The sequence below is a fragment of the Epinephelus lanceolatus genome, chromosome 9, assembly GCF_041903045.1.
Source record: "Epinephelus lanceolatus isolate andai-2023 chromosome 9, ASM4190304v1, whole genome shotgun sequence".
NCBI classification, from domain to species: domain Eukaryota; kingdom Metazoa; phylum Chordata; class Actinopteri; order Perciformes; family Serranidae; genus Epinephelus; species Epinephelus lanceolatus.
Window position 1 is genome coordinate 43069731 of NC_135742.1, and position 281755 is coordinate 43351485.

Consider the following 281755-nt stretch of genomic DNA (forward strand, 5'->3'; position numbering starts at 1 on the left):
CTCAACACACAATCACTTCAGTTTCACGTCCACCGTACTGTCTACATTTCTTCAATTTATTCAGAACAAACCAAAAACCAGAAAGATGACACTTGGAGTTTTGAACGGCGAGTTGTCCTCATTGGTCAAAAGAATGTTTACCTGACCTACTAGAACCAAACTGACAATAACTGCATCCAAGTCTGAACAGGAGCCGAATAAACCCGAGGCGACATTAAGTGCTAAACACTCATACCCATTTCCACCAATTAATCTCTGGTTCTTGAACTGGTTCCATTCAGGGTTCCTGGAACCTTGGTGCTTTGTAGTGAACCAGCCTGTGTTTTCACCTGTTTTGATCAGAACTATTGTAATCAAGGGTGCATCATCAAGATAGGGCATTGCACAATGCACAACAGTAGTAAACAGTAGTAGAGAGTAGTGGATTGGTAGTAGCGAGATGGCAGATTGCATTGATTACCTGCAACCTCTTGTTCTCTTGTGATAGATACTTGTTTTTAATCAAAAAACAAGCATGGGGTGTTGGTAATGAACACAGTAATGCACATTTTTTCCCAATGATTTCTCACTTGTCTCTGTTGTTGCCCTCTCCATCCTCTTTGTCCAACCTGTAGAATATGACACGCTCACTGATGTCGTCACGGTTCGCACTATAGCTTAAGAAAAACCTGCTATTTATTGGTTCCAGCTGGGAATCAATTTTTCAGGTTCTGAACCAATTTATTTTTGATCGAAATGCTCCTACTTGTTCAGAATTAGGTGCAGGAACTGAAACGGAATCTGTTCCATGTTGGTGGAAAAGATGTATCAGTGTTTGCTGATACATTTTTTGCACCAACATGGTACAGATATATCAGTGTTTGCTGCCTCCAGTTCATTTAAAGCTGGTGTAGAGTGCTAGTTTCTGTTAAGGCTCATTTATACTCCCTTTACGTACGAAAATAGATTAGTCCGATTTGAACGTTGTAGACGCCACTGCTTTCATACTTCCATCCATCTTTTATGATGGCATAGACACAGTCAATGGATGGTACTAGAGGGCAGAGTCAAAAGCTTCACACAACAAACAACGATGCGACGATGGAGGAGGTCTCTGGTGGTACTGCACTGTTTAATCCATATCTGCAAGCTTTCAGGAAGTGTGCTCAGATACAGACAAAATAAACACAAAGTACAGACAGAACGCTCCATCTGTCTCTGTATCTAATGTTGAGCGTAATAGAGCCCTTAGCTAATCCACCTTCCAACTGGTTGGGAAAACCCCAGATTAAAAGCTGATTGGTCTATTCAAAAGTGTCATTGGCTAGCTCATACCGGTTTTAGAGGAACTGTTTTCAGGTCTTAATAGGTTCAATCAAAATTTTGCACAGACCAAAGACCAGTTGTAGTTTAAGTCAGACCTGACCCAGATCCAAGGGGAACTGGAAAGCGTGGACCTGAAACTTAGTTCAAATCTGGTCCTCTGGATTTTTTACTGGGTAAGGCTTGCCAGAAGACTAACCAACAAAATCTCTTTTATGATCTGGCTTATACCAAGTTTGCAGATTATCACTTTAAGGGATAGATTCAGTGTGATTGATACGGTCATGTCTCGGTGTATCCAGGCTAGATTTAGAGAATTTAGGTGACTTATGTCAGGCTTGTGTACCCTCTGTGACAGATATGCACATTGTTTAAAAAAAAGCCATAAAAAATGGTCTTTATTTTTTAAGTACGAGATGATAATTTCCGACCTCTTGAAGTGTCCTCAAGTTGTGTTTTGCCGTTTCCTGATATACGAACAATTTGAAATGCAGACAAAATGCAGTTCTCGCAACAACTCTCTTTTTTTGCACACAATGGTGAGGTTAGGAGACCTTGAGCCTTGACCTCGGCCACTGCCCACCTAGTGTGTTCCTCTTTCTCAGGTCCCTGCTGACCTGAATCTTAACAGGGTAAAGTGAGTGTTATGTATTGCATTCAAGAGTTCCTCAGTGACCATGCTGATGTACTTGTAGTATTAGTAGACGTAGGTTGCAGGACATTGTAGGTCCTCTGTAGGAAGGTGTTTTTCTTTTTCCACTTTATTTCCCTCAAGGTCCCCACCTCCATCACCCTTCATTCAGTGAAAGTGGATGTAGTTTGAAGGTGAGACATGCAGGGGGGATTTTCTCTTGGCATTGGTGATGGACAGAGCGAGAGGCAATGGCACGTTCAGAATAATGTGGCTTCTCTCTCCTGTTTCCATCCACTTCTCTGTGTGCAGCCTTAACAACAACACCAGTCCAATGCAGTTTTCTTCTTTCTAATGTTTCAGTTAGCCTATTTTCATCTTTTGATTTTTATACATTTTCATGTACCTTTGTAGTTATGATGTGAATGTTTGGGGGTTTTGTTGTTTTTCACATATTCATTGTCTTTATGTTGGGGAGGGGTGGGGGGATGAAGACGACCCTTGTCATTTTCTAAATATAGGATGATTTTTTTTTTTCCTTTGGACATAATTTTTATTAACTCATTCCCTTGTACACTGTAGTTTATGAAAAAAGAAGTATTATTCAGGCAATGTCAGCCACGTTTTTTTATGGACAATACTGACATCTCAGAGCCTTTTATGTATTATTTGAATCATTTTACAATGCAAATGTGATGTTTTGGAGCCATCTATGATTCTAAACCTGAATGAACTTACACTCATTTGCTGACACCAGGATCCCCAGAGCAGTTAAGATGGGTGTGTAGAGAATATTGTCTCTCCATTTTGTAAAATGTGCATTATTCAGCATACAGGCTTTTGAGGTTAAAGGGTCATTTCACCTAAATTACAAAGAAACATACAATATTTTCTCACTTATCTCTAGTGGGTCAGGTTCAAGTTTCATTTGTCCAGGTTTTCAAAAGTCTGTCTCTGAGATTTCTGCCACCACACCAAAACAAATAGCCTGGTGATGCGAGCTCAATATTTTTGTTTCGCTCTTTGTATCAGTCTGGACTCTGTCCTGCCACAAACTCCTTCAGCTATTTGGCATTAAAAAAACACTGGGGAACATCTTCATCACCAACAGAGCCAGTTGATAAATCATGCTTTTGTCAAATCCAGTAGGAAGAATGTCAACCATCTTTTCCTCTGAGGAAACTCAACAACTGCGTACTCTTGTTGTTATTGACTATTTCTACAATAATGTTGCTTATTGCTGGGTTGACTCTACTAATGTTAGTTAGAGCTTGTTGCTTCGGGAGCCGCCATTCTGCAAGCTGCAGTCTGTATTTTACATCATCAACTACAATGCAGTCCCTGAGTGGCTGCTTATATTATCAGCTACAGTACAAATCACTGATAGGCCTGATTGGACTTTCCTTTCTAGAAAGTGTTTCGGGCGACACCAAGTCCAGACTGAAATAGAGCGTAACATGATGTTGAGCTCTTGACGTCTGGATGATCTTGTCAGACTACAAAACAAAGGAGCTGAAGGGAATTGAAGTTTGTTTTTGGGTGGAGGCAGAAATCTCAGAGACAAATTAAAATCTAAGCAGAAAAACCAAAAAAAAACAGCCAGGTAGAACTACGAGGAAGTGGGAAGGTGTGTTTTTTTGGTCACTCGTTGAACTGACCCTTACAACCACATAATCTCAGGGATATGTATTTTTATGTAATAAAGTCTGTATGATGTGATGTATCATAAAAGGAAAATCCCCCTTAAATCCTTTACCACTGCTGAAAAATGGCAACAATTGAGTTCCATGGTATACATTTACAAAAAAAAATATTTGAATAAATCTCAGGTGTTGGTGTCAGAATTTAAAGAGCAAGGGCTTTTTCTAGAGTGTCATTTTGCACTGTTGTTTACTGATCCAACTTGCATGTACAGAAACAGTCTGAGACATGTAGGATACTTTGAACTGCAGCAGAAGAGAAGGGAAAGGTTCAGGGTGGTCAACAACAAAGTCACTTCATCTCAAAGTAACTCCAGGAATGCACTGAACATCACAGACAGCTGAGATCTGACAGTCAGAGAGGATCTGAAGGGGGATTTTTCCTTTAATGTAGCAGCAAATAATATCATCAACATAAAATCAGAACTCACCACGGCTACCTTACTGCCACCGCTCTGACTTCCTACCTGTCATATTTTGAAACAGGCGCTGAAGAAAGTGTTCTTTTTATTTTCTGTATTTGTATTGTTTTTGCAGACAACGGATATGTCATTTGCAATTTCTGTACTGAAACTACCTCTTTATTTGTCATCATGTTGCTTTCTTTCAAATAGGTGATTTTTTTGTCTTATTTATTGGTTTCATTGCACCAATGTTCTGTTATTTTGTGTCTCTTATTTCACTCAGTGACCTCTCGGCTTTCTAACAAGCTCTGATACCTGTTTTCTTCTTTTTTTTAAATGCGTAACATTTTGCCTCATAATCCTCTCTACCTCAGACTGCTGTTAGCAGCTTTTATTTTCTCTGACCTCAAGCTGTAAAGTATGTTACACACTGAACACTCTTAATCTCCCCATCCTCTGCCTCCTTTTTTTTTTTTGCTTAATTTCATGTTAAATTAGCGTCATCTTTTATTTCACCCCTGCCCTGTTATCATGAATCCAATACCAAAGATGAAAGAATGTCAATGACAGTGTCAGTGTACTGATTAAGCGTTCACGTGATGATTTCTTGCTCAGTTAACCAATGCTTTATTTTCCTGTGTTGGCTTTTTCAGAATACGTCTCGTTATCTTGTGAGTGGCTGTTTGCTGTGTACACTGTATTCACAACATCATGATACGACAGTGTTTTTCCATTGTGCTCCATGATTGTTGCTTGTTGGTTTGACAGTTAAAAGTAACGCAGAGCAGTAACAGTGGGACTGGATCACATCGGACTCTGTCAACGCAGCTTGTGACTGATTATCAATCAGAGAATGTAACTGCGGTCAATCTGACATCTCCTTGTGTTTACGTGCTTTCACTCACGCAGGTGACCCTGACGCTGTGGCATGCGACCACAGACAGATTACCCTAGTGTTATCACTAGGGCTGGACTCATAGAGGAGAAGCTTCCAGCCTTACTAATGTGGAACGTCAGCACACAGCGATGGGTAATCTTAGAAACCAATCTGCCTTCAAACTAAAATCCTGCATCTTATTGCATACTTGCAAAAATTACACCCAGGTTGCAGAATTTTAAAGGTTTTTCAGTTTTTTGTGGCTGTGTTCAGGAAGGATCCGTCATCCATCTCTCCTATAGAAGCTCAGCACACACAAACCAACATGTGTCCAACCCTAGCGCTGTAACATTGTTAGAGCAATGGAAAGATAAGATCTTGAGCACACAGTTATAGAAAGAGCTGTTAATAAGGTGCCTTATTATTGTTTTGGCAAAAACGGAGAAAAAGGTGCAGCATCGAACATTGAGAGCCTGTTTAGACCTGGTATTAACATGTGCTTCGGTGATCCACACAAGTGGACAGCCGAGAACCATCGCTGTTTATCATGCATCTCCAGCTGACCACATGTGTTCAGATCAGTTGTTACGTCTACACATTTGCTAGCTACTCTGTAGCATGCTTGCTAATCATGTTAGCAGTTGTGTCAGTACAGGTGGAGATACCACTGTCAGCAGATTCAACACGTCTCCATCCGTAAGGGAAAAGCAATGGATGGTCACATAACACTTCGTCCAACTCAACAAAACAACCACCACTGAAGACTCTTTCTATAACTGTATGCTCCAGATTTCATCTCTCCACATCTTGCCACAGTTGTCTTGTCTGCTGAGGCACCAGTTTGAGCTGGAAGTTTGTTGATGCACCACTGTCAGAGCCCTGTTATACAGGAGCACAAGATGAGATGAAGAAGAGTTTGAGGGAAGTAAAAGAGTAGAAAAATCTTGACATATCTCAGGGAAGAAACACTGTCATCAACCTGTGAACAGACAATTGAAACATTGAAATGTTTTTCTCTTTAGAAATTTCTTGTCTGCTCTTGTTACTTTAACTACCTGTGAAGAATGTGATCCATTACGTGTTAAAAGCATGTTTAGAATGTGTTAGGACTTGAAACCAAATAAATGTGAACGTTATGCAAGTGTACACAGACTGTCCTCCATCTTTCTGTCCATCCTTAATTTTTTTTTATACGCAGAGATGAGATGAGGTGAGTATAGAAACTGATTTCATGATAGTCTATTCAGTCAGGGATGCTGAGCTTATTGGTGATAACTAGGCAGAGGGTATAGTGCTGTCTGAGCTTTGTGGAACGGCGTTTGGATGTGTTTGCCCCTGACCTTTTGCTCAGCACACTCCAAAGAGGATTTCATAGTAAGATACCTTTATTAATTAACATAAACACAAAGTGTTTCAGCCTGTTGGGCGGTGATCTGTTTTAAACCTGTTAAATTAACTCATATATGGCAGGTCATGACAACAACAACAACAACAACCTGCTGTTTCAGAAAATGAACACAATACACAAATTATTATTAATATATATAATAATAATCCTCTCACTCAAAGAGGATTTCATAGTAAGATACCTTTATTAATTAACATAAACACAAAGTGTTTCAGCCTGTTGGGCGGTGATCTGTTTTAAACCTGTTAAATTAACTCATATATGGCAGGTCATGACAACAACAACAACAACAACCTGCTGTTTCAGAAAATGAACACAATACACAAATTATTATTAATATATATAATAATAATCCTCTCAAACTCTCTTGGACTTGATTTTTACTAATAATACCGGACCGTATAACAAAAACCTACAATTTGATCACTGGTATATCAGATCATAATCTCACTTTGGTGATTAGAAAATTATCTAAAATGAGATTAAGAAACAAGAACAGCAGGGAAGGGGAAAGGTACATAGCACTTATACCAAAGAAAGATAGAGAGAATTTTGAAAAAGAAATAAGGCAAACAAACTGGAATGATACAACCGTAGGTATAAATTGTGAATAGACCTGTGATACTATGCTGTCAGCGATTAAAAAAAATATATCACAGTATATACAAAAGCAATCGCACATAAACACAGGGCAAAACAGAGTTTACCATGGTTTAATGATTCAATATGGCAACTGATGAAGAAAAGGGACGCCGCCCTGAAAAAATCCCTAAAAACGGGTCTAAATACAGATCGCTTGATCTATAAAGGGCTTAGGGATAAGGTCATACAGCAACTCAGGAAAACCAAAGCAAATTTTTTTCTTGAAATGATTAAGGAGGCAAAGGGTAAAAGTAAAACACTGGAAAAACATCGATAAACTCTCTGGGCGACATGACTCAAAAAGAGAAGTCACGCAATTTAAATTAAATGGTACACTTCAAGATGACAGCAAACAGTTTTAATGACCATTTTATCAGCTCGGTACTACAGCTGGGTCAAAATTTCACACAAACTCATATTCACCAAATTACAGTCTCTGATGAAGCAACACTGAATCTTAAACACACCACTGAGGCAAAGGTAATTAAAATTCTATCCTCCCTGACCAGCACCAGAGCAAGAGATATTCATGGACTTGACACTGTCTTCCTTAAAAAACATAAAGACGACCTTCTCGCTCCAGTCACACGGATTATAAATCAGTCAGTTTTGGAGTGCACCTTTCCCAGTGCCCTCAAACATGCCATTGTAACTCCAATATTCAAATCTGGAGATAAGCATGACATAAATAATTACAGACCAATCAGTATACTACCTGTCATTTCTAAAACAGCTGAAAAAATTGTCGCTGAACATCTGGTTGCACATCTGGACTCTGAGGCACTGCTGCATCCTATGCAGTACGGCTTCAGAGCTAATCATTCAACAGAAACAGCGTGATGCTACTTCACTGATAACATTAAATTCAATCTAGACAAAGGAGGAGTTGTAGGAGCAGTGTTTTTGGACTTGCAAAAGGCTTTTGACGTGGTTAACCATTCTATACTTCTGTCAAAGCTGTCCAAATAAAAACTGTCCATGAATACTTTTAACTAGTTCAAGTCATATCTGTCAGGTCGTACTCGGTATGAATCATATGCACTGATTCATACCGATTCATCGCAATTGTTGAAAATGCGAATAAAAATAGGTGGATGGAAACCCGACTACTGACTAAGAGAGAACTCGATGCTGCAAGAGCCAGAACTCAGGTCAACATCGGCTCTGCTTTCGAGTGATGGCAAAGACTGATACAGCTTCAGCCTGACCTAAAAAGGGACGCGATGATATTATTTTAAATCGTGCAGACAAAATATTCTTTTAAAATTCTCACACTCACACAGTTACAGATAAGCAAAACAATACAAAATACGCAATACGAAAAGAAAACAAAAGGTAAGACTCAAATCAGTTACATACAAACAGACACAAATTACTGCTTTCCTCCCTCACGATTTGCAAGTATGGCACCCTGAATCAGAGCATTTAATTTTACGCGGCTTCAAAAAGAAGATTTCAAAAGCCCTCTGGTAGTTGAATGCCTCTGGGACAGGCCCATTTATGGCAACCCACTGGATCAGTGGCGGGTGCGATCCAGCTGAGACACGGGTGCCAGAGCTAATAGCGGCCATTCAAGTGAATGTAAGCTGCCCCACCAGCCGCGGCCTATAAGCGGCTCAGCGCTCCGCTTTGCTACAAATACACGCCGGGTCTATTTCTAACGGATGTACATCAATTTGCACAGACCAAATGAGTCAAACAGGAAGTCAGGCGCAGAAAAGACGAGAGTATTTGGTCAATTTTCAAAATAAAACACCCATGAAAACTCTGGATCGTATTTCACATTGCTACATCAACATGATGTGACATGTAACTACCATGAGCCAAATGAGAACGATAAAGTTTTCAGAGCTTACTTCAATGGTGCTGTGTGTTGCCATGCAGGCTCAGAGTTGTCTCAAATATAGCCCCACAATTCCAGGGCTCTCCTACCCTGGGATACAAGCCCCCCATCAGGAACCCTCTTGCTGTGAGGCAATGATGCTTACCACTGCACTACTGTGCCGGCCAGAGTTAAATAGTTAAGTCCTGTATCTCTCCTTAACTTTGAAAAGAGTCATTGAAAAATGCATGGAAGGCTAACTCCTACTTGAGCCACACAAATAATAGGTTGGAATGCTGAATGATCTGAAAACATCACTGACAAAATAGCCTTCTTAAATTCATCATATCCACACAGATATTAGAATTATGTCCATATCAGTTTGGAAGCAAGGGGGGCTACACCTGTACCACTATGACAGACCCACAGCAGGCAGCTGACTGCACTACTGCCTATACCTTTGCCATACAGTGATGAAAAATAGCCTACATCATTCTTCTCCTCTGACTCTGACAACAAAGGCACATATTTCCCAAAATGGTGGATGGTTCCTTTAATATAATGCCAATATCAGCCCGGTGCATTGCTAAAATTATACAGCACTAAACCTAAACACACAGTCACCCTTTCCACACACACTCACAAACACATATACAAACATATACATCTTGTCAGTGAATGATGGTTGTCAGCAGAATTGCTGATTGCATCATGAGTGCAAAGTGGGCCGGAGGTCCATGAGGCATCACTTCATCTCCTCAAGGCTGACAGAGGGAATTTTGACAGGCTGTCCTAACCCTTCCACCCCCCCGAACAAGCCTCTATCAGATCAGAGCCAGTCAAGGCTGCAGATTCCCCTGGGCACAACAACACCACTGACGGGCTTGGATGGGGGTGGGGGCTTGGACGATGGATTTATACACGATTATATAAAAGGGTAGGACCTGCGATGAGTATCAGTATGAAGGGTGTTTATTTTCCTGATGTGTTGGTGTTTCTGGTCTCACCTTGGCACACAGCTTCAGACACTGCCCTTCACAAATGCCAACCACTGTGATTGTGTTATCTGTACCTAAAGTCCAACATCCTCTTTCTCTCTGATAAAACACATAGATGTCTCACGCACAAGGATAAGACTTGAGCTGGACCTCAAATCTCAGAGGGACTATTGCTTTGATTGCAGTCATGCATGTACCATCAACCAATAACAGTCACTCAACAACTTAACATGGTTTCCACCTCAGATATCTTTGTTCATCAGTTTATATCACAGTTTACCCCTTAGACATGTTTTAGCAATGATGCTATGTTCTCAGATCTCAGTAGTTACATTGGTGGGTGCAATGTTATTGTAACCGATAGAAATGATAGCCATAGATGAGGCATATAACCAACTTGTAATGAACCAGATTAGTGCCATCTAGTGGTAAAGTTGCAGATTGCAACCAACTGAATATTCCCTCACTCAACCCTCCCTACGGTGAACCTCCGGTGGTCTTCGGGTAATGTAGAAAATCAAAACGCCCTCTCTAGAGCATTTGGTTTGTCCACTGCATTACCCATTTGGCATCTTTCTTGCTAGATTTAATGACTTTTCAGACCCTCTTAGCAACTTTATTTCTGAAAAGTGACTTGCCACAAATTGAGCAACTAAATCCCTATTGGCACGAGACTAGCAATACCAGGGAACCTCATGTGATATACCTCTCCTAATGATCCACTTTATCATGATCCACACCAAAAAAGATCCATCAGACCATGATAAAGTTGAACAGTTTACTTTAACACACAAAAAACATAATGGCGCCTGGCCACGTATCATGCCAATGTGAAAGGACGGCTTTTTTGTTTGTGTCTGACGCTGGAAGACCAAGTGCTGAATATCGACGACTTTGGAGTGAGACTGGGTTGCTTGTGAAGGCCCAGCCCCTTGGCAGCTGATAATCAATTCTTGGATGTTAGATCTTCTTTGAATGCTCAGCTGAGGGAAGTTTTCTAAATGACTGTAAAGTAAATGTGGCAAATTGTTCCTACATGGCTGTGATACAGTATGACCTTTAAAAAACAAAGCCAAATCATTGCTGATCTAAGAAGCAAGACATGGCCATGTGCTGCTTTTTATAACTTTTCTACTATAGTCTTTTGTATTCCTGTATTTTCTCTGCTTAGCATACACACTGAGAAGTTCTGTGTCAATGCTATTGCTTATTATTTCAACAAACGACCTTGTTTCAGTTGAGGAAATGTTCTGCGTCACTTGTGTGTAACTAATGGAACACTTCTGATATCAAACCTGTGAATGTCCAAAAACACAGAGAGCTGATTCAGCCATCAAAGTTGTTTGAAGAATATTTTGTACTGCATGATGTAAATATGCCACAGTGTGCATGTGCATGACTCATATCAAGTTAGAAAAGATGCAATGCATTTCTGTTGAACTCTGGTTAAGCTGATACGTGATGTAGAAGGACTGTACTTCTATTGATAGTATTTTACAAAAACAGAAAACAATGATAGACATGGGTTTGCCTTTTTGAGGGTATATATGGAAAATATCGCACCATTTTTGATATTTCCAAGTGACAGCCAGGCGAATCCACCCCACATCCCCCTACCCATGCCCAAATCCACGCTGGATCACAAACTTGCCTGGCAATACTGTCACTTCCTATTGGTCAGTTGCAGAGACATTTGGGGACATGCTTCAATGGCTTAGTGAAAAATATCCGCTGAGTTTGGAGATGTCAATAACAAACTGTCACTGATTTATTGACACATTTTATGAAAGCCCAGTGCAATTGTTTGGAACTGGTGGCGCCCCCTATTGCCTGATTTCGAAGTCATTTTACATACGTGGTTCAACATTATTATGAAACATATTCTGCAAGTTTGTAATGAATTGACAAACTATCTGATTTAAAGTCTGATTTGTCTTACACCACGCACATTTTTTTGTATTTGTGGCACCCACTGGTGTTCAATTTGAAAGAAACTTTCAGGGTATTTTGCTAGTATTTATATAGACAGTTCCTTCATGATTCGCCCATTGATTATGGAGGAAGTCTTTATGTGCAAAGCCGCATCCCTTCTAAAGTTTATTGGTCAAAAACTTTAAAATGCAACGAGATTTCAACAAGCTTTTTATAACTTTTGACAAACTTTGTCCAACAGAGGAGATGTCAAAAAATGTGCTTCTGTGTGTCCTGCAAGTTTGTGATGACTGGACAAACAAAAAAACAAAAAAACAAAACAAAAAAAAAAAAATATATATATATATATATATATGTAATATATATGTAGCAAAGTTTACTACATGTCAAATACTGTAAATACTGTAAATACACTATAAATCATATATATATATATATATATATATATATATATATATATATATATATATATGATTTATAGTGAAGTTCTCAGTATTTTTCCTGCAGTATTTGACATGTAGTAAACGTTGCTATATATATATATATATATATATATACATATATATATATCTTTTTTTTGTCCAGTCATCACAAACTTGCAGGACACACAGAAGCACATTTTTTGACATCTCCTCCTAAATTGTAAATCTAGCTGTGGATCATTGTATATCTGAAAGCAACGTTTACTACATATATATATATATATATGTATATGATTTATAGTGAAGTTCTCAGTATTTTTCCTGCAGTATTTGACATGTAGTAAATGTTGCTTTCAGATATACAGTTCATGTACATGACCATTTGTCTCTGGCCCCAGATTCTTCCACTTGAGAAATGTATTATCTGTGGAGGGAGAACATTTTGATTATATATTATGGCTTTGCTGAATTAAGCAATACAAAGTGTAACATTAACATTGTTTTAACCTGTTCCCTGATTCAAATGGTGTTGTAAAAAAATGTGATTACCTTCCCACTAGGGATACATGATAATATCGGCACGTCATCGGTACTGGCCAATATTGGCTTTAAAATGATCCGCCAACATGTTTTTTCTTATTTAGCACAATAAATGAGTATTACATACAGTACATTTAAAAGTATTGTATTTAATGTCTCCATCCGCTAGTGGGCTATCATGATAAGAGCATACATGCATAGTCTGATGTTAATCCCACTACAGAAGAGACTTTATGATCATTAAAATTAGGTAGTATTGAGATACTGATATATAACACTGGCATATTGGATGCAAATTGGAGGCATATTGTCAGAAAAAAAATCCAAAATCATGCATCCCCCCCAACCATCCTCCTCCCCTCTGTATTGTACACACACATCAGTTTGGTTTTGGCCTACTGTATTTACGTCAGTTAGGACACACGTCAAGGCCAGAACTGGCTGTGCAGCTCATCCTAAACTTTTCCACTTTGGCTTCTCTTGGCTCGTGTTAGCAGAGCGCGTGCTCCACCACTCTCCTGAAGCGTGCCTTCACCAGGTGTGGTCCTCCTCCCTCCCCTCTCCCTCTCATCTCCCTCCCCTTGACCCTGATCTGCCGTGACCTAAACGGCGATAATGGGAGAACAGCCCCGCCATTCCTCACCCCTCGCCAACTGACACACTTCCAGGGGGGATAACCTTGTTCCCTCACATTTCGCTGATGCCTCTGCAGCCATTTCCTCTGTGCTCCTCAGAGGGCTCTCTCCCTCTGTCCTTATGTCTCCTTCCACTCCAGCTGAATGATCAATTCATGACATCTAAATGTCCACTTTGCAATTACCACCACTTGAAATAACACTAGACCAGAAATACCAGAAATATATTCTTTTTCCAATCACGCAGGTAGAGATGCTAAACTGAGCTCAGTTCTCAGTATTCACTGTGCTGTCACTGCGTTGTTAGTGTTGTATAGTCAGACCTATCTCACATGGTGCCTGTCATTGTACTCACTGCCTACAGAGACTGGACTAGCACATGCCCCCTGACTGCACTGAAATAAGGTAGATTAATTGCTAAGCAAAGAGACACAGTTGCTTTTAATTATGTTCTCATTTTGCTAATGTGTTTAGGAAATACACACATTCACAATTGTTTTTCTCTCCTCAGTGTTTTGCTCGTTCTTCAGGATGATGTCTGTGGGTTTTTTAAAGGCCTCTTATATCACAGCTAATTACCAACCAGTCTGCTGTGGCCTTGAAAATGAATGTGATTCTGGCATAAATCTACACTTCAACATCTGGTGTCCCATCTCTCATCACCACACTAATAACGCAATAAATTTATGTTCAACATAAATTTGTGATAAGACCAGATAGGTAAGGAAAAGAGATTTGAGGAAACCAAAATTAGTCTGTTTTATTTCCCATTTTCTGTTGTTATGAAATGTATACAAAAACTTTTAAGATCTCTCTCCAAATTCTCAGAGGGGAGTGTGGCTCAAGGATTATTTGAAAGGGGTTTTGATAAAGTGTTTGGCATGGTTTACAGCATATTTGCACTGTAAAATGTTTGGACTGTAAATCTTTTTTAAAAGGTGCTGAAAAAAAGTGTGAATAAACTATTGACTTTAGCTGGCCTAATGTGCAACTCTCAATGAATCCATACCTTAGCTTGTAGATTAAATAATTAAATTACCATTAAAAAATACAAGTCTGTAGTTCTGTTTTTCCCAGTTCTTGTTTGTTCTTTTTTGTTACACGAAAAGACAAAAATCATCAATGATCCTGACCAGTATTGTGTATATGTCCATAGCCTCATATATCTCGTTCCTCTGTGCCATAGCGCTCCATTGCCTTAATTAGAAATCTGACCACCCACCCATGGGCCCTCCTGAGGTGATTTTTGATCATTATGATATGTAAAACAACTGCTGATTTTTTGTTGTTTAAGCGGTTTAGTCTTATGGCATATTATTTGAAAGCTACACCCCTTACGGTACCATTATTTCAAGATACAACCACCACAGCAGGTTCAATAAACACTTTTGTCAGGCAATAAACAAAAAGTTATAACTCACCTATAAAATGTTGTCATAATCCACACACCCATTTTATCCAGAATGAATCACAAATTACACAGCTTCCATTTCATTTCCCCATCCACGGATATCCACCAACTGCCATTGCATCATTTCAAACATTCATATTTCTACACATATTATCCATAATTTCTCGCTGTTCTGCACATAGACAAACCAACTGGCAGCGGGCAAACTCCTGACCTTTCCATTGACACCTCACTTGAGTCAGTAGCTTCCAGTCCTGTTGCTATGGCCTGGATGGCCAGCCAGAGCCTGAGCTGAAGGAGCACATTTCCTGTAGTTTAGAGGTATTTAAAGAGCAAGCAATTTGCCCACCTCATCCGAGGCTTATGGGTCTTGTAGTCAATGTCGCTCCAAAGCTCCACAGAGGTAATAAAAATGGCTCCTGTTGTCTTAAATCTAAATCTAAGCCTAAAAGGGATGCTTTCATATGAATTACATTTATTCAACCTTTATTTTGACAGAGGGTCATACTGAAACCAAGGTCTCTATCTGTTTTTGTATTGAAAGACAAAGATGTTTGAATGGCTGGTTGGTTTTACTATATAAATATAACACAAATAATGTTTACTTAAAATGACTGAAAACTAAATGATACCAGAATCAAAGACTAGTAAATAAGCGTTAAATATCCAGTGTGTAAGATTTAGGGGAATATATTGGCAGAAATTAAATCTAAAATATTAAGTTTGTTTTCTTTAGTGTACCTGAAAATAAGAACTTTTGTCCTTTTATTACCTAAGAATGAACTGTTTATGTCTACAAAGGTAGCAGGTCCTCTTCTACAGAGAGCACTGCCATGTTTCTACAGTAGCCCAGAACAGAAATAATGACTCTAGATAGGGCCATTTATGTTTCGTGAAGGTCACCAAAGTTAGTAGCCACAAGCAGTGTCAGATTTTTTTAACGTGAAACAGCTTTATCCAGTGTTTTTGTTTTACCAGTTTGAATCACCTGGTCAGTTTGTTTTAAAGAGGAAGAGACCTCTGTGGATATTTTGGCTCCTGATTAAAACCTCCTGAAAAATTAACACTGAAGGAATTCTAAACAGGAGAAGTTTCAGCTGGTTGCAATCTGCAATCCCAAAATGATCTCATCCCAATCAACCAACCAACCAACCAACCAACCAATCAATCAATCAATCAATCAATCAATCAATCAATTTTATTTATAAAGCCCAATTTGCCTCAGAGGGCTTTACAGCATACGACATCCCTCTGTCCTTTGGACCCTCACAGCGAGTCATCATCAAGTCACCAAGTCTTTTCAGTGGACTGTCATGTCTACATATTATGCACTAGATATGCTTCTGCATTTGCTGTTGACATTCTGGGATGCTGCAACCAACGCTGGTATGTCAGCAAAAGCACGTGGTTAGGTTTAGAAAAAAACATTATGGTATGGCTCTACATTCATACAGAAATCCAACACACACAATCCACACACTCCAACCTCCTCACATTTCACATCAACGTCTGATCATGGACATATTGATCATGTTGACATATGACGTGCTGAGTACCGTGGGTGTATTGATTGTTGACGTTCTGGGATGCCGTGTCAACTTCTGCCTGTAATATGCATTGTATGTTTTCAAAATGCACTTGTGTTTTCATAAGATATGTAGGGTTCGCATATAGAGTCTTTCAAAATAAACACACTACGTAAGTATAACACTACGAATTGACGTTTCCTTCAACAACAAATGCATGTGGTTGGGTTGATGAAAAAGAACAGAATTTGGCTGTTTCCATTACAGCTTTCAGTTTGTTCAATGTGCCCCCCTCTACCACAGTTCTTAGTGGGTCCAGTCCCCTGCCAAGCACTGAGTCAGCTTTTTTAACCAGCTTGTCCTATCCAGCTTGTACAAATTATATGTTAAATATGTTGGTAGGATAGGGGTTTACCTGGTCCAGCAGCTGTCAGACGTTGATGTGTTTTCCCTTTCAGGGTTTGGTGAATAAAAAGCTATGCAGTGATTTCAGTGTCTGAAGAATTTACTCTTTTTGCTTGAGTCAAGCTAAGAGTTACATTAATTTCTTCTTCAGCTCCTTCATAATCAGTATGTCTATAAGCACTGAGCACAGGCAAACTGTTTCACATGTAAATTCATGGAAACCAAGCGGTTCACTTAAGAGCTGCTGCCTGCTGTGATGGATTACTACATAGGAGATATATTTAAGAGCGAGCAAGGTTGCAATTGAGTTTAGCCTTAACTAACGACATGTTCCTATTGTTAACCCAACACAAAAGGCAAGTTCTCAGAGGAGCACTGTCAAGAATAGGCTGTTCAAAATCAGGAACCTTGTCAAGGGCGAGAAGAGGTGGTAATTTGTTATGTACACCCCCTCACCCCTATTCCCACTCCCTGCAGCACTGCTGTAGAGCTCTTGAAAGTGCCCTGCGTCACTCAGCGTACACTGCTAAAATGATGTTTTTGTGCTGTTTTTCATTTGGTATTCACTGTCTCACAGAATATTGAAAAATAGCTTTTAAAATGTTTTTGCTACCAATTTATAAAAGAATGGTTATTTTTAGGTTGTAAATGCCTTCAAGATAAAGACAGCACATTCAAAATTCAGTAAAATCACTACCACAGTAAAAATGTTGCTGCTCTTAAATTGTAGCAAATAATAAACATATGCTTAGAAATGTCATATTTAACTAGTGCATATTTATTTATGTGCCTGCATTATTATTGTTGTATTGGTGTATTTACTGCTGCTTACATCTTATTCATTCATTCATCTTCTAACCGCTTCATCCTCTTGAGGGTCGCGGGGGGGGCTGGAGCCTATCCCAGCTGACATCGGGCGAGAGGCAGGGTACACCCTGGACAGGTCGCCAGACTATTGCACATAGAGACAGCATTCAACACCATTCACGCTCACATTCACACCTACGGACAATTTAGAGTTATCAATTAACCTAGTCCCCAATCTGCATGTTTTTGGACTGTGGGAGGAAGCCGGAGTGCCCGGAGAGAACCCACGCTGACACGGGGAGAACATGCAAACTCCGCACAGAAGGGCTCCCACACCTGGGATCGAACCGGCAACCCTCTTGCTGTGAGGCGACAGTGCTAACCACCACACCACCGTGCTGCCCTTACATCTTATCTAATTACTGAAAATATTCTTTTTGAACTTAGTAAAAACTTCCTTTAAATCTATGCATTTAATGATTTATTCAATTACCTACTTACCATGCATCATTTTGAATTTTACTGCTGACCTGAGCCCATGAAATCTATTTAAAGCACTAACATACGGTGGCCGACGGGGACAAACGCGATGCAAATAGAGAAATGCACTGCATATAAGAAAACAAATGCAAAGGGAAAATGCTGCAAATACAGAAACGTGCTGCAAATAGAGAAACAAGCTGCATATGAGAAAACAAATGCAACGGGAAAATGCTGCATACGTAGAAACGTGCTGCATATGAGAAAACAAAGGCAACGGGAAAATGCTGCATATACAGAAACATGCTGCATATAAGAAAACAAATGCAACGGGAAAATGCTGCATACGTAGAAACGTGCTGCATATGAGAAAACAAATGCAACGGGAAAACGCTGCATATACAGAAACATGCTGCATATAAGAAAACAAATGCAACGGGAAAACGCTGCATATACAGAAACATGCTGCATATAAGAAAACAAATGCAAAGGGAAAATGCTGCAAATACAGAAACGTGCTGCAAATACAGAAATGCACTACAAATAGAGAAATGCGCTGCATATGAGAAATCAAATGCAATGGGAGACGCTGCATATACAGAAACGTGCTGCATATACTGAAACGCGCTGCAAATAAGAAAACAAATGCACAAACAAAACGCTGCATGTACACTCATACAACAAAAGTGCTCCAGGCCTCCAGGGGCAGTGCTGAGCTTCCACCCGAGAGCTAGACGAGTGAGCGAGGAGAAGAAAGTTATGTTTGGAGGAAAGTTGGAGCCGGGACAGGCAACACAGAAAGGTACATATTCCTTTTTATTTTTCTTTCTTTCTTGTTTTTCATATGTGGCCCTCATCTTTTACTGTATAATGAAAGTGAAGCTGATTTACACAGCTGATGTTAGCGTGATAGAGTAGTGTGTACGTAGTAGTAATGTTAGCTAACGTTACTGTAACTAACGTTACTTTCCGGGACACCCCAGGTTTCAGTTCGGACGCCTACTTTTCTGAACATTTTTTAATGTATAATACAGAGCTCATGATTATATTGTAGACTTATTCATTACAGACTTTTAACAGCTCATATCATAAATAATTTGATATTAGTTTTTGGAATATAAAATTAAATATTATCTATTAGTGTTTAGAGCTGAACCGCTGTGAAACAATCATGAAATAATGTCTTCTCTGATTTGCCTGCTGTCTATCAGCGCTGAGCGCCACCTCCTCCCATTCAGTCTGTACCGCGGACACAACGCTGCACTGCCCAAGTCTGAGAGGAGGACAGAAAAGACACTTTTGTTACTTACAATAAAAACTCCATGGGCTGCAACAATCCAAGATCAGAGGCTCACCGCAATTATAGGAAACATGCACGAGTGGGATTAAAAAAATGAAGGTGAAAGTGATTACATCCAGCAAGGACTTTCACCCAACAATGATTATGATGATAAAAATAAATAATAGCAATGATAATGATAAATAATCTAACACAATACATTCATAAAAATGAAACAAAAGAGCCTAACATAGGAAACAGATTATCATGACATTTATATTAAATTTCTAAAAACAAGGAAAATCAAATCAAATAAATTCACCATAAAAACACACTGCAGAATGAGGCCCAGTGTGTACAGGTCCACAAGAGACGGCAGATTGCAGCTGAAGGTCTTCTTAGCAGACTGGATAATGTGCTGCAGCCTGTTCTTGCTGAAAAATGTTGTCTCTTTATCTTTTTCTCCCCTTGTTTGTCAGGGTCAGCATTGGACAGCCCCACAGAAGAGGATCTGATTCAGAAGTATTTCCATCTAAAGAAAAAGAAGAAAATGGAAATCAATAAAATGTAACACATCTATATAATCTTTAATAATATAAGACTTTATACAAGTCTACATGGTCACTGGTGTGTGAGCATACCTTCACTGTTTTCTGTTCCTTCTTAGACTTAAGATGTGTCAAAAGAATGTCTTTCTCTCCCTCTCTTTTATTTCCCTAAATTTAAGAAAGGACTCTACACCAGACCTTGCTGCTACAATGAAAATAAGAAAAGACAGAAATGAGACATTAATTACTCTTTTATTTATTCATTACTCCTTTATTAACTCTTTTTAAAGGGGACTTACCATGCATTGCATTGCATGCATGCATTTTTCCTCATCACATATACATAATATACATGTATATAATGTTAAAATATCAGCTGCTCATAGTATACATGGCCAAAGTTTCAAATAATGGGGTAAACATATGAAGTAATCCCTGTGAGTAGAAAGCACAAGCCTCAGACTGCTCTGAATGCCAGCTGATGTCATCTCACGAGTCGACATATTCAATATTCAATATGCTCACAAGCGCATGGTTTCTATAGTTTGTTTCCCTTGCTCCAGAAGCAAAGGAGCAGGACAGAGTGGGCTAATCAGGATCTAAATAGCTTTTGTGGCTTAAACAGTTTCAGAAAAAGGCTGAACTGAGGGGCTGCATAAAGGTACAGTACAAGACAAAAAAGTTTTTTTAAGACTAAGATTCATGCAAAGCTCTCGTGGAGTCTGAGGATAAAACTGGAAAATGAGCAGATCACCTTTAAGCTCACTAAAGGTCTCATCACTGACCTTTGCAAGTCATTTTGAAACACAGTTAACATGCTTGTAACTGAATTAGGCAAGCAAGATAGTACCGAGATCCATTAGAGTACAAGAGCACAATTTGAACTCTTAAACAGTCTTGTAACTGCTTATTTTTTCTGCACTACAACTACAGATCTATGTACCTGCACAAGTGCTTGGCTGTGCATTAGGATGTGCACTGGTGGGCATCTCCTCTGGTGGGTTGTTTGCCACATCTTTTAGAAATTTAATGTTTTTGCCGCACACACAACAAAAGCCTGGGGAAGCTGTCACGGTAGAGCCACAGAATGGACAGTAACGTTACATCTGAGGGGGGAAAAAGAGGAGAGTTTGCAAGGTCGGCGAGGTTATGTCAGAGACAATGGATAGTTAGTTTTCCTAAATATTTAAACAATACTATTACCTGATTACCATCTCCCTGTGCTCTCACCGTTATTCACCTGCAATCGAGTTGTCATCTCTTCATGGCTTAACTTCTTTTTGCCCTCTGCACCTCTGCCTGTTACATTTCTTTTTACACACCTTCTCTGCTCTCCCTTTCACCTATCTCCACCTTCCTCTTATTCAAAAGCCTGTCACTGATCAATAAAGTAAAGTAACATTAGTTACAGTAACGTTAGCTAACATTACTGCTACTGACACACTACTCTATCATGCTAACATCAGCTGTGTAAATCAGCTTCACTTTCATTATACAGTAAAAGATGAGGGCCACATGTGAAAAACAAGAAAGAAAGAAAAATAAAAAGGAATATGTACCTTTCTGTGTTGCCTGTCCCGGCTCCAACTTTCCTCCAAACATAACTTTCTTCTTCTCGCTCACTCGTCTGTCTCTCGGGTGGAAGCTCAGCACTGCCCCTGGAGGCCTGGAGCACTTTTGTTGTATGAGTGTACATGCAGCATTTTATTTTTGCATTTGTTTTCTTATTTGCAGCGCGTTTCAGTATATGCAGCACGTTTCTGTATATGCAGCGTCTCCCATTGCATTTGTTTTCTCATATGCAGCGCATTTCTCTATTTGCAGTGTGTTTCTGTATATGCAGCATGTTTCTCTATTTGCATTGCGTTTGTCCCTGTCAGCCACCGTAAATAACAACATTGGACAACAAAATATGCTCTCAGAACAACACAAGACATTATTGTCTATCACTAGTTACTTTTATAAAAACTTCTTGTCATCTTTGGTGAAATTGTCACTATATCCTAACAGTGGTACATGAGACAGATTCCTATGGCTCCTGCTCCTAAAGGCATTCGCTAGAATCCACTGTGCCTGAACAAAAACAACCAACCATTCACAACAAAGACAAGTAAACAGAGGAAGACCATCAACAAAGACCTTGCATTAACTTTCACTCCCACAGAAGAAGACTGATGTCTTAGATGTAGATGGATATAGTAACGGTTTTAGCAAATATGACAAAAACATATTATTTTGTAAAAGTTACCTACAGTAGCTTTAAGGTTCAGTTAGGTTTAGGTACAAAATAATGATCATAGAGATAAAGTTTGGGTTAAATAAGTTGTTTAAAAAAAAAACACACACACACACAGTTGGCTGTTGGCTATATTTTGGAAAGAAACAGCAGTGTCCACTCTTAAAGAGTTATGTATTGTTTACCCACAGATTGGGGTTGGTGGTGTGCAACACGTTATCACTTCCATCTTGTCAATATTGGATTACCAGTCTTTTGATTAGTGTACGACCCGCTGTACCTTCTAAGCCACAGCCGCCCTTTCTATAAAAGAGAAGAATCCATGTTAATTTATATTCTGCACTCAAGTACAATTTTGAGGTTTTGAGGTTAATACTACTGTATACTGCTACTCTACTATTGCTAGTGCTACTGTGATAACTATAGACTAATTAGTTTCCAGATAAAGATTTTACACAAAACATATGATGATCCTCTAATATGTGGCTTTATTAGAGGTCCGAGCAGTGATGCTCACTGCTGGAGCCCCATTGTTTTGTTGTCATTCTTCTTCTTTTTTTGTTCTTATTTTTCGCCATTAAAAGTATGTGTAGGGAAAACCGTAAGACCAAATGTCTCAAAACTTGGCAGCTGGGTTGCAAATTCCAACCACAACTTGGGCACATACAATGACACTCATTGACCTCAAGGTTACACTGTAACAATCAAGTTTACGTTTTTGAATTTGTCTTGAAAATGCTTTGGCTGTGTGTGTGTGTGTGTGTGTGTGTGTGTATGTATGTGTGTCCTTGGCATATCTCTGAAGCTGCTCATTCAATCTATTTCACATTTGGCAGGTGCTTTGCTGGGGACCCAAGGATGTCCATTGTCGAACTTGGTGCATTTTGGAAGTGAGTAACGTTCAATATTACTAAACTTGAACAAACAAGTAGGAGGCTCTGTGGAGTGGAGAGGGTGGGGCTTCAGGGCTCTCCAGAGAGCATACTGTGAGCACAGCATATCTTGCTGTATGTACTTCACCACGTTTCTGACCGTAAGTAGGGGCAGTTTTTGGTTTATTTCTTTGCCATAATAACCACAGGTGAAAGGTTACCCTAACCCTCGATCCCTAACCCCTAACCCTAACTCTTTCAGTTTTCTTTACCACTAAATGATTAAGTGCCAGTGTGCTGCACCAGGAAAAGGGGACAGCAGCTGCCTGCCTAAGCAGTTTGGTAAATTTGGAAAGATGAACATGGATTTGAATTTTCAGATCAATAACTCATTAGCGAAATTTGTAAAAACATAAACAAAGCCTCTTTCCAACTGAGACTACGACCTACTTTTCATCAAAACGCAGGGTGACCAGACATCCCCATTCTCCAGGAACGATCCCCGCTTTTGGTGGCCTGTTCCCGGAGCTGTCCCTGTCTATGTTCACATTTTTAAGTGAAGAGGCTGCCAACTCTCAAACAGTAACTTTGAGACTGATGTAATGGACACTTTTCACATGTAGCATGTGACACGTCTATTTTCTCATGCAGAGAAATAAGTCAAAGTTCTGCAGAGGTAGGCCTATTATCAGCACAATGTACCTACATTTACATACAGTTTGAACAAGATGGAGCATTTAATTCTTATATAATGCTGAACAATTTAATAAACAATAATGTATCATATTTTAATAATCATACATTATGAGTAAAAAACCTTATCTGCAGCATAACCAGCAACATTTATCTGTCAGGTAAATGTTGTGGTACAGTGTTTGCCTCTGAAGCATAAGTAGAAGTACACAGTAAGATTCAGATTCAGAATACTTTATTAGTCCCAAAAGGGCAATTCATTTCTACAGTCGGCCTGTCTATAGCAACAAAAACACAATGCAACAAACAGCCAACATCCACAATCAAGCATCATCACATCAGCAACAACAACAGCAACAACCACAACCAGTGACAGCCAGTGTTGGGTAAGGGTTACTTTAAAAGTAATCAAAGTACTGCATTACTTTTTAAAAAAGTAACCAGTTACCTTACTGCGTTACTCCCTGAGTAAAGTAACTCAATTACTTTAAAAGTACTTCCAACATTACTCCCTGAGAAAAGTAACTCAAGCACTTTTAAAGTACTTTTGAGTATTCTACATTTCCTATTGGGCAATGGACCACAGGGCGCTAAGCCTACATTATTTTGTCTCCAAAATTAAAGTTATGGACCACTTGCCCTTCACTGAGATCCAATTCTCCCATCACAGCCGTCACTTTGACCAGTAGAAACACAGAACGATCTGCTGCCGTAGACAACTGTATGACAACAACACCCCAGCATTTTTAATATTTCCTCTAGGGATGTTACCACACAGAGTAAAAGGGGGAAATGATGGTGTGAAACAGCAGAGGCACTTTGTCAACCCACTGAGTTAACGTTACTGTCATTAGCATCAAGCTAGCAAACAATGGTACATCCTCACGGTCGGACATAAAGTAATAACATTAACAAATAGCGGCGGGGCTTTTACTCACCACAACTGCAGAGGCTCCCAGCTTCATTTGAAACAAAATACATTATAGACGGTCCGTTATTTATTAATCCCTCTGTGTGTTTATATATTTACCTTTATCCGCTCCGTTGTCTTTATAAAGTTAACATATCGCACCGTCATTTCAAACTCAACACTTGTTTCAAATTAAAAGCCCCTTATAACCTTAGCTGAGAGAATTCCTCCATTTTCTAAATAGGCTTTTATTCTGAAACATTTGTCAGAACTTCCTGTGGAAGATACAGTAGCTTTACAGTTTACGTATGGCGCTTCAAATGTAACTCCTGCCATCTGCTGACGCTTTTAGGTGACTACAACAACATGTCGGCTGGCACATGAACAGACACAGGGACTCTAATCTCTCAAGACAGATTCTGCAATTTACATTGTAGAATCTGTCAGCAGCCCTGTGTGAAAGACGACTAGGGCGGGGCTTTGAGTTTGAACGATGCTGCGCTTTAGCCAATCACAATGGAGGGAGCGTGGCCGAGACGTGCAGGTGTCCCCAGGAAATGTGTACCTACAGAAACAGCAAGCTCCGCATCCATAGCGACCGCTCCACCCAAAACGCCATCTCATCAACGTGAAAAAAATATTTTTTCCAGCGGATGTCTCAGTTACAACATGATTGAGCTAACTGGAGTAGTTTCATGTTGTATCTGACAACGGGAGGCTTTTAACAGATGATGTCCTGATGTTAGCTTTGCTAACTGTCCCTGTCAGCTGCAGCTACTGATGCTTTCTAGACATTGTGATTTCCCATAACTGAATAAATACCACACATATCAACACAAAACTGCTTTGCTAGCTTACTCATGTTGTAACTAAGATATCCGCTGGAAAAAATATTTTATTCACGGACCGTTTATTGAGTTATTACCTTATTGTTATACAGTCTATGGTTATTACAGACACCGCTAATGGCTAATGTTAACAGCTAACGGTTAGCCCAGCTAATCTACGATAACCATGTTATTTACGAAACGTGCACACAGAAATAGTAACGTTTGTTCAGTCTTTGTGTTTATAGACTTAACAAACATCAGATTAGTCTACATGGTGATATAGTGATGTGAAAAATGTGATTGATATATAGCTAAACTCTGCTGGTTTTCTACCCTAAGTATTTGTAAACAACACGGCGATTCCCTGGGGGCACCGCCGGAAGTGAAGGGCGTGAGCGATCGCCGAGGCTCCTGCACTTCCGTTAGTCGAAAAACTCCGGGCTGTGCCTCCAGAGGTAAAGGAAGAAAAAAAAAGTTTTTTTAATTTTTTTTTTTTACCGATGGATTTCCAGATTGCAGTGACTCAAATAATAGTAAAAGTAATAAAAATAGGACAAGAATAACCTGATGACATCACACACGCCGTGAAAGACGACCGGGGATAATTGGTGAGGGGAACTGCCCATTGGTCTGACAGCCCATTGGTCCGACATCCCATTGTTACGACCATATTAAACCCATTGTTCCGAAGTCCGTTCCGAAATCATCATGATGCCCTGTGGTTACGGTCTGGTTAGGTTTAGGCACAAAAACCACTTGGTTAGGGTCAGGAAAAGATCATGGTGTGGGTTAAAATGAAAAAGAAAGTGGCAAACACATAAGCCATGAGCCTGCTCCGCCTCAAGCCTTTCCCAGCTGACCCAGAGCCAGTCGCGGCGCACCATCAAGGTAGCAATACACCCGCCGGGAGCTGTTCAGCACCGTGGACAGTCGGACTAATGGGATGTCGGACCAATGGACTGTCGGACCAATGACATGGACCCTTGGTGAGTACCAGCGTGTAGCGTGTACCAGGCATAATGCAAGTCCTGAGTCTGAAATATGTCTGTCAGCGAGTCCTACTCCACCTATTTAGACTCCACCGTAGACAACTGTATGACAACAACACCTCAGCATTTTTAATATTTCCTCTAGGGATGTACTCCACCTATTTAGACTCCACCGTAGACAACGGCAGCATTTCTCCGACCACGTAGCGAGCCACAAGCTCGGTGGCTTCTTTCAGACTGATAGGTTTAACGTTATCTCCGTTATTAGAACCAAACAACAGCCGTTGCTGTTTCAGAGCTGAAGGACCAGCGTTCTAAAAGTAACGGAAGTAAATGATGTCTTGTTTGAAAATGTACTTGAGTATTTGATTACTCAAACAGCAAACTAACGCGTTAGGTTACTCGTTACTGCAAAAAGTAATCAAAGTACTCTAGTATACCCAACTCTGGTGACTGCACAGCAGAGCGGGATGCAAAATAATTCACAATTCACAATAATTCACGATAAAATAAATCACAGTTCATTCTGCAAATATGCATTTAGCAGCCTTATGGCAGATGGGATAAAAGAATTTGCATAGCGGTTTGTTTTCTGACCTGAGGGCATGATTACAAACTCACTGGCCAGAGCAAGATCAGGGTGGGATAATATCCTGTCTGCTTTCTGCACCACCCGTGTTTTCCAGAGAGAGCAGAGGTCTTTAAGCTGGACTCCAGTAATTTTACAGCACACTCTGATGATGTCATTCAGACACTTCTTGTCTTTCACAGATAGACCACCAAACCAGCATATAAAAGAAAATGTTAAAAGGCTCTCGATAAAAGTTTGATAAAAGGTACACAAGATATTTCTGCTGATACCGAAAGAGTTGAGTTTCCTCAGCAGATGGATCCTTTGGTTTACTCGCTTTACAATGCTGTCAGTGTTTTCACTGAATTTTAGTTGTGAGTCAAACACAGTGCCCAAGTATTTGTACGTTTGTACTATTTGTACCTCTTCACCATGGATAGTGCTTGGTTTGGGGTTGACACTGGATTTCCTGAAATCTATGATCGTTTCTTTGGTTTTTGACACATTTAGGTCGAGGAAGCTATCATCACACCAATTGACAAATTCAGGGAGGGCACAACCGTGATTTGATTGGTGGCCCTGAAGAAGAGACAGTAAGACTGTGTCATCTGAAATCTTGACAAGACAGCTGTTTTCTTGAGAGGATCTGCAGCTGTCTGTGTAAAGAATAAAAAGCAGGGGAGAAGGGACACAGCCCTGGGGAGAGCCTGTGTTTGACTGTATAAGTAAGTAGTTGACTGTTGAGTCACAATTTTAAAAGTACTTTAAGGCCCTTTTGTTAGTTATTTTGGGGTACAGTTATTAAGAAAAGCAACATAATTGTGTCTGACAGGCTGTGAGCAATTAATTGCCGAGCTCAGGCTGGTGTCTGCAATATGGAGGAGATCAAATTTCAGTAGAAGTTGGACTGGAGGCATATGTTTTGCGTACAAGAAGGTTAATGTGTTTTTGGGGATGATGAGATGACATGGCAGAGTTAGTCTCTCAAGAAAACTAAAACTGTGCCATTGTGACAGTTAGTAAGAAAAGCAACATAATTCAATATTTTTCATATCTAAACATCATAGTAAATCTATGGCTGTTGGCCCAGGTATTATGTTCAGGACCAAAAGAAGCACAGTGTCAAGTGTCAAGTTTTTTGTATGAGCAGTTCTCAAGAAAGCAGCAAGCAGCAATACCACAGGCCAAGAAACTGGCCTTTTCCGTACAGGCATGTTTTGAATGGGTACTGCATTAGCTGTAATAAACTCACACTCAACTCTATACACTAAAGATGCGCTTGTCATTCCAAGTGACACATTGTGTACGAAAGTTTCACTGTGGTCGCATTTCCTATGGATGGCACCATGTCATTGTCACAAGTGTAGAGACTGAGCTTCAGCACTTCTGCACTGGTTTTCATCATTCATGACTGGTCATGATGACCATATCTATGTGTTCGAGATACTGCTGGCCCTCTGTGGAGTTTGCATTAAATTTTTAAATTGATGAGCAATTTATTCACACAAAATATTAACTTTTGGTGTAAAAAAGTAAAATTCTTTTTCAATCCCTCATCTGCATCTTTGCTCAGTGGTCCTCTGCTTTAAAAAATGTCACATTTTATGACCTTTCTCAGTTACAAAATTTACAAAACTCCTAAGAGGCTGTTGGTCAAACCTTCTTAACATGTACCTAAACTATTAAAAGTAAAAAATAGGCAGAATTGATGGTATGTTTCATACAGTTTTTATGATATTATTAGGTAAGCTATATCATTTTGAAATTTCTAACATATAAGCAGCATCTAAATGTTGCATCTGCTCAAGGTGGAGCTGATTTGAACTACTTCATATAGTTGAGCAGAGTAACAGTCATTCGTCATACTGAATAATCTTATTGTCTTTTGTATGTAAAGTCATAAAATAAAATTTACATTCTAGAAGAAGCCTTCCTGTGTATAATATTATAATATTTCTAATTTATATACTTACGTATATTTTGCTGCTGATACTTCTGGTAATAAAAGCTGTCACCATATATGTCACCTGTCACCAGATCAGCCAATAGCAAAATTCAATTGCAATAGTGGGGTTTCAACCAGAAGGAGCAGTCACTATGCACATTTATAACCCAACATGTGGAATTAAAATACAGTGCACTCAAATGTCAAGAGTTGACCTGAATCTATCAACAACACTACTAGAGAAATATTAAAGACCCATATATATTGGTATTACCTGAAAAAAGTAGTTTAGTGTTTAGTTACTCTTTAAACAGAGTATAAAAAAAAACATAGCTTGATAATAAAGTGAACCAGCTCTTGAAACGTGTGTGTCTTTGGTGCTATAGATCAGTGTTAACTTTATTGACAAAACCTCTGACTAAAAAATTTCGTCAACAATCTTTATTCCATGACGAAAATTAGACGTTTACGAGCTAAAAATAGATCTTGATAATAAAAACTAAGACAAAATCTATGCTTGATATTCATTGTTGAGATTAGACATGATGAAAATGTTAGTGGTGGGCTATCGGACATTAAAAGCCAAGAACAGCCGTGCTTGTAATTATCTAAAAATGCCACATGAACGTCAGGCTGGCAAACTCCAGCAGCCACCAGCCACTGAACTGATCCTCGCAGGACTCCACTCAGATCGGGACTGTCTTGAGAAGTTTTATGGATTGATGCTGTTTGACAGGCAGGTAGGAGGCTCAGTTATCTGTGAGCAGAGTTGGGTATAACGCGTTACAAAGTAGTTACAAAGTAACGCGTTAGAGTACTTTGATTACTTTTTGCAGTAATGAGTAACCTAATGCGTTAGCTTGCTGTTTGAGTAATCAAATACTTGAGTACATTTTCAAACAAGCCATTAGTTACTTACGTTACTTTTAGAACGCTGGTCCTTCAGCTCCAAAGCAGCAATGGCTGTCGTTTGGTTCTAATAACGGAGATAACGTTAAACCTATTAGTCCAAAAGAAGTCATGAAGCTTGTGGCTCACTATGTGGTAGAAAAAATGCTGCCATTGTCTACGGTGGAGTCTAAAACATTCCGCAGGATTGTCAGTAAAATTCCCACAACTCAATAGATGGAGGAGGACTCCTGACAGACAGGTCAGACACAGGACTTGCATTATGCCTGGTACACACTAGTACTACACGACTTTTCTACCCGTTCTGAAAGTCACTATGTCACATTATATGTCACATTATACGATTGTGGAGTCATAAAATCATGCTGTGACTTGGCCGACAGACATGACACACTACACGATGGTACTAGCCAATTATCCCCGGACCGGTCGTCTTTCATGTCATTGGGTTATTCCTGTTCTATTTTTTTTACTTTTACTATTATTTGAGTCACTGTGTCTGTTCACGTGCCAGCCGACATGTTGTTGTAGTCACCTAAAAACGGCAGCAGATGGCAGGAGCTACGTTTGAAGTACCGTACGTAAACATTCAAGCTACTGTATCCTCCACAACCAAGCTCCTACAAATGTTTCATAATAAAAGCCTATTGAGAAAACGGAGGGATTCTCTCAGCTAAGGTTATAAGGGGCTTTTAATTTGAAACAAATTCAGGAAGTGTTGAGTTTGAAATGACAATGCGATGTGTTAACTTTCTAAAGACAACGGGAGCGGATAAAAAGTAAATATATAAACACACAGAGGGATTAATAAATAACGGACCGTCTATAATGTATTTTGTTTCAAATGAAGCTGGGAGCCTCTGCAGTTGTGGTGAGTAAAAGCCCCGCCGCTATTTGTTAATGTTATTACTTTATGTCCGACCGTGAGGATGTAACATTGTTCACTAGCTTGATGCTAATGACAGTAACGTTAACTCAGCCGATTGACAAAGTGTCTCTGCTGTTTCACACCATCATTTCCCCCTTTTACTCTGTGTGGTAACATCCCTAGAGGAAATATTAAAAATGCTGGGGTGTTGTTGTCATACAGTTGTCTACGGCAGCAGATCGTTCTGTGTTTCTACTGGTCAAAGTGACGGCTGTGATGGGAGAATTGGATCTCAGTGAAGGGCAAGTGGTCCATAACTTTAATTTTGGAGACAAAAATGTAGGCTTAGCGCCCTGTGGTCCATTGCCCAATAGGAAATGTAGAATACTCAAAAGTGCTTTAATAGTGCTTGAGTTACTTTTCTCAGGGAGTAACTTTGTAAAGTAACTGGTTACTTTTCAAAAAAGTAACACAGTAAAGTAATTTCATTACTTTTAAAGTAACCCTTTGTCTGTGAGTGTAACTGTGCTGTAAGTAAACAGCTTAAACTGAGATCAATTTTCTCTGACATTGTTTAGTTTTATCACCAACTCTGTGAGAGGACACAGGTTTAAACCTCCAGACTAACATGTTGCAGATTAAGAAATAATTCAGACTTTAATTAAGTTATTTTTCTGCTTCTGAACAATGGGATGGATAAGTCAGAGTGTTACGTCCCCACCAGAGGTCTAGGGGATGCAGGGAGTAACACCATGAAATAGAGGGATCTTTCAAAAGAAGGAAAAGGCAAGCCAAACAAATAGCTGGTTAAAAGGAAGTTTATTTACGACGAAAATGTGAAGGAAAGGACCACCAATGAAAAACGGGCTCCAAAAGGTAACCAGGTTGCCTGTAGCAGGGAAACACACAAAACAGAAAAGATTAATCACAGCCAGCTAAGTATCACAACACTATGCCGAAACTCTAAACTGTTACCCACGTCCAATGGCGGATTGGCCGGATGGGCCGGTCACCAAGTGGGCCGGTGTGGGCCGGTGGGGCCAGCCTGATGACACTAGTGAATGTCACGCTAGTTGCTAGCTGTCAGTGCTGCAATGTGCGTCCCTCCCATGTTGTTTGTTTGCTGTGAGATGTTCAGAGGGAACATAGCCTAGGTGTCAATCTTATGTTTTGATGCTTGAAGGAGGAGATAAGAGTGGCCTCTTCCAATACGTAGGAGGCCCTCGTTCTTCTTGAAATCTGATTGGCTCAGCCACAGTCATCAGTCATTACTCATGGCAGACCAGGCTAGTCAGAAAACATGGATAAAGCCAGTAAAAATAGAAAGGGTGGCGCGGAAAAAACTTGAATAAAAAAACTTAAATCTTTACAAGAAGAGGCAGCAAAGTGCTCCAAAACAACCAAGCTGGCGTTGGTCGACAGGCTGAGGCTGCAGGTGTTGCTAACGATGGTGATGGAGCTGGAGCCGACAGTGCCATAGCAGGTGCATTAACATTAGCTAACATTCGTGAGTGTGTAATGTGCAAGGTTGGCTTTGGCAAACTGCGTATTTCTTCTTGGTGTCCGGTTCAAGAGGCCAGCTACCCTACGAGGTATTGCAATAAGTCATTATAATTTAAACCTGTACTAAAAGAAAATATGTGCTTGCTTTTTTCCCGTGGATGCATGCAATTAACATTCGGTGGTGCTCCCAGTCCCAAGGACAATGAAGCTGAGGGACAGACTAACCCCAGTCGTGATGAGGAGGAGGATGAGACCAGAAATATGACAGGTGCAATGTGAAGGCATAGCCTACTATGCATTACATTTTAGCCAGAAGAAAACCTTTTTAGTAGTGCTAAGTGGGATTTTTTTGTTGTAGTAATAAGTTGACTAAAAGTTGACTGTGGGGCCTATTGCCCAATTTATATCTCCTTAGTTCATGACTGTGAGCCATGGAGATATAAATTGGGCTTATGTAATACAAGAGCAGGGCTGGGCAGGGCAGGGCAGGGCAGTGGAGACAATTATATTGCGCATAAAATTAGATGCATTAGGAGTCATATGCTCTTATTTTAAGTTAAATAATAAGTACATAGCCATTTGTTGCCAATTCATTATTGCATTTGTTTTGTAATCTGGAATTGAACAATAACTGCTGATTTTCGTATGCAGTTTACTCTGAGGACAGCGTTTGTGTAGGGTGTACAAGCATATAGAGGATTATAGGTAGAAACGTGTGGGCCGGTGTGGGCCAGTGTGTGTGGGCTTTCAGCCTGAATGTCCCGGGCTGAATTTGTGTCCCAGTCCGCCCCTGCCCACATCTGAATGGCACAACTCTGTCACAGCCTCTTGGCCCACTGGCACCGGCACTACTCCTCCTCCATTCATATCCTCAGTGATGAGGATTGATGGAGATCAGCTGTATGCTGGAAAAAAGACAGGGAAAAACTCAAAACACAGGACGGGCCAAAAGGCACAGGCAAAACACAGAGTCAACAATGAACCTGGGTACAAATCCTAGTTGTGGTGTCAAAGTTTTTGAGAGCATAAATAGAGAGATGAGTTTTTCAAATGATAATAATTAAGTGTGTGCTTGCAAATCACCCCTTAAACCTGTCAAAAACTGCTGGAGAAATGACCGTTTTTATGTAGAAATGATTTGCAGTTGTTGAAAAAATTGTCTAAATTAAATTTTTATACAACCTGTCACCATTATTCTAATTACTGATACACGAATTAGCCTAACTAGATTAGTTTAAAGATTTTTGTCAACTAACATATTCTGAATTTTGGTCATCTAAAACCACATTAAAACTATGAAGGATAAAAATGACTAAAATGTGACTAAAACTAATAAGCATTTTTGTCTCAAGACTAAGACTAAATTTAACATAGCTGCCGAAATTAACACTGTTATGTAGATGTTATACATCTCTCTTTCTGTGTGTGTGCTTATATGAAGAAATTGAGTTCCATACAAAAAATTACTTCTCATATGTCAAATGACCAATCATTCATTGATTACATAAATGATGTGAAATTCAGCTAAGGCAATATTTACTAAAGCTTTATAATGTACAATATGTGTCCAAAAGTATTTTTACACCTGTGTTTGGGCTGGGACTGATGTCCAGTTTAAGTGTTCAACAGCCAAAAGTTCAGAAACATCCTGAACTTCAATATTTTCTTAATGCTGGGATTGAGGGGAGATAAATCACTCCAAAAGCTTTCTCATACATAAGCAATCCAGTGTTTTTGGTATTTGAAGTTGCCTGTAATCTTTTTTGTAGCCTACTGTATTTCAATGGGCAGGACTCCAGGAAGACAAAAAGCTCATTCATGTGCTTCTAATGGGGATCCTTGAATAAACAATAAACACCGTAGATCCACACTGATACGCCTCTGTGGCATACTATATAGAACATTACAAAAAACATCAGAGAAAACCTGTGATCGAATGGAATGGATGGACTTGCACTTGTATAGCACTTTTCTAGTCTTTCGACAACTCAAAGCACTTTTTACACTACGAGTCACATTTCACCCATTCACACACATTCACACACTGGTGGCTAAGGCTACTATACAAGGTGTCATCTGCTACTCAGTTAAGACTTTCACACACCAACAGTACATCAACTGGGGGCAATTTGGGGTTCAGTATCTTGCATACAGCCCAGTTCAGACCAAAGATTCACAACAAGATGAGTTGAAACAGGCAACTACTTGCAATGTGCTGTTCTGCAACATTCTAAAAACCTGCCAGTTCACACTAGACTGAGATGGATGAGAGCATTTTGGGCTTATTTTGTGACTGAATATAATTTGTAGCTTCAATATGAATGGGGATAGTGATAGTGAGATACTGGCTACAATTACATTTGTAGTAGTGATGAGACGGCGATAAACAGAAACAAAGCGAGCATCAGATGGACTGTATTCATAATAAATACACCACAATAATATAAGTAACCAGCGGCAATTAATCAGTCAATGAGAATGTGTGTGTGTGTGTGTGTAGGGGGGGCATAAACACATATAGCAATTCACAGACAAACAGACACATATAGACTATAAACTAGACTATAGAGGTATAAAAACTAGGGATACATCAGTATTGGCTGCTACTGGCTTTCAAATGAACTTTCGGATTGGCCAACATGCTTTTTCTTACTTTGCACAATGAATGAATATTACGTACATTGAAAAGAGTTCTATTTCATGTCTCCATCTGCTGGTGGGCCATCATGATAAGAGTATGCATGCATAATATGATGTTAATTCCATCACAGAAGAGACATGATGATCACTAAAATTAGGTGGGGAAAAAAGTGGATATATTGATATAGGTATTGGTTATCGGTCAAATGAGTTATATATTGGCATATTGGATATCAGCCAATAATCCAATACCATGCATCCCTAATAAAAACAATAAATAAGTATAAAAACAGGTAATCAAGTAACTACAATAAAGTATTGCACAGTCATGAAACATTGCACATCTTCAGAATATATTGCACATATACAGGATATTTTCCTTATGTTACTGCACATATTATAATGTGGTTATTTACAGTTTAGTTCTTTAATGGCACTTGGGTAAAAGCTTTTCAGGAGTCCGGAATTGTGAGCTTTTAGGGTCCTGTAGCACCTCCCAGGGGGCAGCAGGGTGAATAGGTTGTGACTGTGCGAGATCCGTCATTGATGATATTTGTGGTCTGACGAAGACATCAGGTTCTGTACATGCCCTCTAGTGATGGTAACTGCATGCCAGCGATTTGTTGTGCTGACTTTACGACCCTCTGAAGAGCTGTTTTGTCTGCTGCCAAGCAGGTCTCCCTCCGAAGTTGCTGAAAACTGGCGCTTTGCTGGTGACTTAAGGTGTCAGACACTAAAGAAAAAAGCTGTCCTTTCATGTCAGCATGATACGCAACTGGTCACCATTATTATGTAATAGTACTTGATGGCGTCAGGGGGAAACGCAGCGGCAACAACAAAGGTTAATGGAGCAATAAGTCCATGTAGGGTGGGTGGAAGGGGTGGCAGATGGGTCCAACAACCACCAACTTTCACCTGGGAGGCAGGTGTACGCTTCCCATTTGAATGTAAAGCCAAACCCTGTTCTTTTTTCCCGAAACCCAACTACATGCTTTGTTGCCTAAACCAAATCATCTTGGCCACGTGCATTTGTTGTAGAAGGAAAAAAACTAAAATTTGCGGTGTTGTACTGACATCCTGTGTTTATTTTGAAAGAGACTGTTTGCAAACTGTACATTTCCTGTGAAAACGGAAGTATATTTTGAAAACACACAATGCATGGAACAGGCCGAAGTTGACACGGTGTCCCAGAATGTCAACAACCAATGCACCCAGGGTACCTTGCATGTCATACCTTGACATGGAAAGTCCATGACCATATGTCAATATGTGATGAGTTCAGAGTGAGAATGTTCTGCAGTAGAGCAGACAAACAACTTTGTGAACACCCCAGAAAACAAAATAATCTATTACACTGTTGTTACTTATGAAGATTATTTGGCAGTGACATTCCAAAGTTACAGTATGACTGAAATTCATTCATGTACAGTACAGGCCAAAAGTTTGGACACACCTTCTCATTCAATGCGTTTTCTTTATTTTCATGACTATTTACATTGTAGATTCTCACTGAAGGCATCAAAACTATGAATGAACACATGTGGAGTTATGTACTTAACAAAAAAAGGTGAAATAACTGAAAACATGTTTTATATTCTAGTTTCTTCAAAATAGCCACCCTTTGCTCTGATTACTGCTTTGCACACTCTTGGCATTCTCTCCATGAGCTTCAAGAGGTAGTCACCTGAAATGGTTTTCCAACAGTCTTGAAGGAGTTCCCAGAGGTGTTTTAGCACTTGTTGGCCCCTTTGCCTTCACTCTGCGGTCCAGCTCACCCCAAACCATCTGGATTGGGTTCAGGTCCGGTGACTGTGGAGGCCAGGTCATCTGCCGCAGCACTCCATCACTCTCCTTCTTGGTCAAATAGCCCTTACACAGCCTGGAGGTGTGTTTGGGGTCATTGTCCTGTTGAAAAATAAATGATCGTCCAACTAAACGCAAACCGGATGGGATGGCATGTCGCTGCAGGATGCTGTGGTAGCCATGCTGGTTCAGTGTGCCTTCAATTTTGAATAAATCCCCAACAGTGTCACCAGCAAAACACCCCCACACCATCACACCTCCTCCTCCATGCTTCACAGTGGGAACCAGGCATGTGGAATCCATCCGTTCACCTTTTCTGCGTCTCACAAAGACACGGCGGTTGGAACCAAAGATCTCAAATTTGGACTCATCAGACCAAAGCACAGATTTCCACTGGTCTAATGTCCATTCCTTGTGTTTCTTGGCCCAAACAAATCTCTTCTGCTTGTTGCCTCTCCTTAGCAGTGGTTTCCTAGCAGCTATTTGACCATGAAGGCCTGATTCGTGCAGTCTCCTCTTAACAGTTGTTCTAGAGATGGGTCTGCTGCTAGAACTCTGTGTGGCATTCATCTGGTCTCTGATCTGAGCTGCTGTTAACTTGCCATTTCTGAGGCTGGTGACTCGGATGAACTTATCCTCAGAAGCAGAGGTGACTCTTGGTCTTCCTTTCCTGGGTCGGTCCTCATGTGTGCCAGTTTCGTTGTAGCGCTTGATGGTTTTTGCGACTCCACTTGGGGACACATTTAAAGTTTTTGCAATTTTCCGGACTGACTGACCTTCATTTCTTAAAGTAATGATGGCCACTCGTTTTTCTTTAGTTAGCTGATTGGTTCTTGCCATAATATGAATTTTAACAGTTGTCCAATAGGGCTGTCGGCTGTGTATTAACCTGACTTCTGCACAACACAACTGATGGTCCCAACCCCATTGATAAAGCAAGAAATTCCACTAATTAACCCTGATAAGGCACACCTGTGAAGTGGAAACCATTTCAGGTGACTACCTCTTGAAGCTCATGGAGAGAATGCCAAGAGTGTGCAAAGCAGTAATCAGAGCAAAGGGTGGCTATTTTGAAGAAACTAGAATATAAAACATGTTTTCAGTTATTTCACCTTTTTTTGTTAAGTACATAACTCCACATGTGTTCATTCATAGTTTTGATGCCTTCAGTGAGAATCTACAATGTAAATAGTCATGAAAATAAAGAAAACGCATTGAATGAGAAGGTGTGTCCAAACTTTTGGCCTGTACTGTGTATATATTGTATCATTTCCTGTGAGCATAACAAACTAAGTACATTTGATTTTTGTCTACTAACTGCAAATATACTAAGATGACTTACATTATTGGTATGTCCCCAGTACATATAGTGAGTAGCATGTACTGGGGACATACTAATAATTTTCCCAGTTTTGTAAGATACAACTTGAGTAGCTGGCACAGAGCCCTGACTTCAGCCCCATTCTACACCTTTGGGATAAACTGGATCTCCGACAGTGAGCCAGACCTGACATCAACGTGGAGCAAATCCTGGCAGCCAGGTTCTGACATCCGGTGGAAAGTCTGAGAACAGAAAAGCGGAGGCTGTTGTAGCATGGTTTTGGAATGGCATGCAACTATCACATGTGGTGTGCATATAGATCTGAAGTGTAGTTTATTAAGTGTGTTTGTCACTCTAGATCAGTGGTTTCCAACTGGTCCATCCACAGGGTCCAGATTTCTCCTTAGTCATTAGTTCAAGGTCCACACAGTTTAATATATTCGGCAGTCAAGCTAGTTTGCTGTCTCTGTTAAGCAGCTGTCCATTAGTCACTCATTCTACAGCAGAAAATTGCACTTAAAAATAACAGCTCTGTGTTGGAAATTCACTGTGGTTAAAAAATAAAATGTGTTTTTTACAAACTTGACATGTTTGCGAGTCGCTTGTGGTCCATTCAGAATGGATCTGCAACCCACTTTGGACCATGAGCCACCAGATGGGAGCTACTGCTCTTGTGTCAAAAAATGTTTTTGCATTTTTTTGTACTTGTTTGAGATGAGGGTCTCTTAAGGGGAAACAACATTTAACTAATGCTTCTCTGAAAATTTCACTTGCTTACAAACTTATTGTTTATCGGGGATTTGTGTCTACTATTAATAGTAATACAGTAGATCTTACTTCTGTCTTTACATAGTGTGCATATGTTTAAACACGTACATTTCCTGGATTTGTACCTTGTGGCTCAATAATTGAAAAAAAAAACAGCACAGTGTCAGTCAGTGATTAAAACATACCAGCAGGGGGCATGAGTCAATAAGACAAGTTAGCAGCTATGATTTATTATCCTCTTCAAACAATTCACCATTCAGTGAAACTAAGCCTTGCACATAGGTGGATTAAATTGCTTTTGTTGAGTAAATTTTAAGAAGCTGTGTATTGTAGGGATCAGAGAGATAGATTTGGGTTTTTTTGTTTTGACCTTGTAGGATGACACTGAGGAAAACCCCTGCCATGTCTGCTTTCTCTCGCTGCTATTGTGGTCGTTCTATTTAATTTCCCTTTTCTAAGTGGTTTGTTGTGGTTGCGCCCCAGCTTGGTCAAGGACAGACATGAGGACACTGAATGCAGGCTGTTTAGCACAAAATCTGACTATTCTTCTTTTCTTATTATGGAAAATGATGCCCTGGAGCTCTCACCTGTTCACATAGCTCTCCTCTGTGCTATAGATTAACCAATTAGTTAAATATAAAGGTTGTGCCTGTGTATCATAATTGGAAGACAGGCCTTTCTTGGGAATCTGAAAAGCTTTTTATTGGTAAGGCCAATTCTGAGTGTTCTCAGTGATATGAGGTGATTTATATGGAAAATTATTAGTGTCAGAATTATTGGGCAAGCCAGAAATGCTAATCAATCTTTAGTCAAAATCGCACAGGGACATATTCATATACAAACCAGATTTTGAAGACAAAACCCTGATTTCATGCATGCCAAACCATAAATCAGCTTTGGAGGTCATATACTCAATATTTTACAGTCATGCCTGGCTTCAGGAACATGCAAAAAAGTATCCTGACACTACATAGCAGGTCTAACTTCACTCAGTGGTCAAAATCTGTAATCTGGAACTTGCATAGAACGGACACAAACTGGCACAACTGAGAGCAAGCTGAGAAGCTAGCGCTAAGAAGCCATACTGCTTGATTAAATCATCGTCTGGTAGGAACACAATATCTGTTACAGTCACAAACCTGTACTTGCATGATTGGAACTAATGATCCTAGACGTTCTCATCCCAACTCGTCAATACCACTGCTTTGTCAGTGGACTTAAATAAAAAGGTGATGTGGTAGGTATCCTCCTGTATCAGTGCTGGACGTTCAAGGACGGTGTGTCAATTTATGCTTGTTACATGCATTGTGCATTTCCAAATACACTTCTGTTTTCACAGGAAATATACAGTTTCTCCTGGTTAAATGCATACAGTCTCAAAACTTACTATGTAAAACACTTAATCTTTAGGTTTATTTCCTTAAATTTAGGCAACAAAAACATGTGGTCAGGTTTAGAAAAAACATAATGATTTGGCTTAAAATAGGTTGCCACTAATGCCATGCAGGCTGTTGTCACGTTTCATACATCACATGACATACATATCTCCCTCGTACACATACTAGCACACTACTCTCTAAAATAACTCCACTGACTTTTGGTTTCACACGGTGTTTGAACAGTGGGCTCCTGGGTTAAGGTCCAGAATGTGTTTGGCCCATTCACCTCCTCTCCTGCCCACCCTGTAGGGACTTTGTCGCTACTATCGGTAGTTGCTGGCTGCTGGTGCGTTTTGAAAACATCTCTACAGGTGCATTTTTGTGTTGGTATCTGCCGAGAACATCCACCAGTGGTGGAGGAAGAATTCAGTGCCGTTATGCGCTCTGTGAGAATACTCAGTTAAAAGTAAGAGTCCTGCATTGAAAATATTACTTAAGTAAAAGTAAGTATAATTAGGTAAATATATTTAAAGTATGAAAAGTAAAAGAACCCAGTACAAAAAAAAAAATCAAAACTCCAAATTATAAAAATAAATAAATAACTGAAAAATTACCTCAATGTTTATCAAAATAGTTGATAGTTAACTATTGTCAATAGTTATTTCAGCTGTAAACTATCGTAGTGTAATTTATAACAAAACATCAAATTTTATAAACTCCTCTCTGTTTCTTATGCAAAAATCTTAATTTGTAAGTAATTAGTGACTTAAGCTATCAGATATATGTTGTGAAGTAAAAAGTAAAATATTTCCCCCTGAAATGTGGTGAAGTAAAACTATAAAATGGCACAAAAATAAAATACTCAATAACAAGTACTAGTGCCTGCACATTTTGCATGGCAAGTGCTCGAGTGGAAAAAAGGGCATCCCTTACATACAGTACTTTTTTTTTTCCACCGTGAAGTGCTGGTGCAGAAAAAAAAAGAAAAAAGAAAAAAAGAAATTGTGTATACAAAGTGCACCCTGTCAGGGGGTTTCTATCTGCCAGCACCAGTGGGTTTTTAGCTCTATATCATACAGTCCATTTATGTACAGAAATGAGCAGGGGAAAATGTCTGTCTAGTTTACTTATGAGGTGTCTAAATATCTATACTATATGCACCTAGCAGCTGCTACACATACACATTCAGTTTTTACATTAATCATTTATATATAATAGGCAGCAACAAAGAAAACAATGCCACATTGTGCACACTTTTGGTGCACTATAAAATAAAAAACCATCACAAACATCAAATCTTACACAAAACTGAAAAACACTTTTCTCTGAATAATGGGGGTGGTGAATGGGTCCAACAATCACAGACTCATACCCAGGAGGCTGGGATTTTGAAAGAAATTGCATGCAAATTGTATATTTCCTGTGAAAATGGAAGTGTATTTTGAAAACACACAATGCATTTTAGAGGCTGAATTTCACACAGCGTCTCAAAATATCAACAATCAACTCACCCATGGTACCTTGCCCGTCATATGTCGACATGGAAAGTCCCTGACCAAATGTCGATATGTGAGAAGGTCGGAGTGAGAATGTGTTGGTGTGTGGTATCTGATGCCCAGATCACTGACAAAGTTCCAGTATTTGAAAAGTTGTGAAAGAGGACGGGCTGAATCATCTTGTCTCTGCTTACATTAAAATTAAGCAGACAGACTGCTGTTTAATTTTTCCTTACATTATACAATACTTGCTTAACAGTTTTGCTATTAATTAACTTCCATAGATTGGTAGCTCTAAACACAAATATTTCCTTTTTCCTATAGGTGAATGGTGAATGGAGTTTTAATGCTATTCCACTGATCAGTTGATGACAGTAATGCATCAATAAATGTGACAGTTTGCCAACAAAGGCAGTAATGAAGAAGACTGCCAGAAAGCGAACAGATTAAGAAAGCACAGTTGAAAATATTTTAAAAAATCAGATATTATGAATCATGACTCAGTACCTTCATTTCTGGAACTAAAGAATAAATATAAACTAAAAGACACTGAATTTTTCAAGTACTTGAAACTGAAAAAATGGATAACATGTCATTTTGATCTTGGGAATAGGGTTTCAACTGAGATAGGGGAGATTCTAAATAAAAGAGAAAAAAAAGACGATTAATATGTGTTGTATAACATTCTTATCAAAACTGAGAGCAAAGAAGAACTGCTACAAAATATATATAATAAATGGAATAAAGACCTTGGTATGGTAGATGCAAATAAAAAATGGAAGGAATGCCTACAACTCACATATAAAATCACCACTAATGAAAATTTACACTTAATTCAGTACAAATTAATGACAAGAATATACTATAGTAGAGGCAAAATTCCTAAGTTTGACAGTAGCTCCTCAGATAGATGTTTAAAATGTGGCACCCAGAGTGACTCCCACATCCATGCCTTCTGGTATTGCGAAGAAACTAGAAAGACTTGGGAGAATATTGAAAGATGGATGCCTATAACTTGTAGCACTAAAGTTGTATTTTCACCAACGATTTGTATCTTCCAAAATGTGGAGAAAGTAAGTTATCCAACTGGCTGACAAATTCTTTTCTCATCATTAGTTTACAAAAAGCTTATACTATGAAAGTCACATATGAAATGTTTTTTCTATGTTTCACTGGTGTCATGTAATCCCGTGTGGGATGGGCCACTTGTGGCATGACACGTAAATAAATAAAAATCAATCAATCAAATCAATCAATATACTGCAAAATTGGAAAAATAAGGAAGCACCTACACTTCAGAAATGGAAAGCATTAATGAAATATTATTTTAGCATTGAAAGGACAATGTTGGAGGACAGTAATAGAGAGAAACAATTTTACAAAATATGGAGCTCAATTTATGAAGCTCTGTAGGTTGAGGGAGGCTGCAGGATCACCACATCCAGCCTGCATGAGTCACAGGAACCCTGTGTCTTGTGTCAGTTCTGTCCTGTTAGTTGCCCTTGTGTGTCTGTGTGTCTGTATGTCTGTGGCTGTGTGGGTGAGTGTGGGTGTCACATAAATATATATATGAGTATGTATGTATATGAGTAGAGATGAAGTGTTATCTGTAATGACGATCGCAAGTGACTGTATAGTTGCTAACTTGATTTCTTAAGATAAGTGATGATAAGTTAACATTGAAACATGGAATGTATTGGATGCATACTCTCACTCATTCAATAAAGATAATTATAAAAAAAATTAGTTTTACAAATGTTTTATGAGGGAGGAAACTCTAATGTACTCTGATGCATATTTGAACTATACTGAAGGCCTTTTATTTACACTAGTCACTCCCTTTACAGCCATCTGAAAGCAGTAGTTACATCTGCACTCTCTAACTTGAGTGATGTTGCACACTGTCAAGTTACAATTCTGCATGGCACATCTGCTGGTTACATTTTATACAGCCAGCATCAGACTGTAAAATAATCACAAAGCAACCCGTGCTTATGGGCACATCAAATATATCATATTGATTAATTATTCTACACCAGGGGTGGACTGGGACACAAATTCAGCTAGGGACATTCAGGTGCACCGGCCCACACACTGGCCCACACACTGGCCCACATGTTTCTACCTATAATCCTCTATATGCTTGTACACACTACACAAACGCTGTCCTCAGAATAAACTGCATAAGAAAATCATCAGTTATTGTTTAATTCCAGACTATACAATAAATGCAATAATAAATTGGCCACAAATGGCAATGTGCTTATTTAACTTAAAATAAGAGCATATGACTCTATCCTAATGCATCTAATTTTATGCACAATATAATTGTGTCCCCTGCCCTGCCCTGCCCTGCCCTGCCCAGCCCTGCTCTTGTATTACATAAGCCCAATTTATATCTCCATGGCTCACAGCCATGAACTAAGGAGATATAAATTGGGCAATAGGCCAAACAAGTTGGTTATTTTGGAGCACTTCTTGTAAAGATTTATGTTTTTTTATTCAAGTTTTTTCCGCGCCACCCTTTCTGTTTTTACTGGCTTTATCCATGTTTTCTGACTAGCCTGGTCTGCCATGAGTAATGACTGATGACTGCGGCTGAGTTAATCAAATTTCAAGAAAAATGAGGTCCTCCTACGTATTGGAAGAGGCCGCTCTTATCTCCTCCTTCAAGCATCAAAACATAAGATTGACACCTAGGCTATGTTCCCTCTGAACATCTCACAGCAAACAAACAACATGGGAGGGATGCGCATTGCAACACTGACAGCTAGCAACTAGCGTGACATTCACTAGTCTCATCACGCTGGCCCCACCGGCCCACACCGGCCCACTTGGTGACCGGCCCATCGGGATCTGTCCCGAACGTCCCGATGGCCAATCAGCCATTGTTCTACACTCTTCTGCACAACAACAAGCATGTTAGAGACTGACATATTCAAAACAAAATGGCATTTAAGTTAGCTGCTGAAGCAATTCAAAGGCAGCCAGCTCAAACCCCAGCACCAGGGGTCACAGTGCGCTGGTTGGCCAATGGTAGCGTTTGGTCTAACAGAAAGTTTGCCCTGGCACTGGCGGTCTGATCCCAGACTGCCCTGACTGAAAAAGACACAAGTATTTGTTTTTAACTCACCACTCTCCATCTCAAATTAAAAGCCCTCTTGCCTTTTTGCTGACAGAATCCCTTCATTTATTAACATAAGGCTTTGATTGTAAAACATTGTTGGCCATTTTCAAGGACAAACTCAATGTAGAAAGATGGGGCTGACAAGCAACAGTGCTGTCTGTGTCACATCACACATGTACCAGCTGCAGCAGTTCAGCAAGGTAGTCGACCTGCACATGTAGAGGTCGGTGGTGTGGACCCCAGTGCTGCCACTGGTCACCAGCCCCCTGTGACCCTTAGCACTAGGGTTGGGGATTGCTGAATTCTAGCTGCTGTAGCCATTTACTGGCAGTCTGTGGAGCTGCCTTCTGCTCTCCTCCTGGCAAAGTGGTCTCCTAGTGGCAGAGAGTGGGGCAGAGGGACTGTGGGGTGTGCTGTGCCGGCTCTCTGTATAAACACGAATCGATCTTGTGTGCATGAATTTGCCAAGACCTCAATATTTTTTCTTCTTCTCTATGCCTACTCCCACGCTTCATACTTGTCACTTAATGAATGTAAAGTCCAATATTCACTTAGATCAGGCTGTTCTCAAAAATTTTTCATGTTTTCCAACTAAAAGTTGTGCACCCAAATTTGTACCTATCCCTACATTTTGAAAGGCTGTGATCATGTGACCAATGAACTGACGGCAATAAACAAGGAAGCAGTCATGAGCACGTGTAAGGAGGCAGGTTGGGGTGGTGGACGTGTCATAAAAAAACAAACTTTTACTGGAGACTTTTCACTGAAGTCACGTGTTTGGATCAGTGTAAACTCTGAGTCATTTTAAGGTACTTCCTCACCATGTTTCTTATCTACACCTAACCACAGTAACTTCACGTTAACCCTATGGGCCCTAGGCGTTTTTGGGGTATTTTTACGGCCTTTACTTTTAAGCTCATATCACAGTCATTCTAAAGGCTACATACACATGCTATATCTTGTTTTTTTCAGGACAATCTGGGGCTAACCAGATTTCATTCCATGTCCTTCTATGTGCCTGTATTTTATATTAATTTTTATATCAATGAAAAAAACAAATCCATGTTACTAAATTCTTACATTTTTACATGTATCTCAGCATAGTAAGTTGGAAAATGACATATTCTGCCATATATTAAGAGGGGAGACTCTTTGGAATCTGGCAGTATAAGAACCATGATACTGGGACATTCTGTCACTTCACAGTTGTCCAAAACATGTGGTTTGTGCCAGGCGGACATGATTGCCAGTATTTTTTCATTATTGCAAGAAATTCCATTGACTCATTCACAAGTCAAAAATGTGTTTTATCTGAAAGACACATGCACTATTTACATCTAATATAATAGAAAAATAGTCAACCAAGTGCAATGATGTCCTCCAAGATAATATTTGCCACTTTGTTTGCAGTAGGTTGCAGTTTGTTGTTGTTTTTCAGTTTCAGTTATACAGTACAGGCCAAAAGTTTGGACACACCTTCTCATTCAATGCGTTTTCTTTATTTTCATGACTATTTACATTGTAGATTCTCACTGAAGGCATCAAAACTATGAATGAACACATGTGGAGTTATGTACTTAACAAAAAAAGGTGAAATAACTGAAAACATGTTTTATATTCTAGTTTCTTCAAAATAGCCACCCTTTGCTCTGATTACTGCTTTGCACACTCTTGGCATTCTCTCCATGAGCTTCAAGAGGTAGTCACCTGAAATGGTTTTCCAACAGTCTTGAAGGAGTTCCCAGAGGTGTTTAGCACTTGTTGGCCCCTTTGCCTTCACTCTGCGGTCCAGCTCACCCCAAACCATCTGGATTGGGTTCAGGTCCGGTGACTGTGGAGGCCAGGTCATCTGCCGCAGCACTCCATCACTCCCCTTCTTGGTCAAATAGCCCTTACACAGCCTGGAGGTGTGTTTGGGGTCATTGTCCTGTTGAAAAATAAATGATCGTCCAACTAAACGCAAACCGGATGGGATGGCATGTCGCTGCAGGATGCTGTGGTAGCCATGCTGGTTCAGTGTGCCTTCAATTTTGAATAAATCCCCAACAGTGTCACCAGCAAAACACCCCCACACCATCACACCTCCTCCTCCATGCTTCACAGTGGGAACCAGGCATGTGGAATCCATCAGTTCACCTTTTCTGCGTCTCACAAAGACACGGCGGTTGGAACCAAAGATCTCAAATTTGGACTCATCAGACCAAAGCACAGATTTCCACTGGTCTAATGTCCATTCCTTGTGTTTCTTGGCCCAAACAAATCTCTTCTGCTTGTTGCCTCTCCTTAGCAGTGGTTTCCTAGCAGCTATTTGACCATGAAGGCCTGATTCGCGCAGTCTCCTCTTAACAGTTGTTCTAGAGATGGGTCTGCTGCTAGAACTCTGTGTGGCATTCATCTGGTCTCTGATCTGTTAACTTGCGATTTCTGAGGCTGGTGACTCAGATGAACTTATCCTCAGAAGCAGAGGTGACTCTTGGTCTTCTTTTCCTGGGTCGGTCCTCATGTGTGCCAGTTTCGTTGTAGCGCTTGATGGTTTTTGCGACTCCACTTGGGGACACATTTAAAGTTTTTGCAATTTTCCGGACTGACTGACCTTCATTTCTTAAAGTAATGATGGCCACTCGTTTTTCTTTAGTTAGCTGATTGGTTCTTGCCATAATATGAATTTTAACAGTTGTCCAATAGGGCTGTCGGCTGTGTATTAACCTGACTTCTGCACAACACAACTGATGGTCCCAACCCCATTGATAAAGCAAGAAATTCCACTAATTAACCCTGATAAGGCACACCTGTGAAGTGGAAACCATTTCAGGTGACTACCTCTTGAAGCTCATGGAGAGAATGCCAAGAGTGTGCAAAGCAGTAATCAGAGCAAAGGGTGGCTATTTTGAAGAAACTAGAATATAAAACATGTTTTCAGTTATTTCACCTTTTTTTGTTAAGTACCTAACTCCACATGTGTTCATTCATAGTTTTGATGCCTTCAGTGAGAATCTACAATGTAAATAGTCATGAAAATAAAGAAAACACATTGAATGAGAAGGTGTGTCCAAACTTTTGGCCTGTACTGTATATTGGGGGGGGGGGGACACATGAAGTGGCTGGTTTTGTCATACAAAGTTTGATGGAGTGTCAACTGGACAATATGGAAATATTTGCATCTTGAAAGCCGGACTACAAATGTGGATAGACAGGGAGAAATACACGCAAGCCTAAGACGTGGTAAGATACGATATTCCTCACTATATGAAGTGACTAATAACAAGATCTGTATAATGGGTTGTAAAGAAATTTGTCAGGTTTTTATTTTGTAGACAATTAATCTGGATTTAATGGCATGATGGGATGACAGCACAATGATATGTGTGGTATCACTGGAAAGCTCTAGTCCTGCGCTTTCATGTGATATGCGTGGCATTTCTGTGCGAGCCCGCATTCGCGAGTAATCCATCCAAGAGTAATGTGTGTGCAGAGCTGTATGAAAGCTCTGTTATACATAATTTTGTGTAAATTTATCTTTTTTTTTTCGCTGTGAAAACATTGGACTACCAGCAAGTGCTTGGTCTTGTCGGAAAGCTACAATTCCGCTGTTTCACCTGATATGTGTGGCTTCTCACTATGACACGCGGTCGTGGAGAAAAACTATAGAGAAGAACAGGTGTGAATTTGGACGCACTATGCGCCGTTCGGGCCCATAGAGTTAATCATGTAATTGTATGTTAAAGATGTGACGTCATTCGTGGGGGGGGAAATTCATAGGATATCAGTTCACAAAAAAAGGGACTTTCACCCAGGACTGTCCCCCTTGAGTTGATTTCAAAAATGTGAGGGCAAGGTCCGCGTCAGGGGGCAACAACCACAACTGCTATCACAACTAGAGGTTGATGAGGTACAACAAAAAGCCAGTATGACAGGTCAAAGTAGGGGAGTCATTATCATCCCCACACTCAAAGATTGGGTACCAAGCCCCAAGCCCTTACAACACAGATTCCCTTACAGCAAGGGTGAATGATCTGACATTGAGAATAATGAATAAGATGTAATCCCGGCACCCTTGACAAAGTACCCTCTGAAAGTCTGCCAGATGATGTGAATGCAGTACCCCACTAAGACCATAACTGAGACAGCTCCTCTGATATATACAACAGCAACATTGATCCTAGAGATGCTTGACTACAAGATGAAGACCATGAGCCACAAAGAGCATTACCCTCCATGTGGAAGGAGGCAGGAGGCCAAGATCAAGGCGACATGAAAGGTGTGAGGAAGAAAGGGATACCTAGGAAGTACAACGCACTGTCCATACCTAAGGCACTGGAGACTGCCAAGCAAAATCTCACAGCTTGGCCACCCGCCTAAAGAGATACACAAGTGAAGAAGACGCCAGAAGAATAAATAGGATGTTCTCCACTGAACCATCCAAAGTGTACTCTCACTGGCACGGTAACAACACTGCTAGACCAGGCAGACCAACCTGTGCACCGCCTGGATTGACTACAAGAAAGCCTACAGCTCAGTGCCACACACATGTATACTGGAATGCTTTGGAGTGTACAAGTTGCCATCAAGTGCTGCATATACCGAGGTGATGCACTATCCTCGCTACTGTTCTGCATAGGCCTAAAAGAGGAGGAAGAACCATCTTGGAAGGATAAGCCTTTCCCAGGCATGTACCAGATTGAAGAAGTGGCCAACATCAAGAATTCCCACCAGTGGCGGTAAAAGGCTGGACTGAAAGACAGCACAGAAGTACTAATCATGGCAGCACAGGAGCAGGCATTTAGTACAAGATCAATAGAAGCAGGGGTCTACCACATCAGACAGTACCCCAAGTGCAGGCTGTGCAAAGATGCTCCTGAAACAGTTGAGCACATAGTAGCAGGGTGTAAGATGCAGACAGGAACAGCGTACATGGAATGTCATAACCAAGTGGCTGGCATAGCGTACAAGAACATCTGCACTTAGTATGAGCTGAAAGAATCGAGAATTACCAAGCTAAGATCATGCGGGACTTCCAGATCCAGACTGACAAACTGGTGATGGCTAACCAACCAGACATAGTGTTGATCGACAAACAACAGAAGACTGCAGTGGTGATAGATGTAGCAATCCCAAGGGACAGCAACATCAGGAAGAAGGAACAGGAGAAGCTGGAAAAATACCAAGGGCTGAAAGAGGAGCTAAAAAAGATGTGGGAAGTAAAGACAGCAGTGATGCCAGTGGTAACAGAAGCCCTCAAACTCCAAGGCCCCTGGTAGAGGACCCCAGCTTGAGGAAGTCACACCACACTACCACACCACACTACCACCCCCATCGGAGGCTGGGGGGATTTTTACAATATACCTTTCGTTCTACCATTTACACACTCACCCATTGGGGATCAGTGCCTTACTCAAAGACTCTTTGGCTTGTGGACAGGACAATCTGTGGCAATTGATGAAAGCAGTGAAACAAAGTGCAGCAAAAATAAAACAATGATCTAAAAGACACTGAAAGCTCCATAGAGCAACACAGTTCTGTGTTAAAGGTGGACTCTACGATTATGTAGAAAGATTGTTGATATTTGAACTCAGCACCCAAACAAACACACCCCTCCCGTCAGTGCTCTTTCAGAAACTCTAGTAACATCTGCCATGTTATTTACATTACGTTACTATCATTGCATCGGTCCGCTCCTCATGGGTGGGGACGTGGAAGAGGGAGAGTAGTATTTAATTGTATCCAGTTACAGAGTCAGGGATGTGTATGAACACCAGATATTTTCAGTGCACACACAGACAGCGAGCGAAAGGTGAGGGTGTATTCCCTGATCTTGATAAAAAAAAGTTTATTGTGTTATACTTGCTGACTGCACCTTTAATAGTCTATGATGTCTACTCAAGAAACATTTTACACATTAGACATAGCCCTTTGTTTTAGTGCTTTGTTTGGTTATTCACAGTGTAATGTTTAGCACCTTAAGTTGCACTAAAACCTGTTATGTAATGATGGTCAGATCATGATGATTGGTAATGATGGCCAATCAGAATATTCCTGCCTTCAGAGCAGCTCAGTTCATATCAAGGGGGTGGCAATAGCTCAGTCCATAAGGACTTGGCTTGGGAACAGGAGGATCGCCATTGCTGGTTCAAGTCCCTGTGCGTACCAAGTATAGAGTGTGGACTGGCTGCTGGAGGGGTGCCAGCTTCTGTACTACCGAGGTGCCCTTGAGCATGGCACCAAACCACCAACTGCTCGGGGATCCTGTCCATGGGCAGCCCCCTTGCTCTGACATCTCTCCATTTGCTGCGTTCTGTTTTCCCCCAATAGAGGGAAAAAAATTGAATTTCCCCATGGGGATTAATAACTGCGATTCTTCTTCCTCTTCTTACTCTTTTTCTCAATCTTCTTCCTCTCCTTCTTCTTCTTCCTCTAAATTAAACTTAATTTACCTATTTCACATTGTTGTGGTAGCTGTTCTGAGTAATTCAATAGGCTGTTACTTAATAGTTATGATGATGATTATTGTTTTTTTTTTGTTTTTGTTTTTTACCAGTAAACCAGTTCCCGTAGCATTATTTCTCACAAAGGAGAAGAAGGAAGCTGATCAACATGGGATCGATACACTCGGAATCTGAAATCCTACAAATTCTGGTCAAATTCTGCACAGCAGAGAAATACATTCTCCTGTAGCTTTCACTCAGAGTGATTGCAGCACTATCTTCTTTTGTCCACAAAGATCCTGCCACTCCAGCAGAAAATGGTTGTCGTGTGGGGGTACAAAATGAACCAAATATGAATGATGAAGTCAAAACACAAGCCGGGCCTCAGCCCTTCCCCTTTATTTATTTTACAAATATATCTGGGAGACAGAGACAGAGCTTGTCTGATGCTGGGGCTCCACTGATCTGTAGCCACAGCACACTTGCAAAACAAATTCGTGCCTGAGACAAACAGCAGATAGGCCATATTTCTTGGCCCCAGTGACAGAGGGCCCAGCTCAGCAGGGGCCTCTTGCTCCAGTCAGCCCAGCTTGTTTTCTGGCCTGTGCTCCTTAATAGTTGGATGAGCAGATATAGGCTAATTGAGAACCTTGAAGTGACGCTGGCAGGTCAGGGGTTAAACAGATTGATAGCTAGAACCTGTCACCCGGTATGCACCTTCTGCTGAGCAAACAGTCTGATGGCAGAGATGTGCTGTGCAAGTTTTTCCAGAGGTGGGGCAACTTTGACAGGGGCATAGGTTCACTTAGCTTACTAATCTTGGCATTAAATTGTTATAAAGTTGCTGTATACCATAATTTACTACCAAATCATATAATTAAAGTTCTGAATGTTGAAAGTGTAGCAATGACTGGTGACTGGCAGGACATTATTGTATTTAAATGTACATTTATTTAAATAGATTAAATCAGTAGCAATGGAATTGGATTAAATACACAGTAAACCTCAATTTGCTCACTCATCTTATTTTGTTTGGAAACAGCTTGCACTGAAAAATTTGGGTTTAGTACAATACAGTAACATAAAAGTTTCAAGTACACCAGACTCAAAGAAAATGTGTCACTTGACCCTTGTCTGTCTTGTCTTTCAGTTTAGCATCACTTCTTTTGTTGTTGGAGCATTTAATTCTATGTCATGAACATAAAAACATTGAGTACACATTTTTACAACCATTTTTTAATTTCATTGAGCTATAAAAAATATATGTTAAGTGCACAATGACAGTGTTGTTAATTGGCCTTGAACTAATTAGGCTGAATTGACTGTATACATTTAGTCAAATTAACTAATAACTCAAAAATTGTTGACATAGCCTAACTTAAAAAAAGTTAAGCTCACAAGGGATAAGTTTTTGTGTCAAGTGAGCATAAAGTTTTTATGTTATTTTGACAATCCGGGACATCTGTGTCGACTTTAAGTGAGTAACCTGACTGCACTCAACTAACACTTGTGATTACTGGTAATGCCACATGATTTTGGATTTGCCTCTTATTTTTATAGTACATTTAGATTTTATATTTGCACTCTTTCCTACAACTGCTGCACAGCAATTTCCCTTGGGATACATTATATCTTATCTTATCTTATCTTATCTTATCTTATCTTATCTTATCTTATCTTATCTTATCTTAATTTATCTTATCTTTTCGGCTTTGTATTTTATTGTCTTTTTGCTTTTTCTGTTTTTAACAAGGCATGTGTCACATGAGACATGCCTTGGAAGGAAAGCCAAATGAACATAGGACTCAACCTCCTCAAGGACAGTCAGGGCTCTGGAAAATGTTATCAAGAGTGATCATCCTAAGATCCAGAGGAAGAGGAGCATGCAGATACAGAAACCTTCACTTTACTGCAGAAACTGAACCCAGCTGACAGTCCAGAGAGCAACAGTAATCAAAGACAGTGAATGAATGTGAATGTTTAATGTTGACTTGAGTCATCTATGTGTTTCCTGTCTTTAAACCTGTACAGTGGTCTAATAGCTGAGAACGCTCAGCTTTGTCCGTGTTTCCACACAGTGACCCTCAGCAGCCACCCACTACTTCCTGCCTCAGCTAACAATAGATAGTTTGACTTTCCATAGCGCTTACTAAGCAAAATGTGTCAGGGTCAATTAATATTAATGCCAATGTATTTCATTTTGCTGAAACATATGTGCTAGGACTACTCAGCATGTGTACAGTCAGCCAATGCGGATAAATATAGAAATCTGCAGAATGAACATTGTTCCAACAGCCAGTGTAAAAATAAACTGACAAGCAGTAAATATATCTATATGATTTTGTGCAAAAAATTTATCTTTAGTGTTTTGAGTTTTTTACCAAACAAACAAAATGTCAGAGGCCTAATTAGCATACTATACCGAATATATTTCTATCAGTGCTATTAGTAAGAATGATACCAACAGTAATAATTATAATTATAATGATTTACAATATTTTAATACAACCGCATTTTCTGGTAGCCTATACACTGTAGAACTTATTACCGTTTATGAACTATCTGTGTTCTGTCAGCTTACAGTCATCGCGAAATATAAGAAGTCATTTGAACGGGATTTTTTGAAAATGTAATATTCTTCAAGACCTTTTGAATCTTTTAACCCTCCTTCTGTGTCTGCATAAGTGTGACTCCTCCATCAGCACCGCTCTGCTCTCCAGTCCAGGCATTTTCACGGAGGAGGCAGCGATCATGTGACTCGGAGTCCACCAATGGCATCGCGGCAGTCTAACTTTTGTGATAAGGAAAACGCAGTAAGGAGCAAGCGGACTGAAGGAGTTTCACTCTGAGATCTTCAATGGTCTGCATCACACACTGGCCCTACTGGCTCTCAAAGCAGCACTATCACAAACAGTGACCATCAGGATTGTATTGGTCTTTCTTCATTTTGTTCTCCTCAGCAGCCCAAGCAAGGCTGCAGCAACACCTAAACCAAGGTTTCAATTATCAGACAATCATCACTGACTGGCTGCTGTCTGCTGTTCAAATGTTGGGAGACAAGGCTCACGGTAAGTCTGTCTACTATTTTACAAACTGTGCTCTGCACTCGCTGCTTCTATCTGATAGATAAGCTTATGACTTAAAGCAATTTAAACCCAACAAAGTCAGGTAAATGTTGAAACAACGGCCCAGTGGCCTGAACCCGCATATAACATATAAGTATATATAACTCCAGGGCATCCATCCCTAACCTGCTGTTTAATTTTTTAGGTTAATAATAGTCTGAAACAGACATCATAACATGTTTTATATCCAAACACCGTTTAAGCCCAATTATAAAATTGCAATTAACTGAAGCTACAGCCCAACCAAAGCAGAGTGGCACTTTTTGAGGTACCTGAAAAAATAAATAAATAAATAAAATAAAAAGTAAAATATTCCATAGATAACAATTTACAAAAAATGAAATAGAAAATAATCCAATAAAATATAGCCTACATAATAATTAGCACCCTGGTGACAACTGAAAATGCTACGACTTTGCATACTACACAATCTCTTGAAATCCTAATGATGTAGTTAAGTACCAGCAAAATAAAAGAAATAAAAGGTTCGTCGTTTAAAAATGTAAAAAACGCGTATAAATACTACTACTTCTACTACAATAGGCTAATAATAATAATAGCTAATTATAATAATATTAATAATGATAATAATAGTAATAATACTATTAAGAATGACTCAGTGTTAATATGTAATAATAATAATGATAATAATAATAATCGTTTAATACTTGGTGTCTGTCTTGTGATGCCTGTGGTGCTGATGGCGCGGGGCACCACACGAGACCCCTTGTATAGTGTGCGTGCCCCCCGGGCCGTTTCACTGGACTCATGACGCTTCTATTTCGCGGCCAATACATCTGACGCTGATTGTTCACGTCGTCCCTGTTCGTTAATGACTTTGAATCAACTCAATTTTTTTTTTAATCATGGCGCGTTGTTCGGCAGCAGTTTAATATTAGGGTATATTTCACTCGACGGAGGCTATTTGACCGCTCCGTCAACGGGACACCGAACCAAACGAGATGAGGAAGGGTTTGCTGATGCTTTTTCTTGTCACCATATTGTAGGGCTGTATAGGATGAGTGAGTGATGAATTCAACTTTATAGACTTACTGAAAAGACTTACAGAAAAAGGCTTCATCACCTGCAGGTGGGTGTCCGTAGCTACGGGGTCTAATAGGCAACATCCACTCTTCCTCACAGTGTGGGCCGGTCGCTGAGAGTCTACAAATAAAATCTCTGAACAAGTTACATGCACGTGCTAATGCAGAAGATCCAGATAAGGCTAAAACCATAGAGTCACTTTAGCCGTATTTTACTGTGGAAAACAGTTTTTCCACCATAATATAAAACCAGTCAGAAGTGCGTATTTGAAGCGGTGTCAGACTGATAGAATTTAAAAAAAGGGTCATAAAAATCACTAGGCTACTATTATTAGTGATATATTATTGGTTATTAGTTGAATAAACGAGTGGAGAACATAGGCTACAGTAGACCTACATTATACAGCATCGTTTTGACGATGAATGCGCAAATATTGCTAATGTAAGTTGTACAAGTGAGGGAATTAAAAAAGGACCACCTTCATATTGTAGGCCTACACAGAAACTATCCCACATCAACACAAATAATGCACATTATAACTGTTACATTTATTTAGATTATTTATGCGTATGTAGGCTTATAATATAATTATTATAATAATTATGTTCGACTAAATAAATATACAGATAAATAAATCGCCTTTGCCTAAAAAGGTTTAGGGCATTTTTAAATAAATATCAGCTAATTTATAAAACATTTTCTTATTTTTTACTTACTTTTTTACTTTACTTTTGCCTTTATTCTTTTTTATGTCAGAGTGAATTGCATTAAATCTGAAGAACAACTGGTAACACTGAAGTTGCTGCATTCAGAAAGAAGAATAAATGTCATCATAGTTTAAAGATGAAGAAAAACGGGCGGAACATTATTGTGTTTGCGTAACTGAAGAACATTCAGGCACCCCAGTTCCTTCAGACTGAAACTGAGGACCTGAAATAGTCTGAGCTGATTACTTTGGGGGAATTTAGGTCGATTTTAAAGGATCGAGAAAATAGCACAATGTGATTTCTACTCAATACAGTTTCATTTATAAAGCCCAATATCACAAATCAGAATTTGCCTCAGAGGGCTTTACAGCATATACCACATCCCTCTGTCCTTGAACCCTCACACGGCATATTCCCAACCTGTTGTTTAAAAATTTCTTCAGGGTTGTTGTCGACTTACCTCCCCAAGTTTGTAGGCTATCATAGAAATAGAAAAGGAGAAAGGACATTGGCCTATTTGCTGTGGTTATTAATTTGTTACTGAAATTATCTGAAATTTTTTTAGTAAATTGTACATTTATGTATGTAACTTTTTGTATTGTATTTTAAACGGATGTTGTAGCTGCTCTTTGTGGTGTGTAACAGTTGGAACTTGTGTTTATAGCTGTAACAATGCGCTTCTCACTTGGCCAGGTTGCTTGTGAAAAGGGGATATTACATCTCAATGTGACCTTTACCTGGTTAAATAAATAAGATTTTTGATGTCAGACATTTGAAACACGATCAGATTAAATGGCGTCCTTACTGTTGGTCTCGTGCAGTTTTTCTTTGTAGAAAATATGAATATATAAATGTGTGTGTGTGTGTGTGTGTGTGTGTGTGTGTGCACGTGTGTCTGTACCAGGTGTCACTTTGAAGGTTATGGAATACACGTATGATGATGACCTGGAAGAGCTGTGTCCTGTGTGTGGAGACAAAGTATCCGGATATCACTACGGTCTGCTCACTTGCGAGAGCTGCAAGGTAACAACACACTCAACCTTTAACTGAAAGAAAACCTTCAACACCAAAACCTGTTACGGATGTTGTCAGTATGGTCGATATAATAAAGTAGGCCTATCACACCTGTTCAACGCGACTTTTTACTCTTGATTAAAAAAAAACTGGCGTTTAAACGGTAGGCTATTGTCGACATTTTTAAATGTATTTTTCTCCATTAGGCCTACTCATAATTTTAATGTAAAATTAATAAGACACAATATTATGGAGTATTAATTCGACCTTTGCAAAAGAAATACTGGAAAGCAGCCATTGTTCTGCCGCGACGTTTTATTTCGTTTTATTTCCTTAAAAATGTTGAATATCATCAACTCGCTGTCTCCACCGCTGTTTCCAACGCGTCTCTGTTTTTCAGGGCTTCTTCAAGAGGACAGTGCAGAACAACAAGAGGTACACATGTGCGGAAAACCAGGAGTGTAAAATAGACAAAACCCAGAGGAAGAGATGTCCTTTCTGTCGCTTCCAGAAGTGCCTCAACGTCGGAATGCGGCTCGAAGGTACACTTTACAACTGCATACAATTAGTCCGTCTTTTTATTACAACAATAATAATAATAATAATAATAATAATAATAATAATAATAATAATAATAATAATAATAATAATGATAATAGCCTATTTATGCTATTATTGGGGGAAAATATAATCTCATTATGTATTTCATGGTACTTTAATTCCAACAGTAATTCCAATAATGCAACTGTAGGCACATATTGTTATCATATATTACTGCAGTAAAAACCCCTGAAATATTTCTTGATTTGTAGGCTGGTGGCTCTGATGTTGTTTCCTATACACATGGGATGGGGTTAATTCCCAGACAGCAATGCAAGAAAGCACCTGCTTCCGCAGCAGAAAAAAGGACACATTCTTGACTTACTGATAAAACTCCAGAGACTCCCCTGTTTTAAATCAAAAGCTCTATTTAGACTACAAGAAGGAGTGGAGCTTCACAGGCTCTGGGGATTCTTCTCAGCCCTAAAAAGGGAAGTAGAAATGACCAACATGCCTGTTATTTACTCTGTATAGGGATAGTTAGAGATATTGGTGAAATGCAAGTTGTGACTTTTCTCTCTGCTGTTACGCACTGCAAATTATTTTCACGAAGTTACAATATGTAACGGTAATATTTCACAATAAGTTGCAATATTATTACATCAGAGGCTTTTACTTTGATATTTAACCAAATTTAGAATTGTATTGAGAACTTTATGCAGGCAAATATAATAATTTACAGAAGCACACTGCTAAATCACAGTAATATAAGGAGTTTATCTGTGCAATTTCAGTAAAATACAGTAATTATACAAGATATTAGATATAGATATAGATATAGATATTGCTAAATCACAGTAATTAAACCAATCAATTTTAATCAATCAAAATGTACATAGTTGAATTCAGTAATTTACAGGTACATACTGTTATATCACAGTAAAGTAATGGTCTTTAACTGTGAGGTTACAGTTAAAAATAGTCATATTGCAGGAGCACGCTAAATCACAATAATATGCAGGCACAACTACTGTGAGATCACAGTATACAGCTGTCATTTCACAACAATTTACTGTAAAAATTATACAGTAATTTACTGTGAAAGTAATGCAACTAGTAGCCAGTAATTTGCTGTAAATGTACAATGGAATATTTTACAGTGCAGATCAGTCTTCATTAAGGAGTTTTTCAAAGTGGATGTTGGCAGTGGAGAATTCAATAGAGTCTGTGTTCCATGTGTAAATCTGTTTTTCACCTCTTGTGTCTTGTGTGACAGCGGTGCGTGCAGACCGCATGCGTGGGGGGAGGAATAAATTTGGCCCCATGTATAAGAGAGACAGGGCCTTGAAGCAGCAGAAGAAGGCTTTGATACGATCCAACGGGTTCAAGCTGGAAAGTGCAGCTCCTCCGCCAGCCTCTCCTCTGCAGACTGACTACGGCTTCACCGGTACCGTGCACAGTCTGCCCACCATCTCCAAAAGTCTGCTTCCCTCCACCCCGAGCTCCATCACCCCTACAGACTACGAGGCCAACCTCTACGGACCCCCATCTCTGGGCATATCCATGCAGTCCCACATGCCCCTTACCACTCAGTACCAGTACACAGCCTTCCCAAGCAGGGCAATCAAAGCTGAATGTCCCGACTACACCAGCTCCCCTGAGTCACTGACAGGATACCCATACCCAGACATGTACCCCTCAGCCTCGCCACAGCCGCCTAGCCTGCCGCCGCTGGTGTTGGAGCTGCTGCGCTGCGATCCAGATGAGGTGGTGGTGCAGAATAAGATTGTTGCTCATCTGCAGCAGGAGCAGGGTGGGCGCGGGCGGCTGGACAAGCCCAGCACCTTCAGCCTCATGTGTCGCATGGCAGACCAGACTCTCTTCTCCATAGTTGAGTGGGCTCGGAGCTGTATCTTCTTCAAGGAGCTCAGGGTGAGTCCCAAGTCCTTTATCCTATCCTCATGCTCACACAGTTACACATGCACACACTCATAACGGTGGAAGATAATGTCACATTTCACAGCTGCACTCCAATATTTCTTTAATATAAAACTCCACCTTAGAGCTGTCTATTACACAACATAGCTATGGCTTGTCTACCATCCATTTATCATGTTTTATACATACTCCTCAAAATTCATTAATGTGTTTGTATTATATCCTACAGAAAGCTGCCATCTTGTTTTTGTGGCGCTACAACAAAATTCTGTCTTTGTCAAATAACAATAAAATTGCTGCCACTTCCGAAATCTGAATTCTCGTGTGTGTACCAACATCCACGCCCATCAAAAAAGAATCATTTACTCATTTATGCTGCACTTCACAAAGAAGATAGAGAGGGAAAAAACGACAAATGGATGAAACGTTGCATGGAAAGATGAAAGCAACACAGACTCTGCAGGGAAATGTCAGCTGAGCTGTGGCTCTGCACTAATTCTAAAATAATCTTCTCTTATCTTACAGCTCACACATTCTGTTTGTTTTGTTCCAGTTGTTATACACTTTTGCTTTCTTTTTTTTCTCTTACTCATCATACAGAGACATGAATGGTCCTGATTTCAGTCATAAAAATAACAATAAATTTTTAAAAAATAAAATAAATCAACTGCTTCAGAAGGCAAAACACTGGAATGCTCAAATGCCTCATTCTGTTTTTCTCATCCAGCCAGTATAAACTGCTCTGATTAGTTGTGATGTTTGTATCACAACTCTAATTGGCCTGACAATCATAACATGTGTTCAGTAGCATTGTTAGGTCTGGGCATTCCAGATCTAATAATGCTACTGGACCCCAGTATTGAATATGAATAGCCTCCGGTATTTTATGAATAGGCCCCGATCTAAATGCATATATACGCTATATGCACACTGTAAATTATTTCGCTGTAAAATAATGGTAAAGAGCTGGCAGCACAGATGACCTTGCAATTGTTTATTATAAAACGGAAATATAGTATATTTCTGTATTTCAACAATATATAGTAAAATACTGTAATTTTACAGTATCCATACTGTTTATTGTTTTCACAGTCTATTACCGTAAAAATTAAACACAGCATATTTCTGTGATTATTTGGATTTTCAGTAACCTTAGAGCTTTATTATTCTGTGGCTGTTTAAAATATGCATGTCTATGAAAATTATGCGTGATAAGCAATAAAAACTCAGATAAAAAAAACAACTCAAGATCAAAATTGAATAGGCCTACATTTATTTAAAAGGGCAGTGTCAACATGAATACTGCTACTGTCCTGATGGACGACCAGGAGAAATTAGCCCAAACAAAAACAGCCTACAAGTGTCTGCTTTGAACTATGGCAGTAAACTAAAATGTTGAACTGGGCTTGTCAGAGATTTCCCCCAGCCCTTACCAAACCTGACAACAAATGAGATTTGAGCCTCATCCATACTTGATTTTTGGGCCAATGTCAATATTAGGAAGTAAAACATTCCATTATCAATATATCAGTATATATTACTGAGGATGTTGTTCCTCAGATGAAGACAATTATATTAACGTTACCAAAATAAATCAACAAAAAAATGCCCATAAAATATAAGCTCACTGTTTGAGCTATTCAAATCTCCATCTCACTGATAGATGACATTTTAAAACTAGCTAGACAGCCCATTGAGCATCAGTTTGATATGAAACATTCTTGGCAATATGAACAAGATATTAGCAAAGAAAATATGACTTAAATTAATTTTCTACCTTGTAGATGCAAGACCCAACTGATGTTGATGAAGCAGGACTTGTTGATGTGAAGTACATGTCCTGCAAACTGTGCAGTTTCTGAAGTCCCTTCAGGAGCTGATAACAAATTATGTCCATCTATTTTTCTTAAAGTAAATTGACAGTGAAACAAAAAGCACTGGCCTAATGTTAGAGTGAAAAAACTCATGTTTTATCAAACTTCTGACCACTATAAATATTATGATATCTTTGATCAAAAACGCAAGTTTGGGGTTCTTGGTATCATGTCATGTCAAAATTAAAAGCTGCTGCAAATTAACATTCAAGTCAGCCTTTATTGTAATGTTTTTTTTTAAATTTTATTTCATTGTAATTATTGTAATGTCCTGTCTCATTTAATGTCTCATTTGTATAAATATGTGACACTTAAATGAAACAACCAATACAGCAAGATAGTACAAGTCATAACTAATGCAAATAACACTACTTATGAAAAGCTGGTTTCTACATGTTAATGACAACAGCTGATGTTCTGTTTGCCATCATGTATGTCCCAAAAAAGTTCATCCATTAATAATCACAGGCTATTGCAAGGACATGTTATCCTGTTCATCCTTTATTCCTATTTTCTATTTCCTATCTATATTCTTTCTCCTATATTAAATTTTAATAGCACTAAAATAGCAGGAACATGGTTACATAACATTTGCTTTGCTAAAAGGGAACAAGAGAGGTTGTTTTTAAGATGAGACTTGTTTTAGTTCTATATTAGTATAGTCCACGGACCTACATGCCTTTTCAGTAGAAAAAAAAATACATGAATGCATTCACAGTTGATGAAGTTGACTCATACACCCACGATTCACTCACAGTTCACTTGCAGTTCACTCAGAATGGACGTGACCTTACTTTAGGAGCACAAACCGTAGTTAGGAGCTGCGATTTTTGTATGTTATGAAAATCGAGTTGCAGAGACTAGAAACTTGCTTGACGTACTTATTGTAAATATTATATGCAGTTTGGTATTTGTCAGACTTAAAGGAGCTCTATACAATATTCAGAATACATTAATATTGTAGCAAACAACTATTCCTATTTCAAGAAATACTGTAGTTATGGCGTCCTGAGCAGAGAATGAAGTCATGCTCCCTCTGTGTGTGTTGTAATCTGCGCTTCTCTTTGGGTTCAGGGGCGCAAATATAGACAGTGCAGACAGTGCGGTTGCACTGGGGACCATGGGGTGGAGGGGCACGACTGCCACCTGGAAATACGCCTGTGTTCAAAGAAGAACTCACATTTAAACAAAAATGGTGCTATTTTCCATACATGCCCTAAATAAGGCAACCCATCTCCATCATGGTTTTCTGGTTGTGTAAAACAGTGTCTAAAAAAGTATCAAGTTAAAGTAATAATTTCCTATTTTCTTTTGTAGATTTGTCTTATACAGATATGTAATAATGATTGCTGTGTAATATGTATGTTAATGTGTCCAATATCAAGTATCTGCAAGTGGATGTAACGTAAAAGTGGCAGTAAGACACACTGTTGCTAAAATATATGTATACACCTAAAACTGTGTGTGTGTATGTGTGTGTGTGTGTGTGTGCTTCATAACTTGTAACGCAATAGGGCCCCTCATAATAGCGTGCACTGTGCCACTGTGTGGGATGTTGTGGTCGGCGGTTCGGATGCATGTTAGCGCATGTGAATCCCTGTGCGTGTATCCCATTGGCTAGCTCCTTACTGCTTCTCTGCACTGTGCTCATACGGTGGTTACAGCTGCTATTGGGACAGCGTCATTGCAGAAGCACAGCGCCCACCCTCCAGCTCCCTTACTGGTTAACACCATTAGCTCTGTCAGCACTTTTGCAGTTTTAGCACTGTTCAGGCTGTTAGCACTGTTAGCTGCTAGCCACCAGCTCCATGTTGAGAGCTGTGTGCAAACAACCACTGAATCATAGTTATGCTGTGAATATCATATAGAGTAGTGGTTCCCAAACTTTTTTTTTTAAGGGACCCTTTTTCTATCATCAACTAAACAGGATCATACAAGCTACGACCTCCTGCACCTGTCCGCTGGAGATGTTTTTTTAAAGGGTTAAGGGTAAATAAGATGCCAGATTGCATAAAAAAGTAGACAGAAGAAATAATTTCATGGGTAGGATCCTCCCAGACCCCTCTACAGAGGTCTGGGCTAAGCCCCCAATGTCCTCATGTCCTCAAATCCTAGAAACGTCCCCGTGCTCCAGCATGTCATATAAACACATAAACACATGCTGTGTTTAATGGAAATGTATTCATGGCAACTGTAAGAGATAATGCAGCATCATCTTTAATGTAATGATGTCACAGTTCTAAGAATACAAAGTCATAGCAATGAGTAATGAGTACTGCGATGGAATACTTTAAGCCTTGTACGGGCAGTTATTCCCTGCTGTTTTTTCCTTAGTGCTGAAGTGTTGCTGTCCACACACACAAACACACCTCTGGAAATAAAGACTGGACATCAGTGTTCCACTCCATCATCTCCAGCACTGATTGTCTTTGTGAGCTGTGTCACAGATACACAGTAGTACTGGGCAGTTTTGATGATTTAATAACACAATCAAACTGAAGTCCTGTGCTGGGGAAATTAATACTGTTGTTGTGGTTAACTGTGCTGCACTACTACTCTTCCAAGTAAAAACAGATTAGAATTATTTCTGACGTATCAGACAGGTTACACAACAGTGAAGGAAATATTCTCTTTCCCTGTAAGTATGATATAATGTGCTAACAAACAAACATCTGTCGACAAGCCACGGTCAAACTGATTCAAGCAATTAAATAGTTTAACAAAAGGTTGATTCTGGCCTTGGTGAGATTTGGTGAGATTCCTACCTGTCTTTTGATCAAATTGAGTTTATTCAGCTACAGTCAGAGCAGGACTACTTTCCAGCTCCACATTCATTCCCATTTTCATTTCCCCTTGCTTCTTTTCTGGGACTGTCACAGGTATGGACATGTGGTCTTCTGCTGGTTATCTGGTTAATATAAATGCCCATATGTTTATGACAACATTTTGGCAGGACTCTTCACAACTGGAACATCTACTTAGCTAGAAACCAGTCGAAGCGAACCTAATCAACCTAACCCAATTTCATATTCCTGAAATGTGTGTAAAGCTTCCTGTGCTTTCTTACTGTTTTGATTCTTGCTCTAAAAAGACAAAAGAGTAAAGCAAATGTGTCTTTGTTCAGACTGTTGTTGGGAATCAACATATATTTACCTCACTCGGTGGCACCAAATATGTTGGGGTCAACACATTAGGCTTCACACGGAGGCAACAATTATGTTGGGGTTTAATTGGCTATCGGAAATAATTAATAATTATTATTAATAATTAACAATTATGTTAAATAATGTGACTTAATTAACATTAAATCACCTCGTGGGGCACCATTCCCGTAAAGGGAAAAATGATAGCCAGTTACAGATATCAGTCTCATAAAATAGGCTAAACTATTAATTTGGAGTTTGATTAATAATTAAATTAATGACAACAACCAAAATTAACAGTAATGCCTGAAGGATTTTGGAGTTCTTGACGCAGCAGAGGTTGACTATTCATTCACTCTTGTGCAACATTAAACAGACAGCAAGCATGATTCCAAAGAATTAGATTTATTCACAAATTAGCAAAGCAAACCAAAACACACAAATTCTAACTAACTATATACAAGCTTGGTGTGTATGTGTGTGTGTGTGTGTGTGTGTGTGAGAGAGAGGGAAAGAAGAGAAAGGCAAAGGCGGGTGTGGTGATCAAGGAGCCGTTTGGCCTACAAAACAAAATGGCTGGCAACAGAGAACTACCAAAATGGCCAAATCAAGGCTGCTTCAGTTTTCAGGGGAGGTGTTTGTCTGACTGTGTGGTCAGGACAAAGACAAAGGAAAAGAAGCGGGAGCTTTGAAATGCCTGTTTGGGTGTAGCTCTGTTGAAAGCCTGTTTGTTAATGAGTCTATGTCAATGTGATGTGTGTTGCAAACGGTCTGGATTAGTGCACAGATTGTTTAGTTGTGTGCAAGAATCTGTTTGTGAACAGTATTAGCAAACTAAACACTTAGCTTTGGCGAAGCCAACTAATCAATGACCTAACTGCCAACAATCACAACAATAACTCAATGAACAGCATCAAATCACATACAAGAAGTTAAACAATCTTGCTTAGCCTGTAAAGCTGTGATAAGCTATGCCCAGTTGTTACATTACCGATCCTTGAATGGATGGGGGGAAGAGTCACTTGGTGGTGTGCTGCTTTTGTTAGCCGGCAGAAGAAGGCTGGGAAGGTGTGGTTCCAGCTGCAGTCTTTGTTGTGTCCTTTGTTCCGAAGGTTCTGATCTGAGGAAGCTGGTCGCTCAGGGTCCTTGCAGAGTTAGGCGCTGGGTGCTAACTCACTTAGTTCCTTGTTGCTGGAAAGCTAGTTGCAATGGCCTTGTGTTTGCAACAGAGTCTGTGATCAGTTGCCCTCTCTTTAGTGGTTTGGGCCTCTGGAGCAGGGCTTTGGGCCTCTGGGCTGTTCCAAGCCCAGCCGGAGAGCGGTGTGCAGCTGCTTCAGCAGCTGGAGCAAGAAGAGAAAGTTCTGTGGAAGGGAGCAGATCTTGTACAGATGCCTGTGACATCACAGAGTCACATGTCACTGTAAAAGGTCTTGTCCAATCAAGTTTTGGGACTTGAGTCTCACTGAGGTGTGAGGTGAGATCTCCTGTGGAGATGGGTGTCGCATAGCCCTCTTTGTTTGAAGACAAAGAGCATGCAGAGGAAAAGCCTTTAAATTGTCAGTTATGATTTTACCAAATGAAAAATCATCTGTGGTCCTGTGAATCCCAACACAACATGTAACATGGATTTTTGAATTATGCGACGGAAAGTTGCACAGTACTCCCTTAATCCTCTGTGAGCCACATACTTCAGTCATATTAAAAGGTCCGTTCACCCAAAATTACAAAAGAATGAAAAAATACTCTGAAGTTCAATGCTCTTCTGCTGTCATGTATGTAATAATGTTAACACAGATGGTGGCTGTTGCCTTTCCTGCAACATTCTAAGTAAATGACCCAGTTGAAGATTTGACGCACCCAAAATTAATCTTGTTGTTACTTTTGTACCTTCCTTGTCTCAGAAAAACAAAGAGCACATTGTGGTGCAGAAGAAATTTGCTTTATCTTCTCAGACTAACAACAACAAGGTATCTATATACTACCTGTGAGAGGGACACTCGACAATAATGCTCCCCAAGCCCGGTTCTAGGCAGGCACATATGAGGGGGCAGTCATAAATGTGAAGGGGGCATCATGCTCCAGCACATTTTTGCCATAGGTAGAGCTGACAAATAAAGGTCACTCACTCACTCACTCACTCACTCACTCGCAGAATGTGGGGATGCTGTGTGAGTGCCCTATAGAGGGTGTCAAAGCACCGTGATCTCAAATGTGCTCACTGCTTGTTCTGTTGTTGATAACAGTGTTTTCTACATGGAATTGGGTTGTTGTTAGCTATGTGTCCAACCCCCAACCTAAAGAAATGGATTGCACTTTGTCAGGCCTCTACCCTAAGACCTGTCTAACTTGGGTGTCCCACCTGAAGACTAAGCTCCTGCTGGTATAGCTCTTAGGGTCACTGAGGCACGCAGACCCCCTGACCACAATAAGGTGGCAATCCCTCAGGGAGGAAAACTGAAAAATAAAATAAACAAAAAATAAAATAAAAATTAAGAAAAGATAAAATAAAAATATCCTTCATCCAGGCACAACCAACATCTTAACATTTATCTTATTGGATGGCCATTAGGCATCTAGACATATGAAATAAATTTGAACCTAATAATTACAATAACCTCACTATAGCCAGTATTTACCAAAGCTAGTCTTATAAAAAAAACTTCTCAAACTAACAGAACTAACAAACACAACAGATATAGGCTAGAGCAGAACATTTTATATTTTTTTGTTTTGTATTTTTTTTGTCATTTTTTGTTGTTTTTTGTTTTTTTGTTTGTTAGCAATTTAACAGATTTTTCTTCATGCCGCTCTCCTTTGAGCTGCTGAAAGTTGCAGGAGTAAAAAGTTAATAAAAGCTTTGTAAAAATCACCGTGATTATCAAAAAACAGCGTGCAGAACTAGAGGCTGGGTGGGGTTTATGTAGGTGTCTGGCACACGCAGTTGTTACACTTTGTTGTTAACTATATATTAAGTATCTCACGACACGAGGTCATTTGCATACTAAATAGTGATTGGGTGTTTACTGAGGGGAGGGTCTCTGCCGACTGCAGACAGCTGTGGTGTCTAAAGCACTACTGTGATGCCCGGGGTCAAGAAGTATATATGGTCAGGGTCAAGAAGGTATGTATGGCCCAGGTCAAGGATTGGTGAAGTCCAACTAGGGTGTCTCTCTGTCGTCTGTTTATCTTTGTCTCACATTTCACAAAAACAACCTACTTATATAAGCAGGGTAGTTGGGGCTGTTATTCAGAGCAGTTCATATTGGCTTCGAACTCTCTCTCAGGCAATTCTAAGTGCTTGATTTGATGCTGTACTTAACGTTAGATCACACACAGCTGGCACACAGCACAGAGTGGAGTAGAGACAGATGAGAAAACTTCTCAGGTTTGTGCCTTTTTCGGCGGATTTCATTTGAGGGGGCAAGCCATTTGTTTAAGGGGGCATTGCCCCCTCTTGCCCCTGCGTAGAACCAGCCTCGATGCTTCCCTGCCCTGCTGATACAGGAGAGAAGCATTAAGGCTGCTCATCTTTCATTATCATGGAACTGATACATAAAAATATTAATAATGCATTATTATTAAATCCCCACCAAAATATACAGATTCTTTATGTGTGTAAACATCCAATACGCTTGTCTGCTTCTACTTGTCTGTATTCATTTGTATTCCATTAGTTTTTACATTTTCTCTCACAAACACCTGTTGTCCCTGTCTTCATTTAAAGGAGCTATATGTAAGAAATCTAAAGCAAATAGTCACAAAATCATCCTAATATGTCACAGAAACTAAGGAATAATGTTCATATAACATACTGATCTCACCGACAACAATAGTACAGCCAAAATATTTGCATCTAAAAAACATTTTTGCAGTCTGCAAATCATGTTTATGTTTTGAATTTGTGTTTTGGCCTGTTGCGCCATCCACTGCCGTCTACCGGTCACATAGTCAGTAGAGTCTCAGCATCAGTTACAGTTACGACTGAGCTACAGCAGCACGGCAAGCAGCATTAGCAGTGTCCCAGCACATAGCATTAGCAACCGGCTTCTCCTCAGCTGTATCCCGGCAGCAGCGTTAGCAGCAGAGAAGCCAGACTTGCTGGAACAGTCCACTGGAAAACCGAAGATCAAGGACACGGCGATGCAGCCCTGCCATGGCAGCCGTCCGTAGGCAAACAAATCAGTCTCCAGCGTGCTGCTGTCCAGCAACCTCGAATCTGTAGGGGAGGGGGGGCAGACACGACTCGTGGCAGTATTTTGAATTTGAGTGCAGTAACCGTTTTGGCCACATTCTTACATACAGCGCCTTTAAGTAATCCTCTGATGCATAGGAGGCGATGCGCTAAAACATTGTAAAACCTCCCATTTCATGCATGTTACAGTCTTGTCATCATATTGTTTAACCAACACGTCCTCATACCTAAACAACAGATTAGGTCATTGGCCAAAGACTCCCAACACACCATCTATGACTGTTGGAAAGTAGCAGTGACAGGCATACGTACTAACAGTCACAGTTTTAAACACATGGTTAATTCTGTGAAAGAGTCGCAATTATGCACCATAACAACATGGTTAGGTTTAGAAAAATGATCATGGATTGGATTACGTATTTTTGTTATGTAGCTCAAGTTAAATCATAAATTACCTCACATTACATAAGTGGCATTAGGTGTTAAAGGAGCTGTATATAGCATTGATTACACATGGCTCTCAACATAGAGGTGGCTCAGATGCTGGCTAGCTCAGATGACAGCACACACAGAGGTAGCATCACGTCATTCTCTGCTCAGGACGCCTTCACTCGACTATTTCTTTGCATAGCAATCAGTGGTTTGCTGCTATATTGATGCTCACAATGTCACATAGAGCTCCTTTATAATAACTCAATGTTGCTTTTTGGTTTAATATGGGACACAAGCAGCAGTCTCCTTGGTGTAAGTCCTGTGTTTGTTTGACCATCCATCTACCATGACTTCCTCCTTACACTGACTTTGTTGCTCTTTTTCCTACGTCACCTGACTTGCTCCTGTCATAATCACTATGGCCATGAGAGGTTGTCACCCAACAATAAGAAGAAAAATAATAATATGAGGAATAACAAGTGTGTTCCTGTATGTGCTGTGCACATCAGGCACACAAATAAAATGAATCATCATGACTATCATTTATCATAATTTGTCCACACATATCCCACATCTACACGCACATATGAGATTCAAATAAACACAAGAAGTTTGTGCTCTAGAAAAGGATCAGCACTCAGTGAATAACCTCCTAAGCCCTATGATAAGCTATTATGGCAAGGCTTAACTATACAGACCAGTGAGCAGTGATAACTAACATGTCTTTGGGGTCATCGGGTGGGAACCTCCTTTCACCAGCGTTTCGTCTAGTTGGTCCCACGACACCTCCAGGAGGCTAGACAGTGATCTCAGGTGTCCAAGAGAGATTCCCCTAATGCCAGGTCTCACTGCTCCCCCACAAACCCAATAACCTCCTTTAACTTACTTACACATGGCTTTCTCAGCCCAAACAGCACCGCCACCTTCAACCAAACCCAGGCTCCATACATGCGAGCTCCAGGTAGAAGCAGTGCTGATACTACCTTTCCTTCACTATACTCTATTTCACACGCTACATAGCATAACTACAGTATAAGCTAAAGTTAAAGGAGATAAATAAACTTACAGGATCAGCAACCACACTCACCTTGCAGCATGGTCTCAAACGAAAGGGATTCAAATAGGCCACTCCCACACTTAAATAACTTTCCTCTTCCTGGATTTCCTCCTGAGAGGAAGCGGATCTCTCCACCTGATCTCAAGGAGTTATGTACCCTGCTTAGTAGTTCCCCCTGCTGGCCCCCAACTGACATTATTTCTACGCTTCCAGATCCATTGGCTACACCTAACTGCTTCATCTGACATTTCCTTCACTGTCTTCCTCAAACTCTGTCCCTGCACTCCGAGTTCCCCCAGGAGCGAGACAGCTGATCTTGCTATGAATCCCCTACACCTCACTTCCACTGGACAAATCCTAGTCTTCCATCCTCGCTGCTCAGCTTCTGCTCCTAAGTCTGCATATCTAAGCTTTTTTCTTTCATAGGCTTCTTCCATTGAGTCTTCCCAAGGAACTGTCAGCTCAATGAAATAAACTATCCGTTGACTCACTGACCACAACACTATGTCAGGCCTCTGCTTGGTACAAACTATTTCCTGCGGAACAACAAGCTTTCCCCCTAAATCTACTTGCATTTCCCAATCACAAGCACCTTCTAGGCGGCCACACCCTTGCCTCCTTACTAACTTATCCCTTCTGTATTTCTCTCCCTCACGGACAAACTGAATTACTAAACTCCTATTTTTAACACCTTCAGAATTCACCTGTCTTCATTTCCCTTCGATGCCTGCAGCTAAACATTTCAACACCTGGTTATGTCACCGTGTATATCGGCCTTGTGACAAGCTAACTTTACAGCCTGACAGAATATGTTTTAAGGTTGCGGTACCTGAACACAATGGGCATGATGGGTCCTCATTTACCCACAGTTTTGGGTTCTGGGGGGTTGGTAACACATCGTATGTAGCCCCTACCAGGAATCTAATACGATTCTCCTCCATACTCCACAGGTCCCTCCAACTAAGCTTCCTCTTCTCTACACTACACTTTCCCAATTCAGCCACTGTCCCTGTTTAGCCTGGGCCACTACCTTTGCACCCCTTACTATCTCCTCCTGTCTACATATCTGTTCCACAACCAGCTTTCTTTTATCTTTGAGACCTACTGTATTCCATACCGGTTTGCCTGAGCCAAGCCCCAGGCCTCCCTGGCCAAACTGAACATTACCTACAATCTCTGCATGCCTAAGAGCTGCCTCTGCCTCCTTAACTGCCAATCTTGGGTTCCACTTCCTCCCCTTGGTTGGATTTGGAACCACAGTCCTAACTATCACGTCCTTACTCCCAGATAACAAGAGCTCTGTCCTGACCTTGGTACATTTAAATTCCTCTCTTAAACTAGATACTGGCTGCTGAAGTATCCCTTTTCCATACAATGCAACACTACTTATGCACCTAGGAGCGCCCAACCACTTCCTAATATAGGAGCTAACCAACCTTTTAATTCTCTCCACAACGGATATTGGAATTTCATAAATTGACAATGGTCACATTAACCTAGGATATAGCCCAAATTGCACCACAACACCACCAAACACCACAACTTCAACTTTCCTGGAAGTTCTGACTTATCTATTCTATCCAATCCTTCAGCCACATCTTTTCTAAATTTCACCACCTGTTCCTTATCATTCAACTCTACATTGTACCACCTACCTAAGCTCTTTACTGACTTTTCCCTAATTGTTGGGATGTCCTCATCATCTATGACAAACTTCTTATCACTTAACTTCCCTCTACGTATCGAGATGCTTCTAGACTTACTAGGCTTGATCTTCATGCTGGCCCACTTGAGGTTCTTATTTACCTTCTCTAGTAGTCTTTTTGTACATGGCATTGTTGTGGTCACCAGTGTCATGTCATCCATGTAAGCCCTAACTGGTGGAAGATGCAACCCGTTCTGCCATCTCTCCCCACCAACCACCCACTTAGAAGCCCTGATGATTACTTCCATCACCATAGTAAATGCTAATGGAGAAATTGTACACCCTGCCATAATGCCTATTTCTAGCCTCTGCCAACCTGTTGTGAAGCCTGCCGTACTTAGACACAACCTAATATCCTGAAAGTATGCTTTCACTAAGTTGACAACTACCTGTGGCACTCTGAAATAGTCAAACGCATTCCAAATGAGGCTAGGTGGTACTGAACCAAACGCATTTGCAAGATCTAAAAATATTACATGTAGGTCCCTTTTGTTAATCTTCGCTGCCTGAATCTGGTGCCAGATCATGCTACTATGCTCTAAACACCCTGAAAAACCTGGTATTCCTGCTTTCTGCACCATGGTATCTATTAAGCTATTCCTTTCTAAGTAGCTAGCTAATCTCTGCGCAACTACACTAAAGAAATTCTTCCCCTCCACATTCAAGAGAGAAATCATCTGGAACTGGCTAAGGGCCACAGACTCCTTCTCCTTAGGAATGAGGACACGCCCTGCCCTACGCCATGCTCTTGGTAATAATCTGTTTTTCCCAAACTATTCTTAGCTGTTTCCACAAATATTTTAGGATATCGGGCGTGCTTTTATAAACCTGGTAGGGGACTCCATTAGGCCCTGGGGCCGAAGAAGCCTTTGCACGCCTGACCATCTCCTGAACTTCCTTCCACCTAGGTGGCCTGACATCCATCTCATGCTCTATCCCTCCTAATGGAGGGATATCAGGTGGGAAACCTACTATCCTATTCTTCTCTAAATCTGAATATGTGTTTCTCAAATATTCTTCAACCTCTAGCCTTTCTGCTTTAAGCTGCCCTCCCTTTTCCTGGCTGAACAATTCTTTAACAACCTTAAAAGGGTCCCTGAAAAATCCTGTCCTAGCATGTTCCTTCTTCCTCCTCTTTTTCCTGAGATGCTCTGCCCTTCTAAGAACTGCTAGCCTGCTTCTCAACTCCTCTTACAACACCTTAATTCCCTCCCTTTCTTCTTCTGTAGCCTTTTTCCACTGCTTTCTTAACTGTCTCCTTTCCTTGACTAACTTCTCTATTTCTCTTTGCCGCCTAGACTTACCTGACTGTACCCTCTCACTCCTCTTTCTCTCATGCACCCCAAACCTCTCTACACCATATGAATAAATGATATCTCCCATCCTTTCTAAACTTTCTATTGCATTTCCTCTAAGCCTACTTAAGATTACTGACAAATCTCTATTAACTATCTCCCATTCTTTACTGTCATTTGCCCTAGGCCATCTAACTCTAATCTTTTGCTCCATGGTTCTCTCTCTGACTGGCATACTGGCCTCAGTGTCACCTGCATCCTCTTTTACTACCCCCTCCTCCTCCTTCTCAGTGGCAGTGTTACTGATATCCTGTGAACTGTGGTTTTCTACCTGCCGCTGGACTTCATCCGACTGACTCAACTGACTTCTTAGGAAGTACTGATCATTGCGGCTACTCTGCCCTTTCTTTGCCACACACTTCTTCTTTCCCTGATGAGTTCTGAGGCCTTTCACTGATGTTACTTTCTGCCAGCTGCAAGGACAAACCTGAAGCATCTTGTTCTCAACTGTACTTTTATCCTCTACAGATGCGCTTGCCTTGCCCTGAGTGCTGCTAATTCTAGCCCTGGTGGATAGGCCCGTGCCCCTATCCTTCACTGAGTCACAGATCCAATGCATAGTCGTGTCCGTTCCAATGTCTGTTACCGTGTAATCCACCTGTGAGTCATTTTCCACCGCTGCTCTCGCGACTCTTGGGGTATTTTCCCTATGTTGGCTGTAGCTAATTTTGGTTGTAGTAAGGCTGCTAGGCCTCACCACTGCTACCATGGGTTGCTAGCCCATGCCAGCACCTTTGGGGTCTTTTCCCTCCTGACAGCTGTCTTTCCAAGCGGTCACATGGTCTTTCCCTTGTTGTCAGCTGCCCTATTCACAGCAGTCACTAGCTGGGCTAGTTCTGAATTCAAATAAGCACAAGAAGTTTGTGCTCTAGAGAAAGGATCAGCACTCAGTGAATAACCCCCTAAGCCCTATGATAAGCTATTATGGCAAGGCTTAACTATACAGACCAGTGAGCAGTGATAACTAACATGTCTTTGGGGTCATCGGGTGGGAACCTCCTTTCACCAGTGTTTTGTCTAGTTGGTCCCACAACACCTCCAGGAGGCTAGACAGTGATCTCTGGCGTCCCAGAGAGATTCCCCTAATGCTAGGTCTCACTGCTAGGTCTCACTGCTATAACCTCCTAACCAATAACCTCCTTTACCTTACTTACACATGGCTTTCTCAGCCCAAACAGCACCGCCACCTTCAACCAAACCCAGGCTCCATACATGTGAGCTCCAGGTAGAAGCAGTGCACATTCACCATACTGTATTTCACACGCTACATAGCATAACTACAATATAAGCTAAAGTTAAAGGAGATAAATAAACTTACAGGATCAGCAAACACACTCACCTTGCAGCATGGTCTCAAACAAAAGGGATTCAAATAGGCCACTCCCACACTTAAATAACCTTCCTCTTTCTGGATTTCCTCCTCCCACTCCCACACTTAAATAACCTTCCTCTTCCTGGATTTCCTCCTGAGAGGAAGTGGATCTCTCCACCTGATCTCAAGGAGTTTGTACCCTGCTTTGTAGTTCCCCCTGCTGGCCCCCAACTGACATTATTTCTACGCTTCCAGATCCATTGGCTACATCTAACTGCTTCATCTGACATTTCCTTCACTGTCTTCCTCAAACTCTGTCCCCGCACTCCGAGTTCCCCCAGGAGCGAGACAGCTGATCTTGCTATGAATCCCCTACACCCCACTTCCACTGGACAAATCCTAGTCTTCCATCCTCGCTGCTCAGCTTCTGCTCCTAAGTCTGCATATCTAAGCTTTTTTTACCGTATACAAAAAAATGCATCAGGGCAAAACAGAAACACATCCACCCTTCAAACCTGCGACATTCAGATATCAGGCAACTGACAGGTGTAATTGAGCTCAGCTGGAACCTCATCAAGGGACACTCCACCCGCTACTCTATATAAAGGCATTGCCACATCACGTATGTGTGAAATACCATGGCTGCTTTACAGCATATTCTCGCTGCTAACCAACAGCGTTGCCGTGTGCAAAGCCAAACCGTATATGTAAATGCATTTGTACGTCAGCACTTCAGCCCATTCGATGTGCTGTCAGACCAGGCTGTCCAAATGAAGTACTGGCTGAGATACAACGCCTCATCAACTAGTGTCTCCACACACCCGGAGGGCAACGCTTTGCAATTTCGCCCTCAGCCCGGAGGTGCAGTGCCTGGCTGCGCTGCGTTTTTACGCAGTGGGGAGCTTCCTGGAGGTGGTGGGAGACGGCACCGGCCTCAGCAGGGTGTCTGTTTTTTTTTTGTTTAAATATAATACATTTCCTCATGATTCTCTTACCAAGACTACTTCTTATTTAGTTGTAGTCTTGTTTTCATCATGAAAATAGGTCATTAACAAATATTTATTGTCATAGTTTTTCATTAGAATTATTAGAACACACATACACACGAGCAGCAGGGAATTAGTGCATTAGGTAGCAGCGCTGTGTGTGACTTATGCGCTGATTAAGTGGTGGGTGATTGATTTGCCTGACATTGATTGATTTAGTTTCAGCACTGTGGTAGTGGCCAACTCCTGATAAGAGCTTCTTAAAGAGCAATCTTAAGAGTGATCCTAAGAAGGGCATTAAGAACGCATCTGGGAAACACTTGTATCTTAGCGACCCTTCTTACCAAAGACGTTCTTAACTGTGCTCTTAAGTCTTAAGATCGCTCTTAACTGGGAAACGCGGCCATTGTAAGTCTATTTGTTCACTCATGATTTGATCTTGTGATTTAATGCCTTGCAGTAATTTCTTAAGTGTAAGTTAATTTATTTTATATTAATCCCCCTGAGGGGAAATTCAGTGTTTTCACTCTTGCTTGTCAATTACACACAGGTCCGAAAGACACACACATGCACAAACAGGACCTATACATGCACAAAGTGGAGAGATGTCAGAGTGAGGGTGCTGCCCTTGGTGGGGCACCTCGAGCGGTTGGGAGGGTTCGGTGCCTTGCTCAAGGGCACCTCAGCAGTGCCCAGGAGGTGAATTGGCACCTCTCCAGCCACCAGTCCACGCTCCATATTTTGGTCCGGACGGGGACTCGAACAGGTGACCCTCCGGTTCCCAACCCAAGTCCCTATGGACTGAGCCACCGCCGCTGTAAAACCAATGTTTGGCTTTAGTTTTCTCTAATCATCTGTGGGAGGAATTTTTTTCTCTTCTTTTTATTTGATGGTAAAAGGAGAACTGTAAAAGTCTTACTTGAAAGGATTTTTTCTCTGTTCTTTGAAATAACTGACTTGAACTTTTTATGTTTTACACACACAGAGTATGGTGTGAGTGGATCTGTAACACTGGATTTGGTTGTTAGAGACTCCGTATCTGTCACTATAAGCCTAATGGTCAAGAGCTTACATACTGCCCATGTTGATATTAGACCTAAGGGTGGGTGGATGATGGCAGTGGTGCAGGAGTGGGTGTCGATGAGGAAAATGTTGTTCCCCTGTCCATAATTGCCAGTGTTTGGCCTGCTTGGTCCCCTAAGCAGTGTTGGAATTGCATATTTCATATGACTGGAAAATGGAGGCTCTTATGGATTATATCAGCTCATGTATGATGATGTTAATCCCAATATTAGACATTTCATTTGAAATTGCCAGTGTTGGTATTAGATCTGAGAGTGGGTGGGTGGTGGTGCAGGAGTGGGTGTGGATGAAGGGTGTATTGGGAAAATGTTTCCCCATGTTCATAATTACTAATGGCTGGCCTGTTAACAGCTTAACATATGCATCTGTGGTGGTAATAAGGGTAATCACTAATCAGTAATAAATGATTGTCTGTGAATGTGCTCTTTTCTCGTCCTACTGTACAATTACTGCAAATATTCTAATTTATAAAAACTGTCCTCAGGTTTGTTGAGGCCTTTATTATATCATGGAGCAAAAAAAACAATACTTAAAACAAGATCTTTCTTTTCTGGTTACTACAAAAAATGACTGTATTTTAACAACTGATAACACTGCTGCTTGGTATTATTTTGATATACACTGAACAAAAATATAAACGCAGCACTTTTGTTTTTGCTTCCATTTTTCATGAGCTGAACTCAAAGATCTAAAACATTTTCTATATACACAAAAGATCATTTCCCTCAAATATTGTTCACAAATCTGTCTAAATCTGTGTTAGTGAGCACTTCTCCTTTGCCGAGATAATCCATCCCACCTCACAGGTGTGGCATACCATAAGCCGTCTCCAAAAGCGTTTCAGACAATTTGGCAGTACAACCAACCGGCCTCACAACCACAGACCACGTGTAACCACACCAGCCCAGGACCTCCACATCCAGCATGTTCACCTCCAAGATCGTCTGAGACCAGCCACCCGGACAGCTGCTGCAACAATCAGTTTGCATAACCAAAGAATTTCTGCACAAACTGTCAGAAACTCTCTCAGGGAAGCTCATCTGCATGCTTTTCGTTGTCGTAACTGACTTGAGTGGGCAAATGCTCACATTCAATGGTGTCTGGCACGTTGGAGAGGTGTTCTCTTCATGGATGAATCCCGGTTTTCACTGTTCAGGGCAGATGGCAGACAGCGTGTGTGGCGTTGTGTGGGTGAGCGGTTTGCTGATGTCAACGTTGTGGATCGAGTGGCCCATGGTGGTGGTGGGGTTATGGTATGGACAGGCGCATATTATGGACCACGAACACAGGTGCATTTTATTGATGGCATTTTGAATGCACAGAGATACCGTGACGAGATCCTGAGGCCCATTGTTGTGCCATTCATCCACGACCATCACCTCATGTTGCAGCATGATAATGCACGGCCCCATGTTGCAAGGATCTGTACGCAATTCCTGGAAGCTGAAAACATCCCAGTTCTTGCATGGCCAGCATACTCACCGGACATGTCACCCATTGAGCATGTTTGGGATGCTCTGGATCGGCATATATGACAGCGTGTTCCAGTTCCTGCCAATATCCAGCAACTTCGCACAGCCATTGAAGAGGAGTGGACCAACATTACACAGGCCACAATCAACAACCTGATCAACTCTATGCGAAGGAGATGTGTTGCACTGCGTGAGGCGAATGGTGGTCACACCAGATACTGACTGGTTTTCTGACCCCCCAGACCCCCCAGTAAAGCAAAACTGCACATTTCAGAGTGGCCTTTTATTGTGGCCAGCCTAAGGCACACCTGTGCAATATTCATGCCTTAGGCACACCTGTCCAATATTCATGCTGTCTAATCAGCATCTTGATATGCCACACCTGTGAGGTGGGATGGATTATCTCGGCAAAGGAGAAGTGCTCACTAACACAGATTTAGACAGATTTGTGAACAATATTTGTGAGAAATGGTCTTTTGTGTATATAGAAAATGTTTTAGATCTTTGAGTTCAGCTCATGAAAAATGGGAGCAAAAACAAAAGTGTTGCGTTTATATTTTTGTTCACTGTATGTTAGACCAGTGGTGTTGTTAGCCCTGGGCATCTGAGGCTTTAGCTCTAAATGTTTTATGAATAGCCCTGGATCTTGATTGGCTGTAGCCTATATATGTTTTTAAAAAATAAGAGTAGGCCTAATAACAAATAAAAAAAAGCTCCAGATCTAATAATCTGCCATTTGGTCATGCATTAGAGCCCTACAAAATTATATGATATTGTAGATGAAAAACCCAAGGTTTAGGTCCTCTGTGTCATCCAAGCAGAGCATTCTGTGAGATTATTTGCAAGAGACAGCGCTACTACTGCTGGGTAGTTTAATCTGTAATTATGCATTGTCATTTATTAGTTGATTATATTTTATATAAATGAAGTCTTCAAAGTAACTAAATCAGCAAATAAATTCAGTGCAACAAAAGCTGTTTCCCAAGTTTTTCAAGTGCAAGTATGTCAAAATTTTCTACATTTTTATGATAGCAGTTGCAAAATATTTTTCTTCTCTTTAATATCACAATTCATAAAAAATGTAGAATTATTTTTAAAAATAGTTCTTAAGAGTAAATTAGAACACTGAAATAGGATTTGTTCATCATCATCGTCATCAGAAAAAGTAAAAAATAAAAAATAAAAAAATAAAGAAAATTCTAGGAGAAGATCCCCCTGTTAAATGTCAATACAGTAAACACATCCCATCCCAGAAGTCACTGTAGACTTCTTCTGTATCAAATAAAGTGAGTTCCTCAACATGCTATTAACTATAAAAATAAAACTATTTTTAATAATGCTGTAGCTGCCATGAGCAGACGTTGTATTGCAGAGGTGCATATTATAGAAAAAACTAATTATGCAGAGAAGTTCAGTAAGAACATTTTGAGACTTGGCAGAGACGTCCATTAAAAAGCTCTCCTCGTTATGTTGCTGCAAATTAGCATTTATGAATGCAATTTCTAGTGGTGCAAAACACATTTGAAATTACTGTTTAAGTTCTGAAAGACTTACTGAATGTGCATTGTGAGTTATTTGAGGTATTACAGTTTGTGGGTGAAGGAAGTGTAAATTGATGCTATGTTGGCTTAGGAAATGTAGTTACCACTGTCAAATGCCAGAAAATATAAATAGAAATTTAAGTAATCTTCCTTCAGAGACAGGACATGCTCTGCTCTGTTTTTATCTCTTTTACTTCAAAATAAAGTGATCTTTTCATTTGCAATAATGATAGATATATATATATGTATATATATATATATACTACTACATATATATATATATATTTATATGTATATATATATACATATATATACATATATGTAGTAAAACAGAGGCATGCTGTGGCAGAGCATCGTGTACGAAGGTCATTCACAGTTTCCAAGTTATACTTCTTTTTTTCTAATATGACAGTTTTTCTCATCATAACAACTCCCCAGAGCCTTGTGTTATGAACATCTAATATATTTCTGTTGACAGTCAGACCATTCTTGTGTACAGCGGACGGCCAACATGGACAGTGCGAACAAAGCTGTGCATGTTCTGCCAAGAGAGCTTTGCACAGAAAGAGCTGTTTTCCTGGGCTGGATAATTACATTCCATGCAGGCGATAACGGAGAAATGTTTGCTCTCCACTGCTCTGCTCTCACTGCGTTCGTCTACATTGTTGCTAAATTGTGAGCAGAATGGAAGCTATTGATTTTTTTGCAGTTCTGCAGTGTGTTGACCTTCCATTTACCTATTAAACGTAGAGGATGTTGCTGAGGAAGCGCACACATTGAAAATCACAAATGTTCACCTAAAGGCAGTATACAGAACACATTCAATTTAAAATTAATGTCAGAGAGGATTTGAAAATAGATGTAACAGATCTGGACTTGAGCTTCAAAATGGAGATGCACTATTTGGAATGTATATATATATATATACATATATATATATATTTACATATATATATTTACATATATGTATATATATAGCCCATGTATAAATATTGCTCTTTTAAGACATGAAGTCTGTGGAGCCCATTATGTTACATTCAGTTCTTCCCAGCATCCTTCTAATATTGTATTATTTGAATTAGTGAAGTTAAACTGTGGATTGGCTGGATGGAAACTGTCAGGGAGGTTACCAGCATTTTACCAGCATTTTACATCACTGTTGCATGTCCTCCTGTCTTGTATTTCTGCCAGTAAACCCCACAGGTTTGTTGATGAGGCGCAGCACAGATTCAGTTTGTTTTGAGTCTGATTATGTGCTGCCTGCAGCTTGTCCTTAGGCTACCAGAGTACATGTATGTTTGTTTATTAGACTATTTAAAGCACTTCTCTGTAGCTATGCACAGATTTACATCTTCAAACATTTCTTCATTATCTGCTGCCACATTACCAAATACTATATAATTGAAATGGTTGTTGCAGACACATTTGCTATTTTGTTTTTACCAGAATGGATTTTTAAAGGTTGATAATAATATATTATATATATAATATATTTGTGCCAATGTTGCCAATTCCGGACATTTCTGCTGATATGGAAAGCACAACACAGCATTAGCCTCTGCTGCTCAGAATGGAATACCATCACCCATCTGTGGAAGATAGCGGATCAGAACTTTCAGTAACAGAAACAACAAAGGAGCCATGATGTGAATAATCCTACAGTTCATTCCTCTGTTTATATTCAACATTGCACCAAAGTATTAGTGATGTCATGGTAATTACTACTATATAAGAAGGATTCAACCAGCTGTGTTTGTAATATCTTTAACTTCAACATGTAACCTAAGTTTTAAAAGTTTTTCCAAAATTCATACAGGCATTAAAAAGGTTACAGGAGCTGCTCTATTTGCAACATATATGTACCATATGTTCCAAATACCTTGGTCAGTGTGGTGGCAAAGGTTTATATTGAGGCCATGAATATCCCTTTTCCACCAAAATGGAACTGATTCTGTTCAGGTCCCTGCACCTGTTTTTGAACTGACCCAAAATAAATTGGTTTGGAACCTGAAAAGTTGGTTCCCTGCTGGGGAATATGTATATACATGGTATATATACACACACACACACACACATAAATATGTGTAAGGTTTTAAAAGGTATACATTGGCCTATACCTATTAAAATAACAAACAAATGGAAAAAAGGGTGATAGGAAATAAAAAAAGAAACCTGTAAACCTTAAAAAAAAGTGCTCCGGACCAACGCTCCCAACGCGCAATACTTTCTTAAAGTTAACAGGTAGAACATGACAGGCCTACTTGACAGGTATATAACCTGATATATCAGTCTAACCTAGTTCCACACTCTTAACATGGACAGACAAAAACACTGAGAATCCATGTTGGAGATTAAATAAAGCCCTTCTCCCCACGTCCAGCATGTTTGAGGGGTTTTTCAGAGTGATTTTTTTGGTTGCAGCTCAGTGTCCAACTCCTCTTGGAGAGGAAGCATAGGAGGTCACCGAGACCTCTTGCTTCCTTAACCCCTTCCTTTATCAATGACTGTACACCCCCCCCCCCCCAAACACCAGGCCAGATGAGTGTGTGGCCAACAAGATTGGACCCTCTCCTCTGCGGCTGATATATAGTTTCATTCAGATGGACAGTAATTCTGTCAGCTCTGTGTCAGATGAATGTGTGTCTGGGCCTATTAGCAGCTGCGGCTGCAGAATTACTGACTGCTGTGTCCTTCATTTTACAGACAATCTTGCAGTGAGGGACGTGGGGGTGGGGGATGGGGTGGGGGCTCAATCTGAAAACACACCCATCCCCCAGAGCAGAGCAGATGTGACTGGGAGAGGTTGGGAGGGGTTAGGGAGAGGTGAACAGGTTGAAGAGGTCTCAGACAATTCTCGTAAATACACAACATGGAACACGGCAATATCACAAACAGCCAACATCAGCGCACTTATTGCCACCCAGCATTACTTAATTTCTCTGCTCTCCTTTTTTATGGTCTCTCCATTTTTCACTTCATCTGTTTATTTATTTGAAATCAGAAGCCAATTTAATGGCCAAAATGAGTTTACATATAAAAGGAATTTAGCCATGTACAATAATAAACACAACATCACAAAACGACAGAAAATAGAATTGAAAGACACTTTGAAAAGGACGACATTGATTTCTGCTTCCATACAACATGATCACAGAGACAGGAATAATCAGGACTTGTTACAGTTTTCAAAGAATACTGATCAGGATTATCAGTGTTTGAATAACAAAGAGAAGGAAAATACTATAGTATGTATGAACAGAGTGAACCTAAGACTGTAGACATGCATTAAGATAATGTCTTTTGTCTCTCTGTCTTTGTCTTTATCGCTCTCTCTCTGTGTGCGTGTGTGTGTGTGTGTGCGTGTGTGTGTGTACATGTGTGTGTGTGGTGTGTTTCCTGGAGGTGGGAGATCAAATGAAGCTGCTCCATAACTGCTGGTCTGAACTTCTGGTCCTGGATCACATTTTCAGACAAGTGCAACATGGACAGGAAGACAGTATCCTGCTGGTGACCGGCCAGGAGGTAACAACTCCCTTATACAGCAGCTTCCCAGAAGCACAATGCACAGTCTGCTTCATTCACTTGCACGTGCGGCGTGTATTGTGTTTGCTTTAGTGAAGGACTTGGAATTTCTTTTTCTGTTTTTTTTTTTTTTGCCAATGTACAGTCATTTGTAAGGCTTGAAGGTTAACAGCAATGCTGATATCTGAAGCCACTGATCCATACTTTGCACCAAACTCAAAATATTTGTTATTTGTTTTTTTAAAGGGATTTTTAAGTGGGATTGTATGTATATCAATCAATCAATCAATCAATCGATTTTTATTGAACATGTTAAAACAAAATAAAAACAAAACAAGGCAGAATAAGGAATAAAGCCTACACACCAATATTAACAACAACAACCAAAAAAAGTAATCAACAGGCAACAAAGCCTTATCAGTTTGGAAAACAGTACATCTGTCTATAGTCAATTTATCACCCAAACATCATGTCCAAAAGGGATAGGAAGAAGTTATAAGAAACTTTTCTAGTCCTATCCCCTTGTCCATCTGCTTTAGTATTTAGTGCAAAAAAACAAAAACATAATAAACCTAATAAAGTTTGCCTATGAAGTGCTTTTCCTTGTGCAAGCCCATTTAGACATAAGCGCAATAACCAAAATCAATTTCCTGTAGGCCTGCCAACAACAGCCCATACCTACCAAGAAGACTACAAAAAACATTATTGCATCCATAGCATATTACATATTACATACAGTAGATGTTAGTCAGCATGCCCCCAGTTTGGAGAAGCAGGCTGGAGTCTGACATGGAAGATTAGCAATGTACTGTTATGGATTTGGGTCAGCACCAAAATGTATTTTAGCCACCTAAAAAAGTTCAATATAAATTTAAGTGCACAAATATTTGAATTGCTTTACCTTTCTGTCACACACCCTGTTCTGACGGGAAAGCTGCTTACAGCTTCAGTTTCCCGTCTACGCTCTTGCCAAAGCACCAGAATCCACTGACAAAAACAGTAATTTTAGCACACTGAACACATGAGCTACTTGTCTACCACTGCTTTGATTGATTAGTTAGTTTGTGTCATTGTGTGACTTAAGTTAATCCGAACCAACCCTTGTACATGCAAAAGTTAAACAAGTACACAAACAAAATAATTAGCTGAGGCAGCAGTAGATCAGCAGCTCCTGTGTTCATTATTGTTAAATCCTTATGCCTATCAGTGGAGTCTGGCTTTGAAGAAGGTAATATAACAGCTTAATTTTCCAGTTGTAAATCACTGTCTGACATTAGTTTGAAGCAGTTAAAATACTCTTAATATAACATACACTTTAACTGATATCAATTTTTCAATTTTTTTGCCCCTAAAATACATTTTGTTGCTGACCCCTCAGCAGCAGTAGACTCCTTAGCTTCCATGTTGGACTCCAGGGCATGACAACCACCATCTACAGTATGTAATATACTGTATTTGGATAAGCACTCCATACAACCCCACTCAGAAAAACTGAGCTCTCCCTGTAATGCCAAAAACTAGATATGCTTTATATAAAGTTTTCTCTAGAACTGCATGTGCGTATCAAACTGTGAAACAGATAAAATTGAAATTCTTTTAGCGTTAGTAGCTCTGTTGGACATGGTGACCATACTTATTTAATGGAAGGAACAGTGGAGTGCATCAAATGAATGCATTGACACTTAAAATTAAGAACAATGAAGTGCTTAGAATGAAGCACAAAATCAGATTTGTTTTTTCCATACTTTTGTGGTTCGGCAGTCTTCATAAAGCTGGTTGAAATGAGGTACATTTATTCCTGAAGACAATTATTTGACAATGTAATGTAAGTTTTGATGATAGAGAGGCTAATGAAGAGATTTTGCTGATGACCTCATGAACACATTTAGGACAGCATCATCACACAGCTTACCTGAAGCTACCACTTGGAGTATTCCAGCACCGGAAAACTGCACGAATTGTACAGGGAGTGGGAGGAATGGGAGGAATTTTACATACTGTAAAATTATCATCACATAATGTGTTGCAGGTTTAAAATACTGACCAACGAACATTATGTAAAAATATAACATTGTTCATTAATACAAACAAATTATATTGACCCCATACACTGCAGAGTGAAGGTGGTATTGAAATGCCATATACACGTAGTTTTATGTTCTTTTCCTGTGTGTATGGAACACAGCACAGACATATGTATCGTCTTGACACTGAAATATATATAGGCAGGAGGATTCAGCTGGGTACACACTAGATGCAGAGGCACCTCAATTTGTTTACTGTCGCACATATGCCTGTCAGCAGTTGCATGGCCGTTCACACCAGAAGCGCATTTCTCTGTGCCAGTCAGCAATTCATTCTGCCCTCTGCTCTGTTTAAATCACATGTAGATAGTTTTTTTAGTAGATAGACTCAACTGTATCCAAACAGACACATGCTACTGTTTATGTACACAAAAGTATGTTGAACAATATTGCATATATTAGATATGTAGTGCATAGTATGTGATTTCAGATGTAGCAGTGGAATGCTGATTTTGTGGACCCACAGAATTATTTATACCCAATGAGCTTTATGTAGTGTTCTCAGTTCTGAAACAGAAAATGTACCCATATACTCAGAATGTTCCCCTGGCTGCTTTCACTGTCATCGAGAACATCTTTCACTATTCATTGTCTATGGAGCAGCTCCAGACTTTATGACATTACAGATTAAGGTTTTGTAACTCCTGTTTTTTTTACTGTTATTATTATTTCTTCTTCTTCTTAATAATAATAATAATAATAATAATAAGGATAATGATGATGATGATGAGAAATAAACACAAACAACTAAACTAATAAAAAGTAATATTAAATGACAGACATTAGAAGGATATGGTAAGTGCTAATTTGCAGTCCTTGTCTTCTTCTTATTTTTGTGTACTGGATGGCTTTTTTTCCACGTTTTTTCTTACTCTCATGTGCTCCAACCCCTCTCAGTGTGGCACTGTGGGCAGCTTTCTATGTTGCCTATAGGATGGGTTTGGGTTGCTACTGATGTTTAGTTATAATTATGGACTGCCTCAGACCCAGCCAAGTCACCAGAAGATTATGTTGGCATTTTACATTTCTACAAACCTCAAATATGTTACATTTGCATGTTTCAAATATGAGCATTTCTAAAGTGACATAATATATGAGCTGACTTGTAATAGGAGAATGAAGGGGTTGGCAGATGTCGTGGCACCCAATCAACTGCTGCAGGCCACTGTTTGAATCCAATAAGAAACAACACTTGATATTTTTTAGTGAGTTATTGTTGTGTTTCCAGCTACTTTTTAGGCACCAACCAGGATGACTTCTAGGGACCTGTTGCTGTGTTTCCCAAGGCTTTTAGCTCCCAAAAATGGGTGTTTTTTAAGTGACCCATCCCTGTTTTTCCAGCAGGGATAGTGCCACAAAAAGGGTTATTTACTGAGACTTTGCTGCGTTTCCAGTTGGGATTGTACCCCCAAAACCAGGTATTGCAAGCCAAAATCTGCCACATAAGTAAAAATGCAACATATCTGTGGTTTGCAGAAACATACAATGCCAGCGTTTTCTCTGGCAACTACGTTGCTCAGACAATAGGATTGCTACATATGAATTTTGAAAAAAAACCCAACACTACAAAACTAAAGTTGAGTGATACATTTAATTTCCCCAACTCAAAATACAGAAAAAAAATTAAGTCCTCCAAAAAGGCCAAGGTTGGGGTTTGAATTGTAATGTGCCTCATTGACCTTGCTAAGTCTCATGGATATAAGGGACTAAGAATATAACCAGTAGCCTGTGTTTTCAGGTCGAGCTGTCATTCATCCTGTCCCAAGCTGAGGCGACTCTGTCCAGTCTGGTCCAGAGAGGTCAGGAGCTGGCAGCGAGGCTTCGGGCACTGCAGCTGGACCGCAGAGAGATTGCTTGTCTCAAATTCCTCCTCCTGTTCAACCCCAGTAAGTCCAACAAATTGCATTTTGAGAGAAGTGATGCTACCGTCATAGCTGATATCTGACTTACCGTGAGGGTCACCATAATGTGATATTCGGTTTGGCAGGCTGAAACAGCTTAAACAGGAACAACAGTATTCATACAGTAGTTCATATACAGTATAGAGTCTCTTCCTTTAAACATCAATATAAGCACAAATAAGGGCGATTTATCCTGGTTTGATCTATCTGCTGATAAACGTGTTTCTTATCTCAGGCCTGAGCTTACAGGTGTAGGTTGTAGATTGTTTTTTTGTTTTTTTTTTCAGAAGAATGGTAGGTTTTGATGTAAAAATCTATCAACTTGTTGGGCTGCAGGGCCATACTGATACTATGCTTTGGTGGAATTTGAATAGCAACGCTGACATTTTAATGAAAAAAATGTTATAATTGCAGATTATCTGCAATATCTATTTATCTGTAAGGTTACAAGCGTTTTCCAAACTGGCCTTTTTCCCTACGATAAATTCACTTAATTAAATTTCTAGGGTTGACAAAAGCCAATATTAACAAAGACATCCTCCTCCATTGTCCACTAATGGCATTCAAAAGAAGCGTAATGGATGGGTCTGTCATTCGATGGCAGGACCAACATTCATGTAGCGGCTTGTGCAGATGGAGAGAGCATAGATGTGGCTTGCCCAGATTCTCAGAAGTGTTTGCTGTTTAGCGCTGGCAAGCTGGGAACAAAGAGCTTTTGAATGGGAAGAGCACTTGTCATAGACAGAAAATATTTGCTGTCTTTGCCTGTGGCTTCTTTGCTCTCGCTCTCGCTCTCCCTCATCTTCAGAGTCAGGTTTGTCGGGGGTAATTTAATTGCCCTTAAGCAGTTTGAAAAGATGATTCAGAACATTGATTCAAAACATTTAATTACTGTGTGAATGGATTCTCCAAGATGGGCTCAGCTGACGCTGAATGCCGGTCCACCGGAGGGCTTGGCTATTGTCTCTCTCTCTCTCTCTCTCTCTCTCTCTCTCTCTCTCTCTCTAACACAGACACACACACACACACACACACACACAGACACACACACACACACACACACACACACACACACACATACTGCCACCCACACTCCACGCACTCACCTTATTTCATGCCTAAAGTATAGATACAGCATACAAATAAAACCTAGTAGCTGGCATTCATATCATAAATGAATGGTTTATATTCAACTTTCAAACTGTTTTATTTCTTCTCGCTTTCTTACTCTTTATACTATGTTAGTCGCTCCAAACATCTAAAATTGCTGCAGATGCTTTTACATTGGAGTAAGTTAAAAGCCTGGTGCATCTCATAGAGACACTAATGGGTGCCTTATGTCTGTATCAGATGCCAATGGGCAGGACAAAGCCTTGGTATTTGCAACATGCTCTCATCCCAAGTCATCACATTATCACTGCTTTGTCAGTGGACTCTCAAGTCAACATATTACATGCCAGGTATCCTTTTGTGTTTGCTGTTTATGTTCCAGGAGGAACAATGAACAATGAATGCTGGGATGTCAACAAAAACACATAGTTAGGTTTAGAAAAAAACATCTTGGTTTGGGTCTACATTCATACGGGAAGCAAAGAATAGCCTCCAGGGTGAAAGTCTGGAGTTTGTTGGACTCATCTACCACCCCGCCCCACTCTTTCTAGGACGTTCTAGTTCCTTATATGATGCCATTACAGACATTGTTTCAGGCTGATACCTGCCAGCAGTGTATCATACTGCCGCAACAGGTGCCATCCGCCTGCATTATGAATGGTGCAGTCTGGCTAGCTGGTGGTGTATCATAACACTGCAAAAGGTTCTGTCTGGCTGTGTTACAAAATGGTGCCACCCGGCAGCATATCATACCGCTGCAAAAGGTGGCTTTTGGTGCCAGTGTCCGACGCCAAAATCACTGACAAAGTAGTGGTATTTGACGACTTTGGAATAAGAATGGTCTGGTATCTGATGACCTTGGAATGATAACGGGTTGACAAATACGGACACTTATAGGCTTTGTTATGGCAGAAGCACAAGACGTAAACAATTTCTCAACTGGAACAGGAGAACAGAAACTGCCCAACAAATCTACATCTTAGAGAAGTACTGAAGTATTGAGAAGTATCATGATTCAATTCGAATCAATCACATCCTCTGAGAATTAGTTCCAAACTAAAAGTGATTCAACAGCTGATTCTCGGCAAGAATTTAAAGCAGCTCCCCTAAAGGATTTACCAAAAGGTTTTCTACACATGCTGCCTGTACCACGGACAGTATATGCCCCATAAGTATCTGACCAAAGCAGTATTAAGTATTCTCAAAGTGACATAACACGTTATCTGAAAACAAAGCCTCAGCTACCAAAGACTACAAACTGAAATTACACAACAAAAACATTTAACACCACACAAATAGATTTCCTTGAACTCAGAAACTTGTTGGTCAAATTGTCCTTATACAACACAAAGGAACCTTGCTAGTATGCATAACTCATACATGAATACAACTAAAATTTGAACCATAGCAAAATCACCAAACAAGCTGCCAAGGTGAGGACACTCAACATAGCAGATAAGGCCAGCTACTGTCTCGCCCTTTGTAGGACTTTCCCTGGACAATAGTTTGCACATTCCTGCATAACTGTGCACTTTAAAAACTGACACCTAACTACAAGGGCTCTCAGAGAACGCAGACCTCTGCCAAGGCCAAACACCCTATCTGTCAATGTACACAAAAGTGAAAACTAAATCATGTATTCACCCCATGATTCACTTCAAAATGTAATGGGTTCTACCTTAGCCCATGTTACACCTCTCCACCAACGTTCATGAAAATTGGGCTGGTAATTTTTCCCTAAATCATGCTGACAAACAAACAAATAGACCAAGAAACAAACAAACCAAATTGAGAATATTACCTCCTTGGTGAAGGCAATTACATATTCTTATTTTTTTTCACATTCTCTTGAAAATTATCCTATTTTTATTTTGTATTATGTCCCATACTGTTTATTGTCATGCACCAAACCACCAAGTCAGATTCCTTAAATGTACAAACCTACTTGGTAGTAAACATTCACACTTCACAAGAGCTAGTGCAAAGTTCAGTTCACACAGATTTAAATTAACTGGTTCACATTCATAGTTCACAATTTTAATTTTGAACTACTTCAGAAGTCCCCAAAATTGAACAAATTTATGTTAATGGCTTCTCACTCAGATCTTGTCACATATCGACATTTGGTCACAGACTTTCCATGTTGAGACATGACATGCAAAGTACCCTGGGCATGTTGGTTGTTGATGTTCTGGGTCACTTCAGCCTGTTACATGCATTGTCTGTTTTCATCGTTTAGCCAACCGTGGTTGGGCTTAGGACAATGGAGCAGGGTTTGGCTTTACAATCATATGGGAAGTGAACACTGGCCTCCTGGGTAAAAGTTTGTGGTTGTTGGACCCATCCACCACCCCTCCCACCAGCTCTGCTTGGATTTCCACTCCCTGAAACTTTCGTTGTTGTTCCGCCATGTTCACCACAATGTTGCTGGGCACCATTAAACAATAACAGTGACTGACTGAGCATAATGCCAGTGTGAAAGGACACCTTTTTTGTCGGCGTCTGATGCTTGAAGTCACTGACCAGTGCCGGTAGTCAATGACATTCGGAGTGAGAAAGAGTTGTATTTTTCCATGTTTTTATGTCTAAGTAACTAATGATGGCAACATTTTTTGAAACTGGTCCAGTAATGATTGAAACTGCTGTAGCTGGCAGCCACGAAACAGGTAACCACTCAGTGCATTTTTGCAACGTCAATGTAAGTCAGCTAAGAGTGTTTGTTTTTGCCTCCGACAGGCTGAGATTGTTATCATAAGCATAAGTTATCATTATGAAAAGAATCTCTACAGATAGACCTTTTAGAGTAAGACTTAATTAGAAACATCCCCAAAATTGCTAGCATCAAACAGGCCAGACTCCATTCGAATAAGCTGTAATTTTTTCATAGTAAAATACATTTCAGTCAAATTTGACAGAAACAAAATTAAACTAACAAGAGCCATCTTGGTTCCCACAATTACCAACTCTGGTTTAGTTGAAATAAACCCTTAATTCTCGCAGTTAGATGTGAAACATGCTGACTCTATAGACACTAAAATTACAATTTATTTAAATGGAGTCTGGTGTGTTAGGCAATAGCAATTTAGAGGCTGTTTCTGGTTAAACAGAAAGTATCTTACACCTTAACAAAAAGGTCTGTCTCTGTAGAGATCCTTTCCACAATGTTGCCAGGCACCTATAATAATAATCTGAGCCTGTCAGTGGCAAAAACAAATGCTTTTAGTGGACGTTCTTTGACAGAGCACAAATGCCCTTGTGGTTTTATTGCAGTCTGTTTCCCTGCTGCTGGTTGCAGTGGTCTCTCTCAATACTGGGGCAGTTTCATAAATTGTTGTTCTCATTGGTCACGTAGACAGAAAAAAATGGGAAAGTAGAGTCCAGGTTGAAAAATGATGAGGTCACCCTTTAAGTAACAAAACAAAGCGTATACAAAGTGTTGAGCTAGTGTACAGGCCGGTCAGTAATGACTTATAAAACTGCATCCACATCCTGACTTTGCCACATGTCACCAGATTCATTTTTTCCCTCACTGAGTCATGTTCTGTATTTGTTCCCTGCATTTGTGCAGATGTGAAGCTGCTGGAGGACCAGGCATTTGTGGAGGGCGTCCAGGAGCAGGTGAATGGGGCTCTCCTGGAGTACACTCTGTCCACCTACCCTCAGTTCCAGGAGAAGTTCAGCCAGCTGGTGGTGCGGCTGCCGGAGCTGCGCTCCCTCAGCACGCAGGCTGAAGACTACCTGTGCTACATGCATCTGAGCGGAGAGGTGCCCTGCAACAACCTGCTCATTGAGATGCTGCACGCCAAGCGAGCCTGTGTGTGAGGGATCCACGTGTGTTGCTCTAGGTGAGACTGTGTGTGTGGGAGGGAAAGTGTGAGTGAGATGAAAACAACCAAATGAAGATAGACAGGTTCATATTGGGTCATCCTTGTGAGGGCTTTTGTTTGAGTTAGAGAGGAGAAAATGTTCTTTAGAGTTTGGAATTATAAAGCTACATCTGTACTCAAGGTAGTTTGAACATTTTGAATGTTAATGTTTTCATATCCTGCAGAGCTACATTAATGTGACCTTTAAAAACTAGATTTTCTACCCTGTTTTCACAACTAGATTTGCCTGTAGAGTTGCATTATATTCTATTGGACCAAACTACACATGAATCCAACATCACCAAAAAGATTTTCTACATCCCACAGAGCTGCCCAGCAAACATTTAGACTCAGAGGAAGAAGCTTCAGCCTGCATCAGTGCTGCACAGTCATAAAAAACATGGTGTCAAAATGACTGTTAAGATATTTGTCTATAGCTGCTGCCTGCATCTTTTTGAAACATCTGCATCTAAATATTGTTCTGATATCACTGTAAAACTGTTTCCAATGCCACTTTAGGAATTGGGTGAGCTAATGTACACTTTTTCCAACAGATTTTGTAGCTTTTTTTTCAGAAACTGAATTTAAGTGTTAAGTCAGTCATTTTTGACCCAAATATCAGATGCAACTTTATGATTTCAAGTTCACCAACACTGTTCTTAGATCATTATTATTAAGTTTTAGATTTAAAGGGATAGTTTGGATTTTTTGAAGTTGGGTTGTATGGGATACATAGTCAGTGTCTTACAAACAGTAGATGTCAGTCAGCACACCCCCAGTTTGGAGAAGCATGATGGAGTCTGACATGAAAGCTAGGCAATTTACTGCTGTTGAGGGATCAGCAACAAAATGTATTATAGCCACCTAAAAGAATCAATATCAGTTTAAGTGTATGCTATATTAAGAATAGTTTCACTGCTTTACCTTTCCTTACCTTGTTTTCAAAATACACTTCTATTTTCACAGGAAATGTACAGTTTGCATACAGTGTCTTTCAAAAATTAATCAAACTACATCGGTAAAACACCTCAAATTGAGTTTTTTTTCCTTAAATAACAAACGCATGTGGTTATGTTTAGCTAACACCCGTATATGATTGGGTTTAGGCAACAAAAGTATGTGGTTGGGTTTAAGAAAAAGAAAAGGGTTTGGCTTTACAATCATATAGGAAATGAACACCAGTCTCCTGCGTGAAAGTCATTGGTTGTTGGTGACTTTAGTGAATGCGAACTTACCCTTTTAAACACCAGTGTCACACATTAACACAAACTAACTAACCAGCAGCAGTAGACCAGCAGCTCCTGTGTTCAGAAATGTTAAATTATAGTTTTTCTCAGTGGGGTGTGGCTTTGAAGAGAACGATGTAATGGCTTCATTTTCCCGTTAGAAATCGCTGTTTGACATTATGGTGAAACAGTGAAAATACTCTCAATATATTGTACACTTAAACTAACATTGATTTTTTTTAGGTGGCTAAGATATATTTTGTCGCTGACCCCAGTAGCAGATTGCTTAGCTTGCATGTTAGACTGCTGCCTGCTTCTCCAAACTGGGGGTATACTGACTGACATCTACTGTATGTCATATACTGTTTATAGATTGATTAGTCACACAACCCTACTATAAAAATGAATTATTCCTTTAAGACAGACTTTAGGATAACGTGACACACTGTGGTCTCGTTAGAATAGACTATCACTTCTGCCCATATCTCTACATTTGTTCTTTTTGCCACCAATGTTTTTTTTTTTTTTAAAAAAAAAAAAACTAAATATGAAAGCTCTATGGGGTTCAATATAGTTTTGTTTTAATCTATTTAGATGTTAATATATTTATATATCAAAGCCAGACATGTTAAGAACAACACATTCAGTTATTCATTGCTCTTACCAAGAAAGAGAAAATACAAGGGAGAGAAAGACGGATAAGGACAGAGACAAAGAAAGAGGCAGATTTTAAAAAAAGTGAATGAAACAGAGAGAAAAACTGAAAACTAAAGAAAGCCAGAGCAGAGAGGTGCAGTAAGAGGAGATAGAAAAGACATATAAATGACAGTAAGAGGAATGACAAAGACAGCATTTTTCTTTCTTTAAGTAAAGATGCGAATAGCAAAAACAAAGCGTCATAATTGCCCTTCAGTTTTTTACTGAGGAGCCAGAGAGAGACAACACAGGGAGGGAAAAGATGCATCTGGCAACATTTGGTTTCAAGTTTCTTTGTAAAATTGAATTTGTTTGTTGGTCAATGTCCCAAGAAACAATAGATCTTCAAAAAATGAAGGTGTGGTGTTCACACTCATGTTTGTGTCACTTTTCAACACACTGCACAGTATGTGGACTAGAGATCAACTGATCTGTGTGCTGATACTGATATGGTTTGCACTGAAGCAGCTATACCAATTTTACCAATTTTTTTTAGTATCCACAATGAAAATAACTTATACATTATCTATAAAATGTTAATGCTCATTTTTTTCTTATTGTCAACAAATCTCATAAAAAGAACCCAACAACAATATGTTATTCTGTCTCTCAATACTCAATAACTTCCCTACCCTGCCTGTGGCTGTCAGTCTCAAACCCTCTCTCTCAGTATTCCTTGTTAAACCAACACTGAAACACACTGGGTGCCTACTGAACTCCTACTACTTCATGTTGGTATTAATATTGACCAGCAATAGAGAACACAACAGCTGTATATAACACACAGTCTGTTTAATTCACAGCATCACTGATGTGCATGTTAAATATAAACTGGTGTGCCATAAACACATGTGGTTGGGTGTCTGCCACTTTAACAGACTGGAGGATGATCTGAGTTTCACGTGTCACTTGTCTTTAGTAAACTGGGTCTGCAGTTGATGTTTTTACTCAACTGTATTGCTGTGAACTAATCAGGTTATAAATATGTTGGTGGCCAAAACATAACCTGTTCTCACAGAAATATATGAAATGACCACAACCTCATGCAACAGTTTGTGTGACATCTTACGAATTAGTGACCCTTGACTGATGTAACGTACTTAACATAAAGTTACGTACTTAATGTAAAGTTAGATAGGTTAAGTTTACGCAAGTAAAGTACTTGGATTGAGCCTGTCAGTTCTTAGATTTAAGAAAAGAAACATGGTGACCATGTACCTTAAAATAAATTCACACAATTCTGAACACCAGTCTCCTGGGGGGAAAGTCTTGTTTTTTGTGACCCATCCACCACCCCAACTTGCCTCCTTAAGAGGACTGCTCGCTGCTTTACTCCCGCATTGACATTTTTTTCCTTCAACAACAAATGCAAGTGGTTACGTTTAGCCAACACACGCTCAGGATTGAGTTTAGGCAACAAAAGCATGAAAAAAAGAACAGGATTTGGCTTTACAATCTAACGGGAAGCAAACACCACCCTCCCGGGTGAAAGTTGGTGGTTATTGGACCCATCCTCCACCCCTCCCACCCACCGTACTTGGACTTTCACTCCCCTGATTTTCATTGTCCAGGGATGGAAACAGTGCAGTTGGAAAGGCAATAGGATCATTTGTCATAGTTTACACTCTAATTTTCTGGTTCAACATTGTCACATGTTGGACAGTGGTTAACCATACAACCTCATAAGTAGTATAAAGAGGAGGAACATCTGCGTAGGGAGGAGGCTGGATTTTTAAGTGAGAGACTGCTGTCTGTGGTCCATGTGAAACTAAAAGTCAACGCGGACTTCATTTAACTTAACATACTTATGTCTCTTACATTATGTCCTGTATGTTACAAACATAGTTGCTTTAACCAAAAACAAAATCTTTTTCAAAACCTTAAAAAGTAGTTTTGTTGCCTAAACTTAACTGTGCTGCCACCACTTAATGCAGTGTTCAGAGGTCATGGACATTTCATGTATTTCTGTGAGACCACGTTGTGAAAACAGATCATTTTTACACAATGAGCTTGTATACAGACTATGTGTCAGGTAGGTGTGTGCTCATTTGGATACAAATAAGAGCCAGTACAGACAGCCTCTCCTCCAAGATCAGCATTAGTGCTTATAGTTTTAATGTGCTGATGGCTGTTCAATCCTTTTAATATTTTTTTGAGTTTTGACCGTTACTCACCTGACCTGTTTGCCCCCCCACCCCCAGTGTCTGGATGTCCAATTTGTTTGACCTTGTCTCCGAAGAACTGCGTTTTTACAAAGCGCAGAATATTGCGTCCAGAGTCATATGTATGGTTAGACTCATACTCATTTGTTAATTTTTACGGATGGGACGGATGGTTCACTGGAGTTGTACCTTGTATGATTTCATGTGACAAATAATTGATAGAATATAGCATAAAATATTTGATTTTCTGTGCCCTAATAATTGCCATGGTCTCAGAGCATAGGATGAGGCAGACTGGTTTTGAGCTTCCCATCTGTCCATTCTTGATTAAAAATTGCTCATTTCTATCTTATTTTCTCTCCGTAGAACATGTGAAATTATTTTTTTCTGACTCTCTCATTTCTCTGACTGTTGTTTCCATCACATCTCTCCCGTGTGTGTATCTCATTCACTTGCAATGCTTATTGGAATGCACAGATTTGATTGGCTGAGTAGCATCATGTGAGATTATTTAATGTATGCAACTGGACTGTGAGTTTGCTGGTAGCTCAACCAGTGCTATGAACTTTATACCAGCTAAAATAGAAACACTCCATTAAAATTTATTGATTCTTCACAATTTATTGTTTAGAGATCTGGGTTGGCATCTGGGCCCGGACCTGGAGGAGAGGGATGACAGCTTAACAAGATTGAAGTATTTTGCAAATTTTTCTTACAAGGGGATTGTGTTCCAACTGAAATCGCCTATGGGGCCTATATTTGCCTCAGATTAGGAGATGTGGATTTTGGTTAAATATTGAAAAAGTAATCATCCCACCTTATGGTTGAAGTTGTTCCTCAAAATGGCGGAATTAGCTGTCAGGGAATTAGCTGTCAATGAGCACTGGGGCTGGTTGCACAAAACACCTTAACTTAGGATTTTAAGTCTGACTTAAGGTTTCCTTACAATGAAATCAGTTCCACCATACACCCTTTAGTGTTCTCCTTGAGGTTTCCTTCAAATGTAAATATTTAAGGTTTTTTCCTTATCTTGGTCTTATACTCAAGGAATCCCTAAGCCATTGCACAAAAGACCTTAGCAACCAAAGTAAGGGGAAAAAAAACATATGGTACCTCTTAATCTTAACTGCAACATGGCTGAGTTTATGGCAATAAACAGCCCGTTCTCATTCTGAAGTTGTTGAATACCGCCACTTTGTCAGTGATTTCAGTGTCAGACACCTGAAGCCAAAAGTCACCTTTCATGGTGTTATGAGACAACAAACCCAGACTTTCAATTGGGAGCCCACTGTACACTTCCCGTATAAATGTAGAGCCACACCATATGTCTAAACCTAAACATGTGCTCTTAGCCCCTTTTCCACCAACATTTCCAGGAACTTTTATTTCCAGGAATTTATTTAACTGGGTAAAAGAATTCCTGGTAATCTGTGCGGTTAGCGTTTCCACCACACCTCAAAGATTTATTCAAATCAGTCTGATGACATAGATGATTTGGCATGTGCCCTGTATTTTGCTCCGCCAGCTTGTTGGCTGGTAACATGGTAACATTAGTGCTGGGAGAGAGAGGAGGGGCTGTTTGTCTCAGCCAGCAGCTAAGTTTAAAAGTATTTTAAGATAAGTGTCAAACTAAGTTAGTCAACATACAGACAGCTGTCATTTGAGCTTATTAGTAACAATTTGCTATCAGCCGAACTAGCGTGATGTCCTTGTGTAAGACATAACGTAAGTGTCGGTGGATTAGAGCTTAGATCGGGCCCAAAAAATCCACCCAAGCCCATGCATGTTCTGTCCAAGCCCGGCCCGTCCCGTCCCTTTAACTGTAATTATGAGCCTGAGCCAGTTTAAATCCAACTTTTTTTTAAGGATATGAACGTGGACATTGAAGGCTGACTCTCATCTTTCTTTCCATGACAAGCCTTCGTCGTGTGCCTCTGAAGTGTTGAGGTTCCCGTCTTTTTGCTGTCATATACCAGCATCGCGCTGCACTTGGTACACTTGACGAAGCCGACACACACGTTGTCACCGTAGATCACTCACATGTGCGCGGCCAGTGGCGCCGTCAAGGGTGTGATAAGTAGTTGGTTCCATCCTAGGTCTATTATGAGGAGCCTGACCCGTCTGAGCCCGAGGATAGTGGCGGGAAATTACGGCCGGGTCCTGGTCAGGTGCGGGTCGGGTTCGGGCTCGGGCTCGGGCAGAGAATCTAAGCTCTATGGTGGATGACAGACTGTGGACAGAGCATATTGAATATGACTGTCTGCATGTTCTTGCTGAACAGGGCCGTCGCAGCCGGACAGGCAAACTAGGCAATTGCCAAGGGCCCCGAGCTGGAAGGGGGCCCCCAGAGACGGCTGACATTGGTCCATATCAATGACAATATGATGGAACCCCTATAGACACTGCAACAACCACAACATGTTGGAATCTCCCCTAATGGGCCCCCCTACTAGCTGCTGCTTGCCAGTGGCAGTGGAAGTAGGGTGACCAGACATCCCGCACTGTGCGGGACTGCACAGCATTTCTGTCTCTTTTCACGCGTCACGCAAATTGAGACCATGTCCCGCATGATTGGTTGCCACCCACACTAGCATTGTTGGAGTACCATAGTACTATGGTACCTCACGGTACCAACTACTGTGGGATAAGTTCAAAGTCCAATCGCAAGAGGGTGAGTGTCCATGTGCCGTTCAATAACAGCACGCGCTGGCCACCTGGCACTCAATATGGTGCTGCAGTAGTTTGTATCCATTTTGTATCCATTTCAGGTATTAGCTATTGAGCTATTTAGTATCTTTGAGCAGTGAAAGTTATTATTTATTTCTTTTTACTTGTAGGTTAGATTTGTTTATATATGCTACAGTGATTTGTTTTCCACAGAGCTCTACGGTGCGAGCATTTTACTCGCATTTGCAACTAAAAATAGTTTTGCGCAAGCAAAACAAATCATTCAGGAGCACGCTGTGCGAGTACAGATTTCAACCAGCAGCAGAAATGAAAGGCGAATCCTGCTGGTTGTGGGTTGAACGGGGGTCACAGACGCCGTATTCCTGTCAAATACGGCGCAAGATAATGGCTTACCGGCGACGGAGAAGTCCGGCTCCAGGTCCAATAATTTCCTCTTTGTTGATTTCATGACTGCCCAGAAATACCTGAACAGCTGAGCCGTGGCAGCACACAGGTATGTGATGTGTCAGAGGAGAAACGAGCCATTCACATTTCTCTCTTTGTGGCAGGTAATGGCCCACAAACCTCACCACACTTTAGGGACTGTTCTTGTGAAGGGACTGTTCTTTACTTGTCAGGGGAGGAGGATGGCTGTTTGATTTTTATTTCAGCCTCCAAGGTGCCTCTTGCCTGGGGCCCTCAGAGTGTCTTGAAACAGCCCTGTTGCTGAACACATGTATTGATAAATTATTGGCTTCTTACTCGCTAAGGTTTAATTGCACTTACAGTAACGATTGTAGCTGCCATCAACTTAAGTCATTTTCGAGTTAGCTTCACTTTGTTTCCACCAGGGCTGCTCGGCTGTTCACAGATTACCGTGTCGTGTTGGCGCGTGTGTGTGTGTGTGTGTGTGTGTGTGGATGTGTGTGGATGTGTGTGTGGATGTGGAGGAGTTCAGCGCCAGCACAGAGGGCAGAGAAGAGGCTGCAGGATGACAATGAATTAAACCAAAATGTGTACAGGTACCGATAAAATAACTGGTACTGTACGTGCTTATCACTCTGGCCTTTGAAATTTAGCCCCAGGCCTACAGCCACACTGGCACGGAGGTGTGGAAAGCTGCAAGTGTGTGTTCCACCAATCAGCGTTCTTCAGCACATAGCCCCGCCCCTCAAGAATTCTGGGGAATCTGAGAAGTCCTACCCCCTTACTAGGTGCTTTTTTCAGTGAAAGTTTGGGATTGAGGGAAAGTTTTTTACCTGGGTAATTTTGGTGGAAACGCGTCGAGGTTTTTAAAATGTACCAGGTAAATGATAAAAGCTCCTGCGGTGGAAAAGGGGCTATATTGTTGCCTAAACCAAACCACATGCTTTTGTTGACATGCTGGCATTGGTTGCAGTGTCTTAAGATGTCAACAGCGTCATACTTAAGGAGAAAACTTAAGGTGATTTCTGCAACTGGTCCCTGAATCACTTTAAATGAGTACTGCAATTCAGGGTTCTGGAACCAGTCTAGGAGAGACAGTAATACATATGATGCTTTCTTTATTACTTGATCAATGTATGTCCCCTATAAATAATTAAATAAACACAAGCTAATGTTTAATACATGTATTAATACAAACATTTTTTTCCTTGTTAGGCTGACGAATGTAACCATTGTGGGTCACTAATCTCTACTGATAAGAATATCTTACACATTTCTGCATATTGTATGCATTTTAAACAAAGTATCTTATCAAACAGCCAGTGGACAACACTACAGGCCTTATCGGCGCCGCACATAGTATCAGAAACCCACACTGCACTGTGTATTTGTAGCAGTCTGTGGCACTTACAATGCTGAAAAGTAACAAATATTTTGTCCCCAGATTTATGAAAAGTGACACGCACATGACTCTCAACAATGATGACAATGTAACTGATATTCACTGTCACCAAGACCAAGTGAAAAACAAAGACACAGTCAAGGCAGTGTTTGTAATATTGTGCAGCTCAACTTGATCACTGTGGACTTTGAAAATCATTCCTTGTTTGTCCATTTCAAGGTGTCGTAGACAATCACTCCGCCTGCCTTAACTTAATGTCTGCCTGAAAACACACACACACACACACACACACACACACACACACACACAGTAGCTGTGTGTTATCACTCTGTACAGTATATTTATGTTGTGAAGTGAATATCTTACTGCAAGATGAAGATACATTTCAACTGAAAAAGTTCTCTGCTTTATGTTGAGGTCAAATTGCTACTGTTGTGGAACTGATTCTCTTGATATTGCCTTTGGTTTTGCTCTTTGTTCACTTTTTATTTTCCTGTGAGTTGACAGTCCCGTCTTAAACTGAAGTGTTTTTTTTCTCTCAAAAGAGAAAGTGACCGAGACATTTTGTTTTCTTGAAATATATTTTATTGTAATAGCATCAAACCAATAAATTTCAGTGAAGTAAAGCTCCAATCGGGTGTCGGTTATCATTGCACAACATGCATCAGTTGTATACAATATTCATTACAGTATAGTGTGGCTGTTACTTAGCCTTGTCCAACTTAGAACACTTTAGAAACTATTCACATCAGTTATATCCTAAAACATTAAACATCTGTTTTAGAAACAAATCAGTATTCAATATCAGTCTCACTGAGACCTGTGTAATTTCCCCAAATAAAGTATACAATGTTTTTTTTTTCAAATTATTATTTTTTCATATTTAAAAGAGTGATTACATTTCATGGTAGAACAAAAGTCTTTAGAGGGAAATTGATCTATGTCTCAAATGCCCATTCACAAAATATCTTAGAATATGAATATGTTGACCATGTTGTAAAGCAGTGGCTCCCAAATGGTCCAGCTAGATGTCTCCTCAGCCATTAGTTCAAAGTCCACACAGTTTATTATATATTATTATATATTAGTCATGCTGTCAACTAGTTTGCTATCTCTGATAAGTAGCTGTCCGTTATTAACTCACTCTACAGCAGGAAACAACACTTCAAAATAAAAGCTCTGTGATGGAAATTCACTGTACTTAGAACTAAAGTGTGTGTGTGTGTGTGTGTGTGTGTGTGTGTGTGTGTGTGTGTTTTTTACAAACTTGACATGTTTTAAAGTCAGTTGTGTTCCATTCAGAATGGACCCGCAACCCAATTTTGGACCAGGACCCATCAGTTGGAAACCGCTGTTGTAGAATACACCGTGATGTCAGCTATAAAAGAGTACAACTGTCATGCCAGGGAAATAAACAAAAACCCCTGATCAGTATCAGGTGATAATATGAGAGGATTCATGTTATCACCTGACACTGATCATTTTTCTAACCAACTCTCTGAGAGCAAGAGACAGTGAGAGAGAGACAGTGAGAGAGAGAGAGAGAGAGAGAGAGAGAGAGAGAGATATTTGATTTTAAAAAAATTAAAAATCACTACAAAAGTTGTACAGGCCAAAGAACCTCAGCTACATCTAAGCCTACCCAACAAAAAAATAACCAAAATCAGACACCAAAAACAGAAGGCCAAACAAAGGAACAGAGCAGCAGGAACAAGGAGCAGCTGATATACAACAATCATACAGTTTAAAACATGAAGACCAACCTTTCATTGTCTGCCACAGAGCATAACACTGCCCCTACTGCCCATCCCGTGGGCCCTGTTTTTCTGACTCAGACAGATAGCTAGCTTGGCAGTAGCTGGAAGGAAGTTTAAAGTGATAGTTCAGGTTTTTGGACATGCAGTTGTGTGAAACGCTGACCATCTGTAGCTCTGATGTGACGGTGTCACTACTGTCAACGAGCCTCCTGCTCTGAGAAATCGCCCATAGCTTACTGGAGAAAAAGTAGTTCTGAAGATGTACCGGGGACACATAATCAAAAGGTTTTAAGCTACAAAAAAGTAAACTGATGGAATTGGGAGCCGGCGATGTTTTTATTCCCACAGCTGTTTGCACCATTTTGGTATTCCTCTGTTTACCTACAGCAGCTGACGAGGGTGTGTCGTGAGCCTGAGCCGGTGTTTGCGCTGTAGTAGTAGGTATATATAGGGCTAGTACATCTTCTTCCTCACTAATAATAGCCTACTGGTCCTCTGTTGGAAACAGCCGATGAAGTTTGCGTTAGCCGTTGCTATCCTGCACACCTGCACGGCGTGGTGATGAACTGTCTAATTGATTTCTGTTGGCATGCTGTCTTGCGGGCCTGCACGGCGGAGTGATACTGGCCAGAAAATAGTCCCAATTGATAGCAAGGTCTGACGTAATGCGGGGATGTTTTAAAATTATTGAAATAGTCTAACAAAACACATGCATACTTGTTTGTAGCTTAAAACCTTTTGGTTACGTGTCCCCCGTACATCTTCAGAACTACTTTTTCTCCGGTAAGCTACGGGCGATTTCTCAGAGCAGGAGGCTCGTTGACAGTAGTGACACCGTCACATCAGAGCTACAGATGGTCAGCGTTTCACACAACTTCATGTCCAAAAACCTGAACTATCACTTTAACAGTGTGTGAATGTCCCTCTTCCTGGCGAGGTACCTGGGACTGTATATGAACAGTGGAAAAGATAAAACCCTCCTCCAGGCCTTCAAACCAACCCTTCAACAGTTGAAACACACCGAGCAACCTTGGACACTGAACAAAAAAAGTGTGCTAAAGTTTCACAGTGTGAACAGAAAAGACAAGCTTCCCCATGATCTGGATCCATGTGTGCTATGTATAGCTCCATGCACAACCGTTCACTGGAGGTCAGCTGATCATTTTTCAGTTGGTGGTTTTTATAGGGTTCGCCACCAGCCCTTTGGGGAGGAGCCTGGGCCAAAAAACTTGGTCCACCTTGATGCAATCATGGCCTGCAGAGACTGAAAATGCCTGATTCAAAAACACGACATCTCCTTCCACTGGTATGCTGACAACACCCAGCTTTATCTTCCCCTCAAACCTAACGACCAGTCCAAACTCACCAACATCCAAAACTGCATTAATGAAAAAAAGTCCTGGATCAACTCAATGACAGTAATCATTCAATCATCAGAAATCATTCTCTTTGGCCCCTCTGACAACATCAATTTGATATCCAACAGTCTTGGCAACCTATCCACTTTCATCAAACCTCACATCAAAAACCTTGGTTTCATTTTTGATTCACCACTCAAGTTTGATAAACAGGTCAATTCAGTAGTTAAAGCCGTTTTTTTCCAACTCCGCACCATTTCAAAACTCAAGCCATTCCTCACATTCAAGGACCTAGAAATAGTCATCCAAGCCTTCATTTCCACCCGCCTGGATTACTGCAATTCACTGTACACCGGAATCAATCAATCATCTCTCTCCCGCTTACAAATGGTACAAAACGCTGCAGCCAGACTTCTAACAGGAACCCATAAGAGAGACCACATCACCCCCATCCTGGCCTCTCTCCACTGGTTACCTGTTCAATTCAGAATTGATTTTAAACTGCTTTTGTTTGTATATAAATCCCTGAATGGTCTGGCCCCCACCTACCTCACAGAACTTTTAACCCCCTATACTACCTCCAGATCCCTCAGGTCGGCTGACCTGGGGCTCCTAGCGGTACGACGCTCCAATTTTGTGCCTTTGCGGTGCCTTTGCGGTTGCAGCCCCAAGACTCTGGAACAGCATCTCCCCTTCTATCAGATTTGCCCCTTCCATTGACTCGTTTAAATCTAGGCTCAAAACATACCTCTTCTCAAAGGCATTTGTATCCCCCTGACATGATATTTTAGTCTCCCACTCTGTGCTTATTGGTGCCTTGATTTATGTATTTATGTATGTTGCTGCTATGGCTCTGGTTTTTGTGTTATTGTGTTTCTTCTGTATTTTTTCATTTTTTATTTTTTATATGTTCAACACTTTGGTCAACGTGAGTTGTTTTTTAAATGTGCTTTATAAATAAAGTTGACTTGACTTGACTTGACTTGACTGATGTTCACGCACAGAATGTAAGCAGCCTTGGTCATCAGCCCTCTGCAAGATTGACTTAGCAGTGTCCAGCCACAGCACACCGCAGTGGTACAGCAGTCTCTTTGCTGTCTTCAGCCTAAAGGCCGCCACCCGTAAAGTGATGTCTATGAAACCTTGCCTCCTTCATCCACTGGTAAATACAGCACAGGGGCCCGAATCCAGTGCTGCCCTGACCAGAAGAAGTCCACTATAGACTGCTGGATGACTTTAATCAGGCCTCTTGGTGGGGGAAGAACAATAAGCCTATGCCAAAGCGTCGAGGCGACCAAGTTGCAAGCAACCAAAACTTGACCCCTATTTGACAGCTGGGATAGCAACTATTTCCAGCTAGACAACTTACCACACACTTTCTCCATCACGCCCTCCCAATTCTGCCTCTGATACTCCTCTGTCCCAAAGAACACGCTCAACACCTTCATCTCTCTTTCCCCCCACTGCAGACATGCAGGCAGACTGGGCACTGCCTTACCTGTCCACCTCCCAACCTTGAAGGCCTCACTCTTATCCCAGTTTACTTTGGCCAAGGAGGCCCTCTGATACATAACCAGAATATCCTGAAGAGCTGTGACATCCCTATGATCTCAGAAAAACACATTTAAATCATCTGCATATGGAGATGCTGTCAAAGGTTGGTTGTGGTGTGTCCCTGACAAAACAAACCCACTGTGTCGGCTTCGCAGCCTGCACAGCAGAGGTTCAAAAGCCGGACAGTACAGTTGTCCTGAAATGGGGCACCCCTGCTATACATCCCAGCCGGCTCAACCCTCCCCTAACCTTCACCAAACACTCTACACTCTTGTACAGCAGCCTCACCCAAGAAACAAAGTTATAACCAAACCCAAACGATTTGAGCACATGGAACAAATAGCTATGTTCTACCCCGTCAAAAGCTTTTTCCTGATCAAGAGATATGATGCCAGTGTCGAGATAATACAGATTCCACAGGTCTAACACATCACAAAACAGGAAAAGATTGTCCATTATTGTTTTGCCCGGTTCACAATATGTTTGGTCTATATGAGCAAGTATGTCGAGATAGTCTCGTAGCCTGTTTGACAGAGCTCTAGAGAGCACTTTGTAGTCTGTACACAAAAGGGCCACAGGTCTCCAGTCTTAAGTAGCGCTAAGTCTCCTTTCTTGGGAAGCAGGGAGAGAACTGCCCTCCTACAAGAGGTGGACATCGCCCCTGCATGAAAGCACTCCAAGAGCACCTCATGCAGGTCAGGATCAACCAAGCTCCAAAAATGCATGTAAAAGTCAGGGGTGAATCCATCTATCCCCGGAGCTTGCCCCACAGCTGTGTTCAGCTCCTCAAAGCTCAGTTCTCTGTCCAGGCCAACCCTTTCCTTTGGACTGAGCTGAGGGAGCCCCTCCAGCAGCTCTGCAACACTGGCACCATGAAAGTGGTGCTGAGCTCTAGTGAGTTTTTTCTTCTTCAGCAAGGCATCCATGTCAGAACCCGAGCTGCTGGCCATGGCACCTTCAATGTTCCTTATGCTTTTCTCCAGCTCCTGGACTGCTGCTTTGACCCTTGCTGTAGAGTGTGATGTAAACTGCTGGCAGAAGATGCGTATCTGAGCCCTGCCTACCTCCCACCACTGCCTTCATCCATCCATCCATCTTCTAACCGCTTCATCCTCTTGAGGGTCACGGGGGGGCTGGAGCCTATCCCAGCTGACATTGGGCGAGATGTCAGCCTGGACAGGTCGCACTATCGCAGGGCTGACACATAGAGACAAACAACCATTCACGCTCACATTCACACCTACGGACAATTAATTAGTTATCAATTAACCTAGTCCCCAATCTGCATGTCTTTGGGAGGAAGCCGGAGTGCCCGGAGAGAACCCACGCTGACATGGGGAGAACATGCAAACTCCACACAGAAGGGCTCCCACACCCGGGATCGAACCGGGAACCCTCTTGCTGTGAGGCGACAGTGCCAACCACCACACCACTGTGCCGCCCTCACCACTGCCTCAGTGAATCAAAATTGCCCTTTTTACCTTGCCAGCAGGATCAAAAATCAGCAAAACCCTGGCAGAATACACTGTTCTGTAACAGCTTGTTGTTAAAATGCCAGTAAGACCTAACTCTCTGTGTTAGAGAAATGATTAACTCAGAAGTAATGAGATGGTTGTCAGTGAAACAACTGGAATAATGGAGCTACTGACAAGACTAGACGCAAGTGACTGTGAGATGTAAAACCTATCCAGCCTGCTGCACTCACTCACTCACTCACTCACTCACTCACTCACTCTATCTATCTATCTATCTATCTATCTATCTATCTATCTATCTATCTATCTATCTATCTAACAGGTCTAGTTGAGCAAATAAACTGCCTAAGCCTCTAGCTGACTGAAGGTGTGGCTGTTCACTTGTCCTATCTATGGTGAAATCAATAGTGCAGTTCCAGTCTCCACCTTCTGCAACTCATTCCCCAAAACACATAAAAAACCTAGGCTGTCAGTTCTGTGATTTGGGGCATAGACATTAACAACGCACAACACAGATCTGTTAACCTCTATCCTTACAACGAGGCACCTCCCCTTTACCAACTCTAAAACTGATAAAATCTTTGGGGTGGTTCTTCTAGTAAGCAGCACAGCTACTACCCCACTAACATTGGTGCCATGGCTGAGTGCACACAGCCCCTCCCACCACAGCCCCCAATCTACCTCATTTGCCTGGTCAAGCCCTTTTATATCTATCCCTCCCCTGATTTATATTGAGGGAACCAACCCTGAGTCCCTGCATGAGGAGGGTAGAACAGAGAACGACACAGAAAAAGACCAACATAAAGCAACAGTTAGAAAGAAACACCCTGTGATGCATGATCATTATTTATTTTACATTTTTCTTCCTCAAACCAATTTTCCCTTTTGCAGCTTTTCCTAAAGCTGTGACATACTTTTTAAGGCGATAAAGCCTTTTCTCATCGAGAAGCTCAAAACCGACCAGGTTTGCAAGAAAATGACAGATTTTATGAACTTATCCATGTCCTCAAAATAGTCTTGAACTTTGACTGACTGTCAATACGTTTCATCCAGAAAATCATTGCTCCAGTGAGTACAGATCTGTACTCACTGGAGTATCACCAACTGAGTATCACCAACTGAGTGAACTGACACATTATCTGACTCTGAATTGTACTCCATATCCTCCTCCTCTCCTGTCACCTGGCTACATGGACTCTCACCTGCACTCCCAGCATCTGAATCAATGGGCCTATCTGTACTGTGCCCCTCCTCGCAGCTCATCCTGTCAGTCTTTGCCGAGCCACTGGGAGCAGCCAGCTCCACTGCCGGGGCCACACTCAAAACACTTCAAATGCCCCGAACTGGCATAAACCATGTACGCTCCACCACTGTGCCTCGCTCTGAAAGCCACCTCCAGACTCTGTAATGGAGGGTCCAGAAACATGAACACCTGCCTCCTGAGTGACTGAACGTGCTACAGCCTAGGGTCTCTGCACTCCAAGATGACAATTTTAAAGCACTGACCAATATCCCAAACCTCCGCAGATCGTTCTCCAACAGCACGTTGGGGATGAAAGGTGGAACACCAGACACAGAAATCCTGACAGAGGGAAGTGACAGCAGGGAGACGGCGGTGTAACTTTCCCTAATCACTACACCTCTCTCAATCATCTCACTGACGTGCGGCTCCTCCTTAAGAAAAACCATCATAGCCTTATTCATTCGGGAAGCAAAAAGCAGCTTGTCATGCCCGATTTGTTCTCCTACAGCCAGCAAGACCTCCTCCACTGTCACACTGGGCTCTGGCAGGACTATGCATATCCCATGCCAGATGGACGGAGGCAGCGTCTCGGAGGAGACGTCAAGCAACCAGTGACAACCGTCAACACAAACTTATCTGATGACGCAGTAGGGGAAGTCGGCGATATGATACGCACTGGGTGGCAGCAGTTTGTAACTGCAATATTAAGAGCAAGAAAGTCTGTATAGGGAGGGTGGGAGGGGAGGTGGATAGGTGAAAAAAGACTCCGGACTTTCCCCAAAGTCTGCTGTTTGTTTCCTGTGTGAATTTTAAGCCGGACCATGTTGTTTTCTCTAAACCTTACCACATGCTTTTGTTGCCTAAACCTCAGAAAATCAACCTTAAAATTATGTGTTTAACTACACTGTAAATTTATTTTGAAAAAAGACAGTATGAAAGTAATGTGCAGAAACATTTCTTGTGAAAACTGAAGTGTATTTTGAAAAGACACAATGCTTGTAACAAGGGTCAATTGACACGCAGTGAAAATCCACTGATGATGAGCCAGGATGAGAATGACGATGCCAAAATATGAAGCTGAAATACGATGCCGAAATATGTTACCAAAATGCGATGTTAACATGGCCAAATAATATCTAACATTGGCCCAACTGGAACTCAAAGCCTGTCTCCTGGGTAAAAACCTGTGCTTTACCCATAATCACCCATGACCTTCTATCTAAGGGGACTTTGTCAGTCTTATACTCACCTGACTTTCTGGCAAAAGCCCTAATGGCTACTTCTCCCATATATGATCAAAGAAAGCTTGGCTAAAGTCTTCAGGCTCTTACAAACACCACAGGCTTACAACATTGAGACAGTAATAAAATTTACATGTAGATAAATGGCACAAGTGTCTGTTATATTTAAAAAATAGGCGTTAGTAAATATAGTGTTTGTATGTAAAGAGGACGTCACATTGTGGCCAACTGATCACAACCATTTCACAATCAAACAAATAAATTGTCAATTAAATGTCCTTGTATAAGATAACAAATAAACAAACAAACATATATTTGCTTTTTTTTCATGGTGATTATATAATTAATATTTCCGGATTTTTGTAAGAGAAGTCTGAATGCATCACTTTTGTCTAGGGACAGGATGTCACCGTCTGTCCAATGTTTGCTGGGATGTTGTTTGAAAACCAAATCACTGGTAAAATATAATCACATTTAACATGGAGTGGTTCTCCAGAAAAAAATGGCTGACTGCTAGCTTGTCAAAGAAGAGATGTTTTTGCTTTCCATGTGTGTTACTGGAGGGTAATAGTACCTGGTCATTAACAGGCTTCCAGCATCTCAATAGTCTTTCTTAGATGATTATTAAACATGAAAGCAGCAGAAAAACACATAAAACTGGGCTGGCTTAGCAGAGCAGCTATCCAAACTGACATCACATACAAACTGGGAACAGTATATATATAGCGGCAGATTGAGGAGAACAGGTATATGCTCAGTCGGATTATTACCTGTTTTAAACTGTGTGAAAAATGGTAAATGGCACATTATGTCAAATAGTAAAACTGTGTTATTTTCTTGTTTTGCATCTGTGCAAAGTATTTGTTACCCTGTTACTTTTTTCACCATGGCAGAGAGCAGACATTCTAGATCGTAGCAGATTGTGCGAGTATAGTAAGCAAATCTGCAAATCCTAGGGTGGTGAAGGAAAGATCCCCCCTACTCACCCTATGATTGACTAGTACGCATTACTTTTGTTGGTTAGGGCAAGAGGAGTAGGACTGGTTAAGGTTAGGGTCAACCCGGTCTCACTCTGAAGGGGTAAACGTGGCAGGACAAGAATGAAAGTTTACAGTGGCGAAAGTCCAAGTAGAGCAGGCCATTCCTTCACTATCCTAGGATTCGCAGATTTGCACACTGTAACAAACACCAAGAATTGTGATTCTTATTTTAAGATACACATCAGCAACCACAACATGATTCCTGGCCCATCAGGGAATCTACAAGCCCAGCCGAGTCACACAGAAACAGTCTGAACCTTAAGGTATAGTGCATCATTCTGTAGGAAAATAGGCGAGAGTTGAGATGGCTGCTTGTTATAAAGCAGAACAAGGGAGAAACAAGGCAATTCTGCAATGTCTGAAGCCAACACCAGTTTGACAGTAGATGCTGTAGATAGATTTAGAGTTGTTGACTCAACAACAGTACATGTACCTCCTGTTTACATGTGTGTCTTCACAATATCTCTGTAATGTTAACGCAAACATCTGTGTTTTACTCTCACAGCATCACACTGCTGTCTGCTGCTGTTTTACAGCTCTGTGCTTGTTGACCTGCAATGGTCTTATTTAATGCTTTATGTACTCATCTATGTATAATAGTAAGGCTGTAAGCACACTTTACAGGAAGGCTGATCAAACTCATCCATGCTGATAATGTTTGGTAATTATAAGACCAAAGAAGCTATAAAAGAAGCAAAGGTCATTAGGTCAGTGACAGCATTCAAATGTTGCAATGGAGCCAGACATTGCTGCCCCCTCTATTGAAGTCAATGGGGCTGACATGGCAAATCACACTATAACCTATCATATCTCTGTTGCTTCACCTTAAGCTGAAAAATCCTTCCACAAAATTGAAAATTATTTAAATGATGTGATGTTGACCGATGTTTTTTAAAAAAAAAAAAAAAAATAATAATAATAATCTAGATATATGCGCCAAATTGCCTTGTCAGATCATGGCTCTGTCCAGCAGCAGCAGTATATAACTCAACTCAAGCCCCTGTTTGTTCCAAGATAGCTAGATCATAATAAATGACCAAACGGGGCAGGTCCAGCCTGTTATCACTGACCAGACTACAATTGTAATCAGATCAGGGAGTAATAAAGTGAGTGATAAAGCAGTGATAAAGGTCTAGATTTATAGAGGCATATACTGAACAAGTTAGTCAACACAGCAGCACTAACATTATTAAAAATATTTTTGGTAAGCCACTCTAGCAATGTTGTTTGAAAGCATGTTATTGTAAAGTTAGTTTGCATCATTATTATCCTTAACGTGCCTCACCACATAATAACAGTTTACCTTAACAACAACAAGTAGCATTAACTAGCTACACTAATTATTAACTTCAAGCTCCTTAGCAGAACACATTTAGCCTTGCTAATGTTATCATTATGTTATTTGGTGGAGAAAATAAACTCAATATATACAATACAGTGCAACAAATTATGATGATTCTGCCACCCATTAAAATGAGGAGATGGCTATCCCATTGTTCTTCCGTAATGACAAACAGCACCACAGAGGGCTGGCTTCTGGTTGGGTATGAGGGAGCAGACACGCATTCTGGCTTCCCAAACTTCTGTGTTCTTAACTTTCTAAAACCCTGTAATTCCACTTTTACTTGTAACGAAACGGTGGATATTAACACCTTTGGAAACATATTATCAAAATATGGCAACAAAGACATGGCATGGAAAACATGGCAAAATGACAGACATAGCCATGATCTGTCTGAAAAACAATAACAAGGAAAATGAACGTGCACACGTAGATAACAAACACCAGTCAGCATCATGTAACGTGTGTCTTTTTTTATTTTATTTTAGGTAAAGTTAAAACCACGTAGATACGATGGGTTATAGTGTGATTGCTGTGCCTGTCAAACTGACTACAAAATAAGTGGCCTTGATACAAAATTCAAACGTCACTGACGTCACAACCTTTCCCTCTCTTATAGTTTACTTGTATAAGACAACATGTCATGGACTACAATATATTGCTACAGACAGAAGACGACGGAAGAGTGAGAATTAAGTCCAGTAATAATATTACACATACATAGGGGCTGACCGCCTCATTCTCAGTGCATGTAATTTTATGGAGTACCTGTGATAAACTTTAACTAGTCATCCAACCTATGCAGCATAGGTTGAGAGAATTGTGAAGTTCAACTCAACTATTGTGAGAATATGTAGTGAATCATCACATATAATCAACTTAACTTTCTCCAAACAATTGAATTGTTAAATCTCAACTAATAACCTGCTGAAATGTTACAAATACTCTACAAACTATCTAGTATAGGTTGACTATCCAAATAAAGGTTTACAGAGAACTGTGTTTGTAGTGAAAAATCATCTAAATGTATTCGGTAAAGACAGTTACACAATATCTGGTGAATATAGTTTCTGTGTGGGTGTAGGTAAGCAAGGAAAAAAAACAATGAAGTTACTTGTTTTTAATTTAAATGGGTAACTTTACCCATATTGCTAAAGTGTGTATAGTTTTATTTACTGAAGGTTTCAGATACCTCCTCTTAGGATTTCTTTCTCCACCCACTACAATGCAGGGAGAAAACAGCAATGCTCAAGATACAATGTCCTGATGACACAGATTTATTTACAGAAAACAGCTTTCTACAGTTTCCATGGAGGTGTCTGAGCTCTATTGTACAAGTTTCTAATAAAGCCTGTTCACAGGGAGGTCTGTGGATTCACCTCAAATTGCTTCTGAAAAGACATACTGCTATTTTCAAATTCTATATTCTGATGCTGTGAGCACTGCAAAAGAAAACAAAAATCTGCCCACTGTACCCAAAACCTTAGTGAACACAACTGGTTTGTAATTTGGGTGAACTGACCCTTTAAGGGCAAAACACACCAGTGCCAAATGGTGCCTGTCAAAACATCCACCCCTGTTATTTTCTCTGTACAACACACACATCATGGTTCCGGGACATGCCACCCTGCAGCAATTCATGCACTGTCCTACTGTCAATAAATATATTGCCAAGTCATAGCTCTGGAGATTGGCTCCTCACATGAGAAATCGAGTTGAATTAGTGGGTGTCCACACATGAAGAAGATCTATTGGTAAAAGCAGTAACAACTTTGTGTGGTCTTCTGTTGATGTGCTGCAGCGTGATGTGTCCTATTGGTGCCAGGGGTGGCACGACACGCTGCACCGCGGTGGAGCGTAGCTGTAGAGTGTAGTGTGACACCATAAACAGTCTTCCCTTTGCTTTCAGAACAAAAGACTCATTTGTGCCTTGAAGAGATCAGTTCACCATCTTACAAACTACTATCAGGCAACGGGCAATAAAATCTTTTTAGACAGCACTGTTACTTTGTCACAGAGATACTGGTAAGTGGACATTGGTTTAAATGGTGAATCCCATGAAAAAAGAAAACATTCCTTCACTACTCTATTTGTTCCAAAGACTGTGATGCAAAGGACTCTCTGGCTACCTAGAAAGTGAGTAGTTGAGGGAACACTGATTTGATCTGAGAACAGAGCAGTGACAGTGTGAGAGAAGGTGGAGCTCTCTTATTCATCCTTCCTTCATGCTTATTTTATTCCATACTCTCCCTCCCAGCAGAATGTGTGTGTGTGTGTGTGTGTGTGTGTGTGTGTGTGTTTATGGTGGCCGTGCACTTCTTCAGGTTTGATCTGTGTGTGTGTCCAGTCCTCTCTTCTTTCAGCCTGGTGCATTCTTATTGTAATTGAGTATCAGGATCCACTCCATTTGCGGTTCAACAACCTGCGGTGAAAGAAAGTGAAAGGCATTAACTACGACTCAGAGCTCAACCTGATGTTTCATGTTTTTGCATTACAGGAGTGTGAGTGTGTTAGTGTACAAAAGAGAAAACAAGAAAGGAGGGAAATGAAAGGCAGAGTGAGAGAGAGCAGGTGTTGGAGTGGTTAATGGCTGATAGCGTGAATAGCCAGCCCTGTCCGCTCCTGATTAAGGGAATGAACTTCTCCTTTGTCTTGTCGGTCAACAATGAACACCCAGCAGCACTCAAACACCATCCTTACAGACGGCTAAATATTTAATGAATCTAAAACTTCCTTCTCCTTACTGCCAGGCAATTTAGAGCCATTGACAGTGACTTGACCCTCTGGAAATATGGGGACCATCTGTTGTGTTTGCCTGCACATTCATATCAACAAAAGACACAGGGCCAGTTTTCACACAGGCCTAATGCAGTCCACTGAGCAGGTAAATGGAGACAATCTAGGAAAAATAAAACCCCTTTGGCTCTGTCTCCTCCAGTCAGCTGTCAATTGTTTAGATTGAAGTCATTAATAGATGATGCATTCTACAAACACTGCCTTTACATGAATACATATCTATTCTGTGTTTGTGAAAATCAAGAACAACATACAACTAGAGTTGGGCTGATTTCCGGTTTTGCTGGTCTGATCCAGTGTACAAGCTTAAACCGGTTTGATTTTATGCAAACCAACTGAACTGGCATTTGTAATTATTTGGCACAAGTTCTGGCAAATTTAAGAGTAACCTTAATCACCAACCTGTGCCAATGGCATCACTGTGCTAAATCCAACTCATTGGTAACAAGCAATATAAGAACACGATTAATATAATATTATTGTTATAAATGACTAACACTGACAAACAAAGCTGTCTTTTCACATTGGCATGATATGTGGCCAATCATGGTTATTGCTTAATGGAGCCTAGTGATGTCAGGGGGAAATGCTGCGGGACAACAACGAAAGTTAAGGGGGCGGGCATGGATGGGTCCAACAACACCCAGCTTTCACCGGGGAGGCCAGTGTTTGCTTCCTGTAAGAGATTGTTAAGCCAAACCCTGCTCCTTTGTCCTAAACCCAACCACATGCTTTTGTTGCCTAAACCCAACCTCGTGCGGGCACATGCTTTTTGTTTACATGAGACATGGCAGAATTAGTCCCTCATGAAAAGCTGACATTTCAGAGATTTAAAGTTGACAGAATCGGTGTCTGCAAGAGGTGTTCTGGCTGCAAACAATGTTTTGAGCTGAACTTTCATTAGACACTGTGTTTCTATTTATATCTGTTGCTCACCTTGCTGCAATGAATGAAAAACAGCTTATTTATGAAGCTGAAATGAGTAATTTTGTATATGATATGTTTATATGTCTCTTCAAGAACCTAAATATGACAGCTGGCGGGAGATAGATCGCCAGGGAGTTGAAAGTTGCTGGTAAGGTAAATGACCTTGCTAATAAAAAGCTAGGCTACTTGCTCTTGGCTATAATGTATGTCTTTACCAGTTATTATCACACATAAAATGTGCTGTCTGTTTTGAAAAGTAATGTTACAAATGTAGGAAGATAGCAGGTAGGCTACTCATCCATCTTTTAAGTGGTTACGTCTCCAGTCTGATCTTCAGCGCACAGTTGTTAGCTACATAGAGTGGCGTGTTGGGGGCTGATTAGGTGAATTTCCCAGCATGTCATTGGATGATGTATTTCACGGCCATGAGCCAAAGGAAATTGTTAATAGTGTGTGTTAATCACTCATATGTTACCTATTCTGCTGCGATTTATGTTTATGCATCTCACAATAGTTGTATGGGTTATGGTTAATGTTGTGACATAATATTGCACCGTGAGTTAAGATGTACACGTGATTGGTGACCTCCTCCTGTTTACATGTGTTAACTGAAGTACATATTTAATGGATTCAGTGTGACACTTGTTTGTTGCAACGACATGGTGTCATCATGTTCGACTCAGGAGCTGCTGCTGAATCAAGTGGGAAACCTGGGAGTTCAGTTATAGTGTTTCTATGGTTATGCTGATGCTCTTGCTGTCTGGGTTGGAAATGCAAGAAAGTGGTGTGCTCTAGTACAAGAACTATAGCTCTTATAATAACACATTCATGTCTGGTGTGACAAACTTAGAACACATCATTTTGGGACCAAACATGAGAAAACTAGACAATACAAATCATATTCTTTTCAATTTCCCCGGGGTGCACACTGACTGCTTTCTCTTCTTATGCACTCTGGGCATGGAATGAGCTTTTTAAATGTTGCTTCAACATTTTTAAAGGTCTTTTCAAAACTGCCTTGAAGGAAACATGTTGCTGCTCTATATAGCCCTTCATGGCCTGTATCTCCTTGTTCTTTTACTATTTTCCCTTTTGTTGCCTTTATGTTTTGTATGTGTTTTACTGTGTAACATAGTCTTTTTTTTCTTTTTTAAAGTGAAACTGATTATGTTGATTTTGCTGCCGTTTTGACCAGGACTCCCTGTAAGAGTAGATCTTGTATCTTAATGGGACAATCCTGGCTAAATAAAGGATAAATAAGTAAAATTAAAACAAGGCTGAATCCATCAGTGCCCTGCCCATGTATGACAAGCAAGCAAACACCCTCAAAGTCTTGGCCACTGCTAAAAATTACACTTGTAACCACATCGGGTAACAAAAAATTACAACTATTTGTATTTGTTTTACCTTAATGTTGATATGAAACGCTGATTACTGAAAAATAAATAAAAATGGCTCTTCATATCAAAAAGGTTGTCGACCCCTAACTTACAATATAGGATTCCTTATTATACAATTCTCACAATCTGCAGATGAATTAAGCAGCTTTTAATTCATACTAAAATCACAAAGTCCTGTGGTTGATCTGTTTTGCTTTCACACATTGGTGATGTTTCACCAGAGTTATCTTGGAAGCACCAGAAAATGAGTGAGATGCAACAAATGCCAATGGGCGGATTGGGCCAGGTGTCCTGAACTCTAAATCCCCTCAGTCGAGTTGTTTAGTTCAATCAACACCTGAATTCATTTGATGGGAACCAAACAAGTTAGTCAGCTGGGTGTTAAGGGTTTGGACCCTAGTTCAGTTACCAGTACATAGACTAAATCTGGGCCAGTGTTGGCACCCCTGTCATTGATTCAATCACCACCAAAGCAACCACTAAACTATAATTCTACTACTATACTCTATTAACTCTCTGTGCTACTGTCTTTGCTTTATGTAACACTCAGTTCGCACACTTGTTTTGCAGTTAGTTGCAGAAACAGGACAATTTACCCACCATCCAGTTCCATCCCCGCCAGTTTGTTTGTATGCCAGTTTCAGACTACATGATATCAGCCCAATTATAACCTGGCCCAGCTGTCCTATGGTGTTGGTTCAGATCGTGAACGAGTGTTGTACGCAATAGTCGAGTCAAAGTAGATGACAACTGACGCCACGTCTGAGACAACTCACAACATCCTGACAGAAAAGCTAGCATGTTACATTTTTTGCTTTCTATGACTACTCCCATCACAGCCATGACTTTAACCAATAGGAACACAGAACAATCTGCTGCCATAGACAACTGTAAACATGGTGAAGGAAATGAAGAGTGATGCTGTAGGTGTTGCTGTGAGGTGAAATGCAGGAAAAAAATTTGTGGAGTTTTGGCGACAGCACCCCAGCATTTTTGATTTTTCCTCGAGGGACTGCACAACACAGTGAATAAAGAAAAATGCTGGCATGAAACAGCAGAGGCAATTCAGCAACCCAGTTAAAGGGCTTTTATTGTAAAACATTTGCAGGAACTTTTTGTGCAGAATTAATGACTTGCACAGTTTTCATGCGGTACTTCAAATGGAGTTCAGTCAGGACCACTTTTGCAAAAGAAAATTTTATTTCTGTTTGCAGTATTTTATTTGGTGGTATAGCTCTGTGGTATAGCACACCTTTCCGCCCTTCAACATGCATATGAAGAAAGCCTGAGGCCGAGACAGCAAACCTCCCTGTCCTTCCATGCACCTACATGGCAAGCCTAAGGCAGAGAGAGCAGCAGCACAGCAGCCCGGGGTACAGACCAGAGCAAGCATCAATGACAAACAGAAATGACACTGATACGTCAAACACAACATGAAAAAGAGGCGCTGGGGTGGAGGTGCGTTGCAAAGCAGTTTGCCGAGGAAGCAACAACATTAGGTAGGCCAAAGCAGTCTGAATAGGGTGCCCCGAATGTAGTCTCGCCACCAGACAATCAGAGATCTCCGGCTTCTGATAGTCTGGGGACACTCCTTTCTAAAGTGTGTTTAACACACCGGCGAAAATGGCCGGCAACAAAGCAACACCTCTTGCATTTCTTAAAAGGACACGCCCTCCCGGAAATGTGCGCTCCCCCTTTTCTCGTCCACAAGGAAACAAACACACAGAGAGCTTGAAAATGGATGCTGAGAGATTTAACTCTGTTTTATCAAACTTGTGCTCAGTCCACAAGATTGTGGAAATGAAGGACTTACAGCGACTTTGTTTAAAACTTTTAACCTTTTAACCAGTTGGACTATGTTTACGAGCACAAGAGTTCAGTGAGCCACCGAAGGACCGCCCTGCGGATTTACTATTGGTTCTGCAACGTAGGGAGTTTTTTTAAACTTGAAATTGTATCCGCCCATCTAAACACAAAATCAGGGAGAAAGTCATCAGTCTTTAGTTAAGCAAAGCGTCTAAAGACTGCCTTGTGAGTCTACCCTGAATGAGATTTTCCAATTGGTTACATAGAAAGTAACCATGTGGTCTTCCGGCCCCTCCAACAATCAGCTGCTCCATCAGTTGTTTGGGCTGCTTGAGATCAGCTGATGTAGCTGGGATGCGCGCTGAGCTTGACATCGTGTCCTGCCTAAACTAAGCCTATGCTCAATTTACTGCCATTTGATGGCACTTATTACGTTACTACAAAAACAGTTCGGGTGGGACATGAACATCCGTAATGACTGACGACTAGCGGTGATCGGTTGTGGACTAACATGTAGTCTGTCATGTCTTTTGACAAAGTCAAGGCGAGATTTTATGACTAAATACTTCCATAATCTAACGTAGTGACTGCCAGAATGGACAAACATACTGTGTAGTCTGAACACGGAATTAATAATGTATTGCAACTTTCTTCTCTCCTGACTTTATTTGTGACTCTTATTATTTTTGTTTCAGTGCACATGCATCTGTTCTTGTTCTTCTACAGCTGTGACACACTCCCCTGTGTAGGATCAATGATATTTAATAGTATTTCTTATTTTCAACTAAAACCAACTCCTCTGTGATTCAAGACCACAATCAAGTGATGCTAGAGTTGTACCTGATGGCTTGAACCCAGTCAGCTGGACCACCTGTTTTAATTGAAAAGACACACAATAATCCGTCATTCAAACAGCATAATATGACTACACTGCAGTGATAATACATACATGTTACTTACTTGGTTTCCTGATGCTGACTTTAAAGAGAAATTCACAAAGCTCTCCTTTCTGAAGCTCTCTGAAAGACAAAAACACTTGTTTGTATTTTAAAGTTTGCATTTCTCTTTCAGGAAAAACACAATTGTTTATGCAAGGTCAAAACATCTGAGATGAAGACATACCGTACAAGCAAAACAAAGCATAATACTAAGAGCACTTTAGAAAATACACACAGGGAAGCACAAATGCAAACAATATGAATGACAAAAGAACATTATGAGCATAAAATGTTTTGGTTCCTTTTGTATGCAGATCTCTGTTATTTGCCCTTCTAGTTTTTAACAAATAATGTCATATAATTATGGCCTTGTACCTAAAGGACAGATTACTGATGATGAGATAAACCAAGATATGAAGTGTAATCAAAGAGCATCATCTATTTGATTTTAGAGCATTGTGAAACAAAAATCTTAGATCAGGGTTCTCAAAGGTTTGTTGACTGAGTACCATTTTAGTGAGCCTGCATATGAACGCAGACTGCACAGGAAAAGTTATGACTTTTTATGACATACTATAGTATGATTTATGACATACTAACTATATCCGTCAACAGTGATATAGCCTACATAACATTAATATTCAAGCTGTGCTCATGCATTGTTTGTACATTTTTCTATGCAGAGTAAATGCACCAAAATTTGTACATATTCCATGTAATGATGAGCCAGTAATTCGTGGAAAGTGGAAGGTTGCCATTACATGACCAAAGTACTGATGGGAATAAAGAAGGAAGTGGCCCTGAGTGGTCCAGTTAGGAGGCAGGTTGGGGTGGTGAATGGGTTGCAAAACACACTTTGTAGCATATTGCCTCGTCCCAATCCACATACCAGCATCCCCATTATTGACACTGGATTAAGTTGTTGTGTTGTTAAGTCTCAAAACGTAAAAGTCAAGGTTGTTTTATTTATCTTTATGTGTGCTGTATGTATACCAATGAATGTCAGCTTCATCATGAGGGCGGACATATCATAAAGTTTGTGGATAATTACATTATTGTGTTCAGTAACTGCTTGGTCATGATGAAACTGACCATGGTCTAGTGGTGGATAAATTGACTGATGGAAACACCCCCTGTTGGACATAAATGTGTCTATAACAAAGGAAATAACTGACTTATGGGCAGAAGCCTCTTTCTACTCCTCCTGCTGTTATTGGTGGCCAGGCTGCTGAAGTTGATCAACTGTACAAGTATCTAGGGATGATTACTGATGATAGGTAAAGATGACACCACCTTTCTGAGAATGTTTCTCACTTAATTTAATCCGTTCTAACCTTATGTTTCATTTGTTGGTTTGGGTCATTTGCCTTGAAAAATGAGTTAAAACAGGTCACAAGGCACTGTCAGAATGTGCAGTAAAATTGCAGGCATAGATCTAAATCAACTCTCCCAAGTGTACAAAGTCAGAGTCACAAAGAAGGCTCAGTCAGTCCCTGCTGACCTTACTCACCCTCTGTCCCTTGAGTGCAGGTTGCTGCCATGTGGTCACAAATATAATCTGCCAAGATTAAGGACCAGTAAATTTAAGAACCCATTGGTCTCTGTTGCTATTGGTCTGTAGTTCCTTTTTTTCCTCATCTGAATTGTTTGTGTGCTGATTGGTGTGATGATTGTATTGCTGCTGGCTGTGCGACAAATTGCCCCTGAGGGATAATAAAGATTACCTTTACCTTGACCTTGGCCACCACTCATTACTTACTTATTTCAGCCACGAATACAGTTAAGGTGCAGAGAACCTCATTCACAGCAGGGATGGACATGGCAGTACATATCACATGAAATACAAAAGAAAGGACATATGGAAAGACCATTTTTAACCTTCAATGATCTATAATATGAATGTTTTTGAGTGTTAGTTCTTCTACTGATGGGGTGGCTGTGGCTCAGAGGTAGACTGGGTCGTCCACCAATTGGAAGACCATGGGTTCGATGCCCGGCTCCTCCAGTCTGCATGTCGAAACATCCTTGAGCAAGATACTGAACCCCAAATTGCCCCCGATGATGCTTCCATCGGTGTGTGAGTGTGTTAAAAAGTAGCAGGTGGCACCTTGTATGGTAGCCTCAGCCACCAGTGTATGAATGTGTGTGTGAATGGGGGAAAGTGACTCGTAGTGTGAAAAGCGCTTTGAGTGGTCGGATGACTAGAAAGGCGCTATACAAATGCAGGTCCATTTAACATTTACCATTTACTGCTTCCAGGACAAACTCTTTTTTAGGGCTCTGAGAATAACAAAAATCAGCAAGCTGTTTGTATCAAGTGGGTATGCACGAGACAACAGGGAATGGACATAAATGCAATTCAGGCAGACAGAACAGTTATTATTGAAAAGGTGAAGATGCATAACCTTGCTGGCATGGGTAGAAATTCCAAACTGAGAGTTCACAGGTAAACAGGAATGCAGCAGGTAATAATGGTTTGGGGAAACTTGTGATAACTCGTGCTACTTTTTGTATTAGAGTTGAGCTACATTCCAATAAATCGCTCCTCCTGTTCTCAATTGCGATCGACAGGGCCTTGCAATTTAAAGGGGTGTCCTCAGTGCTTAATTTGTAAAATTAGAAGTAGGGGAACACTTTGGGCCTCTGAGAGAGCAGTGTTCCCCCACTCCCAAAAGTGGGGGAACACTTTTTTAAGCGGCACCCGAGCTGCCTCGCTGCGCGACTCCGAATGGAATGGTTGTGACATCTAGTGTTGTCACCGTACCAAAATTGGGACCCACAGTACGATACCAGTGAAAGTATCACGGTTCTGAGTAGTATCAGGATACTACAGCAAAAATGAGGCAGATGTGCCTTTTGTCATTTATAAAAAGATATAAAAAGATCACTTTTCTATAATACATCACTGATATTTCAATGGAATAAATTACTTATTGACTTATTCATACTTCAAAAACAGCATCAATAAGTGATTAACATGGGGGGGGATCAAAATAAAATGAATAAATAAAATAAAAATCAACCAGCCACCCTCCTCCCCTGACAAGTAAAGAACAGTCCCTTCATAAGTAAAGAACAGTCCCTAAAGTGTGGTGAGGTTTGTGGACCGTTACCTGCCACAAAGAGAGAAATGCAATCAGCTCGTTTCTCCTCTGACACGCCACATACCTGTGTGCCACCATGGCTCAGTTGTCCAGGTACTACTGGGCAGTCATGACACCAAGAAGAGGAAAGTACTGGACCTGGAGTCGGACTTGCCGGTAAGCCGTTATGTTGTGGCGCAGAGCACTATGAGCCTCCGCCGTATTTGACCGCCGTATCCTGTCTGTGACCCCCGTTCAACCCATAACCGGCAGGATTTGATTTTCCTTTCTGCTGCTGGTTGAAATCTGTACTCACACAGCCTGCTGAATGATTTAATTTGCGCGCACAAAACTATTTTTAGTCGCAAATGCGAGTAAAATGCTCACACGTAGAGCTCTGCGGAAAACAAATCACTGCTGACAAGTAAAAATAAATAAATAATAACTTTCACTGCTCAAAGGTACTCACATGTCTGGAAAACAAACCACTACAGCAGCATATTGAGTGCCAGGTGGCCGGCGCGTGCCGTTATTGACCAGCGCGCGCCGGGACGGCGCATGGACACTCACTGTCTTGAGATTGGACTTTGAACTATCATATGTAGGCTACTGTGGAGTTTTAGTCTACCATTCCATCCATTACCAGTATACCCTGCAACACTAGTGACATCAGCCAATACTGTATGTAGTTTTTAGATGCGAAAAGTTCTAGACCCATGCAAATTAGTTCCGGAACGCACCAGGGCCTTTTCTGAAAAGATCCTGGTACACCTTCCAGTACGTTCCGGCTCAAATTAAGCACTGGGTGTCCTCAAAAGTGGAGGGTCAGTCCTGAGGCCCAGACAAACCAAACCGACATCAAGGAACTAACGGCTGATTGTTACCTCATGTCGCTTGTGTCTTGGCCAAAAAGTTGCACCTGAACACATCCCAAAGACTACGGCTGACAGCCAACCATCACGTACTTTCTGCACCTCCATGAGAGGAAATAACTCTTCACACCAGCAGGCAGCAGTAGCCTGCAATAATCATTCAAAAAGGGAAACCAAAAGACTGTCATGACCCTAGTTAGCCAGTTAGCACATTAACAGCACCATCTAATGTGAAAAGTAGAATATCTTTTACCATTTCTATGCTGAAGACACTCAGCTGTACCTCCCACTCAAACCTTGCGATTCATGCAGTGTCAACACTTTGTTAAGATGCTTTGACGATGTAAAATCCTGGATGACAAAATGCTTTCATAAACTTAACCAGGATAAAACTGAGGTTTTAATCTTTGGCCCAGCTGTCACATCTGCTTCCATTATTAATGCCTTTGGGTCTCTGATATTTAACGTAAAATCACATACGTAAAATCTTGGTGTATTCTTTGATTCTGGTTTAAAATTGGAACTAATCAACTCTGTTGTCAGCACTGGCTTTTACCATTTTAGGTCACGTGTAAAATTAAAACCATTCCTCTCTGTTAAAGATTTAGAAATTTTAGATTTTAATTTCCTCTCACCTAGACTATTGCAATTTCCTCTATGTAGGAATCAGTCAGTCAGCCTATCACACCTGCAGCTTGTTGAATATACAACAGCAAGACTTCTCACTAGTACGAGGAAGAGAGACCAATCATCCCGGTACTAGCCTCTTTTTAATGGTTACCATTGAAGTACCGAATTGACTTTAAAATTATTTGTGTATAAAGTGCTGCATGTACCCCTGCTTACATTTCTGAACTGTGTTTCCACCTCCTGAGCCCTCAGATCTGGAAACCAATCACTACTCTCCATTCAATGTACTCAATTAAAAACTAAAGGTGACTGAGTATTTTCAGTTGTTGGTCCTAAACTGTGGAAGTGTCTTTTCCCTATATTGATGCATGTAAAACCAGCCTTAAGATCCATCTCTTTTCTATAGCCTTTTAATAATCATTAGGATGACATAACTAATCACACTGCGTAACACGTATTTTCTGTTTTACTTTTTCAATTAATTTAATTTAATTTAATTTATATACTTTATTAATCCCCCTGAGGGGACATTTTCATTCTTTTGTCATTAACACACAGGTCCAAAAGACACACACATGCACAAACAGGACCTATATATGCACAAAGTGGAGAGATGTCAGATAGAGGGGGCTGCCCTTGGTGAGGCGCCCCAAGCGGTTGGGGGGTTCGGTGCCTTGCTCAAGGGCACCTAGGTAGTACCCAGGAGGTGAACTGGCACCTCTCCAGCCACCAGTCCACGCTCCATATTTGGTCCGGACAGGGACTCAAACAGGCGACCCTCCAGTCCCTATGGACTGAGCTACTGCCGCCCTATTTTTGTGTTATGATTTTGGCAAAATATTGTATGCTGTTATTAATTTATCTTATCTTCTCCTATTCATCACTGTTTGTATTTGATCATTCCTGTTTTTATCTCTTTGTGAAGCACTTGGGTCAACATTTGTTTTTATATACAGTATACTCTATAAATAAATCTGACTTGACTTGACTTTAGCTGTTTTGTTTACTCTCCTCACTACTGTTTCTCTGCTCGAGCGCCGAGCTGAGCTGCCAATCACTGATGGGCTGCGCCATCGCCAATGCAGATTCAGATTCAGATTCATGCTGAATCAGCTGAAAAACAGCTGGTAAGGGCCAACGGTGTGGAACACACTACAAAGGCTAGGGCAGCAGATGCACACCCATGGCCCAGCATTTACTAACGGCTAAGTGGACACATTTGGTCAGATACTGAATTGGTGACACTAATACTGGGTGTCCATCTTGAAACTATGTTGACTGTATAGATATTCTGTGTTCCTACAGTAGGAGGTAGATGTGTGAGAAGTATCCATGTTTTCACAGACATGGGTGTAAAGTGCAACTTGACTAGTTCGCAGATTCATACATTCTTCATAATGAAGCAGTAGTTGTTGTTAGTTTATGAAAATGTGAATCTGAAAAAAGCCCATTTTACTGCGCTGAGACTCACAACGAGCAACTGACACTGAAGCATCCCAAAATGCGTGTGACAGATCGTCTGTTATAATACTTGCAGCTTTATATCAAGGAAAAAATGGGTCTCATGAAATTGTTATATTTTTAATGTAAACTGTAAATGTATGTCTATTTAACGTTTAGAGTGATTCCAGCATATGGTAGTCTGAGTAGACTGTTAGCATTGTGACTGAAAATATTTCCCCATAATTTACAAGGAGTATTAGATTTTTAAAAGGTATCAAACTATTTGAATGCATTGCAGAGTAGAGAGTTTCACCCTCCTGGTCACAGGTTGAGGTGGATTAAAATGAGGTGTGTTAATTTAGCACCATGGACAGCTCCACGGATTTATCATTAAACAGCGACCTGCTCCACCTCAACCTGTGATATCCACAGATTTGGGTCATTCAATTTTAATTATTAATTAATAGCGTAATAGGGTACGGGCAGATTAAAACCAGCAGACTTCTGTGTTATACTTTCCCAAACTATAGGCTTTATTGTGTGTAGAACCACTTTCTACAGGCGGCGGATGGCTTAACTCGCCAATAATGTGCTGAGAAAAATGTTTGAAGTCCAAAAAAAGTAATTTATTACAAAAAAAGGTCAACAAAACAGGTTAATTTTCTGTCAAACATTTTTTTAAAGATGTGTTTTTGAGCGGGCTCGGCTATAACTGACAGGACTGCAAATATAACAAAAACACTTAAGATGTCATACTTTAAAACAAACTCTTAACTGGCCGGATCAAGGAGACCCTCCACCGGGGTCTAGGCTTGTGGCGCTGGTCTGACCGGGCCGTATGCAGTGGAGGTTCCAGTGCTGGAACACCAAGCGGCTGACGGCATGACAGACGCCTGCACACACAAAGCTGGAAAGCGGGAGGACACTCCTAATTCCCCGGTCCTTAACTAACCTCCACCCTACCCCCGGAACTTCTCCACCTACGCTGGCTGTCTTCGCCCCCCCCTCCCGGCCGTGAATGCAATAAAGGTGGCTTTGTCGGGCACTTTACAGCAGCTCCGCTTCCCAGAGCCAAACTGTCACTCGCTCGGATCTCCTTTCTCAGTTCGTGCCCTGCAAACAAGTCCAGCTGTGTATGATCAGTCCAGAGTCTCTGTCAGATCCACAGGTGAACGCATTGTCTTTGATTACTTTTTTCTTTGTTTCTTGTGTGTAAACACCAAGGACCATGCTGGAAATAAGTATTTTACTTTAGCATGTCATCCTTAGGATTACTGTCTTATCGTCTTCCAGAAATCAATCAATCAATCAATCAATCAATACTTGTCGCCATGGCAACCGGTCCGCTCAACCCCAGTTCATTAGCCTACAATATGAATAAATGTTGGACGGTGATTAGAAATTCCTCCAACATGGTGCAGGGAAACTATTTTTCGGATCGACCCAGGAGCAGTAGCATCGCTAACTAGCTTGCTATGCTAATCAGACGTGCGTTCGTAGACACGTCATGTAATCACAGGGGTCAAAAGTGTCAGCTCTTGAAGCAACAACGCGTCATGTTACGGACGTGTGACACGTAGCATCACTATGCTAACTAGCTTGCTATGCTAATCAGACGTGCGTGCGTAGACATGTCATGTGATCACAGGGGTCAAAAGTGTCAGCTCTTGAAGCAACGACGCGTCGTGTTACGGACGTGTGACACGTATATACTATATAGGCTATATAGACCGTTTTAAACTGGACAACATAAACATTCTAAATGGGTCCCTTTGTATTTCCTGTTTGAGTGTAGGTTAATGCAGAAGCTGACAGGAAGTAAACAGGGACCAAAGTTGTTGCCCTAGCAACAGAATAGCAATGAAACGGTCCATATATACTGTACATATATATATAGATATGTGTGTGTAGGTATACCTACTGTATACCTACACACACACACACACACACACATATATATATATATATATATATATATATATATATATATACATATACATACATATATACACATATACATATACACATATATATATATATATATATATATATATATATATATGTACACACATACACATACATGCATATATATTACACCACTCTATTAAATGCTGTATTCTGATTGGTCAGTCGCGGCATTCAGAGGTCTGATATTACTGTGTAATGACCGTTGCTATGTAGCCCAGCATTGCTAGGGACGCTGCCCTGACAAGGAGATTCAGCCGTTGCCGGCAGTTTTTTTTTTCTCTCTTCCCGATTTAATTTATAAATCAATAAAAATCGTATAATTAATCAATATCCTGTCTCAAATTATTTATTTAACAGATAATTAGCGGGATAATGTATAATGAGCCGGTGAATACTGGGAAAACAACTCCCTTCAGGGGAACAGAACCCCTCCGCTATTCCCCTGTCGGGAGTTATTTTCCCAGTATTCACCGGTTCATTATACATTATCCCTTACATATATACTGTATATATCTTTTCTTTCCTTGTTCAGGCACTATTTTTAACACTTCTACAACAGATTATTTGTTAGCCTATAATAATAGGATACTTGCACCTTTATATCAAGGGGAACATATTGTGTCTCATGAAATTGTTATATTATTTATTATACCTAATTATACCTACTTATTTCCACAGCAGTTGGGGTGCTGTGTGTTGTTGCCTGTTCCTGCCACAAGGTGGAGTCTGGGTTTTGTGAGTCAGTGCCATAATACCAGACTGTATAGAGATTTCATTTTTATTTTGAATAAAAATGAAATCTCACGTTTCCTGAGGATGGTTTCACTTCAGATTGATAGTAGACCACCTCAGAATGTCACACACTAAATTTCTAAAAAAAATAAGAGCCTTCTTAAAAAGTCAAATATGAGAAAACACCTCATATTTGACTTTTCTTATTTTAAAAAAGCTATTTTCTAGAAAATGCACTTACATTAATTCCACTGCCACTGTAGCTGCTCTATAATGAAACCCGCTCTTCTGCAACTTCTCTTTCCTCTAGAGTTCCTCCAGACATTTCCCCACTACTTTCTGTTTAACATAGCCTATCTCACCAGAAAATGCTGGCAGCCGGGATATCTTTTCATTATTGTGTAACTGTTTTTTTCCCTCCAATTTTATTTTAATTCATGAACACGAATGTAAATAAATAAAAACAAATATACAAAGTTGTGAGTACATTCAAGTTATAGAGAGGATTTTAAGCCTTCATAAACATTCAAAGTCCTGATGGCTTTCATATTGGTCAGTTCATATTTTAACTGGTGTATATTGGGTTTCCTTTCCGCCCACTTGCTTTTGTGGATATGAAACTTTCCATCTAAAATACAATGGTTTAAAAATAAAAGATGTCTTCTGTATAATTGTTTTTCTCCAAATAAAAAGTAATGTCCTTTTTTTTCTTTTTTCTTTTTTTTAGCAAATTAATATTAACCCCACAGAAAGAATCCAATTGTCAACATCAATCCAAAATAATTGAACATAAATACATTCATAAAAAAAATAAACAATAGTTTCTGTGTCAGTTTGCAGAATACACAGGATTCAGGCAGAAGGTCTGTACATTTTAAGAATTTCTTCTGTTGGATAAATTAAATGTATATCTTTAAAATAAACATCACCACCTTTATTATTGACTATATATTTTTTGTAGTAAGTCAAACCACTTTCCAGTTAATGTAACTGTATAACTGAGGTTGTCTGGAATCTGTCAATATCAATGTGCTGTTGATTAAAAGCTAAATCTCTCAAAAATACTTTGGCTGATCTGCTGTTTATTTATGATATGCAGCAAGTCACAAAGTGATATGAACTTTTTGATTTATACAACGGAGAGACAAGTCTGTGATAACAGTTAAATGGGAAATTAGTAAACCATAGGCTACTTTGCAGAATAAGTTTGATCTGTCCTCATAACGTGTGAAAATATTTGAGTAGCATCATCACAAAGCTACTTCAGTTCTTCCTCCATTTGTTTTATATCTGTGCAAACGAGTTCATAAGTTATGTAAACAAGTAGGCTAGCCTGTGTAGGCAAATGTGTGTGCAGATGATTTCCGTTACGTTAATTCAATGCTGTATTTCTCAGCACTGGGATGTCGCTCCAACAAGCAACTCACAGCTGGAAAGTTCAACTCTTCTAGTTTCTTTCAATGTCCGCCCTATCTTGCAGTGAAGGCTATTTCATGAGCAATTGCCCACATCAGCCTCATAGCATGAACAATTTGATTTAAGATATTGAGGTAGACCTAACTCACATTTATACATTTAATGATGAACTCATACATTAATTCACCATTAACTCATCATTAATTAATGGTCCACACCATTAGCCTAATTAATTAATGGTTAGGTCACTATGACTTAACCCACTTAATATATCATTATTTAAGGGTGATATTTAATTAATACATTAATTCATATGCGATCAAACTATGTGCCATGGATGGTGAGTTTGTAGATCTGCTTTTTTGGTGGATTCTGTGCCCAGGATGAGTGCTCAGGAATAGTGAGCACGGTCTGACGATGGTTGTTCCACAACATGTGGGTCTCCCTAGTCCTCAGACCCCCCTGGGACTCCCACGCGGGTCATGGTCTTCATCAGTATTGTTTACTTACTACTTAATTAGGCTACTGTACTTTTTTTTTTTTGAAAAAAACAAAACAAAACGTAATTGCAACGTAAAACACACAGACATCTTCAATCATAAATCGATTAATCATTTAACAGTGGAATTTCAGTAGGGAGGCCAAGCTGCAGGAAGCGAGCGAAATGACACATATGCGACCTCCCCCTGTTTAGTCTTTCTAATTAAAAAGCTTATATCTCAACAGTTTTACCACAAAGTATGACTTTCTTGACCTTAAAATTTATGTTTTAAATTCATTAACAACATAAAGCTGCAAGTAGCAAGTAGGCTAACAAATGATCTGTTGTAGAAGTGTGAAAAATAGTGCCTGAACAAGGAAAAAAAATAAAAAGATGGATAGATAGATAGACAGACAGATAGATAGATAGATAGACAGATAGATAGATACTGTGTAAATATATATATAGGCTACACTTATAGCATATATATATATATATATATATATATATACACAGTATATATATAGTCTATATATATACATGTCATACGTCCGTAACACGACGCGTTGTTGCTTCAAGAGCTGACACTTTTGACCCCTGTGATTACATGTCGTGTCTACGCACGCACTACTGATTAGCATAGCAAGCTAGTTAGCATAGCGATGCTGCGTGTCACACGTCCGTAACACGACGCGTTGTTGCTTCGAGAGCTGACACTTTTGACCCTTGTGATTACATGACGTGTCTACGCACGCACGTCTGATCAGCATAGCAAGCTGGGGGGATGAAACTTTGATAACTAAATCAAGCCATCTAAGGAGCAATATAACCCTGTCTGCACGGACGAACGGCCGCATGATGGGGTCAAACGGATCATGTGCATAATTAACCACAAAACAAGCAAATAGGCCTACTTCATCTTAAAGTGATAGTTCAGGTTTTTGGACATGCAGTTGTGTGAAACGCTGACCATCTGTAGCTCTGATGTGATGGTGTCACTACTCTCAACGAGCCTCCTGCTCTGAGAAATCGCCCATGGTTTACCGGAGAAAAAGTAGTTCTGAAGATGTACGGGGGACACGTAACCAAAAGGTTTTAAGCTACAAAAAAGTATGCATGTGTTTTGTTAGACTATTTCAATAATTTTAAAACATCCCCGCATTACGTCAGACCTTGCTATCAATTGGGACTATTTTCTGGCCAGGAGCACTCCGCCGTGCTCCGCCCACAAGACAGCACAGCAACAGAAATCAATTAGACAGTTCATCACCACGCTGTGCAGGTGCGCAGGATAGCAACGGCTAACGAAAACTTCATCGGCTGTTTCCAACAGAGAACCAGTAGGCTATTATTAGTGAGGAAAAAGATGTACTAGCCCCATATATACCTACTACTACAGCGCAAACACTGGCTCAGGCTCACGACACACCCTCCTCAGCTGCTGTAGGTAAACAGAGGAATACTGTTTCCATAAACAGTCAAATTCGCAAAAGGGCAAAATGCGAAAAAAATGTAAACATACAGATGGAGGTTTGCAGCATTTAGGATCCAATTCAATAGGCTAATAGGCTATATTCACAATTAGGCTGTTGTAGCCTATATATTATCTTAGTTAAATATTTTTAAACCACAGCCAGACATCAAGGGTGGTCAGTGGCTCTGATTTGTGAGGAAAAAAATAAAGATAAAAAAAAATCATGCGTGTGTATATGCACGCGTATGTCTGCAGCGACTTGATTCATTTATTCATTCCACTCTTGAGAAGCACGCACACACGCCTGCCTGCACAGGTAAACTATGGAGACAGACAGTTTGCCAAAGTAATCTGATGCGTTCAGGTGCGCAAGTGTAGTGTATGTGTAGCGTTTGTAACGCGCTGTGCACACGTACTGATAAGACGTGTGATCGCGTCATGTGAGTGGAGCGCACAATGACATCATTAATACTTGAACGCATCAAATTACTTTGGCAAACTGTCTGTCTCCATAGTTTACACATGCAGGCAGGTGTGTGTGTGTGTGTATGCTAGGGTTGTGCCGATGGGCGATCGGATCAACGCCTCCGCCCCCTCGACACAAGCATACTCGGGCGTACTATAAGCGGAGCGGACTCCGCGAGGAATGTCCGCAGTCATTCGGGCTTTCATAGTCGAGCGCACTTCCGCGTTGTAGTTTCCTGTAAAAATGTCCATGAAAAATCCCCGCGATGTGAAAAATACATGCCGAGCAGTCACTGGTGCGCGGAGCGGAGTCCGTGCGGTCGTAAAATCTAAGCTTTGCGCGCACAGGGCTTGCGGACGTCCGCTTTGAGTCCACGCGGACCTCCGCGGAATCCGTTCCGCGTATGTTCCGCCCGAGTATGTTCGGGCCGCCCGTACCCTATTACGCTATTAATTAATAATTAAAATTGAATGACCCAAATCCATGGATATCACAGGTTGAGGTGGAGCAGGTCGCTGTTTAATGATAAATCCGTGGAGCTGTCCATGGTGCTAAATTAACACACCTCATTTTAATCCACCTCAGCCTGTGACCAGGAGGGTGAAACTCTCTACTCTGCAATGCATTCAAATAGTTTGATACCTTTTAAAAATCTAATACTCCTTGTAAATTATGGGGAAATATTTTCAGTCACAATGCTAACAGTCTACTCAGACTACCATATGCTGGAATCACTCTAAACGTTAAATAGACATACATTTACAGTTTACATTAAAAATATAACAATTTCATGAGACCCATTTTTTCCTTGATATAAAGCTGCAAGTATTCACAAGTATGTGAGTCTCAGCGCAGTAAAATGGGCTTTTTTCAGATGATCAATTTACTTGACTTGACTTATATTTTTGATAGACTATTATTGTTTACGTTATTGTTAATCAGACAAGTTTATTCTATTGAAATTTATAATAATTTTCGTATGACATGCTACCTGTCACACGATGCATTGTTGCTTCGAGCTGACACTTTTGACCCCTGCGATCACATGACATGTCAACGCACGCACGTCTAATAACCACACGTCTAGGCGTGTGCAGGCATTGCACGCACATTGCATGTGTAACAAGTAAACGGTGAATGCACGCACAGTGCACGCGAAGCAAGTACGCAGTGATGGTTGCACACGCAATGTACACGTATCAAGTACGCAGTGAATGCACTGTGTGTGTGTTCGCTGATACATTTACATACATGCACGCAGCTACAGGTTATCAGCCTACCATTCTTGATGACCAGTGATGTGGAGGTGGAGCTGGGGGGTCCAGAGGTTTCACTGGTCTCAGCACTGGAGGGGGTCGGTTGACTGCGGCCCCAGGAGGTAATTGGGGTCCTCTGGGAAGGTTGGAAGCTGGTTGGCTTGGAACAGTTCTAAAAATACATTACAATCCAATCAGAAGTGCTGCAAAGTGATGATTTCATCATAAAGTAGAATATGTGGACTAGTCTACTACACTGCTACTAAACAAATAATTGCCCACACAAAAGGTCTACTAAAATTAACATTTGTAAAGAGGGAATTTTCCTGTACTGATGGACCTGATCACTGCTATGTGCTCTTTACTCACTCACCGTGAAAGATAAGGCCTTTCTCTTTTCTCTGATCCTCTTTATGGCATTCCTCACCTAAATGAGAAGCAGAGTTTACACCAACTGGTTTGTCCAAAGGCTGGCAGCCTCACATACAGTACAAAGATACATTCTGATATTCTGCCGCAGTGGCGACAAGCAGCAGCACTGACAATGGACTGAATGCCTCCTTACCTCACTGTTGTAAACAGCATACACTAAGAAGATATACAGGCCCTGTGGAAAGGAGAGAGGCACATGAGGCATGTGAAAGGTGGAAAATAGAAAAAGAATAAATTCCAATTACATTCACACAGCTTTTTTTTTAAACAATACATTCATGAAGTCCATTTGGTATTCTACTCTGTCTGTCAAACTCTGCTTTTCTCTTTACCAACAAAAAGAGAATGATGCATTGTAAAATATCTCTCCATGCTCTCAGTCTGTGTGGTTTTTCACTCCCTTTTGGCATGAGCTTCAGTTGAATTCAGCAGGGAGCATCTCTAAACTCTTAGCTAAACTGAATCCAAATTGGATCTTTTCATTGTATCTATCTATACCAGACATGTTGTTTCGAAGAAGTGTTTTCTCTGACATTGTATTTTGTTGACCTTCTATATGTCCAGTGATGTACTGAAGAAGTAGGGACATTTTAAAGATGTGATCCTTTCACAGTGCATTAGTAGTAGTCCACCCATCATAAAACTGGGTTGTCTTGAAAAGAACTAGTTTGTACATGACCACGTCTGAAGGCAGAAGGGTTTGTAAATGTGCCCAATGGCCACACTCAAAGGCAGTGTGAAAAGCCTGCCAATGAAGAGAGGGGTGGGATGCCATAATCTTTGAAATACTGGGATAACAGTGCACATTTTCAGACAGTCTCTCCTAGAAGACATTCATAGTGTTGCAGTTCAGACCCTGCTAACTTTCTCAGCAGGTAAATGTCAGCTTGTTGCTTTAAGAGAATCATAAGTACTTCTGAAGAGTATACTGGTACATTTAACCATCATTTTTGTAAAGAAAACACCTCCTCTGTTGGGGTGTAACAATACAAATATTCGTATTGGATCATTTGATACAAGGTTTTCAGTGCGGTACGCATTTCAAACTGAGCAATACTTTGAATTATCCTATTACATTTGAAAAATAAAATATACAGCTTAAACTGTGTTTTTATAATGTTCTCAGTGCCACTGCACTCAACAAGGCAGCCAACATGACGGAATGGGCAACATGCTATCTGCCCCTACAGCGCCCAAACCAGAACATTCTACTCCAGTGAGACACACTGGGAGGCACGCTATCCCAAGCTAGCTTGTTGCAAGATAGTTAGAAACTAGAGTAGGGCAAGTTATTCTAAAACATAATTTATTACATATTACTAGTTACCTTCATTTGAAAATTTTTTTTACTTTACAATATTACTCTCCGTTTAGAGTAATAAGTTACTTATTACACTACTTTCACATTACTTTGACCAAAATGACCTCAGAAAAAAACATTTTAAATAGATGAAGGTCATGTTGTTTCACAGCAGGTATTCAAAGCACAGAAGCTCCAGTTTATTACAATTAATTCCAAATCCAGTGCTGCACAGGTCTGACTCATTCATGCATTCACATACAGTGGTTACCACTTTGTATTAAAATGAAAAATATGATAAAGAATGATTAAATAGCCTAGACCTTTTTAAATAAATGAATAGCCTTGGACACAGGGAGGGTCAGGCAGAGGGAGGATCAGTGTCTGATAATGATGAAATATGGATAAATATTTGTGGATCTATGATATGAAACACAGGACACAAATGTTGAGGTAAGCACAACATACGGATTGGAGTGCAATTAAGTCACTATGACGAGCACAAATTAAAATACCAGAGGTGGAGGAACCACCTGCTGGTTCCCGGCGTGCTGGACAGCTGCAACATCACTGGAGAGAGAGTTATGCACAAGAATGGGACTGTGCGCTGGCATTGCTCTGCAGTCGATGGGGATGTGAATGGGAACATATCCAACATATAATAGCATCACCCAGATGTGCTGATCACCGGGACGAGGAAAACACAAAAACGAAGGCCTGCTCCTTATCCCCACTACTTTCAAGCAGCCTTAGGACCAGGGCAGGAATTTCATGAGGGCCACGAGGCCACGTGCCCTCCTAATTTGGCCCTGTGCCCTTGAAAAAAAATATCTGCCCTAAGGCCACAGTGGCCTTGATGCCCCGCCCACACTGCCCCAGGTGATTTTGCGTTTTCTCCTCTGCCTCTTTCCTGTCAACACGGCTTTGACCCCTGTGTCTTTTGAGAAATGAAAATGCGATGACATTCTGGATTCTTATTGGGCAACATCAAATGAGACGATGCATACATCACCAGTGGTGGGTTTGATTTGAGCCTGGCATGAGCCACTCAGACGGCCTATAATGACAGTTTGAAACCTATCTATCACCGGCCAACCAAGAGACTTAATCAAACGCCTGGGCAGGGATCGTACCGAGACCCGGTATTAAACAACCCAAGGCAAGTTTAATCAAGTCCGTAATAATTGTAACGGACTAGTCAAGTCTAAGGATGTCAACAGCTCAGATGATGGGCTAGCCCTAACCTGGAGTGTGTCACTGAAGGAAACAAATGGAAGAAAGAACGGAACAGCGGACTGGTTTGCCAGGCACAAGAAATAATACAGGTAGGCCAGCTTACCAGGTCCGCAGGCTAGGTGCACTCAGAGGCCTGTCTGTCAGTCCAGGCACCGGCAGCTCTGGCCGCGGCTCCCGGTGAGCTCCATCCTGGCTCTTCCCAATATTTCAGTTTTTTGTAGTTAAAATGGATCCGAAAACAAACATAAACTGGTTTCGCTCTCAAAGAGTCTGCGGCTTGGCTGGGTGTGTGTGGCTGTCGTCCTCTTGTGTGGTCTGCGGCACTTTCAAATCGGGGCGACTCCTCATGACATGGCAGCAAATATTTTCCTCTGCTGCACTCACACACCTGAATCTTGTCACCTCATTAACTAACTCCAGAGGGTGCGTGCGCACCTCAATGATGTGACGTCAACAAACACACAGCTCAACCGTACCTTTATTTCTCAGTGGAAACCAGTCCAAAACGTAAATGAAAGACAAAAAAAAAAGGAAAAGAAAAGAGGAACTATAATAACAATATAGATGTCCCCTTAATAACTAGTGACGTATAACTCGAGAGTCATGACTGACAATTTGAAAGATTATGCAAATATAATCTAATCAGTCTTTTGACTACATTCATTTCTGTACATCAACAATGCACTCCAACTTGTCCCCAAACACAATCCATATGCTCATCCCCTTGACAGGGTGTCGGCAAAAACATTTTCTTTGCCTGGCAAATGCACAACCGTCAGGTTATAGGGCTGCAAAATAAGACTCCACCGGAGCACTCTCTGACTGGATGTTTTAAACTTTTACAGAAATGTAAGTGGGTTGTGATCAGTGAGGACCACCAGATCACCTCCAGCACTAGAAACATAAACCTCAAAGTGTTGGACTGCCAGGACCAGAGCCAGTGCCTCCTTTTCAATGGTAGAATATCACTTCTGATGGCGGTTCAGTTTCTTTGAGAAGTATGCAACAGGTCGATCTACTCCTGACACATCAATCTGTAATAGCACTGCCCCCACTCCGACATCACACGCGTCCACTGCAAGCTTGAATGGGAGAGTGAAGTCCAGAGCAACCAGCACCGGTTTACTAGCTAGGATGGCTTTAACCATTTCCAGAGCTTTCTGACAATCCGCGGATCAGCTAAACTTTACTCCCTTTTTCAACAGATTTATTAGTGGTGTGGTCACAGCTGCAAAATTGGGAACAAACCGTCTGTAGAAGCCGCACATGCCCAACAGGCGCATTAGTTGGCGCTTTGTTTTTGGAACAGGCAGGTCTAAAATGGCCTGTACCTTGGCAGTCCTTGGTCTCACAGAACCTTGGCCTACCTGGTGCCGCAAGTATGTGACCTGCCCCTTTCCAATCTCACATTTGGGCAAGTTGATCACCAACCCCGCTTGCCTCAGACGCTCAAACAGCTGTTTCATGTGTGTCATGTGATCAGACCACGAAGAACTATAGCAAACCACATCATCTAAATATGTTACTGTGTTCTGCAAACCAACGGTTACCAAATTCATTAATCTCTGAAAGGTTGCAGGCGCATTCTTCATGCCAAAAGGAAGAACCTGACAGCGATACAAACACTCTGGTGTCACAAATGCAGACACATCTTTTGCTCTCTCTGTTAGAGTTACCTGCCCTTTAACAGGTCAAATTTCGACACATACTGTGCATTTACGATCTTATCAATACAGTCCTCAAGCCTGGGTATAGGATATGCATCCGTTTTAGTCACGTTATTTACCTTTCGGTAATCGATGCAAGGCCGCACAGTTAAATCTGGCTTGGGAACAGGAACTAAGGGAGAACTCCATTCACTTACGCCTTGTTCGATCACACTGATTTCTTCCATATAAAGCAACTCCGGTTTCACCTGAGCCCATTTTTGGGGGTTAATCCGGTACAGATGTTGTTTAATGGGGGTTGCCTCGCCAGTGTCTACATCGTGGGTTATTAAGTTTGTCAAACCAGGGGTATCTTTAAACAGAGGACTACACTGGTCCACAAGATGCAATACATCCTCTCTTTGCTCTGTGGTGAGATGACTCAGTGAATCTCTGAGATTGGCCAGGGTGCTGGAGTTCTTAAGCCTAGCGGTAACTGGCTCAACTGACCCAACCTCATCATCCTCACTCTCCTTCCCTTCCACAGCAACCTGAGATGTTACACACACAATAGACGAAGTATCACGAGCAAAATACAGCTTCACAAGATTGATGTGACATAGTCGGGACTTCTGTCTCCGATTGGGTGCCCCGACATAAAAGGTTGTTTCGAAAAAACGTCATATGAACTCTGTTTTTAGCCTCATTGTAGCCTGTAGCTCTGACTGCTTCTCTGTGCTCTGCGCTCACGTGTGCGCGCTTGTGCGAGACCAGCGAAAGCATGAGCTTTGCTGAAGAGCAGCAGTCGTCAGTACTGATGTCCAGATTCTCAAGTGCAGGCATCGCCAATTCCCAGTCTGAGCAGCAAAGACTTTCCTCATCCGTTGGCATTGCTTTGCATTTGAAACTACTACACCACCAGGTTTCCAGTGCTCGACTCCGGTATTCTGCGGCTGGCTGAGGCTCATGAGCTGCAGCCGCTGCTTCGTTCAGTAGCCTGAGTTCCGCGTCCATATACCTGGGCTCAAACAAATACGGCTCAACAAAGAAATGCTGTTTCCCCTCAATTTCAAAGTCTTCAGACATGTTGGGCTGTCCTTTGCTAAAAGACCGTAGTGCAAATTATCTTTTAACTACTGTGGTTACTGTTGTCTCTCCCTGTGGTGCACGTATCACGTGATGTAAACATGGGTGAGCAAAGCTCATGCTTTCGCTGGTCTTGCACAAGCACGTACACGTGAGCGGAGCACAGAGAAGCAGTCAGAGCTACAGGCTACAATGAGGCTGAAAACAGTTCATATGATGTTTTAAGAAACAACTTTTTATGTCGGGGCCTCAGGACACTTGGATCACTACGGATGAGCATGTTGGAGATATTTTGTGGTTTCAATTTTGTGTTCTTGGATGTTAGTCTGGGGTGCCGTAATGAGGGTGAGTAGATAATGGCTGAATTTTCATTTTTGGGTGCACTATCCCTTTAACCTTAACTTAACTTAACTAAACTTAACCTAAAACTTCTGTTAAAGGAATATTTCACCACAAAATAATCATTTGTCTATCAACTACATTGAAAACTTTTTTTCCTTACATACCTCCTGAACAGAGAATCTTAAAAAAGGTGAACATTCTTTGTGAACTTAAGTAAATAGGGACCGCGTTTAACAACAGCAGAACTTGTCTCATTTATCCAGTCATATGCTCAGTACTTCCCAAACGCATCACTAAAACGTTACGTTCTGTATCAAGATTATCTTCCCACCCAGTAGTTATATCATAATTATGGGAATCATGCCCATCTTTAAGACACACCACTTTATGTGGTCCGCATGCGCCAGGCTATAAAAGCCTCACCATGTGCATGCATCCACTGATTCATTGCTTTCCACCTGTCAGAGTCAACATGAGAGAAGAAAGAAAAAGAGAGATAAGTTTAGCGTCTTATCCACTTACCTTTGGAGAGCTGGCCTTCACAGGTCCCTCTCAAGGATAGCCAAAAGCTTCTTCTTCTTTCTGACAATAAGGAGTGAAACAGTTGAGAGGGGTGCCATATCCATGTATTGCAGCTGTCTGTTTACACACGGTTGAGGCATAGTAGCTTGCTCAAGCCTGACTTGCGTCCCTCTAGCAGGTCGCTGCTGGCTCGTGGCTCTTGGGGGTTTAGTTGCCTGCTTGAACCCGACCGAGTCGGGGGGCGGTGAGTGCTTTACCTACACAGTTAGCAACCATGAGGTGTAGCTGGTTTTTGGTTAGCACCTGCGTAAGCTTCCCATCTCCTCATTAAAACACATCTCCCTCCGGGAGAAGTGTCTCGCTGTCCAGTGTCAAAAGAAAATAATCCATATTGTGGCCACACTCACATCTGTTGGCTCAGGGAAACTATTAAAGAAAGTTAGCAGTGCTGTTGCTATAACTAAAAAGTGCACTTTCTGGTCGCCCTACAGTGACGTCACTCTCAAAGAAAAAAAAAAGAAAAGAAAAGAAGAGAGAGACAATGGCAAGCCAGTAGGGCCCCACTTAATATGCCAGTAGAGGATGGTCATGACTACTGTGCGTCATGTTTTGGTATCAAGCATGCATTGGCCAATCGCGATAATTCGGCTTCATGCATGAACTGCTTCTGCATATCTGCAAGGCTAAGGGAAGCCCATTGCCATTCATTTGGCAGATGTCCACCAGCCCCTTCTCAGGGCCCGCAGCCAACTAAGTGCCCTTGGTTGGCGTGTCCAGTAGTGGGAGATAGGGGCCTGTCAAGTGTGCCCCTCCACCTCCACTATTATAGTATAAGTGGGTGGTGAGCGGACTGTATCACATGGGAACTTCCTTGCTCTTGGGCCTGGGTTGGAAAGGAGCCCCTTCTCCCTGAGTTGGAGGAGGAAGCAGACATTCTTGGCCTTGGGCTCCTTGAGGATAGTGAGTTGTCTTCAGTGGGGGCTCTTCGGTCATATGGCTGCAGTTGACAATCAGGGGAGGATAGGCTGTGGACCATTGCCCCCCATGGATCAGGCTCTGGCTGCCTTGGCAGCTCCATCAAAGTCCCTCCTGGGCAAGGCAAATTGTAGAATCTGCAAGGTAATGGATGGCTTGTTGGGAAAAATGCATGAAGCCATGGCAGTCCAGACACAGCTGGCAAACACAGGTGCCATACTGTCCCTGTAGGAGGAGTGTAATGTGGATCTCATAGCCGAATTACAACGCATCTCCTTACTTCTTCCTAAGCTTATGAGGGAGCAGGATGAGGCTGGAAGTGCTATGGCAAGTGTTTTGGGTGGCAAGGCGGCTGTCACAGTCCATGCTGCAGCCAGAAGATAGGGCGTATCTACTCAAACTGCTTGTTGAGCCATCTGCCTTGTTTGGGCCTGACGCATCCATGATGATTCAGCAGGGCCAGGAAGCCCATCACTGTGTTAAGGAGATATCAGGCACCTTAAAGCAAGGTCAGGGCTGGCAGCGGCCTCAGCTGCAGTAGCTCAAGCAAACTCTGCCTGCTTGGGGTTGGGAAGATCTGCAGGGCTGGCTGGATGCAGTATGGCGTGGCAAGTCTAAAAGGGGCCAAGGATGCGGCAGTGGCCAGGGGCCACCCAGAGCCACGGCTCAGTCCTGACGTGACATAACCCCCAGGCTTCCCTTGCCCTTAGGTGGCATGGGAGGCTCTGGGGGCAGACCCATGGGTTGTTTCAACAATGACCCAGCGGTATTGTTTACAGTTCCGAAGTGCTCCTCCTCTGACAAGTGTGGCTGCATTTTCCATCATTGCAGACCACCAGCACAGGAAGGTTTTGCACTCGGACATCTGCACTCTCGGGATTTGAAGGGAGAATATCAGCAGCAGGGTTTTATTCCTACTATTTTCTTGTTCCAAAGCGGGACGGGACACTCAGTCTGTCTTAGACCTCAGGGGGCTGAACAAGTTCCTCAGGCCCCTGAAGTGCAAAATGTTGACAGTGCCCAAGGTCAAGAAGGCTGTCCAGGTAGGCGACTGGCTTGCGATCAACAACCTCAAGGATGCCTATTTTCAAATTCCAACCTTGGAGGGGCACAGGGGGTTTCTCAGGTTTGCCTTTAAGAGAAAAACCTATGAGTTTTGTGTCCTCCCTTTCAACATCTCGCAGGCACCCCACACCTTCGCCAGGTGTATGGATGCAGTCCTGGACCCTCTGCTGAGGCATGGTCTCAGGATACTGAACATTTGGGTGACTGGCTGATATGTACACAGACAGAGGAGCATTGCTACCATCATGTGTCTGTGCTGTTGAATCACATTCAGGGCCTGGGGCTGTGCATCAATGAGTGCAGTCATTACAGCCTGTGCAGGCAGGCCACCCAGTTTCTAGACATATGGCTGGATGCCAGAGCAGGGTTGGTGACATTGTCACAGGAGAAACAGGTTTCTCTTATTTTTGGCTGGGTACCAGGCAGCTGTGTCTGCACCTCTCGGGTCTTATGGCAGCCATGGTACAGGTGGTGCCATTGGCTCTTCTACACATGCATTCAGTCCTGAGGTGCCTCTTCAGCCTGGGACTCTGTCCACAGAGACAACTGCAGGCAGTGGTGCTTGTCACTGTGCAGCTTAGTGCAGACGTCAGGTAGTAGGAGAACCCCGCTAACATCTCAAGGGAGAGTATGCTCTCTATGGATGCATCTCTGGTGGGGTGGGGTGCACTCCCTGTTGGCAGAGGCACCAGTGGGGTCTGGAGTGCTCGCTGGAAGGGCCAGCATATCAGTGCTCTAGAACTGAGAGCCATTGACCTGGCCCTCCAGCATTTTCTCCTGAGTCTGCAAGGCCGTCACATGCTAGTGAGAACCAACAGCACAGTGGCAGCAGCATATGTCTGGTGGGACCTTCTGAGTCAGGCCCGGGGGCCCGGCTCAAGCTTTGGGCTAGTCTGCTAGGCTTGGGACTTGCACAGTCAGTGGTTCAGACCATGAAGAGCACTTGGGTGCCGTCTAAGAGGGCTGCATATTCTTACCACTGGGAGCTCTTAGCATCATGGTGCACATTCAGTTACACTGTAACCACATTAAGTGGTTTATCTAAAAGATCATTAATTTTCCACATGTTATAGTTATGATATCATTACTGAGTGGGGAGATAGTATCCTCACTCAGAGAACCAAGGTTACAATGTAATCGAACGATCTAAACTATGTCTGTACAAACAGTCTCATGCACAGCTTTGTAGCATGCCCGACAAGTGGCAAGCTCCGAGGCTGAAAAATGAAGCCAACCCTAAGTGCAGTTCTTTGAATGGCCCCTTGAAGCTGGCTCCAGGAGCCAGTCACTCCCCACAGACCCCCATGATAAAATGCCTAACTTTACAGCAGAAATAAACATGTTTACAGCCTGGTACAATAAACAGTTTTGGCCTCCATAGCTAATTTCCCCCTTGATGACAACTGTATGGGGCGTAAAGTTTTTGATAAAACTTAAGCTTAAAGTTACACATAATTAAGGGCGGGCTCTTTCAAGTGACAGGATGTCTGCAGATAATGTCCTCAGCTGCTCGGTCAGATCCACCCCTTGCTCCTCCACAGCTCTACTCTCTCGCCCTATGGTCACTTCTGTCTCCAGAAAATGAAGATAGCAATGGCTGAAATGCAGAACTCAAGGTCCACAAACCAATGGGTGTTGTCACGGTAACGACGTCCATTATTTTTACAATCTATCCATGCACATATGTTTGAACTCTGCTCAAGTGGAACTCATACACACGTGTATGGCCAAGCATGCTCATCATATTGGAACCTTATTGTTTAAATGCATGTGTTTGGGAAGTACTGAGTATACGACTGGATGAAGAGACTTGAATTACAATGCATGAGTTGTGTAAGAGTTTGTAAACATCCATACATCCATACATTTTCAACCGCTTATCCGGGGCTGGGTCAGGGGGGCAACAGGCTGAGGAAAGTTCTCCAGATGTCCTTCTTCCCAGCAATGCTTTCCAGCTCCTTCTGGGGGATCCTGAGACATTTCCAGGCCAGATAAAATATATAATCCCTCCAGTATGCTCTGGGTCTGCCCCTGGGCCTCAGCCACCAGTTGGACGTGCCTGTAACACCTCTAACAGGAGGCCCCTGGGAGGAATCCTGTTCAGATGCCCGAACCACCTAAACTGGCCCCTTTTGACGAGCGACGGCTCTACTCTGAGCTTTCTGAGGATGTCTGAGCTCCTCACCCTATCTCTAAGCCTGAGCTCAGCTACCCTTTGGAGGAAACTCATTTCAGCCACGTATATTTGCCATCTAATTCTTTCAGTTATTCCCCATAGCTCATGACCATAGGTGAGGGTTGTGATGTAGATGGACTGCTGGGAAATCAAAAGCTTTGCCTTCTGGCTCAGACCTCTCTTAACAACAGTCCAGTGCAGCACCAGCATCACTGCAGACATCGCGCCACAACGGCAATCTATCTCACACTCCATTCTAACCTTACTCGTGAACAAGACCCCAATATACTTGAACTCCTTTGCTTGTGGCAGTAACACACTCCCAACTTGGAGGGGGTATTCCACTGTTTTCTAGCAGAGAACCATGGCCTCAGACTTGGAGGTGCTGACTGTCATCCTGGCCTCTTCATAATCAGCTGCAAACCGCCCCAGACTATGTTGGAGGGCACGGCGTGATGAAGCCAACAAAACTCAGAACTCAATTCTTCTTCCATATCAATTTGTAAACAGATGTTTGGATAATAATAATAATAATAATAATGATGATAATGATAATGATACATTGGATTTATATAGTGCTTTTAAGCATAAAGTTATGCTGTTGTTAATCAAGGACCCCGATGACTTAAATTCATGAAGAATGTTTGCCTCTTTTGGATTCTCCATTTACTGTGGAGACAAACAAGAAACACATTTTTCCTCACAAATTAAAGGTAACATGAGGTGAGCAATTTAGAAATGGTCATTTTGCTGGTAAAGTATTACTTGTTTAGGGGTATATTGATTTAATTGTTCAAAGAAACCAACACTGGTTGCTGGTATAGGGCACAAGATGCAAACTGTAATCTCCAGTGTCAAAGTTAGACACTCTGTACACCACGCCATTGATCCCAACCTCCTCTCCGAGAGGTTTTACAGTTCTATAAAAATAATCACATAACATAACATAATGAACCCTCCCTTTGATATTTACCTGGTCTCTTGACAGGAAAACACAAATGTGCTTTCTGTCATTTTAAGAGTTTGACAAACAACCAATGTTGTCGTTTCTCTAATAATCTTTCCAAACTGATTTCAAAATGGACACCCCGAATACAAAGGTAAACATAGATTATAATGTGCACAGTGGGGAAATGGAAAAACTAAGAGAGGAATTGCTCAGTGGGGAGAAAACGAGATAAGCTGTTTGGTTCTTTTTGCTGTTGTCTATGAGATCATAAGAATTCAAGCCCTACTGTACCAGCTATTTTGGAGCAGATGTTTACAGAATGAGATTCAATCAGTGATGTGAGTAAGGTGAAGCGCAAATAGACAACAGTTTGGGTGCTATAATCACAGTCAGCAAAGTCAGATAAGGGGGATTTATTGGAGAACATTGTAGGATACATTAGCTATGACTCCATGTGAGTTTTTAAAATGCTCTCCAGGCTACAGACAAACCTCCCACCATGCTTAATGTGGCACTATACTGGCTGCTGATCGAATGTTGTGTCATTCTCTGGGAAAATAACTTTTTTTAAATTCTGCAGTAGACAGATACTTACTTTTATGTTGCAAGCAATGTAGTATTTAATCTGTAATTAGGCACAGTATGATTGTCACTTTTGAGGAAAGACTCCACTCTGAAGCACTGAAACAGAATTATTAATTAAAGCTGCAAGCAGCAGTGAATGGGCACATTGGGGGTGCTGACGGGATGCTTGTTGATTTGCCTGAGGATTTCTTAGACATTTCCTGTGGGCAGTGTGTTGCGCTGGAAATTACATATTGCATACTGTGTACCACTTCCTGTGATCACTACTATACACTGATTATATGTCATGTTGCAGTATATCATGTGTAGACCACGCTATGTAAATTTCACATGTAAACTGAGGATCTTTGTCACATGAGTTTGACTTCCTGTTGTCATAAGGGGACACTATGACTCTGACTCAATATGGGCATGTAGATGTCTACAGGGCACTCACAGTATTGAAATTAATCAATAAATAAATAAATCCCTGGCTGCCCAAAAACCATTTTCCCCATTGACCACTATTATAGAAGAGACATCTGTAACTGTTGACAGGACACCTCAAACTGCAAACAAAGTCAATTATGAATCTTTCTATCATTAATTTTTGATCCATGAAGGTTTTTTATTTGTAAAACTTGTGTGTTTTATTGTGTAATGTGTAAAATTCTTAAAGTGATAGTTCAGGTTTTTGGACATGAAGTTGTGTGAAACGCTGACCATCTGTAGCTCTGATGTGACGGTGTCACTACTGTCAACGAGCCTCCTGCTCTGAGAAATCGCCCGTAGCTTACCGGAGAAAAAGTAGTTCTGAAGATGTACGGGGGACACGTAACCAAAAGGTTTTAAGCTACAAAAAAGTATGCATGTGTTTTGTTAGACTATTTCAATAATTTTAAAACATCCCCGCATTACGTCAGACCTTGCTATCAATTGGGACTATTTTCTGGCCAGTATCACTCCGTCATGCAGGCCCACAAGACAGCACGCCAACAGAAATCAATTAGACAGTTCATCACCACGCCGTGCAGGTGCGCAGGATAGCAATGGCTAACGAAAACTTCATCGGCTGTTTCCAACAGAGGACCAGTAGGCTATTATTAGTGAGGAAGAAGATGTACTAGCCCTATATATATCTACTACTACAGCGCAAACACCGGCTCAGGCTCACGACACATCCTCGTCAGCTGCTGTAGGTAAACAGAGGAATACCAAAATGGTGCGAACAGCTGTGGGAATAAAAACATCGCCGGCTCCCAATTCCATCAGTTTCCTGTTACAGATGTAACCCGTAGGCAACTTTGGCTTGTGTCAATTGGGATGAACCTCGCTACCAAGCCGGCGAGGGTGAAGCAACTGCGCGTATGTCAAGCTCACTTCAGCTGCCCACAGATCCCGACGGACAGAGAAAATGCAATTTCCGCACTGCTGTGCCCAAAGAGAGATACATTACCTAATACCAGTCTATATAACGATGTCTGTAACTGATTGTCTGTAAAACAAAATGTTTGATTGAACTAATAGTCTGTTGTGTTGTGGAGAGTACATTATACACGGCCTCGTTTTACTGTCGGCATTTAGTTTATTATATTAGGCTAACTGCTAAATCCATGACATGAGTAATCAATCACATAGAAATGTGAATTCATATGTGATTACGACCAGTCTCTGCTTTGTTCTGGTGGTGGGTTAGCCAAAGTTGCCTACGGGTTACATCTGTAACAGGAAACCGATGTAATTGGGAGCCGGCGATGTTTTTATTCCCACAGCTGTTCGCACCATTTTGGTATTCCTCTGTTTACCTACAGCAGCTGACGAGGGTGTGTCGTGAGCCTGAGCCAGTGTTTGCGCTGTAGTAGTAGGTATATATGGGGCTAGTACATCTTTTTCCTCACTAATAATAGCCTACTGGTTCTCTGTTGGAAACAGCCGATGAAGTTTTCATTAGCCGTTGCTATCCTGCGCACCTGCACGGCGTGGTGATGAACTGTCTTATTGATTTCTGTTGGCGTGCTGTCTTGTGGGCCTGCACGGCGGAGTGATACTGGCCAGAAAATAGTCCCAATTGATAGCAAGGTCTGACGTAATGCGGGGATGTTTTAAAATTATTGAAATAGTCTAACAAAACACATTCATACTTTTTTGTAGCTTAAACCCTTTTGGTTACATGTCCCCCGTACATCTTCAGAACTACTTTTTCTCCGGTAAGCTAAGGGCGATTTCTCAGAGCAGGAGGCTCGTTGAGAGTAGTGACACCGTCACATCAGAGCTACAGATGGTCAGTGTTTCACACAACTTCATGTCCAGAAACCTGAATTATCACTTTAAGTCTATTAGCTGAGCGGGAACTTGTGGGCGGGGCTGGTGGGAGAAACATTATTGTGCATATTCAGTGGGTTGCATACTGCAGAAATAAACCCCAAAGCTAGAAACTCTTTTGCCGTATGCGCCAGGTGAGCAACTCCATAGAAATAAATAGATGCCATCTTAGGGTCCAGTATGTAGTTATTATTATGCATCTATGCTTCAAGCCTGGATTCTTATCCAGTGTGTGATATCAGGGGAAGATTTAACTATGTTAAGTCGAGTTACATCAGCTTCCTGTGTCATGTCAAAACATCTTAATTTGCCAGCAATGCCATTTGACGAAAACTCACAATCTTCAACATGAATCATTATCAGTGTCTTAAGGCTTTTGGACACAAATTTGAGGTTGAGGTGGATCTGGTCAACTTGCTAGAAGGATTACATCTAAACATAAAACATGTTGCCAGTAGGGGACGCTATGACTATATCTCTATATTGGCATGTAGATGTCTTCAGGTAGTGACTCTTATCAAATGGGAAGTTTGGGGATTTGACCATTTATGTTTGAGTTACAAACCACTTCCTGTTTAATGGTGAAACATGGAAATTCAATGCCTTGCCATGGCCACACCATTTGGTAAAAATATAAAATTGCATCAACTTGCCATTGCCAAGGTCATCAGATACTGCTGCCCAAATTTGAAGTAGATGGCAATAAATCTGTAGGAGGAGTTTGTAAAAGTATGACCCTTGCAAGTGAATTTGCATTTCCTGGGATAGCAAAGGAATGACCCACTCTACTCTTCCTATGATTGGCTAGTACTTGTTGCCTTCGTTGGTTGGATTGGTAAGGCAAGAGGAGTGAGATTGGTTAGGGTTAGGGTAAGAATCCCAGGGTGAGCCAATCAGATGCAGAGTAGGGCAAAGTAGGGTGGGTCATTCCTTATCCTAAAAAATGCAAAATCGCCCCCTGTAAATGGCAAAAAAATCCACTAAATTGCACAGTCAATTCAAATGACTGACTTCCCATTGAGTTTAGGTTATGGCTCCAGAGACTGATTTTAAGTCTTCAGATGCTACATGTGCCTCCTGATTTTCATCCATTTTGATGAAACATAACACAGGGGGCTACTTGTTGAAGTTTTGTAAGTTCTACTACTTCACTCTGTAGTGTCAAAACAGAATTTTCAATGAAAAAGTCTTTTTGTGGACAACTCATGGAAAGATTTAATTACTTTAATTTGGATTATTAGGGTATAATCTTATAATAATGTGAATGTGAACAGCCTAATCTAAAGATGTATCCCACAAATCAGAATGCCCAAATAATTCAGTGCTGATACAGAAACTGAGTGGAGAGAAGCAGAAGTGGAAGCTTTAGTGATATCAGAACTTAGCTTAGGACTAGCTTAGTGAATTAAGACCTCTGGTGGGTGTTATTATTCAGCCGTGTTCTGCCTTACTGGCTCTCACTCTCTGCTGTCATGGCCCTCAGACTCTCTCTGTCATACTTTACCTTTATAAACTGTTCAAGCAGCGCAGCAAATGGGCTAGCCCTGCATCGTCCTCCTACCTACATAAGGAAGAACTCCTACTACAGTGTTATCTGCCCTCAGCTGGACACTGGCAGTAAATCTAAATTAACTAGCAGCTCTCTGGGGGTCACCCAGGGGCTAGCTCATTTTGATTAATTAAAGACCAGGGATGAGCACGGAGGGGTGTGTGGGATAAGAAAAGACAAGGAGAGATGTACAGAATGAACAGAAAGTATAAGAAAAGCGGGGAGAGTGTATGGACAAAAGGTTGAAGTAAGGGAAGAATGTGTGATAGAGGAAGTAACTGATGTGTTATCAGGGGAGGAGAGCTAGAGGTAGATGTGGTATGACCTGCCGTTGAAAGGATTCAATGCCTAATGAAAATCAGTGAGGTCTTTGAGTTGCTTTTCCTGTCAATCAATTGAAAATACCAGCACGTTCTCATTCTAAATTCCATACGAATATGTAGACATGTAACTGTATTAGGGCTGTCAAGCAATTTAAGAAATCTAATTAATTACATGCTCTGTGATTAATTAATCTAAATTGATCACATATTTGCTGTGAAAATATAAACATGTATTAATTCAAATGAATTTTGGCAGATGTGTCATGAGTTGCTGGATTTTGGACACACCTGCCCCCCTTTCCTCTACCACTGAAACTGGTCTGCAGTCCTTTGCAATCCATTTTGCAAAGTAGTTGGTAGTCAGTCACAGGTAGACTTACTCAGTTTATGTCTTAACATGGGGTACAGTGTAGCTCAACGAGGCTGGCTACTAGCACTAGTATCAAAGGCTGTGCTAGCTCGAACCTCCAGGCATGCTGCTAAATGCTTTGTGTTGAGGTGATATTTCAGGCTTGAGGTATTCCGATTGTATGAAAATTCCTTACTGCAGAAACTGCAGAGAAGCGTGCTCCTATCAACAGTTTCATCTGGGCATTTAAATGTTCCATTCACGGGCCCAAGCAGCATTGTCTTGTCTGCCTCCATCATGTGACAAAGCCACTGCGGCCTTCAGTGACGCATCGGGTCAAGGGGCACCACGAAACGCAATTAATCAGCTTTATTTTTCTCTGTTTTTTGTAACCACAAAAACTGCTTCAAAAAGAAAAGCTACAGAAATAAATATTCAATTGTGCACTTTTGGATAGTTTGCTTTGCACCTGGCATTTCCTCAGAGCTCTGACTGGACTTGTCACAATTATCACAAAGCTCTGGTGGCTCTGCATTACTGACTGAAAACACGATACAGGTCTGTATTTTTAACTCGTCCACATCCCACCTCATCAAATATCACCCCTTTGTCAGTGCTGTTAATGTTCATATGATGTGGTATCCTCCTGAATCTGTTGTTGTGGTTGTCAGTGTATGGTTGTTGCATGCAGTGTGTCTTTTAAAAACACCTCTGTTTTCACAGGAAATGTACAGTTTCTGTTCGTTAGATGCATACAATCTCTTTCAAAATAAACTTACAACTTAAACAACACCTCGTATGTATGTTTATTTCCCATGCGGCACAAGCACATGGTCAGGTTTAGGCAATGCAACAAAAGCATGTGGTTAGGTTTAAAAAAACACAAACAATGGTTTGGCTCAACATTCACACAGGAAGCAAACAGCTGGCTCCCAGGTGAAAGTCTGGAGTTTGATGGACCCATCCACCAACCCTCCTGCTCACCCTATAGGGACTTTCCAGCTACTTACATGCATTTCATAACGCACAAAAGGTGCCTTTGTGTGTCAGTAAGTCACGCGGATGTCCATGGACAAACCACCAGAAGTTGATGACTTCAGTTGGCCGCTGCATAAACAACTGCCGCTGCCCAGTGTGTTTTATACTAACAAAGTATTTTTGTTGCCTAAATCTAACAGCAACCCTAACCCTAACAACGTAAACCATGTTTCACCAAGGAGAAAGTTGTGTGTACCACTGTCTTTTTGATGAAATGTATACACAGATGCTAAGGGTGCCTCTCATGGAGACACCAAAGGGTGCCTTCAGTATGACATGCGGAGGGGTGTGAGAAAGTGTTGGTATTTGATGACCTGTAGTAGGATGAGAACTGGACGGGTCACAGTAAGATTGTTTTGAAATATCTGTCTCTTTAGCTGCTTAATCCTATAAGAAATATGAGATGATCAAAAAGATGCCCATGCTGCTTCCTACTCTTTACTAACCTATTTTCTGGCCCATCCATGATGTCAAATGTGACACACCAGGGGCAAAAAAAAAAAAAAAAACACAAAGGGATATCTGTTAAATGCAGAACCATGTACAGAGACTATTTTTAGCAGGTCTTTTGGTGTAAAAACAAACAAACAAAAAAAAACAAACTGTACATGTTCTAATTTTCATGAAAAAAGGGATATATGTTAGCTGTGACAGTTTGTTTACCTGGAGGGCATTGAGAGCGATGAAGAGATAGGCAACTACTACTGACAGATGGACCAGCACTCCACACAGCCAGGTGAGACCCAGCACTGGCAGAAGGATGAGAACTGGACGGGTCACAGCCCTGGAAACCCACACAGAATGCACATACATGAATTAGAAATGCACATACAGTATGTGCATGAATAAAAAAACAAAACTTCACACCTTGTTGTGGCACAGTTCAACTCTCTGTTGTTCTGTGTACCTACTCTCTGTCAACCATTTCACAAAAACACGAGTACAGGCCAACAGACGGAGCCAGCAACGTGAAGTTTTCAAGGTATTCTGATGACATTTTCTGCTGAAATATTTCCTCCTTGTATCCTCATCAAACATCTCTGTGCAGCTATAGATTTTACCGCCCACCAAAGTCATACTCCTGTTCCTCTGCAATCATCCTTTCAGTGATCCTGGTGCTTATACGGCCAATAACCATTTCATGGGGCAAAGCAGAAAAGGTTGCCTTTGTTCAAACCACTATTGTTGTCACACTGCTGCACCTGGGTAGAGCGATTGAGTTTTCAGACTGCACTGTGTCTGCAAGGACAGTGCCGGCACTCACTTCCCTCTCTTCTCTTTTATTTTTGAAAGTCGTTTTCCCTCTTATCTCCTGAATTCACGAAACACTCTAGTGCTGGCACAGACATCTACTGTTAGTCTGTTTGTGAGGGCATGAAGAGACACAGAAGGGGAGGGGGGTTGGTGTGGGGTGTGTGTGTGTGTGTGTGTGGGTGGGGGGGGGGGGGGTTGAAATCTTGTGTGTGGTTTGGACTCATATGCTGTGCAGTGGTTAACACTGTCCCATCACAGCATAAGGCTCAAACGCCTAGTTTTGGCCTTTCTGCTGCATGTTGGGTTGAAGGACTTTTTTTAATATTTTTTTGGGGCATTTTCATCTTTATTTGATAGTGTACAGGTAGATATTGGAACATGCAACAAAGGCCCTAAGGCTTCTGTAGAATCTAACCTGGGACATTGTAATAATACCCTTTTTTACACAGAGGTGGCGCTATAGAGCCACTACAAAGTTCCTTCTTTATGTCCTTTGCAGTTTTACACAGAACCAATCGATGACAGCATCATGCCGCTCCAGTGTGTGATCATAGACAGTATGCTGGCATTCCGGAGTTAAAAGGTGCAAACAATGACAAACGTGACATGTAACACAACAGTGTCGGCTTCTAGTATGACATAAAACATACGCATTGGTAGCGCTTTAAAATGGCAATAACAATAATTTACTGTCTCTGTTATATGGCAGCTGATCTTGTCCTCTGCTCGGAGGTTAAGGAGCTCCTCATTCTTTTTCCAATTCGCAGACATTTTCGGGCACTGTTAGCCAGCCCTGCATACAAATCATTGTTTTTCAGATCAGGGCTACTAACTACACTGGCCAACGCAAAAATGCAATAACACAATAGCGCAATAATGAGGCTGGTCATCTAGAGCCAGTGTTTGGTTTGTCTGTACCAAGCTAAAACATACTTATTATATTATATTCCATTTCTGCCAATATATCCCCCTAAATCCTACAAATTGGACTTTTGAAGAGAAAGTCCACCTAAATTATAAAGGCAATAACAATTTCTCACTTAGCTCTTTAGTCAAACATAGTTTAGGTTTTGGTTGTCCAGATTTGGAGACATTCGTGTCTCAGATTTCTGCCTCAAATCAAATACTATGGAGGTGAACTGTGGTGCTCACAGAACTGCATTAAAAAATCAGCACTTCTTTCCTAAATAATTGTTCCCATTGCTCTGGATGCTTCACAGACCTCACTGTCAACTGTTTTCCCCGGTCTATGTATTTGGTAGAAAGTGCCCCAAAGACTGCTAACAACAAGGTCTGTGGATTGTTAAGGTTTATTAGAAAGTATTCATCTGCACTGCAGTTAGCATCTGTGTAAGGTGCTAGAAATGTTCTTGCATACATACAATATTGTTAGAAATGTTTGTACTATTGTCCTGTAACCATAGCAATGTAGAAGGACCTTATAATGAAAAAGGAAATTATGTTTTCTGCCCAGACTCTGAATGGCAATAATACAGCACTGTACATATTCAAAGTTAAATCAGAGTGGCTTTAATAGGAAATACAAATTTTGTAGTAAAAAAAAGTAAAAATGTCTCTTTATTGTAAGCTGGTTCATTTCAGGATGAGTCTAGATAGATTGTATATTTTCGTTACTGACAACAAATCCCTAGAAAAGACTCAAACCAACAGTGAATGTATCTCCTAACAGGTATTGTGTGTGTATCAAAGCCTTTCTTTTTCCTCTGTGCCACAGAGCTCCACTGTTGTCCAAAAACCATAAAAAAAACATCGGTGAGCTACACTGAAGCACTGGATGACATGTTCCTTCTTTACCATGAACACACACACTGTTTTATTATTAATTTGACTCTCTGTATAGTCCCCTATACACTGTCCTGCTGCCACAAATACTCAGCATACATACAACACCAAATGTGGATTAATTCCACCACTGAAAACAGTCCCCCAAAAATGCAGTAATTCCTCCTGTTTAAGTAGTCTTTGATAATAAAAAAAGAAAAGTGATCAGATGTTTTAGGGGATTGCTGAGCCTTTTCTAAAGATGAGACTAATATTTGTGACACTTTTTAAAGATTTATGACCAAACAGCAGTGAACAGGTTTGAGGCTGAGAGTGACAGACAGGGTGAGTCAGAAAATATGGAGGGTTGTCTAGGACATTGCTGGTTTGAGTCTTTTAACAGGGTTGTTGGCAGCAAGGAAAATATGGCTAGCCTATCCTTTAGCTTGATTAGAAATCATAAAAGTTGCAGTATTTCTGTAAGATGTGGTGAAATAACAGAACAAGGAATGGGTTCTGTGGCCACTCAGAACTATGCTTTCAAGGTCTTACAACAAAGATGAAGATGTAAATGTATTACAAAAGGCCCTTAAACTGTTCTCAGTAATTAGACTTGTTCAGTCGATGGCAGAATCTTTAAAGTAGGGCTGGTCGATATGGCTAAAAAATATTGCGATATTTTTAAGGTATATCGTGACACACAATATGCATCTTGATATTTGTAATCACCTCTAAACTACTGTAGATCAAAAAATACAACATTGTTAAATTACAATAAAGTTAAATAAAGTAGCTACTGTCATAACCAAGGTAAATAAAATACTGTTATAATAAAGTTAAATAAAGTACTGTTATAATAATTTTAAATAAAGTACTGTTATAATAAATTTTAAATACTGTCTTAACAAAGTTAACAGTTAAATAAAGAAGCTACTGTCATAACCAAGGTAAATAAAATACTGTTGTAGTAAAGTAAAAAAAAAAAAAATACTGATACAATAAAGTTAAAATATTGTCAAATAAAGTTAAAATACTGTCTTAACAAAGTAAAGTAAAATACTGTTACAATAAATGCAAATGATGTACAGTAGCTACTGTCATAATAAAATTAAATAAAATACTGTCATAATAAAGTTAAATCAATTAATGTTAAAATAAAGTTCAATAAAATACTGTTTTAATAAATGTAAATAAAGTAGCTACTGTCATAAAAAAAGTTGAATAAAGTAATGTTACAATTAAATAAATCAATGTAGAACCACTGGTGCTTTTAATTTGAAGCACTTGACTCATCTCAGGCCAGAAGTGTTGATGTTTTTGCTGTGAACTAGAAGCTTTTGGTCAAAAGTCAGATGTTATCAATTGTGAAAAGTGAAACTATTGCAGGTGGCTTAAAAAATACGACCATTAGTCCTCAGTGTTCATGATATAGTCATTTAATAAATCACATGTGGAATAAGCCACAAAACATTGGGCACATTTGATATATCACCGACCCCCTCTTTAAAGTTCCCATTCTTGCTTCACTTTTGTGAGCATACACCATGTTTTAGACACTAATCATGTTGTAAAGCTTTGAGAAGAGCTGAACATTGCTATTTGGAAGCTGAATGTAGCAAAGACACAACCCAAGATGAAACACGAGCGCGCGCACACACACACACACACACACACACACACACACACACACACACACACACACACACAGCTGTGTTGGGACCAGGTGTTAAGCTGATAAGCCCTTACAACTCCCACAGCAGACTCCCGGAGCTTAACTCCCAATCTCTCACACTGTCTCTATTGACTGTGGCTGGCTTGACCAAAAAGGAAACAGTAAGTACGTGTGTGACGGAGAGTGTGTGAGAGAGTGGGCGTACAAGAGAAAAAGACTCATGAAAGAGAGTGCACAAAAAGCAGGAAGAGAGAGAGAGGGAGAGCGACAGAGAGAGGTAGAGAAGCCATTGTATCTCACCAAGTGAGGTCAAAGGTCTGTATCTTTGATGACGAGCTTGGACTGAGCATCTTAGCACGACGACGAGCGCTGGAAACGGTCACCATGACAACCCGACACAGCACAACTGCATTGACCTGCAGGCAGAGAACAACAGCATCAACATGGCCTCCAGGAAGCATGAGACGTGCTGCTGCAGATCCACTTGGCCTCAAGCTCACATGTAGAGGAGGGCACGTTTACCCTCCTCTTCAGGCTGCAGGAAACCACATTATACCAAACAGCGCTCAGCTGATGTACATTATTTCATTTTTCACTGCTCCTGGCCTATCTGAGAAGGAAAAATAGAACAAAGAGAAAAATATTAGGGCTGTAGTCTCCTGGTCGACTAGTCGATTATTTGGTCGATATGCTCTCGTCCGACCAAATTCTCATTGGTCAAATAATCGCTGTGTACATCAATAGCTTTCCAGGATGAATCTATTATTTCCTGCAGCGGGGGGGACAGGCTAAGTTACCTGTGAAAATGGAAAACACTCGTGAATGCTGCGATTTATAGTGAAGCCAATTTGCATACTTGTGTTTGAAATTGTCTCTATTAAGCCATATTTAATGTGTGTTTTGAATCAATTAAACTTTACAGAACTTAACATAGTCCTCCACCGCAGACTAGCGTTTTGGAGGTGTAACTGCAGAGTGACACAAACACACCACCGCAGGAGTAAAAATAACGTGCAGATTTTTTTTCCCCACGACTAATTGATTAGTTGAAGATTATGTGCGACTTTAGTCAACCAAGATTTTCTTTGGTTGACTACAGCCCTAAAAAATATAAACAGCAGGGAAATGCAGAAACTCAACTCTGGAAAACAGAATCTTCTGTGTTGTTTGTGTGTAGCCTATGTGTTGGCAGCATGTTGGTACAGTGGTAAGCACTGTCACCTCAGAGCAAAACATTAAATGCATCTCCCTCATCATTTGTAAAGCCATTCTTCTGAATATTTTGAAACATGCATTATTTACATCCATGTTTTGCTGGCTAGCAGTCCTCTTCTTCTCTGCGTTTTGCTAGTGGGTTAGAGCTGGGTTACATGCCCTACATGCTCGTGCAAATTTAGGTGCTTTCTCATGTTCATGCTAGAAGACAAAGGGGACTCGCTCATCTAAACATTGCTTGTAGCATAATGACATAATGACGACAATTTTACGTCACTTTAGAAACGTTGATACGCTACGTACGAAATGTACAAATGTAATGGAATTTGTGGTTTTGTGGAAACATTCAAAGCTAACATTTGCTTTGGCAACTGGGCTGGTCGTTTGAAATAAACTAATAGAAATGATTCTAATGGTCATTACAACTCAAATCAACTCAACTCAAATGTATTTATGAAGCACAACTCATGTTGACAAAAGGGCTGTACAAAAGAATAAAATGCTAACACCATCAAACTCACAACACAAAACAATTACAAGATTTTAAAGAGTGGGGTCTTTTCAAAAGGCAAACAGCTGTTTAAGAAGGTCCCTAACTAAACATTATCACAATACCCATAAAGATGTCTGTCACAAAGCAATCTGGAAATCCATCGGTTAAAAAAAAAAAAACAAAAAAAAAAACTTTTTTTTTTCTTTCTTACAATGTAAATTGCAGAATCTGTCTTGAGAGATTAGTCACAAAGAAATGGAGGTAAGGTGAGGTTTTAAGTGGTGATCTTGCTCGCTGTCAGACACCCCCGCCCAACACACACACAAAATGGCACACAGTGAGATTACATACCGCCAAGACAAATATAACAGGTCCAACAAAGGCCCAAATGGTGTCAGTCTTCACGTTAAGCCAGCAGTGATCATCTGCCTTGTACTCATCCACCGATACTGTCAGTGTTATACCAACTATTAGAACAGGTAGTCCTGAAAAAGAATTTGATAAGAGAACATCGACCATGGTAGTGTTGTGACAACAAAAGAATACGCATGTTTAAATACATATTTATGTAGCAGACTATTTAGTCTGCTCTGCTCTCATAGTCTATATCGTCTGAGGGAGAACATTAGGCACATCTGCATGGAGAGCTGAGAGGAATGCCTTAATATTGAGTGTTTGTGCTGCTTATTCACACACTGTTCTGAGCTTCATAACACATACTCACAGATGGATGTGGGAGCATGAACAGCAGCTGCAGGATGTTTAAAAAATAGATTAAATTCACAGTACAGCATAACACGAATGTGAATGTTTATTTAATTTATCCCTTTAAATGTTGTTACACCATGCCTCTAAATAATTACACACATTTAAAGGCATGGCCACTTTGAGTGACAGGTGGGTGCTGTCTGTTGACAAGTCACTACCTTGGCGACAATGTTGGTAGAGTAACATAACCATGTGTGGCACTGAGTGTTCTTCAGAGACATTAAAAGTGTCTCAGAGACATCGACATGAAAAAGGATTAAAATATCTTGCCCCCCATTTAAAATTAAAACTCATTAGAAACAGCTAAGAACTTCAGTATATGTTAAAATTACTGTTTTGATGTCGTCTATGTGATTTTTATTATTTTCTAGCAGGTCTGGTTGTGTCTTAAATGGTTGGAGCACCTGGTCAGCAGAGGGCGCTGTGTGTGTAAGATATCAATGACTGACGCCTGCCACTAGTAGAGTGAGAGGTCAGATTGTTGTTGTAGTGCAGAGATACACAGACGCCAAAGGACTGATATTGTGCTGTTTACTGTTCCTACAGGTAAGATAATCAGAAATCATAAACAGAAAGACACGTGAAAGTGATATGACAAGTGTTAAAGCCTTAGACTGTGACTGTGATGTGTAATAAGTTGTAACTTAACTTTGAATGGAGATGAGCGCACCGAGTAATGGTGACCTAGTAATTTCCGCTACTCTGCCAGATCCATGTAAAGTAAGCCAATATGGCAGGCAATGCTAATGAGATTAGAAATGAGTGATGAAATTGTCTTTAAAAAGGGGAAATGTACAACAGTTAATTAAATACAATTAGTGAGGTTGGTTTGAAGTGAGCCCTTGCTAATGTGTGGTGTGAAAATGTGTAAAACCCTTAACTTTGTATGAAAGAGTAGAGGCTAATAACACAGATGCTAACAGCTAACAGTAAAAGCCAGCTTAATTGCAGGCCAGGAAGACATTACATCATTTCTGGGTACAGAATAAGAGCACAAAAGATGCTTTTACTACAGATTGTCCTGTGGTGTTACAAAATAAGAGTTTACATGAATGCCATGATTTCAGTATTGAAGTTCATTCATATTTTTGGTGACCATTGAGTTAGAGAGAATAATAAATACTCTTGATTTAAAGACAGTAATAAGTTAAAAGGTTAAAAAGTGAAACAGTTAATGTGGTAATAAATAGAGATTAAAATAAGTTCACTGAATATAAATACTTGTGGTTAAAAGGGTGTTGGTGACATGATTACCTATCTACCATTTGAATGTTTTTTATATGTTTGAATTTGTGCGTAATACGTGTTTGAAAGACGCCTATCACCAGGCAAGTGAGACGTCAGATCGTTGTTGTAGTGCAGAGAAACACAGATGGCAAAGGACTGATATTGTGCTGTTTACTGTTCCTACAGGAATAAAAAAAGTTAATATGCTACACAAGGAATCGGCCACCGTGTCATTCTTATAAGTGTAACACATGCAGCTGTAGCTTTCACTATTTCAGTGCTTTCAGTTCATGAAAATTAATTGTAACATTTTTTGTTGCCCCAAAAAAGGTCTTGTTCATTGTTTAGTTGCACTAAAAGACTCTCTAAGGGCTCATTTATGCTCAGTGTTAGAGATGGGGATGGAGACGCTCATACAGAATGGAATGGATTTGTAATACAGTGAAAATAATTCTCCATCCACATGTCAGAGGCTGCACAGACCACCGCTGTCTAAGACACTGATTCCATTTACAGGTACAATATTACAACCTCCTCCAATGTTGCCTCATTTGTTGTTGTGAGAAACTTTTGACTCCACCCTCTAGTGTGATCTATTGGTTGCATCTATGTCAGCATTGGGGTGGCAGTAGCTCAGTCCATGGGGACGTGGGTTGGGAACCGGAGGGTCGCCTGTTCGCCTGCTGTCCGGACCAAATATGGAGCATGGACTGGTGGCTGGAGAGTAGCCAGTTCACCTCCTGGGCACTGCCGAGGTGCCCTTGAGCAAGGCACAGAACCCCACAACCCCCCAACTGCTTGGGGCGCCTGTCCATGGGCAGCCCCCTCACTCTGACATCTGTCCATTAAATGCATGTATAGGTCCTCTAGTTCGGACCTGTGTGTATATGACAGCGGAGTGAAAAAAATCAAATTTCCCCTCAGGGATTAATAAAGTATATATTAAAATAAACAAACCAAAAATGTGAAGGACACAAGGAAGTATGAGAGCAATGACATTTACAACATTTGATATAGACAGGCTGCTGTGGGTCAGAAGGTAGAGCAGGTCATCCACTAATTGAAAGATTGGCAGTTCAATCCTTGACTCCACCTGTCCGCATGTTGAAGTATCCTTGGGCAAGATACTGAAGCTCAAATTGCTCCCAATGGCTGTGCCATCAGTGTGTAAATGTGTGTGAATGGGCGAATGTGACAAGTAATGTAAAAACGCTTTGAGTAGTTGGAAGTCTAGAAAGGTGCTATACAAGCGCAATTCCATTTACACACACATTCATATGTAAAGGGAGCATGAATAAGCTTAAGGAGTCTGATGTTAAGTTTTCCTGGTAAGTACATTTTGTTTGAATGGTTTTAAGCCAGTTTTTCACTGCCAAACTCAAGGTTTCAAAACAGGAAACCACAAACCAATTAGTGATGTCACAGTGGCTACATCCATTATTATATACAGCTTTTGGTTTTTACTCACTCAACTAAAATATTTGAAATGCCCTTATGCTGCTCTTCTTTATGGTCATCGTCTCAAACACGCCCCATATTAGATAAACAGCTGTGATTGGCCAGTCAGATCTGAACTTGCTGGAAGTCTGTTCTTATTATCAAAAGGTAATACAATTTCTTACTGAACTTACAATGAAACTGATATGATGTCATGATTCAGGATCATAGCCTGCAGGATCCTGACTGTGTGGTTTCAGGTGAAAAATGTGTTCTTTTGTTTCACTAATTTTGGTTTACTAGCTTGTAAATCTCAATTAACTAATGCATTGTGATAATAACTGTGAAAATTGAATTCATGCAGTTTTCATCCAGGCCGCGGGAAGGTGGGTGCTGAGGGTGCTGAAGCACACCCTTTTGACAAGGGGTGGAACAATGCAGTCTGTAAATAGTTGCCTATTTTACCATGACTCATAGGCTATCTCAACATTTGTTTTACATTCTGAACAGCATATGATAAGGTGATAGACAGAATGAATGAATTCTCAACACATTCTCATCCCAAGTCATCACATATCATTACTTTGTCAGTGCCCTTTCACATCTACATATTACGTGCTTGGTATCCTTCAGCATCTGCTGTTGATGTTCCGGGACACCACTACCAATGCTGGGACGTTAACAAAAGCACATGGTAAGGATTAGAAAAAAACATGGTTTGGATCTACATTCATACAGGAAGCATGAACAGGCTGAGAAAGACCAAACATTTGCCGGAACAGATTTGGAGTTGCTTTTTAATAGCAGCTAATGATGGAGTGGACAACGAGTGAATGTAACGTTAGGAGTTGCCCAGGGGACGTGAACAGACATGAAACAGACAACTGAATGTCCACCACCATTTAAAAAGAAATATTTGAAATGTTGGTTCATACAATCCAGAGACAAATTGTGTCTAAGGCAAGAGAGTGCCCATTCTTTGGACTAAGTGAACCATCGATGTAATGTCTGAGCAGGTTTCCTGTAGTTTCTCAACCCAATCGCCATAACAAATGTTCAAATTCTAAGTTTCACCAAGCGACTGATATTATATATTTACCCTATTATGTAGTGGATATGTTGAAACTTCACATCTCAAAAATGCTGTGTTTAATGTGTGATTAGGTTTAGTCACAAAAAACAACTAGATTCTGATTAGGAAAAGATCATGTTTTGGCTTCAAACATGCTCTTTAGGGTGGCACAGTCTCCGCTGGAATTGCCACCAATGTCTCCCGAAAAAACAACCAGTTTGTTGGTCTCGAACAGTGGTCTGGAGCTGGCAGCGATCTCACCCAAGTGTGAGCACATATGCGTACCCATTTTTACTGCACAGCACTCCTCAGTGAAAATGAGCTCCCATGCCATCCCATTGGTTTCCATCCAAATCTGCAGGTCATAAATCAAACTGCAACTTGACAAGTGACATCATTACCCCAGCCAATGATGTAGTAGAGCTTCATCCTGCGGTCCTCGCTTATGTTGACAGACACGACTTTGCTCCAGAGCAGAAGGCCCTCCACCAGCATCCAGGAGAAGGAGGCCATGAAGAAGAGGTGGAGTAGCGCAGTCACCATGAAGCATGCTGCCTATAGGAATAGAAATATACAAAGAGGATTTTTGTGTTGCAGTGTTAACTACATCCTTTATATGGAGGTGATACTGCTATTGTTTGAGTCAGTGCTTCATCAGTAGTGGAGCAAAAATGTTCAGTTTTGTCCTCAGAAATAAATTTCCAAAACTAACACACTGTCACTCTCAACTTGTCAAATATAGCTGGGTCAGTGGCCCTACACTTCAAACTATGACACGCTACGTTCCCCTCTGACATCAGTGTTACATCCTTTTCTGCTTGTTATGTGCATACAGTGTCTTATTAAAATAAACCTCCAGTGTCACAGAAGTGTAGGGCCACATACCAAACTGCTGTATCTGATCAGTTGGGAGTGAGAATGCCCTGCCAAAACACAAAGATATCATCAATGGATTTCATGACAGTCTTGATATTTATACAACAGCTATGGGAGGTATAGTGTGTCATCTATGAATAGGAAGATTCTTGGTTAAATACCTGGCTCTGCCAGTCCACATGTTGAGGTAGCTCTGGACAAGATAATGAAACCCAAATTGCTCCTGATGCCTGTGCCATTGGTATATGAATGTATGTGAATATTAACTAAGTAGCAGGTGGGACCTTGTATTGTAGCCTTGGCCCCCAGTGTGTGAATGGGTGAATTTGGCATGTAGTATAAAAGCGCTTTAAGTGGGTGGAAAACTAGAAAGACACTGTACAAATACAAGTCCATTTACCATTTACTGAATTAAAAAAAAGAAAAAAATATATATAGATGTGGGTGGCTAGTCAAGAGGTTTGAAGGTAATATTTCTTATGTACAACTTCAATATGTGGCACCAGAGCAGGTATGGGCCATAAAACAATTTCAGATTCCTCCTGTGGAGACTTGGAATAGTTTAGCCTGTTCTCATTCTCAAGTTGTCAAATAATGCCATTTTGTCAGTGATCTTGGCGTCAGACAACGATGCAGAAAGGCACCTTTTATAGTGGTATGATACGCTGCCAGGTGACATCAGTGTATAATGCCACCAGACGGTGTCAGTTAGAAATGCCGCCAGTAACAATGTAATATAAGGAAGTGGAAAGTCCCTATAGGGTTGACAGGAGGGGAGGTGGATAGGTCCAACAAACCCGGGACTCTCATCCAGGAGGCTGCTGTTCACTTCCCATGTAAATGTTAAGCCAAACCATTTTGTTTTTTCTAAACCTAAGCACTTGCTTTTGTTGCACAAGGAAATAAACATAAATACAAGGAGTTTTACCAACGTTGTAAGTTTATTTTGTGAAAGAACGTATGCATCTCGCAAGCAGAAACTGTAAATTTCCTGTGAAAACAGAAGTTTATTTTGAAAAAACAAAAAAAAACACAATGCTATGTAATAAGCATGGATTGACATGGCGGTCTGGAACTTCAACAACAGAAGCTGAAGGATGCCTAGCGCATCATATTTAGACATGAAAGTCAATGGTATTTGATAAATTCGGATGAGGATATCTATATGCAGTTCATTTTTTGGAATTGGAGCCATGAGTTTTTGAGGTACCTTGGTGTTAAGGGTTAGTCAAGATGGATTCAAATGAAACTGTCCTGACTGAAGGTAGCACTAGAGGAAGGGTTAAAGAGTCACCAAATTAGAGTCCCTTAAGCTATAGCAGTCTGTCCACTGGGCGATTAAGACTTTGATCCAGAGAAAGATATCCCAACAACTATTTAAGACATTAACAACAAAACAAGATATGGCTATCCTCACTTCAACAACTCAGAAATGGACCTTCAGTAAACTTCAAACCTGACATATAATGAGCATGCCAACTGTGCATAATGTGTATTTCAAGCACTTCAATAAATTCAGCAATATGGTAAAGCTATTTTCATCACTTTGTTGTTCTGAATGACTTATCTTAAGTGTCAGTCACTGTGGCTATATGTGTGTAAATGTACCTGGCAAACTGTATTTTGTAGTAAATCTTTTTTTAGTAACATACTATTGCTAAGACAGCAGTAGCTACATGCGAAGTACCGAACAGTGCAAGTCACTGAATTTTCACAACACTTTCCTGCAAATGTTTCACAATAAAAGCCTTATTAGTGAATAAAGGGATCATGTTCACTGAAATTTTACAAAGGCTTTTAATTTGAAACAGATTCAGAAAGTATTGCAATTGTAATAACAGCTTGATGCCATGGCAAAAATTTAAAGGGGCAAATGGGAGCAGATCAGACAAGAGGGTAGCTTCATATCAAAATATGTCCAAATATACTTAACAGATAGAGTGAGGTCAAAATAAGTCCGGTCTCTAATTAAGCTGTGGTAGCCCATATATTTGAGGTAGGCTAAATACTGTAAATATACATTTGACAATACTTATTTTTCAGTGACAGTAATAACTATGGCGTACTAGGCTTGATATCAACTTCTGGTTGAATGAACGCTGCCGCGTTTAGCTGCCGCTGCTCTCCGGCCCTTTTATGTGATTTTAAATTGATATCTGGACTCTGCAGTAGATCTTTTACTTTTGACACACACGACACTGTTGGTTTTATACCTTGGTACTACCATCAAACGATCTGTCTGTTTGTATTGTGTGATCTGGACTCTTTACCTGTGTCGCTCCCACTCCTTCCTACTGCTACTGCTGTCCGGTAACGTTACCCTTCACCCGCTCATCATATGGATTCACAGACTGGCTGTGAGGTTTGTGCTTGTCTGTAATGTCCTGTCCATCATATTAAATCCATTGTCAGCCTTACTCCAACACACGGCTGCTGAGCTCCTCCAGCTTTGGTTCCACCGGTCTGACCCTCCACTGGTTCAGCATCTCGGCCCAGACATTGCTTATACTATTGTCGGAGATACATCCACCGTGGTTCCCGACGAAGCTACCACATTGACGACTCCTCTGTTATAAACTCCATCTGGTCCACAACTCGCCATCCACCGAGAAACTCCGGTAGGAAATTGGACCGCAGTGTGTTAGCTAGCCTAGCCAGACGGTGTTTCAGATTTTCCTCGCGACTATGTTAACAGGCGACTTTCAGCCAAATGCGTCTGTGGTTGTCGTAGTGACAACAGCTGTTTTCAACCAGGCAGAGAACACGTAGCTGTCCTTGCAAAAGCCTCTTTATTCAATTTTCAGAACAATATCAAAACATAGCCAATCTGATCCGTCTTTGGACTTTTGTTGGAGGAACCCAGTCACGTACCGACACTCAGTCGCGGTTTGAATTTCACTTGTTATGACGGAATGTTGAAAACAGGAAGAGGCCAAGTTGCTTTTCCTGTCAATTTAACTCCTATCTCTAATACATTTTTCTAAATAGGCCTACACAGTTTCATCTTTGGTGCCTGTCTAAATAAACGTGCCATATTAAAGAACCATTCCGCCCTTTGAAACAGAAAAAGAACATTTTCACAGGATTCGAACCCGCTCCATCATGGGAAAATAAATAATAGGCACACAATTAACGTGGTGCGCCACTACTGCAACACTACCACAGACAGATATGCTAAAAATCCAACAACATACAGCCAGCTATGTCTTAAAATTGGGAGGCAACCAGATCAACTTGTGACCACACTGTCCATGCACTGAGGAACATTTTACAAGCTCACTGCTTTCCAATACAAAAAGCAGCGGTTTTTAATCTGCTTTTTCATAAACGTAACGTTTATTGTTGTGCTAGAGGTCGATAAAGACAATATTCTTATAATCACTTGGAAATACTTTATTTTAAATCAAGCAATAAAGCAGCAACTGTATAAATCCAGTTACTTCATAAACGTAACGCCAGATAACATTATGTTGTAACAATAAATAAATTGGAGGGTTCAGAAAAAAAACACATGGTATATGGTATACCAAACATATACAGTGAAGAAACAAATATGTAAGATCCTGCAACATCACCACATTTGTGGCACCGACCAGCTTAACTCCTTTGGCCAAAAGGTCATATTTCCTTGAGATGATGTACAAGTAGATTTGATGGACTCATCTGACTGTCATTCATGTAACTAAACTTGCATTCAGTGTTCCTCTTTTATTAATGTGGCTGTGCTTGTAGTTTCCAACAGATTATTGTTTACTAGGTAGCATTGTGCTGGTGGGAAACATGACATCGAACTAAGTGAAAGTATCAAAAGTCAAGTTAATATTCTAAGCAAATAGGGACTTTTTCAGATCATGGCAAGACCAAAGGATTCCAAGGGTGCACTGCATGTGACTCTAAAATGCTTTGCAGGAGTTAATGGACTTCCATACCACATATACAGCCTAGTGTTTGTCATTTTTGTACGCTTTTAATCGTCTTAATGCTACAACATAAATAGATAACTAATCTTAGAGATAAATCTATTATACAGCTGCTGCTTTATTGCTTAATTTAAAATAAAGTATTTCCACGTGATTTTATGAATATTGTCTTTATCGACCTGTAGCACAACAATAAACGTTACATTTATGAATTAAGTGGATTTAAACCGTTGCTTTTTGTATTGGAAAGCAGTTAGATTATAAAATGTTCCTCAGTGCATGGACAGTGTGATCACAAGTTGATCTGGCTGCCTCCCTAACCCCCTAACCCTGCCATCATTCTCTCCTCTCTCACCTCTGGCTCCGTTCCATCATCTCTCAAATGTGCTTCTGTAACACCCATACTTAAGAACCTGGTTCTGATCCCGATAACTTCAATAACCTCTGTCCGATCTCTAACTTACCATTTCTGGTATATCTGACACACCCCTGGACTGGTTCAAATCATATCTCTCTGGCCGCACTCAGTTCATTCAGTTAAAAACCTTCACATCCCAACCATCTCCCCTCTCCTAAGGTGTTCCCCAAGGTTCTGTCCTCGGTCTCATCTTGTTTATCATCTATCTCCTCCCTCTTGGTCATATATTCCGTAAATACAATATCCATTCCCACTGTTACGTGGATGACACTCAGCTCTACCTTTCCACCAAACCCACCTTCACCTTCCCACCCTCCTCCCTCTGTGACTGTTTACAGGAAATCAAATCGTGGTTTTCTTCAAATCTCCTAAAACTCAACAGTGACAAAACCGAGGTTCTCCTCGTTGGCTCTAAATCCACCCTGACCACCACTGACAACTCCTCTGTTTCCCCCTCCCCTCAGGTTAAGAGTCTGGGTGTCGTCCTTGACAGCACTCTGTCAGTCCAAACCCACATCAGTAACATTCAGTTTACAGTCAGCCTATTTCCATCTACACAATATTAATTGTCTCCGTCCGTCCCTCACCCCCAACAGCGCTGAACCTCCCCACAAAGCCATCCATAAGCTCCAATTGGTCCAGAACTCTGCCACCCATCCATCAATCACATCACACCCATCCTATAACAACTTCACTGGCTTCCAGTCAGATAACGCATGGACTTTAAAATTCTGCTCCACACTTTCAAGGCCATCCATAACCTCGCTCCCCCATACCTCTCTGATCTCCTCCACATTCCCTCCCCGTCACTCAGGTCGGCCTCTTCCATCAGCCTCATTGTGCCCCTCTGCCCGTCTGTCCACCTCAGGATCCAGAGCCTTCAGCCGCTCTGCCCCCCACCTCTGGAACTCCCTCCTTCCCGACATCAGGAACATTGACTCACTATCCACTTTCAAATCCTGTCTGAAAAACCCACCTTTTTAAACAGGCCTATTCCATTTAATTGCCATTGCTCTGGTGCAGATTTCACATTTTTACTGTTGATGTTGATGTGTCTTTTACCCCCTTTTAAATTTAACTGTCTGTTACTTTCTGTAAGGTGATCTTGAGTGCCTTGAAAGGCCCCTTTAAATAAAATGTATTATTATTATTATTATTATTATTATTTAACAAGCTAGGTTAGCACAAAGCCTAACTGCACCTATGCAGTTATGGTAATTTAGGCTATAAAAATCAATCTGCCTACATATTATTATCAAATCAAATCAAACTTTATTTATGTAGCACTTTTCATACATTAAAAATGCAACACAAAGTGCTTCACAAAATAAGAACAATGAAAAACCAGCCCCTCCCACCCCCCCACATATAACACACACACGCACGCACACACACACACACACACACACACACACACACACACACAGTACTTGCTAACTGTCAGGCCCCGTTTATATGACAACGATTTCAACTGAAAACGGTAAACTTTAGTTGCGTTTTGGCTGATCGTTTACACGACAGCTGCGTTTTGGGTGCCTGAAAATGCAACGTTTTGAAAACGGGTTCCAGAGTGCAACTTTTTGGAAACGGCAGCGTCTCCGTTGTCATGTAAACTTGCAATATGCAGTTCCTCTGAAAACGGAGACTTTTAGCACATGCGCACTACGGTTCCAGTCACTAGGCATGCCGACCGTCACAACAACAATGCCGAGCTCTGTTTATGCTGCTCACCCTGTTGATTTGAAGTGAAGTGTAGATCTGTTACTGTAGCAACTCCACCTCGTCGTCCATCCAGACAAACTTATCTGTGCATGCTTTTGCCATTGTGTCTTCTTTGTTTTGGTTTGTAATCACCGCGTTGTAGAGGAAGGCACTTCAGCGCAGGCGCAGGGCGTCATGCTGTGGTGTTGCTTTGCAAATTTACACTGCCACCCATTGGCCTGGCGTGCATACTATGCGTTTCCAGTAGATTTTGCGGCTCCAAATGAATGGGGATAATAATTATAACGTCGTCATATAAACGCATACGTTTTTTAAAACGCAAAGGACAGACTTTTCCATTTTTAGAGAAACCGTTGTCGTCTAAACAGGGCCTCAGTATAGTAACATGGCACAACACTGAGGCACAGGTGAGGAAAATAACACCTATGGGGAGCCATCCACACCGAGAGGCGCCACAGCCGACGGCCACAGGGAGTGCCGCCACAGAGACCGCCCCTGCCTAGATAAACCGGGGTGGACTTAATAACTTTTATTTCTATTCTTTGATAAATTGATGTTGGTTTGTATTGATGTTGGTCTATATTTTACATGTCTTTATGCCTATGTGTATACAACATGTTGCCTGTGAATGCTCTTTGCTTTTTAAGGTGCTATATAAATGAAATAAACTTGAAACTTGACTCCACACATGGTGCAGAGCCCCCCAGTCCTCTGGGCCTCAGGGATATCCAGGACGACGTCCCCGCGGGCAGACCGGACACACCCAGTGTGGAGGCCCCGCATGAGGAAACACTGGAGCTAAAAACTAAAAGACTAAAAGACAATAGGGTAGGATGAAATGCACAAAAAAAATTAAGATTTAGAAAATTTAAAGATTTTAATACGTGAAATGACCACGACCTCTTAACACCGCATTCTGTCGTGGCAGCACGTAATGGGTTGAAATTATGTGCCGGTACCACGGAAACAATGCCAATGTAAAGTCAATTAGGATCCTTTGTCGTGGTGTCCACACAGATTCCCTGATTCTAAGTAGTTCGGCTTTACTAGATATTAGATATCTTTTTACAACCCTATTTAGAACCCTACTTTGCAAATCAGAAGAACTACAACTAAGCTGATATGTATCAAACTGCATGGCGCGATCCCAGGGAATTGTAGTTTTTAAAAAATATAAGTGTTTTTCCTAGATTTGGAAGTTGTAAATATTGAATTGAGAGTACGCTGTGGACTTTAAGGGGATGGTAAACACAACTGTGTAATCCGATTTTAAATATCTAATTTCTAAATGGGTGAAAATTAATTTTATCCATATTTTACCCATATCTGACAGCACCCCCAGTTGTTGACTACACTCACATGATAGTTGAGGTCAAGGTTGCTGAGTTATAAGCCTTCAAACATGCACTGAGGTCAAGGTCAAGGCCGCTGGTTCTGTGGCGCTGGCTTGGGGTCCGCTCTCCCCTGGTGGAGTGGAGGGTGGCCGGGTTGCCGCGGTGGCCGCCTCCCTCCATGTGATGGTGTTTCCTCTCTGGTTCTTCCGTGCTCAGCCTTATTGTTTTCTTCTTATTTTTTATTTATTTATTAGTGGTGTTTGGATTCAGTTACGGCAGACGGACGGCAATCTGAAATGGAATGAAGCCCACATACGGCAGACAGTAGCTACAAAACAGTAGTCGAACACGCCCCATCCGCCCACAGCACAATGCTCTTAAAGCCCTACGCTATCAAAAGCTGGCAAAATACATTTATTTTATTTTATGGCCTTGACATTAACCTGTCATATTGTTGGGTTAACAAGGACACTTCCGTGTTTTTGTGTGTATACAGGAATGTTAAAGATATCATTGAGGAAAACGAGGTTGACGTGATGTCGTTGCATCAGGGAATTTGTGTGTCCACCACGACAAAGGATCCTAATTGACTTTACATTGGCATTGTTTCCGTGGTACCGGCACGTAATTTCAACCCATTACGTGCTGCCACCATGGAATGCGGTGTTAAGAGGTTGTGGTCATTTCACGTATTTCTGTGAGATCAGGTTGGAATTGGATCTAAAAGGCAAGTTGTTGGGTTTACCTGGGAGAAAACTCAACCAAGTGTCCTTGCATCAACCAGGGCAAAACTCTCCAGTGTTTCCTCAGATAAAAGCAACTGTTCAGGTGTGTTAAGAATTACATTCTATTGAGATAAAAGACTGGATCTGATATCATCGATTATACTTCTGAAGTGGTCTGCAAAGATCTCGCAGAGGGCGTCTGTTGGCATCTTGGATGATTTATTAAAATCAGTGTTGGTTAAAAGATCAGTGGCGGAGAAAAGAAATTTGGGGTTGTTTTTATTATCTGTGATGAATTTTGAAAAGTGGGATATTCGTGCCTGTTTGACTGTTATATTGTAGATTTTGAGTTGTTCACGTAATATTTCAAAATGAACCGACAGTTTAGTTTTTCTCCACCTCCTTTCTGCACACTTGCATTTTCTTTTCAATTTTTTGTTAAAAGTGGAGCCACTGAGTCAAGTGTTGACCTCAATTTACCGTTGAAATTGTCCACAATAAAATCACAGGGTGCAGGTAAAATTTCAGCAGGAGTGCTCTGTAAAATCTCGATAAAATTTGCAGTCACTTCAGAAGTCAGGTAGCGTTTCCTCACCGTTCTCACTGGCGTCTCCTGATGGCTAAAACTGGTGATGTTAAAATACACACAGTAGTGGTCAGACACAGCCAAGTCAATAACAGAGGACACACCACTGGACAGGCCATAGGTTAGGACCAGGTCCAGGATGTATCCTCTGTTGTGAGTTGGCTGTATGATGTGTTGTTTAAAATCCATGTAGGTTAAATGGTTTAAGAATTCTCTTGACATTGTATCAGAGCTATTATCCACATGCAAATTAAAATCACCAGTTATTAAAATTCTATTGTAAGTGGTGTGTATGATTGATAATAGTTCAGAGAATTCAATGATAAAAGAGGCAGAATAATAGGGTGGTCTGTAAACTGTGATGCAAAGAATAGGAGGACTGCTAAAAACAAAGGCATGATACTCAAATGATGTGTAGCTGTTAAAAGAAAGTTCATTTGAGTTCAGTGTATTTTAGTGATGGAAGCAGTTCCGCCTCCTTTTTTTACCCCCCCCGGTAGAGAATAAAAAGTTAAAATTTGGTGGGCAAGCCTCAGTGATTACAACTGGTGCGTCAGTGCCAAGCCACGGCCAAGACTGTCAATCTCATTATCTAAAATCAGGTCATTTATGATAAAAGTTTTATTTAAAAGAGAGTGCACATTCAGCATGGCCAAGTTAATGCGCTCATCATCACCTGTACAATGTAAGGAAGTGGATGTAACTGTGACTGGAATGAAATTATTGGGATTTCTACAATTGGTCCATGGTGAAGGTGACAGAGCAGAGGGAGGAGAAACGGGCACACAGTGAATAGGGTGCAGGATCTTATTGTTACCTCGAGGTTTGCTGTGTGGACGGGGTGCTCTGCACCTTCTGATGGTCTCTATTGGGAATGTTTCTGGTGAGAGTGCTAGTGACAAATGAGGCCAGTAAGGGGAGCTGGCAAGGGGGACAGTACTGCGAGGTGCCACTACTGGCGCAGGTAGAGGTAGAGTTTCCGTGGAGGGGGCATGTGATGTAAACAGTCAGTCATGAGGAGCAGATTGAACAGCATGCTGAATGTTAGCAGTTAGCATGTGACTACCCAGCCTATTGGGGTGAAGTCCGTTGGTCCTGAAGAAGGAGGAACGGTTCCAAAACAAATTAAAATTGTCAATAAAACCAAGACCCCAGGGATTGCTGGCAGACAGAAGCCAGGTGTGGAGAGAGAGGATCCTTGAGAAGAGCCACGCTCCACTCCCAAGCATTGGGATCGGGCTGGAGATAAAAACAGACTTTCTACAGCTACTTAAAAAGTGCACTGAAATCCTTTTTGGTTAGCTCAGAGTGTTGGCAAGCTAAATCATTCGTCCCAGTATGTATTACCACTCGATTAATGGAGGAAGGTAGTGAGCGCAGCAGCCCCGGGAGCTTATCCAGGATGACCAGGACTGTGGCTCCAGGGAAACAGAGAGTGACAGCGTTAATGAAACAGATGTTTCTCACTATGGAGTCCCCTACTATCAGAGTGGTTGGGGGGAAGAGGGGACAAGGAAAGGATAGCTGTGGCTTACCGGAGGAAGGCAGCGGGCAGTCAGCGTCCGGCACCGTGTGTTGGGGTTGCTGGGAGAGGAGTCCGAGCAGATGAGCGTTGCGGAGAGGCAGCAGCACCAGTCCCGGGAGGAGGATTATCTCCTGGTTTAGGGTAGTGGGGACCTCCGGAGCATCTCAGCACAGCCTCCTTTAGGATCTTACGCCAAGATGCGGAGGTCATTGCCCTGGAAGACAGCTGACGATGTGGCCCCTCGGCGGAGCGGAGAGCTACCTGCCGAACACTGTCTACTGCCGGTGGAGGAGAAGACGCAGTGTGTAGAGGCGCAGCGTTTGAAGAGGGGGCCAGGTCGCGATGAGTCGGAGTCGGATTATCCCCAGACCGAACCACAAAGTGGTTGGAGAGGCTCAGGCGAGGGGGTGAAGCAGTTCCTTCCACAACTGTCTTACAACCCCGGACCACCACCTCGGCCCAGGACGACTGATGGTTAGGTGTTGAGCAGGAGGAAGGCCGAGGACAGGTGGAGGGGTCCCACGGAGCTGTGTCCCGGAGGGCTGCTGTGAGAGAGACAATCCGTAGTGACTGCTCATGAGCCACATCCAAGCAGCTGGCCAGAAGTTACTCTTTGTTTTTCAGTTCATCAGAGAGCCGGCGGATGTCCTCTTTAAGGTCAGCAATCTTTTTGTTTGCTTTCTTGAGTAACAGATCGTCTTCACTGGGCATAGTTGTTCCACATCAAGCTAAGCTAGCTTGATGTGTGTGCGCGGAGGTCTTTCTAGCTCACACGCTAGCTGAAAACTAGCTGGATGAAATGATTAATTACCCGCTCTACAAAGAATCCTCAATGTAGATTGTGTGTAACTCATTCATTTACTATGTTCAATCATTAATTCAGTCATTGACTATTCCCCAAAGTGAGCTTTGCCTGGCTGCAACACAACGCACGTCTGCATGTCTTCTTCTAGTCTGCACGTCTGCTTCAGCAGCCACACTATTGTTATCCTGTTTCTTTATTCCACTTATTTCAGCAACTTTTTGGCATCTAACTACTTCTGCATACTCTGTGCTAAAGACACCATTCAACTACCAAAATGTTCAACTCATTGAGGACATTTCTGCTATGACTTTTCATATTTCTATTATTCATAATTTTTATGATAAGCTTTTTTCATCAATTTTTTGTCCAATGTATTTCCTATGAGAAAATCTTCAAATCCTCTTCAACCCGCTCGACTTTGAAATGCTACTGGTTCTGCATACGTTCAGCTAGAGACTTCATTCAAACTTTGAATGGGTCAACAACTTTAGCTGTTCACCTGTAATTCAGCTCTTTGATATCTACTACTGTTTTTGAGTTTCAGAGTTTTAGTTTTATGCTGTTTCTAGACATCTGCGTTGATAATGGGTCTCTGTGGGACAGGGCTGGAGCATGTGACATCATCGCTAGAGTGTGGAGCAGCTTTAAAATATTAAAAAAAAAATTTAACAAGTTGCTCACATTCCCACAGTTTTCACTCTACATACACAATTTATACCTCAAAACGTACGAAAATTTGTCCTGGTCACAGTAATGTCCCCATGGAATCACTCACACTTACACATTTGGCTCACTTATCTTTCAAACAAAGGGAGTGCCGATTTTTTTCTCATTCACGCCTACGTATGTAAACTGAGAGGAGAAATTTCTGGAAAACAGCTGAGGAGCACCAGATCTCTAACCTGTGATCAAGGTCACATTTTTGACACCACAAACATAAAAAAGACATGTCTGCATTTGGGAGAAGCTCATCTCTCTGGTGGTATCCTCATATTGATGATTGGACTCACAGTTTGGGAATAACCTGGAGGAGTTTGAGAGGGATTAAGAGGGATTGAATCCATATAAAAACTGCCTGCTCTCTGACCTGCTGACTGCTCCTCCCCCTCCACTGCTGCAGGTCTCCCTCATTAATTACCATAGCAACAACCACTGACACACAAACTCACAGACATGTGTGAGTGTGTCTAAATCTCCATTACACATATGAAGAGCAAAAGTTGCTGTCATCTCTGCATTTACTAACAGTGAATCCTATCCACTCCAACCACTACTGATACTACTACTACTAGAAGTAGTACCTCTATATCACTACTACAAATACTACTGGCACTACTACTACTACTACTACTACTGCTGCTGCTGCTACTGTTGCTGCTGTTTGGGCTATGTAGTTCCTGTAGTAGGCAGCACCTGTGGTATACATACATATACCCATTGCATGTATTACCTGCAGTATGTTGTACCTGAAGTATACAGTACCTGTAGTACCTGATGTATGTAGTAGCCTACTGCCATACTCAGTGGCAGTAGCAGGCACTGAGTATTCCTAGTTACTTAAAGGGCCAGTGTGTAATATTTGGCATGGTTTATTGTCAATCTGAATCTGAATCTGAATATTCTACCCATTAATATGTTTATATAAGTGTATAATCGCTATAAAATAAAATTCATTTGGTTTTCGTAGCCTTATAATTATGCTTTTATATATATATATATAGCAAGGGCCTTGCTTTAGAGAGGTCGCCATCTTGCACCGCCATGTATGTACAGCAGACCGAGCGGACAATCCAGCCAGCCAGAGAACGCATTTCGCGTGTATACATAAACCAACGAAGACAGCGGAAGGAAGGAAGAAGGAGGAGGAAACAGCAGAGTGTGTTAGTAGTTCGTCGATAGAGAGTAGTGAAAAGTTTTTTTAGTTATAAAGTTTGCGAATGGACCACACTTACCACGCAACAGGAGAGAATGAACCCGAACCGTCATCTGCGAGGAAAAGAAGACGCAACTTCACTCCTTGTGATGCACTCTCTGCGGCGCTTTCCCTCCTGATGATATATCTCCCCAACGATGGTAGCACCGAATCCCATTCTGTGCATTCAGCCTCTCTTCTCGCCCGCTCAGCATCAAACACATGGAGTTCCTCATCTGTATGCTCTGGCTCAAACAGGTATGGCTCTGGGTCTGTGTCCGCTACAAGAAACTCTTCAAAATCGCGTTCAAAGTCGTCCATTGCAGCTACTATAGTCCGGAGATATTAACTGGAGTGGTACTAGACTGGTAACTGGAGTGTTACCGGAGTTTTTGGAGTGCTCAAATAAACTGGCCTTTTTCCCCAACGCTCCTCTGGTCTCCTGCTCCTGAGGGATTCATTACAATATTGTAACATGGTTTAGATTTATAAATAAATATTCACCTCGTCGCTAGATAGACCTACTCCTGAAAAACTCGTGCGCAAGGCCACCATCATTTACCCGACGGGAGGGGTGAGCGAGTGAGCCCTGCAATCTAGAATTTGACCACTGATGTCACTGTTTTCAACCCATTTTACACACTGGCCCTTTAATATACTGCTAGGCAGCTGAAAGGCCCACTTTGTAGGATTTAGGGGGTATATAGGCAGACAGTGGCGTGCATAGATAGACACTAGGTGGTGCTATAGCACCTGCCCTTTGCCCTCTAGACCAAGCAAGTGCCCTTTTGAAAGGTTTTTTTTTTTTTTTCTTACACACACACACACACACACACACACACACACACACACACACACATGTGCCCCCCTCCCTTCCCGGAGGAAAGGCTGAGGAAAGAAAAAGAAAGGGAGCTACAGCAGGCAGCCTAGGGAAGCAGCTCTCTGCTCTTCTGGATAAAGCCATCTACCAGCAGCAAGGAGGATGAGGAGGCAGATGTACCTCCTCAACCCACTGATGAAGAAGAAAGGTCAGAGTCAAGACCAGAGTCATGTTAACATGTTAACGATTTATTTTAACTACACAAAGTGGTTTGGTGGTACTAAATCTGGCATGACGCTATATTAGCTAATTATATTATTTTGTGCCAACCATAAGTTATTTCTACGTTACAGTAATCTTGTATTTACCTTAATAAGCTATTATTCAAACTGTGACAATGACAAATAGCCTATTAAAATGTGTCTGCAGAACACAGCTATGTAGTGCCTGTAATGTTTTTTGTTTTTGTTTTGTTTTTTAAAAATCCCACACTGCTATAATAATAATATAATAATAATAATAAGATAGCCGGCAGTTCCACATGCCGCACAAGGTGCCCTTATTTTTCACTGAGCACCTGCCCCCGCAAATGTCTGTGCACTCCACTGTAGGCAGAAATTGAATATAACAATAAGTATGTTTTCTTAAGTGTATAATCACTTGAAAATAAGAAGTGTTGTGTTTTTGTTACTTTAGAATGAGCCGTTTATATCTACATAGGGAGTAGATCCTCTTCTATGGAGATCGCAATGTTGCACTGCCGTGTTTCTATAGTAGCACAAACAGACAAACCAAACATTGGCTCTAGATAGGGACATTCATGTTTTTGTGTCAGCCATCATACTTGACAGCCCTGTTGCGATGAGCAGTGGTGGAAAAACAGTTTAAAGCAGTTTAAAGCACCTACTCTGTTTGTTTTGTAGAGGAAGAGACCTCTGAGGATAATTTAGCTCCCACTAAAAACTTCTTGAACAAAGACCACTAAGGGAATTCTATGCTGGTTGCAATCTGAAGTCCTCACCACTTGATCCCAAATCCCCCTTAATCTTACACACTGTTCCTTTAACCCAGTAAAGCTTTAAAATAAATGTATAGTGTAGTAAAATGTACAATACTTGCCTCAAAAATATAGTGGTGTAAAAGTATAAAGTATCATAAAATGCAAGTAGTTGAGTAAATGTTCTTAGCTACATTCCACCACTGCTTTTAAGAGCATTTTTATTGAAAACAGATGCCTACTGTGGCTGTAAACAAGACTGAAAGTGGCAAGTGTGAACCAAAACAGTGAGTATTGTCTAATAACTCTCAGGTCATGTCTTCTCATTGTGTACTGTGTGCTTTACTGCGGCTAAGAAATTTGATGGTTTACAAGCACATTTTTATTTTGAGAAGAATGTAGAAAAAATAATTTTTGGATTTATTTCTGAATTTCCCACCTATTGTAACACACTTGTAAATGTACAAATATATCATAAGTGGAGTCTCACCTCGTTGTCAGACGCCCAGTCACTGCACATCAACAGCAGCTCAGCAATGCCCAGAGCAACAATCAGGTTCTTATGGACGGTGGTCCGGTCAGATTTAGGGACACTGCATAGGTAAACACACACACACACACACACACACACATGCGCAAACACACACACACACACACACACACACACATGCATGCAAACACACACACACACACACACACACACACACACAGCATGCAACATTTGATCCCCATCACTTCTTAGGATTTTTCAAAAATGTTTCACTGTGGTGCTGTTTTTTTCTTCCATTTATTGATGTGAATCTGGGAGGGTTTTATGAAATGCTTTTCACCCTCTGCGCTTTACAGAGTGCACTCTGTGATGTTTGTGACTCACCCCACAGCGATGAAGAGGATGAAGGTGAAGAGGAGGCCACACAGAGACACTCCACAGCCGATGAACGTCAGCACCTGCAGAGCTTTTTCGTTCTGCGGGCTCCTCTGAGACACAAACAGACACACACGCAGACACACGCGGTGCAAGAGCTGTAAATAGCAACAAATACTGTAGATGAAAGCCTACACAAAATACACAGTGATCTTTGGAGACAGCAGTGTTACCTGGGCCTCATAAACTTGCAGCAGCAATGCAAAATTGGTGGTGTGGTTGCAGTAGCACACAGTATATCCATATTGTTTGGACACTACCTCACAACCTTTGGTATTCCACCACCCACCAGCCTCTGGACTAGTTAGACACAAACAGCACATAGTTACATATCTACATACACAGAAGAATGTCAAGAATGAAAATATTACCCTCTCTTAAAGTTATGCAGCACTTATCACATTTTTTTGATCAAACAGGTAAGATAACTGTGCTATTACAGCAAAATATGAGACCTCTAAATTATCCACACTTTTTTCAAAACGTTCTTTTGTACTTACATGAGATCAAAATCCCAAAAGGCACACACTGGATCATACACAGTACCAGTGGGGTTCTGTAATAAGTATGGGTTAAATAATGAATATTATGTCTAATTAAGAAAAAAAATAGTGGAGATTTGAGAGATTTCACCAACCTGTGCTATGTGCTGGAGCTGGTAATGAACTGCTGTGCTAACTGGCTGGTCGTCTCCCAGCACTGTGGTGGATATGACAGAGGAGCCCAGGAAGGTGCCCAAATACCTGATTATATACACAAACTCACACATTATATCAATGGACACAAAGAGTAAGCTATGACCCTCATATGTACAATATGTTTTACTCCAAAAAAAAGAGTTAGCATTTTAATTTTCTTTGCAAGCAAATTTGCAGTTCTTTGAAAACACATCTCTTAACGCAATGACACCATGAAGTTGTTGCATTAGCTGAAGTCCTCATAAAAACAGTTGTTTGATGTGTTTAAATTTAATGTTATTTTCCAACTGTTATGCCAACATCTGAGCAAAAATGTTGTTTCAAATGCAACAAGCTAGCTTTTGATTCCAGTATAGAAATGGCTAAGGCAGTGGTTCCCAAACTTTCTCCTTAAGGGACCCCCCTTTCTTTCACTGAGTAAACTGACAAGTGACAAGTGACATATTTTTGTGGAAATTTCATATTATATTCAATGCATAACAATAAAGTACAGAACAACTGATAAACTGTACAGTTAACCCAAATAGAGAATGTAGTTTGTGTAAAACAAACACTTCGAATGAAGTTTGGGCACATTATTTCCTGTTATCGTTGTATCAGAGATGAGTTTTTCTGATATATTTAAGAACTTTTCATATGAATCTCTGATTGTATTATATATTTTCTAATTTAAAACGATCATACATACTTATTAGTGTGCTGTAGGAATGAGTCCTAAAACCTGGAAATTAGTTAGCATTTCAGCACTCCCTCTTTCTTCGTCTTAAAGTCAATGGGTTTTATGAATGGGTTTTTGGTTAGATGCCTGAAATAAGGTCTGCAGTTAACACCAGCTGAAGACTTTAATGTTTTGCTCTACGACATAAAATATGTCAGTAAATCCCATATTTTTGAGACTCTTGTCAGTGTCTTAAAAACGATGGTTGCTAACAAGTGGCTAAATTAGACTACAGAACATCATCAAGTGAATACGGCTTTCCAGCCTTGTTGTGGTAGTAATAAGTAATGCGACTGTGGTGTAATTTGTTTATAGCCTAATATTAGCTTTTTACTTCTGATGACTGAATCTGGACTTCAAAAATGATGAAAGAAGTGTTCATTAGTGGAGATTATCTTGGTGAACAAAATGTGTAGGTATCATAAACTTGTGTTTGCCATTGAGTTTATTTTCTGCAATAATCCAGAATCCAACTAAAAAGTCCTATAGGCTTTTTGACAAGGGAACCCGGGTGATGCTAACTTCTGCATCGGCCTACTGAAAATCGTCATACCTGGAGCTCTCTGTAGGCTTAGTTTTTCAGTGTTTTCATCTCTCAGATTCCTAGCCATTGTTATACAAGCTCTATGGTGCTGCGTGCTATGGTGTACTTTTCTAACACAGGACAAGGCTGTTCAGCAGAGAGTGAGTATAGCTTGCGTTCAGGTCAATGTTTATATCTTTAGTATGGTGGTACAGTGGTTAGCATTGTTGCTTCACAGCAAGAGGGTTCCTGGTTTGATCCCAAGGTGGGGAATTTGAACCTCGGGGTGGCGGACCCCTTCTGTGTGGGGTTTGCATTTTCTTCCTGTGTCAGCATGGGTTTTCTCTGAGTAGTACGGCTTCCTCCCACAATCCAAAGACATGCACGTCAGGTTAATTGGTGACTCTGAATTGGCTGTAGGTGTGAATGTGAACATGAATGGTTGTCTCTATGTGTCAGCCCTGCGATAGTCTGGTGTCCAGTCCACGATATACCCCCCCTCTCGCCCAATATCAGCTGGGATAGGCTCCAGCACCCTCATGACCTCTAAAGGGTAAGTGGTTACAGAAAATGAATGAATGAATATCTTGAATAATAATCAAACTTTTAATATTAATAAATGCATTCGGTTTTCCACAAAGTTTTTTTTTTTTTTTTTTTAAAAAGGTTCTTACACCCCTTAAAAACAAGAAGACTTTGCAACTCCCTGTGAGGCTTTGGCGACCCCTAATGGGGCAAATGTAACCTGACTTCACCACTCACCACTTAGGAAATGAATTAGACTAAATATAATTAACATAAATAATATGTAATATTTGAAAATGCTGCATGTAACTCTGAAGAAATATACATGACTGCTGAGTCTCATTCCCAGGTCTTCAAATTATGGCATTTTGGGTTGGTGATCTGGTCTGGCTACCACCTAAAGTGTCAGTATTTGAAGAAATTTCTACCGAATTACATACAGCACCTTCTACACCTTCTAGGTATGCGTGATATTGGATTATTTGCCAATATCCGATATGCTGATAACAACTTGTTTGTCCAAAAATCAATGTCGATATCAATATTTTTATTTTTCCCCACCGATGTTCAGTGATCATCAAGTCTCTTCTGTAGTGGAAATAACATCAGATTATGCATGCATAGTCTTATTGCAAAGGCCCACCAGCAGATGAAGACATGAAATAGAATGATTTACGATGTATGTGATATTCATGTGATTCATTGTGCAAAATAAGAAAAAGCATGTTGGCTTATTCTGATAATTCATTTTAAAGCCAATATCGGCTGATACCGATGACATGCTGATATTCTCGTGCATCCCTAGCACCTTCAAATGAGTTCCTACAGTCATCTCTAGTTTAGCTCAATCTATTGTGCATGCTGATGTTTTAGCATAGAGTAACTTAGTGTTAACCCTGTGTCATGTAGGTTGATACCTTTATTCTACAAGCTTAAGTAAGAACTTAACCGCTTAACAGTTGCTCTATTTTAATGAGGTGTTGCAGCGTACATCAAAACAATAGCTGAAAACAGACATTTAGAACTAGCACAGGATAGTGTGAGCAGACATACTGACTTCTCAAACACAGGTGAAACAATGTGTACAGCCCCTATGTATGCTAACTCATTAGCGTGCCTCTCTGGCACATGGTATGGAGTCTGTGCTTTATCTGTGACAACAACCGGTGGATTAAACTCTTGCAACATGTAGTGCCTGATTCTACAATAAAATGTCTAAAATCTAAAAGGCTGGGGCACAAGTGTGGGCATAATCATTATTTTGGCAGACAAAACCACTTTTCAGCATTACTGTAACATTCTGTATTTATTATTCAATAGCCCACCTATATACTGTGACAGGTGTGGTGATGGTGCAGTAGAAAATGACATGAAAGGTTAATTTCCAGCTCCACTTGTGCTTGTATGTTACCTCTGGCTGCCATCAGTGACAGTAGGAACCATGGTGATGTTCTCCTCAGGACTGAAAAGAGGCCGCAGAGAGGCATACCACGTGTTGACCAACGTGAGCTTTTGGAAGCCTGCGCATTCAACACAACAGCAACATGATTCTTTTTGCAGCTTGCGACAGACAGCCAAATAAAACAGTATAGCCTACTAAGAGAAATGTAGTTCATTTAGGATCACTTATTGTTCAAGATGAATAGATGTTTCAAAGCCCAACAATGTGCCTCCATCTGCAATTCACTGCAAGACCTTGAGAGTATAAGTAGGTGAATCCATGCTACACATTCATAAGTCTGTCGTTCACTTGCAAGACTAAACTGTGTCTTCTCTCTTTGCAAACACTCAGCATTGTGATAAATAAGTCTGAATAAGTGACTGCTTTAAGTGCAGGTGAAGGAAGATGATTGGTTCTTGCAGCATCTTCCTACCGTTGTTATGGAGATCCTGTATCCTCTGATGTGGGACTGAAATACAGTCTAGGTTGGTGTGTTTCTCTGTCTCAGGCCCACAGAAGTTTGATCCTCTGGATCCTTCCTGCAGCCTCTGCTGCTGCACCTCAAGTTCTGAAAAGACAGAAAACGAAGAGCAAAAACCAATGGTTAATTCTCTGCATAAAAAGCCTGAGGAAAGCGCATCTTAGGTACTGTTTATTACTTATGTTGGGGGAGGGGATGGTGCAAAGCTTTTTTTTTTTTAAAGAAAAAAAAAAAAAAGCTTGCTTTAAAAATCATCCAAATTACACCATTTACCACAGCCAGAAACTGTAAAAACAGAAATTATCATGGATTTTTGAAATTCCTACAGTCCATGGACACATCATATGCAATGGTCGCTTTCATCAGGAAAACAAACAAACAAACAAACAAACAAAAATGACCATAAAATAGTAATATTTAATCAAAATTACTTTATTCTATATCTCATTTAACATTTGGCCAAAACTAAACTGCTTGCACTAATTAACTAGCTTGCAAGATAAGAGTGAAAATCAAGGCTTTTTTTAAACTCCAAGATTTCATCTTCAACTTTTAACTTTCAAACATCAAAGGGTAAGTTTTAAAAATCCAATAACTAATTCATGGTGGAGGGAGGGTCAGAAATTTTCTGCCAGTCACTCAGGGGGGCTCAAGGAAAAATATCTGTGGCTTCGCAAGGGTGAAAAGGAACACAACCCAGCTACCCCCTTCCCAAGGACAGTCCCTTAAGTTTCATCATTAGGAAATTTCCTTACATATAAAATCTGTTATCAGTCTGGGTAAAAGTCTATATTGATGATGTAAGAACTTTTGTATTGTATATCCTTAACAATAAAATATATCTAAAAATATGTATTTTGTGTCAAATCATATTAACTTTACAATATGTTTTCTCATGTTATATTTATGTAACAAAATAAGTTTCTGTGCTTCCCCCTAGATGTTTTTAATATCCACACAATCAAAACAACAATAAAGGTTAATCAAGATTTATTAATCAGAGCTGGAACAGCATTACCATGGCAACTTTATCCTGCTAGGTTTTAAGAAGTCAGTACTTCATTTTTTTTTATCTCAGGAATCTACTTGAGATGTTTCTTACTACATCCTTAAGTACAATGCCGAGGTAAGGATATTAAAAGAAAAATAGAGGTTTTAAAAGTTCCATGACCAAATCTTCACAGTGCATGTGACAAGTGCTGTGGTATGTCTGATTTTATTACTTTGAAAGTAAGTTTGACTTTGAAAGTTTGTAGACTTCTGCGTATTCCTCCATTATTGTAAGTAAAAGGTGGCAGATGATAGATAGATAGATAGATAGATAGATAGATAGATAAAAATAGGTTCCATTGGACATAATTTTGTTCAGAGATCTCAGCTATTACTCTGGTGAGTACAGTTTTACCAACAACGGATCGGAAATGGGCAACATTTTTTGCCAGCACTAAATATTAAACAAAAGTCAGAGACTGTATCATATTAAGTTACTGTTAGCTGAGAATTCACCACTTCTAATTTGAAGGCAGAAAATAACATTATTCCAGAGCTTGACTGGGCAAAGCCTCTCTTCTGCCATGCAGAAGACATGTTCTCATCTTAAGTCATCACATGTCATCGCTTTGTCTGTGGACTTTCATGTCTACGTATGACTCGCTAGGTTCACATTCACACAAGAAGCAAACACTGGGCTCCCAGGGAAAAGTCCAGGGTTTGTTGAGCCCATTCCCAACCGACCCTAACCTGCCCTATAGTTTGTTATATTATTGCTATAGGGTTGTTACTGGCAGTGTTTTTAAACTGACGCCATCCTATGGCCTATCATTCCACTGTGACAGGTGCCATCAGGCCATGTTACACACTGATGTTGCCCGTCCGGCAGCGTATCATACCACTGCAAAAGGTGTCTTTTGGCATCAGTGTCTGATGCCGAAGTCACTGACAAAGCTGCGGTATTTGATGATTTTGGAATGAGAACAGACTGCTTGATTTCAAAGAATCCCAGTTGACTGAAGGGTCTCCAACTGGTGATTTGAATCTCCCACTTACAGAGGGGCACAATGAGATTTTTGATAAACAATCAGCAGTACAGTAGATATGGTAAAGACAAATAACAGAAAAGCTATAACAGTCTGGCAGGTTCAGAAAATTACATCACTTTACTGTAATGCAGCCTTTCAAACCAGGAAAAGACACACTTATGACAATATCCAAAATCCAAGACAATATCTAGTCTCATATCATATCACTATAATATGGACATTATGCTTAGCTCTACATACAGCATTATTTTTTTTAACTGGTATTTGATTAAGTCAAAAATTCCTTTCTACCTAGTTCTAGTATGATTGTTTTCCATTCTGTTACTGTGTGATTACTCTTTCTACTGGTGTATGGACCATACCTTTTTTAAGGTCAACTGTTTACTTGTTTTATTTTTCTTCAGAGCAGTCAGCTTTCTAAAGGACTGCCATGAAGGACCCTGATCTAGCTCAAATGTGTCACCCTTTAATATCAAAATTCCTTTGCTATATTAGTTTCAAGTTCTTATATGTCAGTGTGTGTGTGTGTGACTCACTGATATTGGGTCTGTGAATGGTGAGGTGATCAGTCTCTGCCATCAAGTGAGGGCTCAGGTTGGTCACCATCCGGTCAATACTCCTGACCACATCCATGGGGCCGTTCACCACCTAGAACACACGGAGCAGTGGTGTCTGAGCAGCAGCAACACTCATCTGCTCTGCCTGCCTCCATCGAAGCGAAAGAGCTACATTTCAAAATTACCATTCAAATACCACATAACGAGAAAATTCTTACTGTTTGCCACAGTCTACACAGAGTTTGGCTGAAGAGAGCACACACAGTTCAATAGACTGGCCTATAATGATGGGTAAAATCCAGGATTTTGCCATTGTCTGTTGTGAAACCCTTCCTTCTGAATTCAATATGGCCCTCTAAGAGCTGAGCCTTGGAGACAGAGCTGGGAGCAGAGAGAGGGGGAGGTTTGTGGGTGAGTACAGGCACAGTTTTTCAGAGTGCTGCTCATCCATTGAGTCTGGGCTGAGGTGGCCTTGGAGCGCAGAGAGGCCTGGGGGGAAGGGAGCCAAGCGCTGAGAGAAACACGACACTTGTCATAATGCAACCTCATCAAGTTGCACACATCAATATTGCAGAGGCAGAAGTGACAAAAAAACGACTTGGTAATAGAGTTTGGAAGAACACAATGTACTCACTATGAACTGGGCTAGAGCATGTTTTGCTTTCTGAATTCTGCTTTTGATCAGAAATTCTGAATGTGAAAACTGGACAATCAAGCTATGTCTTAATCGAGATGTATGGAGGCGGCTGTAGCATTTATCAGCTCTGTTCTACTATCATCATTCTAGTGCTGATGATGAGCGGTTATAATTGTGTATCTATAGGAGCACACTGCCCTCTAGTGCTTTGGAGCAGAAAAAGCATCTGTCTGTCTGCCATGCTGTCCTCTCCGCAGAGAGACATAAGACAGAACTGCAATGAAAACATCTACCCATATTTCAAGATGTCCCCTATCAATTGAAATGATGAGAATGCATCTATGACAAAGGGCCCTGAAAATATGACTCAGGAAAAAAATGTTCCTGCAGCTCAATTTGTCCCAGGTTTGGGGCAAGTTGATTCAATTCAATTCAATATAACACAACAGAATTATATTTATCCCAAAGGAAATTCTTGCGCTGAAGAATGCTTCAACTACAGTAACATAAATTACAGTAACAACAATTAACATTCACAAACCAATAACAACCAGAACAACCAGTGGGCTCCCCGGGTCAGGTTCACATGCTGGACCCACTTTTTAAAACAATTCAATCAGGAGAGACACGTTTTTATAGTAAAATAATATTTATTAACATGTGCATATATGAATAAAAATGTGAAAAGTCTTTGGCGATTAGATCCCGTAGAGATGGTATGATTTAAGGAGGGTGATGAATCCATAGTCGAATAGGGAACCTGGACGCTGGTAGTGGTAGAGGTGGTGAAGATGAGATGAGAGTAAGATGGAGAAGTGCTGATGATCTGGATGAGTAGAGGAATGAGCCTCTGTTGACCTTGTCCTGGAATCTGGATACAATGGCTGGAGGTGAATGGGGTGGAGGAGGGTGCAAAGATTCTACCTAAAATGATGGCTGACAGCAGCAGAAGAGAGAGCAGATATTAAATTTTGCAGTGGCATCCTGATTGGCTGAGAGAGATTGTGGCAGAGGTTGATTGGATGACTAGAAGAGTGAACACCCATAGTCAGCTGATTAGAGGAAGCAGTGGGAGTGGGATGGAGAGAGTTGTGAATGAATGAGCACAAAGAAAGTCTTCCTGATTTAACTTATGCTGAGCTTCATTTCAATCAGGAGAGACACGTTTTTATAGTAAAAGAATATTATTAACGTGCACATAAGAATAAAATCTGGAAAGTCTTTGGCGATTAGACCCCTAGAGATGGTATAATTTAAGGAGGGTGATTAATCTATAGTCGGATAGGATAGGAAGAAGGGAGAGGGACAACCAACCATTTGACATGAGGTGATCTTGTCAGCTAGAGAAACACGCATAAAGCAAAACAAGAAAGACTATGGAAGGATATGTACATCGTGAAATACTATATGACAAACATAAGCCTTGAATGAGATGGAACAACTGATGAGAGCCCTCCACCCCTGAACGATTCATGCCTTCATTCACCTCTTCACCAGGATGCGAGGGCTGTCTCCATAAATCACAACTCATCTCCGAGCTGGAAGGCAGAATCTCCGTTTTACACCAGATCAGAGATGATGAAGAGCTCTTGGACTCCATGTTTGCTATTGCGACTGCATCCATAGCAGAAACAGTCTCAATTGACTCCGTAGTCCTCCTGGGTAAAGCGTCCACTGCTGTGTCCACTGAGGAACTTGATAAAACTGTCCCCCGTCGCTGCCACCAACGTCCCCGAGTCTGCTGACCGCCACTGGGAGCGCGAGGGAGCCAAGCCGAAGATCCCTCTGGGACGCGACACTTCCCCTAGCTGGGTTGTTGCTGGCAGGGGCAGGCATGGTGGAAAACTCCTTAACCGTCCCCACCCATCTAAGGTCCACAAGTTGTCCACATTCAACATGTTCTCCAGCCTCGGGGAGCAGGACCCCCCTCTCCCCTGTCCTCTCTGGCTCTGGAGCCTGTCGGCCCCTCTGCGGCGCTTTCACCCCACTCTGTCATGCCCATCTCCCCCGCTGTCCGCTCTCACAGATGCCGCTCAGTAAATTCATATTTTACTCCTTGTCCCAGAAGAACCTCCACCCCAATGCCAGGCTTACAGTGTTGCCCCCCCTCACCAGCATTGAGCATCATACAATCCTTCTCCAACTCCATTACTCCTCCGGCCCCGCTTCTCAATTCCTCCAGCTCTTCCAGAGTTTGTGTTAAACCGCTGGCACAGCCGTCTACCCCGACTCCTCTTTTTCCTCCTACGGCTCTCATTATTGGTGACTTGCTAGTGATGAAAATTCGGTTTTTCAACGCAATCACCCATTGTATCTCCAGGGCCACAACCGTTGATATGCTCAGTGAGCTCCCCAGTCTCTTATCTTCACTTCCATTGTCCATCACAAAAATAATAGTTCATATTGGCACTTGGCACTCAGAGTTTACGAAGGCCAATTTTATTGGTCTTTTTGATCTCCTCATCAACAGGGGAAAAACCATATTCATCTCCGGCCCTATTCCAACACTGCGCCGTGAGTCAGAGCTCTTTAGTTGTCTTTTTTCTCTCAATTCCTGGGTGCAGTCTATGTGTATCTCCCACAAGATTCATTTCATTCACAATTTTGATTCATTCTGGGCTCTGTTTTCGCCTGATGGCCTTCACTTAAAGAAGTCCGGTAGCCGCACGCATGCATCCAACATACAAGATGCCGTTGTGTCACAGCTTACCCTCGAGTGACCATTAACCTCATCAGTATCACTTGGGGTCCGTCCCAAGTCTCTTAAATTACTGCTAGTGCTACTGCTAACCGACTTTGCTAGCTGTTTAGCCCCTCCCACCTAGGAAAAAATGTGAGGAGCTAGTGCTAGGAGCGATGAGCGAGCATTGTCGGTTTAAGAGACATGAGACGTCCTTTCCACATTCCTGATGACGCCGGCACAGCTGGATTTGCTGCATAATGGAGCCAGCGTTTGGCGTACATCCCAAGTCACATTATATTCGCTGATCAAAGCCGTAACCCCTCCCCCCCACCCCCCCTCCGCCGTCATGACTTTGATCACACACTTTTGCATGTATTACCATTGTTATTGAGTCATTTGCCAAAGTTTGTGGCAATTAAAGAACGGTCTGTAGCCCTGCCACTGTCACTGTGATGAGCATCATTATCATTATTATTATCATCATCATTATTATCACTATTATTAAATCCACTCGCCATCATTCAACAAGTCAGCTGCTGAGTGAATAAGACATCAGACCTGTCAGTCTGCCTCAGTCAATTCAATTTTATTTATAAAGCCCAATATCACAAATCACAGTTTGCCTCACAGGGCTTTTCAGCATACGACATCCCTCTGTCCTTATGACCCTCACAGCTGATCAGGAAAAACTCCGCAAAAAAACCCTTTAACGGGGAAAAAACGGTAGAAACCTCAGGAAGAGCAACTGAGGAGGGATCCCTCTTCCAGGATGGACAGACGTGCAATAGATGTCGTACAGAACAGATCAACATAATAAATTAACAGTAATCCGTATGACACAATGAGACAGAGAGAGAGACAGTGACAGAGAGAGATGCAGGACAGACGGTAATGACAGTAGCTTACAACAACATAATATTAATGTTAATAGGCTAATTAATATTACCTACAAGCTATTAAACATTATTCCACTCACATGACATGCAGGACAATTAATGATGGGCAAATGTGTTTGTGTGTGTGTGTGTGTGTGCGTGGTGTTATATCAACACGTATGGTTCTGGACATGAGCAGCTGCACATTTAACAGCCACACATCACCGACAGTCCACTGAACAACGTAACGGATAGTGAATGAAATAAACTTAATTACAACATGACAGTCTTGCAGAAAATATCATTAACGTTACTCTTTGTAGTCACGTAGGCATGTGAATGACAGCGTTTCATTGCAAAGAATGCATGTAACGGGTACACTTGCGCTGTTTCTCTGCCATCTTGTTCAAATGAGCCAGATGTAGGGGGCGGGTATTTATACGTCATGGCCTCAAGTTGAAAAAGACTTCCTGTTAGGAACCTCTCGACCATCCTAGCTCGTAGCTGCTTAAAGCTTGCTGCTAGCTCCTAAAGCTAGCTCCTCGCTGCACAAATAAGAGACTTGGGACAGCCTAGAAGGTGGCGGACCTCGAACGATTTTCGGTTCAAGCTAGGAGCTAGCAGTAGCACTATAAAAATAAGAGACTTGGGACGCACCCCTGGCCTCTCTGTGCTTCTCCCTCTACCCCTGTCCACTCAACACAGCCATACACCCTCAACTGGTGCTGGCGCCCTCTTGCGGAGGGATGTCCAGAATAGCTGCTCTTCCTCGCCTTCATCATTATGTGTGTTAACAGTTATTACTGATTTCACTAGCTCCCCCCCTCGGCCACTCTATGGTATTACATTCCCTATCCGCCCCATTATATCCTGCAGGCATTTCTTGCCTCCACCTAGACGCAACTCTGTCAACCCAAATAATCTTGTCAATATAAAATGCAAGTCATTGCAGCATCTAGACCCCTCCTGTAATGTCAGCTCCCTTGAGATTAATTCTCCTCCCGTACAACCTGGTGAATTTAGATCACTGCATGAATTTCGGTCATGTGACGGGCTGAAATTCTTGCATTTAAATGTTAGGAGTTTATTGCCTAAACGTGATTTCATTAATGTCCTGATAAATGAGACTGCCCTGGACATACTTGTCATCACAGAGTCCTGGCTCTCTGGAAAAGTCTCAGACTCAGACATAACTATTACTGGTTTTAACTCGTTCAGAGTTGACAGAAAATCAAAAGGGGGCGGGGTAATTATCTATGTTAAAGAGCACTTGACTGCACATATAATTTTATCTTCTTCTGTCCCTAATAGCTTTGAGTGTGTTGTTCTGGATGTCTGTGTTGGGGGTGACCATCACATCACAATCAGTGGGATTTATCGCCCTCCTTCTGCTCCTAACTCAGCCTTAGATGAGTTGGGCAAATTATTAGGGGGATTTGAATCTAGACTGCAGATCTGCAAGTTCTTCTAGACTGAAAGACTTATGCCTAGAATTAAATTTATGCCAGCTGAGCTCCTCTCCCACTAGACCAAACTATAAAGATGACTCCAAATCCACTCTGATTGACCTCATTTTAACAAATAGACCACTTAAATACCCGTGCAGCGGAGTCCTTGCTCAAGATATCAGTGATCACTGCCCCACTGCTTGTGTAAGGATGGTCAAAGGTCAGACATTTAGTGGACGCATTTTCAGGAAGCGTAATTTTAAAGATTTTAACAAACAGGCATTTTTATATGACTTGTCTCGTGCAGGCCTAGAGAGGGTTGGCCTCATTCCAAACTCTGAGCTGGCTTTTAGTATTTTACAAATGTTTTTAATTCTCTCACAGATAAATATGCCCCCTACAAAAACTTTAGAATAAAAAAATCGGTCTAATCCCTGGTTCTCTTCAGACATTACTGAAGCTCTCCGACTAAGAGATTTAGCCTGGTCGAAAGCAAGACGCTCTAATAGCCCACCTGATTGGTTGCACTTCGGGAAACTGCGCAATAAATGTATTGGCATGATACAAAAGGCTAAGTCTGATTATTATTTATCTTCTCTTGCAACCTCTCAAAGCGATACTGCCAGTTTTTGGAAAACTATAAATTCTCTAAAATTGAAGACTAGTTCCACCCTCCCAGCACAGATAAGCAGTGGAAATGCCTACATTTTAAACAAATTAGATATGTGTGATGCCTTCAATCATCACTTTATAGCCTCTGGACATCTATATGATAGTTTGCCTAATAATCTGGCTCCAGTTGACCCTGCCCCTGGTCCTGCATCCATTCCTTATCCTCCTAACAGCAGTTTCTCACTCAGATCCGTAAGCCAGACTTAAGTCCTGAATGCACTTAATCATCTTAACCTCAAGAAATCCAAAGGAGAGGACAATCTAGATCCATATCTCCTGCATCTGAGTGCCCACATAATCACTTCACCACTTGCCCACATTTTCAATCTAACATTTACAGTACAGGCCAAAAGTTTGGACACACCTTCTCATTCAATGCGTTTTCTTTATTTTCATGACTATTTACATTGTAGATTCTCACTGAAGGCATCAAAACTATGAATGAACACATGTGGAGTTATGTACTTAACAAAAAAAGGTGAAATAACTGAAAACATGTTTTATATTCTAGTTTCTTCAAAATAGCCACCCTTTGCTCTGATTACTGCTTTGCACACTCTTGGCATTCTCTCCATGAGCTTCAAGAGGTAGTCACCTGAAATGGTTTCCACTTCACAGGTGTGCCTTATCGGGGTTAATTAGTGGAATTTCTTGCTTTATCAATGGGGTTGGGACCATCAGTTGTGTTGTGCAAAAGTCAGGTTAATACACAGCCGACAGCCCTATTGGACAACTGTTAAAATTCATATTATGGCAAGAACCAATCAGCTAACTAAAGAAAAATGAGTGGCCATCATTACTTTAAGAAATGAAGGTCAGTCAGTCCGGAAAATTGCAAAAACTTTAAATGTGTCCCCAAGTGGAGTCGCAAAAACCATCAAGCGCTACAACGAAACTGGCACACATGAGGACCGACCCAGGAAAGGAAGACCAAGAGTCACCTCTGCTTCTGAGGATAAGTTCATCCGAGTCACCAGCCTCAGAAATCGCAAGTTAACAGCAGCTCAGATCAGAGACCAGATGAATGCCACACAGAGTTCTAGCAGCAGACCCATCTCTAGAACAACTGTTAAGAGGAGACTGCGCAAATCAGGCCTTCATGGTCAAATAGCTGCTAGGAAACCACTGCTAAGGAGAGGCAACAAGCAGAAGAGATTTGTTTGGGCCAAGAAACACAAGGAATGGACATTAGACCAGTGGAAATCTGTGCTTTGGTCTGATGAGTCCAAATTTGAGATCTTTGGTTCCAACCGCCGTGTCTTTGTGAGATGCAGAAAAGATGAACGGATGGATTCCACATGCCTGGTTCCCACTGTGAAGCATGGAGGAGGAGGTGTGATGGTGTGGGGGTGTTTTGCTGGTGACACTGTTGGGGATTTATTCAAAATTGAAGGCACACTGAACCAGCATGGCTACCACAGCATCCTGCAGCGACATGCCATCCCATCCGGTTTGCGTTTAGTTGGACCATCATTTATTTTTCAACAGGACAATGACCCCAAACACACCTCCAGGCTGTGTAAGGGCTATTTGACCAAGAAGGAGAGTGATGGAGTGCTGCGGCAGATGACCTGGCCTCCACAGTCACCGGACCTGAACCCAATCGAGATGGTTTGGGGTGAGCTGGACTGCAGAGTGAAGGCAAAGGGGCCAACAAGTGCTAAACACCTCTGGGAACTCCTTCAAGACTGCTGGAAAACCATTTCAGGTGACTACCTCTTGAAGCTCATCGAGAGAATGCCAAGAGTGTGCAAAGCAGTAATCAGAGCAAAGGGTGGCTATTTTGAAGAAACTAGAATATAAAACATGTTTTCAGTTATTTCACCTTTTTTTGTTAAGTACATAACTCCACATGTGTTCATTCATAGTTTTGATGCCTTCAGTGAGAATCTACAATGTAAATAGTCATGAAAATAAAGAAAACGCATTGAATGAGAAGGTGTGTCCAAACTTTTGGCCTGTACTGTACATCAGGTAGAATTCCAGCAGTGTGGAAATCTGCTCAGGTCGTTCCACTACTAAAAGGTGGTAGCCCAAGCGATTTGAGTAACTATCGCCCAATCTCAAAGTTATGCTGCTTGGCTAAGGTTTTGGAATCTGTAGTAAACTCACAGCTTTGGGTTTTCCTAGACTCACAAAATATACTTCAACCTCAACAATCAGGCTTCAGACCAGGTCATAGCACTGCCACAGCCTCAGCACTTGTTGTCAACAGCATCTTAAATGGTCTTGATAATCACCAGCACTGTGCAGCCCTTTTCGTTGACCTGTCTAAGGCATTTGATACTGTGAACCACATTATATTATTAAGGAAACTATCATCCATTGGCCTAGATAATTCCTCTGTCAACTGGTTCTCAAACTATCTCTCAGGAAGAACACAAGCTGTTGTTGCAGATGGTACTAGATCCAGATCTAGGCTCTCTTTTCGAACCCATGTGGATCACCTCACACAAAAATTACGAGCTAGGATAGTTTTTTTTAATACAGAAATAAGTCTTATTTTTCTTTACCTAGTGGGAAGACCATTGTGCAATTTTCAATAATGTCCGTTTTTGATTTTGGCGATATCATTTACATGCATGCTTCATCCTCCACCTTGAAACCTCTGGATGCAGTTTTTCATAGCGCCCTACGTTTCATTACCAGGGATCAGTATCTCACGCATCACTGCACTTTATACGGAAAAGTGGGTTTTTCGTAGAGAATTACATTGTCTTTTATTCATTTACAAAGCTCTGTGTGGAAAGCTTCCCTCATATTTAAGTTCACTTTTAATACCCAGTATCTCTGGACATCATACACACTCACAGACTCATATAAGACTTTACATTCCATGTACGAACAGTGAGTTAGGAAAGACTGCCTTCAGTTTTTATGCCCCTGACAAATGGAACAAGCTCCAGGATGCACTTAAGTTGGACAGACTTGTTTCCATTGAGACTTTCAAGGTTTTACTTGATGATAGACTGCTTAGTGATCAGTCCTGCTCTTGCTAGTCCTAGTACCCGTGATGTGAACTTTTACCATTATGTTGTATTGCATGTACAGTACAGGCCAAAAGTTTGGACACACCTTCAATGCGTTTTCTTTATTTTCATGACTATTTACATTGTAGATTCTCACTGAAGGCATCAAAACTATGAATGAACACATGTGGAGTTATGTACTTTACAAAAAAAGATGAAATAACTGAAAACATGTTTTATATTCTAGTTTCTTCAAAATAGCCACCCTTTGCTCTGATTACTGCTTTGCACACTCTTGGCATTCTCTCGATGAGCTTCAAGAGGTAGTCACCTGAAGTGGTTTTCCAACAGTCTTGAAAGAGTTCCCAGAGGTGCTTAGCACTTGTTGGCCCCTTTGCCTTCACTCTGCAGTCCAGCTCACCCCAAACCATCTCGATTGGGTTCAGGTCCGGTGACTGTGGAGGCCAGGTCATCTGCCGCAGCACTCCATCACTCTCCTTCTTGGTCAAATAGCCCTTACACAGCCTGGAGGTGTGTTTGGGGTCATTGTCCTGTTGAAAAATAAATGATGGTCCAACTAAACGCAAACCGGATGGGATGGCATGTCGCTGCAGGATGCTGTGGTAGCCATGCTGGTTCAGTGTGCCTTCAATTTTGAATAAATCCCCAACAGTGTCACCAGCAAAACACCCCCACACCATCACACCTCCTCCTCCATGCTTCACAGTGGGAACCAGGCATGTGGAATCCATCCGTTCACCTTTTCTGCATCTCACAAAGACACGGCGGTTGGAACCAAAGATCTCAAATTTGGACTCATCAGACCAAAGCACAGATTTCCACTGGTCTAATGTCCATTCCTTGTGTTTCTTGGCCCAAACAAATCTCTTCTGCTTGTTGCCTCTCCTTAGCAGTGGTTTCCTAGCAGCTATTTGACCATGAAGGCCTGATTCACGCAGTCTCCTCTTAACAGTTGTTCTAGAGATGGGTCTGCTGCTAGATTTCTGAGGCTGGTGACTCGGATGAACTTATCCTCAGAAGCAGAGGTGACTCTTGGTCTTCCTTTCCTGGGTCGGTCCTCATGTGTGCCAGTTTCGTTGTAGCGCTTGATGGTTTTTGCGACTCCACTTGGGGACACATTTAAAGTTTTTGCAATTTTCTGGACTGACTGACCTTCATTTCTTAAAGTAATGATGGCCACTCGTTTTTCTTTAGTTAGCTGATTGGTTCTTGCCATAATATGAATTTTAACAGTTGTCCAATAGGGCTGTCGGCTGTGTATTAACCTGACTTCTGCACAACACAACTGATGGTCCCAACCCCATTGATAAAGCAAGAAATTCCACTAATTAACCCCGATAAGGCACACCTGTGAAGTGGAAACCATTTCAGGTGACTACCTCTTGAAGCTCATCGAGAGAATGCCAAGAATGTGCAAAGCAGTAATCAGAGCAAAGGGTGGCTATTTTGAAGAAACTAGAATATAAAACATGTTTTCAGTTATTTCACCTTTTTTTGTTAAGTACATAACTCCACATGTGTTCATTCATAGTTTTGATGCCTTCAGTGAGAATCTACAATGTAAATAGTCATGAAAATAAAGAAAACGCATTGAATGAGAAGGTGTGTCCAAACTTTTGGCCTGTACTGTATTTTTATATAGTGTATTTAACTCTGTTAACTCTGTAATTGTGTATTTTTGTTATGCATACAAAGCGTCCTTGAAAAAGAGAGCTCGCTCTCAGTGGAACTCCCTGTTTAAATAAAGGTTAAATGAAAAACATGTGTGGTAGGAATATGTCTGGAATGACAGCTAGGGAGCCACTAACTAGTAGATGATGATAAATGCGAAAAGTGTTGAGAAGAAGGCAGTAAAGAAACGTGTTGAGGTCTAACCACCAAATGATATAAAAGCTAGAGATGAAGGAAGTTGTGACATCAGAAATAATGGTGAAATGCCAGAAAGGATGGCTGAAAAGTGCATGATTCTGCAGACCATGGGTATCTATATGTTAAGCATAATAACAAGTCAATGAGGACCCACTGAAATAAAAGGTCATAAGACCAAACATAAATTAAGGTCAGAAGACCAACTTAAATAAAATGTTTTTAAAAAAAAACATTAAGGTCTGGCGACCTAACATAAAATTTTCATCATGACAGCAACATAAATTAAGGGTCTGATGAACAAACTGAAAATACTGTGACTGGTGCAAGGTCCTAGTGACCTGGGCCTATATGTGGAACATAATAAAAGGTCAACAAGGACCAAACGTAAATAAAAGGTCATAAGACCGAACAAAACTAAGGTCATAAGACCACCTTAAATAAAATGGTGAAAGTAAAATAAGGTCCGGCAACTAAACAGAAATTAAGGTCAGCATTGACAAACAGAAATTATGGTCTGACAACCAAACAGAAAATACTGTGTATGAGCATCAGGTCCTCTAGACTGTGGTGCACAGGCTGGGGTTCTAAGGACCATGTGTAGAACAAAACAAAAGGTCAGTGAAGACCAACTTAAATAAAAGGTCATAGACCGAAGAGAAACTAAGGTCGTGAGACCAACTTAAACAAAATGGTGAAGTAAAATAAGGTCCGACAACCAAACAGAAATTAAGTCAGCGTGACAAAAAGAAATGAATGGTCGCATCACCAACAAAAAATAATTTGAGGGCATAGAGCAAGTGGTCCCGAAGACCATGGCTGTTTGTGCATACGGCATGAGGTCCCACAGACCATGATTGTGCATTTGTATGAGGTCCCGAAGAACATGGGTGTTTATGCATACAGCATGAGGTCCCGCACACCGTGATTGTGCATTTGCTTGAGGTCCCGAAGACCATGTAAATGAGTGAGCAGCATGATAAATGCAAGTAAGGTAAACAGAATTGAACCAATAAAATTACATTCATTTATGGCCAACATGAATAAATGAGTACAGCAGAATAGGTCCTAAGACCAGCAGATAAGAAATCAGCAACACAGAAATTGTGATTAGATAACCAAGATGAAATAGTCATGGGTGATGCATGAATGTGGATTATAAAGTGATAAAGGTGAGCAATTAGCAGACAAGCTGGTGTTAGTGCATGCAGCATGTAGTTACAGGACCATGAATGACTGTGCATATGAAGATAGCGTGGAACATGGGTGTTGTGGGAATGTGATAAATGACAGCAAGCAAAACTGAATTGAGGCAGACAGAATTGGAATCATATAAACAAGTGCAAGGAAAAGAGGTCTGAACAGCAAGCAAATATCAGGTCAACAATGACAAAATAGCGATATGAAAACCAAACAGAAATGGCAAATGGTTGATGCATGACTGTGACTCCATCAAATATAAAGGTGGGCAATAGGACAAACTATAACAAAGACTTGATTGAGAGGTAGCAGATGAGAGAGCCACAAAAGACCACCACCAGCTATATGAATGAGAAATTAGTGCACAAAAACTTGATTTATGAAACATTGCTAATATCAGGCCATACTTGCCTCCCCCCAAAACCCATGTGGGGGAATTTTGCTAATCCGCTAATAGTAGAAAAATTCTGCCCCTCAATTGTTGTGACAGTTGATTTATGATGATTGAGATAGGGTCACCAATAGCCAAAACAGCTTGAAAAAAGTCAGATGGTCATGCCACTGGTTTTATTTGGTAGACTTTGTTAAGTGTTGCTGTTGGCCCTTGCTTCATATGAGCAGAGGAGAGTCTGCTAGCTGCTAGGCTAATTTATACAATTTTAAAAGGCATAGGCTTGTGCTAAAACATTGGCATGATGTATTTGAGTGGAAAATGTGTCTAGCAAAAGACAAGTGCTTTGTCTGTGAATGCTGCGAGTTATAGTGAAACCGATTGTGCACTTGTGTTTGAAATCGTTGCCACTAAGCCATGTCCAGTGTGCATTTCAGGTGTGCCTTGAACCAACCAAACTTCACGGCACTCCACAGGAACCCCACTCCACAGGAACCCTGCATGTGTTATCGTATTATTATTTTTGCCCAGGATATATTATTTATTTTTATATTTAACTTTAATTCTTCTTTTATTTTCTCTCTCTCTCTCTCTCTCTCTCTCTCTATATATATATATATATACAGTACAGGCCAAAAGTTTGGACACACCTTCTCATTCAATGCGTTTTCTTTATTTTCATGACTATTTACATTGTAGATTCTCACTGAAGGCATCAAAACTATGAATGAACACATGTGGAGTTATGTACTTAACAAAAAAAGGTGAAATAACTGAAAACATGTTTTATATTCTAGTTTCTTCAAAATAGCCACCCTTTGCTCTGATTACTGCTTTGCACACTCTTGGCATTCTCTCCATGAGCTTCAAGAGGTAGTCACCTGAAATGGTTTTCCAACAGTCTTGAAGGAGTTCCCAGAGGTGTTTAGCACTTGTTGGCCCCTTTGCCTTCACTCTGCAGTCCAGCTCACCCCAAACCATCTCGATTGGGTTCAGGTCCGGTGACTGTGGAGGCCAGGTCATCTGCCGCAGCACTCCATCACTCTCCTTCTTGGTCAAATAGCCCTTACACAGCCTGGAGGTGTGTTTGGGGTCATTGTCCTGTTGAAAAATAAATGATTGTCCAACTAAACGCAAACCGGATGGGATGGCATGTCACTGCAGGATGCTGTGGTAGCCATGCTGGTTCAGTGTGCCTTCAATTTTGAATAAATCCCCAACAGTGTCACCAGCAAAACACCCCCACACCATCACACCTCCTCCTCCATGCTTCACAGTGGGAACCAGGCATGTGGAATCCATCCGTTCACCTTTTCTGCGTCTCACAAAGACACGGCGGTTGGAACCAAAGATCTCAAATTTGGACTCATCAGACCAAAGCACAGATTTCCACTGGTCTAATGTCCATTCCTTGTGTTTCTTGGCCCAAACAAATCTCTTCTGCTTGTTGCCTCTCCTTAGCAGTGGTTTCCTAGCAGCTATTTGACCATGAAGGCCTGATTTGCGCAGTCTCCTCTTAACAGTTGTTCTAGAGATGGGTCTGCTGCTAGAACTCTGTGTGGCATTCATCTGGTCTCTGATCTGAGCTGCTGTTAACTTGCGATTTCTGAGGCTGGTGACTCGGATGAACTTATCCTCAGAAGCAGAGGTGACTCTTGGTCTTCCTTTCCTGGGTCGGTCCTCATGTGTGCCAGTTTCGTTGTAGCGCTTGATGGTTTTTGCGACTCCACTTGGGGACACATTTAAAGTTTTTGCAATTTTCCGGACTGACTGACCTTCATTTCTTAAAGTAATGATGGCCACTCATTTTTCTTTAGTTAGCTGATTGGTTCTTGCCATAATATGAATTTTAACAGTTGTCCAATAGGGCTGTCGGCTGTGTATTAACCTGACTTCTGCACAACACAACTGATGGTCCCAACCCCATTGATAAAGCAAGAAATTCCACTAATTAACCCCGATAAGGCACACCTGTGAAGTGGAAACCATTTCAGGTGACTACCTCTTGAAGCTCATGGAGAGAATGCCAAGAGTGTGCAAAGCAGTAATCAGAGCAAAGGGTGGCTATTTTGAAGAAACTAGAATATAAAACATGTTTTCAGTTATTTCACCTTTTTTTGTTAAGTACATAACTCCACATGTGTTCATTCATAGTTTTGATGCCTTCAGTGAGAATCTACAATGTAAATAGTCATGAAAATAAAGAAAACACATTGAATGAGAAGGTGTGTCCAAACTTTTGGCCTGTACTGTATATATATATATAATTACCCATTTAAAACATTAATTTAATTACTTATACATACAGACTAACTGTGCGCTATAACTCAGTGAATGTAAGACATAAAATATTAGCAAATTTGAAGAATTGCCACCTGATGAACTGTTGATCTGAAAGCACATGCAGTTTCCTAAAAGTAGAGGAAAGTGAGTTAATACAAGTACTATATGAATGCGTTTTTAAGTGTTGTGCTATAGTATATTCTATGGCGGTCACCTATAAAACCCACACCAAAGAAATCGCAGATGGGCTTTTAATTTGAAATGATACAGGAAGTATGGTAAGATAACGGCATGATACGCATGTTAATTTATTTATATTTATGAATGACGATGATGAGAACAACTTGCTTTGCTTGAAATGAGCGAATACCATTGTATAGCAGAGGGCATAATGAGCCTGCTTAACATGCTTACTTTGATGAATCCCAATGACTACTGAAAGTCAAGGCCCGTGGCTATTACAGTATTACGGCAATTGTTTTCCCATTGACACGAGGGGCGACAGGGGTATGAAATAAATCACTTCACATTAATGATGCAGTGATAATGTTTGTCTACAGCACTGAATGGATTAGAAGATAGATCATATGTGACACACTTAACTTAAACAGTGAGGGCAGCTGTTGAACGGATGGCTTGAACTGTCAGTGTTGTGCTGTATTAAGCACGCCTGCTGTGAGAAACACCCCTGGTCGCGGGAACACGCATTAAAAGACCGTCGCCTTAAACGATAACCAAACGTACAGATGATACCCACAATACCTTTTATTCATTTATAAAGTGAGTAAATGTTAAAAGGGACAAAATGCTCATGTTTTTCGAGACACAATTTACTACGAATGACAATCTACACAAATCAATAGCATTCTCATTCCACGTCACATCTGTTTAAAGTCCAGATAATTTGAAAGTGAGTAGAATAGAATATATTTATGTTATCATTTCTATCCTTGTGTAATCGCTTCCTGCACAAGTCACTTTTGATCAATGTGCAATATTACTTGTGAGGGTTTAGTGCAATTTCTGATATCTGATGGATAATCCAGATACCGCAGTAATGTGTAAACTGTCAATGTTCCTGTATGTCCACACGTGTCACCTATGTCGTATTTAAATTGAAGGAGATTGCAGCTGCTATGTACTAATCTTCCCTTTCTTTCCCCTTGAGAAAGTAGTCGCAGACCAACTGTGTGATTTTCTCCATGATAATAATTTATTTGAGGAATTTCATTCAGAATTTAGAGTGCATCATAGCACTGAGACAGCACTAGTTAAAATTACAAATAATATTCTGATTGCTTCAGACAAAGGACTCATCTTTGTACTTGTTTTATTAGATCTTAGTGCAGCGTTTGACACAACTGACCATCAAATTCTGCTACAGAGACTGGAACACTTAATTGGCCTAAAAGGTTCTGCACTAAGCTGGTTTAAATCTTATTTATCTGATCGTTTACAGTTTGTTTACATTAGGGCATTAACAGAAAAGTCGATTTGTCGATGTGTCGACGTCAGTGGCACAAGTCGACACCCCCCGGGAGGAGTCTTGTGTTTTTTCCCTCTCTCTGTGTATGTGCTTGTGTACGGAATGCAATCGCTGCTTCTGATTGGCTTACGCTGATACTTTATCCTTGACTAAGTGAACATACTCGGGCGTACTATAAGCAGAGCAGACTCCATGAGGAATGTCCGCAGTCATTCGGGCTTTCATAGTCGAGCGCACTTCCGCGTTGTAGTTTCCTGTAAAAATGTCTGTGAAAAATCCCCGCGATGTGAAAAATACATGCCGAGCAGTCACTGGTGCGCGTAAAATCTGAGCTTTGCGCGCACAGGGCTTACCGGGCGTCCGCTTTGAGTCCGCGCAGACCTCCGCAGAGTCCGTTCCGCGTACGTTCCGCCAGACACACATCACATGTGTGGAGATACTTCACTTTCCTCTGCCGTGTCAATGTGATGACGTCATCAAATGACTTGTTGACTCGACTTCGACTTTATTGACAGATAAGTCGACCTGAAAAAAATCAAAGTCGTTAATGCCCTAGTTTACATTCATGATGAATCATCCTTACATACTAAAGTTTGTTTTGGAGTTCTGCAAGGTTCTGTGCTCGGACCAATCCTATTTTTTTTTTTTTTTTTTAAATATATTTTTTAATTGACAGGACAGACAAGTGTGAAAGGGGGAGAGAGAGGGGGAGTGACATGCAGGAAATGGCCACAGGCTGGAGTCGAACCCGTGCCCCTGCGGCAACAGCCTTGTACATGGGGTGCCTGCTCCATCCACTAAGCCACCAACGCCCCAAGACCAATCCTATTTACTCTATATATGCTTCCATTAGGTAACATCATTAGGAATCACTCTGTAAATTTCCATTGTTATGCGGATGATACACAGTTGTATTTATCGATTAAGCCAGAAAAAACTAATCAATTAACAAAACTTCATAACTGCCTTGAAGACATAAAAACTTGGATTAGCACCAATTTCCTTATGTTAAATTCAGACAAAACTGAAGTTACTGTTCTTGGCCCCAAACAACTCAGAGACTCTCTGATGACATAGTTTCTCTGGATGGCATTGCTCTGGCCTCTAGCGCTACCCTAAGAAACCATGGAGTAATATTTGATCAAGATTTGTCTTTTAATTCTCATTTAAAACAAACCTCACAGACTGCATTTTTTCATCTGCGTAATATTGCGAAGATTAGGCCTATCCTGACCCGAAAAGATGCAGAAAAATGGGCCATGCTTTTGATACCTTTAGGCTGGATTACTGTAACTCCCTATTATCAGGTAGCTCTAATAAGTCCTTAAAATCTCTCCAGCTAATTCAGAATGCAGCAGCACGTGTACTAACAGGAACTAATAAACGAGATCATATTTCTCCTGTTTTAGCTTCTCTGCACTGGCTCCCTGTAAAATCCAGAATTGAATTTAAAATCCTACTGTTAACTTATAAAGCTCTAAATGGTCAGGCTCCATCATATCTGAGAGAGCTCATAGTGCCATATTATCCCACCAGAACACTGCGCTCGGAGAATGCAGGGTTACTCGTGTTCCCTAAAGTCTTCAAAAGTAGATCAGGAGCCAGAGCCTTTAGCTATCAGGCTCCTCTCCTGTGGAATCATCTTTCTGTTGCAGTCTGGGAGGCAGACACCGTCTCCACATTTAAGACTAGACTTAAAACTTTCCTCTTTGATAAAGCTTATAGTTAGGGCTGGCTCAGGCTTGCCTTGTACCAGCCCCTAGTTAGACTGACTTAGGCCTAGTTTGCCGGGGGACCCCCTATAATACACCTGGCACCTTCTCTCCTCTCTCTCTATCTCTCTCTCTCATGTCCTGTTACTGCATCTTGCTAACTCGGCCGTACTGCATGTCACTAACTCGGCTTCTGCTCCACTGTCTCGCAGGTTAACTTATATCGCAGCAGTGCCTGGATAGTGTGGCATGTGTGGTTGTGCTGCTGCCGTGGTCCTGCCAGATGCCTCCTGATGCTGCTGTTATCATTAGTCATACTTCTACTGTTATTTTACACATATGATTACTGTCACAAATGTATACTATCAGATATTAATACATACTTTCAACATATTGTACCACAATAGCCAGAATTATAATTATAATATTATTACTTTCATTAATGTTGTTGTAAGCTATTACCATTACCTTCTGTCCTGCATCTCCCTCTGTCTCTCTCTCTCTCTGTCTCTCTTTCTGTCTCATTGTGTAATATGGATTACTGTTAATTTATCATGTTGATCTGTTCTGTACAACATCTATTGCAAGTCTGTCCGTCCTGGAAGAGGGATCCCTCCTCAGTTGTTCTTCCTGAGGTTTCTACGTTTTTTTTCCCCCCCGTTAAAGGGTTTTTTTATGGGGAGTTTTTCCTTATCCGCTGTGAGGGTCCTAAGGACAGAGGGATGTCGTATGCTGTAAAGCCCTGTGAGGCAAATTGTGATTTGTGATATTGGGCTTTATAAATAAAATTGATTGATTGAATTGATTGATTATGTCCAAGACAAATTTCCTCCTTGAGGACAATAAAGTTTATTCTGATTCTGATTCTGGTTTATATATTGTGTGTTTATTACATTTATTTTCTGTCTCTGTAGTTCTATATTTTATGAATTCTCTATATAGGGTATTTTTTACAGGCATTTTGTATCCCCTTTGTGATCTATGGCCTCTCTGTATAATGTTGCTTTCTGATGTGGGGGGGTGCTTTTGATGGCAAGCCAGTCTGCCAGGAAATACACCCCTTGCTATCTCCCACAAGGAAAGTGTCACATCCATGAAACTTACTCCACTTATCAGCATCAGTCCTATAACTATACTCTCAAAAGTAGTTGATGCTGGGAGAAACACACTACTCTCATGAAAATATTACTCCATTTATCAACATTAGTTAATGCATTTGAATGTTTTGTTTTACACTGAATTGCATCAGCATCTTTGCATATGAAATAAATGGAGATGTAGGCTATAAAAGTAGCCTATATTAACTGCATGTTACACTTTTGTTGTTACACTTTTAGTGTAACAGTTTTATTTTAGTTTACATAATTACATAGTAATATGATCAAAAATATATTATAATGTAGAAATATTAGGTCAAGCTACTTTATTATAAATTGTATACATATAAACAGCATGTAATGCTATGCATTTACTGTACCTGTATTATCCAATTATTCAATAATTACCCAAATGATGTTACTCCACTGGGCAGACAAATTTGTGGGAGCACCTTTAAGGGCTCAGAAATCGACAGCGACATTGACAGAAAGATGGATACAGTATTGTATCAGGCTATTCTGGATTACAAAACTAAAGGCCAGTATCCGCCAAACATAACAAAGGCAGAAAAAAAAGATTCGATGAAAGGCTTCAAAGATTGTCCTGGAAGGTGAGTTAAGGATTTCTGTTTTAAATATAGACATCACGCGCTTACATTTAAACATACGTTTCAATTTATTTCCCAGAAGGAGCATTGTACTATTTGAAGGTCCTGGTAAGGTCATCAAAACAAGGCACAGAGGAGGCCAACGCCATTTTTAGGGATTTTCATGACAGCTCCAAAGGTGCTCACACTGGACAAAAAAAAAAAAAAAAAAAAGACCAGAGATGCCATTTTGAAAAGGCTTTTCTGGCCTGGGATGTCTGCTAACATAGATAAATGGGTAAGTAAACACTGCACTTGAAGAAAAAATAAGTACTTTGCTGAGTTTTAGCACATTACATGTAACCTATCTTAACTAACCTTACTTGCATGTAGGTATATGTATATTTTCATTTAATTACAGAAATTTTAAAACGTTTTATACATTGTCAAATCCAATGTGAAGTGACAGAAAAATTCCAGCAGAGATAGTTAACTTTGTCATGTGTATGTGTTGTAAACAGTTGTCAGAACGTGCAGTGTGCCAGACAGCTGGTCATATTATCAAACAGGAGGTGGAGTATACCCCCATAAAGGTAAGTTGACACATTCTCATAACTGATGTCTGTTGTTTTGTCACAAAACATATTTACCTTGCAGATATAAAGCTTTACATAAGTCTCAGCAGAGCATGTGGAAAAGAAGAAATCTCTGTATATTTTTTATTTTGTACTGCTTTTTTCAGGTAACACATCCATTTGAGTTACTCGGCATGGACCTGATAGGTAAATAAAAAAACACAAAAAATGGTTATCAGTACATCTGCGTTATAGTGGATTACCTGACAAAGTGGCCACAAGCCTATCCTCTCCGTACCAAAAGAGCAGCAGAGGTGACAGAATGCATCATTAAATTTTTCCATCAATTTGAGGCTCCGAAAAGGATACTGACAGATCAAGGAAAAGAGTTTGTGAATGCGGTAATTTTGAAAATACTTTGAAAAAAATGTTGGAAATATTTTAGTTGTGTTTTGATCTAGGTTATATATGTTCTTATATTGACAGACAAAAAAGAATGTATGTGCCAAGTTAGAAATCAAAAGGAGTCTTTGTTCACCTTATCCTCCTCAAACCAATGGACTGGTAGAGAGGATGAACAGTACCATACAAAGGTGAGGCAAATGGTTGATTTAACATAAATTCATTATACTGTTTATGTACATTATCATCATATGTACCACAGGGTCTTCAACTTACAGCAGCAAATGCCAGTTGGACCATAAATATATCTTTTTTGGAGATGCCTATTGTCAGTTAAAATTCTGTTATTTTTTTTAGAGCTCTCAGCAAGTTGGTGGCAAAAAAGCTAAAAACTGGGACGACTACTTGGACGCAGTCATGTTTGGGTTGCAGACCAAAAAAACAGATTACCACTCAGTTCTCCCCATTCTTTTTGAGATTTGGGCCAGAGGCTCGTAACCCAACAGAGGTGCCAGAACACTTCATGGTTGGTAAACACATGTCTCAATATATTTTAAGGTCTATGAATGCAGTGTTGAAAATATAGAATGAAAGAATGTAAAAACATTTGTTCACAGGTAGACAGCAGTGTTGAGGATGTTCAGGCAGAAGAAGATGTGTCAGAGGACATTAAGCACCTTGATGAAATCAAGGATATTGTTCATAACAATGTCACCAAGCAGCAGGAGAAGACAATGAGGCAAATGAAGCAGGGTGGGAGCCTGGCTTCAAAATAAGGGACAAGGTGTGGAAACAAAATGTAAGAAGCCAACAGAGAAAAGGTAGCAAACTGGAGGCAAACTTCCTTGGCCCTTTCACTGTGACGGCACTACAGGGGAAAAGTGCTGATCTGCTTGCGGAAGATGGTACTGTTTTTACAAAGTTAATGTAGATCATTTGAAAATTGCAAGGTAGGAGCTGCCCCGCATCCCTCATAAAATCAAGGCTCCAGCACCCCCAGCCTCACCAGCAGTACCAGCCGGCATAGAAGCCCCAGCAGCACCAGTCTCCACAGCAGCCCAAACAGCACCAGCCTCCACAACAGCTCCAGCAACCTCACCCAGCAGCCCCATCCTCACCAGGAGTGCCAGCTGCCACAGCACCAGCAGCCCCAGCCTCACCAGCAGCCCCAGCCTCACCAGCAGTGCCAGCCACCACAGCACCAGCCTCCACAGCAGCAACAGCAGCACCAGCCTCCACAACAGCTCCAGCAGCCTCCACAGCAGCCCCAGCCTCACCAGCAGTGCCAGCCTCACCAGCAGTGCCAGCAAAAATGCTGACTTATAACAGGCGAGATTGCCTGAACAGGAGAATGTAATGAGTGACAGATGATTCCGCTTCTGCTGAGGAATCGCACATTGGCTTGTTACAATCAACAAGAGACTGCAAAGAAGAAGGTAAGGTGAGCGATTGCCAGCACAAAGATTCTGCCTAAAATGATAGCTGACAGCAGCAGAAGAGAGAGCAGATTTAAAATTTTGCAGTGGCATCCTGATTGGCTGAGAGAGATCATGGCAAAGTCTGATTGGATAACTAACAGAGTGAACACCTATAGTCAGCTGATTAGAGGAAGCAGTAGAAGTGGGATGGAGAGAGTTGTGAATGAATGAGCACAGAAAGACTTCCTGATTTAACTTATGCTGAGCTTCATTAGAGTATTAAGTATCAGTCAAAATTTTGAAATATACAAGATATAAAGTGTTTATGGAGTAAGAAGCGAAAAACACTGCCTAACTGAGTAAGAACATCAGTAAGATAAGTACAAGAGTTACTAAAAATAAACAAAACAAGTGGGAATAAAACGGTGGTGATCCGAGTCAGAGGGTAAATTGAGTCATCTGGGGGTAAACTGACCATCTGACTTTTTAGACATCATTCAAAAAAGTATTTTTGTCTTTTGTCTTAAAGATAATGTAATAATACATTTTCATTTACCAAATTCATTTTCTTAAAGGGCCAGTATGTAATATTTGGCATGGTTTATTGTCAATCTGAATCTGAATCTGAATATTCTACCCATTGATATGTTTATACAAGTGTATAATCGCTATAAAATAAAATTCGTTTGGTTTTCGTAGCCTTAAAATTATGCTTTTATATATATATATATATATATATATATATATATTATATATAGCAAGGGCCTTGCTTTAGAGAGGTCGCCATCTTGCGCCGCCATGTATGTACGGCAGACCGAGTGGACAATCCAGCCAGCCAGAGAACGCGTTTCGCGTGCATAAATGAACTAACGAAGACAGCGGAAGGAAGGAAGAAGGAGGAGGAAACAGCAGAGAGTGTTAGTAGTTCATCGATAGAGAGTAGTGAAAAGTTTTTTTAGTTACAAAGTTTGCGAATGGACCACTCTTACCATGCAACAGGAGAGAATGAACCCAAACCGTCATCTGCGAGGAAAAGAAGATGCAACTTCACTCCTTGTGATGCACTCTCTGCGGCGCTTTTCCTCCTGATGATATATCTCCCTGACGATGGTAGCAGTAGCACCGAATCCCATTCTGTGCATTCAGCCTCTCTTCTCGCCCGCTCAGCATCAAGCACATGGAGTTCCTCATCTGTATGCTCCGGCTCAAACAGGTATGGCTCTGGGTCTGTGTCCGCTACAAGAAACTCTTCAAAATCGCGTTCAAAGTCGTCCATTGCAGCTACTATAGTCCGGAGATATTGCTAGGCTAAATAAACAGCTGAGCTCTGTTTACTGGCTACGCTGTCAGTCAGTGTGCGGGCTGGAGATTGGTTGAGCAGAGAGGGGAGGGGGGTCCCCACTCGGTATGGTAAACAAGTGTGTGTGTATGAAGTGTGTCTGTTACGCTAGAAGAGTCAGAGTTTGGGACGGAGTCTTTTACCCCCTGGAGTGTTACCGGAGTTTTTGGAGTGCTCAAATAAACTGGCCTTTTCCCCCAATGCTCCTCTGGTCTCCTGCTCGTGAGGGATTCATTACAATATCGTAACATGGTTTAGATTTCTAAATAAATACTCACCTCGTCGCTAGATAGACCTACTCCTGAAAAACTCGTGCGCAAGGCTTTTTGTCCCTACGAGGCCACCGTCATTTACCCGATGGGAGGGGTGAGCGAGTGAGCCCTGCAATCTAGAATTTGACCACTGATGTCACCGTTTTCAACCATTTTACATACTGGCCCTTTAAAGCTACCTAAACAACATAAAACCAACTGAATACTGTTTAATATTCTGAAAAAAACAAACAAACAAGCAATCCTATATGCCTATATATCTAATAAAACATACAGAAGCCACTTTATCGGAAATGCTTGTTCTGAAAAACAAATAAAGGAAAAAAGTTGACTGTCAAGTTAAAATGTTCCAGCACCAAAGATGGCCCTGGGCTGATGTAACAGCCAGATTTGTGGTATTACTGCAACGCCAAATACTGCTGCAAGGTGGTGCCTTCCTTTTGTTTTGTTGTGATATACTTGAGATTTGAACACAGTGTTGCAACACTACGCCAACGGACATCCACATCCATCCATAATTAGCTAACCCTTTTCTGAAATACAAATGTTAGTCTATGATTTATGGTATTTTTAATGTGTCTCCTCAGAACATAGTGGTTTTTGTTTGTATTTATCATTTCTGTGGTGGTTTACAATTGTAACCATGAGTGAGGGGGCTATTACGTTTCGTCAGACCAGCTGAATTTGAATGAGTCTGTATCTTGACCCGTGTGATATCCACTATGCAGTGATGATAGAAAGCTCATAGCACAAAAGGGCCTCCAACCAGCTACACCATGGCTGTTAGTAGTGGTCATTACTGATTATGTATAAGAGAGACCCCCTGTTTAAGGGGTGTTGTGGCCCGCTGTCCCTGTGTCCCCAGGGCAGCCCCACCCATGCCCCACTGTATTTGAAATGTCAGGTGCTTCCTGACTTGATGGTCACATGACAACTAATGTGCATTGTCGCCTTAAAAGAGGGGATGGGTCAACTTACCAATTGGCTCATCTTACCCCACTCTCCCCTATTAATCATTGTGCTGAGTTGCATGATGGTAAAGAGAACTGTGCCTTAAGTTTTGAGAGGATGAACTCAGTATTGATACACAGGTACTTCATTTTACCCATCACAGAAGGTACTACTCAGCCTATCAACACAGTTGTGACTCAGGAGGATTTTTCTAAAGTCTGAGAAAATAACACTGATGATGTCATCAGACTGATGATATCATCAGGGTTACCTTGGCCTGGGTTTGGGACAACATTTTTAACAAAAAGTCCTTAAACATGAACTAAAACAAGTTTGCATTGCCTTGACTAAACAGTGAATTAAAGCAGGATCCAAACGGATATGAAAAGGTGTTTGGGAGTACGAGGGCTGAAAATAACCTTAGTACACAGGAGGAGCATGTAGTCTTTTGTTTTTAAGTATTTAAAAAAAAAAAAGATAGAATTTAAAAATTTATTATTTTCATTTGGAAGCTGCCATGATAATTTATAGTGCCTCCACACTCATAAAATGTATTACTTTAGATTTTTATTTATTATTTTTTTTAATGTCTATTCAGGCCCTGACAAACAAGGCTGATGGTTGGCCATCAGTCAATGTTGGGCTGTCAGTGAGCATCTGACGCCCGAGTCGGTGCAGTTTGTCCCACACCGTTGCCCCTCGTCGCCCCCTGTCTGCTTTTTTCAGCGGATTCCACATGTTGAATCGGCGTTGGCAGAGCCCCTTGATGAATGAAAACACTTTGATTAGCAGTTTGGTTCCGCACAGGAGAAGAGAAATGGAAGTAAGGAAAGTAAACAAAAAGTTAAAGTCAAGAGGGAGTGAGACCTAAACAAACATGTTCCATAAGGTCAAATTATTTTTCTTTAACCATCAAGCTCTTTAGCAGAAACATTTCCTGATGGTTTGTGTTATTGTTCACTGGCACATGGTAAATATGTTCTGTTCTTTTAGACATTGGATTGTGTTGATAATGTACTAAATGACTAACTACTTTCAAGATGGTCCTCTGGTTTCCCTATTTGAATGATGAATAGAGACTACCACTGTCTGCTGGTGTGGAGAGTAATTTCCTCTCACACAGGAGCAGAACATACAGTACATACTGGTTGGCCGTTGGCTGTAGTCATAGGTTTTTTAATAATTTTTTAATGATAACTAGATACCGGACTCCATGATGGCGCCTTTTTATTCCAATGGAGTTGCTCACCTGGCGCATACCCTAAATTTTTTTTTCTAGCTTTCAGGTTTACTTCTATGCGGCCCACTGAATATGCCTTTACATTGTGATGATGTCATGAATTTTTAATTTGCTTTTCTTGGGTTATGGAAAGTTTTACAAATATAAAACCACCATGGCTCATAAATTACCTTGTTTGCACTTCTAAGTGTTCTGTCAACAGTTTCACAGATGTGGCTTTTACAATGGTGGTCTATAGGGAAAATGCTTTTTGGGCCGATAGGGATTCTTTTGCTGCAATACCGCGAATCGCCACTGGGAAAAATTTGCTGCAAGGCTGAGCAGTGTTCTGGGTGCCTAGCTATACTCTTTGCGGTGTGTTTATGTACAACTTTCTTTTGGCTGAGACATGGCAATGTAAGGCAATGCAGCAGGCGGCCTTCATCACCACTAGTTGTCTGAAGTCTTTTTGTTGTGTCTGGGCCTGAGAATAGGCAGTGCTACTGTATATGTGTACCTCTTTGATGTCCTGCCATTTCAGGACATTGTCTTCACTGATGATGCTGTCAGCCACGCTGATGAAGTGCTGGCTGAGCTCCTGGATGTTGTCTTGGCTGTGGTTGGTGCTGTCAGTGAGAGGCTGTTTGGGGACATCAGAAGCCAGAGACAGCAGCTGGATGAGGGATATCATGTCTGTTGGTGTCAGTCCCTCTTGCTGTGTGTCCTCCAGGGCTTGGACAGAGATGTCCAGCAGGGCAGATGCCTGGGCTAGGCTGCTCAGCCCTGATGGCTGCTGCCCCAGCACTGCCTGCGGGTGGAGACAGAGACACTGGCCTCAACAGAGCTACATGACATCTTTCATTTAATCATCATATATCAATTCCAAAACCTGTTTTTCTTTCAATTATGTTATGAATTTATTGTCTCTTAGACAGAAATAGACAGAAATGTCTATTTAGAAGCTTACTGTATAGAAAGCACTTCTAGAAAACCTAAATTGATTAAAAAACAAACAAAAACAAAACCCTTTCCCCTTAAGACAACATAGGGGCCATTTGTTTATCATCTCTGTAAATTTAGTAACAGGTTAAAAACTCTGGAGGTGAGGAGAGTCGTTGACTAAAAGACCCATAAGCCACGGGTGAGATGGGCCAATTGCTGGCTCTTAAAATACCTCCAAACTACAGGAAATTTGTTCCTTCAGCGCAGGCTCTGGTTGGCTATCGAGGCCATAGCAACAGCACTAGTAGATCCTATTGGCTGATGTGAGGTGTCAGAGTAAAGGCAAGGTGCTGGCCTCCAATTTGAGATATGCCAGTTGGTTACTTAAGGGGCCGTTCAGATGTAGCGTCTTTTGTGCGCACAAATCCATTAGTTTCAATGTAGACGCGCGTCAAGTGCGCTCACAATCCAAAGCGACGCCGTAGCGGCGCACATTTGGTGCGACGCGCCAGTTTTTTCGTGCGCGTCCGTGGCGCAGAGATGGAAAAATCTCAACTTTTTCGAATGCAGCAAGTGCACTGCATGTCATGTGATAAGAATCAACCAATCAGCTCCACAGACCTGCTTCTTCCTTTCTGTCCAACGGACTTCACAACATTCGGTGGTGTGAAAGGCAGCAAGCAATGGAGGAGCGACTGATCATTCTTGTCCAGAGATACCTAGAGTTATATGACCTGTCTTCGTCGTACTACTTTGACTCCAACAGAAGGAACAATGCCTGGAGAATTATCAGCTCGGAGCTTGGGATAACTGGTGAGCATGATGATACGCTTTTTTTTTACTCCCCCTGTTAAGTGACAGTGAGTGACAGGTGGTTTTGGTTGCTTAGTAATGGCAGGCGCGACAGTAGCGCAACCTCCGAAGCACCTTGGATAAAAGGATGGAAACGGCACAGCTGGCGTTTTCCACGTGCTTTTAGACGCTACATCTAAACGGGGCCTTAGTGTGCAGAATGGGAGAAATTATGGATAATGTGTGGAGAAACATGAACGTAAAACAATATCTATGGATGTAATAATTAAGGATGGACGAAATTGGATTTTTTTTGTCTATATCCAATGCCAATATGTAACAACTTATTTGACTTATAACTGATACCGTTATAAATATCAATCCACTATTTTCCCCACCTAATTTTAGTCATCATCAAGTATGTAGTGGAATTAACATCATATTATGCATGCATACTCATATCATGATGGCCCACCAGAGGATGGAGACATGAAATACAATACTTTTTCAATGTATGTAATATTCATTCATAGTGCAAAATAATAAAAAGCATGTTGGCTGATTCTAACACTTCATATTAAAGCTGCAATATTGTTCATTTTAAAGCTGATATTATGCAAATATTATTGTACATCCCCAGTAATAATGTTTTTGGACTAAATATTTTGCAGGATTTAGATCGTCTGGATCACTGTCAATGTGTGAGAAATGACATGAGAGCTGTGTAAGCTGTGATTTGGTCTAGATAATATGAATCTGTGGATTATGATAACGGTTCATAGATAAGTTATAACTGTTTCTTTGTTCTTTGTCTGACAGAAATGTTTATTGAACTTGCTGTGGTGATTGTGTCTTAAAATGGTCTGCATTAATGGCACCACAAGGAGTGCAGCTTTCAAATTATGTCATATGAGTAAATCACTTAAACAACAAAAAATACAGCAGTTGTTTTACATATCATAATACTCAAAAAACACCCATGGATGGGCCCACAGATTTCTAACAGTTTTTAAAATTGTTTCTAGGCTAATGCCAGAATCGATCATCATCAAGATGGTGCCACGGAAGGCTGCCTCGGTGTTTTGGTGTGCATTGTTTTGCCTTGTTTTGTTTGTAAACTCTGTTTTTTGCATCAGTTCCCGAATCTTTTTCACCCGGGAAGAGCTTATGAACATCAGGGGAACAACTCCAGCGGATTTTTATCCCACTTTTCTTGAGCCATCAGTGGATTTATTGGGCTTTTTGGCCAAAGGTGCCCTCACCTCAGTCCTCACAACACTTGCGGAGATCCCAGGGGAGAGGGGGTAGCAATAAAACTCCACCTAATGGAGGCTTATGGCGCCCCAGATTCAAACGTCCAAAAACACATAATTGAAACCACAAAATATCTCCATACTGCTGTGATCCAGCAGCACCAATAGTAGGCTGACCAAACGTCCTCTTTTGCCCGGACATGTCCACTTTTCACGTCCTGTCTGAGGCATCTGGGGGGTGTTTATAAATTGATGATAATGTCCAGTTTTCCTTGTGTGTGTGTGTGCGTAATCCCCGAGAGGCTGCCTTATTGGCGGATCTCCAACACTCACAACGAGGAAGCAGCAGACACCGGCAACACAGCATTATTCTAACTACAGCCCCAATACTGAAGAAACTTTTGTACATTTAAACCTATTAAAAATTATGAAGTTCCTCACTCCTCACAGTTTTTCAAAAACTGTAAAACTTCTTAAACCTATCTCCTCCCACAATTTTTGCTCAATTAACACCAAACTTGCTACAGAGCATCTTTAGACTGTCCTACAAAAACTATGTTTCTCAAATTTTTGATTTATCAAAAATTGAGCCTACAGTGCATCAACATGTTTGACTGTAAACGGTACTGTAAACATACATGGAAATTCTTGCTAAATAAATCTTCAATGTTCATGAGAGTCATGGTAGATGATGTGTGGCAAATTTCAGAATTTGATCTCAAAAACTGAATTTTTGACAGCATTTTGAATTTTGCTCTAATGTGAACAATTGGAGTCAATGTAAAAATGGCACTTTTAAACATCAGTTTCTCACTTATGGAGAAAATCAATCATTGTTACAAACAAATTACCAACATCTCCATGCTGTCTAGATGCAATATGTGTATTTTCAGATTTTTGTCTTAATAACTGAATTTTTTACAGTGGTTTCAAATCTGCCTTTCCATGCACGGATGGCTGCTTTCCTACACAACAGTGAATGGCTTACTCAATTTGTGAAACCACTGTTGAGTTATTACTTGCCAATTAGCTCAGAGCGGTAGATGACTGTCTTAGGTTCCAGAGGTTGCAGGTTCAAGCCTCAATTGGTGCAGAATCCACATTGTAATGTAAACATCTTCTTGTGCTCCAGCTTATTGCTTAAAATTGCCTGAGTGTAACTGATCACTGTGCAGCATCTTCATGTCTTTTTTTCTGCTAGAAAATCTGCCTTCTCATGCTTGAAAATAAAGCAAACTTTGCACAAAGATCCAGTGTCAATACTTCAGTGTGAAACCATCTGAGGCTTCTCACTTTGCACATAGCTCAACTAGTTAAACATCAGTTTTTCACTTATGAAGCAAATCAATCATTGTTAAAATAAATTACCAACATCTCCATGCTGTCTAGATGCAATATGTGTATTTTCAGATTTTTGTTTCGATAACTGAATTTTTTACAGTGGTTTGAAATCTGCTTTTCCATGCATGGACGGCTGCTAAACCTGCACGTCTGGCTTAGTCAATTTGTGAAGCTACACATGAATTGTCACTGACTAATTAGCTCAGTGAGATAAAAATTGATCCTTAGTCACAGAGGTAGTGAGTTCAAGCCTCAGCTGATGCAAAAGGCAGATTGTGTTGTTAAATTCCTAAATGTCTTCCAATTCTTCTGCTTGTTGCTCAGAATTGCCTAAAAATGCCCGGACCCAACCCATCGCTGCGCAGCAGCTAAAATTTATTTATTTATTTGTCCAGTAAGACTTCAAAAGATAGCTATTATTTTACAAGTTGATTTTTCTAATACAGAAGAGACATTATTTCTATCATTATTTCATTCCAGAGATTTTACATTTGTTTTACATTTATATTTATTTTTGTACAATTGAAACTTGTAAAAAGATTTTTATTTTAGGCATAATAAAAGCAAGTTGAGTAACCTCTGAGAAGCCTTTCTAAATTTCTGTCTTTGACAGATATTATTTTGTAATATAACTGAATTTTCTATCCATACATATAAACTTTAAATATATTAAAATTTGAAACTGCGAGTATCATTTAAGTAGGCTATCTCATGGCCGGGGCGAGTGTCCTCTTTTTTGGAAATCAAAATATGGTCACCCTAATCAACAGGACACTTTGATCACTACGGATGAGCAGTATGGAGATATTTCGTGGTTTCAATTATGTGTTTTTGGACGTTTGAATCTGGGGTGCTGTATGCCTCCATTAGGTGGAGTTTTGTTGCTACCCCCTCTCCCCTTGGATCTCCGCAAGTGTTGTGAGGACTCTAAAACTTCACCTGAACCTCCATCAGCATATGGGTGAGTAGATAACGGCTGAATTTTCATTTTTGGGTGCACTATCCCTTAAGTACAGGTTTAGCAAGGCGGTGAGGGAAGCTAAACGGCTGTATGCTGAGAAACTACAACACCAGTTCTCAGCCAATGACTCTGCTTCTGTCTGGAAGGGGCTTAGACAGATTACAAACTACAAACCTAAACCCCCACGCTCTGTCAACGACCTTCGCCTAGCCAACAACCTGAACAACTTTTACTGTTGATTTGAAAGACAATGGGACAGTCCAGACACCATCCCCCCCCGACCACCAGCTCCATCCCACAAGCATCACCTCCCCCACCTCAACAGGGGCCTGCCGCTCCCCTCAATTGCCCACTCCTATGGCCCCCTCCACCCCCACCACTACTCTCACTAGAGGGATGTCGACAGGCTCTTTAAGAGGCAGAACCCCCGCAAAGTAGCCGGACCAGACTCTGTCTCTCCGTCCACCTTGAAACACTACGCCGACCTGCTGTCTCTGGTGTTCACCCACATCTTCAACACCTCACTGGAGACATGCCATGTGCCAGCCTGCTTCAAGACCTCCATCATCATTCTCGTCCCCAAAAAGCCAAGGACCACAGGACTTAATGACTACAGACCCATCGCCCTGACCTCTGTGGTAATGAAGTCCTTTGAGCGTCTTGTGCTGTCACACCTCAAGGCCATCACCGACCCTTTCCTGGACCCCCTGCAGTTCGCCTACAGAGCCAACAGGTCTGTAGATGACGCTGTCAACATGGCCCTCCACTTTACCCTCCAGCATCTGGACTCCCCAGGAACCTACGCCAGGATCCTGTTTGTGGACTTCAGCTCTGCCTTCAATACAATCATCCCAGCTCTGCTACAGGACAAGCTCTCCCAGCTGAGTGTGCCTGACTCCACCTGCAGGTGGATTACTGACTTCCTGTCTGACAGGAGGCAGCACGTGAAGCTGGGGAGACATTAGGGCTGCTCGATTATGAAAAAAAAGAAAATGAAATGAAATGAAAAAAATTCATCATCACGATTATTTTGGTCAAAATCGAAATCACGATTATGTAAACAATTATGCAGCACATGTGATGACTTATATAGTTTACACGTCGGTATGTCATTTCTGTCTCTACATGGTTGCGCGTTTACAATTCTCCTCAGCTCTCTGTAATGCACATGGCGGAGTTCAGACCTGATGCGCGCACACACACACAGACACATACACACACACACAGACCAAACACTCTCGCTCTCCCTCTGCCATTTTCTGCACGCTGTTTTTGAAATCTTCCGCGATCACCTGCCCATTGCATTATTCATAGTTCACCTACTTGACTGGCTCGTGGAGTGAATAGAGGAGAGGAGGGCAGGGGGCAGTATCGCTCATGCGCGTCTTCCGGGTGCCTTTGATTTGCAACACAAGACAACAAGAGTAAAGTAAGAAGCGCATAATCGTTTCATGTTGATTATTTTGTTTTCATAATCGTTAAAAGCCCAAATCGTAATCTAGATTAAAATTTGATTAATTGAGCAGCCCTAGGAGACATGTCTCTCACACCCGGACTATCAACACTGGATCGCCCCAAGGCTGTGTTCTTTCTCCTCTGCTCTTCTCCCTGTACTCTGACGGGACAGTGGAGACAGTGGAGATGGTTGTAGACTTCAGGAAGAACCCAGCCCCGCCCACCCCCATCACCCTGTATGACTTCCCAGTCGACAATGTGGAGTCATTCCGTTTCCTGGGGACCACCATCACCCAGGAGTGGGAGCTGAACATTAGCTCCATTACAAAGAAAGCACATCAGAGGATTCACTTGCACCGATTTATTGGCAGTGTTTGGAATCGGGCCGGTTTTCACGTGATCGGCCATGACCTGCAACCGGCCGGTCACTCTAAAATATGCCGAACGGCGGTCAAATTCCCGGCGCGCCGCATGATTGACATCGTGTAACATCAGCAGCGCACACACACGCACATGTGCAACTCAGCTTGGGCGATGTGAGGAAGGGAAACATGGGCGCCTTCTCACCTTAATCAATCACGCACACACATCAAAAGAGACAAGAAGAAAGTTGTTAACTGTCCGTGTTAAACTGAACTTCGGAGCTCTCACTGCTGCACTGTGCCACTTGAAACTGATGAGGCGCGTGTCCGCGTGCCGAAGATGCGCGTGTCCGCGCGCTTACTGGCGGGCGCGTCCTGAAGACCTGTGTGAATATTCCACAGGAGATATTTTTACTTTTTTGTCTATTCAAGAAATGACCCACAAATGCTATACACCAAGAATTATTATTTTATTTAACCATGTTTTTATTTATGTATGCCTTTTTTACTTATTTATTTTAATACTGTACCTGAAGTTATATTTGAGCAAAAACAAAAATGTTTCTTAAACGGTTAAGAAACATGTCACTGTTTTTGTTTGTTTGAGATGATTATTGAAAAGCTGGTTGTATCTTGGTTAAAATGTTCTAATAAAGCAAATATAGAAAATATTGCAATATCTTGTGTGCTACAAAGTGGTTTGAAAAAAATGAATCGGAATTGCCCAAAATCGGAATCGGCCATCCAAACACTCTACAAATTGGAAATCGGTATCGGCCCAAAAAATTGTAATCGGTGCAAGTCTACAAAGGATGTACTTCCTGCGGCAGCTGAAGAAGTTCAACCTGCCAAAGACAATGATGGTGTACTTCTACTCTGCCATCACTGAGTCCATCCTCACCTCCTCCATCACCATCTGGTACACTGCTGCCACTGCCAAGGACAAAAGCAGACTGCAGTGTATCATTCGATCCGCCAAGAAGGTGATTGGCTGCAATCTGCCCTCCCTCCAGGACCTGTACGCCTCCAGGACTCTGAGGCTGATCCCTCCCACCCTGGACACAAACTCTTTGAGACTCTCCACTCTGGCCACAAAAACAGTTTCTTTCCATCTGCAGTTGGCCTCATCAACAAGACCAGAGACCCTCACCTACTCTGAACTTGTGAAAACCTGCTTGGCAGTAAAACCGATTCTGATTCTGATTCTGAACCCCAAGAAAATATATATATATAAGGAAAAATGAAAATTTCCACCCAAAATACACCTAAAAACAACCTCTGGCTTAACTGAATGCAAGTAGCAACTCTATGTTGGATGTGGTTAACAGGCTATAAAGCCATGTGGCAGCAAAACGCCCGGAAGAAGGAAAAGGATAAAAAAGGGAAGTCATGCTGAATAAAGACATATAGGTTGTCTACCTGGGTTTTGTTGGAGAGCTTCATCAGATGGTTCATAAAGGCTGTGGGCTGTGAGTTCTGAGAGTCACTCATCTGCTTCATCTTCAGGTAGCGCTCTGTGTCAGAAACAATGGGACATCAATGTGGATGATGTAATGGCAGGGTGCTTTGCTGCTCAAAGAACTCATCCTTCAGCTGGAAGAGTTCAACCCTGAGCCTGCTGAAGCATCAACATTAAAACAGTGAACTCCCTCAGCATGGCTGTGGCTGAAAAAATATGGGCTGAAAAAGGCATTATGACTCTAAAGGATATATATAATGGGTCTGTACTTAAATCTTTTACTATGTTGAAAGAGGAATATGGTATACCTCAGAATCAATTTTGGAGATACCTGCAAATTAGACATTTACTTAACCATGCTTTTCCAAATCCTCAAGTGACTCTTTCAAGTCCAGATATCCTTAAGGAAATACTTGGTGCCTTTGGTAAGGGTAAAGAGGCCTCATTATTCTACTCTGCTCTGTTGGATAGGCTAGGTGAGCAGACGGATGGCCTCAGACGGACATGGGAGGCAGACCTAAGTGAGTCATTTAGTGATAAAGAGTGGAGCTCCATTTTGCAAAACCTTAAAAAATCCTCTCGAGAGATCAGGACTAGATTAATACAATTTAAAATCCTAAATAGGGCTTTTTGGACCCCTACAAAATTACATAGGGCGCGGTTAAAGGAGGACCCAACATGCTGGAGATGTAAGCAGGCCCCAGGCACCCTTATGCATTTGCTATGGTCCTGCCCCAAGGTTCAGATGTGGTGGACAGCAATTGATCAATCAATCAATTCAATCAAGTTTATTTATAAAGCCCAATATCACAAATCACAATTTGCCTCACAGGGCTTTACAGCATACGACATCCCTCTGTCCTGTCATTCATGAAAGCATTAAACTAATCATGGGTCAAGACATTCCTTTCCGACCTAGTTTGTATGTTCTGGGGGACCCTGCCCCTTTAAAGGGCATTCCTGAATCACATACAAAATGGATCCATACAGCCATCATGCTGGGTCGTAAACTACTTATTAGGGAATGGAAATCAGAAGATCTCCCCCCATCTAGCTTGTGGTTCACTTATTTAGATACAGTAGCATCATAAGAGTTATCATACAGGATGATACAACAGCTTGACACATACCATACCACATGGGGAAAATATATTGATTTTATTAAAGGGCCATGATCTTTAAGAAAGCTGCCTTTTATAGGACCACGGTACACCCCCTTGACTAAACTGTGCTTTTTTTTTGTTATGTGGTACCTGTGTTGTACACTGTAGGTGGATGTCCTGTTTAGGTGTCTGTATTGTTTTGTTTGTTACTGTAATGTAATGTCCTGAAATATGGAAAATAAAAGAACTTTGGTCATAAAAAAACACAGTGAACTCCCAGCAGAACCTGATCTCTGACCTCCCTGGCAACAAGGGGACTTTTCACTCTTAAAGGAGTACAAGGAGTACGTCACCCATAAAATGACCATCTGTAAATCAATAAGTCCTGTGCTGTGCTGTTGTGCTGTGTTACCTTGAATTTGTGAAGAAAACATGCTTTTTTGCTAAAACCTTACTACTGAAAACTGAACTGAAAGTGAAACCCATCTATGCTCTCTTTAAAGCCACAGTGTGTAGGAATTTCTCCCATCTAACGTTGAAATCATATATTGTATATGATAACACTGATGAAACATCCGTTACTACATGGAGTATTCATTCAGGCTCCTACACAGACACACGTGACGCGAGTTGACGAACGCCCTCCTCACCATGCTGGCTGTGTTTACAACATAGGACTGTTGGGGCGGATGTAAATGTTAGTGGCCAGTGGCACTACTGCTGCATAACAAAGTCCCACTCTTTGAGCATAATGCAGGATCATGTATTGTGCAGCGTCACGGGAGACGGAATCCTCGTCGCCAAGAAAGTGCAAAAGGGAATAAAAAAGGCAGCGTGACCGGCGAATTGAAAAAACAAGGGTCAGCATTGGGGTTGCCTTTCCCAGGTGGAGAGAGCTGCTGAAGGAGAAAGATAATACAATCACAGGCCAGCGCTAACAGCGGCTAACAGCGGCGCAGTGATGCGAGGAGAGGGATGAGGCTGTTAGCGACTGGCCGCTAACAGCAGCGCAGTGATGTGAGGAGAGGGATGAGGCTGTTAGCGACCGGCGAATTATAAAAACGAAGGCCCACATCGGGGTAGCCTTTCCCAGGTAGAGGGAGCTGCTGAGGGAGAATGGTAACTTAATGCAATCACAGGCCAGCGCCGCTGTTGGCTGTTAGCCGCTGTTAGCGGCCAGTCGCTAACAGCCTCATCCCTCTCCTCGCATCGCTGCGCTGCTGTTAGCCGCTGTTAGCCGCTGTTAGCGGCCAGTCGCTAACAGCCTCATCCCTCTCCTTGCATCACTGCGCCGCTGTTAGCCGCTGTTAGCGCTGGCCTGTGATTGCATTACCATTCTCCCTCAGCAGCTCTCTCTACCTGGGAAAGGCTACCCTGATGTGGGCCTTCGTTTTTTTAATTCGCCGGTCACGCTGCCTTTTCTATTCCCTTTTGCGCTTTCTTGGCGACAAGGATTCGGTCTCCCATGATGCTGCATATGCATGTTCCTGCATTATGCTCAAAGAGTGGGACTTTGTTTCAAATTTGCCAGGGTAGTAGCGAAGCGCCTCTTGCTCCTCTCCTTCGGCTCCTCAGTCATGCAGTGCTGGCCTGGCTCTCAACGATAACGCCAAAGGCGGTGCTGTATGTCCCTTGCTGGCAAGGGACATACAGCTCCTCAAGATGGCGAAACGTAATGGAACCCCACAGACGACTTACCCGCACAATGTACAAACAAATCCGAAATTCTCCTTTTACGAGAATAAGTCAGATTATTGGTGGAGGTAATAGTACACCAGTGATGACATATTTATGAATGCAGACATCAATTTTTGCCAATAAACAACTGAAAATGTTACACAATGTCCCTTTAAAGCCGAACTCCAGTACTAAAGTTTTTTAGTGAAAATGCATGTGTTTAGGAAGTACTGACCATATGAATGGATAATGAGACATGGAATATATTGCACACGTTGTGTGAGAGTTTGTCAATTCATGTTTTTATAGTTTTGCTGGTGGTCGTGGTCTCCAATGAATCAATGAAGCAACCTGCTGCTGTGGAAGCATATGAGAATGTATTTTTCATTACTTTTTATTACTTCATATTTAATTCAGAGTATTAGAACAACAGAGTAAGACACATTACCTTGGCATTGTTGGGGGTGCTTGATTTGCATTCTCGGAACCCATCAACTGTATTCGGCGTGCAACTTCCAGCAGACGGCAACACAGCCTCTGGGGGCAGACCCCCGATTTTTGGCATTCCGGTTTGATTTGGGCGGAGGAGGCGAATTTCTGTTTCTGACTTCCGTTTATATATAAGTAAATCTGCTGAAACATTGCGATGGATTCAGAGTTTGCAGTGATGCCAATTATGTTCCGCCTCGTTAGTTCACCGCACGGACCGTTTAACCTGGCAACAACTGCAGCTGGCTCAAACGTGATTGGTCAATATCACGCGGACTACGAACAGCCTACAACCGGAAACCAGGGCTCTTCCGCTCTTCTTCCGGAGGCAAGCTCTCCGGGGTTTGCCTACAGACTCTACATTCACTGAATGTACAGTCTGTATATAGAGATTACTTGATTTGTAATTAGAGCAGCCCAGATTATTGTAGCATATACAAAGAGGCCTTGGGTACCTTGAAAGGCCCTATAAAAGTCAAAGTTATTATTATTATTATTATTATTATTATTATTATTGTTAGGGCCTGGGCCCTGACCACAGGTCACAAAGGCTCTATTGGAATTGAAAGAATTACTATTTATTTATTTTATTTTTTTAAGTCTTTGAGCACATTTTTGGGATGCTTTGGATGCTCAAAAACCCATGAAACTTTGTAAACTTGTCAGGAGTGTTGAAATTAGATATTTGATATGGGTTTTAAGTTTGGGTGTTGCAAATCGGCTCAATACTGCCCCCTAACAGTTTTCAAAGTAAAAGCCCACACATTTAACTTTCATGTTGACAAACGAAATTTGGTAAGCATATGCACCATGACAAGATGTACCAGAAAGTCTACGGGAGTGATAGCCTAACCCCAACAGCAAGTTAGCCATTTTGAATTTACTGTGTCATTTTGGTCCATTTTTGCCATTTCCAGGGGTTGTACTTTAACAAACTCTTCCTAGAGATTTTATCCAATCAACTTCAAATGTGGTTTTTCTCAGTGGCGTGCACAGATAGACACTGCCCTTTGCCCTCTGAACCAAGCAAGTGCCCTTTTGAAAGTTAGTTTGTTTTGTTGTTGTTGTTGTTTTTACAGTGTACTGAATGTGGCCCAAGGTGACATGATCAACAATCACTTCTCGATTAAAAGCGTGTAATAATAATGCCCCAAAATGCCCACCCACCCACACACACACACACACACACACACACACACACACGTGCCCCCCTCCCTTCCCTCTCTTCCTTTGTCAATGTGAATGCGCACAACTGACACAAACGGAGGCGTGTATGCAGCAGCACTGCACAGCTGCAGCACACACACATCTCCTCCCCTGTCCCACCAGCCAGGTAACACATAAATGAATCGAGTGTATTTTTTGCCCCCTAAGCCTCAGTTGCCAAGCTATAACTTAGTAGCCTGTCTCATACAGCGCCAAACAGCTGAGCCTAAATTTGCCGACTGCCCACCTGCTTAACAAGCTAGACGCTAGCCAAAATCAATAATGGATATACTGTAACGTGATGACCACCACACAACCAATGTCGGTAGAATTTGTCATTGGTACAGCATGTGAAGCTATCGGTATACTTTAGTATTGTGTAGGTTTACATTAGGCTACATAATTAACACTTGCAGTAATTTATTTGCTAAATGACAAACAGGCAATTCCCAAATGCCTGCAGAAGAAGTAGGCGTCTGCCTTGTTGTAATGTCACCAAGCAGTCTTATTCATACTGTTGGTCTCTTTTCATTTATCAATTGCAGCATAATGCCTAGAAAGGAAAGGCTGAGAAAAGAGAAAGAAAGGGAGCTACAGCAGGCAGCCTAGGGAAGCAGCTCTCCGCTCTCCTGGATAAAGCCATCTACCAGCAGCAAGGAGGATAAGGAGGCAGATGTACCTCCTCATTCCACTGATGAAGAAGAAAGGTCAGAGTCAAGACCAGAGTCATTTTAACAGGTTAACAATTTATTAAAATCTAAATCTGGCATGACGCTATATTAGCTAATTATATTATTTTGTACCAACCATAAGTTATTTCTACGTTACAGTAATCTTGTATTTACCTTAATAAGCTACTATTAAAACTTTGGCAATGACAAATAGCCTATTAAAATGTGTCTGCAGAACTATGTAGTGCCTGTAATGTTTTTGTTTTTTTTAATCTCACACTGCTATAATAAGGCAGCTGGTGGTTCCACATGCCGCACAAGGTGCCCTTGTTTTTCACTGAGCACCTGCCCCCCAAAATGTCTGTGCACACCACTGGTCTTTCTCCAGACCCTCAACATCACATGTCAAACATATGTGTTTTGCCATGGAAACAGGAAGTGGTTTGTAGCTTCAGCATACATCCAATCTGCCTCAGACTTCACAGGTTTGATGACTGTTCCGCCTGGAGACATCAACATGCCAATAATAAGTTATACTTACAGTGCCCCCTACTGGCAACAGCAAAGGACATGTTTTATACTTTGCTTTATTTCTCCCACCAGATTGACCAGATCCACCTTAAATTTGGGCAAAAAAGCCATAAGACCTTGATGATGCTCTAGTGTGAAAACTGTGAGTTTTTGTCAGAGGGTGTCGCCACGGTGGCATGGCGAATTTCGATCTTTCGACAAGACAACATAAACTGCTGTAACTTGGCACCACATGGTCAGATCTTTGCAAAATTTCACACATATGATGACAGTAAGGGCCCAAAAACTTATAACTCATAGTCATAGTGCCAACTACTGGCAAAACCATTTTTGGTAACACTTTATATAAAGGTACTGTAATAAGCGTTTATTAATGCTTAATAAGCACAAATTAACCAGTTAATGAGCACTTAGAAGACAGAATTAGATGTTTATTACCATTAATAAGATTATATAAGTGTTAATTATAGCACAATTAACCCTTAAATGGTTTCTGTATCCTGGGAGATACAGACATTTGGCAGGCTGTAGGGGGGAGGGGCATTAAGTATCTGCACTAAATATCATGAGAAAGTCTTAAGGGGGGATGGGTCAAGTACCCAGGTCATGTGACTTTATTGCAGCATTCAAAACTAAATTGATACATTTATATCACACTCTAAAATGGCTGCCTACGTGGACAGAGACACTGGCCATGAGGTAAGTGTTGTTATTTTTCTTGTTAATTATGTTTTGGGGGGATTTGTTTTTGAAAATATTGTTCTTTAAGGATAATTTTATGTATTCTTGTTGAAAAATAAGGAATTACATTTACACAACTTTGATAAACAGGCATTGAATGTCTGTATCCTGGGGGATACGTTGTCCAGATAGGGGTATATAAACAGGCATAATCACTCTCAGATATCCTTATGTTTTGAAGCCTATACTCTACAGATAATCAATAATATAAAGGTGTTAAATGTTGATTACACTTCATTTTACTCTTAAATGTGTATTACTGATTAATTCACCAGTGTACATATGTTTTCAGGGAATTTCTACCAGTAGTTTCTATGGTACAAGAAAGAGAGAGGTGGCATCTGTTGTGTTGCCACCTGATGGTTCATCTGATTCAGATGAAGATGAGGGAACCAGTGAAGATGAGGAAGATGAATTGTATACAGAGGGCCAGTGTCAGGACAGCAGCAGCAGCAGTGACCAGTTCAGTGATAGCTCAAGTGATGATGAGGCAGAAGAGGGAGCAAACCACAGTATAAGAGGGAGGATGTTCAGGTAATGATTAGAGTAGTATAGTGAATTGTTATGTAAAAGATCCAGCGATTTTGGTGTAGATATTGTACGCACAGCATCTGTGTGTGTGCGTCTGCAACAAAACATGATGTGTTGTATGGTCATGTGTGTTAGTCTCTCTCACTCGCACACGCAGGCATGCATGTACGCAAGCACGAACACGCGCACGCACACACTAACACACACACACACACACACACACACAGGAGTTTAAAAATATAAATAGTTTGGTGGTTTGTATTGGTGACTGGGGGAAGGGGGTGCCTGTTTTTTCACAGATATTTTTTTTCCTTTTCAATAGGTGGAGAAAAACGAAATTTGAGCACCAGTCTACTGCTACACCAAGTTGCTTCACTGCACCAGATGAGCTGTCCACTCCACTAACATACTTCTCCAAATTCTTTGACGAGGATGTCTTTGGGACCATTGCTCACCAGACGAACTTGTATTCATGTCAGCTCATTGGAAGTAGCATCAACACTAATGCCTCTGAAATCAAAGCATTCATTGGAATGAAGTTGATGATGGGTGTAGTGAAAATGCCTGCAGTGGAAAACTACTGGGCAACAGATACTAGATATGACAAAGTAGCAGATGTCATGCCACTCAAGAGGTATAAATGTTTGTCCAGGACGCTCCACTTTCAAGATAACATGAGCTCTGATTCCAGTGAAGATCGCCTGGTGAAAATAAGGCCTGTACTTGACCACATGAGGGGGCAGTGTATGGAAATTGAGAGTGAAAACCAATTCTCAATTGATGAAATGATGGTTCCATACAAAGGCAAAAAAGCTGGAAGTCTGCGGCAGTATCTACCCAGCAAACCCACGAAATGGGGTTTCAAGATCTTTGTGCGAGCTGGTGTGTCTGGCTTTGTGTATGACTTCATGGTTTACACAGGGAAGTCTACATTTGATGGTGCTTCTCCAGACAAAGAGTTTGGATTAGGTGGAAATGTTGTTCTGCAGCTGTGCAGAACCATCAGAAATCCCTCCAACTGCATTGTCTACTTTGACAACTTTTTCACATCCCTGAGATTGATAACTCATCTAAAGGAGTCTATGGGCCTCAGAAGTTTGGGTACCATTCGAAAGAACCGCTTGATGGGTTGCACATTGGAAGAAGATCGAGACCTCCTACGAAGAGCAAGAGGCAGCTTTGACTTTCGTGTAGACAACGATGCAAAGCTTGCTGTGGTCAAATGGGCAGACAACAAAACTGTTACCTTGGTGAGCTCCTGTGCTTCTGTCAACCCAGTTGGCCAAGTGAGACGCTACTCCAAAGAGGAAAAGAAGAAGATAAGTGTGCCATGCCCGAAGATTGTATCTGAACATTCACATGGGAGGAGTAGATTTGGCTGATATGATGATTGCCCTCTATCACACTCCAGCCAAGTCACATCGATGGTACCTGGCCATATTTTGGCAGATGGCTGACATTGCTGTCAATAATGCCTGGCTTCTCCATCTTTGTGATGCAGCCCCACTGGGTCAGAAACATCATTGCCTAGAAGGTCTTTAGGTTGGATGTTGCCAAAGGACTCATCTACCCTGAAAAGCAAAAAAGGGGTCGCCCCTCCAAAGGAAACGAAGACAACACACCACCAAGAGTAATCAAACAGCCAAAAGTCCCCAGGCCTGTGGATGATATGAGATATGACGGGATTGATCACTTCCCTATCGTGTCAGTGAAAGGCCGATGCAGGATGTGCCAGGATGGACAGACCTCCATCGTGTGTCAGAAGTGCAAAGTGAGGCTTTGCATTGTCACTGGCCAAAACCCTCGCAACTGTTTCCACAGCTTCCACTGCCAGTAGGCTATTTCTAGTGTAGGAGCTCCACAGGGGAGATGTTTGCATAAGAACAGGAATAAGACGTTTTGTGTAATGTTAGTAGCTCATTGTTTATTCAAAGCTAGATTTGTTTCCAATGACTTGTGTTCAGTTTTTCCCCCACTTTTTTTAAACTTTGTTTACAAGACATGAAAAAAAGTAACTAATTAACTGCTTATAATATGTTTTAAAAGTTTACAAATGAAATATTTGAAAAATTTGAAAATGGTAAATTTATACCCTAAACGGGCAATGTATCCTGGGAGATACAAACTGTAAAATGAAAAATAAAGGTCTTATTTTGAAAAAAAATATTAAATTGTGTTATTTTAGCCTAGAAACATTAGAAAATAGCAATTAATTATTTTTCCAAAAGTTTTATATGTGCTTGCCCATTTAAGGGTTAACACAGTTATTATTGCATATAGGAGCATTATAAGCACTTAATAGAAACTTGATAACAGTTTATAAAGCTATCCTAAATATTAATTAATGATGTCTATTTACATTAATTATAATTTCTAAGGGTAAATTATAGAACAATAACCACATTTATTACTGGTTTATAAAACACTATAAGACCCTATCAGATTAAATTAATAAGGTGTAATAACACCAATAGTTAATAATGCTCCTTTGCAGCTACCGGATCTAAAGTGGGAACAGTATCGTATAAACGTTGATAAATTATTAATATGCTCTCAGGGCTCGAAACTACGGTGTCCCAGCATCCCAGGGACTATAAAAATTGCTACTGCGACACAAAGATGATGTGTCTGGGACAATTCCAGGACAGCAAAAAAAAAAAAAAGTCAAAGCAATATCGAAATGGGTGTTATTTACAACATCATTACGTATGGGTATCTGAACGTCGCTTTTGTCGCTTGAATAATTTCAATAAAAACTTAAGAACAGCAAAATACAGTGGCTTTTGCTGCACCTGATCTGGCTCAACACACGCACGCATGCACACACACGGAACTCAACTCACTGCATGACGGTCACGCTGGGTGCCACTCGCCAGCTATGCTCGCCACTCCACATCAGAGCACAGAACCTAGCAATGCTGAGATGGTTGAAACAACTGATGCAAGCTCCTCCAGTGCCACTCCAGTTGGAGTAGGATGCGACACTTGGCGTTGGCACTCTGAAGACGATGTTTCATCTGCAAACGTGAGCGTCACGTCAGCGTAGCGTCGCGGCGTATTCATTTGGGCTCCACTGACTGCGTACGGAAGCGACACGTAGAGAAGCCAGCGGGATTTGCTGAGCCGAGAGGCTGCATGTAGGCTGCATGAAATGTTAAAGCGTTTTCCACCTAAGTTATTACATATATTTGATTTATCTACAAGTTTACTGTACTGTTTGTCATCTACTCACTTTCAAATGTCCGCCACGGACATTTACACAATGTCACGGATAAACATGGGTAAATGCATGAAAAAAAATCATCACATATCATCTCTAATGGTTTATTCATTTAAAAACATATTGTGCTCGTTTAGCACACTATTTCATGTAGTTTTTATCTGCTGGAGGGTGGCATAGGGGAGCGTAGCACGACAAAAATAGAACAGCCACGTAAAATAGAGAGTTGTCGCGCGACAGACGGGGGTTGTCGCGGCGCTCCCGTTGCTGGTGGAGCCGCTGTAATTGATTATCAGGGGGGCGAGCTGCTACGGGACTCGCGCTGCAGACAGGTCGCGCCGCTGACGTGCCCGGTGGAGCCCGGCCGTCAGTTTGTTAAAGTAGGCTATAGGCTAACGTTAGCTAACACAGCAGCTAATCATGTACATGATGGCCTTAAAGTAATAAAATGTGACTGTGTGTTCTAAATTTTGTTGTTTATGATAATGATGGTAACGTTACAGTTAATCAGAAGAGGTGTACTTGGTTCATTCAGTCAGTAATTAGGCTAGCAACTTTAGCTAACATTACAGAGATGAAGGTCATGCTTGAATTAGCAGCCAGTCATGTTTCTAAATTTCCTACAGGTAAGCTGAGTATAATGAACACCCAGATAACAGTAGTATGTGTTAGCAGAACCTTAGTGTGTAACTGTGACACTCATACCCCCTTTCCACCAAAGCAGTTCCAGTGCTGGTTCGGGGCCAATGCTGGTGCTGGTTCTCAGCTGGTTCAACTTGCGAACCAACTGAGAACCAATTTGCTTTTCCACGGCTCGAGGTGGTTAGGGTGCCACGTCATTGCGTTACTGTATACGTCAGTTACGTTTAACAACAACAACAACGGCGGACTACGTACTTGTGCAGCTGTTACTCCGAGGCCTCGTATGTCGTATTTGTGCTGCTCGACAAGATTTGTATGGACGGCAATTACGTTCCAGAAGACAGGTAATAACCTAACACGGTTTGTCTCTTACTAACGCTGAACGTGAGATTGTTATGTTAGCCTCTGTTGTAAGCTAACGTTAGCTGGCAGAGCACAGCTAATTCACAATGCAAATGTGTAACATTATGTGTTGTGTACTTTTTTAGACAACTGAGGGCTTATTGTAGTTTCAGCTGGACAAAAGAGGATGCTTAGCTATTGATTTTAGTATTGATCAGTCTCCACTCAACATGCTTATTTACCTATACATTTTTGTCCTACCCCATGCTGGCTCATGAAGCACTTTGCGGACATTGGCAGATTGACCCCTGAACAACACACCTATAACTACAGATTAAGCAGTGCACGGTCGGTTGTGGAAATGGCTTTTGGGAGATTGAAAGGACGGTGGAGGCACCTCCTAAAAACCTGCCATTCAAATGTTTGTTATATTCAGTTCTGGTTGTGCATGCTGCACATGTTATGGCTGCTAGTCTCCATTGTTTTTGCTGTTTTGTTGCTGCTTACCTGACAACTTTTACCTGTGTTTGCTGGACTACTTAATGTCACCAATATTGTTTCATCCTTCAGTTCAATAAATTCATATAAATGATTATGACCGTCATGTTCTCATTTCTTTATAAACACAGTGACTGAAGACATCTATGAAAAGCATCTTCATAAATGGGTAACCTGTTGAGGTCTTGACTTGTTTTTACTAGCTTTACATGAACTTATTACACAGTTAAATTGTACATCATTAAGTGAAAACATACAGAAGCAGCCATGTCTCTTTAGAAGGGAATTTATTTAAGTAAAACAAGCTAATGATAAAAGTGACAAGTGTGCACTGAATGTGCAAAACTAAAACTTTCCATGAAGAAACACACTGGTGTCAGTCTCCAGCTTCTGCAGCAGGGCATCATTCAGGTCCTTGCTGTGTTGCTTTGACCTCAGCTGCTGGATGGTGTTGGTGAGGTGCAGTGGAGTAGCGACGTTAGCTCGTAGTTAGCATCGTCTTGTTCGATGGCAGATAACTCTGTAGACCACATGAAAAACAGCGTGTTAAACAGTGACTCATCCACTACATATTATACAATGTTTAGCCAACTGAAAGTGGGGCTGGTAGGTGAGCCCATGGCTAAGTAACTTGCTAATGTTAGCTAATGTTAGCAAGGCTAACCTGTTGATCAGTTAACATTAACCTGAGCAGACATCACAAACAATAGCTGTGTCCCAATTTAGCACCGCATCTTCCAAGGGATGCAGGCCCTAAATTGTGACACAGCTGTTATCTGAAGAAACTGGTAACACTAAACAACTATGTGCAAGGCGAAAATTTTCGAAAAGAAACTTACCGGGGTCCGTTTGCGGCAGCATTACGCTTTAGTCCACCATCGCTTCCAGCATTCATTGCAGCGGCTGGGCAGCTCAATAACCCCGCCCCCTTCCCCGTGACGTATTGGTTCTTTCTTCTAGTCCAGCAAAGAACTGGTGCCACTCTGGAACCAATTTTTCTGGCCCAGAGCCAGTTCTTTTGCCAGTCGAAACAGGAAAACCGGTTCCAAATTAAGCACTGGCCCAGAACCAGCACTGGAACTGCTTTGGTGGAAAAGGGGTATCAGAGACATTGACTTTGACCGTGATTAAGAGAGAGTGTGTGTATGTGTGTGTGTGTCGCGGCTGGTGGAGGGTGCCGCTAGAAATAGCTTCAGTAGCTAAGTGCATCGCTAATGACGTTCTATGTGACTTAAAGTGAGTGAAATGTGTGTGAAGATGCATATGTTTGAGATACAAGAGTGACAGTAAATTGTGTGAAGCAGGATGAGCAGAGTAAATGTGTTAGGAGCATTGATGAGCTGTGTGTTATGTTGTGCAGGCTAATGGATAGGCTGCATCATGTTCATGCTAACTCCTGCTGATTTGCTCCGTCAGTAAGGTTAAAGGAGTATTTCATTCATTTTGGCAATTGAAGTTTGTATCAGCCTCAGTGTGTAAGTGTTTTATTATCACTCTTGTGAAACAATTGTGAGAGTAATTCAGTACTAGGCTGTGGATTAAAAACAAGTGAAGTTAGATTAGTGTGTTTATGGGTTTAATTCTGAGCCTTCTCTTTCAGAGGGATGGGTTGACATTGTAGATGTTGTCAGATGGACTGCAGAAGACGACCCTGGCTCCTGTAGCCATGCAGGTAAACAAATTAAACTCCCTAGAGAGGAATTAATATGCTATGGTGTATGTTTAGCAATCGTGACACTAAAAGATTTTTCCTTCTGTATTTCAGACAGTCCCAGGTCATCATCTGAAGCAGTTCCTGGATGAAGTGGGACCTTTTCCCGGAAACACCTTCTCTGGTGTAAAACTCAGCAGGAAACAAGTGGATGATGATGACTTCCACAAAGTGAAAGATAAACTAATCAATGGCTTCTGTGACAACCTCACCACGTGGTTTGGCAATCTTGATATGGGTGTCCTGAAGGCTGCTGCTACCACGTTTGATCTAAGCAACTGGCCTGAAGACATCACTGACCTGGCCACCTTTGGTCTGGCCGATGTTGAGACTTTTGTCACTCACTTTCAGAAAAGTGATGGGTTACAGGGAGGTTTGTGGAACACTGTATTCACGAGCAGTCAATCTAAGTAACAAAACTTTTGAAAAAGCCAAATGAACTCAGATCTCTCATTTTTATTTAGAACTCAGCTATTAGGGTTTCCAATCCTTTTTTCCTGTTTTTGACAATAGTGGTTGCATTAAAAATCAATATGAAAAGGAAATATGTCCTTATATTGTGTTTTCACCACCATTGGTAGGCTGAATTCTCATCACGAGTGAATAAAGCAAACTCTGAATCAATCTGCTCAAATGTTTAAGTTCAAATAACTCATGTTTGTCTTAGTATGCCATTTTGAGGAAATGAGTTTCCCATGATCCTTTGCTAAAGGAAATAATAACATACTAGAGTGAAAAGAACGCATCAGAATTCTTTAATGTTGAAATAATGATTGATATCTGGATGTTGCAATAGGTGCATAATTAATAGAATTATTAACTTCAGTGAGTGCATAATAAAAAGTTTATGAATGTCAACAAGACACTGTTCCCACTTTAGATCCAGTAGCTGCAAAGATGCATTATGAGCTGTTAATAAGTGCATATTAATAATTTAATAACCTTTATACGACACTGTTCCCACTTTAGATCCAGTGGCTGCAAAAATGCATTATAAGCTGTTAATAAGTGCATATTAATAATTTAATAACCTTTATACGACACTGTTCCCACTTTAGATCCAGTAGCTGCAAAGATGCATTATAAGCTGTTAATAAGTGCATATTAATAATTTATTAACCTTTATACGACACTGTTCCCACTTTAGATCCGGTAGCTGCAAAGGATCATTATTTACTATTAATAAGTGCATAATTAAGCATTTATTAACTGTAATATGGCATTTATATTAACTTCTTATAGTCTCATTAATGTTAATAAACACCTTATTCGAATAGACGCGAATTTGTGCCGGCGGCGCGAATGACGCGAATGGCGCGACACGAATGACGCGAATGACGTGACGCGAATGAAGCAAACGCGAAATTCGTGTCATTCGCCTCTTCGCGCAAGTTCAAAATATTGAACTCGAGCGAAATATTCATTTGATGCTGTGTCGGGGCAGCCTATCAGCGTTGAGATTTTCCTGTCGTCACTGACGTCACTGACGCGCTGCTGCCATTGTAGTAAACAACATTCATTCAGGCGACATGTGACTTGCCAGATACAGTGAACATTTATTGATTTTCACACGCAAAAAACTCACCGCAGACAGATGGATATTTATTTTGGTGCTAATATTCAATGCAGGCTCCACTTCACCGACGGCGACTGGGATGCTCGCCCTCACTGCAGGTGTCTGGGTTATGGAGAACACAGGTGGCCTTCACACACTTCTCTGCCATATCTGGATGGACCTCAATGGTCAACAACTGCCCCGCGTTGTTCCAAAAATGGAGGACAAGCTAATAATAGCTGTTTGTGGCCACCCTGAGCTTTATGACGTTACGTCCCCAAATTATAAGCTTCAGACCAAGAAAGACCTGGCGTGGAGGAAAGTGAGTGAGGAGGTCGGTCTGCCTGGTAAGTTTTGAAAACTGATTCCAACTATCAGCTGTTCGTTTCTATCAACAAAGTTAGCACTAGCATTAGCCCCAGTTAGCACAACCGATGTAGCTTGCTTTCCGGCCGGCATACTTGTCTGATTTACTAGCGGTGTGAACACACTGTTACTCGCGCGAATGACTCGCGTGAATATCGCGAGTAAAAACAAATATTCCAGCGGTCAAACTCGCGCGAGTAGAGCGAGGCGAATATTTTACTCGCGCCCGGTGTGAACATACTGTTATAAATCAGTAATAAATGTGGTTGTTATTCTATAATTAACCCTTATAAATTATAATTAATGTAAATAGACATTTTATTAATATTTAGTGTAGATTTATAAACTGTTACCAAAGTTTCTATTAAGTGCTTATTATGCTCCTATAAGCAATAATAACTTAGTCAGTTATGCTGTAATAAACACTTAGTCTAGTCTTATTAATATTAATAAGCATCTTATAGCGTCTTTTAAGTGCTCATTAACTGTTAATTAACTGCTTATTAAACATTAATTAGCACTTATTACAGTACCTTAATATAAAGGCCAAAACCCATGAAACTTGGCACACACACCAGAAGTCCTAAAATGTGTTATCTGACATGAATTTTTAAAATTTAGATTTGATATTTGAATAGAGCTCAGAAGCGCCCCCTAGAAAATTTCGATGAAGCAGCCCTGCAGTACTCACCTCGAGCTATGAAAATTGGTAGGTATAATTAACATTCCAAGATGTATAAAAAAAGTCTCTTGGAGCCCTTGTCTTAAACCCTACAGAAAATCTGCCATTTTGAGTTACTCTGCCACTGCATTTTTTGCCATTTCCAGTGGCCATACTTTAACAAACTCCTCCTAAATATTTAATCCGATTGACTTTACATTTTTAAAAGTTACTGAAAGATTGAGTTTTAGTTGAGCCATGTGACTGTGGCGAGGTGTCAAATGCCAGTATTACGCCACCAAACAGGAGGTGGTTTATAACTCTTGCACACATGGTCCACTCTGCCCCAAAATTCACTTTTCATGAGGCTCCATGCCTGAAGCCAACTACATGCACATTAGGTGTCATGGTGATTGCGCCACCTCCTGGCAACTGGAAGTCAGACAATTATCTTTTGATTAACCTGGAATTTACATGGTGTGGTCTACAATTGATTAACAGTAACATGACATACAATTAGTGTGTTCTCCAGTGCCACATAGTGGATACATAAAGTGGTGCAAAATGTGAAACAGGTCATTCCAACACTCACAGTCTTTGAAGGATGTAACATCTCACTCCTGCGTGCAGGGTCTGACTTTCACAAAAATGAACAGTGGCATCTACCGGTGTCCTGCCAGGACCCCCAAGTGCTAGGGCCGGATCAATGCTGCTTGCAGCTTTTATTATTATTATTGTTATTATTATTATTATTATTATTATTATTATTATTATCATTATCAATTCAAATGTAACTGATTTGTCAGCTAGACATTCATTCTGTGAACTCTACTGCAGCATGCTATAACAAAATAGGTTAAATGATAATTCCTATGTTATGTAACTTGAAAATAGTAACTTCAGACAGCTTTTGCCTCTTCATTCTCAGCATGTGTTGTGTAACTGATTCAGAATGACGAAGACAGTTGGAGAACAAATAAACAACAAAACAGAATTAATGATTTTTTTCTTTTCTCATGTTTTTCCCAAATGATGTACAAATTATTAGGCATTATATTTAATCAAATGGCCTCTGCCTTGTAGGAGGCAATTGAAACTTGATAATTGGCTTTTAGGCTTACAAAGAAGTGAAAGACTGAAAGAATCAAGTCCTTCAGCAGCAGAATTATATTCCTGGCAGTGTGAAGAAGGCTTTAAACAGCATTTTAACCTTCATCTGGGGTTCACAGAGGGGTCTTGACTCTTGAATAGTTTCCTTTCACAATAATGACCACTGTACATTATGCTGCATATTATTACGTGGCTTCTCAGTAAAGAAAATCCATAATTTGACACAAAATATTGATTCAAAAAGGATTTTATTGACCTAAAAAATAGTTAATTGCTTCATTAAGCATCTATGATCAGAACTGTGTCTATAGCAACAGTCTGTTATTCATAGCAGTTGTCTGCTTTAAAATAACCAATCAGAATCTAATATTAAACAGAGCCATTTAATAAAGTACAATAAACCAGAAAACATTTTAAAGACTTTCTTTTTTTTCAATCTGGTCAATAATTTCTGTGGGGTTTAGGTTTGTATTTGAGGTATTTGGATTCAAGGTCTCAGTGTTTCTAAAATCCTATCTATGGCCCTGAGCAGAAATTAAATAGTTGCACCTATGTTTCTGAACAAATCAACTTCTGATTGCCACTGCATTGATAGATTTAATATCAAACTGAATGTTTGAAATCATATATATATGTATATATATATATACTACAGTTTTTATTTAATCAATCCCATCACTTCATGCAGGCTACATCATAATGTGTTTACCTTTGATTACAAAAGAAAATACATCCAGCCACCAAAACCACTAATTTTCTATCATCAATATGAACAATTAGAGATCAAACCCTGTTGTGTTTTTGTGGACAGTTTATGAGGCTCACCTCTGCTGCTCCTGCAGATGAACAATAGTGGATCGGAGCAGTCTCTCAGGCCGAACACTGGGACCTGAGCTGACCAGCCCTGCAGAGTCCTGCAGCCCTGCAGCTCCATCTGCTGGTACACTCCTGCTCACACAATCATACGATCACACATTCATACACAAAGTGACACAAAAGACAGGAGTCAGCTTATGTATGTCTAAATGTCTTCATGGGTAGAACAAATGAACAATAGATGAAGTAAATATGAGAGTTAATTTAAAAGAACAATGGCATTTAGGAACCTCAAGAGACATCAGCAACAACTTGAAACTCTTCAGATCTGAATTGTTATTGTTAAACAAAAGTCTGACTGCATGGATCTTGTAAGAGGAAGAAGAAACAGTGGGAGAGTTATTGTTTACCACTGTTTGGAGCTCTGTTCTTCCCCAAGCTGGCCCCGCACTGCTGAAGCAGTGGGAATCCCCTCCATCCATCCCCACCCTCCCTGCCTCTCTGACTCACTTTCACTGCCCTTCATTTTTTCGGCACCTGGTCAATGTCACCTGGTCAATGTATTTGTAGAGGCGTCTCTATCTAAGACTATTCAGTCTCACACTGTCTGGGTTTACAGGCCTCTTTAGAGAGGAGTTCATCTTGAATGACACCAAAACTAAGACACAGACAACTTAGAGCAACTGCTGGATAAGTACAGTAATGCTACCTAATCGATCTGGCATCAGACACAAGGATGCAAGTTCGAACACAAGAAGTGAGAAAACGGGGCAAGAAAACAAGAAATAAATGGAAGCTGTCCACAGAGAATACCACAAATGAAAATGAAATATGGACACATACTGTAAGAAGAATCTTGAAATATGAAGAAAGCAAGTACAGACCACACACACTGTGATTTTAATATGTAGAATTAATAGTCAAGTTAGACGTCAGAAATGTACCACAAAAGCTACAATACATACAGTGATACCATCATATACTGTTTGCAAATTTGTGTTTTCTAGAATAGCAAAGGCGTGGTCTGTCTTACTGTGCCTCTGATAGGCTCACCATGATATTCTTTAAACTTAATCAATCCAATCAACAAAGCCAACAAGTACTAGCCAATTATAGGAAGAGTGAGGTGGATAAAAAAAATCAATCAAGACTGCAATTAAAGTAAAGAGTAAATAAAAAAACCACAGTCTATACATTGTTCTAACATTGTACTCACAGAAAAAAATTGCTAAGATCTGGAGCACAACATCGCCACAACAAAGTCCAACAAGGCAAGAACAAGTTGTCAGACAGGTTGGAAACAAATCAACACTTTATCCAGATTATCTTAAAGGTAAAACTGAAGGTAAATGCACCTGAAATATCTTTAAAGATCTAGTGTGTAGTATTTAGTGGTTTCTAGCAATAAGGTTGCAGAATTGAAACTTTTCCTGCGTGCCAAGGGTGTAGGACAGGGGTGTCCAATCTTTTTTGAATGAAGACCATAGATCATATAAAAATACCTGGGGGCTAGCTGCTTAAAAGAAATGAGACACAACTGTTACAACTTTCAGTGAAAAAGTATTCCACTTACAGAAAGTCCCAATGTCCTCAAATGAGATGATAATAAAACCCAGATGTCCTTAAATGAGACAATAATTAAGTCCCAATGTCTTCAATGGAGTACTTTCTAATTAACAGCTTCTTAGCTTGTTCCTTTTGCCAAAATTGGTCAGCATATCAAACTACAAATATTAATAGCTACACATAATACATAAATAAAATTAAAGTTTCAACCATAAAATCTGATCAGTTTCTGTACATTGTCCACTTTTGTGGACACGATCGGCTATAAAATGATTTGCAAAGATGGCTGCCACCTTTTTTTTTACATGTATTAGTGTATTGTGCTTTTGCTACCACTAGATGACACATAAAAGTATCCACAAACAAGGACAGCAGGTCTAAGTTAAGTAGAATGAAGTATAAGTAATTCCAAATGTAATGTCTTCATATGAGGACATTATATTTTGGAATGTCTTTTTATCAGGACTCAGGGTCATAGGGGTATTGTAAACACAATTCTTATTTCTAGTTGATTATAAACTAATGAAAACATATTTATGAATATTATATGGACTAGTAGCTGGAGAGGTGCCACTTCACCTCCTGGGCACTGCAGAGGTGCCCTTGAGCAAGGCACCGCACCCCCAACATCACTCTGACATCTCTCCACTTAGTGCATGTATAGGTCATGTTTGCGCATGTGTGTATTTCGGACCTGTGTGTAATTGATAATGGAGTGAAAAAACTGAATTTCCCCTCAGGGGGATTAACAAAGTATATAAAAAAACAAAACTGAGTGCATACACAACTTTGGTCGTCAAAGTTTAACCAGTAAGTCTGTGAAACTGTTTGCATAATATGTTGGTTTTGGTAATTAATCTGTTTTTTCTAAGATCTGGTTTGGTTTGTTGCCCTTCCCAGAAAATAATGTGGTGAGTGCATATAATTACAGAAAGAGATGTTGCTAAAACTACAAAAATATGACATAAGTTGTAATAAATCAGAATTATCCTATAAGAAGGAAACCCTATTAAGAATGACCAAAAACTCCCATTGTGCGACATGTGAACTCCACTTGACTACCTTTATTAAAGTGAGTTTGTCCTTTGTCCAACAAAGGTTTGGTTGAGGACTGAGGACCAGTGGTCTTAACGTCTTTCCAAATGAGGCATTTGGTTGACCCTTTGGAAAGGATCAATCCTAGTTTCCCATTAGGAAAGGCTGACTTGAAAAATACAGCCCATGAAATGGGACTCAGCAGAATGTTTATCTTACCTGGGCAAAACAGGAGGGCCTGCACTTCTTTGATCACTGGATGACTGCTTAGGTGGTCAAGATCCCAACTGAAAAGCACTTCCTGGGTCATTGGTGAACACGTGTTGAGGGCACGGACATGCTTTGTTTCCAGAGACATATTCCAAACGTTCAGATCAGTGATATTTCCAAAGAAAGGCTCTGTGAAATTCCCTCCAAATGAATCTTGGTCCTGACCCAGAATGAGTATGCCATCCCCATAGATATTCCTGGAAGTGTCTGTGCCTGAGCCCATGTCCTTCCTGTCCCCATCCACATAGATAGCCCAGTGGCCACTGCTCTGGCGCCATGTGACACAGATGTGATGCCAAGCTCCGTCATTGGGGAAGGATGCCTTATATGGAAGGTGCTTCCCGTGAATGATGAGTGCCAGGAGGATGCGTCCCTGTATGTCCACTTGACCTCTTAGCTGGAACTCATTGGTAAAGACAGGCGCAGCGTAGGAAAAAATGGTGGACACCTCATTCCAATCTTGGTTCCACTGAACTCGAACACACACACTGACGGATGACAGGGAGGGAAAGGACATGTTGACACGAGCAAAGCCGTCATGGGATTCCTTTGGGAAGTTCAGAGCTGAGAACTGTAAATCTAAACAAGGGCAGAGAGGGACAAGTGATCAAATTTTATGTTTCTGTTTTGTATTTCCTAACTTGCTTCATTAGCTTGTAGTTCCACTGATTGCACTCACACTGTTTGGAGAGAGCCACAGGCTTGGAGGCTGCTTTGCTAGGATCTGTGACCCAAATAGGCAAGCGAACTCCAGTCTGCCGAAGCAGCTCCAAGGCTCCCTCCTGGTCCTCTGACTGTTCCACATTGGCAAGGAAGCTGAACTGGCCTCTGCAGAAGCTTTCAGCCCTGGAGAAGGCCAGTGAGTCATTGACCAGCTGGAAGGCTGAGTGGGACGTTAGATGGACCAGTCTGAGTTGTGCTTGAGAGTCAGACACAGAAAACAATCACAACAAGCATTAATGAAAAATAGTGAGGCATCAATTATTAACAGTTTTTGATGGGTCGTGCATGGCCAAAAACTCAGTATTGAAAAGCTGGCCACTAAATGGCCTTTAAAAGTGATCAGCACTCTCACCATGTGAATCCCCCACTCTGTCTGGTCCAGTATGTGTTGGCTCACTCTCACATACCACCTACAGGAGCAAAGTCTAATTTACTGTAATATTTTGGCAGTTGCATACATAAGTTGGAGTTTATCTGGCATTTGATAAAAAATGTTTAATGTGTGTTTTTGAGAATACATATTTTTTTTTAATTTAAATATTACAAAGTCAATGCACTGAGTAGCATTTTCAGATAAAACAAATCTTAACACAAGTTCAAAATTCAAAACTATTTTGCATGTCTCTTGTTATATTATGTAGTGTAGTATGGCAATTACCATGAAGGAGAAGAGTATGAGTCCAGTATGCAGGGCTCCGGTCATCTCTAAGCCAGTGTTGTCTCCAACTGAAATAAACCATTGACCTTACCTAGAAAATAATACCTCTACTGGATCCAGAGGAACTTCACTTTACAAAAATGAACAACAAGTAAACACAACAACCTATTAGTGTGTCACTCTTCAACAGGTTGTTATTAAAAATTCTGGAGTGAATGTCCTGATTCATTATTGCACTCTCCCCATTTTCCTCAGAAGTAGCAGAAAGTCTCTTTGAGTAATCTGGGAAAAAACTCCGTGTGTGGTTTGATCAAACCCAGATCTGTTCCAGACTTGTCATCCAGTACCTCTGCTTTAATATCAAGCATATCCAGTATTTCTGGTCTCCTGACTGGGAGAAAGCCAGCGATCTCAGTGTGTCTGTCCAAGAGTCCTAGTCTGTCTCCTGCCGCCTTTCAGACCCCCAACCCCTCCCTCCCATTTTAGTGCCCTGAAGCCACTGCCTTTGTCATGCAAATGCAGTATTTTTTTTAAAAGAACCCTACTTACGCAAGCAGTGTCAAGCATTAGGCACAGAGAGTTCATCAAGAGCAGCAGGACGGGAGACATTTTTACCACATAATCCCTTTTGATGCCCTCTATGGGACTCTATAAATTTAATTAGAATATCTGTTTTATTGCTGTACCTAATAGGTAATAAAAGATTCGTACTACTCATGTAATCATTGTATAGAAAAAAGGTAAAATTTGTCTGTTTGGATGTTTGGATCTGGTGGTTTGTCCAACATGCTTGAAAAGTTTTTGTAAGTCTTCTGACATCAAATGCTTCTGTGTTCACAGTAGTAATTGTAAAGGTCACAGATATAAACGTGAGATCTCAAATCTATATTTGGGCAAAAGAGAAAGAAGCCACAGTGGGGCAAGCAGTTAGTGACTGACTGATATACGGACACCTGTCAGTCAGTTACTTATTTTCCATCACTGATCCTTCAGTTTAGAAACAGCATGAATTATAGCCCCTTTCTTCCAAAATTAGCACATGTATGCAGGTTTTTAAACATGGTAAAACCTGTTGAAATAGGCTATAGACTCCTTTCCCATTTCCAGTAGACCAGACTACGTACACAATTCTGGAGCAGACGATGCCTCTATGTTTTTTCCTGGTGTTACATTCAATGTCATATACAGGCTGAAAAACAGGTTAGTAAACGTAAAAAGCAGCATGGAGGCCAATGAAAATGAGATGTTACTGTGGTTACTTTTTTAAGTATATCTCTTACTTATTTAGTCTCTCTTTCAAACTCAGAGCAGACTAATTTGTATCGATGTTTGAGCACTGCTTGGACCCAGATGAACAGTGTTTTGTGGCGGCACGTCATTGCATCATGCTGGTAAAGGGGCTAAAATTAGCACATTCACGTGGATGTTGTATTTCTATCATTGCTGACTGGAGCCAGAGCTGATAAATACCTGTGACACTGCAGAGATTGTATGATTGTAACCTTTTCCATTACAAACAATAGCCAGATGTTAGCAGGTGTTCGTGTTTTTTTCTAGACTGTAGAGTGTCATCATACTGAAGCAGCCCATTGTCATTCCCAAGTCGTCAAATACCACCGTTTTTTCAGTGATTTGAGCATCAGACACTGTAACAAAAAGGCACCTTTTGCAGCACTATGATATGCCACTGGGCGGTGACACTGTATAACGCTGCCAGACAACATCAGTTAGAAACACTGACTGAGAGTGTGAGAAAAAAAGTGACAGTGATTCCAGCCCATCTCATGCTCCGCCCTGTCTAGCTCCCAGGCTATGCAACTGAGCAGGAGTTCTGTTACCTGTTTGCCTTTACACTGACTGATCTCAGACAAATACCACTGCTTTGTCAGTGAATTCAGTGTCAGACACTGGCGCCAAAAGCCACTTGGCTTTTGGCGCAGTGGTATAATACGCCACCCAGCAGTGTCACTTTGGATGGAACCTTTTGCAGTGTTATGATACGCCACCGGTCAGCCAGATGGCACCTGTTGTGGCAGTATGGGACAGGTGGCATCAGTCAATAATGGTAAAATGGTAAATGGACCTGCATTTGTATAGCGCCTTTCTAGTCATCCAACCACTAAAAGCGCTTTTTACACTACGAGTCACATTCACCCATTCACACACTGTTGGCCGAAGCTACCATTAAAGGTGCCACCTGCTACTCAGTTTTAACACATTCACACACTGATGGAACAGCCATCGGGAGCAGTTTGGGGTTCAGTATCTTGCTCAAGGATACTTCAACATGCGGACTGGAGGAGCCTGGGATCAAACCGCTGATCCTTTGATTTGTGCATGACCCGCTCTATCTCTGAGCCACAGCCGCCAATAATGCAATAATGCAGCCAGGTGGCACCTGTTTCCGCGATATGACACGTCAACACGTTCATCCCATCACATATTACCGCTTTTTCAGTGGCCTTTCACATCAATCAGATGCCTCCCCTCTTTCGAAAAGCATCATCCACCAAATAAGACAGCAAGCACTGATTTATGGTAAGTAACATTAAAGCTAACGCTATAAAGTTTAAAATATCTTTGGTCTGGTATGTTACAGTTACAACAAGTTAGCAGTAAATGCTTGCAAGCTAATGTGACATTAATGTTACAGACAACATGTGGAACAACTGGTACCTGAATGGGATGATCAGTGCAGTTGACTATCAATACTGAGCTCAATGCAACAAGTGAAGTAAGCTTGTCCCAAACCTAGAACAGTCTACTTATCAAAGATGCAGTACTGAAATGTCAAAACTGTAGTTTTATTTCATCTAAATGTTAGCAAGGTTAAACTGAAATGCTGCAGTATTTTATTAGACCTTCTACAGTTTCTAAAGTTTGTTGTTATGTTTAAAAAAAGATTACAAACTATGAGGCTGTGATTAAGTATTGATTTTAGCTATCAATTAATGTCTTAATGAAAGATAAATAAAAATAGTTAGAACTGTCTCCTGCTTTCTTTCACATGGTATTCTACACACAGGTAATTGCATACTTCTTTCTGGTGCAGAAATTCGCTTCGCTTTTTATTTACTCATGTTGGCACAAAGTGGTGATTACATGCATTTTAATGCATGTTACTCTGGGCTCATTTCACATTAGAAACAGCAACTTTGTGCACTAATTACTATTTTTTAAGTGCTCCCAAAATTCAGATTTTATTATTTTTTTTAGTCAGTGGGGAAAAAGTTGCCCCCAAAGGTTTTTTCTAATTAACTGAACTGTCACAGTGTAGAGTTTAATTAGTTACAGTACATCATTATCACAGTGGGCACAACGCTTTAACATAGGGTGACCATATTTTGATTTCCAAAACAGAGGACACTCGGCTCGGCCACGAGATAGCCTACTTAAATGATACTCGCAGTTTACTCAAAGATGCCTTATAATTTTAATATATTTAAAGTTTATATGTATGGATAGAAAATTCAGTTATATTACAAAATAATATCTCTCAAAGACAGAAATTCAGATAGGCCCCTATAGATAGGGGACACATACACACACTAGAGTGTGGCTACCCAATCCGAGCCCGATGGGTCCCGACGGTAGGCCTAGGGCTACCTGACGGGTCGGCCGGGTTTGGTCAAAAATTTATAAATTGTATTTGGGCTTGGGTCAGATTCGGTCAGCTTTCAGTGAACATGTAGTGTAAAAATTAATAAAATCATATTGTCTGTCCTGTTTATTGCTTGGGGACTGTTATTTACGTGACAACACCTGAACATAACACACACACACATTGGCTGTTTGTTTCTACCTCTCTCCTTGCTGGAAGCCTCGGACCTTCTGCTGCCCGCCTCCGCCTTGATTAAACGCTGAAAATAAAATAAAGAGGGAGACAGGTTTTTCCTATTTTATCTTATTTTGTTATATTTCTCCCTCTCCCCTCGCTGGAAGCCTCAGACCTCCCGCCGCCCACTTCTATCTCAAACACGGAGGTCTCCCTCTCCGCGGAACACCCACGGCACACGCCCGGCCTGTTAAATAGGCTGTAACCATAACAACTGTGTGACACAAACTCAGTGCTTTAGTAATTAAATAATGTCAGGCTCGGTTTGGTTTCGGACATAACAAAACAGAATGACTGTTGGGTTCAGACAGAAATATGCGGCCCGTGCCGCACTCTAACACAAACACACACACACAAGGAAAACCGGACATTATCATCAATTTATAAACACCCCCCAGACGCCCCGGACAGGACGTGAAAAGTGGACGTGTCTGGGCAAAAGAGGACGTTTGGTCAGCCTACTTTAACATGAACTTCTTATCTAGTGTGGTTTTACACACACCTGTCTAGATGGACTCACACACAGAGACTGATGTACTTGGGAGTGAGACTGCAGGAGTAAAGCCTTAACATCCCTAATGCCCAGAGGCCAAAGATCCAGACAAAGAGTGACTGAGACAAAGTCAGCCATTGGTATTCCACTGAGGTATCCACTCTCAGTGTGAAAAACTAGACAAGAGCCCAAGGAACAAAGGCTACAGCAGACTGAGACACTTGGACATCTCTTTCCCTTGTGCCCTCTTCTCCTATCACCTGTTCATCTTACTAAACAACAGCTTTCTCCTTCAATCATGCCAGGATTTAGACCCTGCTCTGGAAACACAAGCTTTTACTTGCTGGTGTTTGCATTGAAGAGAATGAGCAGGGAACAGCAGATCCTCAAAGATGCAGATCCTCTGCAAGTACAATCAGGAGTTTATGTCCTTAAAGAGTGTCAGTTATGGATGAAAAAGAAATGTTTAAAGGTGTCTTAGCTCAGTGTAACTTTATTACCAGCTTAAATAAAGGGCTTAAGAGGTCAGACCAGCCAAATTACAGAAGAACATATGTTTTCCTTAGTTGTAGTGCAGGGTTGTCCAAACTTTTTTTGAATAAGGGCCAGATTAGATAATGTGATATTTTACTGCAAATGGCAAATAAACTGACTATGACTATGACTATGAAAATACCTGGGGGGGCCGCCTGCTTCTTGCATCATATGGGTCAAAAACAGCTGTGGTGCTATCTAGCAGGAAATGGTCTGCTGTCATTTACTTGTTTACTGTCCTTCTGTTTATGAAAGCATATTAGTTTGCCGGCATAGTTCCTACTCATTGTATGATTACAAACTATATGATTGTCCTGCCATTGCAACCTGGTCTCACTCCAAAGCTGTCGAAAACCGCCACTTGGTCAGTGACTTGCAGTGTCAGACACTACGAAAAATGCTGTCCTTTCATGTCGGCATGATATGTAGCCAGTCACTGTTTTTGTTTAATGGCCTCCAGTGGTGACAGGAGGACATGTGGGGGGACAACAACAGAAGTTAAGGCAATGGAAGTCCAAGTAGGAGGAGTGGATTGGTCCAACAACTATCAACTTTCAGACAGGAGGTTGGTGTTCGCTTCCCGTAAGATTGTGAAGCCAAACTCTGTTCTTATTTTCTAAACCCAACCACATGCTTTTGTTGCCTAAACCCAACCATGTGCGAGTGTTGGCAAAATGTAACCATGTGCATTTGTTGTTGAAGGAAAAAAAAAAGTTAATTTGTGGTGTTGTACTAATGTAGTATGTTTATTTCAAAATAAACTGTATGCAGACTGTACATTTCCTGTGAAAAAGCAAGTGTATTTTGAATATAGACAATGCACGTAACAGGCTGAAGTTGACACGGCGTCTCAAAATGTTAACAACCATTGCACCCAGGGTACTGGAGACACACTGGTGGCCGAGGATACCATATAATAGTGGTTCCCAACTGGTGGGTTGTGGGTCCATTCTGAATGGACTCTGAAGTGACTCATTAACATGTCAAGATTGTCAAAAGCATACTTTATTTTTTAAGTGTAGTGAATTTTTGGCACAGACCTTTTATTTTGAAAAGCTGTTTCCTGCTGTAGAGTGAGTGAATAACAGACAACTAATCACAGAAATTGCAAACTAGCTTGATGACATGGCCAAACACAAGTATGATGCTTTGTGTACCTCGAACTAATAACTAAGGAGCAATCTGGACCCCGTGGCTGGACAAGTTGGGAACAGTCTGCTGTAAGAGTGAATGCAGCACTACAAATTATCACCACTAGGACCATTACTGAGATGGATCAGCTGATGTACAACCACAGCAGCAGTGATCCTAGAGATTCTTGGCTACAAGATGAACACACTGACTGTGTTTACAAGGTCTTTAGTATCCCGGTTTTGATTGGGTTTTTTAAGTATCCCGTTTTTGTTTTTGTGCATGTAAACACCATATCCCGAATTCAGAAACCGGGTTATGCCCTTTTCCCGGTTTCAAGAAACCTGGTTTTGCCACCTGGAGTACTCCGATAGAGGCCGGGATACTGGAGCATGTATACGCCTTATCCCGGTTTCATGAATGGTTCAACTACGTCACACAGCCGGCTGAAGGATGCCCTACTCATTCTGAAGTTTTCTCTCCACTCTGAATCTGTAAACTCCATGAGAACGATCCTATACCACCAGTCACGGCTACGTATTTTCATCCACTGTTGCCTTGTACTGCGTGGTGGCAGTGACAGCCACATACCTATCAAAGTTGGTGACGTATTCAATATTTGTTGTCGCTCTCTCCTCCCATTGCTGAAGATGAAGTGGATGAGCCATAGCTGTAATGCGACGTGAGTATTTACTAACGCTAAGCCCGCTAGAAGCCACAGAGGTCTCATTTTTGTCTTACTTCTAAATATAATAAATATATCACATTTCCCGCTCAATCTGTTGTAAACAAAAGACGTAAAAGACGAAACACACGCCTGTGCAGATAGGATGCAGTGATCAGAAAACGGGTTACTGGTATTTATCATGTATACAGGGATATGAATAACCGGGTTTCTCTGTGTTCCATGTAAACATCATATCCCGGATATGCTCAAAGCCGGGATAAGCCTCAAAACTGGGATACTAAAGACCTTGTAAACACAGTCAATGAGCCACAAAGAGAACTACCCTCCAGAGAGATACACATGAGCAGTAGAAGCCAGAAGAATAAATAGGCTGATCTCCACCGGACCATCCAAACAACGGCACGTAACACATAACAACGGCAGAAATTCAGGTTTTAAGAATAGCAGTTTAGCAATTCTGTTTGTCCGTGAGGGGGAGAAATACAGAAGGGATAAGTTAGTAAGGAGGCAAGGGTGTTGACAGGTGACCCTGTACCGAATTATTGGGCGCAGGATATTATTTTATTTTATTTTGTTTTATTTTAATTCCGTTTTTGCGAGCCGAACCATTTAAAATATCTAGTTCCCCGACGGACATAATTGAGTGACGGACCGAGTCCGACCGTAAATCTCCGCTTTCACTTTGTGCAGCGCATTCTTGCATTTTGACAACATGGCAAGTGAGCCTGATGAACCTGAAGACCCACCTGCAAACCTTAAGTCCTCCGTTTGGGAACACTTTGGTTTCAGGGTAAAATACGAAGATGGAAATAAACAAGTTGACAAGACAAAAGCAGTGTGCCGACACTGCAGAACAGCGGTCGGGTATGTACTTGGAAACACGTCTAACATGCTAACGCATCTGAAGCGACACCACCCGAGTTTGAACGTTAACCGGCACGACTAGAAAAAGCAATCTGGTGCAAACTACGATATTGTCGTCGTTTAAAAAGAAAGAGTGTTTCCCTGACCATCGCGCTAAAGAAATAATCAACACCATTGGAGTTGAGTAAAAGTGTTTAAGCTGCACTTTAGATATAAGCATGTTTTGTTTACTGCACTTTAACAAAGTGGGAAAGCTAAGTAAGTTCCTAGTAAAACTGAATCTGAGCAGGCTTTAAAGCTGACCAGCTGCACTATACTTTTTATTTTAATTGAGTAAAACTGTTAAAGCAGAAATATATATTTATATTTTTCATTCAAAAAATGTGTTAAAAAAAACAGCAGGATTTTATTTTTCACTTTTATATTTCTATTTTCATTCAAACAATGTGAAAAAGCAGGATTTTATATATATATTTGTTTCATTCAAAAATTGTGTAAAAGGAGATAACTGCTGTGGTGGTATGTCTTAATAAGGATACCAATAAGTAAAAGATATTTAATAGTTGTCTATTTTTTTCATTACTGTACCGAAAAAAAAACGAATCATGACTTGTGTACCGAGGTACATACCGAACCGAGATTTTTGTGTACCTTTACACCCCTACTGCTCACTGGTCTGTGTAGTTAAGCCTAGCCGTAATAGCTTATCATAGGGCTTAGGAGGTTATTCACTGAGTGCTGATCCTTTCTCTAGAGCACAAACTTCCTATTTCTAGCCTCTGCCAACCTGGTGTGAAACCTGCCATACTTAGACACAACCTAATATCCTGAAAATGTGTTTTCACTAAGTTAACAACTACCTGTGGCAGTTGAAGTAGTCAAATGCACTCCAAATGAGGCTATGTGGTACTGAACCAAATGCATTTGCAAGATCTAAAAATATTACATGCAGGTCCCTTTTTTTAATCTTTGCTGCCTGAATCTGGTGCCAGATCATGCTAGTATGTTCTAAACACCCTGCAAAACCGGGTATACCTGCCTTCTGCACCATAGTATCTATTAAGCTATTCCTTTCCAAGTAGCTACCCGGTAGTGGACTCCATTAGGCCCTGGGGCCGAAGAAGCCTTTGCACGCGTGACCACCTCCTGAACTTCCTTCCACCTAGGTGGCCTGACATCCATCTCATGCTCTATCCCTCCTAATGGAGGGCTATACAGTGGAAAACCAACTATCCTATTCTTCTCTAAATCTGAATATGTATTTCTCAAATATTCTTCAACCTCTAGCCTTGCTGCTTTAAGCCACCTTCCCCTTTCCTGGCTAAACAATCATTTAACAAACTTAAAAGGGTCCCTGAAAAAAGCTGTCCTTGCATATTCCTTCTTCCCCCTGTTTTTCCTGAGATGCTCTGCCCTTCTTAGCGCTGCTAGCCTGCTTCTCAACTCCTCTTGCAACACATTATTTCCCTCCCTTTCTTCTTCGAACCCGCTGTGACGGTCCAAAGGACAGAGGGATGTCATATGCTGTAAAGCCCTGTGAGGCAAACTGTGATTTGTGATATTGGGCTTTATAAATAAAATTGGTTGATTGGTTCTGTAGCCTTTTTCCACTGGTTTCTTAACTGTCTCCTTTCCTTAACTAACTTCTCTATTTCTCTTTGCTGCCTAGACTTACCCTTCTCTCATGCACCCCAAACCTCTCTGCACCATATGAGTTAATAATATCTCCCATCTTTTCTAACTTTTCTATTGCATTTCCACTAAGCCTGCTTAAGATTACTGACAAATCTCTATTAACTATCTTCCATTCTTTACCGTCCTTTGCCCTAGGCCATCTAACTAACTAACCAAATAACCTTTTGCTCCATGGTTCTCTCTCTGACTGGCCTGCTAACCTCAGTGTCAGCTGCATCCCCTCTTACTACCTCCTCCTCAGTGGCAGTGTTAGTGATATCCTGTGAACTGTGGTTTTCTACCTGTCGCTGAGTCGACTGACTCGACTGACTTCTTAAGAAGTACCGATCAATGCGGCTACTCTGCCCTTTCTTTGCCACACACTTCTTCTTTCCCTGATGAGTTCTGAGTTCTTTTGTCCTCTACAGATGCGCTCGCCTTGCCCTGAGTGCTGCTAATTCTAGCCCTGGTGGATAGGTCCATGCCCCCATCCTTCACTGAGTCACAAATCCAAAGCACAGTCGTGTCCGTTCCAATGTCTGTTACCGTGTAATCCACCTGTGAGTCATCTTCCACCCCTGCTCTCGCTGACTCATGGGGTATTTTTCCTATGTTGGCTGTAGCTAATTTGGTTGTAGTAAGACTGCTAGGCCTCACCACTACTACTGTACAGGAACATCTGCACTGAGTATGGGCTGGAATTCCCAAGGTCACAGTGGAAGACACCTCCTAAAGTGTAAGAGAATGACCGAGCTAAGATCCTATGGATCCTTCCAGATCCAGACTGACAAACTGGTGATGGCTCACCAACCAGACATCACACTAATAGACCAACAACAGAAGAGGGCAGTGGTGATAGATGTAGCAATCCTGAGCAACAGCAACATCAGGAAGAAGGAGCAGCATCAGGAAGAAGGAACACAAGAAGCTGGAAAAATACCAAGGGCTGAAGGAGGAACTAGAAAAGATAATAATAGATAATGTATTTTATTCATATAGCACCTTTCAAACAAAGTACAACGTGCTTTACAATAAAAGCAGAGTCAAAATTCAAACAAAACAAGGCATTCAAAAACAAAAGTAATAAAACATATGAATAAACGAGACACAGGTCTTAAACAAAATCAGGATAAGCTTTACAATAAAAATAAGTCTTCAGACGAGACTTAAATATGGACACTGACTCAGACAGTCTTAATTCCTCGGGCAGGTCATTCCAGAGCCTCGGGGCCCTGACAGCAAAGGCTTTGCCCCTCTGGTTATCAACCAAGACTCTGGAATAGACAAAAGACCTTTGCCAGAGGATCTTAAGGTGAGCACAGGTTCATAAGGGGTTAACGCTATGGGCCTGAACGACGCATAGTGGGTCCAAATTCACACCTGTTCTTCTCTATTGATTTTCTCCGCGACCGTGCGTCATAGCGAGAAGCCACGCATATCACGTGAAACAGCGGAATTGTAGCTTTCCGACAAGGCCAAGTTGTTGGTAGTCCAATTTTTTCACAGCAAAAAAGAATGATAAAGTTACACTAAAATTATGAATAACAGAGCTTTCATACAGCTCTGCACACACATTACTCTTGGATGGATTACTCGTGAGTGCAGGCTCGCACAGAAATGCCACACATATCACATGAAAGTGCAGGACCAGAGCTTTCCACTGATACCACACACATCACTGTGCTGTCATCCCATCATGCTATAAATCCAAATTAATTGTCTACAAAATAAAAACCTGACGAATTTCTGTACAACCCATTATACAGTCACTTCATATAGTGAGGAATATCGTATCTTACCACGTCTTAGGCTTGCGTGTGTTTCTCCCTGTCTATCCACATTTGTAGTCTGGCTTTCAAGATGCAAATATCTCCATATTGTCCAGTTGACACTCCATCAAACTTCGTATGACAAAACCAGCCACTTCACCTTTGCGCACACAGACAACTGTAGCCTAATTATGCATGCATGACAGGGCCGTAGTCACCATATACATTGAGGGGGACATGTGTGTCCCCCCAATGCCCAAAATGCTCCCCCAATATATAACTGAAACTGAAAAACAACAACAAACTTTGTTTACTGCAAACAAAGTGGCAAATATTATCTTGGAGGACATCACTGCACTTGGGTGACTATTTTTCTATGATCTTAGATGTAAATATTGCATGTTTATTTCAGATAAAACACATTTTTGACTTGAGAATGAGTCAATGGAATTTCTTGCAATAATGAAAAAATACTGGCAATCATGTCCACCTGGCACAAACCACATGTTTTGGACAGCTGTGAAGTGACAGAATGTCCCACCATCATGTTTCTTATATTGCCAGATTCCAGAGAGTCTCCCCTCTTCATATATGGCAGAATATGTCATTTTCCAACTTGCTATGCTGAGATACATGTAAAAATGTAAGAATTTAGTAACACAGATTTGTTTTTTCATTGATATAAAAATTAATATAAAATACAGGCACATAGAAGGACATGGAATGATGGCAAATCTGGATAGCCCACATTGTCCTGAAAAAAACAAGATATAGCATGTGTATGTAGCCTTTATAATGACTGTGATATGAGCTTAATAGTAAAGGCAGTAAAAATACCCCCAAAACGCCTAGGGCCCATAGGGTTAAAGATCTAAAATGTGACCTGGAGCCAGGCCATGGAGCTTTAAAAGTGATAAATAAAATTTTAAAATCAATTCTAAAAGAAATAGGAAGCCAGTGTAAAGATGCTAAAATGGGCTTGATCCTGTAAAAAACCTAGCAGCTGAGTTCTGGACAGTCTGTAGTCATGTCGAGGTTTTTTTTTATTTAAAGAGCTAACAAGGCTGTTGCAATAGTCAAGACGAGAGGATATAAAAGCATGTATAATTGTTTCTGCATCTTTATCACTTGAAATTGGTCTTATTATTGAAATATTTCTACGCTGATAAAAACAGGACTGACTAACTTTGGTTACATGCTGCTCAAAATTTAATTCACTATCGAAAATGACCCCAAGATTTTTAGCAACAGGCTTAATAAATTGTGCAAATGAGCCACAAGAGGACAGTATTTGATTAGTCATCTGTTGGGGACTGATGACAAGGATTTCTGTTTTGTTTGAGTTGAGCTGAAGGAAGTTCTTTGACATCCAATCACTCAAATCCTTAAAGGGAAATTTCGGTTTATTTCAACCTGTCTCCTATCGTCCTAAATTTGTTTCAAGTGACTAGTGACATAAAAATAATAGTTAGCATAGATACAGCCTAGCCTAGATACAGCCGGGGCGCATAGTAGCGTCAGACCCGTTAAAACGTAAGTGAAAGGGCATACTTCAAGTGCAAAGTTAGTCCACTAAACAAGCTTTTTTTTCCCACAAAGACCGCCTCATATCGTTAGGATAAATGTCAGAGAACATATAGAAAATGACATGTAAACATTAAGGATGTCCCGATCCGAATATCAGATCGGTATCGGCCGCCGATATCAGCAAAAAACGGGCATCGGCATCGGATCGGACTGCATGGAAAAATGCCAATCCAAGAACTCCGATCCAGTTTTTCACAGAGTCCGCTCCAGGTTTTCCGGCCAGCCCAGCACGCCGCGATTCAAGCAGTCCATTCCAGTGATCCGCTCCAGCTCTTACCATCAATCCACCAGGCCAGCATGCAGACGGTAGAAACACACATGGAGGGTAGAAGGAGTAGCAGTCAACTTAGTTAACTGACTGTTTGTTTTCTGCTCTGGTTTTTTGAGAGTGATATTTTTATTTGGTTTACACTCTTACTGTTTAAGTAAAGAGCACTGATAGCATTGTTTTGGGCACAATTAGTGAAATTGGAGCCATGGATGGACTACAAAAACACTACTAAAATAACTGAAAAGGAAAGGCTGCATTATTTGTTAAATGTCAACAATGTCTTGTGGTGTTAATCTATTTTTTATTTATTAGGGGGCCAAAGCACAAGTGTATGGAGTCTTGCTGCTATTTTAATTTCATTGTTAGACATTTTAAAGATTTCTTGTGTTGATTTATTTTCTATTTATTAAGGGGCCAAAGCAGCCAAAGCAAACCAGCTATATTTTTTATTTAATGTTAATGTTCAAGTTTAAAGTTTGTTTATTTAACCCTGTTAACAATAAACAGGTCAGTTTCTCATACCAACTGTTGTGGATCATTCTAACTAACCCGATTATGTAGTTGTTCTTGTTAGAGTAATATCGCTTGATCAAACCTTTTCTAACATGACTGACAACAAAATAATTGAATATGTATAATACGCGCTTGGATCGAATCGGTATCGGCCAAAACTCAAGGCTGTAATATCGGTATCGGATCGGAAGTGAAAAAAGTGGATCGGGACATTCCTAATAAACATGTTGTCTTACCTTACCGGTGTGGTGCCATGTTTGTTTACCATTTAGCTCTGCTTTCCAAAGCGTGGCTGAAATATCGCGAGAACAAGCAGCGATCTCATACCGTGCCTGAAATATCGCGAGAACAAGCAGCAACAGCTGGAAGGCAGAACCGGACAGTAGCCTGAAAAGTTCATTCATTTATTTTATGAAAGATTTATAGAATACTGCTGACTTTTTGCCAGACTTCGACTTTGTGGAGGAGGAATTTGATTTTGCAGAGTTTGATGGCCGCCCTTATTTATTTGAGCCAGAATACACTGATGAAGAGCTTCGTCGGGAGGAGAGAGACAGGAGGAGGAGAGAGAGAGGCGGAGATGACGAGAGAGGAGGAATGGCTGCTGCAAGACTGCGTAGCTTGGTGAGATTGGTGGTGTACCTGTGAATGCTGTGCCCCAATGCCCACAGAAGAGGAATGCCTCTGTTGCAAGGAATGGGACCGGTTGCAGCCTTATTTTCAAGGTCTGGATGTGACCGAGGACGAGACACCTCGACCTGGAGTAGTATCCAGCTGGGCATTATCTAGAGCTCGCGAGATTTCAGGCACGGTATGAGATCGCTGCTTGTTCTCGCGATATTTCGGCCGCGCTTTGGAAAGCAGAGCTAAATGGTAAACAAACATGGCACCACACCGGTAAGGTAAGACAACACGTTTACATGTCGTTTTCTATATGTTCTCTGACATTTATCCTAATGATATGAGGCAGTCTTTGTGGAAAAAAGCTTGTTTAGTGGACTAACTTTGCACTTGAAGTATGCCCGTTCACTTACGTTTTAACAGGTCTACTACTACAGGACACTACTATGCGCCCCGGGTGTATCTAGGCTAACGGCTAACATGCTAACTATTATTTTTAAGCTCTGCTGAACTGTCTCAATGATGTTCACACATCGATAGCTTCAAATTTCTTGAACCTAAACAAATCCAAAACTAAAATTATTTTATTTGGCCAATCTGACCTTTTAGATGGCTATGACAGTGCCATTGGTCCATTGGCTTCCTACTGTCACCCTGCTGCAAGGAACCTAGGAGTAATTTTTGACTGTGCCTTTAAATTTAAAAAACAGATTAGTTCAGTAGTCAAATCAAGCTTCTTTCAGTAAGGCAAAGCCCTACCTCCCTCCACTCCACTCATGCTTTCATTACCTGTCGTCTGGATTATTGTAATTCTCTTTATGCTGGATTGGACCAACAGTCACTGAAACGCCTGCAGGCTGTCCAGAATGCAGCAGCCAGACTGCTGACAGGAAAGAAAAGACGTGATCATATCACCCCGATACTGGCCTCTTTGCACTGGCTCCCTGTCCAGTTTAGAGTTCAGTTTAAAATCTTATTATTTGTTTTTAAAAGCCTGAATGGCTTAGCTTCATCCTATCTATCTGAGCTTGTTCAGCTTCACACGACAGCCAGAGCACTGAGATCAAGCAACCAGCTGCTGCTGGCCTGTCCCAGAGCTAAACTTAAAAGCAAGTCTGACAGAGCCTTTTCCGTTGTGGCGCCAAATTTATGGGATACTTTACCATTCCATATAAGGGCAGCCCGAACTTTGGAACACTTTAAATCTCTTTTAAAAACCTACCTCTTTTCACTTGCTTTCACCTCTAGTTGAGACAGACATGTCTTTTACAGCTTTTATTTGTATTTTACCTGTGCTCTAGTGTTTTTTTAGTGTGTTTTATTGTCTAAACCTATTGTTGATCTTATTGATAATTTTTTTGGTTTTTGCTATTCATTCATTCTTTGGATGAACTGTACAGCACTTTAGTCAACCGAGGTTGTTTTTAAATGTGCTATATAAATAAATTTTGACTTGACTTATTTTTATGTCACTAGTCACTTGAAACAAATTTAGAACGATAGGAGACAGGTTGAAATAAACTGAAATTTCCCTTTAATACAAGCCTGTAGAGAACTAAGCTCATTTACATCTGCAGGCCTGACGCCGGATTTCCACTGGATGCGTGTCCGTTGCAGAACGGCAGCGCTGGTAATCCGCTGCATGCTCCACCGTCCGTCAATACCCACCGGCTGCGTTTGCTGTGCGGTGCAGTGCAGCTCCGCCGGAAGACATCTCGGTGCACTGCCATGATTAATGTCTCCTTGTCCATGGTGTTCACGGGGTGAAATGACGTCTGAAAACCTCTGACCTGTTGACTTCATGCCTGCCTCTGCCCATTATGTCGTTTTTAAGGTGTAGTGCAGGGAAATATGATCCGCCGTGAACACTATGTACTTTATTTTGAAAATTAACCGGATGTTTTATTGTGTTTCTGTGCACGACTTCCTGTCCCGCACGATCTGCTCTGTGCTGAATTGCTGCGTTGTGCTTCGGCGTCCGGCAAAAATAGAAGTCCTGCGTATCTGTTGCGGAGGGCTCCGGAGTGCCGGAGCTGAGACGGAGCCGGAACGCAGCACAGCCGCAGCTGGTGGAAACACACACATTGACTAGAATGGAATCCTATCGGCTCCACTGCCGTGCCGGAGCGCAGACGCAACCAACACGCATCTGGTGGAAATTGGCCTTGAGGCAGGTACAACTGAGTGTTATCAGCGTAACAATGAAAAGAAACACCATGCCATCGAATGATCTCACCAAAAGGAACAATATACAAAGAAAACAGGATAGGATCAAGAATTGACCCTTGAGGCATACCATACTTAACATGGAAAATTGAAGATGTTTAATTATTAATGGAAACACAATTTTTTTTTATCTGATTGATAAGAGGAAAACCAATTTAAAGCTGTCCCATGTATACCCACCCTATTTGTCAGTCTGTTTAAGAGGATGTCATGACAACAGTATCAAATGCAGAGCTTAAATCCGGCAACACATGAATGGAAAAAGACCCAACATCAGCATTAATTAACAAATCATTTGTCACCTTTAAAAGTGTTGTCTCAGTGCTATGATTGCACCGGAAACCAGACTGAAATGTTTCAAATATATTATTGTTTTCCAATGTGACAAGGAGTTGTTTGGCAATATTTTTTTCTAGACATTTAGATATGAAAGGCAATTTCGAAATTGGATGGTAATTGTCCAGGAGACAGCTGTCCAGACCTGGTTTCTTTAAAATTGGTTGGACACAAGTGGCTTTAAAATAATCAGGGACACAGCCGGAAGACAGAGAACTGTTAAAAATAGAAACCTGATAGGGCCCCACATAATCCAATACTTAAATTAGGAATTTTGTCTCTGTTTCACCGACTCGCTCCGACAGACTTTGCATTTCCGTGACAATGTTGTAGAGTTTGCCATTGATTTCTTGTCCCAGGTGGTTAATTTCGTGGTTTTTGTTGTCCCCTTTGAGGTCCGTTTTTAACTCGTTTATTGCGCTAATTACATCTGCTGTTAATTACGTGCTGCGTGCAGTAGGTGCTAGCTTGATCAGGGTCAGGACTATTAGCTTTTGCCACTGAGGCACTTTTATCTTGAGGTTTCGGCATTTTTTCCTCTCTTCTGTGGCCTTTGGTGATTCTTCTCCGACTCATCTACCCCTTTCGCTGAAAATCTCAAGTTAACTGGTAGGATAACTATGGTTGACTTGGAAGAGCGGGACCACCCTGAGTCTATCTACTGCATCAGCAAACCAGAAGTCCCGTCTTTCTCTTTTAAAACTTTGTTCTGTTATGTTCAAAATAAAGATTATCAAATCAAATCAAATCAAAATCAAATCTTGTTCAGCTGTGTTAATAGATTCTGCTACGTTTAAAGTTATTTGTGTCCGGGCTGTCGCCGTCTGTTGACTCTATAAATAACTGCACGTCAGTATATGATAAAGCACTGTGACTGTTGGCTGAGAGGTCCTTTCAGTTGCCTGTGAATGGAGAGATCAGGATCCCCATTTTGCGGTATATTTTGCTACATACATATACACACAGAGCAGAACAGACAGACGAAGAGATCCCAAAGACAAATAAGTTTAAAATATTTATCCAAAATAAATAACTTATATTTATCTGAAATAAATCCGAAATAACTTATATTTATCCCACCCTGCTTGACTGAGGCTGGCTCCCTGCTTGTCCGAGGATGGCCTCCGCAGGCCGAGCCCCTCTCCCTACTTGACTGTGGCGGCTCCCTGCTCGCTTTTTCAGCCGGCAGGCAGGAGAGCAGGCAGGCAGGCAGGCTCTCCGAGGCCAGCAAGCAGGACCGAGGAAAAAGCGAGTGGGCCGGCACTCCTGCCGCAGCGGTGCGGGGAGGCATTGGATGCAGGCATCGGATCGCTTTGACTTGTAAAATATGCTAACCTTGCTACTAGCTTAGTTTTTATCTAAACTTAGCTGGTGGAGCTGGACCAGGTCACTGCAGAGCAGCCTCTCGTTTTTTGATGTCTGTGGTCCAGTTATGGAAAAATCAAACATCCCAGAACAATAAATCAAACGCACCCCAACCGCTATGTTTCGTAAGTAGACGCGCATGCGCAGTCATGTACTCCTGATTGGTAGCTCACACGCAGCTTGTTCAAGCTGTTCTCTGTGTTGTTGAAATTAAACAAAATAATATGGAACATATCTGCTTATTATGCTACTGATTTTAATTGGGATATTTTTTGATGAACTGAATGACATTTAACGGATTGTTGCAGTGTGGCAACTGGGTGCTCCTGTAAGACATGCTGCACATTATGTGTTTCAGCGAAGTTCCTGCAACAAACTCAACATCAACAAGGAATTGTCTGAAAAAAAATGCCAGGATGTGTTGTGCCTGTGTCTGGTTGTCCAACTCAGCAGCGACCCTCTGTAGAGCAGATCCTGCTTCACCCCTGGCTCATTACCCCCCGGACCCAATGTTTTAGTTTTGGTGGGTTCTGAAGGGTGCTACTGATTTATTATAGGGTAAAAATCTTAAACTGAAATTAAATTTTATTGTTTTAAATAAAATATAGCAAGCATGTGGATACCCAGTCATTGTCAAGTTTGCAGCTTGTTTCTGCAACCCAAAAAAATCAACTATTGCAGGTGTTACTAAAGATCTGAATAAAGATTTAAGCAAAATTTATTTAGACTTCTGAGTGACAAAAAGCCCTGACATTAACAGACAGATTTTGATTCCGAAAAGAGCTTAGGAAACTCCATGACCCAGGTTGTTTAAAAAGAAAGATAAGAGGAAACAGGATTTTCCTTTAACCCCACCACTCATTTTGGTGTAGTAAATCTAACAGCTGGTAAAAACAGGGAGGAGCTGGACTGAGTCAACTACAATCCAGTCATAACTGGGTCATAAAAACAGTGGAAACAGTCTAAATCTGGGTCTGCTTGTACAAACATACTCTGATGCATTAATGCCTAATGTCTAATCATATTGACATAACAGCAACTGGAGGCTGGAGTGAAAGTAAGGTAGTTATGTGTGTGTGTTTATGCATGCAGAGTGTTTCATTCAACACGTTTTTATCCCAAGTCGTCATATATTGCTGCAACCCATGCAGGGATGTCCCCAAAAGCTCATGGTTAGGCAGCATTAGTAACTGACGCCACCTGTCCACGTATCAGAGTGCTGCAACAGCGCTGTCCGGCCGACCAGTTGCATATCATAACACTGCGACGGGTTCTGTTCAGCCTAGTTGCAACTGATGCCGCCCAGAGACATATCATACTGCAGTGACAAAGCAACTGTATTTGAGAACTTGGGAATGTGAACAGGCTGTATATAAACATAACAGGAAAATATCTGGCTGGAGTAAAGGTAAGGTAGTTCTGTGAGTGTGATTATAAATGATTATACATAGTTCTACACACTGTCAGACCTGAACTTAGTGTGCAAACAGTTGTCTAGAGCACACTTCAGATTAGTAGATAAGCAACTGATGAACCATTCAGTAGAGGACCATTCAGGTTTTTTTGGGGACGGTTCAGTAAAGCCACTTCAATCTAATATCTTTAACCTATGTGTTTGGACCACATAGAAGACTTGCAGTCCATAACAAGGCTTCTCTGTGATAAACGGTTCTCTTTTTATCCCCAGTCATTTGAATACTCTGTCCGGCTTTTTGCCTGAAGTCAACAAATACCTTTGGTCAGAACTCTCTTAATCAACAGACTTGGCCACAGTGAGGAGAAGCTCACAAAAGAGGCCGGGCTAATTGACCTCCTCCCTTTACTCGCTTTTTACTCCACTGTAACTTTGCTGCCACTGCCACCCAGAGTATTTCCATGACAACCTGGGGATTGTAAGAGCGGTATGGACACGTCAAACACTCAGTGGGCTCACATCGTCGCTCACAAAAGGCCAGTGACCTACATGTGGAGCGAGGATGAAGGCTTTTCCCAGAAGAACAGGCCCAGTAGAGCATCAGAGGACAGGACAGAAACACTGTGACACCCTCCCCCGTCCCCCTCCCCACCCCCCCCCCCCACCCCCATCCCCTCCCTTTCTTTGTTTCACCGAGCTACTCAGTTGCAAAACACACTTGAAAGGAAGTTGACTTCTTCAGCATGGGAAATGTACTGCATCCTGAGCTCACAGAGCAGCAACATGATATTAAAATGGAGCAGCTGTAGTTTGGGGAGCGAGTTCTGCATGCTTCATGAAGTAGGAATAGTTTAGATGTACATCATTGCATACAGTAAATAGCTTTAAGTCCTCTCTTCAGATATGTGACCTATTAAAGGCTCATATGATGCATGTCTGTAAATCTGAGGGCAAAAAATGAATACTGAATGCTACCTTGTCAACAAACATTGCTGGCTGGTCAGCAATCGGGGGCCATGTTTGTCTGGCCTAATCTGGCAACAGCAGATAGTCTTTATGGCCGCCCCTTGGCCATCAATCAAGCCTGCTCCTGAGGACCTGGTCGACAGCACCAGGGGTCACACCGTTGCTACGGAGACTGCCTTTGAAAGCAGCCATATAAACAATATAGGGTACTGGCATGAAACAAAGAGAGAGAGAAAGACAGGGAGGGAGGGACGGGCCAGTCCAGTGTTAGCTCTGTCCTCTTCGGACAGAATCAGGCTCTAGCTTAAAAGGGACAATACTGAGCTGAGTCAACCCCTGTCTTTTTGGCCTTTTGATCGGCTCTCACCGATCAGGGTTGCAGCGGTATAACAGTTTCAAGGTATACCGTGGTTTGAAAATTGATGGTTATCATACCGTGTAGATTTACTTATCTAAGTTATTGAAAAAAAACAACAACAACAACTGGAAAAGAAACATGGTGACGATGTACCTTAAAATGACTCAAAGTTAATTCAAACACCGGTCTCCTAGAGAAAGTCATGGGGGAAAATCCTATGTTTTGTGACCCATCCACCACCCAGAACTTCCTCCCTATCGGACCGCTTCCTTCTTCACTCGCATTAGCACCGTCGTCACACAATTGCAACCTTCCCAAATATGAGCGTTATGCACAAATAACTGGCTCATGATTATGTATGATGTACAAATTTGGGGGCATTCATTTATGTAAGAGAAGGTACAAACGGTGTATGAGAACAGTCTGGTGGGTTACATGTGTAACTGTTAATTAACTTAATCTTTGTCTTAAACCTACAGCAGACCTCACACCCAACTGTAGCTTCAGAGATTTTTTTTTTTTTTTGTGATCATCAATATGTGAAGACAGATAGATAGATATTTGCTCCTTTTAGTGCTGGCACAGCTGCAACTACAACTAGACTTTCCTGCAAATTTTCAACAGACTGTTTTTTTTTTTTTTTAGATAAGTACAACTAAACAGTGCTAAATATATTGACATTCAGATGGACTAAATAATGTCCGACATCAAAAATCTCAGATGGGGGGAGGGGGTCTGTATTCTGATATCATGGTGGTATCCTGCATCAATAGATGCCCAGAACAAACAGGCTAACAAGACAGACAATTAAAGTTGTTAATTTTCATTATATCTCCTTTGACAGCCACAAAGTCATTAGATCAAAGCTAACATTTAACGTTTTAACATGCAGTGTGTGTGGGATTTAGTGACATCTATAGATGCATAGCGGTGAGGTTGCAGATTGCAACCAACTGAATACCCCTCTGCTCACCCCTCCCTTTCCAACATGTAGGACAGAAGTACTCAACTTGCTTTGCCCAGAGGCCACCCTTGCAAAATGACGGGAGGCCAGGGGCCAGTTATAAAGAAACATTCATAAGATAGATAGATAGATAGATAGATAGATAGATACTTCATTGATCCTGAAGGAAATTCACTTTGCAGCTGTTCCATAACACACACCTTCCAATAAAAATACTTAAAATATAAAATGAAGGAAGACAAAATACAAGAATAATAAATGTGTAGGCATAAAGAATATAAATACTATGTATTGTAAAGTGGCAGAAGTGGCTTAAAGTGGCTAAAAATAAGTCCATTGTGATAAAAAGTTAGTTAGTGTGGGCACTGTTGTACAGTCTGACTGCTCTGGGGACAAAGGATTTTTTTAGTCTGCCCGTGGAGCAGTTCAGTGACCGCAGTCTGCTACTGAACGTGCTCCTGGAGAGCTGATGGCAGTGTGCAGAGGGTGGCTGTCATTGTCCAAAATAGCCAGCAGTTTGTCCATGGTTCTCCCCTCTGCAACTGCCACCACAGAGTCCTGTTCCATGCCCACCACAGAGCTGGCATGCCTGATGAGTTTTTTCCAGTCTTAGGCTGTCCCTCTTCTTGATGCCCCCCCCCCCCCCCCCCCCCCCAGCAAACCACAGCATAGAACAGGATGCTGGCCACCACAGACTGATAAAACATCTGCAGTAGCTTCCTGCAGATGTTAAAGGAAGCCAGCCTTCTCAGGAAGTAACACCTGCTCTGCCCTTTGCTGTAGAGGTGGTCTGAGTTTACAGACCAATCCAACTTGCTGTCCGGCTGCAGGCCAAGGTACTTGTAGGAGTTGACTATACCTCTGCCTCCGCCCCTTCGATAGAAACTGGCTTCGGGTGGGGACTTGTCCTCCTGTAGTCAACTACCATCTCCTTGGTTTTGGTGGTGTTAATCTGCAGCTGGTTCAGTCGACACCATTTCACAAAGTCCTCCACAATGTTCCTGTACTCCTCCTCACTGCCTCCCCTGATACACCCCACAATGGCAGTGTCGTCCGAAAACTGCAGGGGGTTCAGGGGAGGAGAGGAGAGGGACCTGGGGGGGGACATGCATGCTGTTGAACCAGTTGAAGAAGGTGTTGAAATTGGTGGATTCAAAACAGTCCCTGAGGGCCTCCTCAGCAGCAGTAGACCACCTCCTGAAGGGCCTGGTTGTAGCAGGCTGTCGCTGTACTAATAATTTGTACAGTGGTTGCAGGTGGACAAGGTTGTGGTCTGATCTACCTGGTGGGGGCAGGGGTGAGGCTGTGTATGCATCCTAAATATTGGCATAAAGTAGGTCAATGATCCTGTTCTCTCCCTGGTCAGTCAACAAACTGGTAAAAAGCAGTCAATGTACAGTCCAGGGTTACATGATTAAAGTCCCCAGATACGAGCAGAAAAGCCTGTGGGTGCTGGGTCTGTAGTCTGGCTGTAGTGGAATGAATAGCCTCACATGCAGTCTCCACGTCAGCTCTGGGGGGGGTGTAAACACACATGGCGATCACGGGTGTGAATTCACATGGTACGTAATATGACCTGAGGCTAACTGCTAGCAGCTCAATGCCCCTGTTGCAGATTGTCTCTTTAACAGTAACATGGCCTGGGTGACTCCACCTATTGTTAACATACAGAGTCAGTCCACCGCCCTTGCTTTTACGGCATGCTTTTGTGTCTCTGTCGGCCCTAACCGTGCTGTATCCCGGCAGATCCACATTAGCATCTAGCGTGGAGCTAGTAAGCCATGTCTCCGTGAAGATAAACAGACTGCTCTCTCGATACACCCGCTCGTTCTTTACCAGAGTTGCCAGTTCGTCCACTTTGTTCAGCAGACTGTTAACGTTTCCCATTAACACTGAGGGGATAGATGGCTTGTACCACTGCCGTTTGTTGTTTGTTAGCCCAGTTTTCATCTTGGCTCTGGCTCTGCACCCTCGGTACTTCCTCCTCAACTCTGGGGGGATGGGATGGTGTGTGCCCATGTTACCTTTTCTCTGCAGCGCCAGCAGATCTTCTCTCGAATAAACAAGGTTGCTGGTCGGGGAAAAATTCACCATATCCATAGGAGAACAAACTGCATGGGATGTAAAGGAGTTTGGCTATTGCCGAGGAATTCAGTGATTTGTTTGGCAACCCATTTTTCAGTTATTTTGGAAGTAGTAGGTAAGATGCTGATTGGTCTATAATTATTCATGTCAGACTTGTCTCCAGCTTGAAATACTGGGGTGACTGACAGCTACTCCTCTTTCCCACCTCCGTCCCTCCTACCTGCGCAAGTCGGAAAGAGGGAGGAGAGAAGGCATGGAGTGGGTTTTACACAGCCGATTCACATCACACCAATCAAATGAGCCCCTCTCCTCGCCCTTAAATGCACCGCACGAAGGTGTAATGAGAGTTTACTCAATTCGCCATGGCAGAAGAGAGCAGCAGCGTCAGACGGCCAAACTTCTCCCAGGAGGAAACTGATGTTTTGGTCCGGGAGGTCCAAGCTTGCAGTGTCCGAATATACGGAACTGCGAGCAGACCTCCATGGGCTGATGATGCAAAGGTAGCCTGGGAGGAGGTCACCACAATTGTAAATCAATGTTAAGTTTCTCTCGTGTGCGCGTGCTCTCTCTTTCTCTCTCGCAGTCTCACTCTGTTTCTTTTCTTTTGACTTTTCTAAGATGACAGATGCGGAATATACAGTATACTCCCTATCTGACGATGTGGCTGTTTGTGGTTGGCTGAGAGGGATGTGAACTCATTAGTTTGCAGCTGTGTTAATCAAATCAGGTTGGGTTTCCATTACGCATGCCAAACGTGCCAAACAGTGACAATCCCCTTTGATCTGACATCAGATGTGATGAGACAGTCGATATAGAGATACATTTGTGTGCTGATTGCAGATAGTTGCATTGAATAGTGGTTTTGGGGGTATTTATTGCATTGTTAATGTGCCTGACATTCTGGAAACCTGCCTGTGAGGTTTTGGTGTGGTGTGCGCACTGTCCAACGGTCAGCCAAACTTTCAATTACACCGGCTGCACTCCACCTGCGACACCTCCTCCTGCTGCGCCACCACACCCATCTCAGCGCACCTCGGTCTGCCAAACTACCAAACTGAGCACACCTCGGGTTGTGCTGCTCAAAACTAGCTCTGCATGGGGTTCACCAGCCTGCGCCACCCTGCACTGAAACTAGAGCCCAAATAAGTCACTGCCAGCGTCTGCATCATCACATTCCATAAAGCCAGTCCAGTCGATATCTTTAAGAGCTCTATCTAGGGAAAATACCCAAAGAGTCAGCAAGAGCAGGGGTGAAAAATGACTCACAGGTGGATTACACAGTAACAGACACTGGAACAGACACAATAATGCATTGGATATGTGACTCAGTGAAGGATTGGGGCACGGACCTATCCACCAGGACTAGAATTAGCAGCACTCAGGGTAAGGCGAGCACATCTGTAGAGGACAAAAGTACCACAATGGAGAACAAGATGCTTCGGATTTGTCCTTGCAGCTGGCAGAAAGTAACATCAATAAAAGGCCTCAGAACTCATCAGGGAAAGAAGAAGTGTGTGTCAAAGAAAGGGCCGAGTACTGATCAGTACTTCCCAAGAAGTCAGTCAACTCAGTCAGATGAAGTCCAGTGACAGGTAGAAAACCACAGTTCGCAAGATATCAGTAACACTGCCACTGAGTAGGAGGTAGTAAGAGGGGATGCAGGTGACACTAAGGTTAGCAGGCCAGTCAGAGAGAGAACCATGGAGCAAAAGGTTAGAGTTAGATGGCACAGGGCAAATGACAGTAAAGAATGGGAGATAGTTAATAGAAATTTGTCAGTAATCTTAAGCAGGCTTAGAGGAAATGCAATAGTAAAGTTAGAAAAGATGAGAGATATGATTTACTCATATGGTGCAGAGAGGTTTGGGGCACATGAGAGAAAGAGGGGTGAGAGGGTACAGTCAGGTAAGTCTAGGTGGCTAAGAGAAATAGAGAAGTTAGTTAAGGAAAGGAGACATTTAAGAAAGCAGTGGGAAAAGGCTACAGAAGAAGAAAGGGAAGGAATTAATGTGTTGCAAGAGGAGTTGTGAAGCAGGCAGACAGCTCTTAGAAGGGCAGAGCATCTCAGGAAAAAGAGGAGAAAGAAGGAATATTTAAGGACAGCTTGTTTCAGGGACCCTTTTAAGTTTGTTATAGGATTGTTTAGCCAAGAAAAGGGAGGGCAGCTTAAAGCAGAAAGGCTAGAGGTTGAAGAATATTTGAGAAATACATATTAAGATTTACAGAAGAATAGGATTGTGCTGTGGCACAGCAATGCCCCCTAGCTGTATTTTCAAAGGTGCTCTTTTATTTTGAAACTTCTTGGCTTTCTATTGGTTGTTAGAGTCACATGGGTAAGGTCACAGGTCAGACCGGCCATCTTGTTCGTTATTATGGATGGAAATGTGCTCCAGAGTAACCCTCTTTTAATCTGGTGCATCCACCGCAGCTGAGCCCTGGAGAAGCTTTGTTTGTGAGTTTTATTATATATTATATTTGTGCAGTTTTGTATTTTGTGGATATTGATCGCTTATTTCATTGTTTTTTTTACCTTTAGATGCTAATGCTAAAAGTGCTATTTTTTGTATGCAGCATGTTTATATGTAGCATCTAGCTCTATGTTTTAAGTTAACAGTGCAATTTATAACACTTTTGTGTATATAAAAACATTTTTCTATATTCAAATTCCAGTTTCACAAGAAATGGCTTCTGGCTTTGTAAGGCTCTGACATAAGGTGACCAGATTTCTGAGATGAAAATTGAAGACATTTTCAGTGCAGCGGTGAAAAATCATTAAATATTATCATTATGAAATAAAAAACGGGGACAAGTACTTTATCATGTATTTTGACTAGGGATGCACCGAATATTTGGTAACCGAATATATTCGGCCGAATATTGCAAAAAAACACACATTCGGTATTCGGTGGAATAAGTTAAAAGCAAGGCCGAATAATAGCGGCGTTTTGATAATGCAATCAAACGGTGTGCCGTGACAGGCGGAATAAAATGTCGGCAGTGTGACGATCTGTCCATCACGGCACTCGCATTTGCGACTAAAAATAGTTTTGAGCAAGCAAAATAGGCTTAAATCATTCAGCACGCTGTGCGAGCAGCCTACATATTTCAACCAGCAGCAGAAACGAAAGGCGAATCCCACCGATTGTGGGTTGAATGGGGGTCACAGACACAGACAGTAACGTTAATGTATTCCTGTCAAATACGGCGGCCATCGGCTTACCGGGCGACGGAGAAGTCGGTTCCAATAATATCCTCTTCTTGGTGTCATGACTGCCCAGAAGTACCTGAAAACCTTAACAATTATATTCGGTATTCGGTACTCGGTATTTGGCCAAGCGTTTAATAATATTCAGCTTCGGCTTCGGCCACAAATTTTCATTTTGGTGCATCCCTAATTTTGACCAGCTTTTATTACACAAAAGGTTGCAATCAAACAAATGAGTGACATCACCAACCATCCATCCACTGAGGAAGACAAAAATGTCTTAATCTTGTTAGCTTGAGGATGGATTTTTTTGGTCAAAGGTTTCTACTCATACCTGAATACTGAACTGATATTTATAACACAAAAGGTGGCAATCAAAAAAATGGGTGACATCACCGTGATCCCCTCATTCACCCACCTCCGTAGCATCCGCCTCAGGAGCCTGGGTAGAAAATGAGCAGAGGAGAATATGAGAAAAACTGCAAGAACAGAATTTAGTCATTGTGCTCTTTTTTATCTGCTCTATGTGATTGCCTCTGTTTGAAATGTGCTACATCAGAGGTTCCTAAACCTTTCGGACCATGTACCACTTTGTATCAAACCAAATTTCCAAAGTGCAACTTTCTACTGCATATATGATTTTTTCATACAATGAAAATAAGTGTATCACCCATGCAACAGCATCAGTAAGGCTAAACAACGTCAACAAAATGCTACTTTATTAAAATCAAAGAATAGCCTACATTTATAAAGTGCACTCACAAAAGTCACTCATCAGGGGGACAGACTACATTCAGCCAGTTTCTCCTTCTATCTCTTCTCCTGCATGTTACGCACTGCATGTTACAATCATACTTACTTTACCTCACTTTACACACACACACACACACACACACACGCACACACACAGTCAAGTCTACTGCCAGCTCACACAAAATAAATAAGTTCATACACAACATACCATTTAACACGGCCACTGATCTCCTTTTCTCTCCTTTTTGCTGCCTCTAGATTGTTGTTGTTGATGCTGCTGCATCTGGTCGTGCTTCCTGATAACGTCTGTAAGTCATACAACATCTTCTCAGGCAATGCGTTTACTGACTACCCTAATAACTGGTGTTTGAGTCTGGGCGCATTTTCCCCCCATTCAGTGTCAAAATCGGGGACAGCTTTTACCAGGGACAGGTCACCCAAATCGGGGGCTGTCCCCAAAAATCGGGGACGTCTGGTCACCGTACTCTGACAAAGACCGACAGTAAATGGCCTCAACTTACTTAAACGTCTGAGTCATCATTCAACGCCAAAGCTAGTGTTTAGCTATCTGTTACTCTGTGCAGTCACGCACATGCAGTGGACAGAATAAGGACAGTAGGTTTTCCACTGTATAGCCCTCCATTAGGAGGGATAGAATATGAGATGGATGTCAGGCCACCTAGGTGGAAGGAAGTTCAGGAGGTGGTCAGGCGTGCAAAGGCTTCTTCGGCCCCAGGGCCAAATGGCCAAACTATTTTTAATTCATCTGTAACCTGTAGGCCTGCTGGTAAAGAACATTTTTACAAGAAACAAGTTAGGACCAACTCCTCTTTAAGTCCCCTTGGTTCTAAAGTGTCAAGGAAATGAATCCAGAAACATTCCTTTTGTAGAAGGATTTTATCCTGATCTCCACCTCTGGGTGGAATTTTAACTGCTTCAGTGCCCATATATCTGAGATCTGCTGTGGTACCCTTTGTACACATTTTTTGACATTTTCATTGAGGATTCAGCACCCATTTATACTTGGGAGGGTTGCGCGCATTTATTTGGACTTCTGATCACTGTCAGTTTATGAAATTCCAATATCCATTGTGGAGAGAATTGAAAGGTTGGTTGCATCGTATGGAAAAGGGATACTTCAGCTGCCAGTATCTAGTTTAACAGAGGAATTTAAACATTGCAAAACTCAAGTCCATCATCTCACACAATGAACTCAAGACCGTAACCACTGCATTCATCTCCTCAAGGCTCGACTACTGTAACTCCCTGTACTTGGGTGTCTGCCAGTCATCTTTGTCTCATTTGCAGGTGGTGCAGAATGCTGCAGCAAGACTTCTCACTGGTGCCAGGAAAAGAGACAACATTATGCCAGTGCTAGCATCCCTGCACTGGCTACCCATCAAATTCAGGTTTGATTTTAAGGTTCTTTTATTTGTTTTTAAAGCAATACATGGGCTGGCACCCCAGTATATTGCTGAACTACTCTGCCCCTACCCCAACTCCCGACCTCTTAGATCCTCCGAACATTGTCTTTTAACTGTTTTCACAATCGAAGCTTGTGGATAAGCGAGATTGTGCATTTGCAGTTGCTGCTCTAAAGCTCTGGAATAGCCTTACACTCTTAATCAAAAGCCAGATTATTGGTGGAGGTAATAGTACACCAATGATTACATATTTATGAATGCAGACATCAATTATTGCCCATAAACAACTGAAAATGTTATTTTCAGGTGATTATACACTAAACAAAATGTAGATTTGAATATTATATTCCATTTCTGTCAGTAGATGCCCCAAAATTATACACACTGGTCCTTTAATACAACATCCTTGTAAAGGAACATACATATTCTCAGCATGAGTCGTGGTAATCTGACCATTAGGCTTCAAAACACTTTGTCATAAATGAAAGTTTTCAACAGACGGATAAGCAGACAGGCAGACAGACATTGTTTTTCAAAGCCAGGAAAAAGGATCTGATCTCATACAAAAACATATCAGCATATAGTGAGTTTAGGTTTAACAGCTTATCTATACAGATATCTAAGTTCTAGTGAATACGCTTCCAACATGAGAACCATTTGTGATTGTATTGTGGCGAGGATAAAGTGAAAAGGAATTAAGCTAAATAATTTGACCAAAAAAAAAAAACAAGAAAAAGAACCGACAATGCCACCCTGGAAATTTCACCCAGGGAATTAATTTGGAGTACAAGGCACACAGGTAAGCTTACTCATTAAGGGGCATGAGACGTGGTTCAAAGGTTGTAGGAAAATACAATTTTATTGGTAAATAGTTATTTTTTAAAAAAAAGTTTTCGTCATTCGCACAGAAAGAAAGAAAGAAAGAAAGAAAGAAAAGAAAATCAAATTAGGGGCTGGAGCCGAGTGGATGGACAATGGCTAGTGCAGGGGGGGGATCCACCAAAATAAAGAAATCAACCAAATCATCCGGCATACATGGCATGCACACTCTCAGTTAAGTAAAACCTGCTTCCCAGGGCACAGCAGACGAGACAGAGGGGATACCACCACCAGGACACCAGCTCCGCCACCACCGGTCTCCAACAACTGAAAAGAGAAATAAACAAATTAGTGGGCGAACAACAAACCAACAAAATAAAAGAAAAACAAAATCATCTCAGAAGTTAACAAAATTATAACGGTTGGACAAATAACAAACTTAAGACAACCAATATCAATAGCTGCCCACTATTAACTCATAGTAGTAAGAGAAAAATAAACAAAAGAAAACAAAACAACAATTCAACCAAAGTACATAAGCTCTATGGCTTTCAAATTAAACAAAATAGAACTAAATAAGTAATCAATCCAAAATAACTATTACAAAATTACTCCAAAATAATCAAACAACATTTTCACATACTCATTCACACAAGGGGGGCCAGGCCACGGTTAAAACACACAGATTTGATAAGCGTCTTTGGTGGAGCTGCTCTGGGACATGGTGTGAGCCGCGGAAGCCAGGTAGCGGTGGACGCAATACATCAGCCAGAGCAGAGTAAAGCGGAGCAAAAACCAAGCAGTGGCACAAAGCAGCAGTGAGACAAAGCAGCGTGGAGACAAAGCATTGGTAGGACAAAGCAGCAGCGAACCCCAATAAGCTGATTGCAGTTACTCCAAGTCATGGGAAAAATACATACATATTAGGTTGTGTCTAAGTATGGCAGGCTTCACAACAGGTTGGCAGAGGCTAGAAATAGGCATCATGGCAGGGTGTACAGTTTCTCCATTAGCATTTACTGTGGCGATGGAAGTAATCATCAGGGCTTCTAAGTGGGTGGTAGGTGGAGAGAGACGGCAGAACGGGTTGCATCTTCCACCAGTTAGGGCTTACATGGATGACTCACCAGTGTCATGGTGACCACAACAATGCCATGTACAAAGAGGCTACTAGAGAAGGTAACTAAGAACCTCAAGTGGGCCAGCATGAAGATCAAGCCTAGTAAATCTAGAAGCATCTCGATATGTAGAGGGAAGTTAAGTGATAGGAAGTTTGTCATAGATGATGAGGAAATCCCAACAATTAGGGAAAAGTCAGTAAAGAGCTTAGGTAGGTGGTACAATGTAGAGCTGAATGATAAGGAACAGGTGGTGAAATTTAGAAAAGATGTGGCTGAAGGATTGGATAGAATAGATAAATCAGAACTTCCAGGAAAGTTGAAGTTGTGGTGTTTGCAATTTGGGCTATATTCTAGGTTAATGTGGCCACTGTCAATTTATGAAATTCCAATATCCGTTGTGGAGAGAATTGAAAGGTCGGTTAGCTCCTATATTAGGAAGTGGTTGGGTGCTCCTAGGTGCCTAAATAGTGTTGCATTGTATGGAAAAGGGATACTTAAGCTGCCAGTATCTAGTTTAACAGAGGAATTTAAATGTACCAAGGTCAGGACAGAGCTCTTGTTATCTGGGAGTAAGGACGTGGTAGTTAGGAGTGTGGTTCCAAATCCAACCAAGGGGAGGAAGTAGAACCCACGATCGGCAGTTCAGGAGGCAGAGGCAGCTCTTAGACATCCAGAGATTGTAGGTAATGTTCAGTTTGGCCAGGGAGACCTGGGGCTTGGCTCAGGTAAACTGGTATGGAATACAGCAGGTCTCAAAGATAAAAGAAAGCTGGTTGTGGAACAGATACGTAGACAGGAGGAGATAGTAAGGGGTGCAAAGGTAGTGGCCCAGGCTAAACAGGGACAGTGGTTGAATTGGGAAAGTGTAGAGAAGAGGAAGCTTAGTTGGAGGGACCTGTGGAGTATGGAGGAGAATCATATTAGATTCCTGGTAGGGGATACATACGATGTGTTACCAACCCCCCAGAACCTAAAACTGTGGGTAAATGAGGACCCATCATGCCCATTGTGTTCAGGTACCGCAAGGATAGGAGTTTAGCAATTCAGTTTGTCCGTGAGGGAGAGAAATACAGAAGGGATAAGTTAGTAAGGAGGCAAGGGTGTGGCTGACTAGAAGGTGCTTGTGATTGGGAAATGCAAGTAGATTTAGGGGGAAAGCTTCTTGTCCCCCAGGAAATAGTTTGTATCAAGCAGAGGCCTGACATAGTGTTGTGGTCATTGAGTCAACGGATAGTTTATTTCATTGAGCTGACAGTTCAGCTCAGTGGAAGAAGCCTATGAAAGAAAAAAGTTTAGATATGCAGACTTTGGAGCAGAAGCTGATCAGCGAGGATGGAAAACTAGGATTTGTCCAGTGGAAGTGGGGTATAGGGGATTCATAGCAAGATCAGCTGTCTCACTCCTGGGGGAACTCAGAGTGTGGGGACAGAGTTTGAGGAAGACAGTGAGGTAAATGTCAGATGAAGCAGCCAGAGCCAGCCAGTTTATATATAAGAGAAGAAATAATGTCAGTTGGGGGCCAGCAGGGGGAACTACTAAGCAGGGTACATAACTCCTTGAGATCAGGTGGAGAGATCCACTTCCTCTCAGGAGGAAATCCAGGAAGAGGAAGGTTATTTAAATGTGGGAGTGGCCTATTTCAATCCCTTTTGTTTGAGACCATGCTGCAAGGTATTCACGAATACACATTCGTGTTTGCTGATCCTGTAAGTTTATTTATCTCCTTTAACTTTAGCTTATATTGGAGTTATGCTATGTAGCGTGTGAAACAGAGTATGGTGAATGTGCTAGGAAAGGTAGTGTGGCAAGGCTACGAGGGTTAGATTTACTTTTGTTAGTTAACCAGTGTCCAACAACGCCACCTAGGGGAAGTTCATCCCCAGGAAATCTATTAGAGGGGACCAACACTCTAGATCTGACAATAAGGTCACACAGGTCCGAACAAAAAAAAATTAAAATAAAAAAATTAAAATAAACTGCCCAGACACCACACTATACTGGGCCCAGAAGGTCACCACCAAGGTTGATTGTGCTTTTAACTACCACTCACACACACACACTGACACAGTTAACCCAATAAACAAAACAAAAAAAATGAAGAAAAGAAAAACAAATTCTACACAAAAAAAACTAAATAACTAAACACGAAATCTACAGAAAATAATAAATGAATGAATGATTACAAAATCTGTAAACAATGACAAGGAATATCTAGTTACAATACAAAAAAACAATAGTTAACCAAAGATTGATAGGTTAGCTGATGAGGATCAGTCTTTCCGGTGCAGCTTTAAATCCTACACTGTGTTAAATTCCTCTACAGAGACAACACCACATGCGGTGCAACACTCAATTCTCGTCGAAGGGAAGTTACTCCCGGTGTGCAAAGCAGCAAGCATGCACACCCAGGGCTTAGTTTAAAAACAAAACAAAACAAAACAAAAGAAAACCATAACAATGAAAAAAAAAACAAATGCAGATGAGCTTGCCGTGGCAAACCCATAGACAGGACAGAACAGAACAGCAATAGCACAGCGGCCCACGTCAGAGAAGGAGCCACCTGCTGTGATATTAAACAGACTAAAATTACTACACCAAATTACAGTTAGATGGATTAAAACAAGCAAATTCACACATACATACCCGTAAGTTAAGGCTCAGCTTTGCAGGCAACAGGGGAGGTAGCGGCAAAAGGATGCAGCTTAACTGCCAACAGCAATCAGAAACCAGTGTCACATTTCATATGCAGCCCAACAAAAGCGCATTAAGGACGCGAGACAGAAATGAGCCAGCCTACCTCAGGAATCCAACGCAGCGCGTGGATTATTACGCACAGCTCCGAGGCCGCACACTCCCAACTCCCAACCTCCGGCCCGAATACAAGCTGACTCTGCTGGAAAGCAGAAAGCGCATCAGACATGCCACCAATATGACCCAGAAAGGCAGCGAGCTCATCGGAACATACCTGCAACAATGAACGGAGGAAGTCCGACAACAAGCGTCTCGAGACAGCCACGTGAATCCAACACGCTGCTGACGCGAAACTCAGGCTTCAGGAAGAGGTAGGATGACGCACATCCGAGCTGCATAGCTCTCCCCCAGATAAAGCTTGCCACAGCACTGACCAGTAATCAAGGTGGAATAGGATAATTGCTCCCAGCTCGGCAGCATCCAGTGGGCGGGGAGCAAAGGAGCGAGCCTACACTGCTATTCACGCTGATCCAACACATACACACAAGCACACTCACTGCTCACTGGTCTGTATAGTTAAGCCTTGCCATAATAGCTTATCATAGGGCTTAGGGGGTTATTCACTGAGTGCTGATCCTTTTCTAGAGCACAAACTTCTTGTGTTTATTTGAATAAATACTGTTAGTGTTGCTACATTTACCAGGAAATACTGTGGTTGCTTGCTACACTAAAACACACCTACCTGTTTATGACCAAACATAGGGGGACACACACCCACTCGCACAGGAGGAGGGAGGGAGAGAGGACTCCGGCTGCCGTCGGCGTTTACCTGGGACCACACAAGCGGTAGCCGTCAGACAGCATCAACCACAACGCCGAGAAAGAGGATACTTACCCAAAAAAATACACCGCAGCACATAAGGGGAACCCGGAGCAGCACGCAAGCAGTTGCCCTACAAAACAACACAAATGCTGTGAGCACATGGAGAGAACCAAGTGACCAACGTGGTGAAGCAGCGGGCAGCCATACCTGTTGGGCCAAACAACCTTGGGCCCAGAAGTGATGCACCAGTGACGACAGGGGCGCAAAAGGAAAGAGCCGGTGGAGGATGGCCGCTTTTATACTGGCCCACCTCATGACGGCCACCAGTGGCACTAAATACAAGCAGTGGCACTAAATAACATAGATGGCACATCTATGCTGCTACATTCTACCCCGCCTTCTTGGATCGTCATCCCGACAATCAAAAAAGTAAGGCTAACACAACAAGCTAACTCCAAGGTCTAAACAAAGCAGAGACTGAATTGGACACAGAAGCAGAAGGGTTGGCCGCATGCACATCTCCAGCAGACCATGGAAGACAATGCACACTCAAGTGCTGACCAGCAGTTTGATACGGGGTCCGGCTTGGGCCCATGTTGCTGGAATCAGGGCAAGTGACCAAAGAAGGACATGAAGGTGCTCCCGAAGCTGGAACCGATGAAGGCACTTGGGACGTGGTTGGTCTGGTGGAGGGTATGGCAGAAGTGGCCACAGAAGGTCGTTGGTCAAAGACTAGCAAGTCATACTCAAATGACGTCTCCTCTTCTGGGGGTGGTTCTCCCCTGGGTAACGAGTTACGGGAAGAGGCATGACCAGGTGAGTCCACACCGACGATAGCCTTCAGCATAGTGCGGTGGACCTGTCTGACCTTTGTCTCATCGTCCACTGGCACAAAAGTGTACACCGAGCCACCTTTCCTTTAGGCAACACTCAATACCTCACAGAGCTCCACCGATCTCGGGTCTTCTGGGGCCCGCTATGGCACTAAAGTCACGCAAGTACAGCAACTGCCCTTCCTGCAGTGGCAGATCTCATGCTGATCATGGACTCTCTTTCGCCGATCGGCAGCATGTTTCAAGCGCTCCCTTGCACCTTCAAATGCTACCTGCAAACAGGCTTGGTACTCTTGAACCCACTCGTGAATAGACCCACCGACAGGGCTCTCAACCCTACCCAACAAGAAATCAATTGGCAGTCTTGGTTCCTGACCGAACATCAAGAAAAAGGGAGACTCTGCCGTTGACTGGTGGGGAGTTGTGTTGTAACAGTAAAGGACATGAGGCAGACACACATGCCAATCCCTTTTCTGGGACACTGGCAGAGTACGCAGAAAGTTGTGGAGTGTCTGGTTGAACCACTCACACTGGCCATTTTCTTCGGGATGGTATGGAGTAGTGCGTGATTTTACAATCCCATACAAGTTACACAACTGCTGAATGAGAAAACTTTCAAAGTTATGGCCCTGGTCGGAATGCAAACGAGGCCGCAGTGGCAGCACACTGGTCCTGAGTAGGGACAGCCACAGTGTACTTAGTAAAAACATCAGTGAGCACCAAGACGTTCTCTACACCTCTACACCATTCTGGGCCAGCTCTAAAGTAGTGTAGTCAATGGCAAGGATTTCATTAGGGCGGGAAGCCAAGAGATGCCCCAGGAAGCCGTGCGCTTTTGGGTGGACATCTTTGGCCACTTGACACCGCTCACATTTCTGACACCATCAAGCCACATCAGAGAACATACCAGGCCAGTAGCATCAGGACAGAAGGAGCGCCAGTGTTCGCTCCACCCCCTGGTGACCATGCTCCTGGTGCACTTGGGTCACAACCTCACCTATCAATACGTTTGGCAACAACAGCTGGAACATGGCTTCAGTGCCATCAGGACGAAACACCTTTCGGTAAAGGACACCATCCCTCTCAAGTAGGCGGTCCCACTGCTGCAGCAAACCCAGCGTGGACTGGGAGAGCCGTGCCCGCTCCTCACGACTAGGATGCTGCTTCTTCCTCCAAAAAACGAACAGTTCCTGTGTCACAGGATCAGTCTGCTGAGAGAAACAAAGCTCAGAAGAAGTGTGCTGTGGCATGGCCGCAATGGCAGCTTGAGTGGCCTCTGCCTTTCCCAACCCCAAAGCTTGCTGCAAAGACGGCATCGCTGTACCTGGAAGCATCGCCGGGGACCAGATGGGTGCTGACGAGAGAGCATCGGCATTGGTGTTACTCTTCCCTGATTGGTACTTGATCTCAAAATCAAAAGAGGCTAGCTGGGCTGCCCACCTCTGCTCAGTAGCAGCTAGCTTAGCAGAAGACAAATGACTGAGAGGGTTATTATCAGTATACACAACACATTTATTACCCAACAAGTACTCTCTGAATTTCTCTGTCATGACCCACTTAAGGGCCAAGAACTCAAGTTTCATGGAGCTGTAGTTCACCATGTTCCTCTCTCTGGGTCGCAGGCCCCTGCTAGCATAGGCTATCAGCCTCACCTTGCCTGCCTGAGCCTGAGAAAGGACTGCACCCAAGCCATCATGGCTTGCATCGACCTCCAGAATGAATGGGAGAGAGAAGTCTGCATAAGCTAACACCGGTGTGGTGGTGAGCTTAGCTTTCAGTGTTTCAAAGCCCTGGTTACACTCATCAGTCCAACACCTGGAAAACCGCTGATCAATCTTCTTGCTGGTCTTGGTGCCACCACACTCAGCCACAGCCCTATGCAGAGGAGCTGCCAGCTTGGTGAATCCTTCCACAAACCGCAGATAATAACTGGCGAAACCAAGAAAAGATCGAAGCTCCGAGGCAGTAGTGGGAATTGATCAATTGGCAACCACTTCAATCTTGCCCGGATCTGTGGAGACGCCGTCGGCCGATATCACATGGACCAAGTAGTGTACCTCTTTGCAAAAGAATGAGCACTTGCTGAGCGTGTATTTGAGGCCCTCACGTTGAAGCCGCTCCAGCACCACCTCGAGTCTCTCCAGATGTTGTTCCACAGTGGAGGAAAACACAACGATGTTATCAAGATATAACAATAAAGACTGACACTGCTGGTCACCGAAGATAACATCGTTGTGTTCCACAGTGGAGGAAAACACAACGATGTTATCAAGATATAACAATAAAGACTGACACTGCTGGTCACCGAAGATATACGTTGCATCAACCTCTGGAAGGTTGATGCAACCAAAAGGTGTACAAAAAGCTGTCTTTGGCCGGTTGGCCTCAGTGACTGGCACCTGGTTGTAACCTCTGGCCAAGTCCAGGGTTGAGAACCAGCAAGCACCGGACAATGCGTCCAGAGACTCCTCTATGTGTGGCAGAGGGAAGGCATCTCTTTGGGTCTTACAATTGAGCTGCCTGTAGTCAACGCACATGCGTATGCTACCATCCTTCTTCCATACCAACACAATGGGGGAGGTGTAGGCGCTGCTACTCTCACAAATTATTTGAGATGAGAGCAGCTTGTTGATGTGTTCCTTCATGACCTCATATTCTGAGGGTGGGATGCGCCTATAGTGCTGCTTCACTGGAGTATCATCTATCAAAGGAATGTCATGGGAGATGAGATTAGTACAACCCAGATCGGTGTCATTGATGGAGAAGACCAAAAAGTAATGTTCAAGCAATGACCTCACCTGACCCTGTTCCTCCACAGACAACAGCGACAAATCCACATTCTCCGCCTGCTGCTGCACACTAGGGGAAGCTGTCTGGGAAGACACGGTGGCCACACATGATGGCACCTCAGTGACCCCCGAAGGAAGGCTGACCACATTCACAAAATCCAGTGTGCCAACAATAGTGCAGGGGTACAACACAACATCGTTGCAGCCAACATTAATGACAGGTATGTAGGCTGTGCCCCTGATGACACGAACTACAGAAGGGGAGGCAAGCAACCCAGCAGGCAAACCAACATCCAAAGGCTCAACCAGTACCGTAGAACCTGAGTACTGCTCAGAACATGTGGCAGCCACAATTTTCATCACACCGCCAGGAATCTGCCAGCCCCTCTTACCCCTGACTTTCACTTTCCCTGGAGCGTCCGGAGAAGCTAGATCACTAGCATGATGGCACTGTTGCCGTGCCTGCACAACTGGCTTGGGGGCCTCAGAGATACAGACCTGAGAAAACAAAGCTACACCATGTTGGCCAAAAAGCTCCTGGTAGCACCTACAGATCACATTCATCCCCAGAACACCAGGCACCTGAGAAGGCACACCACCAGGCGGGTCCCTCACCACCAAAACACCACAGTGGGGCATCAGTTTACCACAAAGTTGCACGTCAAGCTCCAAGTACCCAAGGTAAGGAATAGTCAGACCGTTGGCAGGTCTAAGCTCCAACCAATGACAGTAACGGAGGCGCTCCTGGCCCCAAGGCTCGAGATGCTGGCAAAAGAAGCTCTCAGAAATTGTAGACACCATGGAGCCGGTGTCTACCAGACAAGGGACCTTCACCACCCATGTCCACATCCAAATGGGGGCAAGACGAAATCAATCCAGAAGCATCCAAGTTGCGTGAAACAGCTTGTGAGCCAGTAGCGGCCCCACCCAAACTGTGGCTCTGCAGTTCGGTGGGCACTAGTTTTCAAACTAAGTACATAAGCTCTATGGCTTTCAAATTAAACAAAATAGAACTAAATAAGTAATCAATCCAAAATAACTATTACAAAATTACTCCAAAATAATCAAAAAAACACTTTCACACACTCATTCACACAAGGGGGGCCAGGCCCCGGTTAAAACACACAGATTTGATAAGCGT

The 281755-nt window shown here is 41.4% G+C and overlaps 3 protein-coding genes and 1 long non-coding RNA gene across 8 annotated transcripts in view; 2 read left to right on the forward strand and 2 right to left on the reverse strand.

Moving 5' to 3' along the window:
• Positions 1-6060, forward strand: part of nr6a1a (nuclear receptor subfamily 6, group A, member 1a) — a 139381-nt gene extending 133321 nt beyond the window's left edge. For both annotated transcript variants that reach the window (XM_078170981.1, XM_033619950.2), the window contains one exon: positions 1-6060. This exon is cut by the window's left edge and continues 1185 nt beyond it. The gene's annotated coding sequence lies outside the window, so the exon portion shown is untranslated.
• Positions 6061-19550: 13490 nt separating this feature from the next.
• LOC144464363 (uncharacterized) lies at positions 19551-21369 on the reverse strand. The gene is made up of 3 exons (XR_013492089.1): positions 21329-21369; positions 20713-20875; positions 19551-19753 (listed from the first exon to the last, which is right to left on the reverse strand). It is a non-coding gene; the product is annotated as an uncharacterized LOC144464363 (long non-coding RNA).
• Positions 21370-53888: 32519 nt separating this feature from the next.
• LOC117251942 (nuclear receptor subfamily 5 group A member 2-like) lies at positions 53889-107004 on the forward strand. Of its 4 annotated transcripts, none has more exons than XM_078170984.1 (8): positions 53889-54119; positions 56832-56950; positions 57342-57483; positions 58758-59413; positions 82974-83093; positions 86916-87063; positions 91757-92033; positions 106286-107004. In XM_078170984.1, the coding sequence occupies exons 1-7, from the start codon at positions 54098-54100 to the stop codon at positions 92008-92010; spliced, it is 1461 nt and encodes a 486-aa protein (XP_078027110.1). In that variant the 5' UTR covers positions 53889-54097; the 3' UTR covers positions 92011-92033; positions 106286-107004. The 4 variants fall into 4 exon arrangements, with proteins under 4 accessions (XP_078027110.1, XP_078027109.1, XP_078027108.1 ...); XM_078170983.1 differs by lacking the exon at positions 106286-107004 and adding an exon at positions 96770-102600; XM_078170982.1 differs by lacking the exon at positions 106286-107004 and adding an exon at positions 92382-101259.
• Positions 107005-112904: 5900 nt separating this feature from the next.
• adgrd2 (adhesion G protein-coupled receptor D2) lies at positions 112905-242897 on the reverse strand. Its single transcript, XM_033619824.2, has 25 exons — positions 242463-242897; positions 242157-242214; positions 241761-242000; positions 241031-241660; positions 238220-238342; positions 220301-220395; positions 212293-212583; positions 185652-185763; positions 183029-183163; positions 182566-182674; positions 179328-179433; positions 179191-179246; positions 178864-178990; positions 178640-178743; positions 178256-178358; positions 162527-162680; positions 157973-158106; positions 156214-156329; positions 151869-151989; positions 133897-133938; positions 133705-133758; positions 133356-133503; positions 119533-119591; positions 119413-119443; positions 112905-114065 (listed from the first exon to the last, which is right to left on the reverse strand). The coding sequence occupies exons 1-25, from the start codon at positions 242505-242507 to the stop codon at positions 114058-114060; spliced, it is 3201 nt and encodes a 1066-aa protein (XP_033475715.2). The 5' UTR covers positions 242508-242897; the 3' UTR covers positions 112905-114057.
• Positions 242898-281755: the final 38858 nt, after the last annotated feature.

Excerpts from the sequence above, each read along its gene's own strand:
- LOC117251942 (XM_078170984.1), top strand. The coding sequence starts at position 54,098 with ATGTTGGGAGACAAGGCTCACG. Across the intron at positions 57,484-58,757 it reads CGTCGGAATGCGGCTCGAAG|CGGTGCGTGCAGACCGCATG; the intron begins GTACACTTTACA and ends CTTGTGTGACAG. Across the intron at positions 59,414-82,973 it reads TCTTCTTCAAGGAGCTCAGG|GTGGGAGATCAAATGAAGCT; the intron begins GTGAGTCCCAAG and ends TGTTTCCTGGAG.
- adgrd2 (XM_033619824.2), bottom strand. The coding sequence starts at position 242,507 with ATGACCGGAGCCCTGCATACTGGACTCATACTCTTCTCCTTCATG. Across the intron at positions 183,164-185,651 it reads CATTCACAGACCCAATATCA|AACTTGAGGTGCAGCAGCAG; the intron begins GTGAGTCACACA and ends CTGTCTTTTCAG. Across the intron at positions 156,330-157,972 it reads CTGTTATATTTGTCTTGGCG|GTCAATGCAGTTGTGCTGTG; the intron begins GTATGTAATCTC and ends CTCTGCCTGCAG.